General features: G+C 41.4%; 5 protein-coding genes across 10 annotated transcripts; 3 read left to right on the top strand and 2 right to left on the bottom strand.

Moving 5' to 3' along the window:
- Positions 1 to 13,902: 13,902 nt before the first annotated feature.
- LOC106030656 (fatty acid-binding protein, adipocyte) lies at positions 13,903 to 17,307 on the top strand. The gene is made up of 4 exons (XM_013172551.3): positions 13,903 to 14,061; positions 15,320 to 15,492; positions 15,714 to 15,815; positions 17,078 to 17,307. The coding sequence occupies exons 1-4, from the start codon at positions 13,989 to 13,991 to the stop codon at positions 17,126 to 17,128; spliced, it is 399 nt and encodes a 132-aa protein (XP_013028005.1). The 5' UTR covers positions 13,903 to 13,988; the 3' UTR covers positions 17,129 to 17,307.
- Positions 17,308 to 23,434: 6,127 nt separating this feature from the next.
- On the top strand, positions 23,435 to 27,689 carry LOC106030657 (myelin P2 protein). The gene is made up of 4 exons (XM_013172552.3): positions 23,435 to 23,605; positions 25,338 to 25,510; positions 25,770 to 25,871; positions 27,434 to 27,689. Exons 1-4 carry the CDS (start codon positions 23,533 to 23,535, stop codon positions 27,482 to 27,484), a joined length of 399 nt encoding a protein of 132 aa, XP_013028006.1. The 5' UTR covers positions 23,435 to 23,532; the 3' UTR covers positions 27,485 to 27,689.
- A 62,686-nt stretch (positions 27,690 to 90,375) lies between these two features.
- On the bottom strand, positions 90,376 to 95,441 carry LOC106030566 (fatty acid-binding protein 5). The gene is made up of 4 exons (XM_048068394.2): positions 95,285 to 95,441; positions 92,489 to 92,661; positions 91,418 to 91,522; positions 90,376 to 91,276 (listed from the first exon to the last, which is right to left on the bottom strand). Exons 1-4 carry the CDS (start codon positions 95,358 to 95,360, stop codon positions 91,226 to 91,228), a joined length of 405 nt encoding a protein of 134 aa, XP_047924351.1. The 5' UTR covers positions 95,361 to 95,441; the 3' UTR covers positions 90,376 to 91,225.
- A 10,288-nt stretch (positions 95,442 to 105,729) lies between these two features.
- On the bottom strand, positions 105,730 to 108,555 carry MRPL53 (mitochondrial ribosomal protein L53). Its single transcript, XM_013172413.3, has 3 exons — positions 108,400 to 108,555; positions 107,844 to 107,956; positions 105,730 to 106,186 (listed from the first exon to the last, which is right to left on the bottom strand). Exons 1-3 carry the CDS (start codon positions 108,486 to 108,488, stop codon positions 106,059 to 106,061), a joined length of 330 nt encoding a protein of 109 aa, XP_013027867.2. The 5' UTR covers positions 108,489 to 108,555; the 3' UTR covers positions 105,730 to 106,058.
- A 44,483-nt stretch (positions 108,556 to 153,038) lies between these two features.
- On the top strand, positions 153,039 to 266,036 carry PAG1 (phosphoprotein membrane anchor with glycosphingolipid microdomains 1). 6 transcript variants are annotated; one of them, XM_048068286.2, is made up of 10 exons: positions 153,096 to 153,162; positions 156,734 to 156,824; positions 179,001 to 179,060; positions 216,648 to 216,712; positions 240,772 to 240,983; positions 243,098 to 243,149; positions 243,679 to 243,775; positions 245,889 to 246,487; positions 254,492 to 254,551; positions 256,142 to 266,036. In XM_048068286.2, the coding sequence occupies exons 5-10, from the start codon at positions 240,859 to 240,861 to the stop codon at positions 256,490 to 256,492; spliced, it is 1,284 nt and encodes a 427-aa protein (XP_047924243.2). In that variant the 5' UTR covers positions 153,096 to 153,162; positions 156,734 to 156,824; positions 179,001 to 179,060; positions 216,648 to 216,712; positions 240,772 to 240,858; the 3' UTR covers positions 256,493 to 266,036. The 6 variants fall into 6 exon arrangements, with proteins under 6 accessions (XP_047924244.2, XP_047924242.2, XP_047924243.2 ...); XM_048068287.2 differs by lacking the exon at positions 156,734 to 156,824 and having other exon boundaries at positions 153,039 to 153,162; positions 216,653 to 216,712; XM_048068285.2 differs by lacking the exon at positions 156,734 to 156,824 and having other exon boundaries at positions 153,039 to 153,162.
- The last annotated feature ends 22,322 nt before the right edge of the window (positions 266,037 to 288,358 follow it).

Genomic DNA, 288,358 nt, shown 5'->3' with positions numbered 1-288,358 from the left:
AGGTTTCCCTTGAAGTCTTTCCACAGAAGGTTGAAATGTTGGGCTACCAATGCACAGCTTGAAGCCCAGCACTTGCAGCTTGCCTACACCTTCTCCTAGGGATGCTGAGCAGACACAAGTCAAGAGCCACCCATTAATACCTTTGATTATGCTTCTAAACACAGCTAAGTAGCAGCAAATGGCACATACTCTTGCAAACATTTGTTAGTAAAAGTGATACCAAAAATTAAAAATGTCTCTTGGAGACTGAGTTGTCCAAATATTCAAATAAACCTTGTCTGGGAGGAATGTAGAAGGAGGGAAAAAAAAAAAAAAAAAAAAAAAAAAAAGATTCAGTACTTGAGAAGAAGATTTGAATAGCTAGGTCTCAGACAAAGGCTTCCACAGCGCAAGAAGGGCTTGAGTTTGAAGAGTAGGAAGTGAGTATAAGAAATCCCGTAGCATGAAGAGTTACAAATGTATACAGCAATGAATAAACAGAGCAATGATCCTCTTCTGTTTTGCCTTTGCCTTTTCATAAACTTGAATGACTTGAAGATTTAGCTCAGTTTTCAACTGAGTCACTGAAGTGGCTACTTGGACTCTGCTTGCCTTACAATTCATCTTGACTACATTAGCTAGACCTAATTTAAGAGAAAGAGAAGCACTTTACTCTGCAAAAAGCTGTGCTCTTGTTCTTGGCAGTGCTGGCCCTCCTATTCACATCTTAAAGCAGGTCAGAAAAGATCACAGACTGACACATCTCTAGCTCACTGACTGCTCTTTTTTTCCTCTCTCACTTTTTTTTTTTTTCAACAGAGAAAGGTTTTGTTTTATTTTGTTTTGTTTTGTTTTGTTTCTTCTGCCTGCTTGGGGAAGGAGGGCAAAGAAAAAGCTGACCAAAAGTTAAAGCATGTTAATGAGGGCATTGTCCAAATGCTTCTTGAACAATGACAGGCATGGGGCATCAACCACCTCTCCAGGAAGCCTGTTCTGGTGTTTGACCACCCGCATGGTAAACAAATTTTTCTAATGTCTGGTCTGAACCTTCCCTGGCACAGCTTTATGGCATTCCCATGTGTCTTGTCCTCAGTTACCAGAAAGAAGAGACCAGCACCTCCCTCTGCTTCCCCTCCTCAGGAAGTTGCAAAGAGCAAGGAGGTCACCTCTTGGCCTCCTCTTCTCCACAATCCAAGTGTCCTCAGCCTCCCCTCACAGGACATGCCTTCCAGCCCTTTTACGAGCTTTGTTGCCCTCCTCTGGACGCTTTCAAGGACCTTAACATCTTTTTTATACTGCAGAGCCCAGAACTGCATGTGATATTTAAGGTGAGGCCACACCAATGCTATATATAGCAGGAAAATCACCTCTTGTGACCTTTGGCTGGCCATGCTGTGCTTAATACACCCCAAAATGCCATTTGCCCTCTTGGCTTCCAGGGCATACTGCTGGCTCATGTTGAGCCTGCTGCAAACCAGCACCCCCAAACCCCTTTCTGCTGGGCTGCTCTCCAGCCACCCATCTGCCAGTGCGTACCTGTGTCCAGCACTGCTCCATCCCCAGTGCAGAACCAGGCATTGTCCTTTGCTGAACTGTTGAACTTTGTTGTTGCTGATGGCCCAGTGCTTCAATCTGCCTAAATCCCTCCACCAGGCCTCTCATCCCTCCAGGGAGTCAACAGCGTCTTGCACTTCAGTATTGTCAGCAAACTTGCTGAGGACGCACTCCACTTCTGCATCCAGATCACTGATTAAAATATTGAACAGGACTGGCCCTAGAACTGAGCCTTGGGGAACACCGCTGGTGACCTTACACCAGCCAGACATAGCTCCATTTACTGCAACCTTTTGAGCACTACTATTGGGCCAGTTCATCACCAAGCGTATCATGAACCTTTTTACCTAACAGACAATTTGTCCAGAAGGATGCCAAGAGGGACAGTATCAAAGGCCTTACTGAAATCCAGAAAGATTACATCCACCACCTTCCCTTCATCCACCAAGGTTGCCCAAGCACAGACTACCCTTTCGCCTAAAAGGAGACTGAGAATTTGGCTATCCAGCCAACAATCTGAAAACACAGAGATTTAACTCATTGTGACTTTGGATAGTAATAATCCAAATAACACAAGTAATAAGCAGATTTTTTTCTAGAACTGGAATCAATGATTTCTCTCTATGCGCAACATAGCTTTCCCTTTTCGGAGATGTTACTTTAACCAGTACAATCAAACTTGAAGAAAAAGGTCAGGCAGGAGGCAGATCACCTTGCCTCTGAAATCTGGAAGAGAGAAATCTGAGCTTGAAGTACAGTAGTTGCACTTGACAGTCTCTCAGTGGGGAAAGTTGCCACTTCAGCATGAAGACTAAATTATGTAGCTGGTATCAGTTCTTGGTTGCTCTCCTTTCTTGTAAAGCAGACCTTCACCTTCTGGAATTATTCTGTGCTGTGCTTGCAGATCTGAGCTTCATTTATCTCCAAGATATGAAGTCAAATGGTCTTTGTAGAATTAAATGGTTCATTTAGTATGCAAAGTTAATAATGTTGCATTTGCCTTCATACTAGCAATGAGTACAGATAGAAACTAATCAGAATGGTGTTAATTATAAACTTTTAAAATAATACTCTACTAATCTAAAGTACTGATATATAGAGCACACTGATGTTTGTCATGTACACCAGAAGATGAGGCATCTTCCAAAATTCCGTATAAGTAGGCATGAATCTAATGGCCTCTACTTCTGTCTTCTTCATGTTGATTGTCAATGTGGAAATTTCAATCTAGACTCCACACTAGCTCATTTGTATGAAAGATACAGGTCTCCTTTGGATAAGACTTGTCTTTCAGCTTTTATACTCATCTCAGTAACTTTTAGACAGAAGAGACACAACTTCCAAAGAACACTGAAAAGCAGTTTCAAGTGCCAATGAGGATATTGCATTAAGCCTATTCTGCTTTGATCCCAGAACATGCTACATTATTGGCTTACTCAGGTTCTGTACCAGCAGACACTCAGGAAACACATATGTAATCAGCACTACCAGCTGAAAAAGAAGTCCCCAGTATTTGCTGCCTCATGGCACTGAAGATGCTGTGCAACTGGATTAGATGGCATTAGGCACATAGAGTTTTTGTGGCACCATCAGACTTCATCAGAATGTTGAGTTCTTTTATTGCTAATGGGAAAAATGCTTAACGTCATTTCCTGTGAGTACTTATCCATTAGGCAAGACAAGAAGGATCTCAGGTTTAACTTCTATTTCAGAAAATGTCTATTTCTCTAGGGAATGGGAAAATAAAAGTAATCTCTCTGCCTTTCTAAAGACGAAAACAGTTCAGCCTAAGTGGAAACTGCTGTAATCAAGGAACAAAATTACATAATCTAATGGGCTGATAAGTAGGAGTTAATGGTCTCAGGCTGCCTCTATAATATATTGAATAAATTCAACTTTACTCCAGATAGTTTCCTTGGCTGTAAATTCAGCAAATTAATTGCAGCAAATTATATGTTTATAAGTTTTCATAAGCAAAATAACTGGAAGATTAATTACAAGGATGCTTGCAAGACACTTCTAAGACCTTTGCTGATTTTTTTTTTATAAAATTGTAATAGTATATCGCAGGTATAATAAACCAGTTCACAACAACTTCTGATACTACATGGAGCAATTCCTCAACTTTTCTCATGTAAATAACTTTATATTGTATTTCTAAGAAGGTATAGAAAGATACAATGAAATGCATCAGGAAATATCATCATTTAGGTTAGTGAACCTGATTCATCTTCCTTGCAAATCAATGCAGAATTGTATGTGTATGAACTGAGTTACTAAGTACTTTCCCTTAATGACTTATGAACTCCAGAAGCATCTTGGTCTTCTTAACAATCACATGGCCCTTGGGTTAGAGCTCTGTGGTAGTCTAGTGCTTTTGTAGTTTCTTAATTAAAAAGAGGCAGTGAGCATTAAAAAGCTTTTCTGCATTATGTATCATATTAATTGCACATGTTTAATTCATCAATATTTGATCACATTCTATTACCCTTTCAGGAACCGGGTATGGATTTCAAATACTGCTCACTACAGTGCTACTACTTTCCATGAGCTTCTTATTATTGCAGCATCTGCATCTGCCATCATAGGTGCTCACACCACATCATTCACTGCTGCAGTGTGAAGAATTTGCAAAGAAATGCAAGCAACTCACTCAGGGTGGGGTGGTCCATGGAGACATGAAGTGTCTCATTGCTTGACAATGTCACCCCGTAGATAGAGTACCTCACAGACATCTTCCCTGATGTGGTCAAATTTTTATATTTTCCCATTACAATGTTTGAAAAGATCCTAATGACTTCCAAACAACTCTTAAAATCTAAAATCGAATTATTTGCATCAAGGTGATCATCTGAGCCCTTCCCTCTACTCATCCTACAAAAAGAGAACCAAGAGAACAGTAAGTGGGGATTTAAACCAGGACTAATTCCTGCTCCTTCTTTTTGTCTTGGCGTTATCTACCACAATAGTTAATGAAGGTGGGTTCAATGGTCTCCAGTTATGCCTATGTTTTCTCATTTCACAAACCCATCTTCCTTTACAGAAGAATATGAATGGACTGTTATTTTTCCCTTGATGATCATCTTAGGTATCACCCCGAAAGCAAAGTTATTTGGAACTAATTTTAAAGACTTAATGTATTGTATCCCAATTCATCTGCTTTACTTCAGTAAAGTATTCCTTTTTACTGCTTTGTATGTATCAGTCTATGGCAGAGATCTCCATAAATGAGATCAAGGCATAGGCATAAGAATATAAATTTATGCTGTTGTACTATATAATAGTCTGTTAGCTGGAACAGTAGACGTTAGATAAAAAAAAATAAAAAATAAAAAAATCTGGGAGGTAGAAATCTCAGTGCCAAGGTAAATGGCAAACTCTCTTTATTCAATGTGTGAAGGAGTATGGTCCTAAAGAGAAGGGTATCCACTACCTGCTGTGCTAAGAGAAGAAATGCCCATGCCAGCCAAGAGGGAGAGAAGGAGCATCGTTCTGAAGCCCTCTCTGTGGTGGGAAGCTCTGTGAAGCTTTATGAGCCACAAACATGCTCTTGCTTCATGCAGACCTACACTACCAACTCACTAGTAGAAAACAAATAAACAAAAAAGCTGAAAGAAACTTCCCTGTTTCTCACTATCTGAGTATCAGGAGACCTAGCTTCAGTAGCCTTTTCAGCCTGAGGCACTTCGAACTTATGTACCCCACTTCCTACCAGCACACCCAAAGTGTTAGCTGATCTGGGCAAGAGGTGCTGTACTCCTGCCATAGAAGACGGGCTCTGTACAGCCTGGGGTGCAAACTGAATAAATAAATACTAGACTGATTCCAGGGAAAAGAGAGGTATTTTTGTTTTCTTTCCTAGCTTAACCAGTGGTCTGCTAGGCAACCAGGTCCTAGTTTTCCAACAATAAAACAACACTTAAAGCACCAGTCATATCTGTCAAAATTTTTCATATTTGGGCCTCAAAGTTATTAACAAATACTTTGATGCCATATTTTCCGAGTATCTCTATCCCTTGATATTAAAAATCAAATGCATTTCAGGCTCCCTGCTTCAGAATATTTAAGGCCAAACAGTACAAGTTATCATTTCACCTGTTTGAAAAGCCTTACCTGACTTAACATTATTTCTCAGAACAGGGAAAATATATACGGAAAACTGAGAAATCAAAAAAAAAAAAAAAAGTAATACTTCTGCAATAGGCTTGCAAAAGGCTGAGGTAAGGAGAAGTCAGGTTTCAGGTTTATGTCCTTAAGGACAGGAAACTGAAGAGGGCTGGAGGGAGGCATAGGTTTATCTGTGTATACAGCAAATACAACTCAGTCATCTCAGAGAGTGCAGCAACACCTTAGCGTGCATTTAGTTACAAGAAAATGTTTATAGGCTAAACACATCATAGTCTCTAATTGGAAACTGTGAATCATAGAATCAGAGAATGGTTTGGGTTGGAAGGGACCTAAAGATCATCTAATTCCAAACCCCCTGCCATGGGCAGGGACACCTCCCCCTAGACCAGGTTGTCTAGTTGTATGAACAGGTTGTATGAACAACAGTACAACACAAACCCTATGAAGCATTTTCTTCTACCAAGCCTATTTCTGTACAACAAGACTGTGCTAGATGTTTGTGAAACAAACAGAATTGCTGACTTAGACTCTGACCCCAAGGAGTTGTTCTTAACAGTCAGAAGTGACATCTGCCTTTCTCATCTTCTGCTCTTGATGCTGATGATCGTATTCATGCCACGTTTATAAGCAAGGGAAGAACTGGAGGTGTTACAACTGTGTGGGCCTTCTTCACAGGAGTTTTATAAACACCAAGGAGACGACAGTCATGCCTCAATGCTGGCAAGTGGTTTGAAGCAGCAATAAGCCAGGCACTAACTTGTAAATTAGAGAAGGGATTTTCAAATATTTTGATATAATTTCAGAAAGCTAGTATTGGCTTACCAGCATTTCACATTTAAAAAAAAAAAATAGTACAGAAGGTACTATTAGAACAGGGATATGTACAACCAAAGCCATATCAGATCATAAAAGCAATTAAGTTATGTTCAGCTTGGATACTTTGGCAACAAGACTAAAACGCTACAAGAGAATGAGGAGATCGTACCTGCAGGGGCTGAGGAAGAAACCGTCTGTTAAAAAAAGAGCATGCGTTTAGCCTCATGCCATGCTTCCTTCAGTTCTTGTGTGCCACAGTCCTTCCAGGTACACTGTTAGCAGTTCCACCAGGCACCAGCAGATGCAGGTCCCCTGTTAAGGCAGCATGAGCTGCTGTACTGTCATCATGGAGCAAATGCTCCACCAAGCATTGGCAACAACCCTTGCTAAGAGGAATTGCAGAACCTGGTGTAGCTTAACGGAATATCAGAGCTCTCGAAAGAATGAAGGAGGCCAAGGTAGTGAATTCTTGCTATAGGGAAAACCAGGCAACAACACTTCTGCAATCAGCATTGTGTGCTTTGGGTCTTCAGTGAGCAGGTCACAGGGACACTACTCTAACTTCTAAAAGCTCTGAAAGCTGGCACCTACTATCACTAGATAATAGTAACAGGCAACCCCTGCACCGTGCTTCCACGAAGCAATGCCACACCAGCATTACAATACCTGTAACAGAGATACAAATAGACAATGAAGGACAAGGCTTCCCGGTCTGTTTTTTTTTTTTCTTGACAACTTCCTAAGAGTTCAGAAGCAATAGTTTTAGTAGTTCCAACCTGAAGCAGCACTTTGGTCTACAGCGGCTTGAGGAGTTTGGGAAGGTGCTGTGGTAAGTAGGACCCCCTTTTAATTCACAGGGAAGGTAAATCAATGAAACAGCTGCCAGAAGATGGCCATTTCTTCCTGAAGGATCATGTTGTCTCCATTAGAAACACCCAACTTCCCATGTCCCCCAGCTGTGATGAGATCCTCTGTGGGGAAAAGACAGACAGAATTTTAAAATGATTTTTGGTTTGCAGGATCCATTCCAGGGATCAGCTAGGTGTCATTTTGGTCACTAGCAGCTTTAGAGACGCTGTTTATGCCCAAACTAAGGCTCGGCTCCAGTTAAGGAGGCCTAGGAACAAGAAGTACAGGGATGCACCTTGTCTATAACTGCTGAAGATGTGGTGGCACAACTCCAGCCTCCCTGTGCGTGCTGCCCTGCACCTCCATCACCTCTGTGATCTGTGAGGAGCTGGTTCACTAGCTGAGATTAAGCAATTCATTTTATAGACATTCCCCAATACAGTGAGTTTTTCCGTACCAAAAATTAGTACTGTCAAGACCATAACCTACCTTACTGAGTAGGAGATCAAACTAGATGGTTGTGACAGTGAAATTCAGTGGCGATGCTGCAGTAAGAGTTCACCGACCCAGGGCAGGCAGCGGTCAGTGGCTTCTGCAAACCATCTTCTTCTCCTTCCCTCCAGCTCCCAGCACCCGGGGGCAGCAGTCAGCTGCAGAGAGATGCAGGGAGCGGGGAATAGCTACCAGCTTTCACATGCACCCTCCACCCCAACGTGCGTAGAGGGCTGTCTTCAGTAAGGCTTGGTCTCTGAAGTCATGGCATCTGACTCTTTTCCTTTATGTGGAGTGCTAGGTATTTGGATGCGCTCCAAATGCGTCTGTAGTAGCAACAAATTTGTTCTGGCAAATACAACAAGGGATTTCAGAAAGGTTTCGGAGCAAACTGTCAGGCTAAAACATTGCTAGCAAGAAAGCGTGATATGCAGAGTGAAGAGATGCAGAAACAAGGACAGGAAAATATGTACAATGGTTACTCAAACTGCAGGTCCAGCAAAGGTTAAATGTTTTGTAGGTCTTTTCAGTCTTGTTAAAGTATCATTTCTTACACCTCGTTCTTTCTTCAACTTTCTTAGAAGACGCAAGATTCTGGGAGGCTTCTTGCTTTGGAAGAGGTCAGTCATTACTAGAGAAGGATAGACACTGAGGGGAATACTTCAAATTTACAAGACATTAAAAGTTACCAAAATGCATTAATCCTTCATCTGTATTTGAAGAGTTTTCCTCAGCTTGCTCAGAAATACCAAGCAAGGGAAAAAAAAAAAAAAAAAAAGCAGTGGAAGAATTCTAAATGCACCTCTTCCACTTTATCATAACATTGAAAGACATCCACAGTAACTATATTCATTGTGAAGACTAACCAGTCATCAGGGAAAGAGCAATGTTCACTAGGCTTCATGTAAGTAGCAAGTGGAATACACACTACCTACAGCAAGGAAAAGTGCTACCTACAGCAAGTAAAAGTGATTCAGGCTAACGTAAATTTTAAGATTTTAAATCCATACTAGTAAAAATTAGTTTCTTAGCTAGCCAGTAAAGAGTTTGGGTTTGGTACTGTCATCTTCAACCCAAAATGCTTCTTCTCACTTACGTGCTAACAACCAGCTGTTAATAGTTTCTGGTATTTTCTGGTATTTTGTGTATTCAATGTTATTATTGACTTAAAGCACAAAAAGAGGCTCTAGTTATCCAGAAGAACTTCCTGAGAGACTCCCAGACTTTAAAACAGCAGATACACTTTATTCTCTGTACATCTTCTATTGGGACTGTCAGCACATGTGGAAAGAATAATGAAGGACTGAGGTAATTCTCTTCCAGGAAACAACAAGCCCATGTCCTGCTCTCAGCTCTCCATCAGCCTGAGGGGAAAGAATGGGTGCCTGCCTGATTTCCAGCAGGTGGGAGCCAATTAATATGTTGACAACTGATGTCACCTTGGTTTTACCTATCTAACTTGAGCCAGCACCTTTGCAGAGTTGAGATCTGATATGACTAACTGGGAGGCAAGTCCAGGGAAATGAAGTTCACAGACAAAACCGAAGTGGGAGTCAGAGGAAGGCTGATTTTCATCGTAGACTCTCAAGAGGAAATACCTCAATGCCAGATGCAAAATTGCGACTATATAAGAAAAAAGTTAGACAGGTTTAAGCATAAGAAACTTTAGACACATTTAAACTTGCCCTTTAAATAAAGACAGTTGGTAAGAAGTTAGAAACATGAAACATCTATATTGTCTACATTGTACTCAGCAAAACAAGATCTCATGTAAATCTTCAGAAGCCGTGGAGTTAGGTTATCATTAGCCTGACTATTACATTTGCTGAATATAGCATGTTTCAAGTAGAGTTCAGGCATTTTGAGTACCCTTATACAGCAATGCCCGTGTTATGTTCTCAAAGCCTATCACCTACAAGCCTGTAGGAGCTAGCATACCTGCATCTCTTCTCATTGCTATGAAAAGAAAATTGATTTGCAAATACTCTACCTTCTCTACTTTTCTGATATTCCTTTTGTCTCACTCTCTGCAATCCATATTATTGCTTGATGGGATTTATACTGCCAATAGGCTTGCTCCAGAAACGAGGAAACGCATACACGTTAGAGCAATGTATGAGAAGTCAGTATTTTCCTTAGGAACTGCAGGTTGAGAACCTGGTGAAGGCAAGGGTCCATTCCCTCCAACGGTATCTGCTTTCTTTTCTTCTTCTTTAAAACAAGTTCAGAAATGTAAGCCTGCATATTTTAATAGCAAGTTAATGGCCTCAACTACCAGATTTGTTTTGGGCTTGATCTTACTGTGTCTTGGAGTTACAAGATTTCATTTCTGCTTTTGGCATTACCACAAGCTTAGTTCAGTGTTTCAGAAACACCTTTTAGATGTTTCAATTTTCACAGCCCTACCTTCAGATACTGGAAACCTTTTCAAACACGTTGAGTACTTACAGGTTGATCCAGGAAGAAATACAAGAACCCAGCATCATTAAAAGTAAAAATCAAATCACCAGTCTGAGGTCTCCAAATCTCCTAGCCCAACAATGTAACCAGGAAGATATGTGCTAGTAGATACTCAAGGAAATAATAGTGTTAATGTTGCTGCTGGTAGAATATGACTTCTTCAGCAAAGTGACCATTTGCAATAGTGCCCAGATCCTGAGTGAGGTGGGAGGGAACAGACGTGTGCATGGGGAGCATCAGTTTGCTGCTGGGGACTGTTCTGCAGAGCAGAGGAGAAGGAACCAGCTCATGTCTCCTGTGAATAGTCATAACTGTGGTTTGTTACTTCATGTTTCCACATTTGAGAGTAAGCTGTATTTTTACTTTGTTAAACCCATGCATATTTGAAATACAAATAAGGTTTTGTCACAGTCCTCTTTCAAAGTTGCCCAAAGTGACATCTACTGAAGTAAGCATACTCTTTCCCACATGGAAAGTAACTTTGCTCCTCCTGTACTTCTGAAAGAGGCAGAAGGAGGTCACTATAGTGCTCATTTCTGGAAAATAAAAAAGAAAAAAAAGAAAAAAAACCTGATGTGGTTTCTCCAAAATCCCCTCCTATTTTGAAGGTTTCTACACTTTTAAAGATGCCCTTGCTTTTGATGGTATTAGATCCCATCAGTGCTGATGACCACAGAGTTGTTCAGCCAAGCTGCCCAGCTCTCGCTGGCAAGAGACTTCTACAAAAGACACAAATCCCAGGTTTTCCCAAGTTTCCAGGCTCAAAGGCTGCACTGATTTCTTCATGACCATTAAGTACTCCAGTCTTCACCAGCACGGTTGTATTACTTGAGGCCTTTGCCCCAGACAGCAGGCAGGATCTGTGTTAGATGACATCAATACCACAAGCTTTTATCTCTTGTCGCTGAAGTCTCTCTCAAGAGAGAGGAGACCGTGGGTAGGATACTTCCCAAGTGGAGAGTCCACGAGCCTGCTCCAGATAGCTGTGTGCTTTGAAGTGAACAAGCAGGGCAACCCACAAGCCGGTTTTCTTCTGCTTGCATTTTTGAGTCATCATGTTTGCAAGACATCTACAAATAGCTCAGATTCACTTTACATAGGTGAAAGTAATTGACTGCCTAGGGAGGGTGAGCTTGTATGCTCTGAACTGATTTACATGGAGCAGGTGCTTCACCTCTCTCCCAAAAAAAAAACCTTTTCCAGCAGCATAAGCTTTGCAGGCAGCTGTTAACACCAAAGGAATGCCAATCCCCGCTTTCAGGCTATAGTTTTGAATATAAAAGCCCCATTTCCCCTCCAAAGAAATGAATGCTAATTGCAGTAAGCCACACACAGAACAGTTCCCAAAAGGCAAGAAAAGTAAGTGCAGGAACTGAGTTCAGCAAGTTCACATCCTTTCTATAAGAGCCACTGAAGTATTCCTCACCTAAGTCTTTCAAGTACTTGTATTTTTACTAGATTTGAGTTTTCAAGTTTCTACAGACTTCTCACAAATAGTACAGCATTTCTCAATCCAATAACCCTAAGAAAAAATCTAAACAAAACATTAAAAAAAAAAAGAAAAGATAATGACACAAACTTCAGGGTCCTTCAGAATTTCCTCTTACAGAGGACCTGAACATGTGTTACTCCGAGAAAACCAATCACAAAAGTAATCAGGGACCTCCATAATTAGACTATTATTTTATTTGTTTTGGAGTTAACCCAAAGTCAATAAATATGCAAAGACTCAAAAAGAATGGACCAAACCTAAAATTTAACTATTCTTGGGGAAAAAATAGGTTGAAGAAGGAGTTAAAAATATATTTCTCCCACAAAGGGCCTGCAGGCCTCTTGTCTTAAAGGGACAAGAGAGCAACTAATTATACATGTACAAACACATTCAGCCCTTGCAGCAGCTCAGGATGGGGATGAACTGGCTGGGGAGCAGCTCTGCAGAAAATGCCCCGAAGGTCTTGGTGGGCAGAAAGGTCAGAGGATATATCCCAGGCCTGTATGAACAGGAGCACAGCCAGGAGGTCGATGGAGGTGATTATTCCCCTTCCCTCAGCACTCACTAGGCCTTGTCCTGAACACTGCATTCAGTTTAGGAGTGAGTTCAGTGGAGGGCCCCCAGGAGGCTCAGGGGACTGAAGCGCTTGCCCCATGAAGAGAGGTTGTGGGACCACAGCTGGTTCACGCTGGGTGAGAGATGGCTTTGGGGGTGCTTACAACAGCCCCCAACACCTGTGGAGTGTGGCCAAGGAGCTGGAGCCATGCTCTTCACAGTGGTACGTGGTGGGGGGACAAGAGATGATGGGTAGAAGTTGAAAGAAGAGAGGTTCAGACTGGAGGTGAGGAGACCCTTTCCCCTGGGACACAGGGCTGGACAGGGTGCAGGTTCCCGGTGAGGCTGTGCAACTCCATCCTTGGAGGCTTCCAGGTCCCCACAGGACACAGCTCTGAGCAGCCTGGTCTGAGCTCAAAGCTGGCTCTTCCTGAGCAGGAGGCTGCACCAGGGACCTTCGTTCCTGCCTAAATTTTCCTATGGTCTCACAGTCCTATGTAATTAATTTTTATATAAAACTGTTACTTACAAAGTCAGCAAATACCAAAATATGTGGACCAACATATTTGTTGCCTAATCACCAGCAGAGTATTTCCACTGAGGAAATTCACGTAACGAGAAATGCTGGGGCTTAAATGTGTGGGGTTTTACAATTGAAATAGCATGCTACAGCCAGTAGGAAAGCCTAAGAAATTGCTTGAGTGTTTTCTGACAGTTTTTTTTGTGATCCAAGCTACAACAGGGCTTAGAGGATCAGTCAAGCTGGGACCTCATTATGCTGGTCCTGTACACACCTTGTCTCAAACTGATTATTACCTGAACAGTGCAAACAGAAAGCAAATTACATGTCCAGAGACCTTCAGTGGGCTGATACCAGAGCCTAGATTTTTGCTTTAACTAGTCATGATGCTAGTCATTGGGACATAGGTCACCAGAAGGCACACAAGCAAATGGGAGAGAAATCACCTGTTCTGTTGCTGTGCTTTTCATAGACCCCTATAACCCCTCTCCAGCACAGAAAATCAGAATACAGACCTGTCGGTCAATTGGTTCGGGTGGTGCAACCTTAAGGAGATCTCAATCGAGGAAGAAGCTTTATTGCCTTACCCTTCTACAGCCACCAGCACTCCCTCTTTCTGCCCCCACATCAACTTCTTCATGTAGTTCTGTGCCTCTTTGGAGAAAATCTCTGACTGTAGTTGTGCAGAAAGCAAATTAAATAATCTCAACAAGCATTTTAGATCGCCCAGTCTAGGAATTTTCATTTGATATGGAGGACTGAAATGAAAGAAAAGAATATTAGAGAGAACATATTGTCTGTAGGTTGAACCTAACTTTTTCTTCTCATAGACAATATGACTTAAATATTTGTCTTTAAGGTGGAGTGTTCTTGAATGATAAAAATAATTAAATGAAAACATGACAGTGATCTTTGTACCAGTAAGCACATATGAATAATAACACTATGACCTACTGGCAAAGGAGGGGTAGGGGAGGAAGGAAAACACTGGGCACTGGGACTCCCTCTTCATTGGTCATCCTAGAGCATCATGTGGCCAAGGCTCCTTTTTAAAGATAACTCCTCATCTCCTGGAGCTCATACTATCTTCCCGTCTTGCATTTCTGCTTGATCCTGTGGAAGACTCCTGTCCGGCCTGACAAAATGTGTGACCACTTTGTGGGTACCTGGAAACTTCTTTCTAGTGAAAACTTTGAGGACTATATGAAAGAGCTGGGTGAGAATTGTTATTTGGAGTTGTTGTATCTGGGAAAGGGAAGGAATGCTGAATTTGAACTTTATTCTTTACTTTTTTTTTTTTTTTTTCTGGCTATGCTGTTTATCAAGGGGTTTTTAGTCCAACTAGTTTGATTAGACAGTGTTATACTGAAGAACTTTGCTGTTTGGATTAGTGTTGTCACATTCCTGTTATACAGAAAAACCTTAATTGCGAGGAATAGTTTCAGGTAAGCCAAGTCTATGCATGCCTACTTAGTAGTGCTATAAATGGAAGTAAAACACCTTACTGCAGCGTTTTATGTGGATTTGCTTTTATCCTTTGGAGATACAAAGTGGTACAATGCTAGAATGCAGCAAGCTTCTCCATGTCTAAGAGCAACACACCTAAATTTCGTTATATTGCTCTTGGACTAGGACACTGTCTAATTGTTATGGCTATTAGAGTGAGTGGAGCTCCGTGGCTGCCTCTGGTGAATATTAATAAATAAAGTTGCATGCATTCATGCAGATACTTGCAAAAGATCTGAGGAATAACACTCGTCTCTAAAGGTGTAAACTTCATGGTTAGAATTAAAATAGGGTTTAAAAGGTGTCCATATTCTTGTAGGGTAGGAGATGTATGAGGTAACTTGCACTGATTGGATCCATACATGCTAAAAATCTTGGGGTGTTATCTGGAGATTATGAGTAAAATACTCACTGAGACTTCTGCAGCACTCAGACAGCTTTCAGTGAGACTCTAGCACTCTTAATCTTTACCCCAGATTTTAATCAGGACAACCGTTGCCAGCTATTTCTTAATCATTTCCTTTTATTCAGCACAGCCACTGACAAATATATCTGTGATTTAAGTGTTTTTTGTTTGGTTGGTTTTGTGGCTTAGAAACTCATATATTTCTGCTTATTTATTATTAGATATAGTCAGCATACAAATTAGTGCATAAACCATTGTGGTAATATGGAGTAAGCACATATGTGAATATTTAGCATTAAAATCTTGTGTCAGTCTTCAAAACATTGTTTTTGCTACTCTGTCAATGACAGAAGACAATTTCCTTGTGTCATCCCAACTTGGCATGGTCTATAAACATAACAGCTAGTTAGATGTTACAAAAGAACTTCTGCAACACAGGATTAATAAACAATTCAGAAAATAATGGGGAAAGCAACACTGAAGTTGTTTTTTTTTTATTCCCAAATAAGATAAGAACACTAACTAGAGATAAAACTTTCATGGTGTCCTTTCTTACTTGCAGGTGTGGGATTTGCTACCAGGAAAATGGCTGGTGTGGCCAAGCCCAATGTAACTATCAGCATAAATGGTGATGTGATAACCATCAAATCAGAAAGTACCTTCAAAAATACAGAGATCTCTTTCAAGTTGGGTGAAGAGTTTGATGAGACCACAGCAGATGACAGAAAAACAAAGGTGAGTCTAAAAATGGCATTTTCCAAATACATCTCTCAAAGGGGATGTCAGAGCAGGAGGACAGAGTCATGGTTTTGACATACGCTGTTGAAATGATGCCTTCAGAGGTAAGCATACAAAGAATCCTTTTTGCTTTAGTACTGCTTGGACATGGAAACAGTCTTCTCTTCAGTCCATAGCACCCTGATAAAAAGGCCAAACTTACCTTTTTTCTTTAACAGAATGTCATAACTTTAGAAAATGGCTCACTGAAACAGGTGCAGAAGTGGGATGGCAAAGAGACTATCATAAAGAGAAAAGTGGTGGATGGGAACCTGGTCGTGGTGAGTTTGTTTTTGTTGTCTAATCACAGAATTCATTGTGCAGAATTCTTGTCTGGTGGATGTATTACATTGGACTCAAATATGGGGAATGAAAACATCTGAATAGTCTGTACACTGAGTGAGAAGCCTCTCTGAATAAGTCTGGAGCTTGTATTAAGACTGAAATGGTGTTAAATTTATGGTAGGGTTATGCTTGCTTTCCATTCAGAGCAAGAGATGGTTAGGGAAGAGCAGGGCAAATAAACCATCCCCATTAGGGAAACTTTTATATATCTTAGTTTTAAAGTCCTGTACAGAATAGAGGATGCATTAGTGAAGTCTATGTTAGGTGCACTCGCTCTATGCTGACACAAAGTAGTCCTTCTGCTCCTCTTCAGAAAAGAGAGAAAGAGACAGAGAGAAGGGAAGAAAGAAAAGGAAGGAAGGAAGGAAGAAAGAAAGAAAGGAAGAAAGAAAGATAGATCTCCTTTAGTTGGCATTGTCTGGGCAGACAGCATTGTGCTTGGTGCCAGTGAGGCTCAACTGCAGTTTGGGGTTTTCCAGTGCTTCTCTCCAGTTTTAGAAAAGATGCTTTGAAATATCTGGGAGGGGACTAAAAATGTGTTCATAAAAGGCAGCTACAATTCCTACATGTTACATGTACATGAAATTCCTGAAGAGTTCTGCCCTCCCCTAGAGAAAAAGATGTGTCCACAAATTTAATATTTAAATTTCTTTGGATAAAGGCCAGAGGAGAATAAATAGAAATGGTTTTTAATAACAACTTCATTAGGAAAGATTGAAGAAAAGAGTTTGATCTAATAGAAAAATAGATGAGGACAGAGCCTAACATGCAGAGGCTGACACAAGCAGCTGCAAGTCATGCAGGACTCTGTGTGGGTGTTGTGCACGTGTGTGAAGAAGACAAGCCACAGATACAAAAGGTGAGAGGAAAAGAGACTACTGCCCAAGTCCAGAGTCCATTCACCCTCCGTGGAAGTCCCAGGAGCCTTCTTTGGGGGCCATAAAATGAGGAGATTAGAAATCTCCTGGGGGAAGTTAAAACAGATGGTCTTTCAGTCCTGTAATGAAATATTATATGTTTTTCTTTCTGAAGCTCTCAAACTTGAGTTTCACTGTTTTGGCAATTGTTTCTGAAGGACAAGAAATGCAAATTCATTCTTACACTGGCTTCCAGTGGATAAGCATTTTTCTACCTTCTGACTAACAAATATGCAGTGAGACTTAAAAGCTGATTAAATTTCCATAATTTTTTTTTTCAGGAATGCACCATGAATAATGTTACCAGCAAAAGAGTTTATGAAAAGGCATGAAGAAGCCATCTTCAGACAGGACAAACGCTTAAAGCTGAGGAAAAACTTCACTGAAGGAGAAAAACTCCACAAATACATTTTAAAGAGAACTGCACTTTTTACAGATATATCCCAAAACAATTATATGCAGCTAGTTTAATTTGTTATGGCTATTCAATAAAATGTTCTGCTTTCTACAACCTGGGCTTGTGCTGGAGTTTGTCAGAAAGGGTCTTTGGGGGGTGCACCATGGGGACAGAGTTGTGGGGGCAGTATCGTGTTAAATCCTGTGCCACGCTTGGTAACTGTGACCCATCTCACTGCAGAAGGGGGGTCAGAGACGGTCCAGTGGGTGACATTTGTTGTGTAATGGAGATAGATGTAGACCTGGATAGAAACCATCATCTGATGAATGTTGTGTATGGGCTAATGACCGCAAGGAGCCTGATGTGGGCTGATATGCCCACAAGCCAGCAGTGGCTTTGAATGTGAGCAGGGAACCTGGTACCTCACACAGGGCTATGGTTTGGGAGACCATACAAATGCTGAAAATTTTAAACCTGGGGGTGATCTGAAGTGGTTTGATCTTGTTCAGATCCACCTGGTGTGAAATCAAAGCTCTCAACTTTGTTTAAATTGCTAATGTGCCTTCCCCTAATATCTTTCTTGTCCTGGAGTAGACAAAAACCATTAACTAAAAAATCATAACTTAGAAAGTGCTCTCAGGCCTACTAAAATGCCTAAAGGTTTTCTAGTGTTACAACCTACTTTATTTCCTATATTCATTTTCTACTAGATCATTAGGTTAAACCAGTCTTTGTGTTTTACACCTGTTAGAGAAAACTTTCATGGAAACTCGAACCCCTCTAGATACAAGGCCCCTTAGACACCAGATTTTTCAACTCCTTTTATTCTTGAATTATCCTTTTCTTTTGCCACCTATTTCAAAACTTCATGTCCACAGAAACCCTGAATTCTTAACTCAAACAGAAGACAAAAAGTCTAGTGAAAACCTGAACAAGAAGAACCTGAAAGGACAATAAATAACCACAACATGGGGAAAATAGTGTATCTCAAGCTGTATGATTAAGTTAACCTCTTGTCAACCAAATTCCACGTATTCCTGACATTCCTGAGGCTGTCAGAGGCAACAGTGCTGGGACCTTACTGCCAGCAGCACAGACCTCATACACTTGGACTTTCTTCTGTATGACTCAGACTGTTCCCAAGTGTCTGCACTATTAATACAGCTGGAGAAGGGAAAAGAAAAGGATGAGCTTCTGCCCTCCAGATGAACTAAGGAGTCATTTAAAAGAAGTTCTAAAAGATCATCAGTAAATTCTGAAAAAGAAATAAAAAAGCCCCTTGATTTTAATATGGCTTCACTGGTTATGAAATGTCATCAGCTTTAAGAACAGCAGTTGCGTAGGGGAATGAATTATGCTTTAGAGTACCCCACATATATAGTATTCAATCTACCTAGCACAAAATTATTTATGAAAGATGGAAAAAGTACAGTTTAGTAGCAGAAAACCTGCCAGTGGGAGATGATCTCAGGAAGCAGCAATATTGACTTAAATAAGCTACATAAATATTGAAGATTAGCTCATGCTCTCTACAGTTACCTGAAGAAAAGTTGTGGGGAGCTGGGTGTTGGCCTCTTCTCGCAGATAACTAGTGATAGGACCTCAAGTTGTGGCAGAGGAGGTTTAGGTTGGAAATGAGGAGACATTTCTTCTCAGAAAGAGCAGTCAGGCATTGGAATGGGTTGCCCAGGGAGGTGGTGGAGTCAGCATCCCTGGGGGTGTTTAAGGAAAGGTTGGACATGGTGCTTAGGGACATGGTTTAGTGGGTGACATTGGTAGTAGGGGGATGATTGGACCAGATATCTTGTAAGTCTTTTCCAGCCCTAATGATTCTATGAGTCTATGATCTCTCGTTGTCCACAATTACAGAAACATTTTATTTCAGAGGTCATATTGCCAATATTAATATAGCAACCTTTACTTCCCCCAAATCTTCCATTTTAAATAAAGCCTGCAGTTGCAATTGTATCATTTATAGCCTGATTTTCAAAGGAGAATGTAATCTTTTCTGAAATAATCACCATTTATTTTAGTATCCAAATTCAGACTTGGTGAATGAACCAAAGACCAGATTTATTAATTAGAAAAACAACAACATTTAAAACTTCAGGTGCTAGGGTTTTCAGTGAAGTGACGTTATGACAAACTTTTTTTTGGGCTAGCACCATAATGAAGTATTAGTGATGCTTTTTTTAGAATTTGAACACTGCAATTCACTTTCTAAACAAGTCCAAAACTTACTCTCTAAAAAAGACAGCAGCCCAATAATTTCTTGAGTAAACTGAGATATTTTTTTCTCTGTCAAAGATGTGCTCTCTCATATGTGGATGGAAGTGACAATATGCCTTTCAAGGAGTAAAGGCAGATCAGTCAGTGTCTTGCCTCGCCTGCAGAGCAGTGCAGGTCCCCATCTCCTTTCTGAAGTGCTGAACTGTTCTTCAAAAATCAGAAACCATTCCACAGCATTGCTTTCTTAAAAAAGAGGATCTCACCAAATCCCTACAAAACCCATAGGCTACAACTGGCACCCCTGAATGCTAAGAGGAGGAGATTTTTACCCGTTAGTGTATTGGCTGACTACTTCTTTACAGGAGTGGTCTTGGATGACCAGAGGGGAAGGGGACTCACACCTAGAGATTTTCAGCAGCTCAAGAGAAGGATGAAGCAAGGCTCATTCTGTGCTTTGACCTTTCTGTTACTTCTCTGTTTTTCTTTTCATTCTTGGTTTCCACTGGAAGGAACTCAGCGTACTTCTGCACGCAGCTCTGCCGAGCCCAATGTGAACCCAGCTCTGCTACCCGTCCCCTCAGCCTGAGCAGTCTTGGTCCGGTCTCCTGGGGTGGCCCAGCTAAGGAGACAAAAGGCTGCTCACGCCGCCAAATGCAGCTTTTGGGAAGGGCAGACTGCTGGCCTCATGTTTGCAGTTGTTCCCTCGGCTCCCTCGCGTCAGTGTCAAAACATCCCTAGTGTCCTTTAGGCAAGGCAGGCATTTGGCCTCCACTCTCCGCTTTTATTTCTGTTTTGTTGATTACTCCCCATAGAATTGAATTAAGATTTCTTTGGGGTGAAATTTGCCTAGATAATATTTCATTTAGCGAAGTTAACATAAATTTACTTTTTGTAAAGTATTTTTTATGTTTCTTTTAAAATTCTCCTCATGTTCTTATCTCTCTATTTTTGTCATTTTTTACCCTTATTTCTAGTCCTGCTTCACAATCTCCAAGTGTATTGATTTCAAATCCTGTTTTATTCCAACGGCAAAAAAAAAAAGATTCAAAGCTCCCTCTTATCACATGTACACACAATCCTTGCCACTTTTTTTCTTTACACTTGAAAAGATTGCTTTCCACAGATATTATTTCTACTGAAGAACTAATTCCCTGCTCTTCTTCTTTCTAGACTCTATGTCCTTTAAATGAAAGTGATGATTTTTCTTAGTGACAAAGAGATAGATGGTAGCAATGTCAACATTGTTTGAGACTGCTTAAGACTGGGGTTTTTGTCTGTATAAATAATTCTCTGTCACTTTTGTTCTTAAGGCTACTGGTACTGCAGTGTAGCTGTTCTATTCTGACTGATTTGCTCTTCTTGAATTTCTCTGAGCCTGATTTTACAATGTCCCAATCATCTTTTATTTCCCAAAGGCACCAGCCTTGTCTTGCTAAAGTGCCTTTATGTGGAAAAGACAATTAAATGAAAGAACAAAGAATGCCTGAGGAGCAACGGTTGAATATTTTCCTATTATTCCTTGAGAAATAATGGATAGTTTCATTTAGAAGGAGTTTTCTCATTTCCAGAGATTGGATAAAAGACCTAGCTATTCTTTACACTAAATATGATATAATGCATCTCCTCTTTAGAAGAACATTGTTTGGACAACACCTTCACAAATTGACATTTATTTGCATTTTACAGACACAGAATCTGCTTCCTATTGTGGAGGAGAAAATAATCATTCTTTTATTTCTTTTCATTTTTAATCACTCTGATCTTTACACCCTTAGACTGAACTGTAATTAGACCTGAGCAGTAATAGGAAGTTCTGCTCCACTTACCCTTGTTCATCTTATGACTGATAGGATAAAAACATTTTGCATATACAAACAACATTTGTAACTTCAGACCCTGAGTTTTCCACACATCTACAGAATAATCCAGAGACTATATTATTTTCCCTACTCAAGTTGTACCATTTTCCTGTTTGAACATGTTCCCCTTCCTACATATGACAGCTTTCAAGACAAGATCCAAACCTTACCTATCTTGTCCCAGCATCAGCTCCATTTCATTCTTTCACTCCTTCTTTCCTTGCAATAAAGATCTGAGAAGTCCCTATACGTAGTCCTAACTCAGAAGGTTTAATCATGACAAGAAGACAAAATGTATTGAACTGTTAGTGAACTATGGTTCATACAAACAGGAAAGAAGCCATTTAATCCTTTTACATAGCAAGTAATAGTTTTCTCCAGGAAAGTGGTTTAGACAGGGGGACAGAATTACACTTGATGTGGTCTCACACTAAATAGTTTTATATACTTTAAGGTGTCTTGAATTACAACACTTTCAATTCTTGCCTGTCAAATATACACATGGTTTATGGATTTGTCCTTTGTGTCTGGTTTTCACTAACCACAAGACAATGTACATTAAACAAACAAACAAAAAAACAACTTTCAACCTTTCCAACTCAGTATTTCAGAAAAAGCTTCGGGGTTCCTGGTGGAGTTGAATGTGAGCCAGGAGAGTCCTTGCTGCTAAGAGTACTAATGGTATTCTGGGCTGCACTAGGAGGCATATCGCCAGCAAGTCAAGGGAGGTGATCCTTTCTCTCTGGTCAGCATTGGTGGGGCCACACCGGGAGTGCTGGGTCCAGTGCTGGGCTCCTCAGTACTGGAGAGACTCCAGCGAAGGACTACTAAGGTGATGAAGGGTCTGGAGCACCTGTCCTATGACGATAGGGTACAAGAGCTAGGATTGTTCAGTCTGAAGAAGGGAAGGCTCGGGGGGGCTCTTATCATTGGATATAAGTACCTGAAGGGAGGGTGCAATGAAGACAGAGCCAAGTTCTTTTCAGTGGTGCCCAGGGAAAGCACAAGAAGCAACGGGCAAAAACTGAAACATTCCCTCTGAACATCTGGAAGAATTTCTTTACTGGCACATGTTTCCCAGACCTGTGATTCTGTGAAATTTTAGGTAATACATGTAATAACAGAGGTACACAGACACATTCTAAACCATGCAATACCACCACTGGAAGAAGATATTTCTGTGGCAGATTTTTTGTCTCCTCATCTGAAGGCAGACGATGTTTGGCCTGAGCATCCCTCTCTGCTTCACATGGCACAGAAACAGCCATTGCCCTTCATGCCAGCAGGGAAACCTGAAGAAATCTCATGACAGTAAGAGACATTTGAATGCAAGGCCAAGGCTGCACTGGCTTACATTTGCATTTAAGTCTACAAAAACTAACTATGCGGGTGCAGAGAGGCAAAAAGAGAACAGTATATGCCTTCTTCCCAAGCCAATAAGACTGCTCACCTCTCACCAAGTAGCTTTGAACTCAGGATAAGCCCTTTAGAGCTGAGCTCCATGAATGCACCAATCTTCAGAACCTGCCTTTATTTGTGGAAGAAGGGAGACAGTGAAGCTTGGCCGCTTCTTCTCTTTGTGGTGCCTCCTGGGGTATACTTAGGGAAGAACCAACAGTTTGGGATCATTGCTCTGATGCAAAGGCAGAAAAAAGGACAGATGCATCCCATTCTGTCTGCAAAGGATAAAATACACAAATCCATTCTGTGATGAGTCATAAAACAAGAAAAAAAAATGTGTATAGCAGGTTCTCAACAGTTCTTACCCTAAACCCATGTGGTTTTGATTTACCTGTCCTAGAGGTGACAGCAGTAGTAATGGTGATAGCAGCAGAATGGTGTTGGGAGGACAGTCAGAGTTGGATTTCATGGGGATACATTACTCTTGTGCTTGGCATCTCCACGTGGCTCCAGCCCCCCTGCAGTCCCCAAACTGCTCCATGGCTGCAGGGATAGCCTCACATCCCATTCCCCATGTGCACCTCACTGTCCTGATCTATTCAGTGGAGGAAGCCAAGGCAGGCGTCACCCGGAGCCTTGGTACTGACACGGCTGCCTTGGACAAGGTGCACATTGTCTTGCCCTGGCCCTGCCTCTCCTATTGGCCCATCCTGACCATTACAGGGACCGGGCATCTTTAAAAGGAGGCAAATGAGGTCTGAGCCGGGCACACAATCTCTCTGACTCCCACCAAGAGCTTCTGTAGCCGCTGCCTCTCTCTTCAGGACCACTGCCTCACGAAGCCAACAGGATGTGTAACCGATTTGTGGGAACCTGGAAACTCGTCTCCAGTGAAAATTTTGATGACTATATGAAAGAACTAGGTGAGAGATGTTGTGTCCTACTTTTTAAAATTTTTATTTATTTAATAAATGTCATTTGGGAATGTCTCTTCTTGGTCTTATGCTTTGTTCATGCATGCTGTCTTCTTCCTTGCCGCACAGGCACTTTAATTATTTTTCTAGCATACTTTCATGTATTTACTTCAGCATTTACTAAAATGGAAAAAAAGAAAGGCAGGTGCTGAATTACTGTTATAAATTTACCTCTGTCTAACTGAACTGACCTGATCTATTCTGTTTGTCTGTAATGAGAAGGATCTAAGGAGATGCAGCATTGTTTTATGTTTCTCTTCATTCCACTGTTAAGCTCATGACTTGTGATAATTTACAATATATAATGGAGCTGATGTCTCATGACACTTTGGTTTCAGAGGTCTCAATCCTATGAATGAATCTATCTGTTACTGAGGAATGCCAGAAATGTAACAAATTAGGCATTGTGTTTTATTCTAATGCTGGCTTCATTCCTGGATAGCAAGTGCACAGACAGTCAGTTAGAACATTTCTTTTGCTGTATAAATGATCCACTGAGACACTAATTCCCCTTATTTGAAATGTTAAACTGAGTAACAAAAGAACTTCAGTTAATTAATTAACCAGCGTAAAAGTGGGATGCAAGTCCAGCTACAGACATTTTTCTGAAGACCTGAACAGAAATGTTTCAGCATTGAATAATTACTGCAGATAGTATTATAATTTACCGATAACATTATCTCCTTTGGTATGGATGTTTTCATTGGCGCATAGCACAGCATTAACAAATGAACTAACTGTAGCTATCCCCTTTCCGTTTTTATAAAACAGCAATAAATCATTACTTATATGTTTACTTGTCCTTTTCACTGAGGTTTAAATGTTAAGATCCTTAAGGGGTCTTAGTAGCAACCTAGGAATTGCCCAGCGTATTTGATGCTTTCATAAATACAGCACATTGGCAGTTCAGAATCCAGTTTCTTCCATGCAACTGGTTAAGAAAAGTTCAGGTTCTCATATTATTCAATAATTTTTATTTTAAAAGGAATTCATCAAGATTTTATGAGAAATAGTCCCTTTTTCTGATTTCTTCTACCCATTCTATCTCTATAAAAGCACATGCACATTAGTAAGCTCCTATGTTTCTTCTTAGCTAAATGTACACTAGTTTCTGAGATACGCTCATGTACATCTTTATTTCTTGCTGGAGGTGCACACTGTCAGCTGGGGCTGCCTCTGAACACAGCGCTTCCACATATGAAGAATCAGTGTGCCATCAGAAGCAAGCATTATAGTATTCAGGAAGAAAGTGTTCCTCATTTTTCCACTGAAGTTTTATGAAATGATAGTGGGTTTCTAGCTTCCTATAATGTAGAATCATAGAATCATAGAATGGCTTAGGTTGTAAGGGACCTTAAAGATCATCTAACTCCAACCCTCCTGCCATAGGCAGGGATGTCATCCACTAGATCAGATGGGCCAAGGCCTCATTCATCCTGGCTTTGAATACTAGCAGGGATGAGGCATCCACAACATCTCTGGGAAACCTGTGCTAGTGCCTCACTACCCTTACAGTGAAGAATTTCCTCCTAATGCCTAGTCTAAATCTGTCCTCTTTTAGTTTAAGACCATTCCCCCTTGTCCTATCATTATCTTCCTGAGTAAAGAGTCCTTCTCTATCTTTTTTTATAAGACCCCTTTAAGTATTGAAAGTAATGACGGTTATGTTTCTGATTTCTAGGAGTGGGCTTAGCTACCCGGAAACTAGGTGGCTTAGCAAAGCCTGATGTGATCATCAGTATGAAAGGGGACATAGTAAACATCAGAACTGAAAGCACCTTCAAAAATACAGAGATCTCTTTCAAACTGGGCCAGCAGTTTGATGAAACGACAGCAGATGACCGGAAAGTTAAGGTAAGGGGGCTGATGATCTCTGAGTAGTTCTGATATCCTAGAAGAGAACCAGGAGGAGTTTTTCCTATCCTATTAGTGCACTAAGAAATTTCTAAGCTATTCAAGAAAAGCAATGAAAGAAGCAATAGTATGGTGCTGACACCAATGGTAATGTTTATTGATACCAGAGAACATGGATCTTGCTGAACATAAAGTGAATTGCTACCCTAACCTGCAAAGCTTGGACTACAGTTTGAAACTTTTCTCTTGGCCTTTATAGAGTGTTGTAACCTTGGAGAAAGGGTCATTGGTGCAAGTGCAGAAGTGGAACGGCAAAGAAACCACAATAAAGAGAAGACTGGTTGATGGGAAAATGGTGGTGGTAAGTACCAGGCTCTTGCTTCTTGTACGCTGCTGGATGGCAGAAGAATGGAGTCTTCAGTTTACTTCTGTCTAAGCAGACTATCAATTTTGGCTTATGAGATAAATAAGGATGGAGAAAAAGGGAAACAAGCTGGAAGGAAATAAATATTGTCCCATAACAGCAAATTGTCATTAAAGTGATTATACTGGAAGCGCTGCCATGATTTGAGATCATATTTACTGATCTCAAGATTATTCTTAAAACAAATGTGGCTTTCAAAGAGCAGAAACCTGTAAAATGTAAAAAGAATTTTGCAGGCTGGATACTTCTGTCCCTGTACTGTCTCTTTTTCTTCCATCTTCAGAATGGAGCCTGTCCACCTTAGAAAAGTGATTTCACACCTTTTCATACATTTATTTCCACCAGTGCAAGTTAGTTCACACTTCTCTTTGCTTTTTTGTTTTGAGCACACCCAGCTCACTCAGCAGGTGCTGGAGGTTTAATTGCATGAAAGCTGGACCTCTGTGCCTAATCCTGCCGGTGACGTTGATGTGCAGTGGGGCCAGCAGGTCCAAATGACTCCTCTGAAGGGCCCTCAGCATTGAGAGGACCACGTCCTTCACGGAGGCTGGGGAACGGTGACTTTCCTCACTCTCCATTTAACCTACCTTTCTGTAGCAGCCACGTAAAAGCCACAGGGGAGCCAAGCCAGTGTCATAATACATTTCAGGGAATTAAGATTTCAATTCTGAATGAAGACAATTATTTTGTTCATTTAAGTTTTTAAAAAGTGGACCTAAACTAGCTTGGGCAATTTATTCACTAACAGCAGCACTAGGCCTTTACATGCTCGCTTGTTCAGACTGCATTTTATTTTAAGTTTTCTTACATTTGGAAGAGTTATTTGCCTTCACATCTTATTGTGGCTGCATTTCTGCGTCAATTTTTCCAATTACGTAAACATCTTTAAAGTGTTGAGCAGAGGTTGGGTCCCTTTACTACCAGTGCCCTGAGCCCTGCCCCTGGTCTAAGCTAGGAGTGTGGAGGAGGCCTTATTTTCTGCAGGCCGATGATGTCTGTCTCATGTCCTGTCACCTCTGTCGCACTTGCCTGGTGGCTGTGAGTAATAAGGAGCCGCTGAGAGCCACCAGGGTGAGAAGGTCAGGAGAAACATGTTGTGACTCAAGAGTGCAAAGTTTTGTAGGCCAGAAGCCTGACCTCTGAACTACAAAGGCTGCTTCTACTTCCACAAAAAAATGTTTGTAAAATTGAAAGCGTTCATGAGCCATGGTATGATACACTAGGCAGTGCTGACATTTCTGTCAAACCAGTAATAATAAGGAAGGTAAATTTGTTTCTGGAAGCTGAGCCTAATTTTGCAATCTATTTGTCATTATACGATGCTTAATTAATTCTGATGCTGTTAGAACAGAAACCACTCTTATTGCGACATAACTATAACTTTGCTGTTTGCCCTAAAAATAATACAGATTTTAAAAGATGAGATCTGGATTTTCACTGACCTCAGCACACCTGCTGCTTGCGAGGCCCTTATGTTGATCTTCTCTTTTGTGCCTTAGGAGTGCGCCATGAAAGGGGTTGTCTGCACTAGAGTCTACCAAAGAGTGTGAAGAAACTCCCTCCCTGCACCGGACTGGGACTGGCTCTTAAAACTCACCTTAGTTCAGTGACCAAAGCCTCATGCACTGTGCTTCTTTATTTTCTTATTTACTTTTATCGGGAAAATGACTGCATTATAATTTGATATTCCAGAGCCATAGTGTGACTAATCCAAAGTATTGTGGTGACTCAATAAAAGCTTCTCAACACAAGAAATGGAGTGTTTGTCTGCACATGAATGATTTAAGTTTTCTTTCTTGGATGATGCCCATCTTTTCTGTTGTTCCTGTCTGTGTAAATGGTCAGAGCATTCATGCGTAAAATACTAAAATACAACCGATCTGCCTCTGGGAGAGGGCTAACACTGCTTCCTTGGTATGTGTAAAATTTCTCATCTCATGGCTGCAGTACTACTTTCCTGAAAATGATTTTATTGCTGAGTAGTTCCTACAGGGAAAATCATCTTTACCACAGGAATTTTTGACTTGCAAGATGATTTATTGATTCAGCCTAATAGTTTTACTGCACCTTTATTTTATTTTCATCCCAAAATGCTTATACTCTTTTTGGTATCACTTTTTTATATCCTGACATTACTTGGAAGAAAACAGCTATTGCAGGAAAAAAAGTATCGGGACAAAAAAAAAAAATTATCAGGATAATGCTTCTCTGCCAAATAGCTCATGAGCTGTGAAACAACGTGTGGAGCAGGTATGAATGAACTCCAGAAATCTAAATGCTAGAGGGCTTCATTTCGTAAAACACTGAGCAATCCACCCTGCTTCTAGCACAGTTTTTATGCATGGGTTTAATGTTAAGCACACAAAGGAGATTTTAAGGGTAGAATTTGCTGCTAAGCCTGGCTGAGTAGCTAAGCCGTTCATTCTTCCCATTGCAGTTACTCTGTGCTTTTAACTAAGGAAAAACCAGACAATCTACTTAATAAAAAGCCATTGTAGCAGCTTATTATTTTTTGCTTCCATTGGCTGGTATTCAGTAATACCACAGCACCCAACTACATAAGAGGAGTATTTCATCCCTTGTCACTGCCTCCATGCCATCATGCAGGACTCTCCCTGCCTTCTCTTATGGGTCAAAATAACTGTGATAGCCTCATGTGTTTATTTTGGCTTGTTGGGAGCTGCAGTGCTAATATGAACTTTCTCATACTGGTTTTACAGTCACGAACATGAATTCTCAATGCTAAGTGAGATCCTGAATGTCGGAATCTGAGTTGGTGTGGCTAAGCAGAAAATTAAGAGAATGACATAAGTAAATGCAAAATGTAAAGGTCGCCTTTCTTCTCTACACATCCTTGGAAAAACTACAGACTGGATCCAGCTTGGGACATACTTTTATATAGGAGCAGACTAACTGGTGGCAGCTGCCAGAAAGCAAACAGGATGGATCCTAGAAAATATGAGCTATGAGAGAAGGCCGGGGATTTATGGACAAATTTATGCTGGTCTCTAACCTAAATGGGGGGTGAGAGGGGAACAAATTCCCCATCTTTAGTCTTGATATTAAAATTCACATTTGCGAGTGTCAGAATTTCTGTCACTCTATTTCCCTGGTGTCTGTAACAAGGACTGTAAGCAAAGTGCTCCCCTTGTATTATCGTTTGCAAGCAGATTGTAATCACATATTTTAACTCAAGACAATGCGCCAGGCTTCCGTAAAACCAGCCCTACAACATGAACTGCTACTGCACATGAATTTCTTGTTTATTCTCCTAGACTCTTAACAGAGATCTGAAAAATGCATTTCTTACAGCTCAGAATCTGCAGGGTATGTGATGGCCTGATTTTTTTGCACTACATTTTTATGAATCTGCATTTTTTGCACAGTAGCTACCTCATACCCTCCCCTTGCAGTGTAGCACAGTCCCAGGAAGGCTGCTGGAGCTGCCCACCCTGGCCCAGTTCTTCTCCAGCCCTGATATGCAAGCAAAGGCACAGTGACTGCTTCAAACAAGCTTGTTATTTTCTTTGCTTTTCCTGCAGCAACCTGCAAATGCTTCTCTGAGGTTAAACGGAATATTTTCCTATCCAACAAAATATCAGTTTTCAGCTTTTTATATCCTCAAGAAAAGGAAATAAACATTCACTTTGGTACAAAATGTGTTTTTTCCAGCACTGGGGAAAAAAAACGATGGTTCACCTAGTCCTCATTCATTTCTTTACTGTCTTGTCCTTTTCTGTGACACAATCTCTCTCTCTCATCTTCTCTGTATGGATTTTTTAATTGCATTTGATTTTCCAGAGTTTTGGGATTAAAATAATAGTAGCTTTAAAATTCCTAATGAAATGCAGATATGCTATTAGTATCCTAGTATTTGGCACTTTCACGCTATACAAAGGTCACTTCAAAATGTCATGTGAGCTGGGGACTTTCCAAAACAGGAAAACTGCAACAGAACTGATAGTGTTGAAGGCAAAAACAATAAGGCAGGTGGTACAAATCGGCTCAGAAGTGGAGTGCTTTGGGATACTGGAGTCCATAGAGCAGTCCTCAGAGTCTCCAAAAGAAATTAGGGTGAATATGAACGGTGTAGTCTGAAGGTCTATTTTGTGTCTTACATTAAATCAGTTTTTCTTTCCTAAACATTTTACATGGGCCAGATACTCATAGAATTAATGTCTGAACTGCAGTACGATGCCTATATCTTGAACGGTGCTTTCACAATGGCAAATGAGTCCATTGGCCATTTCCCCGCTGCTTAATCTAGAAATAAAAGTAGCCTGATGCTGGCATAAGAACAGCATCATTTAAACCAATCAGCTCTATCTAGTGCAATGACCCCATATAATGAAAATCCTGGCTGATTTCAGAGGGCCACAGACACTCCCTTCTCCTGTCGTTCAGTCCTTCTGTGAGTGCTGTAAGGCACTGCCACACCTCGCTTCCCCTACGTCCCCCCGCATCCCAGTGGGAAACACCTGCATGGGTCATTCATCCTCTCCTTGCTACAGAGACCACTGCAAGCAAATAAAGCTGCATCTGCCCTGTGGGTACTGCAGCCATTGCCTTAGACTGGGCAGAATTCAACTGTTTGTGATAGAAAACATCTCTGGGTGACACAACGCTAAATCTGTGATACTGTAACCCACAGCCTAGTCTTTTCTATGCAGAGAGGAACAGGGAAGAGAGGAAAGGCCACTGACTCTCAAGCAAGGGAGTCTTTGTCCTTGTTGATGTCCCAGGTAGTAACTGTAAATTTTTCTTGACTGTTTTCATTGCGTTCAGATAGGTGGCGGGTCTGGGGACAACTGTATTCTTGCAAAGCAAATTCACAGCCATCCTGGGCCAGCACATGGCCTGTGGTGCTATTTCAGACACACAGAAACCTGGTCACCTATTGGGACAATTTCATTAGGCAGCAAACATGCAGCTGAGCAGTTCTAGAAATGGCAGAGATTTGGGGAGGGGAATTACGCGGAGTTGTTAAAGCCATTGAGCTTCGTAGCAAGTCCTCACTACATATTTTTTTCATAGAGAAAAAAAATATGTTAGGCTGATAAGCACTTTGCTGTATAGAAATTGCTCAGCTCTGTCTTTTAAAATGTTGTTACCTTCCCTAATTTTTGTTTTGCATTAAAGATGTTCTGTTGATGTCTGTGGAAAAAGGAGTGAAAGGTTAGCAGCGCTGAAGGGGTAATCAGTCAGAAACAAATAGGCTGATGCCATGAAAAATCGCCTTCAGAAATCCTGGAATTTAGATGTAATCAAGGTCTTTGTTAGGGAGGTAATTAGAGCATATCCTTGCCATTTTGGTGCGGAACATTGTGATTGGCTATTGGCCATTGTGCTGCAGATAGGAAACACAATAAAATGATGTTATTTGGACTAAAGGGCGCAACAACATTAGGAGTAACTCACTCCCTGAGACACTAAAAAGAGAAAGATATGTAAAGTAGACACTGTTCATATAGTATTTTCAAAAGAGATTATACTTTTCTCACCTTTTGGGAAGGAAATCAATATGTAAATACTATTTCTCAGATGCTATGAGTATTTAAGAACTAAAACTTGGAGGAATGCCATGACTCAGGGATGAGGAAGGGTGTAGTGATTGGATTACAGCTTGATCTATTTTCAGGTACTCAGTAGAGTACTAATTAAAACTAGTTAGATTAAAACTATTTTTCAAATTATTTGATATAATGTTATCATCAATATTGATCATACTATGTGTGAGATGTGTAAGGGAGGGAAAAAGGGTTTTCAATTTACTTCCAAGTGAATACATCTACCTTCTGAGGCACTTCCTTGTGGACAATGCTTCCTCACAGGCATCTCTGTGAGCAACAGGGTCAAAAACACTGCAAATTATTGATCCTGTTCTTCGAGCTTATAAATATGCTCACTGTCAGGGCTAAAGCTACAGGAGATGTCTGTAGTGGAGCTGTGTGACAAGCCAGATAAAGCACAGCCTGTATCATGTCTGACTGAGTTTTAGGTTTCTTTAGGAAATCTGTAGACATAATTAATGGGAAGAAAAAATATTTACTGTATCTAGCTACTGTACACTACTGAACATGCCAACAATAATATCATTTATCTCTCAGCTCTTAGGATGAATTTCCAGAACTAAAAGCTAAAATATACGTGCATGTATTACTTGGAAGCTCTCCCGTGTGGATATGAAAATCTGAGACAGTGACGGTGGAGCACTCATTCACCTTGTGTTCAGAAACTCCTAGCAGAGGGGCACAGCTTTGTACAGCTTTATGCCACCTTCTCATACTTTGTACCATTTAGTGTTCAGAGTTTTGTAGCCTGTAAACTTGTGCGGGGAAAATCGTTTAAAAGGAATGTTAATTCTCTCACAAACCTTCCCTCTCTACTAACAGTGGAACTACGAAGTAATTTGAAACTTCAAGACAAAACACCGAAGGCCCCTAATTACCTGGTTAACGCAGATGTTTTCATTTAAGTTAACAAGAGATCGAGCAATCAGATCATAGAAGGGTAGTGCATAAATGTCTCTGCTTTCCAGATAGAATCTGAGCCTCTGGCCAGGAGCACAGGAATCAACACTAAGGCTTTCCATGTTGCTTCCTCTTTCTGGGGCAATTGCTGTAATCAAGAAGCATCATCACAGTTTATACCAGCACTGTCTCCGGTTGGATAGAAAACATGTTGTGAAATAAAAAAGTAATCATTAGAGGCTAAGATAATGACTTTGTAAGACTTGAGCCAAGGAAGAGGAATAATGTCAAGATTGTATTCCCCCTCCTTTTGAGAATCCCTTTGCAAAGCCTGTTCATTGTGGCTAGCTAACATCCACATGTAAATTTTTGTCAAATTGCATCTGACTTGGAAAAAACAATCCAAAAAAACAAGCCAGTTGCTAACATCAAAGTTCTGAATGAGATGTTTGCACAGATATGGTTACAAGCAGAAACACTGCTCCTGTAACTGCTGCTGAAGAGGAAGCAGAGCTCCAACATATTGCTTCAGTTCTTTAGTAGGATACAGGGGCCAGGAGCTTACAGTGCAACCAGTTTAACATCAGTCCTCAGAAAAATTCCCAAGTAAATCATCAGGCAAACTACTTAGGAGAAGCCAAAAGAGAATAAAAGAATGGAAGCCAATCTGAACAAATCATTTCAAACCAATGCCATTTTTTTTTTCCCCAGAGTGATAGACAAGTCTTGTGGATGGAAGAAGAGCAGCAGTCCTCATCTCTGGTGACTTCAGCAAGACTTTGACAGCAATTCATTAAACACTTTCATAAACATGATAAAAATTTAGGCTAGATTAAGTTGCTGCTACAAAGAAGGGATGCAAAAAAACATGTTTGGACGGTCAGTGCTTCACTGTCAGAGTGGTAAGATGTGTCAAGTGGACTTCTGGCCCAACCTCCTCAGTAACAGCACAGATGATATTTATAGACTACACAGAGAAGAGAGGAAATGCAAGCACACCGGAAAGCAGGGTTCAAATTCAAATGATTTCAACAAACTCAGGAAATAGTTTGAAACAGTCAGGGGGACATTTAAGAGGGAAAAATGCACTAGGCAATAGCAGCAGCAGCACAAACACCAGATGGGGAACAAGCAACAACCAGTGTAAACACTGGGAGTTTGTAGTGGACCATAGACTAAATAAGAGTGACAAAACTGACATTGCTGAAAAAAGGCAAGCCTCACGCTGGGGTGTGCAGTCAGGAAGATGGCCAGTGAGCTGGGGTCATCTGCATGTGGTGCTGGTCCCCAGTAAAACCTCCACACTGCATGATATTGTGTCTAATTCTGCGTAATGCAGTGAAAAAAGGATGTGTTGAAGGGTAGAATTCAGAGAGAAGCAATAAGACCTAACAAACATGCCATAAATTGAAGGGATTCAGAGATGGGAGACTGGTCAAGGGTATAGGAAACTGGTGACGTGATGAAATTCCTCGTATAGGTAAGAACTGTAATATATTTATATCTATACACACATGCACACGCACAGAATTATCAATTAATACATTCAGCTTTAGTCAGAGCCAGTGACCCAGGACCAAGCTGCTGATACCACTGTTCTCAGCCACCAAAAATGTCCAGGAAGCAATGTAGCTGAGACTAACCTCACCTCTGCAGCACCTGCTGTGAGAGTCACAGCCCAGTGGATGTCTCCTCAGCTTCCAAAGTACGTTATAATGGGGCAAAAGCTCAGCACACAGAGAAAAAAGGCAAGTTTAACAAGAACTAAATCAAAAGAGTAGATTATGCAGAGCATGAACAGTACTTGTGGTTTCCTTCTACTGCACGTATTTTCTAAATTATCTGTCGTATGAAATAGGAGATTTAAACTGCTTGGACCAGAAATATATTGGTGCAAGATACGTCTTTGCTCAGGTATGGATGCTAAGCACTTTGAGACAAAAATAATTTAAAATAAAATAAAATTAAAATTAAAATTAAAAATAAAATAAAATAAATAAAATAAAATAAAATAAAATAAAATAAAATAAAATAAAATAAAATAAAATAAAATAAAATAAAATAAAATAAAATAAAATAAAATAAAATAAAATAAAATAAAATAAAATAAATAAAATAAAATAAAATAGAGAAAGAAAAACTGAAATTAGTGTATAAATAAATAAATCTTAGTAATCTGAATACAGCATGCTGTGATGAATGCAGCCAGCCTGTGAATGTGGTAGGATTTTGCATCTGTCACTGTTTCAGAAAAGCTGAAGTGCTTGTAAAGCAGGAGACACTATCTCCTCAGAAAGCTATTCTTGTCACTCTGTCACTGTTATGGTGGGAATGATCAGGCTATTAAGTGTCATCTTCCCAAAGCCTTTATTGTATGAGGGAAGAACTGATGTATTACTCTTTGAATGCTACAAGTTTCAGATTATCACAGGGGGCTGTGAAAATGGTTAAAGGATGCACTTTTTCACTTAATTTTGACTGGACTCAAGCCATATTTCTTCTCCGAAATCAATATAATAGCACTGGGGCTGGGATCCCAAAGCAAGGATTGCCTGTATGATACCTGTGAGCTCTTTAAGGACGGGTGCTTATAGGTTGAAGACATATGTTACACTAAAGATATTCTCAAACTCTGCATCAGCAATAGCTCTGCCATCTGGAACCAGCTTGGGAGCCTGCTGACAGCTCCTGTTGGTCGGCAGAGAGGTGTCAATATGGTTTATGTTTTTGGTGTCAGGCTGTGCTATCAGAACGAACAGCTTCAGACTTCAAAAAATGGTGAAGGTTTTAAGTCCATATGAGTTGTTGTCTGTCTCTTCCCCTAGCTCCTCATTTTCTTTGGCTATTTAACTGCCCAGTTTAGCTTAATTTCTCGCTAATGCACCTGCATCCTGACCAGCAGGAGGGAAACAGGACAAGGCCTGCCTGTGCTGGCGTGAGTGCTGAGTGTGTCAGCCTTTGCTGACCTGTCCAGCTGCCAATGTGTACAGTGTGTGTGTGTCTGTGTGTGCATGCACGTGTGCCTTTTGGGAAGACAAGCTCAGCCTCACCGTGGCATGCAGCTGCAGCAGCCTCACCCTATGGGGTCCTGCGGTCAGCTCACCCACCGTCAGCCGTCTGAGTTACCCTGCCTGTATAGGCCACAGAGAATGATAAGAACTTTTAGGAAAGAGTTTAGCTGACCTGTTTTAAATGTTAAAGATGAATAACAGCTTAGAAGTATCTGCTTTTCATCCCCAACTGATAAGCGATATTTGTTATTGTGTGATGTTTGTTTCAGCTCACTGAGCTGAAGGTTTAGCAGCTCTCACCACTGTCCTGGCTGAGCTTTCTTTGGTGGTATAGCTCCAAGGAGCACCCAGCTCGAGAGCAGTGGCAGGCTGGTGGTGCAATGAAAACCCTCCTACATTTCTCTCTCTGTGCCACAAGACCAACTCTGTTGGCATGACTGAAGATCATCTATTTAAAAGAGCAGTGAAGGTGACCTGCCTCCTCCCACTCAGATGTGAAAGCACGGTCCTGACCCCATACTGGCACGCGTCATAAGCATGGTGGTGCCAGCTGATTTCTCCCTGAATGCTTGCTGCTGCCTTGCTTCCTGCTCTTTCTATGGATTTGACAGCCTGCCCCCTGCTTGGGCTGAACAGCTGGGCAGCACTGATGGCTGCTTTCCAGTTGGTTTCCTACCCTACCTCAACAGTAGCTTCATGCCTCTGGTAACTTGTATGCATTTGTTGTGCTAGGAAAATGTGTGGGAACCCGGGGGGCTAAAAGGTCCTTCTCGGCTAAATGAAACAATGAGCTGCTGTATTGGTGTAACCCAGTCTGGGCTCCCAGGAGACTCTCACGAATCTAACAAACACTCAAAATGCTGGAAGCAAAACTGACTTTGAATTCTTGTTCCTCATTTGCTTCTAAAAATACTGAAGTTTTTATACTCATAAAATAGTAACAACAAATACCAACAAAAAATAGCAGCAGGATTCTCAAGCCTAATTTATTAAATCAGGAAATTACTCAGTACTCTCCCGAGCAGTCTTCGTTTTTTCTTCCTCTTTTCTTGGTAAGACTGCCGAGAGTACTTTCAGCAGATGGGGAAAGGGTGAAGCTCAGAAAGGATGTTAGAGTTCAACAGCAGCGTGTTGCTTATGTCCCAGAGAAAAGGGGGGATATCACCTCGGGGACTGAGCTGAGCATCCACATTATGATAACACATTATATGGTGGAACATTCAGATCCCAAGCCAGGAGATGGGAATGTGACCAGAGTCACTCCCAGGTGTGGTGTGAGGATGTACGGCAGCCAAGAGGAAGGGAACTCTTTTTTCAGAAGCAGAAAATTCTCCAAGCACCATCTGGATTTGAATAGAAGATACTGTTTAAGGAAATAACGTGTAAACGATGGTATTACCCTTTGTATTTTACATGCCTTTCCACACACATCCTTTTTATAACACACAAACACACACACACGGGTTGATGTACTTCTACTGCTTGCAAACCCATTCATAGGCTGTGATTTTTTTTAATCTTGTAAACTTGTGAGAAGTCTCTCAAGCTGTGAGGAAGAGAGAACATGACTAAAAGAAAAACTGAGGGATAGACATCTAAATGCAATCTGCTTTCCTTAGTCAGCCTAAGCAATCCATTAGCTTAAAATGCAATAATTAGTGTGATTGACTCCTGTGCAATTTATGGGGAAGAGGTGAATCTGAAAGCATAACAAGAGTACAGCACTACACACTTTTAGCCTTTCCTTCTGGTGCTTCTGTAGGACTTTGTGTAGTCTTTGGTCTTAAAAAATCTCAGCCTGACAGCTCCAGGGGGAATGTACCTGTACCTCACTCCCTTTCAGTAAGTCCAGTCCTGATGCATATATATGTGTGTGTGTAGGCATGAGACCTGCCATGACAAAGACTGTCAAAATATAGCTATGGAGAGAAAGGCAGTGTACCTAAGAAAATGGTTTTGCCCTAGTTTATGCCAATGTCACTGCAGCAATGGCCCTAGACTCTATTTCCTGCTGTCTGGCAGCTAAATAGTGGCAGAGAAAAACAAAGAAGCAAAACTAGGTTGCTCCTTTTGTATTCACTAGTTTTAGCTGAGAAAGATTTGGAGCAAACAGAAGCAATTTCCACAGGCTGGAGGAATTTCATACTTGCACAGAGGTCAGGTTGCACACTGCTCTTTGCAAAATTGATTCCTTGAATATTATCAGAAGTGCATTTCCATCGGGTTTTGTGTCCACTCCACCACCGGCATTACCAAATCCCTATATCTATCTTGGTGAATATCCAAAGTGTAACAATGAGTGGTAGCCGCTAATCACGGCACTTAGGAAGTGGTGCTCATTTTGAAAAGAGCAGACTGTAGATCTGAAAGACATGTCCTCTCCCTACCATCAGCACAGCAACAAGGCACTCTGGCATTTGCTGTACAGTGATCCACTTGAAAAGATCTGGTTTTGTGCATTCATGACAAGGCAAACTGTTTTACTTTGCTGTTTTCACAAGCAAAGACTCTCCCAGAAAAATCTACTCGAGTTCATACAGGTGGAAGCTAGAACAGGACAATTTGGTCACTGCAAGTGAGTGGTAGCTGTGGCAGATGGGTGATAGGAGCCTTGTTTCAAGATGTAGAAGGAAAAAACTGTCATTTTGTAAAGAACCCGTGGCCAGACTATCTTGTACAGGTTTGTGTGTAGTTTAAACATGCATAAAGCTCACTGATTGTCTTTTTCACCTCAGTCAGCATGACAACCCCTCTCCCGAGACATTTACCTAAGAAATTTGCTTTTAATCGCATTAAAAAGTTGACATTGATCTCAAAGTGGAGAAGGAAAAGGCTTTCCATGAAAAGAAGAGTATTTTCTCTTTTTTCCACTATTAATCCAAGCAGAAGGGCATGCTCTGAAGTCTGGGTCTGTAAGTACAGAGCCAAAACCACCTCAGACAGCACTGGTCTTCAGCATGATCAATGAGTGTACACAGTTACCTGTAAGGAACAATAGCAGGAAATCCAACCCCCAGGCAATGGAAAGCCTATATATGAAATCCAACACATGTATTATTTATTTCAGTATTAAACATGATACTCAAGATGGATGAATGGTGGAACAGTAACTTTGTGTTATGTTTATAACCAGGAAATAAAAGCTATTATTTTAACAACACAATTATTTATTCTATATGGCAATGCAAACACCTATTTATGACCAAAATTAAGCGTTACGGTATAAAAAAAAGGTGAAATACATCACAGTGTTTTTGTTCCATGTATTTCCTTCAGCTGGAAAAAGCAATACTCTCAGGTATCTTAAAAAATACTATCCCACTACTGGGATGGCTTCCTCTGTGTATAAATTTACATTTCTCTTTTGAGTATATATGATAACACTTCAGGGAAAGCCTGAGCCTTGGTAAGGGGCAGAGAGGAGACAGAGAGAGATTTCATTATATCAAAAACAAACAAGCAAACAAAAAAAGAAACAGATGCTGCTAAAGAAAAGGTCTTTAAATTGTAAAATATTTGTTTGTCTTTTGGACATCAGTAATTTTTCCTCTTCTGAAATATACTGCATCTTTTATTTTTTCCTGTATCTCTTTCAGTTTAGATAAAAATACATTGATTTCTTCATTACTTATAGCAATGTACCTTTTAGAAGCACTTTTTCTTTCATTTTAATCCAAACTGTTGCAATGACTCTCAGGAAAGATCTCCCACCTGTGTTACTTACTGGTCTCTTGACTGTGGGGATCCACTGCTGAAGTATCTCTGGATGCTGCAACCTCAGCATGGGAGAAAGAGGAATACATTACACAAAATTATCAATAGATAGAGATTGTCAAAATGTATTTTGGAGATGGTGATGGCTAAAAGTTAATCATTGTATCAAAAGTTAACGATCTATGACTTTTCTGGCAAGCATTTACTATCATTTGTTGAAGAAATGAAAACAAGACACATGACGCATCAGCTGGTGAGATGAAGTTGTCGCTTGCTATTAACTAATAGCAGGCAATTCTAGTGGTAGCCTGATGAACTTCTTCATAGCTCCACCTCACTCAACTAAAGAATTTTTTCCTCCTCTTTGCACTAAAAAAACAAGTGTATAGACAGTCTTCAGTCATACACAGCTTTTTTTTCTAAAAGCTTGATTTCCTAGTTTGTTTTTGATTATTTTGTTTAGGTTATCACCTTATTGTTTTGCTATGTCTACTGGAATTTTTATAAACTATTTTAAAAGACTTCTGAGACAACATGTTGTTGGAGGAAACTGGAATATTGTTCTTTGCCCGGATGTTTTAACACAGCTAGCTCCCTTTTATGTAGTACAGATCTTGAGACAGAACAGGTTAACTGCAGAAATGATGCCACCACAGAGGAAGGGAGATTTCCTAAAGTGTGTCTCTAACACATGTTGTATGTCACTACGCAGGAATCCTGTCCCTAAGAAATGTTTTACTAGGTCTTGTCATTTCAGTGCTTCCCAAAGATTTGTGTGCTTTTATTGCCATCAGCCTCGTGCACATGGAACCCTGGTATTGTCCTAAAATACCCTACTTCAGACTACCATATATCTATTATTTTATATTTGGTTCTCTAGGAAAGCTTTCAGCAAGTTTGCACTCTCCAGTTGAATGTATGCTTGAAGACTAGGTTGGGTGAAATCAGAAAAAACATTTTGGCAGAAAATGAATCACAGATTATACAATCAATGTCCTAGCTGGTAGACAACAGTGTCCCAGAGGATTGGGCAAAGCAGCTGCGTGTGCAAAATGTTTTTCATCCATACATGAGAGAGGAAAATAGTAAATCACTGATCTTACAAAGTCATGTTCTTTTCTTGGTATTTTAATTATGTATTAAATGATCATGTGAATGCTTCTATGCTCAAGATTAAGGTTTATGTTAAAAAGTCACATGCATCTGAAGTCAGGGACCCCTGTTGATCATAATTTTTCTTTTATTTTAAAGCTGTTTTGAGGAAGATGCAGTTGAACATGACTTACACAAACTTTGAAGTCAATAACCTGTGTTACAATAGGTTTTTTTTTGAATTTGTTTTGGTGGCTGATTAGTGAAACATTCCAACACTAATTACATGACTCATTACCATGCAGAAATCCCAGCTTAGTTCTGAGGGAGAATTTTGTAACAATATTTGCTGTCTTACCATATGCTGTCAATTTTGCACCTTGCCAGTTGCAGTTGAGGCATACAGAAACCTGTCACAGGAAACAGCCTGTTGCAGGAGGAAGGGATAGCATTTTATTTTTATATCCTTAAAAGTTTGAAACTACGCGAGTGGTTTAAAATCCATGGTAATATATAGCTTTATTTTCTTCTTCCGTGTTTTTTTTTTTTTTAATCAGTGAATGGATGTCAAGGGCAGGAGGCCACTGAAACTTCATCTAAAAAAGAACTGTGTGGTGGATGAGCATGAAGAAATGTTTAAGTTGGCAAATAATTTGAAGAAAAAAAGCCAAAAGGCTGAATTTTAATGTAATCTTCGTCATACATCTCTAACCTTCAATGACAACCTGGAAGGTTGTTTTCAGCTTAAAAACTGCTTTCTGAGTCATCACTCTCACTGATGGTGTGACACTACTGTTCTGAGTCATCTGCGTGACAGCCTGACTTACTCAGGGTGGATACCGTGCAGCAAAGTGGGACAAATTTCCCCATGTATTTTTCTCCAAGCATGTCATCCTTGGCCTATTATTACGATGTCTATGCCTAATGCCTAATGACCCGTTTAATCCCTACAGCCATCCCTGAAAAGACATAACAGGTAATGTAAAGTCTGGCACTGGAGTAAGTGACACAGGGAGCAGAAAATCACCCTCAGCTCGCTCTGCTTCTGCACAGACCTGCCAATAGCACCTGATGCAAACACGATCTGGGCTGAATCCCAGCTTGCAAACTAGAAGTGTTAAACCTACAGCTTGTTTTCTTTAGCTTGAATCATCTAAGTTTTATTAAGAGAAGAATATCTAAGTTATACGAACTGTGTTCTAAAATGCAAAAAGAATGGTATTGTCTACAGTCAAGCCCTCAGAAGTTAAGAAGTGCTCTTGCAGGAATAGTTCTTCCACTTTCTTCATACAGACTATGGTGACCAGATTACGGTACGACTCTTGGTGACCATATTGTTGGCTTTTTTTCTGGTTGGGTTGCCTGCACCGTTTTTAATCAGTATCTACAAGAGCAATGGCACAGACATTGTCCTCAGTGTGCACCTGGCAGCAGATAGGTCGCTACCTTTAGTGTGAATTTGAAGGGAGGGCACAATACAGACACTGATTTTCACAAATTGCAAGAAGAAAGTAACATGGGACACAGAGACCTTCCAACTGTGATAACATGCTGTGATCTGCTGGTTAAAACTGCAACCACAGGAGGAGAGCTACGTGCACAGACTCAGCCCAGCCACTGCAGGTATTTCTGTGGCTGAAGCTGGAACGGGTGCCCTGTAGCCAGGTCTCTCCAGACTGACCTTGAAAACCCATTTTCTTGGCCTGCCTGTGTCAGGCCATAAGACCATGGTCAGAGAAAACTGCAGTGAGCTTCCCAGAAACAGTGACACAGAAATATGAAGCAGTGGGAGAGGGGCAGTTAGAGCACCTGCTTTCCTGACTTACAGGTAGGAGATACCTTTAATGCTTCATCCCTACCATCTCAGCCATTCATTTTCAGTTCTGTTTAAACCTGAGTTAATATTTTTTTTTGTTTATGGACAGCAATTCATCTCTATCTTGGATACAAGTTTATGGTCTTCCACAAAGACTGTAACCAGAATAAGTAAAAATGGCTCTCCCCGTCTGACACTGACGGCACTGTGCTTGCACAGACTGGTGTTGTCGCTTCTGAGTTGCACAGCAAGAACTACTGCTATCATCAAAGCTGCCATGTCTTTGTTAACTCACATAATTACATTCGTCTGCTGAAGTCCAGGTGATATGTCAGTTTGAAACATGTGCTTCTCATCTCCCATCCTATCCTCCCCTGGAGCACTGTGGAATAATTTCTCCCTCTGGCAAAGAGGGAGCCCCTGGTTTCTACACTGCTCTGTGAGCCACCTGGGAGTGCTCCACATGGAGGTGCCTCACCTTGCACCATTACCTTGTCCTTTACTGGCCCTGTGTTAGTCCTGTTAAGTCCTGTGTTAGGTTGTTGGAGCATCCCTGGGGACCAGCACCATCCACGGTGACTTCCCCAGCCCCACAGTGACAATTGCTACAGAACACCACCACTGGGGAAAGGCAAGAAAGCCTGAAACAAAGACACCAGGGTTTTAACAAACCCACTTTCCTTTTCCAAACTATATTTCGTAGAGGGTGGGGCACAAGCAACATCTCTGGAAAGCGAAGGAAGCCAGTGGGCCCGCTGCCTGCTCTCTCAGGACCGTTCTCCGGTTGGACGTTGAGGCTGGACATCCGCATAGAAACCCTCGGTAAGTGGGGCCGGAGCCGAAAGCCATTTCCTGAGCAGAGTGCCTCGCAGGGCAGGACCCTGCTCCTCCCGCCCGCTCCTTCTGTGGGGACCGGGGCCTGGCCCCATGACCCCGGCACCGTGCCCTGGTGAAGCTGCCGCCAGCATCAAGCACGGGCTTCCTGCCCCCAGCCCCTCCTGGGCCTCTTCTGCTTGCTGCTCTCCATCATAGTGCTGTGTGGTTAACGAGAACCTGGTCAGACAGTGTGAAAATGCAGCAGAACATGACAGAAATTGCCTATAAATAGATGAGAGCAAACAGCCTGTTGGAAACCCATTGAAGTCAGTGGGAAGACTCCTGCTGTCCTCAGTGGGCTTTGGATCAGGCCCAAAGACTGTGTGGCTTTAGATAAGGAGCGGTTTGTGTCAGAATTGTTATACCTAACCTGAGCAGTAGCCAGGATTGATTACACATTTATTTATTTTTTTATTGAATTAGCCCAAATTATCTTTCTAGATAGCTAGGATACAATATCATATCTTACAGTTTTAAGCCCTGAAATAGTGAAACCCGGAACATGCAATTAACATCCTGGACTTTGTGCCCTCATTGCCTTGTTTGCTGGAGTACAGGAAGGGTTTAAAATGCTCTTGCCTCTATGAAAACAAAGGCTTTCACTGATATGATGTTAATTAAAATACATAGCTTATCACTGTCGTATAAACTCATGATAGCTGCCATATTTTCCCATTCAGTGACTGGGTGCTCATATTGGTCTGACTGCCTGAAAGATGACATGACTAAATTGTTTTTGAGGACAAAAATGGATGCAGGGGAAGGAAGGAAGAAGAAAACATTAAATAAGAAAACATTTTAAACAGTGTCTGCCGTTTCATTAACAGTCAGTAAAAATGTTATAAAATTTCCTATTGAGAATGTTTTTAATGCTCTTGCATCAGTTTGGTCTGTTTGTAAGGTTACCTCTATTTTTACTGACTCTGATGATACCAGGAATGGAGCAGAGCATCAGCGACAGGGTACAAACTGGGAAGCTCTATAACTAACAAAGGAGGGAACCAATTTTCTGGGCTACCAATACCCACTGAGCTAGGAATGCAGTCGGTGGTGTAATATTCTTTGGGCAGCTTCCAAACAATGCTGTGTTGTGGGAAGGAAGTTATAATGCAGTTGTGTCTCTGTCTTACACTGGCTGCTAGGTCAAACAAAGCCCAGAGTGATTTGGAATTCACTTGCTGAGCCACTGCCTACTGCAGCTAGTTTGTGAAGCAGGCTATTGTGGGTGAAAAGGGGAAACAAAAAGCATTTGATCTTTGCAGCCCTCATGAGACAGCTTTGAATTTGTTGCTTTTTTTTATTCTTTTTTTTTATTATTATTATTATTTCCAGGCAGCAAAAGAACAGATTAGTATCTGATTATGGATCAACATTTTCACAAATGCTGAACAGCAAATGCTCCCTGGCATCACTTATTAGGGATGCAAAAAGAAATTATTCAAATCATTTAGAAATTGCTTGACAGTGCTTTTGAGATAAAGATGCATTAAAATAAATCTGTGTCTAAGCATTGCTTACCTAGAGATAGGAACATGAGGACTGCTGTACTGGATCATATTGAAAGTGTCTTTAGGATCTGGTCTCCATCAGTCACCATCTGTGGATGCAGAGGAAAGGCAACAAGCGCAAGCAGGGAATGTGCCAAGTGGTCCTTTCCTTCATACATCCTCCCAGCCTCCAGATACCCACAGCTGAAGCACTGCTGCAGCTGGAGCTTGCATTTACATCCATGTCCCTCCCCAAACTCAACTAAGTGCTTTGTGAACAGATTTATACCACTGGCCTCCCCAGTATTCTGGGATTTGTTTCTACCAGGCAACAGATTTTAGTGACCATAAGAAAATCATGTCCTTTTGTTGCTTTTTCAGTCATTGCCTGTCAGCTTCCTGATGGTCATGAATTCCAAAAAAAGTGATGGGACAAAAACAACCATTCTCCATTCATCTTCTTCAGACTCCAAGACCAGGCTGGATGGGGCTTTGACCAACCTTGTATAGTGGGAGGTGTCCCTGCCCACGGCAGGGGGATTGGAACTAGATGGGCTTTAAGGTCCCTTCCAACCAAAATCTTTCTGTGATTCTGATTCTACGATTCTATGATTCTATTATTACAGATGACTTTATAAGTCTGTATCATATCTGATTTTAGTTTTTTGTTTGTTTGTTTAGTTGTTTTGTTTTGTTTTGTGAGCTAAAGATGGACAGTAGCTTGAAAGACCAAACGATTACTCGATTATTATGCCTCATTTTACCCATCTGTAAAACGGGAGTTCTGATGTTAGGCTTATTTTTGACATTTTATCCTCCCCTCCACCCTAATGTCTGGGAAAGCTCACCTAACAGAGCAGCTCTTCCTGATATTTTAGTAAACTTCCTGATATTGCAAAGTTAATGGAGACTACAGGATTCTCAGTTGCACAGAACACAGCAGTGCTGTACAGCAAGTGCTACTCTTGACACTGTTTTCATGCAACAAGCTTGATACCTATGGTTAGGAAGAAATAAAAAACTGTACTGAACAAAAAACTCACCTTTTGTTGTTCACTAAAATAGTGGGAAGAACTGCACGTTGATAGCTCTTTTACTTTTTTCAACTTATATAGGCAAAGCAGAAAGCACAACAGGACAGAAGTGCCCATGGTAGATGTAAACACACCAGCCATGTGCAGAGAAGGAATTTGAACAGCCTCTACTGGGTTTAGTGATCTAATCACTGAGAATGTGGTCCTGTCTTCTTGGATTGCAGACAAAATCCTTGTTACATTCCCAGGACAGTATATGAGTCTTAATGGGAAAACCGTCTCTACAGAAGGGAGGGGGGTAGCTTTTTGAACGTCACGTTTCAAAGTCCCTGTGGACCACAGCAAAACCTTTTGCATTTCTGAAATTCTACTTCCATTCACGCACCTCCTCTAGCATGCTTCTGCACTGCTGAGCCAGGATGGCTAAAAGAATCTTCCTCCCCTCCTCTCCCTCTCCAGAACAAGATGACGTGAAATAAAATCAGGAAATTTTGCATTTGCTTTTTAATGAATAAGGCACAAGCATCTTAGGAAAAGATTTGAAAAGGTATCTTGCTGTCATCTTTCAGTGAACTTCTATCTAATAAAACTTGTTTTGTCACTTTAAACTCACAAAAATGCACTGAACAGCCCTGCCCATTAAATTCAGTGAAATATGAGCTGGCTGTAATTATTAGAAAATGACATGATTACCTTTTCAGGGCTGAAGCACAACCAGCAACAAAGGAAATCCCTGCCCAAAGCAATTGGGAGGTACCTGGCTTGGGCAAGTAGTAGCCTTCTGCCAAGTGAATACGGGGTCATCCAGCCTGCTCTTGTCTTCCTCTGCTATGACAGCAGTGGGCATGTTGAGATCTGAAACCAGCCATTATAGTGTTTCTGCTTTAATTCCCTTGATAAGTCTGTGACCTCCTCTACCTAATTTATTTATTCTCAGATTGATATTTCTGGCATGCCTCTTGAATTGCTTTGTTCAGGTTTTAAATGCAAGTGCCTATGCTCTTGCTTTCAAAAAAATTGCTTGACAGCAAAAAATAATTGTTTTGCAGAAGTGCGGAGGTTTTCCCACCAGACATATTGCTATGCCCTTAGCATCTCCCAAAGAAGCCACTGGAAGAAAACCACCTGTAGTGTAGAGTTCAGAAGACCCTTTGGGAGCATTCAGACCCTCCCAATTACTCTGGAACCACATATGAGAAAAGGTTGTCTACTGGTCTAACAAAACAGGGCAATGTCTTTACTCCTAGCACATAAATCAAACCAGTCTGACATATATTACGGTCATTAAAAACAATATTTTTATTTACTCATCGTAGCAGTTTAATGCTTAATTGCTTAGCTGGCTTTTTAAACAGTCATGACTGTTAGTGGTCTGGATGTAATTTCTTTTGCAATAAACGCTGCTCTAGATATCAGTCCACTAATTGCTCATTTACGTATGCACCCCTATTTCCCCAAACTAGGAGACTGCCTGCAATCTGTTCCTGGCCCATGCTACCCCTGTGAACCATGACGTGAAAAGTGCCTGGGACACCAACCATGACTGCTGGACAACAGAGACTATCCAAGAGGACTTGGTCTGCTGCTGGTTCATTTACAAGCACAGATATTAGCTAATACATAGATGCAGATTGTCAAGAAGGTGGGATTTCAGCCCACACCACTTCTGTAAAAAACATAGGCTCTTTTTTCTCTCTTTTTTTTTTTTTCGTTGTCAGCGAAAACAAAGAGCTGTGTGTTGGGTGTTGCAAGCAGCACCACACTGCTGCACACCTCCGTCCTGCTTGCTTGCAGCCACAGGCACATCCCTGCACTCCCAAAAGTAACACCTGCCAGGAGCAGGCAAAGCCTGCAGGATTATCAGCTGGTCAGCTGGAGTGAAACATTTGCTGAGGTGCACACACCGTGCTCCCTGGCACGCCACGGCGCTGCGAACCTGCTGCTCCTTCAGCAGCTCTGCTTTGAAGTTTCCTCCTGGCCACCGCACTTGGGAATTTAACTCTGAAGGAGATAGGGATTATAATCACCTGGATGTGAATCCCTGATTACTTCGAAGGATTCAATTAAATACGCCGCACAATAAAAATGCATGCATAAGAGGTTATTTGGGTTTGGCACCATGCATGGGACTAGAGGCCAATTACGTCTTTATTGCTAACAACGTCTGATTGTAACGCTGTCTTCATTTCACGATGGCTATTTCGCAAGCTTTCTTTGTATTAGCTAACACAGGGGTGTCTACACCACAAAATGGAGTTTGATGCAGAAACCTTCAAAGCACTGCTGACCAAAAACTGAATTTGTGCAAAGGTTTTCAAAAGGCAGATTCTAATTCAAAGGACACCGATGTGCAGACAGAGCTGTGGTGTTGGTTTTTTTTTTATTGTTGTTGCTGATGTTTTGTGTTTTTTTTTTTTTTTTATGCCCACTGATGTTAACAGGCATCAGTTAACACTGATGTTAACAGTCCAATAATCAAAGAAACTTCTGGGTCAGGATGAAGGCTGTGACACTGTGCCTAAGGAGAGTACTGTGCCCTAGTCTTGCAGTCAGACGAACACACTGATTTCTGAACTTTCACAGGGAATAACATTTGGATCTTAGGTCAGCTGGTGTTGACTGGGTTCTGGGTGAGTATGACGTGAAATAATTCAAAAGGTTTTGTAAATGAGGCAGGAGAACAGATGCTCTCCAAATACTCGCACAGGGTCAGGTAGACATGAAAAAGAGGGGAATATTCTTTCAAGGCAAGTCTTTTCTGCACAGTCACATCAGATAAATTTAATTTTCCTGTATCATGGAAATCAATTTACAGGTTCCATTCACACATAATAAAATATCCTTGAAGGGTTTTCTTTGATCTCATTACAAGTAATCTAACTGTACAGAAAGCAATAAGTATGGCAGTGCATGCTTGACAGTCAAATCCCACCGGGCACAGATTTGCTTCATACCTGGGCTTTTGGCTTCTCACTGCTAATGGGAAGACTGCTAGCATTTGCCAAATGAGACTTGAACTTAAATTCCTATTGAAACTGAGTAAGAATATGGCATACAGTTAGAGCAAGGCGATGTCTTGTGATCCATAAAAAGGTAGCAGACATCTGTGTTCATTTATATATTTCTGAAATATTTAATATCGAAAGAGTGAAGACTGCTTTCAAGCTGGTATTGCAGCAAAAGGATGATAAATTAGGAACTCATCTGAAGTGTGTCACCTGTGATTTTGCGTTACTGCTGTTTTTATTGCTTTTCAGCTGGCATCTGCTAGATGAGATTGTAATACCTGCCATTTGGCTAATACATTTTAAGAAGATCTAAAAAATATAATTTAATTTTTCATTTCAAAATGATTCATCTTTTGATAACAGCATTTGTTTCAAGACACAAAATGTCTGTGATTTCTTGATGCAAGCAAGAAATGGTCAAGCTTTCCAGACAGTGCCAATCAACTTAATTACACTGAATTCATTTAATCAAGCCCCCGGTATTTACTGGAGCTTTCAGATCATCTACAGGAAGTCAGGCTGCATAGATACTGCAACAAAAGTTTAAACGTTTGTTCGAGGGAACCCATTATTTGGAAACAGCAACTTTCTGAGAATGTTTTCCCAGTTTTTGTAGAACTACATAGGTTGAACTTCTTAATTATGCACAAAGTAGACTCTGATTTTTTTTTTTTTAAATATGTGTGGTACAGACTCTTCTGAGCAGCACTACTGCTGCAACACAGAAGCTGAAGGGGGGTGAGGCCATATAATGAGAATGTTTGGAAAATATTTCAAACATTTCTATTAGCGTTTTATTTGTGATTCGTATATTAAATGGGCATAGCCTTACACAAATATTGTGAATGCTCCCCAGAGACCACTTTATTCCTGGATTCTTTTAATCTATTGTATTCTTAATCTTCAAGCAGTGTAAAGATCATGAAGAATGTACTTTACTTTCATGTGCTTATAATTTGCTCCATGTGAATACAAACACTGTAGTTACATGGGTATTTCACAGTGCAAAATATTCTTTGTAGAGCAGTGAATAAGAGCCAGAAGGCTGACAATGAAAAATATAGTTAAGTTAGCTGAACCTACATATTATAAATGGATATGCTATGGAAAATCTTGGCCAGGTTTACATGTACCTTCTAAACAGAGAAGATTGTCATAAATATTTAAATTAGTGGGACTGGGAAAAGCAAAAAGCTTTAACTTTTTCATTTATAGTGACCAGCTCCATTTTGCAATACAACGCCCAGTGCAACAAGAGAAAACTCATGAAAAAAAAAAAAAAGGCCAAAAAGGTCTCTGAAAATTACTTAGAGTTGTGTGCCCAAACTCTTAGCTTTCTTAAACAATGTGTCATGAAAGACTAGTTTTAACTGCACTAAAGCTGCTGTTAGTGGGAGCTAGGCACCTAAATCACCTTGGGTAGCGAGTTGCAGGAGCCTACGATTTGTGCCTTAAGAGTTGACCAGCATCTGCTGTATGGGAAATATTTTCTCACAAACCTCACCCAGGAGATAAATTTATGTGTGCAACAGATACAGAAATGTGTGGGTTTTTGGGGAAAAGCCAGGTCAAAGTCTGCACTGTTCTACGAGTATAAGTTGGATCTTTGCAACTGTCCTTTGGTCCAAAGAGAGTTCATTGCACATTTTGGAAACTGAGCATGAGAATGCCTCTCCTTGTCTATCCTGAAAAAGTATTGAAGTCTTGTCTCAATGGTAAATGATAAATTGTATTTATTTGTCTTAATTTTATTTAGAAGCTTTTTAAAAAAATCATATTTATTGAATTTGCCGACTATTTAGTTGGCTTTGAAATTAACCAGATTCATAGTTTTAAAGATGTTAAGGAATTTCTTTCTAAATCAGAAATCTTAACTTTTACTACATTAATTTTCCAACACACATTTCTGTTTTTAATCTGCTTAGTGGTGTTCCAATTCAGCCCTTCTGCAAATGCAATATGCTACTACAAAGTTATTGAGCTCCTGCTAGCAAGTTCCTTCCTGATCAGTATTGCTGGTGAGTTTACTTTCACTGAGTAAACTTATAACATGATAACTCAAAATAGTTAACCACAAGAAACACAAATTCTGCATTTAGAAGTCCTTTTTAGAGTTTAGCCGTTGATCCAGACTAACATCACTGACCTCTGTTCTTTTGAGTACTGGAAAGACTGCTTCAGAATCTGTAGAAGAGTAAGCAAAGATTTCCTTATATATGGCACATTTTTGCATAGGCTGAATAGCAGCTTATCTCAGGAGTACCTTTAAAAGCACAACAAGGCATCAAGAACACCAGATGCGAGCTGGGGCAGAGACACAACTCTCCAGCAACAGCTAAATGAGCAGGCAGGCTCTTTTAACCTAGCTCTCATTAGTTTTAAATCCATCTTCTAATTGGTGACATCTGCGTCTGCTGCAACATGGCAGCAGCAAAATCAAGCAAAGCAAAAGGAGGCGAATATGAGGAGTATAGGGAAAAGGAAATCAGAGATTGTATCTGTTGATTTTTCTCTAAATATGGCAATTCTTATACAATAGACCATCAAATGTAATTTCCTATGTCTTAGAGGACAAGCCGTACATTTTTTAAAATAGTTCAAAAGGTTTACAGACTTGAGTTCAGGGCGTGGAACTGGGAGGAGGGGGCCAGAGGTGCTGTAGAGGAGAAGAATGGAGTACCGGATAACCCCCTCCCAACCTGCAACAAAAATCCCTCGGTCCAAGAGATTTCTGCCTGTTAGTATGAGATGGGCTGTTAACTTGGCAGGACTGGGCCCATTGCAGATTGATGACGAAGACGTCTTTATATAGCAGAAGTGAAAGAGACCTGCAATTTTGTACAGTGACAGTAGAGAGATGACTTGCCAGCTCCACGTTTGGGAGACAGCATTTGACATCAGAGCTGCGGCACTCTCCTCGTGATATTCGGCATCATGTGCTGCGCGTAGGAGGAGCCAGCAATATCACAATAGTGCTCTGCCCTTTGTTGTTCTTTTTCTTCTCTGCTTGAAACTCCAGATGAGCCTCAGTCTGCCCCTCTGTAACCTTGCCTGTGTCTCACAGAGCAGTGCTTGAAGCTCACCTTCCCACTGGGGGCCACAGCCTTGACCCTTTATCGACCAGGAGTGAATATAGCTGGTGATGGCTCGTTTCTTCTGTTGTCTTGCTTCCAAACACTTTTACTGAGTGAATTCAGAAAGCACCAAGAAACAATCCATTCAGCGCTTGATATTCTGCCAGAGTCTGCCTCTCGGTTGCAAAACCTTTAAGAAACCACTGGGCAGTTTTTGGACTCTGCTAGGTCAAAGAAGAAACACAAAGGATTTCCAAAGTACTAAAACAACCTTTCTCCCAGTACTTGAAAGGTTGTTCTTTTTTCCTCATCTGGTAATACTTGCAGAGTATGTAGTAATAGACTTGAACTGGCTATTCTTGCCTAATGTCACTAGGACATTACAGTACTGAGAAAATCAATGCAATTTAATAGAAAATAGTGTCAGCTAATAAGCAAAGGGCTGTCAGTGACAGGCATACTGATTCCTTCAAAAAAGCAGTCTTGAGTGAGTTCACTGTTACATACATCCCCATGCTCAGCTTTGGAAATGCATTTGTCTCAAACAACTTTTCCGGGTGAACCAAAGATCCATCAAAGAGGAGCAATCTAAAAGGTAGAGGCTTTTTTTATGGAGACATACTCACAGTCCTTGCCAGCACATGAGTGATCGAAACTGACAATTTGAAAGATACACAGCTGTGATATTTTCCTCCCAAATGTCAGGCTCAAACAGGCTTGTCCATCAGCAAAAGGGATGGAGTTAAGACAAACAAACAAAATCACATATATCTTTATAAGTGGAACCAGTGATTTCAGCTGAACTGAAAAAAGGATTCTGAGCCTGAAATGTTGCCCAAGCTTTCTGGCACTATCAGCTAGTTTAATAAAGACTTAATAAATCTTTTCCTGCAAACTCCACTTCCTTACATCCATATAGCATGATAGCTATGGAAACACTCCTCCCATTCAGCAGACCTTTCCTTCTGAAATAACAGAAAGTTTTGGACAAGGAGCAGCAGGGACAGAAAACCTTCCATATTTATTATGGTAGCTAAAAAAATAGCTTGTAAATTTAAGACAAATTACAAGCTGTCTGGAAAGACAGGAAGCTGATAAACAGAAGATGATCAGGTATTCTTTTAAGTTTTAATAAGCTATTTTTCTCTGTTTATAGGAAGGTGGGATTGAGGAAATGACTAAGAAGAAAAACAAACCACAAGTTCTGAGAGTCTTTTAGATATTTGTCTGTATTTCCAGATGCCCTCAGGACAAGAAGTCACCTGTATTTGAACAGGCAATGTCTCTGTCCTCAACAACCCTGTGCTGATTTGCACAAGGTAAAAACTTGGCCTTCTACTACCTGATGTAAAGGGAAAGGAAACAAAGAGTGAGCTTTCCCTACCAGCAGGTTCCTCTGACTTACTGTGACTTCAAAGTTGCAGCAAGCACTTTGAAGGTGGCTGGGAGGGTTTCTCAGGGAGGAGGAAGTTATGAGTAACACCGATGCACAGCTAGATTAGTGTATTTGAATTTAACAGCAATGGTGCCACATACCTGCAGGTAAGGAGAAATGTGAATCAAAGCACGAACACTGGCATGCAGAGAAGGTTCAATTTACTCACAAGGTCTTCCACCACAGACACGTACATCACCTGCAGTTTTTCTGGAGTGGCTTCATAGCACTCACCAGTCTAAATGAAGGAACAAAGCAAAGCAAAGGTTGTGTTGTACATTTTATGCAAGATATAATCTTGAGTCAGAGTGACGGTGGTGTCACCATTTATTCTGGGAATGGCCTACTCTTTTGAGATTCACAGAAATAACTTTCACTCTCAGCTTGCACAGTGATGTTATAGACAACTGGGAAGAGTAATGAGCACATGCTTAAACCTGTCCTGTGAGACTTTCCATGATCTGTCCTTAAAAATCTGTAAGGAGAAGGCGTCCACACCTCTAAGTCACTATCTTGGTGAGAATAATCAGGATCATGCAATTTTATAGCTGGAAGAGAAAATATTTAGCATGAGGAATGATTTGGCAGAAACATTCCAGAACTATAACCTCACACTGAAATGTGAAACAAGAGAAATTTATTGTTGGAGACTAGTCAGTTATATTTGATGGGTGATAGGCCTTGGAGAAGAGTCATGAAAAAGAAGAGAAAGATAATGAAGCAAATTGATCTTAAAAGGGATGCACTCTTAAAAGATAAAAAATATATTTTTTCACAATGCAGTCTTTCAAATTATTTATAAATAAATATTTTTGAGATATTGATTGGAAACAACTGACAGTATCAACAGATGATCACGTCATCAATGCAATACAATTCCATTCTGTGATTCTGTTGGTGATGGGACAAGGGGTAATAGTCTTAAACTAAAAGAGAGTAGGTTTAGATTAGATTTAAGAAGGAAATTCTTTACTCTGAGGGTGGTGAGGCACTGGCACATGTTGCCCAGAGAAGATGTAGGTGCCCAAATCCCTGGAAGTGTTCAAGGCCAGGTTGGATGGGGCTTTGGGCAACCTGCTCTAGTGGGAGGTGTCCCTGCCCATTGCAGGGGGTTGGAACTGGGGGATCTTTAAGGTCCCTTCCAACCCAAGGCATTCTGTCATTCTGAGACAGTTACATTTCACGGACACTGAGCAATTCCTGAAAGAAAGTAAAATGTTATTGTAAGAGAATTTCTGCAGCTCAGGTTCTGGACTGTATTGAATTCCAGTTCACTGAATAAATGATTAGCCATTACAGGACAAATATATACCTGGGTTTTAGAGCAGCAGTCTGGATAGGAACAGAGACCGCAATCAGGCCTAGGGTATGCTGTAGGATCCTTTTTTAAGAAGGAAGCTAAATAAAGGCCCAGAAGACATTGGGCTGAGATACGTAAAAGTCCTATACCAAGACTTAACAAAGGGTGGTCATGAGGCCTGTGCAGAGCCCATCTCCTCTGTGAGAAACTATGAATCACAAGAGCAAGGAAGAAAATTTCAGACCTGGTAAAACTGTCCTAGAGACAGGACAACGTAGAAAACAGCTCAGAGGAACAGAGAGGAGCTTTATGGAGCTCATTTTATCTGCTTAGTTCAGGTCCTCCAGACCCACAGGGAAACCAACAGTCATGTTCTCCAAAAGGGCATGAAAGAAGGAGAAAACTCATGGCTGGAGCATGAGTAGTAAACCAGGACAGGAGGCCAGGAGTGGAAGAACCAGTGAATAGCCGAGGTAAGCTCAATGGACAGTTGCCTGCGGCAGATTTTTATCTTGATAACAGTGGGAGAACTGAGTGTAACATGCATGAAGCACTGACTCACAGGCGTCACCACTGAAAAGTAAGAGCAATGGTCAGCAGGAATATCACAAAAGATACAGCCTGCTATGATATGCCCATCAGGCAGCATGCAGGCAAATTCTTCTAGCTGAGAGCACTTGCAGAAGCATCTGAAAAAATCCCCGGCTGAGGAAAATATCAGGGCCCTCACTTACTATTGAAATCTTCCATGAACCTTTTCTGTGCAAGAAAAAAAATATATATCTGTACATTAAATATAGAAGTCAAAAGACGTCTTCTGATGTATTGGGCAAGATCAACAGAACCTAAAAATCAGCTTGTCTGTCTTTACCTATGAAATTAATAGTTTCATATTTTAATTTATTATGAAGACAAAGAGTGATATATTCTGGCCACCACGGTATATTATATCGCTCTGAACAAAGTTTCATCTCCCTTGTTTGCGTCCAAAACCTGTAATGCTTTCAGCATTATGTTGCTAAAAGCCCCCCAAAATATTTCATTCAATTACACTTTTGCAGGTAAATTGGGATATTTCCTTCTTAGGGATTCACTGATATAAGCCTTTTCACATGCCCTGCAAACACAAAAATTAAATCTCTTTTCCTCAATGAACAGATCAGACAGCAACAAGGCAAACAGCTCCTTAAAAAGATTTAATATGTACTGGCAAGAGAGGAAATCATCAGGAAATTGATAGTTCCTCATGCTCATGAAAGTGTCCAAACAAAAATGCATCAATTATATCCACTATTCTTCCATGAGAGCATTTTTAGAATGTTTATTCTGAGCAGATCAACAGTATTTAGAAAAAAATGCATTGTATTTGTTCATTTTTCTCCCAGGCTTTCACTTAACAATGGGCGACGTGAAGGTTTTCCTGAGTTCAACATTTGCTTTCCAGATTTGCAAGATTCAGATAGCTCGGAGCCATGATGTAATCTTAACTATTTCCCCCTATTCTCCATTAGGCCATTCCGTAGCTGGAGGCGTATTGTGTTGTATTGATAATCCCCTTGAGAAGACATCAGTGAAAGCCCAGGGGGTGTGGTGGTCCGAAATGTGGAGACACAGAGATCCTCAGCATGAGGACACCACCTCACACTCCTGACATGTAGCAAGAGAGCAGTAGGAAGCTTGGCACGTGTCCTGGCCTAGGGGCCATCACTGCATGGGCATGACAGGGAAATGTCTCTTGGTCCCTGAAGACCACTGCAAGTACATGAAGCCTGTTATCTCTATCAAGAAAAACAAAAATGACAAGCTAGGCCCTCCCTTTATCAGACAGATGAAGAGTGCATGAATAAGCTACCTTTCTTTGGGGTATCCAAGAGTGGGCCAAGTCTGAGTTACATCTGCTTCAAGTTTTTGGCTTCTCCAAAAGTTCAGTTTTAAACTACTTTTCATCGGTCAGGCATTTTGGCAGGCCATTTTAGCAGCGTTGCTCAATACTCCATACAGAGATGGCAGACAGTTATATCTCAGTTTGCTTTTATTCTTAGACATACCTCGTGGAATTAATTTGCTTTATTATCTTGATGGAAGTTGATTACACATAATCTAGTCAGTTGTGCTCTCTCTCTAATAAGCAGAGGAAAACAGAAAGTGCTACGGGACAACTGATCTCATTTGCAAATGTAAGGCCAGTGGGATTGTTCTCCTTTTCCTACAGAGGGAGCCTTGGTGACTGTGTTGGACTCACGCTGTGGCAATTTCTGTACCTGTAGCTGGATGAAATACATTCCCACCTTGAATACCATTTTGAACCACCCTCCTGAATCCCATCTGGGGCACGAAGCTGCTTATTAAAGGCTCATTAAAATATCCTGTCTTCTTTGCTGATGAAACAAAACAGAAAAGGTCATCTGATAGTTATTTTAAGTAGGTCAGGGGTCACAAGATAGGAGAAAATACAATCAGCTTATAGCAGCATTCTCATGCCTAGCCTACTATTTCCAAGTGCATTGCAAAAGTCTAGAGTTTTCATAATTGGGTCACAGATGACTAAAATCAGTTACAAAGGTTAATGCCTATGACAGCTCTTACTTGTAGTGAGTCTCAATTCATAGATTATTTTCTGCTTTCGCAGTAACAAAACGTTATTGTAAAGTACACCATATTACTTTGGGTATCTATTTTTAGATTTCTTATCACTTGTGACACTGATGGACTTAGGAGCCCAGACTCTTTTTTTGTTAAGAAAATAGTGTAACTACTTCTAACTCTTCATCCTTCCTCTGCAATAAAACTTTGCCATATTTAAACATCATTTTGTAAAGTAGCCCTGACATATAATTGTCATAATTATTGTTGTGTTTTAGAAGGCACCTCCTCTTGCTGTCAGCCTTTCAGAGACGCATCCATCCACCCTTTGACTCATGCAGTTGGTGAAGAAATTTGTCTTCAGTGCATTTCTTTGAGGATTTGTGAGCCTGGCTAGAGGAGGAGAAACATAACATAGCTTGGACTGTTCTACTGAAGGACCATTAATTTCTATGTTGTGCCCTGTTTGTTGCCTTATGAGTTTTTCCTGGCCAGTATTTAGACATCAAGGCTATAGCTGCTCTGATTACACATTCTCTATAACAGGCAAAATGTACGTAAATTAACTTCTTTGATGGTTCTACCACAAACTGATGCTATTTACTTTCATGATAGCTTGATAAGGAAATTAAAAGTCTCCTAATTGTATCTCTACAGAACTTAATTTTTTGCTTTACAACTGATGACCTAATAGCTCCAAATTACCATGCATGAGTGCCCCTACAGACAGCACATACCTGTAACATATACTCCATGAAGCGATAAGAGTGGTCAGAGAGCTGGTTACCTTCTGCTTTCCCACCAGGGCTGAAGGACACTTCCCCAGCCTGCCTGAGGCTCCTCGGTCACACAGCCAGAACCAGACCTCAGCACTGTGCTGAGAAAGAAAGGAAAAGTAAGCATGGGAACGGGCAAATATGGAGAAAGCTGCAGAAAGACATTGGTAAATGGGAAGGGGCAGTACTATTTCAGAAATTTCTAGCAGTAAAATGCAAATTGCGGTAAGAAGATTCTGTCTTGTGCTCTTTCACAGGCTTTCCCAAGCTCTAGAGTCACTTCTTCCATGCTCTCTCCAAGGACATTTATGTCTCCTTCTATCTCTGCACTCAACGTTCCCATCCATTAGCCGTGAAACTCATCTCTTCTCTCCAGGGGAGACACCATCTGCTCCCCCCACTAACCCCAACACACCCTCCCACCGGAGAAATGAAGACAGAGAGGAAGAAGGCCAGACCATGACCTGGGGTGCACCTTATTGTGAGGTGAAGAGATGAAAGCTGAATAGAAAACAAGGATGAATAGTGCAGAGGCATGCTGAGCAGCGATTTCTGCTCCTGTCACAAGCAAGGACTGGGTCTCTGCTTCCCTGTCCAGGAGCAGTTATCCCTTACCCACCTGACACAGCGTTTTGCTTTGCAGCAGAAGCACAAGAGACGTTTGAAATGCTTCAGCACAACAGAAACAAAATGAGGTTAATAGAAAACATTGCAAAACGCTGTAGTACTTGTAAAGCTGCATAGTTTGGTGGGCTCTGTAGATGTTATCTAAGCCTCTCAAATTTCAAAGACAAGCTTTTGTTTCTAGTAGGACATCACAGCACCCCATAATCTTCGAACTAATCCATATGAGCGGACTTGAAGCTCCAACGGCGTGTCTCTGCCAATTCATTTAAAGGCTCAGCACGTGGTGTGGCAGTTTGCTGTAAAGGTCAAAGAAATTGGTCACCAAAGAGGGACCTCTAAAAGCAAAAGGTAAAAAGGTACAAGTTAAAATTACATCAAACTTATTTTATTTTATTTTATTTTATTTTATTTTATTTTATTTTATTTTATTTTATTTTATTTTATTTATTTTATTTTATTTTATTTATTTTATTTTATTTTATTTTAATTATTTTATTTTATTTTATTCTATTCTATTTTTAAAATGTTTGTTTGTTTTTAATGAAAAAAAAATCCACTATTTTCTTTGGCTCAGAGTTGGACTGCACATTGTGGCACAGTTCTTTTTGCCATAGAGATCTTCACTTGTTCCTTTTTAAGGGTTATCTTCTGTTACTTGAGACTACTTTGTTTTTATATGTTAAAATTATTCACGACTACAGGAGAGGAAAGGGGAGGCAGGCCTGGCCTGGTAATAGGCCAAGGAAACAGGCTGCCACCCTCTGTTCTTGGTGCATGCTGTTCTGTTCACCAGGCTAGAGGTTGTAAGAGCGCTCCTTCCTGCAGGATGTCCAAAAGGATGTTTCCATCTGGATGCGCTATAGCACTCTGAAAGCAAGCTAGGCAACAAATAACTTTATAGTAAATGTTCCCATGTACATTTCCTTTCTTGCGACAAACACATTTTTTTGCCTTTCTTTAGGAAAAAGGAAAAAAAAAAAAAGAAAACATCAAATCTCCTCATTTACAGTTCCTTCAGTAACAATTGTACATCTCATCGTAAGTAAGATTTTTTTAATTCCTAGTGATGTTCTTTCTTGCCAACATGGAGACAGTTTACACTACTCCCTCCCCAAATGTTCCCTCAGGAACTCCTTGTACTTTCCCTTAACTGTTCACTACATTCGCTGGAGGCCAGCTGCAGAACATGGCTCAACTTTGCATCTGGATTTCCAATCAGTCACAAATTCATGGCGGTTTTCCCAGATACAGAGCAATTAAATGAAATCTGTAAAAGCCATTACCAAAACCTATGGAAACATCAGTTCACCCAAACAAAAATCTGTTCTTAGAATTTCTCAGCCTAAGCTTTCAGGATTAAACTGGGATTTTATAAGCTTTTAAGGAGAAATCACTCCCAAACTCACCTGCTGCCTCTTTCCCTCTCTTTTCTAACTCACTGGTATTATGGTCCATTTTATTTTATTGTTCTTTGCTTATGTCTCACTTCCACTTGATCTCTACACATGCTGAACTGACTTTGGGAGAGACTTGTGGTGTCTGGTGACCCAGCAGGGGCAGTTGTGGGCCGGATCCTTCATAGCCCAGTAAAACTCACAAAGGTGCTGCTTTGCACTAGTTGCCTCAGCAGAAATGACAAAGTGCTTTTGGTCTCTTCACGCTTGTTAACAAGGTCAGCACAAAACTGCATAGTTTGATTAACACAACCCTGTAAAGTGGACAAAAATAACAGTTGTATAGAATTGTATCTCTATATTAAGCTGACCTGTTTGTAAAAAGCTTGAAAAAACATTTCATGTTCTTTTTGTGCATTATTCTCCCTGTAGGTACGTGCTTCCCTGATTTGCTTTCAGCATTTACTTAGGATGTACTATACTCCAAACAAGCAAGTGTACCAGAGGGTCTGACACCCCTGTACAGTGCAGAACTAAGAAAACAATTAAACTCTGGAGAAACTATCTGCCTCCATTGTTTTTCAATGTGTTTTGGTTTTGGTTTGGTTTGGTTTCTTTGGCAAAGAATGTAATAATGTGTTCCTTTTCTATTCCCAGGTCATCTCCTGTTAAATAATCTGCGGGAAAAGCCACATTTAAGTGATATTCTTCTTAATGCATTATAGAAAACAAGAAACTTACTCCTCTCTGAAAATATCCCAAATAGAAGAAGGTGGTGTCTGTATGATGCCATGTTCCTGTTCAGTCTATTAAACCATCTCTGGGGAGCTATTGTTATGGTTTCAAATCCTAATTAGTCTCAAAAGCCATGTCAATCAACCAGCTGCAAAACAAAATGGTTCACCAATGTTACTAAGGCTTTCTTCTTTGTCTTTGTAGTCGGAGGCCTGGGATGACAGTGCCTGATTTTGCATCAGTGTCTAGATAAAGGGATGTAGGCACACGGTCACATCTTCTTGAGTACCATCAGTTTTGTCCCAAGAGGCAATAAGTTCTCCCCAGACAGTACTTTTTTTCCCAGGGCTTAGAAATGCAAATTTATTATTATTATTTTTTTAATTTCTAGATTTCTCGAGCCAAAAGGTAGCTAATTTCTGATCTCACTTGCACAACACGAAATACATATCAGCCTTCCAGAATTTTCAACATCATGCCCATAATTCCTGTTGTAACTTCTGTAGTGGTACTAGCCAATAAAAAACTATTAAAAACCTACCTTCCTTTCATAGTACAGCAACCAACTCTTTGAGAATGAGTTTAAGCAAGCGACTTTAATTAACATTCCCTCTACTGCTTCACTACCTATAACAGAGTGACAGTGATGAAAATTTCCTAATATGTTACTGAAGATCAAAGAAAGAACTGCAAAGAACAGCAAGGTATTATTACGGAGTGATATAGATAACATGAAGAAAGACATCCAGATTTCCAGCTATGTAGTATGCCTTGATTTTTTTTTTTATTTTTTTTTCAGCCATGGAGTTGTAAAAAAGGGGGATTTTTTTTTTTATTGAGATTAATTCTGATAAGGGTCACAAAGGCAGCATAAGGAATGGGCTAAATAGTTTGGTACTGTTAATTTAGCATAAACTCAAAAATATTCATCAATTAAACACCAGTACATCATGAAACATCTCTACCTATAGTGTTCCTAAGACCATTAGCTCCAAAATATGGCTTAAATTGGGTATAATACTAATTTACGTAGTAAAGAGGTGTCTAAGCTCAAACCAACAAACTAGGTCTGGCTTGACAAGCTGGTTAATCTGGTCCAGCTCTGCCTGCTTTCTTTCCAAAGGCTCCCACAGCAATAGGAGGGGACTGCACAGAGTTACATTTGCATAAATTCAGGTCCAAAGCACATTGCAATGCCAGGAGGAGGTGAGGTGAATGACCGTACTGTGCTTGTGCAGGCTGCTCTGTGAAGGTTGGGTACTAAGGACTTAGTCTATCCACTTTATTACTGTGGTTTGTATTGCATTTAAGTCTTTAATTAAAAGACAGCTCACACCTTGGAAGTAATAAGACACATTTTCAGCACTTAGTACAGAAATTGTACAAATTGTACCACTCACATATGCAAACCAACGCCAGAAAATTTGCAGGTCTCTCAACATGGAGAGGAGACAAACGATTCCAAGTACATAAAAATGGGGTGAATATAACCGTTATAGCATGTCCTGACCATCCAAGCAGTTAAAATAAAAGACAATTGTATAAGAATTTGTTGTTTAAATGGCATTTGTTTGCCTCAATATATATTTTCCACTGATGTGGGAGAAATATGCAGAAAACGAACAGTTGCAGACTTTGTGGTTTTAAGGAATCATTTGAGGCTGTAGTGTTCAGCGTGATGACATCTCCCTATGTAGGCAGTGCTAGGATATATAGCTAGAGTCAGCTTTTGTGCCCATCCGGTCCCTTCTCAGCTTTTCTATTGGCTCACAAAGCATCTTTCATGCCATTGTTGAACACTGTGTTCTGTAGGTTGCTGACATTGTGCCTGGACTCCTCCGTCTGGCACTGTCATCACCCCATTTCATTATCTCTCATGGTCAGGGGCTTCTGGCAAAACCAGTAAAAGGATTAAAAAAAAAAAGAGTGTTCAATTACTCTTTCATAGTCTGAACAACTGCCCAGTTTTCTGAAGAAATTAGATTTCAAAAAGTGGTTGAATTTTCACACATGTTCAAAAATGAACAGTCACACCAAGAGGGCTTGTCCTTATCCTGTGGGGTTGAATGAGAAAAACCAAAGTGGTCTGAGCAGCTAATATTACGTCTTTTCAGAAGACGTAATAGGGGCAGCACTCAGAATTCTTGACTATGGTGCCTTTTGAAATGCTGAGATCCCCAGATGCACATTCTTCCTTCATAGATTACATTCCCCTCAGAGCAATGAGCATACAGCAGCTGTCCTCTTTCCATCAGCAAATATCGTACCAGACTTGCTGGATGGAGCCTTTCGCTCTCTGACGCAGTGCTGTGAGAGGACAAACCATGCCGATGTGGATGCTCCCATCCAAAGGGCAAGCAGCTGAGGATTACAGCTTTGTTCACAGTTCTGTACAGCTAGTTGGTTTTGATCCCTTGTGGTCTAATAAGTAAAAGTTATGGCTGTTTCTCCCTTCCCTTCCCTACTTATTCTATAATCCACCAAGCAGATGTGGTAAGTAACTCAGAGAAAACTGCTTTATAAAAAATGAAATTTGGGTCACTCAGCAGTTTGCATTGATGAAAATAGCATTTGTGCAGTCTTCAATACTTTAATTTCAAAGGCCTTTAGTCTTTCCAGGACATTAATTTGTCGCATTCAGTGCTATAATGCACATGCCTGAAACAAGGACATAGACATCCATTTTTCCCTCATCTTCCCAAACTCATTTTGCATGATCCCCATAAATGCTAGACAAAACCAGATGCCTATATTCAGGGCAGAGTAGGGAAGGCTCCCCCAAAGGGAGGTAGCTGCATCCTTTGTGGAGATGTGGAAACGACTGCAGAGGGAGTAGGTGTCAGGAGAACTTTCTCAGCCAAAATGCTTCCCGAGGCTCTTGTTGAGGCAGGGAGCCCTGCACCACTTCCAGCGCAGCCGGTACCACGCCACGCTCTGCTGACTCAGGGCTGAGAATCATCTCCAGCAGCTCCTCACCTGGCTGATGCAATCGTGCTGTACTTTCAAACCATTTCAACCACTTGCCTTTTGCCTTGGAGGTGTATGCAACTTAGAGCATGCGCTACGGGAGCCTTGAGTAATTTTATTTCAGGTTGTGAAATGCTGGCTATTGGGCAACGATAAATCCGCTTTAAGCCTCATTATCTCACTGCTTTCAGAACTGAAAACATATCTGCAAGCATATCTGAATCACACTTCCAAAATGAGGCTTTTCCACAGCCTGTTTTAAATAGGGCTAACTTACATCCCTGGATAATTGTCTCCCCAAGTATTTTCTTCTCTGCTGACCTGTTCTCAAGTGTGGTTATAGTCCCATCCCATGGACCTAGCAATCTACATTTATACCAAGCAAATTCTAAAGAGGCTTTGACAGCATTTCCTTTATCATAGTATGGTCATCATAAATATGGCCACAATTAAAGACTGAAGTTTTCAGTTACCGTGTTCTCAAAATACCATGATTCTGGAAAGGAAAGGAAAGGAAAGGAAAGGAAAGGAAAGGAAAGGAAAGGAAAGGAAAGGAAAGGAAAGGAAAGGAAAGGAAAGGAAAGGAAAGGAAAGGAAAGGAAAGGAAAGGAAAGGAAAGGAAAGGAAAGGAAAGGAAAGGAAAGGAAAGGAAAGGAAAGGAAAGGAAAGGAAAGGAAAGGAAAGGAAAGGAAAGGAAAGGAAAGGAAAGGAAAGGAAAGGAAAGGAAAGGAAAGGAAAGGAAAGGAAAGGAAAGGAAAGGAAAGGAAAGGAAAGGAAAGGAAAGGAAAGGAAAGGAAAGGAAATATACAAATGTATCTGTGTGACAAAATGCCTTAGGAAGTGATATTCAATCTTCCTTTGGGGCCCCCCAATCTCTTTTCTTTATCTCTTCTGTTCCTCTCTGCTTGTTTTCTTTTTTCTTATTTCCTTATGCAGAAGATTGAGTCAGAGAATACAGACAGGCCTTGAGTGGTTTTTTTGTTTGTTTGTTTGTTTGTTTGTTTGTTTAAGAACCAATTAAGGCACAGAAAACTGCAATGTTTCAAAATGTGAAAACAAATTTAATATAACACCTTCCTAGGGAAGAGCTGAAGTGCCAGATGTAGTGCAAAGTGAAGCATCAGGCTGCTTTTTAAGGTCCTAATCTGTTCTCTTCCATAATATTTTCTTCACTCTTGGTATCTGCTGGAGTCCTGGGACCTGTACCCAGCTGTTTTGTAGGACAACCCCTTTGGGTCCTTATCTTTTAACTGAGTGCTTCGGTCTGTCCTTGACTCTAGACAACCTGCCCTAATATCACTTCTCCAACAATATCCTTCTTTTAGGTGTCATTTCAGTGTGCCATTTACATTCCATTCCTCTTTAAGTTATGGATTATTCATTGTTCAGAGTGCTTCCTTTCAGCTTCACTGAAGCAGCACTAGGTGCAAGTGTTGGGGTTTGCCCTAGACATTCATTTTGGGGGCACAAAGGTAGAGGACATAGACCGGGTCTGCAGAAATAAAGACAACTCCTTAACCCAATAGACAGTTTAAGCCAAGATATGCATCTCAGTCTTGGTCCTTATCCACAGAGATCATTGAAAAGAATAGGACATCTTTATGAAGGAGGCTGTCAGAATTACAGCCACCACAGTGTCATAGTACAGGGTGCTAAGCAAACACATATTGTGTAGAGTCAGTCCAGAGCATGCTACAGAAAATCACATTATTGTTTCAAACTTACTGCTGTTCCAGTTGCACACAAAATTAGCCTTACTTCCACAATTACAAAAGCTACAATTCCTATAAAAGATATTTTATAGATCTGCAGTTTAGCTAGCTGTTCAGATGCCATATTTTGAGTACATAATAAAATTGTTAAATTTAACCCCACGAGAAAAAGTGGGAAAAAGTGGGACAGGGCATCTGCCACAGTATGATAGGAACATGCTTACAAACGTGAAGGTTAAAATGAAGAGAGGAAACTTCGGTCACACAGAAAGTGCTAGCACTGGTAGGCATCAGTTCCTTATTCCAGCCAGGGATTTAGCCTTTGGCATGTGTTAATGGAGCCTTTGTAAATTCAATTAGTTGGTCTAAAAATACCTTTTTTAAAAGGAATTTTTGGCATCACATTTTGGTACCAGATACCTCTGCAGCAGGGACAGCATCATCAGTGACCTGGTACCCCATGTGTTGACGGGAAGATATTTCCTCTGCCAGCTCACCAGCTCACCATGCACTTGGGCTGCACAACTCTCTGTTTTCAGAGGCTTACAGCAAAGGAAATCAAGACCAATTTTCCCTCGTGTAGTATAAAATATTCCTCTTCAATGGGGATTGTGTGTCTCACTCCATGCTTTTTGATTGGTTGTAGTGCCAGATTTGTTCAAAAACCTGCCAGTGAACCTACCATGGAGAACTTAGTTTCTTCCCATAAAACTCAGTCAACAAACAAGAAATACTTCCAATAATTTCCTCCCTTCCTCCCTTCCTCCCTTCCTCCCTTCCTTTCTTCTTTCTTTCTTTCTTTCTTTCTTTCTTTCTTTCTTTCTTTCTTTCTTTCTTTCTTTCTTTCTTTCTTTCTTTCTTTCTTTCTTTCTTTCTTTCTTTCTTTCTTTCTTTCTTTCTTTCTTTCTTTCTTTCTTTCTTTCTTTCTTTCTTCCTTTCTTTCTTTCTTCCTTTCTTTCTTTCTTTCTTTCTTTCTTTCTTTCTTTCTTTCTTTCTTTCTTTCTTTCTTTCTTTCTTTCTTTCTTTCTCCAGTACAAATTCAAGGCACTTGTGATTAGAAATATGAAATAAAGTTTTTTGAATGTATGAATTGAAAGAAGCATGCAGGGGTCTGCAATAGAAATATGTAAGCCACACAACCAGTATGTTACAATAAAGCTAGACAGATTTGCTTGTGTCCACTCTTGTATAATAAAGCTGCAATCGAGTATGTATTCTTCTTTAAAAGTCATTTCAATGGTAGTTCTGTGGCTGCCTTAGTAACACATATGAATAACTAAGGAAAAAGTGATTATAGAATAAATAAATATACAGTGACTATAGAATAAATATACAGTAGATTTCTTTCTCATCCACAGCAAGCATGCTCCACACCCATGCAGAGTCACATACCCTGTTTTCCTCCTCCCAAAAAATCAACTTTCTTGAGAAAAAAAAAAAAAGTTCTTTATCCACAAGTACATGCATGCTACATGCATGTTTGTTGATCTTCCTACTGGAAGACACCCAGTTCTCCAAGCTGTCAGCTCATCCATCAGCTCTGACATTCTTTCTAAGAACATGTATAATTTCTCCATACATGTGCAAGCTACTCATTGGCAGGGCTGTTTTGGAAGTAAGATATCTCAGATAGTATGCCAATGCCTCAGAGCTATGTCTCCAGCTCATTTGGATATGAAGGAAAGGGCTGAGAAGAAAAATATTTGAATTAAAATTAAATTACTGAAATAAAGGGCAAAAAAAGAGAAAGATTTTCTATTAATGGAGGTAAAAATCTGCCATTTTGTAACTTAAAATCAAAATGTGAGTTGCCTTCAGCAATTCATTTACATCCATTAAAATTAAATTTATCCAATTCATTTGTGCAGAAAAAATAAATCAAAAATATTTAACCTTTGATATAAAAGTAAGACACACAGTTTTGTAGTGGGTGTTTACCCATGCTCTAGGTGTTTAAATGCCTTCGCGTTCAGCAGATATCTAGCTAGCACTGTTGGTGGCTCCCAGAGAGCTGCTGAGCTGACCAGTGAATAGGTATCAACTGTAGGATGAGATGGACCACCAGGTTGTACTGCCTGACTTGACTTGGGGCTCAATTCATCTGCCTAAATATTGGCATCCAGTGCCACCAAAGGTACTTTGCATACCCACCTGGCCTCCCGCACCTTCCAGCAGGCCTCAGGGCTTCAGTAGGTGCCAGGTGGCATCTCCCTGCCCCATGGGGATGACACATTTTTTTTATTTATTTTTTTTTAGGAAGGGGGGTAGGTAAAAGATTAAAAAGAGCAACAAAAACCTGGTGGAATCGGAAAAAAAAAAAAAAAAAAGGAAAAAAGAAATCTTTTATTTTGGCACAAAATGGAAGGGAAACCATTTCTTCCCTCCCATCTTTATCACTATATCCCATTTAGCTAGATTCTGCTAGGGACATTTAAAGCAATAGTCTGACTTTGAAGTACTCATAGAATCATGAACGCTTCTTGCACATAGTGTTAGTCCACAGCATTTCTAACTCACATGAACTTGTTTCAGCTAAATGGCCTATATATACAACCATTTATCTTTTCTCATTCATGCCTTCATTTCCACTGCATACCAGTTCTTAATCCATCCTTTCTGCTTTTTCATCCTTTTTTACTCTCATTTTGAATAAAGGATTTCTGTGTTGGTGAAACTTGTACGTTTATTTGTGTGCTTTTTTCTATAATGTGCTTCATACAATGATAACCTATGTAAGCGTGTAACAGCACAAGGTACTTCTGCATGAATATTTTATTTACCACCAGTTTGTCTAGAGAAATTGAAGAAAAAAGGCACAGAAAGACTCTGCCTTCTGTGTTTGACGAGTACACGTGGCAGGAACCAGGGACAATCTACACCTGGACACTTCAGTATAAAGTCCCAATCCAGCAGTCTTCCCTAAAATTCCCCATAATTTTTAATGCATTTTAAATGCATTTGTATGTTCCATCATTGCTTGCTACAAATTGGTATCTCCTGAGCCTTTCCTTGAAAATACCACAAAGTAAATATTTTTAAGCTACTGCCTATATCACAGCAGGTTATGAAAGATAAGCTGCTGTTTTCATTTGCTAGCTTGATATTCAGTGGAATAGTAAGAGGTGCTTTTAAAACACATAAAAAAAAGTCACCTGGATCAGTTTACAATGAAATCCATTTAAAACTGTAATTTATTTTAATTGGCACCAAACAGCTTTTAGCCTGTGTCGGAGTCCTGAGAAGTGTCTGATCAGTCATCCTGACTTTCATGATCAGAGAGTTAATGTGCGGTTGCAGATAGCTAGCTATAGAGAAACATGCTCCTTATCAAAGCAGAGTTTCTTCTTACGTAAGAGTTAACCAAAAGATTAAATTGAAAGATATGACTAAGTAATCCATGTGCTAAAATGGAAGACAGCAGCAACTTGGAAAGATATTTAGAGAGAGAGAGAGAAACTAGAGAATAAAATAAAAAAAAGACTTCTCATAATTAGTTGTGGAATTGCAAGTGTTTTTTTGTTTTGTTTTGGTTAGGGTTTTTTAGGAAAAAAAAAATAGCTTTGTCAAATGAAAATGATATTGGTTCAAATTGCAGTTGTTTTGGGCTCCGAGAAGAAAGCTCTGCTTCACTGAGAGGGAGAGGCAATGTCAGCCTCCCCAGAGCTCTGGACATGTGAGGAAGGCTGGATGCCCAACAGTCCTGCAGCCAGGGCCTAATTTCTCTGGGGGAAGCAGTGAGCACACAGGCCTTGATTCAGCTCCAGTGCCTGGAGCTGGTGCCTTGGGTGCTGCCAGGCCCCCAGTGCCTGCAAACCCATGGTACCATGTTTCCTCAGGCCTGACAAGGTTGGAGCTCATTCAAAAATAGGCACTGAGACCTGTAATCTTTTTGAAAAAAATGGAAAAAAAAAAACTAACAAGAGCATTTCCTGGGGCTGCCAGGACAGCGCTGGGTATTTCTAACACCCCAGCATGAGGCCTCAATGGCCACCGCTTGAACTTGAGCAGCAGCAGCTCTTGCTGCAGGCCTGGAGGCTGTCCAGCAGCGGACAGGGGGCTCTGGGCTGTCATGCTGCTCCAGCCCTCTGTCAAGAGAAAAACAGAGCCCTGAAAGTGCCCTAGCAGGATTTTTGGATGCTCTGTCTCAATGCAGTCCCTCAGCACTGGCACCGGCCCAGGCCCTGCTGCTTTCCCACGGGCTCCTCTCAGGCTGAGGTCCAGCGGCCACGTCCAGCCCCGCTCATGGCTGCTTCAAGCACAGCTATCTCCGTCTGCAGGACTGGCAGTCCCTCCTCACGCAGCAATATCCCCGTGTGCAAGACTGGCACCAAGAAAAGTCAGTTCCCAGTCAGTTCCGTTGCCAGACAAGCGATGGCTTTGCTGGAAGGGAGGCGATAATGGAAACTCTGTCTCCTGTTCAGCAGCTTCACCACGTCTTCTGTCGCGCATAGACTTTGGCACCAGCATGCCCAGTGTGACCCTGGGGACAAACTGCTTCACAGCAATGTCTCAACACTTGTCCCATGCAGGGTCACATATCCTAAACGTGGCACAGGGGCAAGAAAAAAACCTGCTTGCCTTTTGTTGCCTCAGATGCCAGGCCTTAAACTGCATAACTAGGTACCGACCACTTCAGTTATTCATATTTAAATTGTATTTAATTTGTACAGCAGGAGATCAAGGTTGAAAAATCTGAGTAAAAGAAAAACTTGTATTGCCAGAAAAGAAAGGAGCTAAACTCAAATAGCCTTTTTCAAGGACAAATCTTAGTTTGAATAAGTTCAACAAAAGTGCATCTCCAGAGAGACAAAATGTTCCTTTTTCGATGGTAGTTGCTTTTTTTTTTTTTTCTTTTTTTTTTTTTTTTTGAATAAAGACTGATGTTCTGGTATTACCGTAAATTCTAATTTTAAAAAAGAGAATGAATAATCCTGGGTAGCTTTATTTTGGTCATGATCACAGGTAATACTTTGTAAATTTGCCAGTAGAAAACAAGTGCAAATTTAATGCTATTTATATTGCTTGGAGGCAGAATCACAGTCTCATTGAAGTTTTAGCTGCTTATGCTGCAAAATGCAATATTAATGAAAAAATCTGAGGGATTAATATCTGAGTTTTAAAAGTGTTTTTGTGAAGAAAAGGTAAACCTCATTTCCATTCCTTGAAATTCCTCCTTTTCTAATATTCACAGGCCAACTAAAAATGAATAGTTACTTGGAATCAATAGGTCAAATGAATAATAAACAGAGGAAGGAGTATCAAGCGAAAATTGGGTGAATATTACAAATTTTGCTAATATGATGAGACCAGAAACACCTGGATGAAGCCATTCTGAAAACTCAAAAAAATAACCAAGGCCAGTTACTGTATAACCCAAAGGACAACAAACTGCTTATAGCCTTACAGCCTGGGTATAGTGCTTCAAATGAAACACAAGCCTGTTGTGGGGAAAGGTTATTGATATATGATAGCAACTCTTCTTTCATCCCTAAGTTGGCATTGTTAGTTTTGCTCCCATTTTAAATCAGGAATGAAATCACAAAAATTATCACTGCATTTTGTACCAATTCAGAAAAACAGTGCCAACCTGAAGACTTCAGGTATGGAGGACGAGTTTGAGAAGTTGCCTTTGCAGCTCACAGTCAAACCACAGAGGCTTGGAAAAGAGTACAGGTAGTTTTACCTGCTCTCTGCAGATAAAGGACCCACTGCTGCAAGAGTATCATTTTTCTATGGCACCTTTGAGTGAAATTTCTCTTTGATATAGAAAGCAATGTGTTAGAATATGAATGTGCAGCTTTCGGACTGGAACAAATCTCTCCTGCCCAACTTTCATGGAATTTGTGAAGGAAGATGAAAGTTGTTAGGAACAAGAGAAGTATTCAGAGAAGCAAAAACTGGACTTTGAAGAAACCTACTGAAAGTTTTACACGTGACAAACCTACATTGTAAATGACATTTTTCCTTCACAGAGGAACACACAATTCAGTAATTCAGCCCCCTCCATCATAATGCATTAGAAGCCAGCACTGCTTGTTCCATTCATCCAAAAGTGCACACTCTCAGAAACTGGGAACAGTGAAGTTCCTAGTGGGCTGCCTGGATGATAATAGTAAGCTGTTTCCTTCTGAGCCTACTTCATGGCAATTAATACAGCTTCAGGGGCAGTGATAATCATAAATGTATAGATTTTTCCAATGGAAAGAGGAGTCTTTACCAGTGTTTACCAGAGAGCGGTAGCTGAGATGTGAAGGTTTTCTAGGGACAGTTGTGCCTCTTCTGCAGACCCTGAATACAAAATACTATTGAGTTCTGTTATGCCTAGAGGAGCACTGAGCAGACTGTACTTGATAAGCTCTCATGACATATCTATGATATCCATGATTCCACCATGATTATTCCCAACTACAAAACCTCCACCTCATCCTGGTAAAACAGTGAAAAGCTGTTACTTCTGGGTTTGGTCCCTGCCTGGCCAATGCAATTGCAGAAGATTCTTTTAGTGTCCTACCTGCTGCTGCCCAGGATAACAACAAATCAAATCTAGATGTATGCAAATGGAGTCATGATCTTGGACTTTTCAAGACCTAGCTAGGAACAAAGCTACAGCTGACCTGATGCAGTACTGGGGATAGTCCTGCTTTAAGCAGTAGTTTTGACTAAATGACCTCCAGAAGTGTATCCCAGCCAACACCTGTGTGAAGCTATGAAATGTGTGTAAGTCTTATACATTTAGAGCATACCCAGTGAGCATTTGAATTGCTTTTGTAACTTGAATTTGATTTTGTAACTGAACCAAGAACTCCGTATTTAATGAAGTTGGTGCTATCCCATCAGTTTGTCCAAGACTTGGATGACACATACCATTGCACATCATGCTTCTGTAGCCTGTCTATCAATTCCATGGATTGCAGAGAGCTTTTGATTTCAAAATAGGTAAATGGAACATCAACAAGTCACTATGATCCCTCCCATGCAAAGAGGATGCAATTAGCTTCAGTCACTGGCCTGACCTGAAAACAGAGGGCTGTGTTATCACAGGAGCTGCTGACAGAGTTTAAAGCCTGGAGGAGGATCTTCCAGTATCTTGCAAGCACAAAACTTTCAAAGAAGAGCAAAATAATTACTTAGCGTAGATTGTAGCCTCCTTTACTTCATTGGATGAAAAATCTTTTAAAGTGTGTAAAAATTGTAATAACTGCATTATGTTTTGATTATTTGCACATATTTGTTTGCTCTGGAGTGTTAACAGTGGCAACAGACTGATCAGGACTGAAAAGAAAGAATGGTAAAGTTAGAAAACTTTTCATGTTGAGCAGTTTGGGGGTCCAAAGAGCCTCATCCAGTGAGGGTGCTGCTACAAGGTGTTGCATCAGCAGTACCCGAGAAGTGACAGAGTCTACCAGAAAAGCTGAAGGCAAAAACTGTAAAGATAAAAATTCCTTTGTTTTTAGGATCTGAAGGACAAAAGAGCAGAGTATTTCTACACGTGCCACATTAATATTTTAGGGAGTGTAGGGGCAAAGAATATTATTTAAGCAGGAATGATGAAAGGTGTGGGTTTATTTGCTTAATTTTAATCCAGATTAGTGGGAGGAAGAGATTAGTATAGTTTTTAAAACACGTTAGTGAGTTTCTCCCCTTCTCTTAGCCTCTTTTCTCAACTGCTTCCGTGACCCCATTTATTCAGTGCATTGAGTACTCCAAAAGGCACCTGTGAGGTAGAGAAGTGTTATCTTAGCATCTTTCAGATGAGAAAGAAAAGCACAGAGGTTACAGCCAGATGTTAAAAGACACATAAGCACATGGCTTTGAAGATCTATGCATAAGTAATTGTACTTGCTCAAAGCAATACAGAATGCTAGTGTCAGTGTCTTGTAGTCTTGCTCACTAACCACTCTAATATCCTTCTTCTCTGTTATTTATTGCTCAACAAATGGTTGTAATTAGGTCACCTTCTGTAGTTGAAAGCATTTCCTCATTTGTCTGTTAAGATATTAATAATAATTTAGTCCGGTCACAGTCATGTACTGTAGTCCTCTTTGCTTTATTTGGAGCTATCTGAAATATGTCTGATTTCTAAATGAAAGAGGGAGAATAATAAACCTGTTGTGAAAAATCTAGCATGATGGTTTTCTTTTCTATTATCCAGTAGATAAAGAAAATGAGTTGACAGAAATGTGTTGTTTAATAAGGAAAGTAATTTCCTCTGTACAAGACTTAGTCAGCTGAAAGCATCAGCATCACTGGGTATGGAATGTAATGTTGCTCTTGTGCACTGAGTTGTTCCATTTATAGTCATTTTTTATTTTTATGCAATTTACTTGCAATAGGAAATACGTTAGCAACGCATTGAGAAATCAATATCTGGCATTAACATGGCTCTTTTTCAATGCATGCTTCTGTTCTAAAAGCCAATCAGAAACTTGTGCACAAACTTTACACAGCATCATTCCTCAAGGCAAAAAGTCAAGAGGATTCCAGATTGAAACTCTCTGCAGAATTTAGGGCACAGTCTAAATATTTCTCCTATTGCACAGAATTTAAGTGATCGATCATTTAAATTATCTTTATACCAGTTTACATTACCTATTTCCAGCAGGCTCAGGGATTTGCTTATCTGACGTTTCCCTGACTGGCCTTTGTTACTAAAATATCTTTTAGTTTTCTACCTAAAATACCATTAAATTGTCATTCTAGGACGTAATATAGATTTACTTTTTTCTTCAAATCAAGTGCTTTCAGAAAAAAAAAAAATCTCATTCAACAACTGTCTTTAGAGGAAATGTTAAATTTTAAAGCTAAGAAAATGTAGTCCGTCTATTCAAATCTATCGATTCATCAGTCAGACAATCTGAGTCTCCTTTATCTATGTTTCCTGTCTCCTTATACCTATCGATACTAACTTTTTTTTTTCTGTGCCATCTTCTTTATTTCACTCTCAGTCATATTCTGAAATGGATTTTACTTCTTATATTTTTCCTATGCAAAAGGCACCACAACTTTGTTGTGGGTGACAAGTTCTTAAAAAAGCAGAAATGCATCTGGATATTCAGTTATTGGAGATGCCAGTTGAACCTAAACTTGACCCTTGATGCCTCATTAACATCCGATATAGTCCTCAGTGTTAAACCTTTTCTAGCCCCTGCATTAATGTCCATATCAACATTTCCTTCACAGAATGCCTCTGATGTGTGGATGTGACATCCCACGTGTGATATCCCAGCATGAAAGGCAACATGGAATCACCAATCATTTAGGCTTGAAGAGACTTTGGGAGACAACAGTCCGACCTCCTGCTCAAAGCAGGGGCAGGTCTGTGTTGAGACCGAGTAGCTCACGGCTTCATCAAGTCAAGCCATCAAAATCTCCAGGTTCAGAGAACACGTGGTTCTCTTGGCAATCTCTTACACTGTCTGGCTGTCCTCGGGGAGAAATCATTTTTCTCTATAATCAGTCAGACACTCTTCTGTTTCAGTTTCTGACCATTGCATCTCATTATCCCGCCACGCACATCACTATGAAGCCTGGCTCTCTTTTCTTGGTAATCTCCTCTTGGGTATTGTAAGGCTGCACCTAAAGCTTCTCTTCTCTAGGCTGCACATGGTCTAGGGGGTTGGGAAGTGCACTAACGGGGATACTCAGCTCACTTAAATGTCATCTTCTACAACTTGGGTATCTCCGAGAGGCTCGTTGCCTAGGGCAACCTCATCAGTGGATAGAAAGAGCAGCATATTCTTGGGGAAAATTCTCCATAAAATACATGTGCAAGGGAAGTAGGATGAACTGGCCTCTGTAAATATCAAAGATTTCCTACTGACAAGAAAAAGAGTCTAACTGCTCAGCTTAAAGCAGAGGACAGGCTTTCAGATGGCAAACTTCAGGTGCAATGAATCTTGCTGGAGGGGACATGGACTGTGTCCTATGGTCTTTGACTGCTATGCTTATGTGGCATTGGACAAGAAACAACACCTCTTCACCCTTCTTTTCCTCTCTTTTAGAAGGAGAGAGCAATGACTGATAGGAGCATTTTGCTAAGTGTTTTGATTTCATGTATGAAAAGTGCCAGATGGATGGAAAGGGCGCTGGTCCAGCGTAAAGCCATAGGAGAAGGAATTACTGGCCAGAAAACATAATCCTTTTAAGTGGCACACCCCAGTGGTAACAAAATGCAACATTCTTTTTTTTTTCCTTTTTTTTTTTTCTTTTTTCTTTTTTTCTTTTTATCCCCACCCCCTGTTATTGTTTCTGGTCGGTAAATAGAGGAAATATCTCTAAAAAGTCAAGGCTCCATAAAGGGAGATGAAGAGATTTCTGTTGAGCCTGCCTGGGAAATGTCTGTTCTGCACAGACAGCGTACAAAATTTTTTCCTTGTTACAAAGACACTCCAAAAACATGTATAAAAGCATAAGAAAGCTGGCACCTCCTTAATCTTATCTCTGTAATTGCACCTATTATGGTTCAGGACACACCTTCATCTAAATACAAGTGAAGTCTGAAATCTTTCTGAATCAATCTGATTATTTTTTTTTAATTTAAATATTGTTGTAAGAAAATGATTCAACTGTAATTACCTCTGGCCATAATTGATTGTGCTTGTTTACATGGGAGGTTATTAACAAAACATTATCTGGAATTGGACTCTACCTTTAAGTGCAGTTTAGATTATTGCAACAATATACAAAATATAATGTCATAAATGTGCAGCAGGTGGCTACTTAATAATAGTTAGGAACATTCAGCATTCATTCTAAATAGTGCATTTGGGACCAAATTAGCTGTCTCGCATGAGTGATTCATTTGACTGATAGTGCACTGCACAGTGTGACTAATAAGAATTATGCAGTTTTATTAAGCAATAACTCACAGCTCTGCGGTGATGTTAATCCTTATTTTTGAAACACTGTTTTACAGAAGGAGTGAATGGTCTTTGCTTCTTCCAGTGTTATGTATTCTATTCTAGGAGCAGTGCAGTACCTTTCAGTGCCTAAATTCACCATCTGGAATAGCCTAAAGCCATTATGCTCTCATATTGCCAGCTAAAAATGACAATATAATTGGCAGTTCCAGATTTATAACACTGACTGTCTGTTTGAATGCCATGCAGTAATACCATATTTGATCAAGTCCCTAACTGCATGTAATATTTTAGATTTCAGTGTACAAAACAGTGCTAATTTTCAGGAAAATGATAAAATAAAAAGATGGAAACCCTATTTGTGAGTACACTAAGAAAAGACCAGTGTGCCCTGGTAGCCAGAAGGGCCAATCGTACCCTGGGGTGCATCAAGCCCAGCGTTGCCAGCCTGTCGAGGGAAGGGATTCAAGAAGGGTCTGGGCAATGCTCTCACAGGCATGGTTTGGTGTTTGGGTGGTCCTGTGCGGAGCCAGATGGACTCAGTGATCCTTGTGGGTCCCTCCCAGCCCAGGATATTCTATGACTCCATGATTCCTTCAGCAAATGTGTGTCCCACACATCTTTCTTTGTGTTCTCAAATTGATTAAAATGATAAAAGAAATGAAGCCATTTATCTGGGAGACCCTGGGATACAGAGTCATTGGCACACAGTTCACAAAGATTTTTTAAAATAGATGAGAAGGGGCCTACAGGGATGGGGGAGAGGTTTTACAGGGTTAAGGAAAAGAAAACTAATCTATTTCCTAACATTTGAAAAAATGAAATGTCATCTTCAGGAAAGATCAGTGTCTCAGGCTCCCAAAGACTCAACTAGTGGTGTATCGTGAGTCCCGCTGGGAAGCTGAGAATATATCTTCCCAGCTAGTGTAAAACTCATACTGCTAGGCAGGAATGATTGATCAGTTTATAAACAGACAGATGGGAACAAGGGTGGGAAGAACAGGAAGATATGTCTCATTAGTGCCATGAATTACTCAGTTAAGGTTTGAAAATCATCTAAATTTAACCTGAGGATTGTTCTGTTCCTTAACCATGAGTTTTTCAGTGTGGAGCTCTTTCTGTACTCTACTTTCGCACACCCTGTTTCACCAGCCTATTTCCTCCTGTTAGATATACTTTGTTGAGCTTTCATGTCACAAACAAGTCATTAGTTTTCTATGCTTTGCTGAATTAAGGCACTTCAATGACAGACATATTTCCCTTGTATACTAAATGGTTTGCCACAAAGCACTATGGATCTTTTCTATAAGAACCAGCTTGATATATGTTTGGCTTTTTTATTACATCCAGGAGCACCCACATTTACAGCAAGTCTATGACCCAGTTCTTGGCCCCCTCTATAAGAATAATGTCAAGATCTCTGGAATAATATTATTTTACAGTTTAGATGTGAGTACTTGTGACACCTAGTGGTTCTGGCAGAAAAATGCAAATATTTTAGAGGAAGAGGAAGTAGGGGGTGGGTCGGGGAAAGGAAGGAGGGATTCAGTATTACCTGCTGGAAGATAGTTACTACAATAGCCAGAAAAATAGGTGCTGCTGAGCAAATTCTTTCCCTGGGGATGTGGCATGTCCGTGTGAGGCATTTACCCTTTGTACCCCATAACATAAGTGATGTAGAAGTTCAGCTGTATTAAAAACTTCTGAGGTGAGGTGGGACTGGGTGGTTATAGGTGTTGGGGTAAGGTGCTCAGGCCTGTTTGTGACAAAGGAGGTGAGCACAGGAGCTGTGGGTGATGGCATCAACCTGGCATGACAAGAACAACTTAAAGGCATACCTGGTTTGGGTCAATTCTGTTGATTGAGGCAATCCTGTATCTTGGGGAAAAAAAAAAAAAAAAAAAAAAAAGATTGGTTTATTATTGGCTCTTAACATAGTCATCCGTCATCCTTGAAATGTGTCATTTCAACAATATCGTGCCACCCAAGACTTCCCCTATATTCAACAGAAAAATGTGGATGTTTCCCAAACCATAGAACCAACTGAACTGCTCTGTGAAGAAGCCTGTTTTAATAGCCTGGCAAGATCCCTTGCATTGTGTGAGCTTAGTAGAAAGAGCAGATCAAGACAAGACACCTGCCTCATACTTATCAAGACAATTGGGAGTCATGGTAAGATGCAATGATAGCATAAGCTGTGCTGGCTGACTGCCTGGGAGCCCGCACCTTTAAAGTCACAACCTGCTTGCTGCTACAAAGCATGGCTCTTGCCTTTCAGCCTTTCAGTACTTAGAGGGGGCTTACTAATAAATAAATAAATAAATAAATAAAATAAAGCAACTTTTTACTTGGGCAGATAATGATAGGACAAAGAATAATGGTTTTAAAGTAAAAGAGGGTAGGTTTACATTAGATGTTAGGAGGAAATTCTTCACTCAGAGGGTGGTGAGGCACTGGCACATTTTAGCCAGAGAAGCTGTGGTTGCCCCATCCCTGGAGGTGTTCAAGACCAGGTTGGACGGGGCTTGGAGCAACCTGGTGTAGTGGGAGGTGTCCCTACCCATGGCAGGGTGTTGGAACTAGACGAACTTTAAGTTCCCTTCCAACCCAAATCTTTCTGTGACTCTGCGATTCATCAGTCACCCAGGCTAGTGACTCAAGCATGCAAAATGTCAAGCCCCTCCTGTGTTGGAGGCTCTTGGGAGAAAACTGCTTTTGATGTTGGAGATAACCACATGCAATGGCTTTTAGCAATCTCTAAAAGAAATTGAAACAATGGAATCCAACATAGTACAAAACTCTCTCAGAGACAGGTAAATTAATTACAGTACCTATTTCTATGCATTTGTCCCTTAACACAAAATGCCATCAGAAGATATTTAAAAAGGGATATCATAAAACAAAACCCATTTATTTCATAACTAAACAAGTTCACACAGCTAGGTAACAGACCTATTAAATACAGATATATATATGCATGGCTTGTACATACTTAGTGTGACTCATGAATTAGAGTACGTGGTGTGATTCACACAGCTTCTGTGAGATTTGTTGGGTGATGGGTATGACGTGTACGTCCTACTGTATCATGGCTTCTGGTGTTACACTGCACCACTGTGAGTCTATGGAAGACAACAAAATGTGTTTGCAGTGGGCTTGGCAGCTGGCAGTTTAATCCACAAAATCTGCTAGCTGGCATTTCCAGGTCACGTCTGCCCTTCTCCACTGCTTGTGCAGGAGCACAGCAACTCAGCTGGGTGCTTCACGTTAGTTTAGGTGAGATGGATCAGCCCCCATGGTGTGCCACAGATGATATAACTCCTGTCTATAGCTAGGCTGGGCTATAGCTAGGTTTCTACAATGAAAGGATAAAGTCTGAGGTACATTAACTGCAAGATATAAGTCTCTAGAGGAAGAATGAGAGGAAGACACCCTATGTCACTCCCAAAGCTACTCTCAGACTTTCCAAATGGTCATTTTACTTGGACTGCTTATCTCTAGTTGCTTGTCTGAGGGACCATTGTTAGGTGTCCATTTGTAGAAGGTTGTAAGAGAAATATTTTGTGAGACTGCTGCTAGTACAATGGCAGGAAGAAAACTGATCTCCCTTGGTAACCAAGGTGTAAGCAGTATGCCATCAGAGATAGGAGTAAATACTTGTCATATGGAAAAGTAATATATCTGGTGGTGGGAGTAAAACTATTCAGGATTTGCTGAAGAACAAGTTCTGTTTCTTGATCCCGACCCTAAACAGTGTAAGTGCAGTTAAAAATGGAAACTGGATTGATTCATTCCACGCAGTACCATATTCTCATTTTCCCATGTGAACACTCAGGCTTCCAGGGAAGCCAAGAAATTATGACCTGTTGGGTCAGCAGACAAGCACAGTCACTTTGTAGGGCACAGCACCACCAGTGACCGGGGCGGCCTCATCACGCTGTTGTGCTACAACCCAAGTCCAACTAGACCCTGCCTCGTATAAACATAGAGTACACAGAACCTGGAGAAACAATCAGGTTGATGGTAAGACTTTAACAGTCCCTGCTTCTTGTTAACAATGCAGGTGGCAGATGGCCAGATGGAGATGTCTTGTGTGCATGGACAGAGCCTGTAGGAAAGGTGGAAGCAAAGCCATGGAAGGAGAAACTCTTCAAGAGATGGAGTTGCCACCAAAGTAACTGTCCACTTGTCAGGAATGGCAAGAAGACAACCTTAATCCAGATGTTGGCACCCATATCAGTTTATAAGATAGATGCCAGGGACAAACTTTGCAACAAAGTAAGGAACCTATCATTTTTCTTCAATATATGAAAAACATCATGAAGGAAGGACGTGGAATCTCCATTAGACAAAATGTTGTTAAACTAGCTCAATTGCTGTTTTTCAGGGACAAGACAGGCTGGGACAACACAGGATCATTGATACAGCTTTGGGATAGAAGAAGGGAATAAAGGATCCATGAAAGACCCTCACTGTTCCTCTTTGTGTCATTTTTCTATGATAAACTTCTTTGAGATATAAATGGATTAATAATGAAGAACAGTGCTTACTGTCACACCATTGTCTTTCCCTTGCAATCTGAAATATGCATTGGAGGGAGGGGAAGGGAAGGGGAGGGAAGGGGAAGGGAAGGGAAGGGAAGGGAAGGGAAGGGAAGGGAAGGAAGGGAAGGGAAGGGAAGGGAAGGGAAGGGAAGGGAAGGGAAGGGAAGGGAAGGGAAGGGAAGGGAAGGGAAGGGAAGGGAAGGGAAGGGAAGGGAAGGGAAGGGAAGGGAAGGGAAGGGAAGGGAAGGGAAGGGAAGGGAAGGGAAGGGAAGGGAAGGGAAGGGAAGGGAAGGGAAGGGAAGGGAAGGGAAGGGAAGGGAAGGGAAGGGAAGGGAAGGGAAGGGAAGGGAAGGGAAGGGAAGGGAAGGGAAGGGAAGGGAAGGGAAGGGAAGGGGGAAATGAAAGGAAGGAAAGGAAGGAAGGAAGGAAAGGAAGGAAGGAAGGAAGGAAGGAAGGAAGGAAGGAAGGAAGGAAGGAAGGAAGGAAGGAAGGAAGGAAGGAAGGAAGGAAGGAAAAAGAAAAAGAAAAAAAAAGAAAAAGAAAAAGAAAGAAAAAGAAAAAGAAAAAGAAAAAGAAAAAGAAAAAGAAAAAGAAAAAGAAAAAGAAAAAGAAAAAGAAAAAGAAAAAGAAAAAGAAAAAGAAAAAGAAAAAGAAAAAGAAAAAGAAAAAGAAAAAAAGAAAAAGAAAAAGAAAAAGAAAAAGAAAAAGAAAAAGAAAAAGAAAAAGAAAAAGAAAAAGAAAAAGAAAGAAAGAATGGGAAAGGGAGCTCGTTATTACAAAGCATACAAAAAAAAAATTAAAAAGTAGGAAAATGGTTTGTTCAGGATCATCCCAGAAAAGTTAAATTACTTATTTGGCTTGAGTATAATCAAACTTCATTTTCTCTGTTATACCTGAGCTAAGCACTGAGTCCATTCAGCTTTGAACTGGCATTTGAATATCTAGAATAAATTTAACATGCAGAACTAGGACAGGAAACATCCACAAAATTCTATATAAATTCCCCTTTTACTTAAGTGGGAATAATATTTACTAAAGGACTAATATAAAAGGAAAGTTGAATGTGTTCTACTGAATTCATCTTGTCACACAAAGGAAATATATAGAAGACCTTTAAAACCTACTAGGAAGAACATGAGCAAAAACAGTAAAATGTTCAAACTTTCTTTTTGAAGAGTCTTTTCCCTAAGTGAAATGCTAACCTCACCAGTGGATACAAAGGGGACAGAGAAGCATGCACAAACTGCTTAGCAGTTCTTGACAATTACTCCGAAGTAAAAGCTTTAAACATTGCATGTTGTTTTGGTGTTTGTTGTTGTTCTTTGTTTGTTTGTTTGTTTTTTATACTTCCAGGGAGCCTTAAGTATTTTTGAGTCTGTGTCTGAATGAGTAATGTTTGGTTGGACAAATCAGACACTGGTCATTACACAAGTTATTTTTATCAGGTCCACAAGAACTCTCAATGAACACAATTTTATTTGGTAGAAAGGCAAGTTTATGAAAATAGAGGTTATGCTTCTCTGTCCTACAATAATTGTGCCTCTGAAATGTGCCTATTAAATCATAGAATCATAAATGCAAATTACCTGAGGAAAACCTGCATGGCTTCTTCTTGGCTTGGGCATTAAGAGCAATTGTGTTAATAAAACCACATTCTTATTTATGTGACCTATTATTCTCAAACGATATCTGAAATCACATCAAATTACATCCAAGCACAACTTTTGAAAGCAACAGGTGAAGTCATGAGAGTTATCTCATAAAAAAACTCATAATTTTGCTGGTAATGTGAGAGGTGTTAAAAAGAATCTGGCTATTCCAGAGTATTCTACAGCATCACATTTTTTTTTTCTCTCTGATGTTACAACTTAGTATGCAGAGAAAGTTGATCTGCTCAGTAAGCATTTGGTATTTTATTTTGTGATATTAATTTAAATCTTAAAAGGGCAACACCACATTGTATAGGGTAGTCTAAAATAAATTCCAGCCTTCCATTCAGCTGTATGAGGTAACTGTAGACATGATCGACAATATTGTACAACATATTTTATTGGTGTTTTCCTCAGAAGATGTCACAAAAAACATTAAACTAAAAAAAAGAAAAAAGAGAGAGAGAGAGAGACATATCCTAAATACTTTTTCCTTGTTTATATGTCATCATAACATTACTGAAGTTATCAGTGAAATGTTATTGTAAGATGCAACTTAATATCCTTCCTACTGATATCTGTTGATACTATTCAAGGCCAATAAACAATGTAAGGGAAATGTTTTCTCTGTGATGTTGTAATTAAATAAGAAGAACACCAAGTGAATACAATATATTTTGGTCTCTACTGCATTTCCACACAGTGCTCTTATTTTTTTTTTCCAAGAATAATACAGTGACAGCATAATAAAACCATACTAGCAATGATGATTTCTCATTTCTCAGCCCCATCAACCTATCAGAATAAATGATTAAATACATGAATCTATCCAAATTTATTTGCTGCGCAAATTGTGTTCCCAATGAATTCTATTGTCATCATCCAAATTACAAAAATCAAGGAGGATGTTTTTAAAGAGTAAATAACGTCTTAAAATTAATCATTCATTCTTGATCTCTTGTATGAGCTTTCAGTTACTAAAGCGTAATCCAATCTTCTTGAATCAATGCAAGGCTTTCTGTTAATATAGAAGGTTGTCACTTCATAAGATAGCATCAGTGCTTCTATAATAAACATGCTTAGCTCTTGATCTTTGCAGGAATCCAGCTCAGAAATCCAGCTAAGTATGCTTCAGCCTCAAAGCAGCAATTAGATCTTCAGTAAAATGTGTAGAATAAGTTAAGGGAAAGTGTTAATATTCTCCTCAGATGTAAAGCAGAGTGTAACAAGAGCAGAGAAATCTCTCCAAATGAGGCAAAAATTTAGATTTAAGAAGATAGTTGATCACGGAAGTAGAACAAAAACACAGGTGACGAAGCCAGTCCAGTGTCCAGCCAGTCCCAAATCAGTCTGTGTTTACATGAATGGAAGCTATGGCTGACAATCTGCGTTTGTAGAGCTTTATTCAAGATTTTTTAAATTTTCCAAAGGGCTTTGCACATGTTCTTTTCCAAGGATAGGTAATTGTTCAGGTTTGTGCTTTCTTTAACAGAGAAAAACCTCTGAGGAAACCTTTCTTCTGAGACTTTTTTGTTTTGCATATAATGTATTAAAGAATCTTTAAACTCATTTTTTCCTTTCTCTCCTCTCCTCCACAGACCCAGTGAGGACAAAAGAGTTTAAGAACCTCCTATGGACTAAGTCTTAAACACTGATCGCAGAAGAAGGATATCACTGCGTAACTTCCCAAAGCAGTGTGTATATGAAAGATGAAAATAATGTACTGGGGAAAGATCTAAATTATGAGGAAAAATCTCAGAATCATGTAAATTAAGACAAAACCCAACTGAATTTGTGCTACACATTTTCAAGTTCTAGTATATGATCAAACTTTTTCCAGGTCTGTAAAGCTCTAGCTGGCAGGTTAATAAAGGAACCAAGTCTTTTTATAGAATCATAAAATCACAGAACGGTTTGGGTTGGAAGGGACTTTAAGATCATCTAGTTCCAATCCCCCTGCCATGGGCAGGGACACCTCTTAGCAGACCAGGTTGCTCAAAGCCCCATCCAGCCTGGCCCTGGACACTTCCAGGGATGGGGCATCCACAGCTTCTCCGGGCAACCTGTGCCCGTGCCTCGCCACCCTCAAAGCAAAGAACTTCTTCCTTATATCTAATCTAAACCTACCCTAGTTTAGTTTAAAACCATTTCCCCTTGTCCTATCACTACACCCCCTGACACAGAGTCCCTCCCCAGCTTGCCTGCAGGCCCCCTTTAGGTACTGGAAGGCCGCTGTAAGGTCTCCCCAGAGCCTTCTCTTCTCCAGGCTGCACAACTCCAACTCCCTCAGCCTGTCTTCACAGGAGAGCTGCTCCAGCCCTCTGAACATCCTTGTGGCCTTCCTCTGAACTTGTTCTAACAGGTCCATGTCCTTCCTGTGCTGGGGGCCCCACAGCTGAATGCAGCACTCCAGATGGGGTCTCACAAGAGCAGAGCAGAGGGGCAGAATCCCCTCCCTCACCCTGCTGGCCACGCTGCTTTTGATGCAGCCCAGGATGCGGTTGGCTTTCTGGGCTGCAAGCACACATTGCTGGCTCATGTCAAGCTTCTCATCAGCCAACACCCCCAGGTCCTTCTCTTCAGGGCTGTTGCTCCCAATCCATTTCTCATCCAGCCTGTATTTGTGCTTGGGATTGCCCCAGCCCAGATGCAGAACCTTGCACTTGGCCTTGTTGAACCTCATGAGGTTTGCACAGGCCCACCTCTGGAGCCTGTCCAGGTCCCTCTGAATGGCATCCCTTCCCTCCAGCATGCTGACTGCACCGCACATCTTGGTGTCATCTACAAACTTACTGATGGTACACTCAACTTCACTGTCCATGTCACCAACAAAGATGTTAAACAGCACCATTCTCAATATTCTCCCCTGAGGGACATCTCTCACCACTCATCTCCACCTGGACATTGACCACAACACTTTGAGTGCAACCATCCAGCCTGCGTGGTCCAGCCATCAAATCCATGTCTCTCCAATTTTCAGATTGTTTACGTCATTTGATTATCATAAATCACAATCAGAAAATATCACTGTCACTATTAAAACAAAAACTAACAAAACAAAACAAAAATAACACTTCAGTAGAAAAGCAATTTTGGGGAAATTACATTTTTACCTCATTTCCTAGCAAGACTAAGTATTGGAGGAAATTCTTCTTAAAATCATTTCAGAACAAGCATAAGGCAAAGTACACGTGGTCTATGTGCTGTGGCAGCACGTCATTACCTTTCCATACAGAGGTCTGCATATTTCTCCCAGGAATCAGCTGAGAACAGCAGAACAGTTAAGCCTTTCAGTCATCTAGATCTGGGGCTGATATTGCTCAGCCATACACTGCTTTAAAATCAGATTTTCAGAAAGTCTGCCTTGAATATCATTGCACGTAGTCAGAGGGAAAGGTTCTACACTTAGTTTTCTTCATTCCCTCAGTGCTGGAAAAAAAAATAAAAGAAAGAAAGAGTAAAACAAAGCTCCCCTGCACACACACACACGGAAAAAAAAAGAGAGAGAGAGAGAGAGAGAGAGAGAGAGAGAGGGAGAGAGGCAGAGAGAGACTGGGCAAGATGCAGCTACGTTTATTATTATCTTTCTTAATCCTTGTTCCAATAATCTTGCCAACTGGATGTTCAGAATCTAAATCCAAAAGACCTGTTAATCTTAAATTTAATAGGAAAAAGGAAGAATCTTCATGAAGAAAGCAAACATCCAGAGGGATAATGTGTAGGCTCAGATAAGCATGAACCGTGTTGTGGAAATACATGACAAAGGGAAAGAGGGCTAAAGCATCTGTGATTTCTGTTTATAATCACTTGGCTTCTACTCTTCTGTCAGTTTCAGAAAAGCAACCACCAGTTAAGCTGGTTAAACAGAGGGACCATATTCCATGAATAATGCAAAAAGAAAATGATTATTCAGATAGTGCTGCCACTAAAGATACACAGCTTGCATTTTTATTCTGAATCTCACCAAGAGAAAAAATAAATGTGAAAGAATAGAAACATCCCATTTTCTGAGTGTTATTTATATGCAATTAAGTCGGTACAAAGCAACGTGATTTAGGAGAACGAGTAGAGGTGATTTAGGAGAATGAGTAGAGGTGAGACAATGAACGTACTGAGAGCAAATCCCAGTATTAATTACCGCTTTACACATTTTGGAGAGGGAGAGCATTAATGATATTTTAACTTAATTTCAATCTGCAATACAATAGAAATAGATCCTACTCTTTTATTTCACTAGGTTATTCATAAAATTAAATTGCAAAGCCATAACAAGGCGTGGCCATCATTTCTAGAATGAGGGGCCAACACGATGTGCCTTCAACTTAACTTTCCATGTATCTAAAGAGCCCGTATACTCCATGTGTTTCTAGCAACCCCCTGTCGTGGACTCTGCTCTTAGTTCAAGGTTGCTGTTGAAGTCAAGAGTTATAGGCCGACCTCTTCTTTATGATTTCAGATCTGCTGCTCACCGTACATAACCTTACTGCATATCCCCAGAAGACATCAAACCACAGGGTGAGAATGCCCCTGGGGTGTGCTGCAGCAAGCTCTCTCCCCACACCACCATGCACCATGAGCCCAGCCTGTAAACTGTGCCCAAAGCCATGATTTTCTCTTTGGCACTTTGCATAATATTGTGAGCTGCACCCTTAGTGACACAAGCTGATGTCTTTTCTGAAGGTATACTCATTGATTCCAAGGACGAGTTTTGGAAGGAAACAGGTGCTATGCATCTGGGACACAGTCCTAGATACGTAGTACGCGTGATCCTCAGACTGGACTATTTCTCTTCTGGTGTTGAATTTGAGAGTGTACATCTGTGATTAATGGCAAACATATTATTTTTAAGTCTCAATATTTGGGATTCAGTAGATTTATCTTTTTTTTTTTTTTTGCAGTAGATACTGCAGGACAGTATCTACAACTGATTGCACTTTTAACATTTATTGCTGAAACTTTATGTTTCTTCTGAAATTACAGTGGGCTTCACCTACAAATATGTCCAGAATATAATCAAGACCATCTGGTAGAGGGAATTGATTTTGGAAACATTTTTGTTGGAAAGGAAGCTAAATTTGCTCCTGGGAGTGTGGTCTCTAATAGTGTTTCCTTTTCCTCTGAAATAATAGTATAAAGTAAAGCCATTCTGGGAAGTGTCAACAAAATCTTAATTTGATGTATAAGGGCTGAAAAGCCAAAGCTAGAAAAGGAGAATCATGTGACAAAATTTGTTTATACAGATGCTGGAATGTCTCCAAAATCTATGAAAATAGTGCTAAATTCTCCCAGGGCTGAACAATGGGACTGAAATAAGGCATCAAAGAACAATTAATATATGATAACTTGCTCCCACCCACTATCACAGTGTGGGATTTTTTCTTCCCTGCAAGCACGAGTAATCAACACAGTGGAAAGGTTTTCCAATCCATTCATTTTGTTAGCACGTACTCAGACAGGGAAGGAGTCAACAACAAAGGTTTGATTAGAGTCGGCCTGCATTCCTGCTCTTATTTTTCTAAAACAATTTCAGGTAGAATACAAGCCCTTTATAAAGCAGTTCCTTTGTTTAAAAAAAAAAAAAAAAAAAGTTTAATGCATGATTGCATGATTTTTCTTGTGTAAAATCTGCAGGTATGCCCTGGAGAGCTGGAAACTGACCGTCTTACAGCTAGTGCCATCATGGAGTGACTCCCCAGCCTGAGCTGAAATGGAGCACTTGCTTTCAGCATCTGACTTCAATAAGAGTTACTCTGAATGGACCGCTTTATGAACAACAAAATACAATGGACATAATATTATACAGAAACAGATAAGATGGTTTGTTGTTTATACTCAACAGAATTGACTAGATTTTAGGGTATAACCCGAAAAAATAGAGTACCTATTCAATGATTCATTTTCTTTTTGAATGTTTGAGTTCCGTAGTTAATATCACCCAAGTAGTCATTGGCAGAGCAAAACTATCTTCCTACACTTGACTTCCACACTTGAAGAAATAATCATTGCCCTTTTTTTGGACAGCTGACAGCTAACAGTGGGACCATAACCTCAGAAAACTTAGAGATTTCCCATCACTGTTTTTTTTAAAAAAAAACTTTGATCTGGAGTGCATGTGTGTGGTAGGGAGGGGAAAGGAAGAGGAAAGGCCAGTATTAATTGTAAAGAGTGCAGGCAGAATAGGATAACAAATTTGAAATAAATCATATAACCAAACCATAACAGGAAAATCTTTGATAGTCTGAGCATTGTATAGAGCCAGTACGCTCTTTCCAAAACATGGGGCCATTTCATTAGAGTTCCTGGAAAGCTCAGACATGAGATTTCCCTTATGAGGTAGAATATCAGATCTAAATTGCTAAAAAAATTAATTTTACCCACTTTCACCACCATCACCCCAAAAAACAACCAACCAACCAACCAAACAAACAAATGAACAAAAACATTCTATGAAAACAGCACAACTACCCTAATTTGAGAAGAAAATGAGGCATAAAGATATAGATTGGACACTGCTCATTACTTTAAACGAACATGTGTTGGAGTTGATATGGACGCTTCCTTCTCTTTGAGCAAGTTTTACTTGCAGCTTCAGTTTGCTGAAGCGATTTCTTTTGTAGCTACAAAATAATTTCAAAAACATGCACTAAAATATCTAGCCAAAACTTGTGTCCTTTTCTTTTAATTCTGTGGGATTATAAAGCAGTGCTGGCTGGATAATGCATAATTTCTTCTCTTTCATTTGTTCTTGGAAGTCTTATTTTTGGCCGTCGTATATGATATAGTGACCTACAGAGAGTTATGCAAATCTCAGGACAATTGGTTATTTTACACTGATGAGCACATTGTGTTTACAAATTACATAAAGAGTGAAACTATTGGCTTGTGTAATAACAAATAGAAAAAAACTTGGAAATAAATTACATTTTCAAGAATTGAACAGCATAAATCTTGACTGGCAGTACTATAAAATGATTGTTGTTTTATCTACGTGATCTCGTTTAACACAAATGGGTTGTATATATGGTAGTTCCGGGCCACAGTATGCTTACGTTGAAGTCAACAGCAACATAGGCTGAAGCTAACTTCAAAATAAAGCAAACAAATATGTCAGCCTAAGTAGTTGTGGAGAATTAGTTCTAAAGAATCCTGGTTTCCTGTTGATATGTATTACAGCTGGTCAGCTTTCATATCTAAAATAACATCTTCTGTTTGCCAAGAGTGCTTATAATGTTTTTCTTCCATTCAATGTCAAAGTGTGACTTCCATTGTGCAGTCTTTCCATCATCAAGGCACTTTAATGGTCTGTCTCCTTCATCAGGCCTCCTATTTTCATGACATTTGGAGAAGATTAATTATCTTTGGGACCTCTAGCCTCTACTTCACGTGGCTGAAATCAGAGGGCAGGGAAATACACATACACTTACACAGACTTTACTAGCCTTGTTTCCATAGGAAATAACTCTAAAAAGATACTCTTCTGCCTTTTGTTTTACAAGAAATGATCTCACCGTAATCAAAACGGATGTCCTATAAAAGACATTGGAAGTTTTTTTTTCCATTCTAATGAAAGATAAACAGTTAACACTACTCAGTATCAGAAGTGTAAGCAGTATCAGAAGTGTAAGCAAGTAGCAGTAAGCGATAGACCAGTGACCCCAAGGAAGGCGTGATGCCCTCAGTTAAAGCAGCAATGCTCTTCTTCTTCTGCGAGGGAGGCAGAATTTTCATGTCATGCCATGGTAGCTGCACCCATTCTCCCACTCTTATTTAGTGTATTTTTACAGATCATGAAAAACAAAAAATGCAAGAAGTGTGCTCCATCTCTAACTTCTTTCAGACAAGGTAGGTAGAAGGGATGATTCACAGATACTCAGCAAATTATGAAAACGGTCAATAGTTTAAAGTTATGGGAAAAGCAATCTTCCCTGATGTGCAGGATGAACATACAAGACAGATTTTTCTGCTGTTACAGAGAGCTCAGTAATACAATGTATACAGTAAGCAGCTAAAATACTAGTCGAGTTGAAGTAGCAATAGATTCTGCAATGACAGATGCTGCAAACTAGAAGTGTACAATTGCATGATCCCCCAGACTTCTGAATCCAGTCATTAGAAATCTTCTCATCACCTGCTGATAAACAGTTTCACTATTAGGGCATGTTTGTCTGGTGTGACAGAACATCACTTTTTAACTTAGCCCTATCTGACAGCTCCTTGGAAAACTACTTCCATCACAGGCACTATTTCCCAACCAGTGTAAAAGTAATACTCAAGACACTGATATTTCTGAGTATTTATTGTGGCACTTTAAAGCATATAAACTCCATTTCTAGATGTTTCAAGCCAGTTAAAAATAATAATAATAAAATGAGGCTTTAAGTTTTAGGCAGTATTTCAGTAGATTTTGTTTAAGAGTTTGTAGAATGATACTAGACAGGAAATGGGAATTTTGCTGGGAAAACAAAGTGTTCTCAAAATAAGGCTTCCTTGAAGCAAAGCACTTACGTGTTTACTTAAGTTTATCATGTCTATTGGCTCACCAGTATGTATATTTCTTCAGATAAGAAATGTATGGGTTTGAAACGTGAAAAAAGAAACCAACCCCTGAAAATACATTCCTCTATTTAAACACCAGCAAGGCTTATCTCTTGTGTATACCCACCAAATTCTATTTACTTTGTAACATGCAAGATAGAAACAACTGTAGAGCCTGAATTCAAAATGCTTTTTTCTATTTTAGATTTTAATACCATAGCAATTAAAGATGAAAAGGCTGGTTAAAATTCAGTTTGCTATTATCTGTTTGTCATCAAACTTTGCATTATCTTGAACTGAAGACAGTTTGTAGCAAAGCCTAAAACCAAACTGAGTTTTTATAAAACCTCACTTAAATTCTACTATAGTAACAACATTTCCACTTCATATATTTGAAAATTTTCTTTAATAGCCTCATAAGTTCAGAATAGTTACATAATAGTTACATCACGGCTTTTAAAAAGGATTGCACTCAGCTACTCAGTCCATTGAAATACTAGAAAACGGGGAAAAGGAAATTATGGAGTGTAAAGGAGCTCTGTCCACTGAACTGAGTTGTTTGTAGCAAGTTCCTACTGAATATGAAGACGTCCTCACGCCTTCTGGTAGACTCTAATACACTTGACACCATTCATGTCACATTCCTAGAAGATAAAGAAATTAATTGATTAATTTGCCTTGGTACAGAATGCAAGGAAAAAGGCTGCAGCTAAAAATCTTTTAGAGTTACTTCTCAGTCTACCAGCCAACAGCACTCAAGGATGAGAAAGCGGGACTGAACTCACCACCACCAACTGTCCATCCACAAGTTTCCGTGTTATTATGGTCTTCTTGCCATCCCACTCCTGTTCCTGGATCAATGACCCATCATCTTTTAGGTTGATAAGCGTCTGAAATAAAGAACCCAAGATTTAATATTTTACCCATGGCATTTGATGAAGGCTGATGTTTTCTAACACTTTATTCCAAAGGAAAAATTCCCACCCCAGCTCACTCAATAGTAATTTTGTCACTGTCTTCTACAAAGCTGGGCTATTATCTTTTTTTTTATTGATCCTCTTCTTACATTAGCTCACTGTTCATTCACTGCTCTGACACATTCCTGCATGCGAGAGACCTTAGACAGCATGCACATTTTCAATTAACAAGAGCAGACGATGTTCTCTGTTCATCGCTTTGTCCGTGGGCTTTGAGCTTTTGTGTAACATTTATCTGATCTTGCAAAAACAGATGCATTGCCAGCACGGCGTTGAAGGTGGGGGAAAATGGTACATAGACAGCACTCACACAAGAAGGTAAGAGACATACTTGAGGGCTTCTTTGTTTTTAACCTCCTTTTGGATGATTATTCTCCCCACTCAGTGCAGAGAGAACCCTTTTTGCCTTCCAAAACGGTGATTAGGAACTGTGATTCACATTTATGCCTGGTGTGTAACCCCTGCACACTGAACCAGGCTGTTGTTATGCAAATAGCAGAGACTGAGCGGTCAGGTTAACTGTAGGGCTGAATTGCCTCTGATTAAACATCAATGGGATTTTTTTCCATAGGCTTCAAATAAAGTGCCATTTGGCTTTAACATGGATTTAAATGTCTATTGGTTTTACTAACACAGTGCTTGCCCAACAAATTGAAAACAACAAAATACAGAAGACATGACTAGCTTCAGCATTTTCCCTCTTTGGAAATTGCTTAATCCAGAAAAACATTAATTGATTTCAATGAGACTTACGGTGACAGCTATTCATCAAATAAAGCATTGTTAGTATGGATGTGAAAGCTGACTTTTAAACAGTATCTTCATCTGTGAAACAGCCAAAGAACTGTGTTTATTCAATAGAAAATCTAGTATACTGACCTGAGTTTTTCTGCCATCTAATGTACTTTCCTCAAACTTCTCACCAAGCTTGAAGCTGAACTGTGAAGTTTTGAAGGTGCTTTCTGTTTTTACGGTGATTGTATCTCCATCCTTAATAATGTAAACATCTGGTTTGGCCATGCTTCCCATTTTTCTCATGGCCATACCCACACCTGCAAGGCAAGAGGTACCAAGTGTCACAAAGTCAGTTAAACCCTAAGGCTTCGGACCACGCAAAAGTTCAAACACCTAATTCCCATTTAATTAGTCACTTAAGTACACTTGAGAATCAAAGCTCAAGAGTCACAAAGAAAAAGGATGTTTTAAATTACCCATTAATGGAGAAGGAAAAAAAAAAGTATATGCATGGTTATTCCTCTGCTTCCTCAAAGAGATAAGGTTAAATCTATTTTGCCTTATCGAAGACTGCCTGATGTCCCAGAACTCAGCATTAATTTTTTACAAACAGAAATACGCAATAAACAGGAAAACAAAGACAAAAGTATAAAGTAACATAAAAGTGTTTCCTTTCAGTTCTGAATGTTTTAAAAATTCTGCAGAATTAATTGACTGGCGAATCCACCCGCGTATTTATTTCAACTTACTCAAGATACACTCTTCAATCACGCTGTACACAATTGCAAGCATGCAATTTTTAATAAAATTTCATCCTCTACATCCTGTCTCCAAAACATAGGCTTCTGAATTAGAATACTCCCATCATGTGAAATCCTGCTTGCAGGCAAATTACACGAGGGGAAAAAAAGGACCTTGAGAGAAATGACCTTTGCAAATGACTGAAAATTCAGCACATTCAGGGTATCATTTGTAGACAGTCTTCCTCAAAACCCTTCAGCAAAAAAAAAAAAGATTCATCCTCCCTCAGCCTGTGTGCCCTGTTCAAGTGCTTTGCTTGAGTCTTTTTGATCTGAAGGGTGAAGACATCAATAAGAGGGTGTTCAGGCAACAAACTAGACTCCATTAAACTGGAAAGTGCAGATCTGAACCAAGAATTGATAAGCAACCAAACAGAGCAGAAAGTGCTACCAAGTCAGTGAGCATCTGTGCTCTGCAATTGGCGTGGTTAGGAATGCTGTCAGATACAGCGCAGCACTCCGCTGGAGTGTGCAGCATACTTGGGTGAGGTCTGAGTCCACAAAGCAAAGATTACAGTTTCCTTGGGAGGTGAAAATCAGAAAGAAATTCCCAGACACTGCTTCTCCAGAATCAGCTCAGATTCAAGGAATGAATAATGATGTAAGCGTCAGCCTGCAGAGCAAAAACCAGTCCTCCTCAGTCCGGGTTTTGTGCATGGAACTGGAAGTTACTGGTGTGGTGTCCCCCACCCATCCCTTTGCTGTTGTCCAGTCCAGAGCAATCAGTGAGTTATTTGACCAGCTACACCTTGAAATCCGACTAAACAGAGATGAGCCAAGTAATTTTCTCCGTATGGCAAGCAGTGAAATTCACACTCCTTTATCCTTGAACATTCTTTTACACAGAGTGAGCAGAATCTGCAGAATCCCATTTATAGTGTGTCTCAATAGGATCAAAGGCAGTTTCCTAAGTAGTCAGCAAGGGTGAGTTCCAATAAAGGACTGGTTCCTAAAGTGTGACTTGGAGTAAGCTTACTTGCCTAAATTGCAACTGTAAAACAGAAAAGTGACTGGTTTAAGATTGCCATCTGAACACAAACAAACTCACTTGCTGCCTACACATGGGAGGTGCTCTGTAGTTGCAGCACTTAATTTCTACTTTGAAGTTGCAGTTTGAGCACATGCCTGGCCCTGGCCGTCAGACGCGAGCACCGCAGCATCCTGATGAACTGAGCGGAGCTTAACATTCTTGAATTTCCTCCACCAAAGTCTCCCAAAGGGCTTAATCCAGAGGGTTACCTCGGATCATGCCTATCACACATTGACAGGTCTCTCACAAAGTGCACTTACAGCCCCTGCTTTCTGCAGGGCATAAATGCAACGATGCCTTTTGCATTTTACACGAAGAGTGCGCGACCTAAATTCCCTCCCATCCTCCCTCCAAAGACGTTCCAAGGCAAAATCTCCCACCTCCTGAGAAAGCATCCTAGCTTTCAGCAGGGAACAGACTGCAGAAAAGAACAGCTTCTGGGCTACACGGACACCGCAGTGTTTCTACCACCTGTTGGCCATGATGCTCACAGGGGAGCAGGAATTCAGTGCTCACAGAGGAGGCTCCGGGTTTCAGCCCTGCTCTTGATTTAGAAACGCGGTGTTGCAAAACGTACAGCAACCTGGAGCTGGGGATGGCAAGCCAGGGACATCCCCGTGAGACACAGAAGGATACAAGCAGCCGGTGGCAATGCTCAGGGTACCCGCGGGCAGCCGATCCGCTGGGGGTCTCTCGGAGACACCCCCGGTGACTCCCTGGGGACGCAGCACGGCTGCGGGTGGCAGGTGGGTGCGGCGAGGGGCAGGGGGAGCGCAGGCTGGCGGGGATGTGCAGCTGCCCCCGAGCCATTACGGTGCAAAAAATAAATAAATAAATAAATAAATAAAAATAAAATGGAATGGGATAAAATGGGATGGAGCAAAATGGAATGGAGTAAAATAAAATGGAATGGAGTAAAATAAAACGGAATGGAGTAAAATAAAACGGAATGGAGTAAAATAAAACGGAATGGAGTAAAATGGCATAAAACAAAATAAAATAAATAAAAATAAAATGAATAAAATGAAGATAGCGCCGCCGCCTCCCCACCCCCGTCCGCGGACCTTGGACAGAGCCCTGCCGGCGTGCGGCGAGCCCCCGCGCCCTTACCCAGCTCCTTCATGTACTCCTCGAAGCCCTCGCTGGAGACGAGGCACCATTTGCCTAAAAACGCATCGATGGCCATGGCGGCGGCGGCTCCGGCGGGGCTGGCGGCGGGGCTGCGGCGGCGCGGCGGGCGGCGGACGGGCGGCAGCGGCCCCGCGGGCGGCTTTATGGCCGGGCCGCGGCCGTGTGGGGCCGGGCGCAGCCAATGGGGCGCCCGCCGCGCCCCAGCCCCTTCCCCGCCGAGCCCCCGCCCGGCGAGACCCGCCCGCGGCGGCCGTGACAAGAGCGGGCACGCCGCGGTGCTGCCCGGCCTCCTCTTCCTCCTCCTCCTCCTCTCCTTCCTCCTCCTCCTCCTCCTCTTCTTCTTCTTCTTCCCCCGCCTGTGGAAAGGGCCCGGCGGGGGAGTGCGCTCTGGTACGAAGCTGGTCGCCGGGATTTGGGCCCCAAGGAGGTTTTTGCAGTCTGGGGTGATGAATCCTAAACTGCGCTGCTTGTTAGGGATCACAGAATCACATCATAGTAACAATGGTATTTTTGTGATAAATCAGGCAGAAACGAGCATGGGGCGTCATGTGGTGCGGAGAGAGGGCAATTAAGAGTCAGCATCCCCAAACTGCATGGGATTCCTTTGCAGGTCTTCCCACTATCCCCCCAAATCCCGTTGGTACATCCCATGTCACTAAATCCAGCAATCTGCAGCGTGCTGCAGACCCAGAAGACCTGTTATAGACATGCAGTGACAGCAAGCACCATCGACCAATACAGGAAACTTATGCAGGTACACATTAAAAAACAAAGCCTTCATGAAACCTCATGCTTTAGCACAGGGAAAATGCAGATTTAGTACCCCGATCTGAGTGCGTCATGATCCACAGTACCCTAATCCCCACTTCTTAAAGAAAAGCACTGCAGTTACCATTGCTGCTAACCAACACCATCGCAAAATTTCCATATTTACTGGGCCCTGTGAAGTTTGGGCCAATCATCTCTCAAATTCCACCAGGTGCACAGAGAGACTTATTGTCATATTTTGGAAGAAAGCTTCTATTTCTGAGTTGCAACAGAAACCCTGATTCCAATGTACCCCAAAGATTTGTTCCCATCATCGGGATTATGCCGATCAGCGTCTCTTTTGGCCTTGCATCAATCTGGGTGAAACCCAGAGCCAGCATCTCCCAGCCAGAAAAATAAAAATCTGAAGATATGCCCAGTGCCTGGAGCTTTTTTTGGTATAGTAGCAGTGGCTATGTGCTTCTTTGCCAGTATTTTCGTGAAGGAATTTGAAACCAGGGTGTCAAAACCGGAGGAGACAGCAAGGTCTCTGTGCCCGTTCTAGAACACCACAAGATGGAGGGGTGCCCTGAATCTGGATGTTTTGGTGCTTCTGTTTACGTCTTGCAGTGATGCAGTGTCATAGAGCAAAACTGCATCAGTTCAAAGGTTTAATACTTTCTAGAAAAGGTCAGATTTATCATACACTAAATAATCAGCTCATTTTTCAGCTGTGATTTTTTTTTAAGTACTTCTATGTAACCTTCCCTACTGAACTGCCTTTAATTACCTTCCACTTCTCTGACTGTATGTTTTCTTTTAATATGCAAACAAAGCTATAGCGTCTGGTCATAAGGCAACAAGCCACATTGCTTTTTTTTGTCATTAAACAGGAATATTGAAACACAAGACTTTCAGCTTCCTTCCACTTTTATCTTCTTCCTTTTTTTTTTCTTTAATTAGGCTGAAGTTTACTGCCCAATTCACGTTAGCGGAACCAAAATGCTGCCTGTCCTGCAGTTCCCTTCTGGTTGTTTACAGAAAGGCTAAATTAAAAGCAATTAGATCAGGGATCAAACAGAATCATCTTTCAGGAATTAGGAAGTCTTCAGTCTTGTAAAATGGGGACGATTTCTAGAAATAGAAGTCTTGGCTTTCATCCACCTATGCTAGCAAAGAATTTGTGATCCACCTTCCTGCAGCACTGCCTGCAGATGGCTTATGATATACAAACATTATACAGGTAATGCTGATAGTGCGACAGAAGATGTAAAATCCACTATTTCCATCTAGTGGTGAGACGGTATTCCTGGATCTGAAGGATGGGGAGATCCACCTATGTACCTGTACAGAATGCTCTGTGTTTTGAACCCTCCCACAAGTCCTTTGTTTTGATTTACTCTCCTTACGAACTGTTCAAGTCTAGGCATGTTCATAAAAGATAGAACATGAAAGAAGAGTCTTGTATCTCTTTTCTGAAAAGTAGACTGTTAGGATATGGTGAAAATCTCTCAATTTTTACAGAAATCTAGCATTTTGCAAATTAATCCAGTTATATAGATTACTGGCTGTGATTCTGTCAATGCCACATCTCAAAAGTTCTTTGAAACAGGAGAATGCCGAAATTCATTGTATGTCTTGTATCAAACAAATTAACTATAAGGACCAAAGATGTGTCCTTTTGGGTAAGGTACAAATGGACTGGACTACCAAAAATACTTGATTTGCTACTACAGCAATATTGTACATATATTGGCCAAACGTTTGAAAGGTGATGGAATGCAGTTACTTCCTTTGAGAGCCAAAATGAAATGGTCAGATATTCAGGGATGCTTGGGCCATGGGGATCTCTTTGTGTAAATCCCAGTTCCTGCCTAATTTGATGCTAACATCATTGTCTGGTATGTTTTGTGTTTAGCCTCCTCTCCTCCCTACACATATCCCAAGAGAAGCAGCAAATACATATGTTCAAACCTGAAAGTGTTCAATTCCCGTGCCACATATTACTGTTTCAGTGCAGACAGCTTAAGTTCTGTGAGGGAAGTTGTCCTCTTCTCCACGTTAGACTATACGTGGTCCAAGAGAAGAAGAACTGAAGCAACACTGAGAAGTGTAAAATTTTCCATGGAAGTTAGTTGCACGGACAGCACGTAGCCAGTCGGCAGCAACCACCGGTCTGGCAGTTTGGGCCTGCCAGAGAGGATGTTTTTCCAAGGCAGCCAAGCCCTTGCATCTTGTAGGAGGGGAGGATATTGCAGTCCTTTATTACCAATTGCAAAGAAAAGGACCAAAGGAAAAGAGTGCAGAGAGACCTTTGTCCTACTCCTCTGGGCTACTGCACGTCGCGCAGTGACGCTTCAGCTGACACGAGAGCTGGGAAGCCGTGACCAGCAGTGTTTGAGGTTTCTCTTCACGTAGCCATAGCTTTGCCCATTCCATGTAAGCCAAGCCATATTTTGTCTTTCAGAGTCGTAATACCTGCTCCTTGGGCAGGGCAGAGCACCACCTCGCTTGTCTGCAACGTATCACTGATTAGGTTGTATGGGAGATGCAACTTTTTCCCTACACCTTTACTCATTAAAATGCCCATATGTTTAACTTGGAAGGAACCCAATCTGATAGCACAGTGCTTTGCCCGACTGTGTAAAAGGGAGGATCTTGCCTTCCTTCCAGTGTGCAGACATATCACACACATATATAGTACCTTTCCTAAGCAGTATGCTTCTTCTAGACAAGACTACCTCTTAAGAAAGTCTTAAGAGTTTGCCAGGAAAATTGGACAGCACAGCCCAAATTCTACTCTTCATCCTACATCTAGCTGTAAAATAAATTCAAACAGTCCATGAATAATAGTTACTCACCCCCCAAGGCATGGATGGGAAAAATTGCATAGGTGGCACAGCTTTGTTTCTGTTTCCTGGTTGTACAAGTGTGGTTTTCCCTTCCCCGCCATGTCATCATGGGTAGACATGATGAAACACGTGCTGCAGTTGCATGGCTGGCGTAGGTAAGCTTTCCTCCATGTGAGGAGCTCTGAACTTGGGCAATTCCAGACCAGGGATTATGAAGCAACACACGAACCTGCATGTTTTCATCTGTATGTCAATATATTTAAGTTCTTCTGGAGTGTAGACATTGCATCACCCTGAGCTAACCGGGCTGGGCACGGCCTGTGTTTTATCAATGGGCTTTGCGCAACGCGTCTCGGCTTTCACGTCAAAACAAAGCCAGTTTACTCTCCAGCTCCTCTTCCTCCAAGGAGCCCTCCCTCTGGACGTGGAGGCTGCCACATAGGCGCTCGGTGGCTGGCTGTCAGGGACGGGCTGGTTCACGCGTGGCCGGCTGCAGTGCCAGCCAACGGGTGCCCCGGGCGCTGCTGATGCCTCGGAGAATTAACGTAATGCAATTAGCACACTGTCAGCCTCAGCGCGTGGCCCCTGCGCCGTCATCAGCGTGTTCAAAGCAAATTTAAAGGGAAATGCTTACATCGAGGGGAAAGTTTCCTGCTCTGATGTTGTGACAGCTCATCGGCAGTGCCTTGGCTGAATGACAGGGAGAGCATCAGAGACCAAAGTGACCATGGAGAGCAACTCCAGGCTTCATTTTCCTCATTTCAGACAAAAATGGGCTGATCTCAGTTCCAGCTCACCTCACGGTGACTTCAGATATACGAGCTTGAGTCTGACTTTGGAAGGTTTGAAAAATCCTCTTTATTTAGCAGCAATATCTACTCTGAAGAGCAAACATCCACACATTAGTATAAACACATTTTTATTTCACTTCTGAAATTCATAGTCAGAATAGTCATTGCAATGTTAAAAACAATCGGGATGATTACAAATTGTCCAAGGCTGTCCATTATCCATAGCTTATTAGCAGGGGACACCTGCTCACAGATGAGACTTTCAGAAAGGTAACAATCTGCAGGGCTTTTTAGAAAACTCAGATGTACAAAACATTAGCCCCAAACTCTATTTGGTTATAAAACCAAATAAAAATAACCTACTTTGTCCTTTCTGTGTTCTCAAACAATAAGGACATAGAGTTATGGTAAGGACAAAAAATGGCAAAATTATTTGCAATAAATAACGATGAAAGAAATATTTCTACAAACAATGAGTATTAAGCATATGAAAGCATATGAAATTTAGAATCACAAATTGCAGGCCTGCCCACTGGATTTTAGAAAGGACGTATAAAGTTTTAGTATTCATTTTCAGTTACATATTCTAAGGAAAGTTTCATTACCAAGGATATTAATTGATCATTCTAAAGGTAACCTCAGGAAAAAGTTTTAAAGTTTTAATAATTGCACTGCTTTTCATTCTCAGGGTTTCACCAAGGAGAGCATCACAGGCCCAGCCACTTGCCCTTCACAGAGGCAGGGTCTTCGCCTCTCAAGAGGACCGAGCTTTTCCTCTGCCAGGCTCTGCCCAGCTCCACAACTCGCCACCCTGCACAGAGGCACATCAGTCACACGAGGGGCTGTGGAAGAGCTGTGCCATCCCTGACGTGTTTTACCTTGGCCATTACTGCCAGAATGGGAGTATGGCTCCACCGAGATGAGGAGAGTGCTGGGTGTAATGTTGCCACAGCCTCAGAAGGTGCCCCAACCCCCCTTCCTCACCTCTTAGGGGTGATGTAGGTGACAACTCCTTTCTCAGGAGCTTTGGAGTGAGGGGGACCATGACTGCTGCTCTCTGCGTTGAGCAAAACCCTCATCATAAATTGTTAGGATTATGCGTAGCCTGTTTAATGGATTGGGTCTCTCAAAGGACGTTGTCCTGGGGCATCAAGGGCTTAAGTGTGAAATAGATCCCCAGATCACCGCGCAGGAAAGCTAACTTTTGCCAAAAAGCAGTCTACTCATGGTTGCACACCATGGGCAGGGATGGACTCTTGGGGGTGTCATTCCAGCTTCCAGTTCTGACCCACCTTGCAGGAAAGCCCTTTCTCTTTCACAGACTGCCGAAGGAACCTAGAAAAAAAAATTGGAAGCTACAGATAGTTTATACTGCTGTCCCGTCCCGCTCCCATTGCCAACATGCCAAGTTTGCCAAGTGTGTTAAGTACGTGACTTGTATTCAAAAGATCTTCTTCTAAGAAAATTCTTGCCTCTGGCATCCCAGGCAACCGTGCAGGATAGGCAGGTATTTTCCAGTTTGCTCTTCTAGACCTGAAAAGCCTCACTGTATTTGGGTTTAAGTCCTTGATTCCTTCTTGCAATATGAGCTTACATTTCTAAAACCTAGGCCACAGAAAATCTGTGAGGAGGAATAATACCTTAATTTATTAATTAAGGTAACCTTAATAAGAAATACCTTAGTTCCCTGATTTTTTTTTTCTTCTATGTTTCTGCCATAAAATACTGTTTCTGGTACCCTTCCCTATATGTGCATATACTAGGGAGCAGTCTAACTTGGTGCTGAGCTATATGAAGGAAAGGCAGAAATAGCCATACAATTCATTAATTTTCCATTTCTAGTAAATACTGTGGGATTTGTCTGAGAAGCAGATTTTGAAGAGAAGTTCTCTAAAGTCCCACCTAGAAAAAGAAACTTTAAAAACTCAATGAAAATAACGTTTCTTTTATTCATGCAAGTGATTTGAACCACTCAGACTTACTAGTAATGAAAAGACAGTTTGAGGAAGAACTGTGTTTCACATGACAAATTTGCTGGTTTTTCTTGCAGGCCATGCTATTTTTAAAGTCGGGTTGGTCTTTCATCCCCTGCTGAAAAAGGGTGTAGGAGTCAAAAGAAACAGAGAAGTATTAACTGGGTAAAGAAGGAACAAGAAGGAACGTGCTGCTTTGTCTCCTGCCTGTCCTCTGAACTTCCTGCAAAGATCATCAGACTGAGGTACGAAAACTTGTCCACGAAGGACTCAGCCTTTCCCAGGCTTTGTTCCTATTGACCAAGCATTTTCACAAGCAGGTCTGCCACTCTGTTCTTCTAGCTATTTTGTCTTAAAAGAAATGCTCATTTCATATGTAAGCACACCCACCTTCCCTCACGAAGCACAACACAGCCCCCCATTTGATATGCCATTAACCTGTCTGCAGCACTGCCAGTACGCAGGGAAGTGTTTCAGCCAAGCAGAGCCTCTAAGTTCACGTTAACCCTGCTTTCAAATACCACTCTGAAACTTAAAACAAGACATGATCAAGACAGATCAACATGGGAACTCATTCACCTTCATACCTCTTAATATCTATCCCTGAGCACAGCCTTAATTTTGTAAAACCTTGAGAAGGCCAGCTCAAGGTAAAGATTATTTGCTCTTAGGTAAAAGACAATCAGAGAGCAAAGTGGCTCCGCAAAGTGCTGCTGTGTCCCAACATTCCTCAGTGTACAGAGCCAACAAGGTTGAGGGAGAAGAAGAGAACAAGCAAGAGTCTACCAGAAGCAAAGCTTCGCAATTGTTCAAAGCTACTGCAAGCTCCTGGCGGACAGCAAAAAGGGCTCAGAAGATTGACTCAGGCCTCCCAGAGGGAAAAGACAAGAGCGGATGAGATCAAATAGTTGCAGGAAGGAAAAAGGCTCTTAAGCCAGGAGAAGAAAGGAGGGGATGAAAGCACAGTTGAGAGAGGCACTGTCAGTAGGCAAGCTGTTGGCCTGGAGGTGACTCCTAACCACCCCGTGGAGAAGCCGGGCCTGGCATCCAGGGTTGTGCATTCAGCTGATGAGGTGGGCAGCAAGCCAGCAATTCCTCAATTACAAGGGATGTACCCTCCCTGTGCACGTGTATACGCATGTGGAAGATATGTTTTGGGAGCAAAATTAAAAAAAAAAATCTATTTTTTCTTTCTCTCTTTTTTTTTTTTTTTCAATTTTCACTTCATTATACCATATTCATTCGTTGCTCATTCAAGATTTAGAGTACAGGTGAAAAACTAGGACAAACCATAATTAATGCATTCTTTCACATCCAATAGGGCAGATGATTTTCAGAGATGAGTACATGATGCCTAAAAACATTTTAAAGTCATCACGTGCTATCAGACATCCTACTTACCCAACATGGTGTGCTGTTTGTATTTAGTTAATCAGTGTTTTAAGGACCTGTTCCAGCTCCTTTTATATTTAGGCAGGTGGCTACATTTTGGCGAGGTATTATCATCAACATTTGTGGGTCAGACAATAATAACATGCAAAGTCAATGCTCATCCAGCCCTGCCTTGTTCTGCATGACTGACCTTAATACCCTCTATATCCACACCCCTAGCCTGTGGATGTCGATAAAATGTCTGAGCAGCCGGTCACTCTGCTTTGTTTCATTGTCACACAGGAGCAGAAACTGATACTGCATGAAGAGCTCACAGCAAAATTATCTGAATGCTTAAAGAATAAATTCATTAAAGATTATCTTCAATATACTTTAAAAATGAATTTGCACTCTTATCTGCAGAGTACAAGGAGAATAATTTTCTACATAGCAACATAATAATCAGAGTACCCTCTTGCCCCTATTGCTTGTATAATTTCACTATCTTGTAGTCTTGAGAATGCACGTTCTTAGCTTTGTTTTTCTATCCTGTACATTTTCCTTTATGTTACATATTTGAATCCTAGAAAATTACTTTTTTTCATGCACAAAACATACTGTACTTTTACCATTGCAAATTGTAGCTAATAGCACACACAGCAAAGGCAGCATCAGCCTACACTTTGCCCACCGAGTTGTCAGTCATTTCTCAATAACTGTGTTATCGGCCTTTTGCCTGATCTAAGCAACAAAGCTGGGCACCTCTGGGTTAAAATACCTGAAAAGATTTTGTCTATAGAGAGTTGGATGCCTCTCCATTAGGCTAAAGAAAAAAAAAATCTTCCTTCAACAGGGGAGATTTATTTTGGCTGTAAAAAGCTGAACTGGGACCTTCATTTTTCTCTCTCTCCCTGTCACATATATAAACCTCTATCTTGGACCAATATAAACACTCTAGAACCTTAATATTACTTAACCCCTGTTTTATTCTCTAAGGGCATATATATGGCTAATTGTTTATGATGCATACAAGTGCTTCACATTTGCAGACAACCTTTGCATAATTTACTTAATCGTTGGACAAACTGTTAAAAAATTAAAAGATCACAAAAATCACCTTTCGAGCATACAAATACATGATTAACTGGGGATTAAAATAATTCTTCAGTGTTTTTCCACTTCTCACTTTCTCTCTAAGACTAATTCAGGTAACATCTTGCCACAAAATATTTCTCTAAACTGAAAAAAAAAAAAAAAGGAACTCAAACTGTCCTTTGAACAACTTCTTTTCCTATTTTGTTCACTTTCTAAAATACTCTTTTAGCTTCACAGGACTTGCAGTCCTTTCAAGGAATTTCAGATGTTTTCATAACTCCTTCACCAGAATGGAGCTCAGTAGTAGGTTCAGGAGCTCAGCATTCTGAAACCACCTCAAAGAGTTGGTGGCCTAACTAAAAATAAATAAATAAATAAATGAATAATAATAATAATAATAAAGGATAACAGACTGCAGAGAAGGTATTCATCCCAGACAAAGTAGTTCACACGTGTTGTTCCTGTGTCTGAATTTCACTGACCTATCTGCCCCAATCATTTTATCTCACCCTCTTCTATTTCTTGCAAACATGCAGAAGAGGCCACCACAAAACATCACAGGTGTGTGTTTAGCACAGCTCTGAGCCTTCATCTGCAAGGTGATAGAGATCACCTTGACTTCAACAACCTGGTGAAGAAGTTGTGAAGACAGACCTTAAAACTGCTGCTAGATAAAACAACGTTGCTTTCAGAAAGGACACTGTCCATTTACAAATCTTGGCAAAAATAAGTTCAGATTAGTTTTAGATAAAAGATTCATGCCCTAAGTCTGCCGTCAAATTAATGTCATACTAAATGTACGACTAAATGTACATACTAAAATTTTATATAAAGTCGAGCATCTGATTAACAACAGGTAGAACTAATGCCTCAATAGGACTGCACCTGCAGTTCTTGAAACTGGAGCTTTGATCACATTTTCCTTAAGAACTGAACTAGAACAACACTGATGCACATGAAATGCATGTGCTGTTGACACCTTCACCTGCACAGCCTGAGGACAGATCAGCCCTTCCAAACCCACAGAGCTCTGCAACACAGATGAGACACCTAAGCACTTACGTTAATAAATAATAGGGTTGGACACTGGGCTATAAACACCAAATAAAGCTCTCCCTTTGATCTTTATAAAATATTTAATGAAATCTCCCACAACTGAGTTACAAAAATCTTACAAAACTGAACTTCAAAGATAGACCTTTTCTCCAATTATCAAAAACACTAACTTATGCTTCCCTTTGAGCTAGACTTTGCTACTTTTATGCAGGATGAGTAGCTCTACAGTGTGTTCACAGTCCCATTACCTTGTTACTTTAATTGCTGAGCTAAATTTACATATAGCAAATCTCACACTTTCTTGAAAAACAGAAGAAGAAAATGGCAGGGACTTAGCAACAGAGGTAATATAAACTGGGTATCAGAAAATCTACTCTGTATTTGCAGCTTGCAGTTCCTCAGCTATGCCAATGATGAATACTTTTGAAGTCTTCTTCAAATATTTATATTTAATAATTTTCACAAATGATAACTGCTGTAATATTTTGTGTTCCGACACATAGAAAAATTGTTGGAAATAACATCTAGAGAGACCTGTCTTCAGTTTAGTATTTATTAACTAATGTGCAGTATTCGTAGTTATATGCAAATATATGTGATATTAGTCCAACATGCAGATGACAGAGGCAGGTGCTTAGAAAGATGCATTCACGCATCTTGAGTCACTCTGATCCACTGATGAATTGTCGATGCATTATGCCTTCATTTCATGGAAGGCAGGAGAACATTTAAATAGTTCATTCTGCTCTACGTTAACTTGGTCAGTGTTTCAGCCATCTCTCTTAGAATTTGTTGCATCGGAGAAATCCTTCTGTACAGTTTCCTGTTTTAACACATGTAAATGCAAACACAGCTGTCGTTCTGTTCTTCAGGGATTCTTCTTCTTGCTTTTCTGTTCTGCCTTAAGCTCTTTTGTATTACATCTGGACCCCAGTGCTGTTAACATTTCTACTGTCGTTAGGTTGGCTCCTTTCATTATCAATCGGTCTCCATCAGCTGTAAAGGAAAGAAGGAAAGAAATTTCAAGAACTCAAAGTCTAAGCCACAATTACTTCAGTGTGCAGTTGTGTTTTGTATACATAAATCCAAATACCCTGTTCATCTTGTCTGATTAGAAGGTAGTCCACTTACCAAGAAATCTTATTACACAACAAACAAATATATTAAACTGCACTGAATGAGCATGTAATCTTTATTTCTGTACTGCATTATTCAAAAATAAACATTTTCTCTAGATGTATCTATGGTAAGAACATATATTTCATAAGAGTGCCTCACATTATACCCTCAAAATTATCTAGCAGGAGGTAGTGTTAGGCATAATTTCCACACATGGCTCAGCAGTTTAGCAGCATGTTGTATATGGTCCATTTCACTTACTTCTTTAGCCCAAACAGTGAACTGTTTTACACAATCTGCTAGTTGTAACAACAAAAAGTAGAGAGCACTAGGATTTCTAAAATTCTGAGAACAAACAAAAGAACATACCACTTTAAAACAGGGAGGGAGCATTAGAAACTAAGGGCAGTACCTAAGTTAATTTTTAATTTTACAAGATTTGCAAATATAAAAGATGTATCCAAACCTATATAATGCAATACCATGCAGGGCATCCAAGTTCCAGTAACAGTTGCCAACTGCAAGGGCTGAAAACTTCACTTGGAAAAAATCGGCTCTTAGAAAGTGAAGAGTTCAGAGCTCTTGGCATTACTGAAATAAATTGTTTTTGTTTTACACTAGAAAACATTAAGCTTTACCGCTTAAGTCTTAATACATCACAGTTAGAGTCGTGGATGTGAAAGGCAGAGGCATGGGGGAGGGAGAAACAACCATTGTCAACACTAAAATAATTTGGCTTTCCTCAGCAAAGTTAAGTACATTCAGCACTTTTGGCATTTCTTGTGATTCACTAAATATATAAAAGCTTAAAGAAAAGTGGGTAACAGGAAAAAATAATAATGAAAACTTTAATGGGCTACATGCCATATTGGGCCATTACAGCACAGTAGGAGAGAAGATGCAGCCAGAGAAAAGGACAAAAGCAGATTACAGCCATCTGTTCATAGCCTTGAATCTGGGCTGCTTCCAGAACTGAGGAAATTTCCACCATCATCCCTTCCTCCTCACTGTACTCTCAAAGCAAACTGAGAAATTCATTGTACTCCAGTTGACCTCATTTTGCAAGGCCACCTGCACACGTATGGTCCTATACGAGCAGTTCCTTCAAGCTACATAACAAGTTACTCAATTGTATAAGCAGCTGAAAGTATTAAACTTCTCTGTTCTCAAGACCAAGATACCTCCACCACAGATAACAAAAATTTACAAAGTGAACAGATTCTTACATCAAAACAACGCTACACTTCCTTCCCGGGAACTCTGTTTGATTGTGTGGTCCCACAAGTACGTTACTGCAAAAGCAGACTCAACCCCACCAGATCTAACTAGTGCAAAGACAAACATACATGTTTCTATATATATCAAACTGTCAGTGACTACCTCTTCCTTTTTTTCTCCTGCTGCACAACGTTTAGGTGTGGACCAGAACCAAAAAAAGTAACCACAGCAAAAAGTATTGTAAAGGAGACGAAAACGCTGTAAAAACACAAACTTGGAAGGTTTTTTTTGTAAAGATTAAAAAAGAATTTCTTACCAAACATAACATCTACAAGTGGTTCAGACCCGTCGTGTCTCACATCTGCAGTCACTTCGCAGTTCCTGTTAGTGGCTTGTACTTTTTTACGGCTTATACATTCAAGAAATTTTCTGAAAATGTATTTAAAGATATATTGAGTACACGGTCGGTAGAAATTACAGTAAACATATGGAAGATATTTCAAAAGCTGATTTGAACAGCTTGACATGGCGGGGTGACAAAAGTATAAACATAATGGAATTTGTATTTGATAGTTTCAGACGTACTTTTTATGAGGTAATCACTTGTAAAAATCCAGATGGATGTTCCGTATATACTAACACGTAGAAGGAACTTTGCAAAACTTCAGTGCATTTCTCCCAGCTGGGTTAATAATAAGTTATTTAAATTAACTTGGGGTTAATTGAAATAACCCCAAGGTCACCGTGCCCCCCCCCGCCCCCCAGCTCCTCAGCGCAGGCCCAGGCCGCCCCGCCGGGCGCAGGCCCGAGGCCCAGGGCACACCAACGCTGCCGGGGGGCCGGGGCCGCTGCAGCCCCCCGGAACCCCTCACCTGGTGCTCTCCACGTTGGACTCGAAGGGGCAGAAGCGGACCACGATGCTCTTCACCGGCCGCAGCACTACGTTGATCCTGCCCGCCATCTTCTCGCTGCCCCTCTACTACAACTCCCAGCAGCCCCCTCGCAGAGGCGAGCAGTGGGCGGGCGGGCCGTCTGCCCCAGAGCCGCCTGGGAAATGTAGTCCGCGGGGCGGCTCTGAGGCGGCTTCCTACTCGGGTGTCCCTACAAGCCTAATTTAATGATCTGGGGCGCTCCAAGCTGTGCTTGTGTATAGTTAAAGGAGAGAGGCCAACCGACTCTTCCTTCGACTGTGTAGTGCCCTAAATGCCTGTTTAGGCATGGATTTAAGTACCCAAACCTAAACAGCATAAACACCTCCTCGGGTGTGAAGGTCTGCTCGAGCAGAAACCATTGCAGTCACTATTGCCTCAAGGCTTTGTACTGACCTGCTCCTAAATAGTGTTTGATTTTAGATGTGCCAACAGCACCTGTCTGCCCTAACGCTTAGGCATAACACCTTGATTATGTTTTGCACTTGTTCTGATGATGTTCCATGTTAGGAACTTCTTAATTGGAGTAGTTCTCTTAATATATTATAGGCGTAACTGTGATCCTCCAATGATACTAAAAAGAGGGGAAAAAAGTATATGGAAAGAGGTAATATTTTTGTTAGTCCAGTAGATAAAGTTAGAGAAAAAAGGCAAGCTTTTAACGTAAAATTGACATAAAGGATCTGCTCAGGGCGCCAGTACCACTAAAATTGCATACCATAAGCAGAGGTTATGGAATAAAACTTATGGGGAAGCTATCGTATTTTATCCATAAACTTAAGAATTAAGGTTGCTTGGGAAGTCTGTATTTATTTATTTATTTTAATTTTACTTCTATCCCTATTAAGTGACAGATTTTAATGTCATTCACAAGTACTGTAGTTTATTCAATATGATTGAGTAAATGAGGATATCAATGAGGATAAATATAACGTGTAGGCAATATGACCAAGGATAAATTAGAGGAAATATTTTGGAATATATCAACCAGAAGGGATGCTTGTTGTATTGGAAGTGAATACATTTTTTTCTGATAGGTTAGATACTCAATCTTTAAACAAAGGTTTTAAATATTCGTGTGGTTGGTGTAAGCTGTATATTTTCCACTAGATGGCAGAAACCTCCTTGATAAATTGTTGCAATGGTCTCATTACTTTGTTCTGCTCAATGCTATTGAGATCTTATTAAGGATTAGGGATAGGGTGGAATAAACCTAGTAGTAATGGCATTTGAACACGTTGTGAATTTTTATTTTAATATTCAATACAGACCTATGTTTCCAATCTACAGGAAATGCATTGAATATCTAGCATCCTTTGTAAAGGGTAACCTATTCTTAGAAGCTTATCTTTGTTTATTGGAAGTCCCCTGTGCTCTTTTTAAATTACACAGTTATTAAGAAAAATCATTCTCTTCACTGAGACTTAGCCAATAGAAATTAAATAGTAAAACTAAACTCAGAGGAGTCAATATAGTTTTAATGTTTTTATTCTCTGTCTTTCTCATTTTTAATCGTAGTCTTTCCATTATGGGAAAACAATACATTTCTTTGAAATGTGTTTTGAAAGAATCCTCTATAACCAATATATGTCTGATGTTAATAGAAACTTTTCCTGAGTAAGATATAAAGGAACAGATCCAGGACCAGGTAAATGGAATACTTTATACTTAGGAGTTAAAAGTAACTTACAAAATGTCAATATATCTTTATCATGACACAAAGAGCTTAATCTATTCTATTTAAAATCTGTAGCAAAATTTCCATCAGCTTCTGTGAGAGCACTGAAGGAATAGCATCAGTAAAGGACTGAGAAGAAATAATGATCACTGATTTTTCTAAGGGATCTACTCTACGTGCTGTTGGTACTATGACACTTAATGACTTCAAAATAGCACGGCAAAAATATTTTATATTTCCTCCTATTGTATTTTTATAGTAATTTAATGTAGAATGTTTAACATATGCTGCACAGTTAAATGAAGAAAAAAATGTTTTTTCCTTACCAGAAATTTATTGTCAGCAGTGAAAAATACATCTTTCTTATTAAGCTATCTTTTTAGGATAACTGAAAACCACTTCTGCCTTTTTAAACTTTTTTTTTTTTTTTGAAGACTGAGAGATTTGCAGTAACATGAAAAAACAGGTATATGTGAGCAGAAAGGTTCTATGCTATTTTCAAAGAATGTAATGTGTCTGTGAATGGAAACCAAGGGACTGTGTATCCTTCCTTACATGTTGACAAGCAAGTTTTTCTCTACACACACTCTAGATGCAATAATTTTAGCTTATGATAATTCTGGTGGAAGTGTGCTAACTTTTATAGTAAATAAATTAGACAGATAGCCAGCAAGGTGACACAGCTATTAAAAAGAACAGCATTTCTTCATCTGCCTTTAAGCCCAGGCGGTAGTTAGCCCCAGTATGTTCAACTACTCTCAATTTATACAAGAGTAATTCCAACTGACCTCTGAAGCATAACATTTAAATGCCTTTTCAGAAAAACTGATGATTTGTCCATGAGGAACCTTGAATCAGTCCCTCCAACTCAAGCAAGTAATCTGGGAACAGTCAAACATCTGCATTTGAGACTCTTCTCCAGGGATATCCTTTGGAAACTGAATGATTCATGATTCTTATACCTGGTGATAATGATACACATTCCCAAAGCATAGTAACATGAAGAGGCACAACAGATACAATATTATAATAGAAATAATTTTAACATTCCTTTCACTAGGCTGATCTTTTTTATTATAAACGTTGCCTCATCCCAAGTCTACAGATTTTCATGTCGTTAGTTTCACTGAAGTGTAGTCATGAGCCTGTAGATGATTTATATCTGGGCACCATACATAGCAAGGGAAAAATGCAGCCACCTTTTACACTTTAATTATGAAGAAGGGCAGAAAAAGACCATCATATTAATTATAGTCAGTCAATTTTCATCTTTTCTCATTAATCCTCACGGTTCTCCTAGATCCAGGGAGGATTCTTTTCTTTACTTATCATATTCCTGTTCTGTAATGTTTTATGACTATAGAAAGGCCCACATTTCAGAGGTCTTGGAGTCTGATGTCTCCATAGTTTGGACATGTCTGGTTTTAGTATCTTGGCTAAGGCTTTTGATTGCTCTGAATGAACTGAAATTCATTTCTTCCCTTTAAATGTGATGATCTTTCAGTTTCTTCTTCCAAAACACTGCATGACAGAGGGCTCTCGAGGCTTCTTTTCAGGTATGGTATTGTACCTCCATGCACTTACTTGGTTCTGCAGTTCATTATCTGTGCTTGTCCTCAGCTGATTCCTTACTCTGCATGTTCATCCTTTTTTTCTTTTGTCTGAGTCTCGTCACAAATATTGATAGGTGCAGCATTTAGCAATCAAAATTTCGTGTCCACACATCCAGCTGTAACACTGTGTAGTCTAGGAATAAAATGTAATGCTTCCTTCGGGGAGGTAGCCACTGCTAAGAAGAAGAGAGGCAACACAAGTCCAACAGCGTGCCTGTTTTGCGCTGAGGTGATGCTCCCAGGTGGCCACCCAGAAGAGGCTCTTGAAGGAAGACAATGCACTGTGCCTGACAGAAAGAAAGAGTTTTTTCCAGAAAAAGAAAAACATTCCGACGGGAGTGAAGTCATGAGGCATATCCGTGTAAGAGCTATGGACAGAGAAGGTCAAGATCACAGAGGGCTTGTAGGAAGTCGTTATAAGATACTAGTGCCATGCTGAAGGACATGCTGGGATGAATCCTCTACTGTACTGGAACAGCACTGCTTATTGTACTGAGTCATAAAAATATAAACCAGTCTGTGTTTTTGTCTTGCTTTGTTTCTTCCTTTGAACTGGATATTCTTACACCATATGTCAGTTACTGATTTTTTTTAAATATTTCCCCAAAGAAGAGTTCATAAAGATCCTTTATGCCCCTTAAAATTGTCAAAGTTAAACATAGTTTTATGTTAATAGTACTACTGAATTTGTGTACCATTAATAAACCAACTAACAGTTGAATGCTGTTAATGTGGTTTTCAGAAATAAAATTAAACTCAACCAACAAAAGTGCTGCCTAAAACGAGCTTGGTTTACAGTTCATTCTGAAATAGTAACTGCATATCGGTTAAGAGAAGCTTTTACGGGAGTGAATAAACAGATTCCCTGGTTGCTCTTTACTCCTCTGCAAACATGTACTTCTGTTGCCTGAGGTTGCCAGTTGCCAGCAGAAATGTTTGCTAAAATAATATGCAGTATTTAACTGGCTAAGAACACACTGTGCCAGTCCCTGGCTTTTGTAACTTGATGATTTCTTCATGATAATAGCTACATCTTCACGTGAGGTAGAACAAAAGCTTCACTTCATCTGTTTTTCTTCTCTGCGTAATAAATACCACATTGAATACATGCAGCTATCATTTGGATTTTTATGCGGATTTAAAATATGCATTTGCTTCCAGCGAGTAAAGCTCATTATCATAATAGCACAAGGCACAAAGATGAGCTGAAATGAGTGGCAACGACCCAAGGTTAGCACCTTAAGGTCTGGAATCCCTGCATGAAGCTCCAGGTAGATTAAATATGTACATTTGGACTGTAAAGGTCCTTCCACACAGTGACCCGCAGGTACCTTCCTGTTTGACAGTCCTAACTTTAACAGAAACTTTGTCATAATTTAAGAGGGAATACATTTCCAGAACCACCCTAACAGCATGATTTGGAGAAAGCAGTTGCATTGAATTTCGATCTATGTTTTCAAAGGCTTCCTGAAGGTTTGTCTGTGCTTGGGATAACTTGTTACAAATTTTGAGGAGCTCAGCAGCATATTGACATTTGCACTACTCTATTAAGGGTATGCTTCAGTGTTGTGAATATTGTAAGCAAAGCAGTTTGTTTTCACTGTCTTCTGCTAAGAATAGCCATGCTTGTAGATTGATGTCCTAGGGTATTTGTATTGTCAGCAAACTATACCAATATTGCTCAAATGAACATGGTAACTAGCCAAGGTAGTCTCTCTATGCACTTTAATACTTTCTGTGGCAGGAACTTTCACCTGATATTCTATAAGCTTATTTATGCATCAGTTCTTACCTCTCTTTTGATAGACTGCAGGAAGGTATCTAGACATTACCCACAAGTAAACCATAGATTACAGTATAGAATACCACCCTAACACAGAAGTTGAAACGTTAAGTGCCTCGTTAGCAGACATAAAGGAACACGGTATCAAAATAGAGGATTTTTATCTAACCATTTTCTGTAACTAGTTTCATTTCATTATCTATTAATTAGCATAAGGAATCTCAGGAGAGTCACTCTAGAGAATTCTTTTCACCTATACGACTAGAAGACCATATTTCTTTGAACTTGAAAACATATCAACATCATAGTGATACGGTACTAAATTTAGTACTGTAACTCCAATATAAAGCTACTTTGCATTTTTGAGAGGCCATGTTAAAAATATTCTGTATTGTAAATCTAAATACGCCAGTTTTCTTAATGAACATCCTTCACATGGAACTCTCGTTTTGTTTGCAGTTTTATGCTCACTTATGAAGAAAATAAAACAAACCCCCTAGCAACTGGGTCATGAATATGTTGGTCTGGCATTGTATTAGAATAACAGACATGTATGTGTGGTTACAAACCTGCATAGCACAGGAAGAATATGATTCAGTTGGCTTCACGCAAGAATTTCAGATGCAGCGCAGTCAATGATATGCACAGACACTGCAGCAATTAGTAGAATACAGATCTGAGCCATTTCAAAGTATTTGTCAGGTATCTCCTTATGTGATTATAATAATAGTGTAATAATTACATTATTCTGTACTAATTGAAGTAAGCATGTCAGAAGATAGAAGAGAACAAATAGGATAATGCAGGAGTTGTTATAGATACAGAAACTACATTATATAAACAATAGGCAGCAGTTGACAATTTAGATAGGTATTCCCAGGGAAATTATACTAAAGAAATGAAATTAGGAATATGGAATGCCATATAAATAGCAAAACCAGTGAATTTTATTTAAGCATATTTTGCTAGTTAAAAAAAGGGATGTAGGAATTATAATTTCTTAAAGTGGTGGTTTTCAACCTGTGGACCTTTAGTGATCTATGAACTATTTGTTGTGGGCTTGTGAAAAATTATTTTAAAAGGAAAATTCTAATAGTTGGTAGGCTTGCATTCAGGATCAAGGACTCTCCATCTCCACTTGAAAATTGTGAGGATCCACAGGTCGAAAAAAGATTAATCACCATTGTGTAAGTTGTCACCGTTCAACTCTGATGGTATGAGATAGCAGAGCGTTGGTTACTAGGCTACTTCCAAATGATCATTTTTTTTCAGACAGGGATTTTTAATGTTTTAAAAATATCCAAGATTCTTCTCTGTATCACCCAAAACAGAAGAAATCATTGTAACTTCACTCAGTCTGGATTTCTGACAGCGCACGCACAATTCATCCCCCTTTAGCTGCATTATCTAAGTTAAACCTCTCAGGGCCCTTAGGATAACCAATTCCGTTGTTACCTTCATTCACCTTCTTGTGTGAAGTACATGCATATTAAAGAGGGAATGTGTGAGCCATTCAAGCAAATATTCAAAGGATGACCACTTCAAAATAAAGGCAGAGAAGGAGGCACAAGCTGTCCTCGCATATGTTTACAAAATCCCTCGCACCATGATTATTGGGTTTGTTGGCAATACCAGAATTATGGAGTTCATTCACAGTCCACTTCCATGCTACAAGCACAAGGCAGGTTTGTCTATGCAGATGCAAGCTAATAAGTTAATAACTGTCCAGAGTAATAAGAATGGTGCTCCTGCCTTGCCTGATCGAAGGTGAGCACGCCACTGGAGAACAGCAGTAGTGCACGGCAAAGAGGAAACTGCCTGTGGGGTCTCACAAAATACATTTATGGCATCAGACATCTTCTGTGATGAGCCAGAGGTCTCCACCACCCTGCCCTGTGCTGCCTTTCATTTGGCATTCAGGTAAATATAATTAAGCAGAGGTGATCAACTCAGAGGAATAATTGCATCTCCCAGCCCCATACAAATATATATAATCTATTTCAGTTATTGATTTGGGCTATTTGGTAGTGACATATTTAAGTTTTAAATTCTCTGTGCTGCTCATTGTCTAAATAAGCTTTTTCTGCCTCTCCCTCTCCTGGGGCTTTTGGGACGTAGTCAATACCTATAAACTCTACAGCTGTGACAGGAAGTTTCATCTCATTAAAGTGCTTCGTGAGTGGAGATTTCTTTATTCCCTCTTGTGATTTGTGTTCACAGTTTCTGACCTTTAATATCGGTGTTGTCTCACCGATACATTGGGTGCCCCTGGGGAGTGCATTCACGAATGTCACCTGACATACTGGGGGATTTATACTTTATGTTATGTACTTTCCTTATCTGATATCAATGTATTCTCAGCTGTTTATACTCTCACTGCAATAGCTCAAGTAAAACCTTTCTTCTAGAAGATCAACTTCTGGGGAAATTCTTTTATTGCTTTTAGATATTGCTTCTCTACCATATTTTTTCACCATAGTTACGTCAATAATGCAATTTTTTCCTCTTTAATGATGCAGTTCCTCAGTAAAGACCATTTATCTCCAGGAATGTCATAGTTTTTTTTTAGTAATTTTTAGTCATTTTTTTCCACTTATCGTACCTGTGGTTCTGACTGTGTCGTGTTGCCTAGGTTTCACAAAACTGGGTTATGACTCATCCTCTTTCTCCCTCTTAGAGCACCTCCAAAGGGCTTAAAGGGGTCATAAAATAAAAAAATACAAGTGAAGGAGCAGCTACTCAGCTTCCTAACACTACAATACTTCCAAGAGCCCACATACTTCAAAGTGATGGGGGTTTGTGGGCATGCGACTATTAGATGAGAGCCGGCTGCCGGGGCATCCCAGTGCTCCTTTGTGAGTCAGCAGCGCTGGTGTCAGCAGTCTCTCCAGCACCTCCTGCCACTAGGTGCTCATCCAAGCCACGGGCCCCATGCTAGCACGGCCTCGCTCTGCTCTCGGTTGCAGACCCAGCACAACAAAGCACACTTGAACACCTTGGGAGCTGCGTGTGGCTGAGGAGCCCCAAGGCTGCCACCCACCATCTAACAGCAGCCAGCAGTTTCCAGAGTTGCTGTAAGTTCTCTCAGCTATTAGTTACAAATATTTGTCATTCCCTACATCTAAGGAAATGAGGCGGCTGCCTTCTCATCCTAGAAATGTGGGGAGGGCAAGCTAAAGGAGGAAACCATGCTGAAAGGAGTTTCACAAAGATGGATTGGTCCAGAAAGAAGCTGTACTCCAATAAATGCTACCCTAAACCGTTTTCCATTCTCTGTGTTGCTAAAATTTCATTTTACAGAAAGAAATAGCTGAGCAGGGTTCTGATTCCTTATCAGAAGCTTGCTGAAGCCACCAACAACTTAAAACTGCTAATTTTTGAGTGACATTGCACGCTCTTGCAGGCCATAAAATAGCTCTTTCTATCAACTTGAGATTTAAATCTATGCGTAACTGGCTCCACATTGCCTGAGAATGATCAAATTGTAGGAGCAAAAATGAGGAAGCTCTCTGAAGAGAAGTGCCATGGGAATGGCAAAGTAGTTTATGTTTCCATTAGGAAAAGTAGTCAAATGTGAAGCAGTTTTAGCTTGCCTTTGTATGCGCAATTTTCCTTAGGATTCACCCAGCACAATCATACGCACAAAAATACATCACATTTAGATGAAATACCACAGTGATATCAATCCCATTATTCACTATCGATACATTAAAGAGATTGCTCTGCCCCTTTGGGAGCCTGATGTGATCCATGCAGCACTGCTCAGCCACTCCTTGAAACCTCAGCTGGAAAAGCTGATGCTTATTTTGCCTTGTTTTACCTTCACAGAGCGTAAGTGTTCCAAAGAAACACCAGAGGTACTGAGCTGAAATATTTTTTATTTTTTTTTCCAGATGACAGTCAGTAAAGAAATGTCTCAATTAAATAGGAACACTTTAAAGCCTTTAAGTATTGTATCAATTACAGCATCAAAGTGAAGAAGCAAGTTGCTTGGAAACTGCTGATTAATGGTAAAGTGTAATACTGGCACACACACAAAAAAAAAAAAAAAACAAGGGAGAAACTGCCAACTTCATTACTGAGTTGTGATCTAGAAACTGTTGAAGTCAGGAAACCAAAAATGATAGATTGCGAACCAAAAAAGCCCCCTAAAATAATCACCCAATGCCTTGTTACATGATTTTCAGCAGTTTCATAATGAAAGATAACTTAGAAATACATCAGGCTGATGGCTCCTTGAAAATGCATCAGGTTGCCATGGGCACCTACCTGTACATTTCGCCAGGCTTCGTGCAGAAGGAGATGATGTTTCCCACTGCTATTTCACTGCAGCAGGGATCAAGGCTTAGGCTGATGTAAACTGATTGAGGAGTTCTGTGACAAAATGCAGTCCTTCCTGAGGTCATCCAGGGCAGTGACTCCCTAGGTGAGCATCCTTGTGTCCATGGGGTTTCATAGGGTGAGAATTTTGTTCAGCAAGCGTACTTGGGTCCATTCACCTTCTGCTTCTGCTCTTCTACTTTCTTGTGCTCTTGTGCTTCTGCTCTTTCTTATGCTTTTGTGTGCAAACATGGGAGGAAAGATTCACCCAGAACCTTCACTGCATATTGCATGTGCTGAGGCATGTTAATCTGTCACTGTATGCTCATGTAAGGGACTGCACTGCTCAACTGCAATGCCTTTGCTCATTTAGCATCAATGATTAGTTGACATTACATTTATCCAGGTGACATTGGTTCCAAACTCTTGTTGAAATTTCTGAATACAACTAAATAAACACTCTTTAATGCCAGAATAGCCTTCTAACTAGTACCAAGTTAGTACAAATTCTTTTAAAAAATGCTATGTGCCAAATAAATGATGACTGTGTCTAATTGTGCCAACATTATGTGGAGCTTGCTTATATTTTGCAGCTAGACAAGTCAGATCAGATTTTCTTTAATGGGTTTTCCCAAAAAGCATTTTCTCAAACTGCAGCTGAACAACAAGAGCTTGTACGTGTGTTTTTGTTTTTTTTTTTTTTTTTCTTGGATGTTTCACAATGGCATTTTTTTGCCCCCTAAATGTGAGATTCCAGCTGAAGTAGCAGAGCATGTAATGTTGGCAATAGAAGCAGGTAATGTGAAATTCATACCTCACACCTGCTTTTCTTTGCCACTTAAGCTGTGCCAAAATGCTACTCTCTTGTTGGAAGCTAAGCAAATATCAGATGCCTTTCATTTCCCTGACATGTGTGCCACATGCCACAATGTACTCCAAGTCTTATTTGCATTTGAAGAAGAAAGAATCAGTCTTTTGTGTGCTTTTCTTAGCTGTTACAAAGCTATTTCTTCCCTGGCAGGTAAAGATTGCCTAATTGGTCCTGTCCATCCAAGTGTCTGTTGGTTTTTGTGGTTTTTTTTGTTGTTGTTGTTTTGTTTTTTGTTTGTTTGTTGTTTTTTTTTCTTCCTTTTTTCTGCATTATCATCCTGTTTGTAAGACTTGTGCTATCCTGATATATTTTTTTATTGTCCTAAACATGCTGGCTTGAAATTTTTTTGGTAGAAGATGAAGAACTATCACAGGATAACACCTGTTGGCCACAGCAACTTCCCCCACTCTACCCTTCATTTTTAAGGAAGGTTTGTCTCTCCTTCTACTTAATTCATGCAGGGATTCAAAAGGATCCAAGAGAAAAAATAGAAGTGGCAGCGTGTTCCACTCCTGGACAGGATTCAGCTGTCTGTACATGGGTGCTTAGTATTTTTTAGACACTGTGTGCATCCTGCCTGGCCTCCAACCATCTATCTTACAGAAAGGTGCAGATCTTCCCATAAGAATCTTCCCATGTTGTGTCTGCCAGCCCATGTAGATGACTTGGATATCCCAAAGTACCTCCAAAGGATGTCTTAGGAAGTGTACTTACAGCACTAGATTCTGTAAGAATAGCAAATATTGTAATTTGATTCTTTGGAGGTGAGAATAAATTTGGACTGATCTCACAGAAATTGCAACTCCCATCAGTAAGGTTTTTACAACATAAGATTCTGGTATGAGGAAGCCAAACAGGATTCAGTCTCATTACAATTCTGTCTGCCAAGATCCACAAAGAGGAAATGAAAGGATATTTCTATGTTTGTGTGTGTGTGTTTTTCCACCTTTCTTTGGAGCGTGTGGTTGGTTATAAGTAGAGATCAGCATACTCAATGATAAAAAATAAAGGGGAGGAGAATATATATGAGTGTTATTATTGTTATGACAAGTCAGAAAAGAACTGATAGTTTGCTTGTTCTCTTAGATAGGAGATTAAAAGGTCAGTGATAAATAATTTCAAGTCAAGAATGCAGCTAGCTTTGGAGGATTTTCTGGGAATACAATTTTCTTCCTTCTGCCCCAACCTGCCAAGCATAAAGAAAGTAAACAAAAGGCAGAAGCCTGCAAGTGAGATGTTAATGACAAGAGTTATTGACAAGTTGACCTAACTGTATTAGCTTCCTTCACCTGAACCTAGCTGCGAGATGAGGTCAGGATGGCTGAACACCATGTCAGCTGTGCCAGCAAGTGACCTCAGCTTCCCACATAGCTTGCCTGCCATGCTTTCCCCATCGGATATAGGCTTCTTTTTGCCTGCCTGGCTGAGTTTCACATGCAGTTATGAGAAAGGAAGAAGTTTCCAGATCCTAAGCACAACCAGCAACAACCTACCTTTAACCTGTCTTTTTTTTGCCCATGAGCCAGCACAGTTGAGCAGTCTGGCCATTGCTGTGCCCAAACAACTCCCTCAGGTAACAAATCGGGGCAGCTCTGAAGGATTGGAGTTCCCCTGAAAGAGGTTACAAACTCCCAGGTAAAGGCTTCCCTTTAGAAAAAGTGCATTGCCCAGAGTTACTACAGGGCTGTACTGTACCAGGTATGGTTTTGATTGGCTGAGTAAAAGCTATAAACATTTAAAATCATGATTTTTTTTTTTTCAGAGGAGAACATCAACTTCATGAAGTTTCTTTATTATATGGCATTGGTATATATATATATATATATAAACCATGGTTGTTAGGAAAGAGGAAATCATGATATGGATCCAAAATCTCTTAAGCAGGGAAAGCAATGGGAGGCAACTAGGCCGTCATAAGAAGCACATTTCAGATGAATTCCTTCAGTCTTTCAGGTCTAGGAACAAAACAGTTCTGAAGTTGCTTATTGCAGTGGTAGTAGTGATCAGATTTGAGGAGCACAGAGAGAAGTATCCCATCATTGGCCTTTGGACTCTCCCCAGCAAGATTTTGGTGTTGTTGGTTGTCCAAAAAAAAGCCATCGTTTTGGGTCAAAGGTGCAGAAATGTTCTCATGTGTCTGGGAAGTACAGCCCTGCCCTGGGATGGCAGCTTTTAATTGGAGTGGAAAAATTCCACTCCTAAAATATGTGGCCACATTTGCAACTTCACTGTTTACAGCCTTCTTCATTCAGCTATTATCTAGCGGGTTTTTGTTGTTATAACAAAGGGCTTTTGTGCTCTTTGGATTGAGTTGAACAATCAGATAATTCGATGAAGCACTCAAGGCAGAAAAATTATGGCTTTCCCACTGTACAGTGCACTGCAGGAATAATAATAATTTTTGCTTGGGAATTTTTAAGTTTTCCTTTAATATGCTCAAATGAATGTTCCTTAGATAATTACAGGGATTACTCCCACAGTATTTAAATTTGGATCACTCCAATGACTACTTCAGCTGTTTGGAAGCAGTGCACAGCAGCCTCACAGAGAAAGAAAAATAACATCAGCTTTGCTTTCCTTCCCCAAAACACAAAGAAAGGTATTTTCCCCTTGCAACTATTGTTATTTACCATTTCTCGTACACTAGAAAGCTTCTAGGTAAGCTTCAACATAAAGGTAAAGGTTAAACATTGAAACAAATCTGGAGGACCTCAGATTATATGAAATAGAAAGCCATGCTGCAAGGGGCACACAGAACAGGAATAGTTTTTATTGGTTCCTTGTCAGTGTTTTAAATTAGAGTGACATTGGTTGTATAAGTACTGCCTGGGGGGGGTGGGGGATTGAAAAGAGAAGTTCCTCTAGACAGAGGTAAAATACATGATTTTAATCTTTCCAGCTCACGTAATAAAAATGTTAACACTGATCAATATTTAGGTGGAAGACATCTACAGAAACCCAAGTGACTTTGGCTGAATGCAGTTGGCTGTTTTCTGCTCACAGAGTGTACAAAATTCCTTAAATTTATGTGACAAAGATTTTAGTGCTGAACAGTTGAAATGTAAGTGGTAAGATTTTGTTGTAATTGATCAGATTTGTCCTAAGGCATTCTCTGGCCAGATGACTACATATGACTGCAAAATTTCACTTACATACATGCTTGTCCCAACAGCTTTGAAACACTCTCTCTGAACCTCACTGCCAGCCTGATAGATGTTGTCGGGGCTTTGTTGAAAGTCTCACAGGAAGAAAACATAAAAGTAGTCTTAAAAGTATAAATGCATTAAAAAAAAAAACAGGATTAGAAAAAATCATAAAGAATAGTTTTATCATACGCTGTTAAGTACAGCAGCTCTGCCGCAGCTCAGCTCCCTGAGTCTCCAACTCCAAGAAAGCAGGAGTTCAGGAGAGGGGTCCCTCAGTATTTGTTGTTGCCTTATATTTCCTTATATTTTCTTCTGCACACAGCCAAGGACAGCATGCAAGGACATAAACAACGGGGAATAAAAAGAACTCAAAAATGTGATTTGGAGGGCCGCAGTCTCTGTGCCATGCTCTGACCACATGCACAGTATCTTGTGGTGCGGGAACTTCTCGGCACAGCTGCATGGGCACGGCTGAAGTAGGGCTCTGCTGGGACCACAGGGGCTGCAATGGGCAGAGCCCACTTGTGATCTGGACAATAGGACACCACTAATTGGCAGATGTTAGCATTAGAGGAACAGTAATAAAATAAAGATGATTATGTTATTCCTCTGTGCAGCCCCAGCCCTTCTACTGTACAATTATCTGAAGAAGATGCCCACAACTGAATAAATCACTGTGTCAGGGTACTTCAGGACCTCGAGGCTGTATTCTTTTGGCTACACTGCTGTAAATCTAGCTTAATCCTGTGCGTGTGAAAGGAGTTCCTCCTGATTTACAGTAGTATGGATTACTGTAAAACCCACACCTATCTTTTTCCAGTTACCTAATGCATTTTGGGCTATTATTTGAGATTTTGAGCAAGTGGTTTACTGCTGAAGAAAACCTATCCACTTGTGAGATGTAACAATGTTGTTCTCAGGATGAATGGTGAAAATCAGGTCCCAGGGTGACACTTGAAGGTTTTGGTTTTAGAGAGAGATCTTTGCCAGGTGCTTTACTGCCATTGGCACAAGCACCAAGCAATACAGAGAATTTGTCTTAGTCACAGGCAGGTTGGATCAGTGAATTTTTTGTATCCAAGTATGTTCTGCACTGAGGCACAATACTTCTCCTGTGTGTAGACTCAATAATTTAGCAATAGTTACAGTCTCCATGTTCAAGTCATTCCCATAGTAAGGTTAAGAACAGTTTGTACCTTCCATCCAGCTTCCTATCTATCTCCATGTAACTTGTGCAGATTTAAACCACGATCTTCCTGTCAAATGTGCTTCCAGCTGGACACTGGGCACAGGGAATGTTTAGACTGGATATCTTCACAGAAAGGGTGGGTTTTTTTCATTGGAATAGGCTGCCCAGAGAAGTAGTGGAGTCGCAATCCCTGGAGGCATTTAAGGGATGTGTGGATGTGGCACTTAGGGACTTGGTTATGTGGTGGGCTTGGTAGTGTTGGGTGATGGTTGGACTTGATCTTAAAGATCTTTTCCAACCTAAATGATTCTGCAATTCTATGTATTCAAAATGAAAATATGGGGGATTACAGACAGCCAGACCCCTGATGAAGACAACAGGAGCACCAGAACCCTGTTTCTAAATGAAGACAAGTTGAAAATGTTGCCAAATGAGGGCTGCGTTTTGGCTGTTGTATGTCAGCACAAGAACTACCCTAAAAGTTCAAGATCTAACCACAGTCCAGACACCCCCTGAGTTCCAGCTTTTCGCCTGCAGAACCCTCCCATTCCTTATCTGCTTTAAGCAACAGAGATTTAGTGTGCAGTAATTTATATCTGAATAAAGAGGGAAAGCTGCAGTCAACCTCTCTTACTGGCATTACTTAAACTGTGCGGAAACTGGCATGTGTTAGAGCTTTGACATGTGCTGGAGGTACAATCAGGAAAAAAAATATCTTTGAATGAAATTTGGAATTTGAGTATTGGATGTCAACCAGAATTGGAAAATACAGCTTGCTGAAATTACAGGCCTGCTAATTAGGCTGCTGGTTACTCCAGAGCAGCCTAAAGAATGATCTGACAGCATAGTATGAACAAAATAAAACTATTGCTAGAACAACGGAACAGTGATAAAAGATTTATTGATACACCTAATCAAAACACATTTTTGTATGATTTTGACACAAACTGAGTATTTATAATATACATTTGGAGTGAGACAAGTGATTTGCATAGTCATCTGTTGTGCAGAGTGTAATGTGGCATGGATCCACCCATTAATAAAAAGACTACCAGAGAGATACAGGCACTCTTCTGCCTTTTCCTAGATTGCCTTTACAGCGTCTGAATGGCCACCCCTGTAGGAATTAAAAACATTCAGTACCACAAGTATTTCCAACACCAGCTGTAAGAAGAGCCTCTGTTACTTTAAGGCCTGCATTTCACATACACAAAGGTTAGATCCCATTCAAGTCCCTGGGACTTCTGTAATGCAGGAGCCAGCCTAGTGACAAGCCAGCTGCCTTAACGCACGTCCTCCACCAACTGCCCGAGTAATTTATGCCACGGTACAACAAAGGCCCACTCGCAAGAAAAAATCATTGGGATGGTACAATGGGCCCTTCATAAGGCCTCCTTCCGCACTTTTTCGAAGTCGGTTATAACCCAGCTGTTACCATCTGCTGGAAAGACCTCTTGGCAGGGGACCCGTTGCAAAAGGCTGCCAAGCACCAGCCCCTTGACGAAGTGGACCATCCGACTTCTTGCAGGCTGAATCCCCTCCAGAGACACAAGGATTCGTAGACCTGGGGACGGCTGTAGTTATACTTGCTGTCCACGTATCTCCAGGTAGCTGTTTCAAGGTAGAGGAAGACTTTTATGGATTGAATCCATGAAAGTGAAATAGTAATTTTTCACGGGTAATTAGGAAAACTGATTTGAATTTTAAGCACAGATACTGTCATTATTGTAAAAGCAACACCTTTTGGGGGCATTTAATTTCCTCTAAGCCATCTTTAATAATCATTATATTTTTATTAAATTTCTAGCCCTAGGACTAACTATTAGCATTGATTTAAAGAATAAATTACTGATGAAAAGTTTTTCCATAACAATTTCATCCCAGTCTCACTTAGATACTGAAGACTGTCAAGCTACCACCATGAAAAATAGTTAATCTCAGTCTAAAATTAAGCAGTTGAATTTATCTGCATAAGGATAAATTGGCATCTTTAATCCCACAGAGAAAATTCCATACTCCCAATACCAGATCCTGTCATTTAAGATTGTGTTGGTGTTGAAGTCTGGAGATCCTCTTAACAAGTGATTTATTTTTAATGCTTTCACTGAAATTACAAAATGATCACATTTCAATGGATTTAAGTTTTTTTTTTTTCCTTTCCAGCAATGCTCAAGCACTGCACAAAGATTTGAAGCTATTGATGCATCACCTCTGGAATAGCCTTCAAAAGAAAAAATACTCAGCCAGCGTTACAGGAATTTGCCTTGGAAACATTCATATAGCCTGACATGCAATGTGAAACAAGAGGAAAGGATGGCTGTAATAGGAAACCAGTGACATAGTCCAGAATGAAATGTCCGTTGTATATTAAAATACATATTAATAGTTCACACCTCCATAAATTACATTGCTTTGGACTTGTCTGTAGCAAAGAAAATAAAGTAATTTAAGACACCAAGTTCTGAACCTTTTAAAAGCAGTATGCCTGTTGTAACCTCTGTAACAAAAGTCTTGATTTAAATTGCTCGTCATTTATACACATGTAGGAGCTCTTTGAATGACAAGTGTACACACTGCTTTAATACCTGCATCTGTTCCAACTCATTAAACCCAGCTGTTCTTTACTTTTCCTCTTCCCCTTATGGTTCAATGGCAGTAAAACCATTCCTCCCAGTCCATAAGCTAAAATCAGAGAAGGCGTTTGAAGAACGCCTCGAGGAAGAGCATGATTTTCCATGCTTAAGCGTAAACTGATCCACAAAATACATTCACTGCACAGAAATAAAACCAGTTTTGCTGTGGAATGGTAAGTCACACAGAGCCATGTCGATGTCCTCACAGCATTGTAATGATACATACTGGTCAAAACGGAAATGTAGAAGTTCTCCTAGGCAAATTGGGAAGTGCTGGTATGAAGCTTGTTCAGCTGTACACAAGAAACATACCTGTCCTCATGACTGAAATGCCAGTATGGCCTGTGCTCATACACCAGCTCACAGCCATCACAGACTATACCACCATACTACCACAGACAACTCCCTCCCTATAAACGATTCTTAAGCTCTCACACCTACCAGCACAATCCTGTTTTAGCTAGGGAGAGGAGAACCAGACCCACACGGTACACATATTTGCAGTTAAGTTCCCGCTTATTTTAACAAAAGCTCATAAAACCTGGGCGTGTTACTATGGCCCTACAAGGCTGACCTTGCTCTCTTGGGCATGGAAGCACAAAACATGCTGCACAGGGCGTCATCAGCTTGATCGTGTATCCTACCATAAATTCATATCAGTATTCCTAAAACTAACGTTCAGTGTTGTGGAGCACTCCTGATGTCCCATTGAGAAAGAGGCCCCGTGATTTCGTGATACTTGTATGGAAGCCTAAGTGCGGACCTTGTTCCCTTCTGCCCATGGCAGAAACAGCCTGCTGGGCAATGGGAATTGTGCACGTACATGATGTAAAGAGCTCTGCAGATGTCTTCCACTCCACACAATATAAACCTTCCCCAAAGCACCACACCTTACTGCAAGGATGTGGTAGGGCAAGAAGGGCTGCAAAACAGAGGGTTGCTATATAGGAAAATAGACCTAAAATCCTGGTTAAAGTGTTGTGATTTAAACATCTCTGTTAATGCTGGATTATCGATAGTGATAACACAAGCCTCTGTTTACTTTTGCCCACACTGCACTGCAGCAAGTGTTCATAAACATAAACTTTGTTCCAGATCAGTGTTTTGGACACTGGCTGCAAGCTAAGGCACCAATGATTTTCTTCTTTCTCTCTTCTGTTTTCTTAATACAAATTTGACAAACATGAGCTCCACGGCTGTATTTGATGGCTATTAGCTTACCGGATGGATTTTTAGAACCCTATAAAACTGGCAGCAGCCTTGGAGAAAATTCTGAAAGCAGAGGAAGCAGGATCAGACCCCCGCCCTGGGGCAGATCCTGGAAGCAGGCACACAAACAAGCATCTGCAGGAACATTTGGGAAAACCTTAAGAACAAAACCAGAGAGGGAGCATCATCAGCACTGGAGTCACAGCTTCATCCAAGCTGATGCTGCCCGGAGAAATATTCCATGCAATCTCATGACAGCTGATTGACACTATTTTGATTGATACTACTTGCTGTAGGATTGCTTTTGTCTCAGTCAAGGGAAGAAGCTAGGTGTTTCTCCGTCATCACTAACATGGGATCCTAGTGGAAGGAAAGCAAAAATCAAAGCCTGCAGCTAGGAACTTTTTCTACTAGCCTTTAACTGAATACTGCTTTGTAAGTATTCAAGCTGAGCTTAGGACACTTTAACACTGGTACTAGCATCCAGGCAGTGTCTGAAGGTCTCTGCTACGAACTCAGTTGGTTGTGTTGACTTGAAAAGCCACTGGAGCGTTACCTGGTCTCTCCCTGAGCAGGGCATGAAACGGGAAGACAGATCTGTGATGAACAGGCTTCTGTATTACAGCTCAGCATCCTGACTTTTGCCTACATTTTTTTCAGTCTTGGTTGTTGAAGCCTGGTGATTTTGAACTCAAAGGAGTCACTGCAGTTCTTACTCCCTCCTGTAACTTGCAGTCCTTCTTCAGCCATTGACTTGTTGCTCCATCACCAAGTGACAAAAGGCTTCTTAGAACAGAAACAGTTTTGTCTGAGAGCTGAGAAAATAGTGCCTGCTCCAATTTAGCAGCTGCAGTAAATTAACATAGATAGACTATGGTATAAAGACCATAACTGGTAAAAAAGGTCATGTTTGAATTTTGCCCTGGCTGTCTGCCAAGCTAAAAACTATTTCCTTGATTTTTATAACAATAACTGAAATCTCAAGCCATTGCTATTGTTTCTGCAAGCTAATAACCTAGGAGGCAAACGCTTCTCGTAGATGCACATTGAAAGAAGAAACAAAGGCTTAGTGAACTGTCAGAGGTATCTAACTGTGACCTTGCTATGGGAAAGAACATGAAAAGGTATTTTCTTTCATTACTTTCCTTGGACAGAGAAAATATTGTATTTCACTCATTGTGTGTCAGGACTTGCACTTTTTTTCTGGACTTCAGCAGCCACTGAAAGCTTTGGAGAAAGGAACTTCACCCAGCAGGGGAAAGGAGGAAGAAAAAGAAACTGCAAGGATGTGCAGTGTGCAGGCTGAGTGTGAGCTTGGCCACCTCCATGAGCAAGGAGCTAGAGGAGACAGGGACAGGTTGGTGATGGCCAGAGAAGGTAAGGAGATACTAGAGTGCCACAAGCAAAGCTGGACAGTGAGGGTGCAGGGGCAGGGGGGATGGGGCAGCTGATCTCTCCATAGCCCCAGCTCTAGCACCATTTCTGCACTGCTGGAGTCAGGAAACACTGTGGTGGACAGGTCAGTCAGGACATCAGTGCTGGCACAGGTTTGGGTCCATTCCTCCTCTGCCTGGGGAGAAAGGCAGAAATACCAGTACCATGTAACCCTGTCACTGGGGAAGTGATACAGTGTGGGGATGGGGTCCTCTCCGCATACAGCATGGCACGCATTTTGCTGCCATTCACAATCCTTATTTACTCACTGCTTTGTTCTTACCAAAGCTATTTTTGTTATTTTTTAAACATCCATTACCTGCTGCAATAAAGACCTTAGTTCCACAGCTCACTGGTGGATAAACACTGAAGGAAACACAAAGAACAGAAAGGCTCATCCAAACTTTTAATGGATTTCAAAATGACATGAGGCAGTTGCCAGTTGGCATCGACACGACAAAGCAACGGCGCTGCATTTCCTCACCCTGTTTCCCCGCGCACCGCCGCTTGCCACACAAAGCTCCGGGCGCACAAAGCCCTTTCCATGCCTGCCTCTTTTGGACCGCTCCCAATGATGACAGATGAGGTTTTTAGCTGCCTGTGCCAGACCTGCGAACTGATGCTGTCCTGAGCCCACGCCGGCAAAAGCTCTTTGCATTATCTGTGTAATTGTTGTGCCATTTACCTCCTGCCCCATGACTTTGAAGAACACCAGGCTGCCTGGCACCTCAGCTGGGTTGCAGACAGTGCCATTTTGCTTTCAGTTTGCCTAAAACTGGTCCTGCTTCCATTATGCAGCGGTTCAGTGCACAACTGAGCCATCTCCTGCCAGGTGCTCGCATAGCAGGAGATGGCCTCATCAGCCAGGCTGGTAGAGGGCACACTGAACTCTCCTGAAATAACAGCACATACTCATATTTCAGAAAGGAGAAAAGATGCTTTGATATTCAAATTGATTTGGGCCACACAGCACTATGAACATTGCCAAGGTATCCCACAGCAGTATGCACAAACGCTCTGTCTACAATAATAAATTAGATGTGCCTAGGAGCACTCCCAGGTGCTGAGGCCAACTGGCATTGAATAGCTTGCATCTATGCTAATAAATTGTCTCATCCTCTAAAACACGGCTGCTGCATGCAAACCACCTACAGGTCTCTAACCATGCCCAGGAATTACTCAGGAAGCTTGCTAGCTGTGGTGGGTCAGGCGCAGGCTCACGGATTGGTCTAATAGTTTTACTAGAATAGATACTTGTAGGCATGCTGGGCACGCACGATTCTGCTAGCATGAGAGCAGCTGAATTTGCCCTCCTCATCAAATAAACCATCTTCAGTATTTCAGTATTTTTCTTTCACACTGATGTGTCCACAGAGTCTCTACAGTGCAACCACTGTGTATGTGGGAAAGGAACATTTATGGATGCCACCAGTGACACTTTGGAACTGTGCTCTCCTCAAGCTGGGTATCACTTCAGAGCTGACAAGAAAATCATCTGTTTTGCAGTCACAATACATTGTTAATCATGGCACAAGCTCCCACCACCACTATATGGGGCATCCAGAGATGGATGCCCCCTCCCTGAAGGCGTTCAAGGCCAAGTTGGATGGGGCTTTGGACAAGCTGATCTAGAGGGAGGTGTCCCTGCCCGTGGCAGGGGGGTTGGAAGTAAGTGATCTTTAAGGTCCAGCCCAAACCACTCTGTGATTCTATACCAATGATTTGCTGGTTGGCATCAGAATGATTTGACACTGGCTTGTAACAGTCACCACCTGCTGGATCCCAGTTGTAATCTGCCTGTGCTGGTGCTGCCTTCTTTGCACAGCTCCACGAAGATACTGCTCTGTGTGCACAAGCTCTTCTGTCAGTACTTGTTATCTTGGGTCTGCAGAGCAAGGGAGTAGCAATGACTGCAAAACATGAAATCAGAGAGATGTTAATAGCGGAAATTCTCCAGTCTTACAACCCGTCTTCCTGAACATTTCCATCCATGATTTTAGCACAATAAGTAGCAGCAATGTTGATGAAATTTGCTAATGCCATGAAGCTGAACAGTATCATAAAATGAGAGGAGGCTTGGATATCCTATTCGAATTACCAGATGAACTTCAGCACCGCAGCAGTGGAGATGGAATGAATTTCAATAAAACCAAAAACTATATATTTGAGGAAAACAAAAGTCAAACACATGAAAACAAGGACCTTGTTGTTGACGGAGAGAGAGGCATGTCTTTGCCAACTAACCAAAGAATGACTATGAACCACCTTTGGAGGCAATCATATGAAAAGCAAATGAGATTCTAGGAAGTATTTGCAGTGATGAGACCTTATGAAGAGCCCTGCCTACTGGGCTGGTCGTTCATCATAAGAGTGAGCGCAACAGGTAGCAGAGGGTGGGGAAGGGGCAGTCTGTGTTATGAGAGAGGGCTGGCAGCCCTTCACTTGCTCAAACAAGTGGGGAGGAGTAAATGGGGGATACACTTTTTACTTATAATTGTACCATGGCAGTGGTGTAGGAACACTTCAGAGAAAGGACAGTGTTGGCACAATCCAAGGTTTTGCATGCTACATATAAATACGTTTAGGCTAGGAAAGTGCCCCCTTTTTCTACAGTTGTGCTCTCTGGAACAGCTGTTCAAGGACAGCATAAATGAAGAGATTTTCAGGCAGTGCTCATTAAGTTCAGAAAAAGAATTGTAAGAAGTGATTGCTTGTGAGGGCAGGGACCAGGGCCTGGCAATCTATATATCCAGTGCAGCCCTTTTGCCCTGCAGGGAAGAAACAGCTGTCTGGGCTTATGTACGTCCCAGTCCCCGAGAGCTGGGAGCATGGAGTGTCCAGAGAGGCTGCTGCCTGCATCAGCTGTCTCCACACTCCCTCTGGATGGTCTCCACGTCATGGCCTGCCCCAGCTGCTGCTATCCTCTAGGGATCTTCTTCCAGCTTTCATATCCCTCATTTGCATCTGTATTTGTGTAATTGAGGAGAAATTTTTTAATTTGCTGCCCTTGATTACTGAAGTCAGGTCTGCTAGTGGTAGAAGGGGACAGGAGTGAGGAGACTGCAAATGGGAAAAAACATCTGTCTCAGTGGTCATCTCTCCCCATCGGAAAAGACTGAATATGTCCAGAGGCATAAGTGAAAAACATCATATAACCAGTGAAGCCCTGAGGCTTGTCAGTATGAAGTGAAGTATCATTAATTGATACAAATTGTTTGTTAAGGAGTGGCTCATTTGTCGTGGTTTGCACAGTGCCTTGAATGAAAAAAAAAATCTCAAAGACAGAATAAAACCATTTGCTCTAGTTGTGGAGGAGTCTCTGGAACAAACTGCACATATGCTTTCTAGCTCTGCTTGATGTCTGCCAGAGCAAGACTTTTATCATTCATTTTCTGGTACTAGTACGGATCTTAAATGAGCAACCATCGCAGTTGGCAGCTGATGCCAGTTCTGGCTGGGAAGGATGCGAGGAGCTCTAGCGATAGTATCAGTGTTGTGTTTATTGAAACTGTCTGAAATGGGTGGCAACACCAGCCTTTGTGGAGCATGGAGGCCTGCGCGGCCCTGCTGAGAAAGGGGGGGAGGACACTGCTGGGGAGCTGGGCCCGTGGTGACAGAGGGGATGGCAGGCAGTGCCACACCGATGAGACACTGGCCCTGCGCCCAGCAAGGACAGCAGGGCATAGCTGGTGACAGCAACAGGCTCAGTCCATGTTTGGGCCCCAGCAGGTGCAGCCCCAAATGAACATCCAGAGTTCAGCTGTCCCACGTGCGGTGCTTTGCCTCTTTTTTCTGAGGGACAAGTCCTGGGCTTAGAACCGGGGAAGTACTTTCTAAGTAAGGAGGAACACAGGACAGAGGCTAGCCTGGCATTTCACTCCCTGCAGTCTGGCTGAAAGCATGAAAGGTTTTGAGGCAGCCAGCTTTGGTCACGGGTGCCTGCTCACAGGGGAGACACCACCAGCCAAGCACCTCTTCCTGCTCCTCAGCGCGAGGCGAGCCCGATGCTGAGGACAGCAAAGTTTTTCATGCACTTCTGCTTCAGCTTCCTCCTTTGACAATCAGATGTGCACCCTGTAGGACTTCAACAACCAGCAATCTTTTATCATTTCTGTGACACACCTGCCATTTTTTTGTACGTGAGTCCTTTGAGTCTGTAACCCAGCTACTTGGCTAGCTAGGCCTAGCATGCTAAGGCCTGTCTCCAGTGTTGGGTTGTCCTTTCTCTCACTTCTTTCTGACAGAAGCAGGCAATTTTACTTTGAAGACCTCTCCAAACACGCAAAAATCTTGAACTTGTGTAAAACTGGAGGTTTAGAAGTTTCTATTGATTGCATTCAGCCATGTAATTTCACTGGATAGAGGTTACTGCTAATCTAAGTTTTGTTATCAATTTAGGGAAGAGCCAGAGCAGGTATTACATGAGAGTCTGTACTATTATTACCAGGCTGAACCAGCAATAAAGTTGCAAGCATTTTTCTATAGCCTGAAACTTGCTGCTGCCCCTCTTTACTCTCCCCTTGCTCACTGACACATCTGTGCTGTGTGTACCCACTGAAAGAAAGTCAGGAACAAGAAAAAATTGCGCTTTTTTTGGTGAGGTAGGTGTTTTGCAGAGTAACTGGGACGGTGCAATAAATGAGATTTTCATCATAGATCTGATCTGGACACATACAATACAGTAAAGTGTTTCTCAGATTTGTACTTTGTTGGTTGTAGGAAATCAGTGATAGCATGTCAGGGCTTGATATACACACTTGATCTTCATGTATGGATGAGGTCAAGCTATCATTACTGGTCAGGAGCAATTACTGCTGCAAAGATAAAAGTCATTTCCACCTTCAGAAGCTTTATGTTGTTGTAAATTAAGATATTGGTTTGAATTTAAATTGAATATATCAATAAGAAACGAGCTGATATAAATTGATCCTTATAAGCCAAATACAAATTATTACTGCAGTCATTAATGTAACCAGGAGGAGGAAAATATTACAGCTATGAAACTGTATGTTGTAATTACTGCTGTTATCTCAGTGCTTTATATTCAAAGTTCTCTGTTCTGGACACTATTAATGAATATTGATTGGAGAACAGAAAAAGAACTTCTCAATATTAAAAGCGGTTTAGCTGTATTTAAACCAAGACAGTTTTTTTTTTTTTTTTTCTGCCTTGGCTGTATCTTTAGACCCCTATCTAACAGCAGCTGTGATTTATTTTTAGCTTTTTTTCTTTGCATATTTAAAAGAGTGTTTCCGTATGGTGTGAAGCATAAGCTAGTGTAGCAATTAACTGGCAAAGAGACTGAGCTTTACTATTCTGAATAACTCAGAAATCAATTTCTGCTATGAATCAAAGACATCTACACAAAGTGAATAGTACGCCTCTGATAAAGACACGTTTTGTGGATTTGTCCAATCTAGGGACTCAGTGGTGCATACAAGCTGAATTCAAAAGAAGACATCTAGCAATGGGTTTAAATGCCCATAATACCACAATACTAGCTGAAGTGTTGTAGAGTTGTCTTTTTAATTCATATTATATCAATTGAATATTGCAGAAATCAGCAATATCCTTTCAGAAGCACTACACTGTACATGTTTGTAATGAAGCAAGATCCAAAGGCTACATTTGCATCTAAATACAATGATCCATGCAGAAAATATCTGGCTTTTATATATAAATTACAATGCTGCTCTGAATTGTTCTCTTTAAAGAAAAGGAAACTCCATCTTCCAAAAGACAGTGAACAACTGGTTTCATATTGTTTGGATAAGGTACAGTGATCTTACCAAGGCATGTCGAACATAAGGAGTTACAAAACTGTGACTATATAAATGGTTTTTTGCTCTACCACGTTCAACTAGTCAAACAGCCTTCAGTAAATAAATGATGTGAGTACAGAGCAAACTCTTTTTGTGCTGCATTTTAATTAAGAATTAATTAACAAGAACTCATAAAGAAATAATTAACTTCCAGATCTTTGCTTTTCTGTTTCGTTATTCCAAACAAATCTGTGGGGGTTTTGACCTAAAAAACACAAGAAGTCTTCACAACTAGAAAGCACCCTGATCTTATATTTGTGCACATTAAAATTTTAACAATATAAATCAGCCTGGGGTTGTTTTTTTCATACTTACAAAAACCCATAGAATTCTCTGTCTTGTCCAGTTCTTTTTCAGAGACAAGGCAGTTGGGTTTTTGACCTCTATGCTCTCATCAGCAGGGATGGTGAGGAAGGGCTTAGGTTCCCTGTTCTGTTTTGCTCATTTATGCTGGTTTACAAGGCAGGCACTTTAAACTTGTTGAATATCTTAAGGGCAGACTAAGACCACGCTAGGCCTCCTTCAGGCCTTTCCAAAAGGGGCACTCCTTTGCACAGCCAATTAAAAACCAGCAGTGAAACCTGCAGAGATCTGGCCAGACGCACAAATCTGCCGTCTCAGCGCATGGCACTCTGTCTTCCCCATCTCCCTCGCCCTCAGTTATCACTTCAGCTTGGCCCCTCTCCAGGCTGAATCAGGTGTAGCTGGTGGGTACGAGCTCTACCCAGCCAGAGCCCCTCTGCTGCTTCCCAGCTCATAAAGGGACAGAAAACCCATCTGCCTGCAGCACTTACATTGAGGAACTTATTTGGGAGACAGCTCAGAAAATACTGCTTTTTAAGCAATTGCCTAGCACCACAGCAAATCTCTGGCACATGGGATAGACCCTAACTTCTCTTCATGATGCACAGCCACTCCTTCCTCTCCTGTTCCTTCTGAATACGCCTGCATTGCAGTCACTGTTCAGAGAAGCACTGCCAGACTGGGTTAAGCTCACTCAACTCCTGCTAACTGCTGCTGTAGCAGCAAAAAGCCCTATTACAAATGCTGCTTCAGCAGATTTGTGCATTGCTCTGCTTTTTTTTTTTTTTTTTCTTTTTTAATTATCTGGAGTACAGTTAGACAAAACTTTTAAAAGTGAAGGTCCGTGGTCTGGCTGTCTGAAGAGTTGTGCACCCAGGAATTCTAGGAACAAGTCATGTATTTAGATGCATGAATTCAGGCATCTACTTTTTAATAAACAGTTGCCCATTATAACTTTGTGAACTTCTGCTATTGAAAAGATAATTATATTGGGTAATTACATTCCCATGACAAAGATTGTATTTCTGTATATCTGTGCTCATTTTGTCTTGAAATTCAACAATGGTCACCAATCTTCCTCTTTCTTCTCATAATACTCAACAGTTTCCAGTATCCACCTTCAGGGATAAAATGTGTGAATTTGTGCACAACTCTCTCCAAGGACTTTTTCCCTGTTATTATGGCTGTGTTTATCCCAGGCTCTCTAGGGACCTGTTCCCTCTTTTCCTCCCTGCAATGCTTCTGTAACAATGACAGGAATGGGAGAAACCTGAATGAGGGTACTGGGATTTGCTGCCCCAAAGCCAGGACAGGTTTTGGTCGAAGTTAGACAACCCAGGACCAAAGCCTCTGTGCTCTGGCTGCAGTACAAGTACAGACTTCCCTTATCACACTGGGAGGACTGCTACACAGTCATCCGAATTCTGTGGAGGATCAGGTTCCTGCATACAGCTTTACACCTCTGGCAGATTTATGGCATGCTGAAATACCTCCACCGACACCACACGATACTGCAGCTGTGTCACCGGACGTGCAACAAAACTCCCATCCACAGCACATCGTTGTCCTGACTTGTGTCCATTAATCTTCATAACGTGGGTGTCTGGTAGCAACCCTTGTTGCATGGCACAACTCACCACTTCTGGTCCTTGGTTCAGATGGCCAGATCAGAGTGGGCTGGGGCTCTCTGGAGAGCAAAAGGAACAGAATTCCTCTGCTCCTCCACCAACCGGAGCCTCCTACACCACATGGGTGGCACTGGTACTAACGCTGCTGTTGCTATGTACCAATGTGTTTGCTAAGGAAATGAAATCTCTGTACTGCTGAAAATGCTTTCATTGTTCATTCATACATGATTAATTGTTTGCATGGTCATCAAATTGCCCTCTGGAGGGTATGATGGGAAAATAAGTCCCAATGATAAAGTACACTGTTAAAATTGTCCTCATGTAGTTTTAATTACTTTGGGTGTTAAGCATAAACTCTACTCCAGTAGACAATTATTCCATATATATTTTATAGTGGGTCTAGATGTACACATAAAATTAATTGATTCAAAATGGAATACACTGTTTTGACAGCCAGCTTTGTTAAGGAGTGTGCTCCTATCATTAAAGAAGGGAATGTAGCTGAAGTAATTTATGAATGACAGCTGGAACATAGAATTGAATGGCAATGTGCTGAGCATGCTAGATACTGAAAATCAAAAAAAAAAAAAAAAAAAAAATTTGATCATCCCTTTGCGTATAGGTGGTGGCACTTTCAGGAGCTGTTCTTTCATCCTTGAAGGCTCAGACTGAATATGTGAGAAATTAATTACTATGTCAGTACACAATTTCATCTGTGGGACAGCCATACCTTTGCTAATATAATTAGAAAAGCATATCTTTCAGTATTTCTATCTATGGTGTAGTCTGTGAAGGTGAAAATGGCAGTGAACTACCCCTGAAAAGAAAATAAAAAGAAAAAAGAAAAGCTTCATAACTCAGAGATGCCAAAATACGTGCTCTTGTCAGAGTATACAGGTCCAAAAGCTTACCAAACACTAGAGCATGGCTTCTTCTTGGTGAGGTGCATGTCGGACCCAGGACACTTCTATCTTTGCTGGGTTTTCCATCTTTCAGCCTGGAGAGGAAAAATTGAATGTAGCATCTTCCAGACATCACTCAGGACCTAAGAGTAACCAAGCTGAGTCCGATCAAAGGTCTGTCTATCTAACCCAGTTTCTTCTCTCTAGCTGAGACCAGTAGCAAATGGCAAAGGAAGGGCATGAGAAAAGGACAAGCACGTAGTGCTATTTCTCTGATAGTCTCTCCCAGCTTCCAGTGAGTTGTGGCTCAGGGACTTCCTTAGCTGGAGGTGGTATTTAATAGCCTATTAAATGCACTCTATGGTAGGTACTTAATATGTAGCATGTATTTAATAGCACTCAATAGATTATTCTTCCATTAGTTTATCTGAGTTGCTTTTTTAATCCATGGAAATTTTTAGCATCCAACGTACCCTGTGGCAAGGCATTTCATAGCTTAAACTGGACCCTGTGTGAAAAATATTTTATCCGATTAGCCTTAAATTTGCTGCCTGTTAGTTGCATTTTTTTGCCTCTTACTTCTTATATTCAGAGAGACAGAGAACAATCATTCTCTATTCACTTTCTCTGTGTAACTCATGAATCTGTAGATTCCACTGTTTCCCCTCAGATGTTTCTTTCTTTCTTTTCTTTATCTTCCTTTTCTCCCTCTGTACACCTATTTCAGTTCTACCTTCTACTTATTGGGATAGGGAGATCAAAACTGCATACAGCATTCAAACTGTGAATTAATATTCCGTGTACTAATAATTTCCAACTTGTTCGTTATTCATTTCCCTGTGCAATATCTAACATTAAACTTGTTTTTTATCAGTACTATGTGTTGAGCTGATATTTTCAGAGAATTATTTATTTTAAAATCTCATTCCTTTGTGGTTCTACTCAGTCAGAAGCCATCATTGCATATATAAAGTCAGAGCTGTTTTTTCCCGTGTTCATCACTTTGCATTTACCTACATTGAATTTCATCTTCTGTTTTGTTACCTGGCTCACTCAGTTTCATGAATCTGTCTGTATCTATTCAGACTTGGCCTTTTCTTTTCCTACATGAATAACTTAGGTTAATCTCACAGTGCTACCTTGCCCTCAGTTCAGTTATGAATATGTTGAACAGAACAAGCTCTCGTGGGTTCTTTTCAGGGCTCTGTCTCCCTGGGGTGACCTTCCCTTCTGTGAATAAAGACCTTTTGTTCATACCCTTCATTTGTTAACTTTCAAACAGGAATTTATCCAGATGAGAACCAACCTTTTAGATACCATAATAGATTTGTTTTTAGGAGCTTTTGGTGAAAGAGTCATTTAAATAGCTTATTAAAGTCTATGTAGAATATGTCAATAGTATGAGCTGTTCACATTTGTTGACTCATCACACTCTGGTACATCTTGGAGACCTTCCCAAAAGCAATGTTTACTGTTAACATTTTAGATTTTTGATGCGTCCACTGATTCTGTTCTTTAGAAGAGGTTCGATGAATTCACTTTTTTGACCTCTAGTGCAATCTCCCCCAGAGGCCAAGCAGTGCCATCAGCTTGAATTCCCTATAAACAACGAGCAGCGGCAGCTGAGGGCTTTGAGCACACCTCATGGGGTGACAGTATCTTACAGACCCAGGCCCAGGCTGGGATCACAGCGTTCTTCTGCTTCCATCGCTGTGAGAAGGTTTTGGTACTGCAGTTTAGTTACTTTTGGCTCACTGGATTATATCCCAATTCTAGAAAAAACAGGAACTGCTTTTTGGCTGCTCTCCTTTTATAAGCAAGAGGGAGCCTGGTTCCTGGGAAGGCCCATCCTGTGAGAAAGAACTGTGGATTGTGGTATTACACTTGCTAGATTTACCTCTCCATTTTCATTCATAGATCAACTACTGTACCTTCTTCATCTCCATAACTTTATTTTTTTTTAGACCCAAACTAAACTTTTTAGACTAAAACTTTTTTCAGTCTTTTAGAAACAACCCTCCCCACAGTTCTACTAGCAAGATCTGCATTTCAGAAATGGCGGTGTCTACACGTCTACATTAGCATTTCAGTTCAGATCACAACTCTGCTTTTGAAGTGAGTCTCCTGATCATACTTTACCAGCCATGGTTTCATTTTCATCGTGGAGTGGTCTTGGAGGGCATGAGATGAAGTCCTTTTGGATGTAACAAAAACAGGAGAAACCTGATATACTTCAAACAGAAACAGGCATTCAAACCGTAGGACCAGATTAGAACTGGTCCAGAAACACTCACTGAAAGATGCAAACTTCTGATGCCATTACGTAACTGTATTGCAAACCTTGTAAAACTACAGCTTCCTCAGAGGGTACGGGTGCTGGATCTTCATCACCAACTGCTTTGCTATACAAATCCCTTCACTGTTGGATGTGACTGGCTAATATAAACAGCCTATAGCACATGGACAGGTCAGCAGCAAATGACAAGAATCTGCTGTGCTCAAATGACTGAGAGGAGAAAGGAAAATGGATTAGAAAGAGCCCTTATCTTCTGAGTGCTGAGAAAAACCACAAGCACCGTGTTCTGAAGTGCAAGATTATCAGCTGTCACCCTCCTGCCACCAACCTTGATGAAAGTGCCTGTGCAGACACTACTTCTGTTGCCTCACTGGATAAGTTTGTTTGTGGTTACACCCACCTGTGTTTCTGCTGTGCGAATCATACCAAAAGCACCAAGAGGAAGGAAGACAGAGGTGACGCTGCTCCTTCTAGACTGAGGATTCGAGTAACAGAGATCAGAAAACAATGCTGCAATTAAACTCAACTGAACATTTCTCAAAAGGAGGCATCCAACAAGACCTAGCCCATAAGTCTCAGAACCAAACATATTTAGCTGACAATCAGTTACATTTGCATGAAGAAATTATTGTTATATTCCTCCTCAGCAATCCATTTTTGGTATTACCACTTTAAATTCTTTTGTACCTAAATTCATAAGAGCAAGTCAGAATATTAAGCCTTTCTTGTACAGCTAGGATATTGATTTGCATATAAACATAGCTATTTAGTTCCCTTGCTATTTATTCTCAATTTTAAATGTTTGCAAAATTGCAGCCTGTTTAACCGCATTTTGAAGGAGCTGCAGCTGTGTAATTCAAATACGCAACGTGTTAGAAAAGGGCACCTCTAAAATAGATCAGTAAATTAAAAAAAATATTGGTACATCATCTTCCAAGCTTTTCCCATTCTTCTTAGAAACCCCATGTGCCAAATCCTCAGGTGGGAGGAAAACCACCTCAATTTACACCGGCTGGGAAGCAAAATTGTGGGTGCCTATCCTGAGCTACTGTCAGCCGAACACTTATTTCACATGCAAGCGCCTGCTTTCTTTCTGACTGTGACAGTCAGTGTGGCAATACAGCTTCCTCATACTGAATACAAGTTTGCAGCAGTTGCTCAGAATATATTCAATGTAGACAAGGTTTAACCAAAGTGAATTACCAGTGATAGCGCGCAATGGCTTGCATTTGCACACAGAGATCTGATGAAACCATTAAAAAATGGGAAGTTTGGGTGTCACGTCTGTACTGGTGAGCAGACAACTGTGAAAAGAAAAAAAGCCCATGCTTTTAAAAACACACAGACAAGGTAAAGATCAGCTAGATCAGCTTCCTGGCAACAAAGGCAAACTGTAGTTTTTTGAGGTCACTGACTGGGATGTTTGCTAACCGGGAAGAAATGTGGAGAAAATCTGGTATGTGAGATACACTTTCTTAATGAGTTGCAGTTATATGCAGATATGTATTGATTCCTGCCCAATACCTCAAATAGAGATGAATGAAACAACAACAGCAATAATATTTACACACATCTAGCTGCATATGTATCTGGGAGCAGACTCCTCTATTCTAACCTAAAGCCAGTAATGCCGTGTGACTGGTTGCTGCTTCTCCCAGGCTCTGCATCTGACAGCTGATGGTGTGACTGTACATGCAAAATCCCCCCTGTAACACACAAAACCCCTTTGTCTGATGCCATTCATTCCGGTAACCATTCCTGGTCAGCCAGACAGGTGTCAATCAAAGTAATGCCTCTCAACACAAAGCCAATCTGTCTGTGGTTGCAGGGTTTGAGCCAATTTAATTTAATTTATTAGAGTTGAAAGGAACCTTTGCCTCTGTGACAATGGGTGAGACAGTTTGTAATGATTCTCATTTAATTGATGAATGTAGACTTGGCACTTGACAATTAACCAGACGTGTTAAGACACTGGGGGTGAAATCCCAAAAGGATTTCACAAGCATCTTCATGATGCTGAGGTTTACTTTCCTACAGCAAGTTCGTCTGTAGCCTTTCTCAGCTGGGCAAAGCTGGAGCTGCTCAGCTGTGTCTCACAGACGCAGACATCCACCGTTCAGAGAAATCATCTTTCTGCGCAGGAGGAGGACCCAAGTCTTGTCTCTGCTCTCAGTGTGAAACCCTTTGTGCTCAAAATACACAGCCTCGTGGCCAGTCTATTCCTGTGCAGTCCTGTGCTATGTGGACCTTTTTTCCCTGATACACCTGTGCACAAGTGAGGGACATTTAAAAATGCATTAACCACAAAAAGCTTACAATGAATTAATCATTCTACACAAGACTGTTCTGAAGGAGAAATTTTGCTTTCTGGAAGCACTTTTTTTTCCTACCTATTTTCCTAGCACTGAAAATTAACTTTTTTCTATGTTTTGTCCTTTATGGTTGTCTGATTTACCAGCCCACTTTGATTAACTTTTCTGTATTAATTAACACATTTTCAACCCTTCTAATCACATATTGCTCAAGGGTGGTTATTGTAGAGTCACAGATTTTAAATCCAGGGTGCATCATTGCAGGCGTCTGCATAACTCCCTTCAATTTTACCCTTTACCCTGGGAATTTCCACTGAACGCCTATCTGTTGACTGAATGAAAGCATTTTTAGAGGAATTACAATACTGGTTCAAAGATTTAATGCAAGAGAGAAGCTAACCACATCCTCTCATAAGCTGTTGCACTGGTTGAGGTCTAGATTTTATTTTTAGCTTGAACGTACCCAGCCCCAGCTTCTACCCACAATCTTTAGGACTTTGTTTTCTGAACCATGTCATTTACAGACTGTGACAGACCGCTTCAGAATCTCCTCATTTACAGGCTAATTAGATTTTTCTGCAGATGTTTTTATCTTTCTCACCAAAAGGAAAACCCTGGAGAACAGCTTTTGTCCTCATGCTTGTGCCTCTACTTCATAGCAGAGTCTCCTGATTTGCACTGAAGCTGCTCCTCACCAGCACAGTCCCCTCCTCATCAGGACAAAATGTCTCGAGGGCCATCAGACCATCGCTGCCCTCTCCCCTGGCTGTTCTGATGATTGCCCAACCAGCACCAGTACCAGCATTGGTTGCTGATTCCATTTTCCATAGCCTTTCTGAAGTGCAGCCTCCAGATCTGGATGCTATTCAAGTAATGGGTCTGACACTGCAATATTTCTTCTTGGTGATTTCCTGCTTCTCCAAGCCTCCCATCAGTCCTCTGACCCAACATGTCCCACAGGGAGCTCATGGTCACCCATCACCTAGGAGGCCACCTAAATCCTTTGCACAATCCCTGATCTCCCCATCAGTCCCCATCTTAGGCAAGCCACAGTCACTCAGATGTTTCTATTTTTATTTTTCTTTACTGAAAGATAAAATTTGTCTTTTTTTTTTTTTTATCATGTTAATCCAAGGGTTTATACTCCAATAGGAATTGTTCTGAGAGCTCCTCCATGCAATATGTGTAAGTTTATTTAGCGTGTTTATGCCTGCTCTGTCCCCTGTCCACTCTGTACAGAAGTGTTTTAATATTGTTTTTAAAAGTGATGTTCAAATTTGTTCTGACGTACTTCAGATTTGCTTTACCTCCTTTCCTCCCTTTCGCTACACATCCTTCTGTCTGCAGCCTACGTTTTCTGCCTGCCAGCTAAAAGGAGATTTCAGAATTTTAAAAATAGCTATTTAAAAGCAACAAACCAAGGCTGAAATGAAATACAGCAGGGAAGAGCTGTTCTGGGGAAACTCAGTAAGTTAGAATACGCCAGGGCTTTCCTGCAGGGTTTTAATGGCGACTGCATGTAGCTGCAGAGACCTAAACCTACACATTAGCTGAACCATCACTGCGAGAGGTCTGTCTTTCATGTGAATGTAGCTAATTGCAGATTTACATTGTGAAGAGTAATTCCAGAATTAAATGAATTCAAACTAGTTTTAATATGTATCCTTCTGTTTCCATGAACTCTTACTCTCCCTTCCTGAGAGTTTACAGGCTAAGTCCGGATTTAGATGTCTCTGAACAAACAAACTCAACTAATTTTTCTCCATGGTATTTAATGAAAAAGAAAATGCCACGAGGCCTTTCCCTTTGGAAATAATCAGCTGCGAAAAGATTAGTGAAGATAGATTTATGTTCAGACTGTCCCCTGCAGTGAGGTTAGGGGGTTAGGGGGTACATTCATCATATACATCAGGATTAACTCAGTTTCTGTTGTAGTACTGCAGTTCCTTTAAAATGTATAGCCACTGACCTACTTTTCAGGTGGCTTGGTGAAAGTCACTCCAAATCCTTCTGGCATTTCAGCGCCATAAAATTGTGATGTTTTGCTGGAATAGAGCATCTTTCTGAAACAGCAAATAATACAAAGGTAAGTCACACAGCTGAATTTGGAATCTTACCGTTGGGAAAACAATTCTCGTTTCTGTAACAGGAGCACACAAACAGCGAGCCCCTACTAAAATGCCCTTCAGGAATTTGTCTCCAAGGGCAGGCTCTGTCCCCGGAGATCTCATCATCTTTGATGCCTTTGTTCTTCTGCTCTTCTCTTTTTTGTAAGAAAGTTACCAGTAGATTTTCTTCTAGCTTTTATTTCACCCTTATTTTTAATTCAAACAAAATAGTAGCGTTACTAAAAACAGGCTTATGTTTATGTAGAATTGTGCCAGCTGCACACTACCCAGCATTGTCTATCTCAGTAATTCTTGATGCTGGGATAACACCAGCCTTCTCCACAGTCCTCACACACCACTAGCGCTGTCTCTGCATAAAATCTCTAGGAATATTGACCAGCCTGGGAGTGAGGTGGTGAGAGCCCAGGACTGGTGTGTCCTGCTCCTTCTGCTGCTGTTTGCACTCGTATATCTGGAGTGGGACACATGGTAAATTAAAGCTGCCCAGTGTGGTATGGACACACAACACTGGCATCCTGAAAAAAAAGATGAAAGGATGGCCACGTGATAACAGCAGACAGAAAAGCTTGAGCTTACAGGGAGCAAATCCTTAATCACTATCTTAAACACAAGTAAGACTTCTCATAAATTAAAACCTACGAGGTTATTATCTTAGGTTCTTTAAAGATTTGCTTCTGATTTCACAGTATCAGCCCCAGTGTAAAGTGGAACAACAATTTTGGTAGTGACATTACAAACTCCTGAAGTATGTTATTTTATAGCAGGAGCTCTGGCTGATGCTCTATCTGCTGTATCACTAGCACTACAATGGTAAAACGATCTGCTGCACTGCTTTAGCCATTTCGAGGATCTGGCGGGGTTATTAGAGAGCATGTTTCTGCTTTCCAGCCCCGGCTGTACAAGACTGCCCTAGAAAAGAGGGCATGTACATCACTCCCAGGCATCTCGAAATCCACATTGATTTGTCTTGCCCAGTAATTACACTGGTATTTCTGTGGTGGGGTTATACTGTATAGCCAGAGGGGAAGGCAAGAAAAAGGAACTGGTGAAAGAAAAAAGGACAAAGTCAGCAAATTAACTGTTCTGCTGAAGGATATGTGGTATATTGCATATTGTTTCTTCAGAACTTATTTTCTTCAGAACAATATTGCATATAGTCTCTTTCAGAACTGGTCACCAGGTCAAGGAACTGATAGCAATATTTAAAGTAGTCTGTGTTTTTATAAGATATGCTGGAGGATAACTAATATAAACATTATGATAGTTCAAAAAGTGATGTGCACAGCACAGTGCAGGCTGACGGAGTGTGTCCACCAGAGGAGTGGTGCTAGGCAGATGAGACAAATGAACAACCACAGCAGATGCTATCCAGTTCACCTGGTTTTATGAGCAGCGAGAATTTTCCCTCTGCTACCCTGCCATGTACATTGGAGGCAGGGAGACCAGCTCTCACTGGTGCTGAAAAACCCACCTGACATAATGCAGAAGTGCCAAAGGGGACAACGCAAGAGGAGGCATCAAGGTTGCAAAAGCAGGAGCCAACTAGGCAGCCTGAAGTTTATAACAACTGGAAGAAAAGCATCTGAAAATGTCAAAAAAGAGTTTGTATCCCAGGAAACAGAAGGTTTGTGTCCAGCGGGACAACTGACCCCTGTAACAGGTCCCTCGGAAGCGAGCTAGCGCTTGCAATGAAGACATTAATTTGGCTTGTTTTCTTTTATACTTGTCTTGTTAAAAAAAAAAAAAAAAAGGAACAGACACTTCTGTGAGTGAATGTTGCAGAGTGATATAGGGTAGTGGCTGCCAGGAGTTTAAAGAGCCTTCAGAAAATTGAGGATTAAATGTCTTTCCTAACATTAACACTGTACTAAATCAAAAGCTTTATTCCCTCTGAATTTGAAATAGGTGTAGCTATATAACTAAGCAGATATCCTTTGAGACAGAAAGGCCTTTTTATCAAAAAGGAAATATTTCCTGAGTTTGCCTGAGGCATGTTTCTTTCCATAAGATTTGAAAAGGTGGGAAAAGAAAGTGGAAAAATCTTTCATCTAACTTATTTTAAAACACACATATTACATTTTTGCATTTCAGATAATGTCTTGCTTTAATTTTATTCTGTCTGTAATTTTTCTCTGTGTAATGGATTTTGTTTGCCCCTCATTTTAAACACATCCCTGTCTTGGGGCACCTGAAGTACACATTTAGCTCAAAATTAATTTCTGCAGTTTTAATTAATTATGATGGCTGTATTAAAACTGAACTTCAAGGTTATTTGTAAAATCCTTTTTTCTTACTTGTAAGATACCAACAGAGAGGGGAGATATACATAGCCGTATAAATCATTCTCAAGGTTGAAAATAGATTTATTAATTTGCTTTCAGGTCTTCCAGGCTTCTCTTCTGATTGCGTGACAACCCAAATACCATGGTAGAAGCCTGAAACAAAAACTATTACAGAAGTAAAAGTTAGAAGTCCGTGTGGGGGCTGGACCTCCAGGTACACCAGGATGGGGTCACTTACCCACCCGTGGGCTGCTCCTTTGAAGATGCTGGGGCCCTGTGGTCATTTGTGCCACCTGTAACCCTCGTGATAGCACTTCTCACTGCACAGAAAGCCACAAGCCCGTCCTTCAGCTGCTGCATTTAGCATGCCCTTTTACTCTGATCCTTTAATTTGACCTCCAGCTTGCTGGTGAAGGAGGTTAGAAAGGTCAACTGCTTTAGGCTGTAATCCTTCAAACCTCTTCTTCAATGCAGCCAGCTGTGAAAAGAATCCGCAACGTGGAGCATTTGTTATTCAAACTGAGCATTCAGCCCGGATCCTTCCACCCCTGGACCTGAGCCCTGCCAGGCTGGAGACCCTCACCCAGACCACAAATCCACCCAAGGCTGGGGAGGCAGGACCCGTATTTCTGCTGGGGGTGGGAACGGGCAGCAGTGTCTCATCCGCTATATGCTGATCCTAGCGCAGGATAATTTGCACCTTGAGAAATGTAATTCACCTCCTGCATCACCACAGCTGCTTCCCTGGACCATGACTTTAGCACTTTCCAGGCAGAGCTTTCCTGCTCTCTGCATTTTTCTGGTGTTTTGTGAGTAATAATTAATCACTCTTAGCCTAAGGCAAAGAAATTTTTCTAGCCTTCACAAGATTCAACTTTCTACCTAAATGTGTGACAGAATGGCAATAGTACTATTTTTCCTTTCAATAGTCTTTCTCTCTCTCTCTCTCTTTTTTTTGGCAAAAAAAAAGCTACTTTTGAGCATTAATGGCCACAATGTGTTCAGGTTCATTACACTTGGCAGGTGGGCTATTAATTGAAATGTGCACTAGTGAATTCAGAAAATCTTTTTTTACTCAATTCCTCAGGCAGGTTTTGATTTGTTTCCAAATGCTCTCTCTTCGTTCTGGCTAGACATTTGTAATGGGCTCTGCTATGGTAATGGCTTGGATTTCTTGATGTTTCTTTTTTCAGTGTGTTTTTAATGGTTACTTCAGCTTCTTTACACATGATGCAGTGCAACTTTGTTCATATTGCTCCTTGATTCTCAAAAGCCAGCAATATGTCTTGAACTTTGCTGCAGCAAACTGCAATTGTGTAGTTATCACATTTTCAGTACAGAGACAGGGAGCTCAGATAGACTAAGCAATTTGTAGATTCAAGCACGGTGCTTGTAACTGCCATTAGAAGTCCGCCTGCCTTCCTAGTAATTAGATTCAGGTGGGGTTTGGTCAAGCTCACTTGCTCTACTGCTTCTTCTAGAAAATGAACACTATGAGTGTTCTTGAGTGGTAGTTTAAAAAATATTCATGGAGCATTATATCACAGCAGTCTTCAAGATTTTATTTAAGGTAGGTATTAAAAAAAAAAAAAAGGAAAGTAGTTTGTGTAGTTTGTATATATAGATTGCCATTTTTAATATTAACAATGAATTTTCTGACTGAATAATTTATATATAGATTTCTAATACTTATGGGAAAAAAAATGATATTGATGAAATTTTCTAAACCAAAATATTTTCTCAGTCAGTTACAGCCATTAGTTTTAATTTGTTAGTTTTGTTCTCTTTCCCAACCATCATCTACAATCGATGTTGGAGATGTATCATTAATGTAACTTTTCCAGTCCTCTATCATCATACTGAATGTCTGATACACAGAAGTCAGGTTAAGGGAGCAAACATTTTCCTTTGTCCCAGACAGGCTATCCCCAATGCTAAAAATAAATAAAGCCATAAAACCAACAATATTTTCCAGTAATGAATCAGGATAAGAAGAGTAACGAATTGCTCCTGAGTAGCAATACCGAAGCACTGTCAGCTGAAATGCTGTCACGGACACCTGCTCACTCCCTCTGAAAATAAACTGCTGGATTGTGTCACCAGAATTGATGAGCCCAAAACTCTAATGTCTCATGACAATAGGATTCCTGGGTGGAAACCTGTTTGTGGAAAACTGCTGGGCATATGTGCAGTGGACCTCGCTCTGATCTCTTGTAGTTGTGCTGCTGAAGAGTAATTACAGTGGAGTCAGGGCAGCGAGGCACTCAAAGCTCAGGAAAGTGGGTCCATATTCACAGCCAGGCTTTCGGAGCTCACCTGCAGTGGGCAGGCTGATCGTTTGCTAAGTCTGATCTCGGGTCCAGGTGCTATGGGGCAGAGACAGCAGCTACTTTGTTCTTCTCCTTGTGTAACCACTGAAGAGAAGCAAACTGCATGTGGAAGTGGGCTTCCCCATTGCTGGCGTCATGAGGAATTACTTTGTCAGTTTAATGAATTCCTCTCCTTTGGAGAAAACCTTGGCCCAGTGCTTTTGTAAGAAAATTGCTCGCTTGCCCACAAGGACCCAGCATTAACCAGGATGAAGAACTAACAATGATCGCCTCAGATAAATCGGCCACGCCAGGGGCCGTTTCTTTGACAGAGCTATTTTACACGCCTCAACCATAATGTGATTTGTCATTGATTTCAGAGATGCAGTAGTCACTCAGGCTCTCACAGGGTTTTTTGGACTGTAAGAAACTTCTATTAGACTGTTTAATGTCCTCTTGCCAGTGGCAGTTTCTTACTGATGTGCTCCTTGAATGGAAGCAATGCTTTCCTACCAACCCCCATACCTCTTTAGAGTCCTCTTCCTATCCACAGTGTCTCGGTTTCCAGAGGTGCTTGTATCCTCAGGTCCTTTTGCCCCTTAAAGAACTAGAACTGCTCAGGCCTTTTGAAAACCAGCAATGTACAGACAGAGGGGTAGTTGTTATCTTTGGGGGCAGGTCAGGGCAATCACATAATACGCTCTGTTAAGTAATGACAAAGTCCGCGTTAGATGGAGTGGGTGGATGAGAGGCTGGAAGTGAGGCAGGATGGGGATGAAGAAAAAAACACACATCAGCCCATTCAACATGGTTGTCAATGTGGAAGGAGAGTGTGGAGGATGAGCCTCTCCCCAGTCTCAAAGCATATAGTTCATGCTATATCACACAAAGTGGCTTGGGTGAGGGATACTAGAAGGGCTCATTTTAACAGCACTTCTCTTCATTAGTCACCCAGAGGAAATTTACATTTGTGTAGTTTGGTGTTGCATCCTTGTTATAATGGGTTTGCTTATACTATATACAAATGGTAATTAGGGGATATCTCAATGCGTCTTCAAAAGATATTTCACTTTCCCCAAACCACAGAGCCCTGCAGGCTGAGAACTCAGTTTTCCCCAATTACTTATTAAAACTCTTTTAATGAGTATTTCTACATGAATAAGAGATGTGGAATTAAGACTATGCTATATATTACATAAAATAGAAATTAATTTAGGGACTGCAGCCAACTGCAGAGCTGCCTGCTCTGGCAGAGTTTGCACATTTTTGGGTTAACATGTAAATTGCCCTCTAATGCTGCACTTATGAGCACCTAAGCACATCTGAAGGCTTGCTCTTGCCATAGTGGGAAAGTTTTGTTCCTTCTCCTTTTCCTTCTCCTCTAAGCCAGACCTCCTCCCAGCCACAGAGACCCGACCTCCTTGGTTGCAGTGGCTCTGGAGCTTGTTTGACTTGCCTGTGAGCTGATTCAATGCACAGACCCAGCAGAAAACTGTGCACCTGTTTCTTCCTGGGTCACGTTTCCACTTGGTTAGTGAATGGCATTAAGTGAAGGAATTCAGACATCAGAGCCGAAAAAAGAGAAATGATGGGATTGTATGGCTGGGAACAGGGCCTCCTTGTCCTGGCAGAGGTGCACTGCTGGCTTAGTGTGCTCCATCCCATGAAACTGAAACCGAACTGATCCGGCTGGAAATAACTTCTCCATCCATCTCACTTACAAAGAGTTGCACTGGCGCAACATGGGTCAGTGGAGAGCTGAGCAAGGGACTGAACGGGCTGCTCCAGCCCAGGAAGGTGGTGAAGGCAGCGCACGTCCAGCTGCACCTTGCTGCTGCTCTCTGTCAAAATGTTACAAGCCAAGAGCTGTGACCTCCATCAGCTCCCACACCTTTGCTTATTGTGTTAACCTGCAGCCCTTCACAGCTGACTACTACCAACTGCAGCCTTTTGGGCTAACGGTTAAATCGGGTACTCGATTTTTCTGGTATTTTTAATGTGCAAAAAATCAACAGAAGTGATCGAGAAGAGTGGGTCACTGATATGCACGTACATTATTCACATATTATTCAGATATAATTGTGAAGTAGTGTAACATAGGTTGCAATGCAAGCTTTCAGCTGCCCTTCCTCTCCTGCTCCCTTATGCTATTTTTCACATTCCTTTGTTGCATTTTGGCTTAAGCTAAACTGTAAGGCCCTTGTGGTGGGGACCACGTCATTTACGTATCAGCACAAGGCCTCACATAATGGAGCTCTAACAGTGATCGGGGCCTTTGGGAACGCCTGTCACAGAAATGACAAGAGGGAATAGTTTCACTCTTGCGGAGTGTAGAATTAATCGTGTCTAAGAGTGCTTGATTTTTGCCAGCCTTTTTGAAGGACTTCATCTTTTCCTCTTGCCTGTGCAGTCCCTTTTCCCCCATCTCTGCCAGCCATCCATTGCCTTCACACACATGGGGACACTCATTCTGTTTTGACTCCACAGCTGGTCTTTCCCATTTGTCAAGAGACCACAGGTTACCTCCTTTCCTTCATTCTCTGCATCTCTCCTTTCCTTGCTGATCTTTTCCTGTGTGCCGAATAGGGTTGCAAATAAAGGTTAGTTAATGAGCAAACTCCACTTTCCTCGATTATTGTTTGAAAGAGAAGCATATAGTAACTGTTTTATTCCTAAATACAGGGAAAGATAAATTAAACCAAATTTGGATTTGAAGGACAAAGGGGAGAGAGGAGGTGGGCGAGAAGAAAGGCAGAGGCAAAGGAGAGCTGCCCTTAGACTTGATGATCTTTGTAGGTCCCTTCCAACTGAGCTATTCTATTCTATTCTATTCTATTCTATTCTATTCTATTCTATTCTATTCTGTTTTCCTTAGGAACCATCGTCTGCTTTGTTTGCATTTGAACAGGAGCATAGGTTAAGACGAGAATAAAAATTATTATGGTAATACCCCTTTTTATACTGTACGTAGCGACTCTTGTCCAACAGCTAGTATATGGTTTTGATTTAGCTTATGTTTAGCTTATAAAGGTTAGCTTATATTTTAGAAGGAACTAATTAAATTTAAACAAAAGAAGTATCTGGAGGACTGGCAATATCCACATCAGGTTAAGAGAGTTGTAATGTTTCTACTGGTTTCAGTGTACCGGCATGTTTTGTGTATCCCTTGTGAATGCTTGAGGGAAATTGCTTTCTGCTGATGACATCAAACTGGGCCAAAAGATGTAGCTGAAGGGGGGCAGCTGCTAGAACATTGGTTCCCAGTCTTTCTGGACCTATACACTAGTCTCCAACATTTCCTACAAATCACAATGCGATTTCACACTTTAAACTGAAAACACTGTGAAGGCACTAAGTGTCAATGATGACCTACCAGGACTTTATGGGACACCCGTGATCCTTGTGTAGAGTTGGGGAACCACTGGTGCAGAATGAGGGAGGACAGAGGTAGAAAAATGGATTTGATGAAGTGGCTGACTCCAGATGTGCAAATTTTCATTGACTAGGATGACAAGAAACCAACACAATTGGCTAGGAAAGAGTTAAAGTCATTCTGATAGCTGGGTTCATTGCAGAGTCACCGCGTGGGAAGTGGATGCAGATGCGAGGGGTGTCACAAAGCGTGCTTGTTACCAACAGATTTGATGGGAACTCTGTGCGAAAAGGACAGGCAACGGAAATCAGGCAACAACGTCAAAGAAAACCATCATTAGGTCAGCTACAACGTGTTGGGTAGTACAGTGGCATGTGAGGAACAGAGAAGAAAAACAACACCAGATTGATAAAATGACAATAACCAGCTGGATATTACATGAGCTGACAGACTATGTGATAGAATAGTATGCATTTTGTGGTGGGGGCCACATGGATAAACTGGGCTGTGCTCTTCAAGCATGGATGATGTTGTCTTGTGAGGACAGGAGCTGTTGGACAAACAGCATAAAGAAGGCTCAGGAAAAAAAAAAAAAGGAAAAAAAGAAAAAAAAAAAGAAAAAGCAATTTAGATGCTGATGGCCATGCTGTATTTATATTGTTGGGTTTTTTTGTTGTTGTTTTTTCAAAAAGAGCAAACCAAACCCACCAAACAGAAACCACCTTCCTTCACAGGTAAGTCCTTGTTTGGCAAGCATCAAATGCAGATGCAGGCTCAGACCTTGAGCCAGCCGCATGTCACATATGTATTACTGCAGAATGGAATAGGGGATTTGAACTTGTTCTCGGGAAGTAAGAAACTCGCTGGGTGTTAGGTCAGTCCCGCATGTGGGTGGAAACGTATAGTAATTGTGCAATTTCCCTAAAAATTCCCCCGAGATCTAAGTTAAAGCATTCTGCCTTTGCAGCCTTTCCTGCCGTTGCTCTCAGAGCGCCCTGCACTCGGTCCTTGCACTTCTCTGCACGGTGAAAAACGCGGCGATCCCTTCCACTTCAATACCTGCTTCCAACACTAACCCCCCCCCCAGGACATACCCGGAGGTCCTTTTTGTCCTAACACCTGTCCTTACCAGCCACGCTCGCGGAGCGGAAAAGCAAAATAATCGTCATCATAATAAAAAATATAATAATAATAATAATAAATAAGAACACAATTCCTCCTCTCCCTCCCTTCCAGGCTACCCACCGCGGGGACATGCGCACTCTCCGCGGGCCGCGCTCCGGCCCCCCCCCGACCCTCCCGGCGGGCGGAGGAGGAGGAGGAGGAGGAGGAGGAGGAGGAGGAGGAGGAGGAGGAGGGAGGGGAGAGCACCACGCCGCAACTTGCTGCTGCTCCTCCTCCGTCGCCGCTGCCCGGCCCCTGCGGGCAGCGCTCCGCGGGCTGCAGGCGGCATCCGCGGGGCCGGCGCCTCCCGGTGAGTCGGGGCTGCGGGGGGCTGCGGGGGGCTGCGGGGAGGTGCGGGGGGCTCGGGGAGGCTGCCCCCCTCCCCTGTCCGGGCTCGGCGGCCATTTGGGGGCGAGTTCCCGCAGGATGCGGCCCCGCGGCTGCGGGCACGGCGTTGTGCGGGTGCCCGGCCGCCGGGATGCGCGGCGCTTGCGGGCTTCGCTCGGCTGGGTTTTGGGTCGGGTGACAGAGCCCTCCGGCTCCGCTCCTCCGCTTGGGAACTCTGGAAACACAGGAGGAGGCGCCCGGGGTAAAGCTGGGGCCGCTTTTGGAGGTGCTAGGGGCAAAAGGAGCTCGCTGCCGAAAGTTGGGCTGCCCCGGTGCGCCATGCGCTAATGGCCCCAATTAGCTGAACAGAGCGCCGCAGTGATTCCGAGGTGCCCGAACTATAACGCTCCGAGTGATGGAGCTCCTTAACCTTTCTTTCTAATCTGCCCCGCCGAGATTTGGGTTTAAGCAGAGTCATATATCATCTGTGGTGCTGAATGCTTGAGTTGATTGCGTTTGTAAAAGGAGCGGGCTTTGAAATAATACCAAGCCATTAGGCAACAAACGCAGGGAAAGAGTGACAGTGAGAGAGAGCAGAGAGAAAATTCTGGCAGAAGAGATTTTTCCCCTTCCTGCCAGACAGGCTCGATTAACTTTTATCCAGAGTTCTCATTTTATTAAATGAAACTTCAAAAAATAAGCGTGCTGTGTGAAACCAGAAGCAAGTCTTACTTCGTCCTGTTGAAAGTCTGTGTTGCAGGTAAATTATGATTGGAGTCACGTCTATTAAGAGAATTTGCAAAAACAAGCTCTGCTTAAGATACCTAGTATGTAAATGGAAGTACTTTGTTATTGTGTTTGTTTCCTTTAGATGATACAGAAGCAGAAACTGCAGGGTTTCAGATTTTACATCTTTAAAAATGTTACCCTGATAAACATTCCTGTGTGTGAGGGGTACAGCTTCGTTATAGCAAAAGTGCCTCCCCTTACTGGAAAAGTGATTTATTCAGCTGTGAGCTTATTTAACAAGGGCTAAATTCTGCAGCCTGTAGCGCATCTCATGTGAGGGGTCAGAGGTTTTTGCTCTTGTCCAAAAAAAAAAAAAAAAAAAAAGCAAGTACAATATGCATGGCATCTTGCAGGCCTGAAGTACAAGAGCAGTTCTATCTTTAACCGGTATTTCAACACAGAATTTTATTAACATAAAATCAATATTCAGGTCAGCAATGAGGATCTGCAACTTTTGAATGAGAAGCTGATCTGAAGGCAGCACGTTGCTTATATGAGTGGAGGTTGTGGGATGTGACACTCAATGAGCTCATCTATCTCTTATTAAGTTCCTTTTATGAAATGTCACTTAATGAGGAACAAAGGAGGTAATCTATTGCATTTTAAGGCACAGCACTCCTCAAAAACCTCATTGCCAGGCACTTGAATCTGCCTTTAGATCATGTATTGTATGCAAATGACTACTACTACTAGATAACTTACTCTCTAAACCTATCCTACTATTAAAGTTATATTGATCAGAAAACAGCAACTGGACTTCAAGTCCTAAATAAGAAATGGTTGATAATCTAGAAGTTATTTATATTTTAAGAAGCACTATGCTGAGGAATTCACAAGAAATGCATTGAGTTTTCCTTTCTGGCTGTGCAGTGGCATTTAGTTAACGAACATTTTCCTGGGGCAGTGCTGACTTCATTGACAGACAAAGGAGTTAAATCCATTTATCAGCTCATTAATGCTGATGGTGAAGTGCTGGAGAGTTCAGTGGCCACAACAGGACACACATAGTCCTTCTCCTTCCAGTGGGGATAGAGGTGGAAAACGCAGGGGTTTTTCACAGTAGTTCCAGCGCTGTATCATTTGTAACTGCAAAATACAATGCAAGAATAAGAGTAATGGACCAAGTAGACTGGAAGACATTGTTTAACGTTTAATTGAAACAATAAATCATTCAAAACAGCATGATGCTGCAGCAATGCCGCTGCTTCCGGGTGTTTTGAACCCAGCAGGTGTTGTGACCCGGGTGGGAGCAGTTTGCTGTGGTGCCGGTAGCTCGGCCCCAGGACCCCTCTGCCCAGCTGCGGCTCTGCTGGGATAACCCCCTTGCAAATTGGGGTGTTTGCAATCTAAGGATACAGGAGCTGTCTTAGTGCTATCCATTGCAGCCTGTATATTGTATATAACAATGCCACAAACGTCTGTTCTGGTGAGGAAGGAGGTTCGGGACGGCTTCTTCCTCAGGCAAAACGCACGTTTCTAAGCATTCGTATCATCAGATATGGCTTACGCTGACTAAAACATGGAAAGGGCAAGCAGCACACACTCATTTCTGTAGTACTGCTGGTAGTAAACTCTAGACTTTGAATCCACTGCATGTTCGTGAGGACTTGTGGAGGCCCTGTAGAAACCTGCTGCATGCGGCAGGAAGCTTAAGCCTGAAGGCTTAAGTCTGAAGGTTCAGGTGCAAATTTACTGAAGGGATTTGAGACCCACTTAGTTGCTGTTCCCCCATCTCCATCCTGGTATCTCTCATGCTCTGAATTGGTGTGCTCCGGGGCTTCCCTGCAGGTCTCTCAGGGCACGTGCCACGTACTGCTTGCCTGGTCCCTGGGTGAGGAAGCCCTGTGTGCCGGGCAGGCAGCGCTGTGTTGTGCAAACTGCTCATGGAGCAGGGTCAGCAGGAACCCCCAGCTGTTCAGCAACTTACTCGAGGGCAGAAGCAGAAAGCCCCTCTGTAGTTTCACCCTGCTTGTCTTCAGTGGGAAAGCATTTTATTTTACAACACTGTCTCCACAGTTACTTGGGCAAACTGTGGCACCGGAGCCAGCAGCATCAGTCAAATCTGACAAGCAACATACCCCTCTATGGGAAGGAGCCCGATTCAGCGCCGCAGTTTGGGGATGCTGGGTGCATGGGAGAAGGTGGTGGGGGAGTTTCTGCAAAAGGGCACTAAGCAGCCAGGTTGTCAGGTGAAAATGAATGACAGGAGGCGTTTCCTCACTTCGTGTGTGTGGTATAACCAAGGTTTAATTAAAACAGTGATGGTAGATTATTAGGGCAGATAAATACTGCCTTGTTACAGCCCTCTTGGGTCGTATGTAAGCAGTATTCGTTTTAGAAAGGATGAATGAACAGTCAGTGTGGAGGATAAAGATCAGCATTGTTAATTGCTCTGGAAGTCTTCCGTGGGAAAGTATCAACTCATGAGGAAAGATACTGTCCATAAATGCCATTTAAATATTTACATAACTCAAGGATAAAATTTCAATATTAAAGGCATGTGAGTACAAAGTCATGTTTCGGGTCCTGTTGGAGATAACCAGGACTTGTACAGCTGGGCTTGGTCAGTGGGTAGTGTATTGGTTGTGCTGTGTTTCCGAATGCTTTGCTGGCAGTAACCAAGAGCTCTTCTTCAGTGCAACCTGTGAAAAACCTTTAATTGTCCTTGTTTAAATACAGATTTAAAATTTAGATACTTGGGAGACTACATTTGCTTATAGTCTTGTGCTTCAGATGTGGTTAACTTCTAACTTTCGGTGTTGCAGGGAAAGACGCATGCAAGTCACCATTATCTGAGCTAGGTGCATGGTGATTGATCATCCACTTACAGTTTGTGGCTGTTGATAAGTCTGCAGGGTAAGAAGGAATTGTTCAGATGGGAAAGTTTTTTTGTTGTTGTTGTTTTTTTCCTCTAAGTAATTGGAAATGGTAGGAATTGTTCCTGTGCTGATCATTGATTTTGTAGTTCTTGCAAAAGGTGTTTTTTGTTGTTGGTGGTGGTGTTTGTTTTTGTTTTTGTTTTTTGTTTTTTTTTTTTTGTCATTTTCCAGTTCTCAGAATGCGGTATGCTTTAAAAAATCTGTCTGCTTTCATGTTAACATGATGAGGGTGAGCCTTTGAAAACATATCTTAGCTGATGTCGATAAACAAACTAGCTTGGCCAGGGTAAATCTTTTCATCTAACTTAAAGAGCCACACTGTAATGAGGTAAATATAGATGTACTTAATGTGCTCCTTTCATCCAAATACATAACAAACCCCTTAAAGTACTGCAAACAAATCTAAAATGGATTTCTAAGTGGCTTTCTTTGTGATACTGGAGCAGTTTGTCTAGCCAGGGTAAGACAGGAGTATAATTTATTCCTGGAGTCGTGGAGGTGCTGAGGGGAGTGCTGGCCTAAATGGGAGGGGGCAGAGAGCATGTGGGAGACCCAGCTCTTCTCCTGCAGTTCTATGAAAAAGGCAGAAAATGCTTATTCTAAAATGTGTTTTTTTTTGATGAGCCTGTCCCCAGACTCATCCCTTTGGAAGGCAGTTTGCAGATGACCCTTCGCTAGCTGGAGGAACCAGCAGAGTTCCTACATGTCTCCCCCTCAGCAGCCGCCCAGCTGCACCACAGGGCAATGTCCCCTCAGGGAACAACTGTCGTCCATCCCCTCAACATGCTGTCTGCGCGGCCTCCTGCGAGGCAGCTGCAGGTGGCAAGTGGTGGCTTGGAGTTACGCTAACGTGCTGGGGAGGCTCGTTCTGCAGGGCATGTCCTGGCTGTGCCTGAAGCCTCGCTTCATGAAGTAGCTGAATCACAGTATCATATGGGTTGGAAGGGACCTTTAAGATCTTTTGATTCCAACCCCCTGCCATGGGCAGGGACACCTCTCACTAGACCAGTTTGCTCAAAGCCCCATCCAGCCTGGCCCTGGACACTTCCAGGGATGGGGCATCCACAGCTTCTCCGGGCAACCTGTGCCAGTGCCTCACCACCCTCTGAGTGAAGAATTTCTTCCTTATATCTAAATCTGTATCTCCCCTCTTTTAGTTTAAAGCCACTCCCCCTTGTCCTATCACTGCACCCCCTGACAAAGAGTCCCTCCCCAGCTTTCCTGTAGGCCCCCTTTAGGCACTGGAAGGCCGCTGTAAGGTCTCCCCAGAGCCTTCTCTTCTCCAGGCTGGACAACCCCAACTCCATCAGCCTGTCTTCATAGAAGAGGTGCTCCAGCCCTCTGATCATCCTCATGGCCCTGCTCTGGACTTGCTGTAATAGGTCCATGTCCTTCTTGTGCTGGGGGCCCCGGAGCTGAGCACAGCACTCTAGGTGGGGTGTCATGAGAGTGGAGCAGAGGGGCAGAATCCCCTCCCTCACCCTGCTAGCCATGCTGCTTTTAATGCAGCCCATGATGCGGTTGGCTTTCTGGGCTGCAAGTGCACATTGCCAGCTCATGCTGAGTTTCTTGTCAACCAACACCCCCAGGTCCTTCTCCTCTGAGCTGCTCTCAATAGCTCACTAAAGGTGGCCTCAGGGCCACCTTGACACCCATGGTGACACCCACTGAGGTATGACAGTGGCAGTGTTGGTGACATTGGCAGTACCATGTTGGTTGGAAATTGCGGGAAAGGGGTTTTGAAAGAACAGTTCAAGAACAATCTGAAGGTGTGACAGAGGGTTTGATTTTCATTTCTAGACTTCCAGGATGACTGTTTTCAATCACATCATTTTAAAATAGATTATCAGCTTACTCTGGAAAGCATGCTAGGCAAATATAAACATTTGGTTTCATTGTCCTTGCTTCGTGAGGAAGACCACCATGTAATGTTTGTATATTCCATATCACAAAATGAATCTTTGGAGCTTCTGTATAAAAAGTGCAATTTAAAATATGTAAAGGAAAATGCTTTGTTTTGAAAAGGATAAACCCTGTTTGGGAGAAAAAGACCATAGCTTGGTGTTTTCTTTCTGAACAGGAAAAATTCAGCTCCATTTCATTCAACTCTGGAATAAAATTCCATTCAAAGCTGGGTGATGTTTATAAGATTTTGAAAATTAGACTGTTTAGACAACTATGTTAGCATAATTATAGAAATTGTTCTGGATGACCTTTTTCTTTGCTGAGATGTTGATGAGTAGGAGGTAATATAAAGAATGATTTCTCTGAGTTGGAGGAATGTTGTGAAATAGCTTTAAATCTAGCAGATTCTTGTACTTTAAAAACATATCAGTGATTTACTGATGTCCAGATTCAGCTCACCATTTGACACCACGAATAGTCAGACATCCAATTTAGCCCGTGTCTGGTTGCGTTGTGTCATGTGTACAGAAGTGAAACGTATTAAAAACTGTTCAGCTTTGGATGTGTTCATCTGGGGATTTACTCATAAATAATTGATAACCCTCTGAAACAAAATCTCTTCATTACTCCTTGGATTGCTCACCTCGTCCCTCCTGCGCTCATTGTTCTTGTAGACGCAGGGGAAGAAAGAGGCACTGCTTTAATGAAGGTGTATGTCAGCCTCCAGTGCTCCTTTCAAAAGGTCACCCACCTAAACAGGGGAAATGAAAAGCATGACAACAGATAAACATTTTATTGTCCTGTGGAGAAATGTGGCATTTCAGTGTTTTAGAAGAACCACTTAGCTGTTGTATTTAAGACTTCTTTTCATCCTATCATAGGAGCAGTGCTTATGATGAATTACCAAATCAATGAAATGTTTGCATCTAGTGCCCTGCAGGATAGGACATCAAATTAAGGGCTATTTGATGTGCAGTACCAATTATAACTGTGATATTTGGGCTTGATCTTTCAAGATTTTACTGCTGTTAAGTATCCTTGCTCAGACTGTTGACTGCAGTGGAGCAAGTCTTTGCTTTGTGAGCAGTGGTTTCTCAGTGGAGTAAGGGTTTGCATGATTGAACTCTTGTTTACCAGACGTTGAAGCATAATGATGAATTTCCTTTCTTGTGAAAAATGAAAGCCTTTCTGCTACCCACAGATCTAATAAAGTGTATTTGATTTGATCTAACAAAATCTTGTTTTAATGGAAAAAGTGTCTTAATGTAAGATAAGTTCATCTTTCTGATGACTTGATTGCTTTAGAGTTATTAGCCAAGGTCTGTAGCAGTCTTTAATGGTGCTAATATTTGCTTGCAGTTTAATAGCCCTAACTAGTGCTAATGTACAGGAAATGTTCAAATCACATAATTAAGAGAACCCTAACAAATCTTACAGCTATTTTAATGTGAGGTTTCAGATATTAGTCTTGTTTAATTGAAAGGTGAACACTGTAAAGGCTTTGTCAGTCTGCTGTTTCAGTATGACAGCACGTTCCATGGAGTAAACACAACTCCCAGAGTGCTGATTCCAGCTTTCAGCTTCAGGCAGGAGTCATAGCTCAAACACTTCCATTTTCGCCTGGCAGAAATGTGCATCTGTGGTGTTATCTGAATTTGTGTCTTCCAAAAACAATACTAGTTTCAATCAAATAAAACAAGAAAAAAAATCTGAAATAGTCACGTTCTGCCTGATACTGGAGAAAAGGAGGCCTTCACTCCTTCTTCTATAAACCAAAAGATTAAGCTTGCTTATAAAGGATTAACAGGGCTCTCTTCTGTTAATTCGTAGTGGTGTAGTCAACGTGCCTGATTCTACATCAGTGGAAAATCCATTATCAGTCAATGGGAATTTTACAGCTGAAGCCAAAGGGATTAGAGGCTCATCATTTGGAAGTGACTGAAGGAGAGAAAGACCTGGATATGCTTGTTGTCACATGGCTGTGAGCCACCACCAGGGTAAGGCCGCCAAAATTGGCAAAGCAAGTCCTAGGTTGCTTCAGACAGGCTATTTCAAGACACGTATGAAAGGACACGGGGCAGGGCTGTGCAGAAACCTTACCTGGGATGATGCTGAGCATCCTTGTTACTCACCTCCAGTAACTCACAAAGCAGAAAGGGTACGCAGAGAAAGGTGATCTGAAGTCCTGTGGATTGTACCATGGTGGGGAGAATTAATGTGAATTAAGGACCCTGGTTTGAGGAGGTCAGACATCCAGGATTTGGGAAGAGACATGGAGAGTGGCACAGATTTGGGAATGAGGGCTGTGTAGGAGCACTGGTGCCTGCACCGTGCTGCTGCTCCCTGTCACCCAGGGATATTGTTTTAAGAGACCGGAGAATAAGGGAGAGGCGGGAGGAACTTGCTCAGTTTTGAGGGTGGCATCCTAGCAAATTACACAGCCTGTAAAAGTTTCTTCTTAATAAATAATTGCTGCTTTTCCTTCTAGTAGAGTGTGTGGACCAGTGTTCAGACTATTAGAGCATGCCTACCATAAGAAAACCCGTAGTTCCACACTGCTTTAATCAGGAATATTCATCAAGCACATTCCTAAACATAATTTTTCTTTCCTTTGAAATGCTGTCATTGAGCTTAGTTTAAAAGTAGCTCTGATCCAGAGCCTAGTTCTGGACAAAAGTCCCCATGACTTCTGCTGCAGCATTTGGCAGGTACATTTCCAAGGATGGTAATTAATACATCACACACACACACACACAAAAAAAACTGTTCAGAGTAAAAATTACGTTTCTTACAGTGATTTGGTAAATGTAGATGTATTGTTTTTATCTGTTATAATAGGCAAGATTGTGTCATTTATTTTGGCAATTACAGAGATTAATTTAATTTCATTTTCCTTTATTCTTGTTAAATGCAAAATAATTGAGCCCACATCATGGAAGGCTGGGGCATTGCTGTTTGTAGCTTCATCATTTATTAATCTAATGCATTAGATGAGAGGCTTTATAGATCTGCTTGCCTAAGGAAAAAGAAGAGGAAAATAGATAAAGGCCAAACTGGGTCTGTGTATTCTGCCTCACACTTTGAGGTACTGTCAAACTGTTGCCTCATTTTTATCATCTTTCTGTAAGAAAGAACACTTCCCCAGAACAGCGACCTAGTGCTTAAACAGTCTGAATATGCCCAGATGTGGGCAGGCCCTCCCCGCCATGCTGCTCACGTAGGGATGTAACTTTGTAATGGGACAGGCAAAATAAACTACAAACAAGCATGCCACAGAAAGGTATGGTTAGTACTATCTTGGCCATCTTAATTGGCTGTCCTAGTTACAGGAGGAGGCCTGTGTAGTATTGGCCTAATGTAGGTTGTGTTGCCGTAATCAGCTCAGAAGTGACAGAAGTGCTCTTCTTTCTTACCTTGATGTAGCTAGAGGGGGGTTGAAAATTGGATATTTCTCTCTGCCTCTGCAGCTCCAAGTAGCCCTGACACTGCCAGCCACGGATTAGTAAAATAAATCCCTCATGTTGATAGTTAAGTGGAAAGTAAAAAGAACATTTTCTGCTTTTTTTTTTTACTTTCCTTTTTTTAATGTGTCATTTGTTGGCTGGTACAGTGACCTCCATTTCATGACTCTTGTGATGTGACTTGTCACAGAGCTTTTCTGCGGGGATTAATTCATCACACAAGGGAGTACTGGCATGTGACATTATGCATATGGACCTTAGGTAAATGGTTGCCTATAGTACTCCTATAATGAGTCTGTACTTAAAGTGTTATCTATTCATGCAGTTTGACTTTTTGATGTGATTTTCATTCCTTCTTGTTTTATCTCTTCTTTTAGCTATGTCCTTGGTAGTCAAATGCGATGCGTTTATATAAGCACCTCTTAGTGTTGCCAGTGTAGACGATTTGGAAGAAAATATTCTGTCAATTAATGACATGAAATTTGCCAATGTATTGGAAAGCATTTTTGTGCTAATTATGTAGAGGTATGGTACAGCAGTTCAGTTTTCCAGGGTGTCTTGGTTGGCAATCTGTCAAATCTTTTAAATTGTGGCTCCAGTCAATTTTATTGGCTGAAGTGAAAGCAAGAATTAATTTTTCTTTCCATTCCTAAGATATCACTTCATACTCTTGATTTACATTTCAGCATCAGCTGTGTATTTTAATGTGTGAGGGAACCCTGCAGCCCTTCCTCACTTGTGACTCCTCTAATTTTATTTAACAAGTCCATCTCGTTTCTGAGCAGCACACACTCCAGAAGCTGATTAGCGTTAACAGTCAAATAAGTTGTGTGGAAAAAAGTGATGTCTGTATCTGGTTACGTGAGTAAATTATGGTGCAGGCTGTAACCAGTATGAACTGATGGATGTTGGTTTCCAGGTGACTCTGTTAGCGTTTTCCTTACAAACAGAAGTGCTGGAGAAAGCAAACTAGCCTAGAAGCAGAGGATTGATTCCCCACCCCCCCCCCCCCCCCCCAAAAAAAAAGAGATAGTTATAAGGAAATTAGCTAAATTATTTACTCAGCAAAGCAGGCAGCCAATAATTCAGCATTTATGTGTTTACCATATCTTCAGCGTTCAGGCACAGTGTGTGCATGTAACGTGGTGCAGTTTGTTCTTGGCACGTTAACATCAGCAGGTTCAGTCAGCAGCCTCCAGAGACAGCTGGGGTGGGCTGACAGGAGAGGCCCAGGCTGTGAAACGTGTGATGGGACCCCCAAACTCTTGTCTGGGCAACCAACAAAGGAGGGAGGCCTCACCTGCCTGGCCACCTGGTTTCCAGCAGTGTCAGAGATGCTGGCAGGGTAGGGCAGGTCCTGGGGAGGTGACTTGGGGTTTCATTGTCATACACGGAGCACAGGGCCGGGAAGTGCTGGAGCCGTCCAGCAGTGCAAGATGTGGCTCGATGCAGGAGTGAGGTGGCCCGAGGAGCTGGGTAGAGTCACCCTGGGGAACCACAGCCCTGCAGACGTGGATCTCATGCTTGGCTGTCCGGGAACCTGGAAACACTTGGTTGATTTTTGTCACTTTGATTCCACCAGCTGTGGGAATTACTGACATTGGACAGTGGTAAAATTACCAGGAGCTGTCAGTTTTAATCAGCAACCAAGAATATTTTATTCGGGATATACAGGTACTAACATTTTCTGAAAACTTGTTTTCATTTGGTTTTCTGAACAGGGCAGAAATTATATTTGCAGTGCTGTGATTCCATAGGAACAAGAACTTCCAAGGCTTTGCAGCTGCTGTGTTCCATGCAGAAAGATGCATCCTCTGCTCCGCGGAGCAGTAGTCTTTTCTATATTAATTTTGAGCTTGTATATTTAATTACACTGATGATTAAGAAACAGTAACAGCTTAAACAGGAAAGACTTCCTTTCACTGAAGTCTAGACTAATAGAAATAAATTTAAAAACAACAACAACAAAAACTAATTTGTGTTTAAGCTATCTGTCAATAGATAATAATCAGTTTTCTGAGGTGTAACTCTGAAATGTTAGTTTTCATCATTTAATAAAAATCATACACCCTGCAGTTCATCAGTAACTGACACTTAGAAAGACTGAATTCAGAAAAAAATAAGTGTGAAGATAGTTGTGGGTAAATGACCAGAACTGAGAGATTAATGCCTTTTAAACACCTAGCCACCTGGTTTTGTTAGTACTCCAGCACTTGTGGTGTGTGTCTGTATCAGGATCATTTTATGCAGGTAGGAGCGAGCTCTTGCAAAAAATTCATTTAAGTCAACTGTTCTTTAAAGAGTGAGGTTTCTGTGGCGGGGAGAAGTGCAGTACTGCTTCCTCTCCCTGCAGCTGGTGGTTCAGTCGAAAAGCAGAAGGGTGATGAAGGCACACGCTGCAAACTTGCTTTTTCCTTACCCTTCTACATCATCCTCTCTAATGGACTTTTGTCCCTCAGCTCTGGCAGTGCTGGGGGTTTGATACAGCAAGGGGTTAACTTCCAAAAGCGTAGCCTGGCAATTTGGTGTGTACCAAACTCAATTAGGGGATGCTGATGCTGCAGGCAGTTCTTGGAGGTGGACGTAGCTAACATGGGATTTAGGACTAGAGGTAGTTTATATTCTGACAGAGGTGCCTGGCTTCTGGTGAGCCGCTTGTGCCTGTGGCTGGCCTGGCTGGTCAGTGCTGTGTCCAGGGGATGTCAGCTTCAGCTGCGTTACAGACAGTAGCCACGAGCTGTCCCACATCCAAAATTTAAACATGGGAATGACTGGGAACAAGGGGAAGTGCCAAGTCCTGTACCTGGGGAGGAAAAACTGCAGGCACCCAGATGTGTTGGCGGCCACACAGCTGGGAAGCAGCTCTGCAGAAAAGGACCTGGTGGTCCTGGTGGGCAGCATGTTGAGTGCAAGTCAGCAGTGTGCACTTGTGGCAAAGAATTGGTATTGTGGCTGCATTAGGCAAAGCATTGCCAGCAGGTTGAGCGAGGAGATCCTTCCCCTCTCTGTGCTCAGCTGTGGTGAGGCCACACCTGGAGTGCGGGGTCCAGCTCCCCAGTACAGGAAACACATGGGCATACTGGAGAGAGCCCAGCGAAGGGCCACGAAGATGATAAAGGGATGGAGCACCTCATATGAGGAGAAGCAGAGAGAGCTGGGACTGTTCAGCCTGGAGAAGGGGAGGCCCAGGGAAATCTCATCGATCTCTATAAATACCTGAAGGGAGGGTGCGTAGAGGTCAGAGCCAAGCTCTTTTCAGTGGATCCCAGTGACAGGACTAGAGGCAATGAGCACAAACTGGAACACAGGAGGTTCCCTCTGAACATCAGGAGGCAGTTCTGTACTGTATGGGTGACTGAGCACAGGCTGCCCAGGGTGGGTTGTGAAGGATTTTTGTACATCTCCCTGCAGATCATCAGAAGCTGCATGGGCATGGTCCAGGGCAACCCACTCACTCCAGGTGTCCCTGCTTGAACAGAGGGCTGGGAGCAGATGGTCTCCAGAGGTTCCTTCCAACCTCAGGCATCCCATGATTGTGTGGCCGTACCAACTCCTCTCATAAGCAGCTGTGCTGGATGAGTGGTAGGACCACCTCTGGGCCATCTTCTGTGCAGACAGACTTTTTTTAGAGCGCCTGTTCTTAAATAACAGTTCCCTAGTTTGTTGTTTAAAAACTTTGAAATGATTCTCCACTCTCACCCAGAAAAGGATACTAATATATTGTTTCTACCTCTTGTCTGCTTCTCAGTTCATTCCTATTTTTTCTCCCTTGGTTTTCAAAACAGAAAATCTCATGCGTGTGCATTGGGTTGGTTGTTCAGCAGGGAAGCAGGTTGTCATTTTCTTCTGTTCCTGCAGGATGTATACAAAAGAGCAGGTTTTTCATCCCTGTTGTGACCATGTATGTGAAAAATAGGCAGAAACCTCATTCTTAGCGGTGACTTGAGTCTGTAAATGTTTATTGTGCAAGTCCCTTGTATGGCTTTTTCTAAGTATTGCTTTTTCTTAAAAGCCCATTTTTTACTAGCTGTGTTTGTGCATCATTTGTAGCCAGCATTGTGTCACATTTGTCTCCATGGAATAACAAACTAGGTGGTGAGCTTGGCTGTCGTGCTGATAGCCCGTAAGCAGTATCATAGCCAAGATGCAAGGCGGGAGACTTTTATCAACACAGACCTACAAACAGTGTTTTTGTTGTGAAACACAAAGGTGTGCCACTGAGTTTGTTTCTTCCTTCTGACAGAGCTAACAGCAGCTTGCAAACAGAACACACAAAATGTGCAGCTTTTTATGCAAGTGGAAGAAACAGAGACGTTATCAGTGACCTTAGTTTTCTCATTTTGTTTTGCAAGCTAATTTTGTATTAATTGCAGGCACAGCTTTCGTCTTTGTCAATAGGGCAATGGCAGTGGAGTTACCCTTTGACTATTGATGTCCAATTTGTTTTCATCCCCTTACTCTCTATTTGAAGAATAAAGACTGAAACATTTTTCATATTAATTTGTTTCTTATTTGGGATTTTCAAAGTTGGCAAAGAGACTGTTCATAGATATATTGGTGCTGCCTTCTCAGTGTAAATAGTATTGCTCAAGTGTGATCCTTGGTGACTGGGAGACTTTCCAGGTCAGGGATGAAGTTGTTTGAGGTGGAAGAGGAGCAGTCTTAACATAAGTTGTTTGATTTTCCTGAAGGAGAAGGAGAGCTGCCATTTTAGAAAAGGATGAAATCTAAGCCTTTACTAAGTCCCCCCCCAAGTTACAGGCATGCACGAGAGCCATTTAAATTCTGTATGTACCTGCAATATCAGAAACTTCCAAAGAGAAATGACTGCATATGTGATACTGTGGCTAAGACCTTTGTGAGATGTATAATGGGTGAATTTTTTTATTTTTTTTTCAAGATTTGAACTGAGAAGTGGATGCAAACTTTGGTAGGAACAAGTTTAACCAAAGGAGGAACAGATATTTCTTCCTGCAGAAAACAGATTTCATTTTTTGGTTTTGGTACCTGTAGCCTGTGGTGTGGGAAGAAAAAACACTTGGCAGGATTGGAATTCATACGGCATTTGAAGTCATTTTCACATGTTTAGAATGGTTAAAAAACAAATCACGTTGTTAAAAGAAAAGGCTGCAAAAGTTCTCAGACCAAATGTACTTGAACAATAGCTGTTGAGGAGATGTCCTTGGTAACTGAAGAATATGTGGATTTTAAAAACATGGTAAATTGTATGTTGATACCCTATTATGGTTTCAAAGGGATTATGCATACAAACTCCTCTGTGCAGAGAAGTGGTTGCATGTATAAAATGACACTTGGTGCTACATTTGCTCTTTATTATATGAGGTATATTTATTTTTAGTTTCATTCATGTAGAAATGGTATGTTCCTAACACTGAGAAGTATTCTGATATTTTCCTCTTTCTATTGCAGCAAATTGATAAGAAGTATACTCTGAATTGATAAGAGCTAATATCTGAAGCTAATAAGAAATTTTATCAGATTTTTTTTTCTGTTATATGGTTGATTTGCCTCATTCCTGCATGTGTGGTATGAGCAGTGAACTCAAATTATGCTCATGTATCCTTTAGGAAAATTTCCCATTCGCTACACAATGAAAATGCACACCAAGTCTTCAAAGAGTTTCAGAAATGGTCCAAGTTACAGTCTGTGCATATCTATCTTTTAACTTTTAGGGCTTTTTAGGCACTGAGGTACCTTTCCCATACACAAATAACAGGAGACCAGTTAAAAATAGGATTAAAGTCCGGAGGGAGAAAATTCATTTCCTCAGACCCTCAGAGTCAGCATGGGAGGCTGCTTGAACACGTTGTAAAAGTCACATAAGGCATCTGCATCTGAATACAAGCAAGCAGAAACAGTGGTCTGCTGAAAGCACAAATGTTAGGAGTTGTTCAGACTACAAAGCTATTCTTGAGCATATTGGTATCTGCCCCTAACGAATCCAACAGAAAGCAGCCAGGCTGTGTTGAGTCAAATACAAGCTGAACACCGAGATCTAAAAAGCACTTTGAAGAGCAGAGAGTCTGCAACATAAAAGTAAATGATAAACTGCATAGATATCAGAAGGTGGGTAGCTGTAAGAGCACTGGTGGGCATGCAGGATCACTGTGCTGCTGAGAGGACATGAGAAGAATGAAAAGATGGTTTAATTGTTCATCACAGGGGAATTTGGGCAGGTGCTATGCTGAGTGACAAGGATGAGAAGGTGTCATCTTGCTGACATATAGAAACAGAAGTGCTGGAAGAAACTGGCAAGCTGGGCGTGGAGATGTTTCCCTGTGTTGCACAGAGCATAGCCCGTGCTCTGAAGAGGCAGCATTGCTGACAGAAAGCATGCCACGTGCCAGGATGCTGCAGCTGGGATTTGTGAATCTGCGCTGCCCTTCTTGGATTTCACATTACAAAAAAATAAATAAATTTTAAAAAATGGCAAAAAGGAAGAAGTGATTTTGAAGAGCAGTGATGGTCCTGGGAGGCTGAGAGCTCCCTGGGGAGCAGTTTCTCTCCTTGGCACACTCCAGCTGGCTGTCTTTGCCTTCTCCTTTTCTCTCACACAGGTGGGCACAGCCCTCCTGCTGTGGTCAGCTCGTGCAGCCTGTAACTAACATCACTGTGCAAGTCCATCCTTTCCAAAAGCTAGCTCTTGGTAAATGCTCATCTTTAGCTTCTCCCCTGATTTGTGAAACTGGAGAAAAATAATGGAAAAAATGCGTGGTTAGCCTTTTGGATATTTCATGAGATGGCTGTATTATTTATAAATAATGTATGACTTTGAAGCTACACACTTTCTCCCCAGGTTATGTGTCTTATATAACTGAATGGTATGATTTACCTTAAATTGCCCATCCGACATGCATCGTGAATCTCTGCACACCACTGTTTCTCTTATCCACAAGTGAAGGCCATGCAGGATAGGAGATTTGCATAAAATGATTTCTTCATGTAAATGTGATCAGGCTGAGGCTCCAGCATCTTGTTATAACATATGTACCAATCCTCTTGAATTGGGTCAGCGTCTACCTCGGTAATTGAATCTATTTGTTTGTTGCTGTAGTTTCAAGAATTAGCACTGAGCAGGATGCATGCACTTAGGTGCTTTTGCTGTAGTCTTTGTATCCTTGTCTTATCCTAAGGCTTCACTTAAATAAAGCACTGGGCGAGGGTCGGGAAGGGGTCCCCACTGAGGCTGCCTCCGGCTCCTGCCCAAATGGCTTCAGGGATGCTCCTCACCTTATCTTCAGTGGCCCTGACCAGGCAGCTGGCTCCCGTGCAATTAAAATGGTGTGTAAGCCGGGGAGATAAGGGTCCCTGTCGTCCAGGCAGCGACATGGTGCCCTTCAGTAGAAGGAGTGCACTGTAAGCTGCGTTTAGTCCCTAGGAGAAAAGGCACCATTCAACGATGTAGTGAGCCTGAGCCGAATTCTTTTTCAGACTGCCTTGGAGGCCATAGATTTTAGGTGTAACGCTCTTCAAAAATGAAACTGGTGGTAGAAGTCCTGAGCAGGAGCTGTGATGAGGAAAGCTGCGGTACATGTAACTAGGCAGCGGACGAATCTTGTTCTGACAGCAAGCTTGGGGACTGCCTTGATCAACAGCTCAGAAGTGCTCTTCACCTGGGATTGACTCCGTTGTTTTTTCCTGGTTTCGGTTAGAAGCTTCTCTCTAACCTTGGGCACAAACTCATTGAGTCTTTGCTGTGGGAAACCGCAGGACTTGGGTTCTCCGCTGCTCAGGTAACGGGGGAAAAGGCTGACCAGAAGAGAGCCGAGGGTTTTCAGGGGAACCCAGTGGGACAACCCCCTGGTAGTTTGGCGCGGGTTCGGTTCAACTCCAGCTTTACTTGATCTGTCCCAGCAAGTCAAGGTGCTCCTGCGGCCTGCTGTCGGCCAGGGAACGTCGGGGCTGGGCCTGGCACTAGGGCGGATCCTGGTCCGTGTGTCACTCTCCCCATAATAATGCAGGTGGCTCTCTGCGAAGCTGCTGCACTCACTGGGCTGGAGATGGCCCTGTGTTTGTGTTGTGCTGCCCCGGTGTAACCAAACTCTGAGTCTGGGTAATCCAGAAACTGAATAATATGACCCTGATCCCACTGGTTTTACCTCTGCATTTGTACAGCTTTGAGTGTTGGTTTTATGCTTTTTTTGTTTTGTTTTATTTTTTAACCCCTAAGTACTGTTTTTGTCTGAACCTCTTCATTCATGGTCTCTCTATCCTTGTTCAGTTTGCTTTCTTTCTGTTCTTCCAGCTCCTTGGATAGCCATCTTACCCCAGCTTCTGTGATCTTCCCCTAACCTCGTTGTCTGTGCTTTACCTGAAGCATGAATAAATGAGATAATGAGACACAGGCCAGTCATCCCAATTACATTGTATATGTATGCATATGTATGTCCTAACGTCTCCCTTGTCTCTCATCTTTCTATCCTTTTATACAGCAATCTCTGGAGGACGGGATTATCTTTTGGTGTGTTTCTAGCATGTTGACACTGCTGCGGTGTGAATAGCATTGACTGATGGTATACGTTTTTGAAAAACTGGAGCTGTATTGTAGTGTTCATTTGGGCTAGTAATGGCCAGCAAATTACCGTGAAACCTAGCTTGTCATCACTGTCAATAAAGTATTTTCCTGCATTCAGGTTGTCATTGTACAGCTTTTATTTTTGAAGTCAGAAGGGTAGATAAAATGTAGTGGGTACAGCCCATCATAATTATTTGATGCATTTTATATTAATGTTAATGCGTTCTGAGTAATGGTTTATGGGAAAGATGTGCTAATTTAGGTAATGGCGGTAGTATTTTGATCAGGTGTGTAGTAAATGCAGAAATTTGAGGGTATATTTTGAAGGCTTCTCCATCTTTCTGTAATTACCAGATAGATAATATGAACTTGCCAGATCCAGCATGCTAATGATTGCCTTCCAGCTTTTAGAGAGACAGAAATTATACACTAGCTGTGTCTGAACGAGATTTTTCTTTGGTAGTGTAATAAAACATACAATACTTTGCTCGCTTGCCGTTTCGTAAACATCCATGAATATGTCCCTGGTCTTTCAATACAGAAAATAATGAAGATGAAGCTAAATCTACTTTAAGAGTACTCAAATGGCTATTGATGGCTTGGGAATGCTGGGTTATCAATAGTGGATGAACTGCTTTGCTGTTGTCTGACACTTTGTAGGGGTGTCTCGTGAATCATTTTCAGATAAAAGGTGAATGTTCTTGCTGTCCAATTTTGCTCCTCTTAAATTGCTACATTTTTCAGCTTCATCTGCAGATTTCCTGGAGCAAGCTCTCTGTGGCTGTGGTGCAGGGTACTTTCTTAGTGAGATGCCTTTTCGAGCTGTGCTGCTTGATTAAAGGCATGTCTGCTGAGATCGTAGCATGCGATGATCATCTGCTGTGCTTGTATTCCACAGACAACTTATGCCATTAAGAGTAAGGTAAAGAGAAGGGTGGTTGGATAATATCCTTAAATATACCATGTACCCTTGGTGCCTCGCAGTTGGGTCTTGAATAATGGGCAAGGGAGCACGTTGGCTATTGTGCTACTAGCCATTTCATTAGTTACATCTTGCTGTATCTTATTTTTAGAGGAACAATTGGCAGCCCCAAAACTCCCCCCTGTTGGAGGGAGTTCTTTCCAGTATATATTTTCTTCTGAAATACATTGGGTATGGGAGATTTACTCAGAGGGACACAGAGAGCTTTAGTCTTTCATCCTTATTTCCATCACATTGGGACTGTGTAGGCAAATGAGCAGTTGAGGGTAGCGAGTCAGCCGTTAGATGAAGGAAAAAAAGAAGTGGTAGAAGCTGCAGCAACAATATTCCTGAGTCTGCAGGAAATCATCTAATCCCTAGTTGATATAAAACACTCTTAAATTCACCAAAGCTTTTGAAATGGGCTTCTCTGTTTCAGAAGTAAGTGATGCAGCCCCAAGGCAATGAGTGGCATGAGTTTGCTGTGGTGCTGCTGCAGGAAGGCCTTTGGAGATGAGACCATAACACCACTTGGTTGTTCGACTCCAGAGACGTGAACCAGATCACACACTGTTGGAGAACACTCTGCAGGATGCAGGGCGAGTCCTTTGTGAGCTTATTCTGTTTGATTTATTCTGAAAACAGAAAAAATGAGATGCTGCTATTAAAAGTATCTGTTTCAGGCTGGTCTGTGCTCTGAGTAAGCAGTGAGACTCAACGTTCTCCTGTGCTTTTTCCAAGGTGCATAGAGTAAACTCTTGCCAGGCACTTATTTGTATGATGAGTTTCAGTGTCTGTAACAGTTGGATTTCTCTAGCCAGGGTGAGGACTGAAAGATGGTGCCTGAAGCTTTGATTTGGCCACAGAAACCTCATTAATGGGTAATGAAGGGAGGAGGTGGAACACAAGGAAATCAGCTTTTATGTTTCTGGCAGACTGGAAGGCTGCTGCTTATTCTCTGGCCTTTCCTATCTTTCCCCCCACCCTCCAGGATCTCCCCTTGAATTTGCTCTAGCCAATTACATGAAATTAAGCTTTATTATATGAAATTAGACTTTATTGAAACTACTGCATCAGACAGTGGTGAGATCTCTTCCCCCTTCCCCCCCCTCATTTTTTCCAGTAGCTGAAGAGGCTGCTGTTGACATCTAAGTGTATTGCTGAGTTGCTTTAAAAACTACTTCAGTGCTGGGTCATGGGAAAGGTTTTCAGAGCAGTATTTTACACTGATGCATCTATAACTCTAGCAGCAGCCATCAGCAGCACCACTGCTTTCGCTTCTTCAGTAAATAAATAAACCTCACAGTGATTTTTCCTGGGCTCTGTGCGCCAGTTCCATGAATTAAAATGCACAAAAAGAATACAGCGTGAGGGCGGGTGGTTGTGTACTTACCAGTTACCATGGCAATAATTAAGGGCACACTTACACCAGTGGACCCAGGAGCACTCAGAGCTGGGGATGCCATATCTGTGACCCATCAGGATGAGACTGGGAAATGTGTCCCCGCCCTTTTCTTTTCCCTCTCGCCCCAATGCAGTGTGGTTTGTGTAGGGACAGCACCTAGAGACAAGGCCTGCCTGGTTTTCCCTGGGCAGGAAGGATGCTCTATGGCAGAACCTCAAGCCTCTAGCATGTCTAAAAAAGACAGTTTGAACAAAATCCACAGCTAATGTCAATTAGTATAGCGTCATTAACAGGAACAAAGCATTAGCATTTCATAGTTGTGAAGAACTGTACTACGATATCATATCATTCGTATCACATATTATTCTACTGTTTTCTGCTATTGGTGCCAGCAATGCTGAGAGATGAGGTAAAGCAGAAGAAATGCTCTAGACCAGCTGTCCCCAAAATGTCCTATGGCTGCATACCTGCACTCCTTCATGGACTTGGCTGTGAAGGTGAATATGCTTTAGTGGTACAGGCTCTTCTTGATATTTCTGACAAAAGATGATCTTTTTTGACCTCATTTTGACTAGACACGTGTTTCTTTCCACTCCTGTGTTGCTCTTCTTTTCCTCAGCCTTATTCTTGCCTCATCTCACTCTTACAACTCTCCCGAGTGTACTTCCCTCTGCAGCCACTCTTCCTATTTTATCAATCTGTATGTTTTCTTTTTTTCCCCAAATGGACTTACATTACTTTCCTGGCTTTCTCTTGACTCTTTGTTGCCACCAGCCTCTCAGGTCTCAGTTGCTGCCTCCTTTGCCCTGTGTCCTCCTGCCTCTGCTAAGGCACTGCCAGATTCCCCTTGTACCAGTTGGATGAATCTCAGTTCACCCTGTTCTCATCCAAATGGTTCCCAATCTCCCTTTTCACACATTTTTTTTTCTCCTTAGCTTTTGCCTGGACTGACTGACTCTCTCACCCTCCTTCCTCCATACTTTCTTGCCCTCTTTTGCCCTGCTTTTCTCCCTGCCCCTGCAGCCAAATTTCCTTGCTCATCCATTATCTTCCCCTCACATCTCTTAGTCCTGATTTTCCCCTCTTTTCCTTACTTTTCTGTTTCTTTACTGTTCCTGTTTTCACAGTATTACGCCTCTCCCATTTCAGAGTGCAATAAAAAGCATCTCTCTGACAAAAAGCTTTTTCTTGGTTCATGTCAAGTCCCTACTTCAAAGAGCAGAGATACTGGAGCTTCTCAAAGGAAAAGGATGCCAAGACCTTTTAACTTGGGCAAGGAAAGACATTTTTCTTTGGCTTTATTTTCACAAACACAAGCATTGTTTTAATGAAAATTTAGCATGAGGCTGCATTTTTTAAACAGTTGAAAATGGCTCTGAAAGAGAGAAGTGCCAGACAGCTTTAGTAAGCAGTGCTGCTGCCAGCCTCACCTCTGTTACTTATCATCAGGAAATGCTGTTACCGTCTTCCAAGTCCTTTTTCTCAACATGTTGGCAAATACGTAGGCTTGGAAGATTTAATATGATGCTGCAAATTTTGCAAGGCTCCCAGCAGAGTCAGTTATCCAAGGAGAAAGAGCTGGGTGAGCAGTGAACTGCTGCCTGCCTTGGCGTCTCAGAAGAGTCAGTTTGGAAATGAGAGCCCCACTTTGGAGTTGAGCGTTATTTGGGAAACCCTTGATGTTAGGACTGCACATGTATATCTATATATGTATAATCCTTCCGTCAGAATTAGTTCTATATACATACATATATATATTTCTATATATGTAAATCAAAGGCACCTCACAAATTACAGGAGCCTGTATCACCATGGCCATCCTATTTTATAGAAGGGTCAGATTGGGACACTGACATCCAGAAGACAGCTGTCAATACTGCACAAAATTTGCAACTGCTGAAATAGATTTCTGGATGTTTAATGAGGCAATTAAGAGAACAGTTCCACCAGCCTTATATTGTCCAGGGTCTGTCTGTCACATTGTACTTTCGCCTAGATACTAAAAGGAAGGCGTGATCCTTGGTGAGTTAATAAAAATAATTATTTTATGCTGGGGAAAAAAATTCAAGAAAAAATGAGCTGCATAAGATTTGTCTGTGACATTTGAAGTCCAACTCTGAGTTTGTCTGAGCAACTTATCTTTGAGTATTTGCAGGAGAGGGAGCAAGAAAATATGAATGAAAGCATCTCAGTTGTGTCTGAGCTTTCGGATAGATGAATAGAATTTCTGGTGACTCCATCTGGCTGGAAGGTCTATCTGTGTGATCTCTTCTCTGGCAGATGGAATATAACACTAGGAGGAGTCCTTTGATTATCAAAGCATGGGAATGACTCCAGTGCAGTATCACCCTGAGACACCCCTTTCTTTCAGAGTGACAGGTGATGTTTCTGGGATGTTAGAGAAAGCTGATTTCCCCCTGCTGCACTGAACATGTGTATGCCAGATTTTCTTTTGGCAGTATTAAACCTGTCCACCTTGCCTGTCTGTTGCTGGCGAGGAAAGAAATGAAAATACAGAGCATGCATATAGAGAACATACTGAGTACAAAGGGACTGAAGGAAGAGAATATGTTTATCATCTTCATTAATATATAGCAGTATATGTTTCTTTTACAAAAGTGTTTGGGTTCTTGAAGTTTCTATGAAATACTTTTTAAAACACGTAAAAGATGATTAGGCTGACATTTCCTTAACATAGAGGTTCTTTCTCAAATAGCGTAGCATTTTTCCCCCCACTATTGTTAGCTTTCTCTTTTCAGTCATGTCTGCAGCATCCCATTGAGCACTTTCTCACGTCTGTCAAGATTTCTCCTTGCAACACGCAGTGTTGCAAGTGAACCTACCAGCAGTCTCGCATCCAAACCTTTCTTTAATTTCAGGGAATAACATTCAGCTTAGTCTTGTGAGCATGAGCAAGTAACTAAGGGAGCCAACATCAGCCTTCACTTAATTGCAGGCCATTTAAATGTCAGAAAGGAGCTGTGGGTGTCAGTGACTGTTTGGCAGGGGAATGTGAAAAGACTATGCAGCCATGGGGGCCGTGGTTCAGCAGGGGTTTCCTCTGATGTTTGGGGAAATGTGTGCTGGGGAAGACAGCCTCAACCCTCTTCTGCCCACATTGTCCTCAGTCACTACTCCCCTTGCTCTGGAGGAGGCTGGGAGAAAGTTGTTTCCTACAGCCAGACTGTGCCTTTTTCAGCTTACCCATGATCATCATTGTAGTCTGGGGTAGAGAATTAGTGGTCTGAGCCATACGTCAATCCAAATTAATAAAGATGTGTATAGGTCATCTTTGGGGACAGGGATGCTTATGGAGTACTCCTCGCTGTCCACCCACGTGGCTCTTGATGGATGACCTTCCCCCTTTCACCACCTACCTCCTATAGCCTTATCTGTGACATTAGTTTACATTTCTAAAGGCAGTCTGAGCTTCCTTCCTCAGAAACCTAGGGTGGCTTATGTGTTAGGAACAGTCAGGTTTTGGGGGGATTTTCTTAAGTGAGAGGAAGAATTACTCTCTGTGAAGCTTCCCTGCACAATTCATGGGTACATTCTGATATCCACCCACTTTGTTACACCTCTTGCGCCATCGTGCTTTTCAGTGTGAGATCCTTAATCGTAGCTCATGGAATTATCTCCAGGAAATGCCACTACAGTCGTCTTGACGTTGGTCTTTCTTTCACTGTCTCTCACTACTGACCAGCACCAAGCAATACAGACCTGATTCTGTAAACATCTGAGGTTACAAAGAAGTAGGGACATCAGCTGGTTATTCTACAAACTTTAATTAAAATAAAAATGTTTACTACTTTTTAACTTTTTTGTTTGCTTGCTCTGTGTCACTATTTATAAAGCCTTTCCTTTTAAATTCATTAAACTTAGTTTTCTATTAGTACTCCTGATGTGCCTGTATGTAGTTGGCATTGGTGATTAATATATTTAGTGGAGTTTCTGTCTTGAATGCGTTTGCTTTGGCACTCATCCTGATTTTTTCTCTTTGCTATTCATGTTGGCCCCCTGAGACGCTTTCTGATTTTTTTTTGGCATAACATTCATTTTGATTTCATAGCTGATAGCATTATTATTTTATCAAATAATATGATAAATTGTTACGGCTATCCTGCAGTAACAGCCAAAGCAATGATGCTTTCTAATGGCGCACTTTACCTCTGCTGTATTATCGTCGCCCATTTCATTATTGGCACGTTGATTACAGCTGTGTTTCTCAGGGGCTATGAAATATTCAGCAGCGTGGAGTAGCCTGTGGAGCATCGCAGTCCTTGCAGCCAGACACCTACCCTCAGAGGCAAAGAAGGACCAAAAACTTTGCACATTTAAAACCGATGTGGAAATTCCTGCTTGCTTTAGCTTTCCCTACAGCACTGGCTAGAGATGCATGCTAATTAAAAATTGCCACTTTGCTTATCTTGTGATTGGATGGGGCAAGAATTAGAATACATACACAGTTAATGCATTTCTGCCACATTTACCTGGCAAAGAAGGAAAGAAATGTTGGTAACATTGATGCCTGTGTCATTGCGAGGCAGTTGGCGTTTTGGGTGGAGTTGGAGAAAAAATCTGTGTTAAGGGCAAAAATTAATGCTGCAGGTCATTTTCTCACACTTTGTCTCTCTGCAGGACTAGGCACCAATGATTGACTGAAATGTGCAATATTTTACCAAGTAGGAAGCAGATAAGATTTTTATAAACAGGATACTTCATCATTAAAGCAAAGAAACAATTGCTTTGACCTTGACACTGAGTGAGTAAGGCCAGCATTGTGATAATTGAGAATGTAACCAAGCAACAGTTCTGTAGTAGCTTGCACTGCATTATTTTTAGTAGACTACGCCAGTAATGGGGAGGCCTGAACTAGCAAAACAGCTGGTTAATGCTTGCAAAAAAAAGAAATTATTTCTTTGTGCAAAGGGTTTGAGTTGTAATATGTGCTTACACTAATTGTAATTTGGGCTTATGTCAAAAGAAAGTAATTGAATCAGCATATCCTTCTGTGGTCTGGGCAGGCAGATAGCCTGACAGGATCCCTGATTTCTTAAGCTGCTTTAGAAACATAAGTCTCTTCTGAAAATTAGTGGTGTAGAAGAAATGGCATATTCCTTCAGACCTAGCCTGTTTTAAATCTATTTCCACTTACTTTGGCAGTAATTAGAATTCCTAATCCTACTGGTTAGCACTGTATAGCTTTATTTATTTGAGAAGTTGGACCATTGCTTTAACTAATCTAGTTTGGAAAGTTGTTCAAATGAGTTATAGCAGCCAACTGCTGAAGATGTGCTCCAACTTTGGTTTAAACTAGTCTTTCAGTACTACAGCGAACCAGTTCCCTACAAAGTTAAAAGTGTAAGACCCCTTACATTTGGAATAAGCATCCAGGGAAAAGAAGGTATTTTCTTCCATATCAATTTACAAACCAAGCTAGGTTGTGGTGTGTGTTGGTTTTTTTTGTTTGTTTGTTTTTTCCAGAAGCTTCTCTAAGGGTACTGTCACTGCGTGGGTATAAACTACCCTAATTTTATGTATATGAGCCTTTCATTCTGATCTGGTCCATGAAATCCGTACTACTGGAAACAATATATAGATGAGAGAATAAAAAATTCAAAATTCTCAACCTAAATTCTTCATAAGATCTTTGAAAGTCAGAAGATATTAAACAAACAAAAATAATGAGTTTAAAAGCTATATTAGTTATACTGGGGCATTTTAAGTACAGGAAGGAAAACTCTTTCTAAAAGTATTTTTCTCTGAATATGATTTTAAATTTGAAGAAACGGGAGGTAATGTATATTCTCTGTTATTTTCTCATAGTGTGGCATAATTGAGCTCATGTTCAGAGCTGTGAAATTTTCTTTCCTTTTTTTGCCTAGGAGGAAACGTTTGTCAATACCGTATATCGCCAGAACATCAAGCCCTACACAGACTCCAAGGTAATTATTTATGCGTCTGCTTTTTGTTTCCTGTGGTGGTCAGCTTGGCTTTAGTTCAACTTTATGAAGACACCTGCAATTTATGAGCATGCGGGTGCTAAGCAATCACACTGGGTAGCAGTGATACTACAAATAGCTTTTACGGAAGCTGTTGCTTACAGCTTCATGACCCATAATTTGCTGGGTAAGATGTAAGCGTGTGTATGTAAAATAAAGATATGATACATTCTGAAAATGCAGTTCTTTCCATGTCTTCAGAAGCAGTACTTCCAGCCCCAGCTGAAAAAGGTGAAATCAGCTGGATATGTTTATTTTCATGCTTATTTAGAAAACCTTTCCTTACCTCATTACCTGCCTCTGGTGCTGGGAGGTTTGCTTGGTAGGTCTGTTTTGATTAAGGAAACCAACAGGTGCCTATCAGAAATTGTCATCTTTGCTCACTTTGCCAAGTTCTTAAAAGCTGCTGCTGCTGTGTTTGCTGTAGATGCCACAGATCTATACATTGCATTTGGTTGTTTCAAAGGCTGTTCTGAAAGCATAGCTAATGAGGTCTCCATGTGTATGGACAGAAAATAAATAACAGAATAGACAGCTGGGAGTTTGTATTTCACAGTCAAGTTACAAAGCAGGATGTCAGAAGGTACAGAGATTACAGTAGTTAAGAAGTTAGCCTGGGCATGCGATCTGCCATTGTATCTGGTACCACTGCATGGAGACCAGCGAGATCAAGTCTTCAGTATATAGGGTGCTGCTTTTATTCATTTCTGAAGCTCTGATGAGATTTGAACAAAATCAATTTTATACTTCATTGCCATTTAAATAATTAAGATCTCCCAACATCTAGCAGGTGTTGATTTTTCAAAAACTGCATTTTTTGAAAAAGTATCCCAAACTTTGTTGTGTGGTTGTTTCTAGTAAGTGATAATGTGGCACTGGACCAAAAGATGAATCTAGTGGCGGTAGGGCTAAACCTCTGCTTCTGGTTATTCAAAATGGCAAGGTAACAAATAGATCTTGAGAGAATGAGCTGTTTTCCAAATCTTTGGCAGTCATTTGCACTTTCATTATTATTTTTTTTTTTTTTTTGGAACTAAACTGAATTCAGGAAAAGAGGAAATCTTTTATTTTGGTAGGAGAAGGACAGACAGCTGCTTAGTGACCTGCAGGCTTATCACTAGACTAGGAGCTACCTTCTTTACATAGAATTAGATTTTCTTGGTGATGGTGGGTTGTTGTTGTTGTTTTTTAAGCTAGTGAAGTGTTGAAGTGTGTTTTCGAATCCTAGTGTTAGCTATTTTGACTTTATCAGCCAGTCAGCTGAGTGATCACCCGTATTTGTAGTTTGAGAGATTTTTCTCAAGCAGTTGTATTAGGGCAGACCAGTGATGAATGGGGTGTTCAGTTCTTTCTGAATATAAGGTGTTAACCTGTACAGTTCATTTTGTAGTATGCAATGCACTCACTTTGTGGTTCAGTTGAGAAATACTGTGGACACTGCAAGTCCCTTTCTTAGCACAAAGATAGCCTTGAAACTTTCCAGGGAATTAATGCTATTTTAGGGCATACCAAGCTGGTATTCCTCACTTTCAGCATGTTGATAAGACCACAAGTGAAAAACTTTCAAGGTAACCACAACATGCTGACTGACCTTGTGCATGTTCCTAGCTTCTCCTAAAGGAAAGTTCATTAACTGAGACAAGCTTAATGGTTTAACTGATTTTGTGAAGCAAAAGCTGAGAGCACACCTGTGGTAGCATACTGGGTTACATAAATATAATTGGTGTATAATTGATGGAAATATTGCTTCTTGGTAGTAATTGCCTTTAAAATGAACATAGAAATCAACAAACCTGGCCAGACACCTTAAAGGTAAAATCCATATAAAATCAATTTAATACTACGCATGCTTCTAATACCTCTGGAAGCCAGAGCATTGTGATAGCTGTCTTTAATCTGTCAGAGATGAAGTGTTTTAGTTCCAAACTCCTGTTCTCTGTGATCTTGAAATGAAACACCTCTGCAAGGTGAGGGGGTCTTTCTCTTTCCTGTCGAATCACTCATCATTTTGGAAATTCTGTTTGCAATAAGGCTGTGTAGATGACTCTGCTGCATTTCTAAAGGACCTGGATATGTTGAGCTCTTGCACAGGAAATCAGAAATTGTGAACAGGTTATCATGCTGTGTAATACTCCATCAGCATTAAACAGCCAGACTACATCATCTGAGTACAGCTGTAGGTCCAGCGGTTTTTCCTGCTGGGTCAAAAAAGTTGAGAATCTTGGAGCTGGAAAAAAAAAAAAAAAAAAAAAAAAGATTTATTTGGGGTTTTAAGTGGGGTTTCAGGGTCTTTTAAAAATCTGGATTTACTTCTCTGCTCCCATTTGTAGTACAACCCAGAAGCAGCTGTTTTGCCTTAAGTGAGGCTGAGTGGTAAAGACAGGATCTTTTCAGCCAGCTTTATTGCTGGAGAAATAGCATCAAACTGCACCCTGGCAATGTGGGATTTTTGGCTGTGTTAAAAAACAACCAACCAGCCCTGGGTCAACTGGCGAGTGTAGTTTAGAGAGTGGCTGAAGGAAGTGTGTTCAGATTGAGGTCAGGAAGGCATGTGTGGCTAGCAATAAGGGAGGTGTGTAGATTGAAGACTTCTTTCAACCCGTTACACTGCTGAGGGTTTCTCAGTGTGAAACCACACCCCAGGATGCTGCAATGCCTGCACAGAAGGGTCTGGTTATTTCGCTGAGGGGTTCCTCCCCTTGGGTGGGTATGGCTCTACAACACTGAGGTAGAGAGGTTACAGCCAGTGTCACTTCCAGGAAGCATAACTGATCATTTAAAATAGCATTAAAGTATTTTTTGACAATATGAGTCATACAATGTTTTTATGTCTACATATATAATCAAATATCACAGCTTCAAACTTGCAGCTCATTCTGTATTTGATAGTCTAATTATGCCATCTTCTGAACATGACTTCCAAAACAGAAGGGAAAAGAAGGTGGGCATCTGGCAGTAGTTTTCACATACTGCATATTGTACACAAGAGGACTGCTGCAAAACTGGGCCTCGTCTTTAATTCAGGTTTTCCTTGATGTTACCAAAATCTCCTGCCTCCAAACTAGGAGATCCCTTGCAGGATCTTGAAATAGTCTTCTGGGTACTCACTGGGCTGCCCTTTGAACTAGCTCACAATACTGCTTAATTTGCTGACCTAGAAAACAAGTTTTCTTATTATTTCTGGAAAAATGCTCAGAACATTACTTGAAAATCTGTGTTCTTATTTGTAAGAAGATGCATTTAATTCTTTTTCCCAGGCATAGTTAAAGGTAAATAATTGTACTAATCATAGGTTTTATACTTTAAGAGGAAATGTATTTTTTTTTCATCAGAAATTGCCTAAACGAATTTCACAGTTCAGGTGACAGCTTCCTCCTCAGCTGTGTCCTGCAGCTTAAAACCCTTCCTTGTTTTGGTGTCCTTTTCCCATACCACGTGTTGGTGTGATTTCATGCTATGTGACACACGTGTTGGTGGCATGGGGTGTACGTCACTGCCTGCTTCTGCTCTGCTGAAGTGTGCTTGCTTTGCATAACCCCGTTATTCTTCACTGCGATCAGCGGCGACCCAAGTGAAAAAATCTGCTCTACAGCCCTCACGAGTCTGGGATAGTTTTGGTGCAACCATCACCAAAATCACACTGCTTTCTGCCAGCAGGGAAGGGGCTTCCCCATGCATAAGGAAGTACGAGTCAAGAGTGCCTTGGTCGAGTGTCCTAAGCCACGTGGTCCTGTCAGCCAGGGGCTGGTGGAAATCCAGAATCACAGAATCATGGAAAAGACCTTCAAGATCATCAAGTCCAACCGTCAACTTGACCTACCAAGTCCCATCACTAAATCATGTCCCTCAGCACCATGCCTGCACGTACAGAATCACAGGATCATGTGTGGGGGGCAGGAGGCGAAGGCCTGCTTTGAGGCGCGTGGTGGCAGCGCACAGGTTTCACTGTGGTATGCCACATTCCTGTGTCTCTGCATTGGGTTTTCAGGTCCAGCCTTGGTGTGATGGGTGCCAGAGGTGTGTTTCTGAAGGACAGGGTGCTGGCTGGTTGCAGGTCAGAGAGGGCTTGCTAACATGGCATTGTTCATCAGGACGGGGGGATCCCAGCTCTGCCCACCGTTAGAGAGGCAGGACACACAGGCCCCTCAGAGCCCCTTCAGTGCACAGCATGGGCTGGTTTGGTGCTCAGAATTTGGAGCCTTCCTGTGTTTGAAATAATTTGGGAATAACTGCTCAGCTCTCAGTTCTCTTCCCGCTTACTTCCCTGATAACGTTTAAACACAAACAGTCCACCAGCACTACCAGTGGTTTGGGGTTTACACGTATTGAACATCAATAAAAATACACTCGAGCTTCAGCCTGAGCTTTCTCCTTTTTCCTTGATTTTTCTTTTATATTTTTTTTCTGGAAAGCCACCTCTCCATGTCTTTAGCATTTCACTTTCTTTGATTTGGTAAAAGAAGTGTTTTGTATGTGTGCTGACGCTGGTGGGCTCCGCTATGTTGTCCTTCAGTGTGAGCCTCAGAACACCTCAGCTGTAGCTTCTGCATATCTGTAGGTTTCTTTCCCCAAGACATCAGGTTTTCCCTCTGCTTTCTTTAGATTGCCCTTCCAGATGGCCAGCTCTCCTGCAGCCCTAACCACCCCCAGGCCAGGGCGCTCAGCTGCAGCTTCTCAACCTGAAAAGGTCATAAATACATGAAGTTTGTGCTTTTCATTATGTGAATGTGGCAGGAGGAGCTGCCTTGTCAGCATGCTCCCAGGGGGAGGATCTGCACTGAAAGGTCTGCACAGCGGCGGAAGGAAAAAGACCTTTGAGGGCAATGTCCCTGGGCTAGACACTGTTGGCTTGGAGTCAGTGGTCTCAGAGATTGTTCATGCGTCTGATAACAGCTCGCTGTCTTGCATTTGCCTCTTCCTTTTCTTCCTCCGGTGCTGTTTGTGTTGCTGAGTTGCTGAACCTCAAAGCTGCTCAGAAAAAGCACCAGAGGTTTGTACCCTTTTTACAAAACACCCCAGCCATTTCCTCACAGGCTTCATGCTTGAGGCTGGCGTTGGTAAGAAACAGAGCAGGAAGGAGACGTTTTGGGGAGATGAGGAGCTGTGAGACTGCAGCTCTTCTCAGCTGTAATATAAATGAATTAAAGACCTCCCTTGTGACAGTAGGCAACGTTGTCTTATTTTGACCCGTACTGAAAAGGTGGAGTAGTTCAGGTGTTCCTGCGATGGGTTTGCATCACTGTGACTGTGGTGGTGGATATGCTGGAGCTGCAACCAGTGCTGGGTGTGGAAATAGGCTTACACTGCAGGAATGACTAAGGCGATTAGGGAGCTGCATGAATGATTAATTTACCCTGCTTTTGTTTCACTTTTGATCCCAGGCCCTCCATAAAAATAGAAAGCATTTCTGGAAGACGATATTTTTAAAATATAAATTAAGGCAGTTGTAGTAGCAGACGGCTTTATTACACAGATGCATACCAAAACTGCTCCAAGAGGAACAAAGTTAAAAATCAGTTGCTGCCATACTTCTGTAACATGAATATTAGAAATTTGTGGATAAGTAGTTGCCAAATACTTTGCAATATGAATATCTATTTGCATTTTAAGAGGGCAATATTATTATCCTTCAAATAGGATACACAGCGAAATAGTGGCAGTGCTTTCTTAATAACCCTCTTTTAAGCTCAGTTTAGAGAGCATTTGTTTTGTTATTAAAATTACTCCACATATTTGAGACAGACTTCAGCTGTACAACGGCCTAACACATGCTAGACACATATTGATTTTTTGTCTTAGACCAACGCTTCCCTTGGGCATCGTATTATTTATTCATAAAGCAGAAATGATGTCTGACAGGCAGTTAGAGGGGTGTATATCTCTAGTCCAGAAACAATGTGAAAAGCTTTGCAAGGACCCCAAGAAATCAATGTGCTGATGCTAAAGAGCAGCCTTTTAATTCTGAGCACACATTCTTGCAATCGTTCAGTGCAGAAAAGGAAATTTAAATAACAAATAGTTACTATTAAAACTGCAGGCCTAAATTTTCATTCATCTTTATTCCAATTATCCGAGCCAAGGTGGAAGTAGGCAGAGAAGGCAGATATCCAAGCCCAGACACCTTTAAGTCATAAAGCAGGATTGCCACTCTCCTAATTTGCTAGTTTGTATGTAGATTTCTGTTAGAAATACAATATTTTTATCAATAAATATTTAAAACCCCAGCATTGTTCAGAGAGTCAGAAATTCCCAAAATCTGCGTGATTCAGAACCACTTATTCTAATTGAGTATTAGACTGATGTCTGTACAGCAGATTAAAATAATAAATAGATGGTATTTTTAGAATGGGAGTTGAAATATTTTTATAAGCTGATTGTTGTGATAGACCTGTTTGAAAAAAAATAAGGCAAAAGGAAATTTCTGCTGATTTTGTTCATTCAGAATTAGATTGCAGCATAGTGTCAAGCAGTATTTGCTGGTGGAAGATGCATTTTATTTCCAAAAATGTTTTGCCCACTGAAAAAGAAAAGATCAAACTCATGCGAATTCTTAAGAAAATTCTTACCTGACTGTATATGTCTCTCTGCAAGGTAAATGCTTGTGTAATTTTAATTACTGAGGTCATATATTTGAAATGAGATAGAGATCTGAATATCTTGTCAAATCAGGTCATTACAGAATTTGTTTGTTTTTATTTAGAACACAGGTAATGAAAAAATTGCACGTCATCATGTAATTAAATATTTCATCTTAATGTGTAAGCTCAAGGGAGCTGAACTAAATTTGTTCTGGCATTTCTTGACTCTAGTATTTGGCATTGAACCTGAAGGTACTTTGATATATAGGTTTGGGAGTTCTGAAATTTGTTTTGCATATTTTGAGAGGGGAGGGGAAATATAAAAAACAGAAACAATAACAACAGGAAACCTTTCCTCTCTATAGACTTGAAAGTTACTGTCTTTCCCTTGGTTAATACAAGGGTGGCATTATTTAAAGTGAAACAAGGGCACATATTAACCTTCTGAAGCTAAGAAATTAATGTGTGTTCCTTAAATTGGTTTGCAGACCACCTTATAGTTTTCCCCTGGGGAGGCTTTGACCTCTTCAATCACAAAACATCACAATAAATGAAATTTTAAATCACTCAACTGGGACAGCGTAATCTCTGTCCAGCTAGAATATGTAGGACTGCCTGAAGCATGCACGCTTTCTTTTTTTATTTTTATTTTTTCCAGGAAGTGGTATGGCCTTAAAAAGAATGAAAATATATGATAGTTTAGTGGTATCTTCTAGGAAATCAAATATCTGAACTTTCACATGCAGTGTTTTGGCGTATGAAGAGATGCTACAGTGTTTTCATATGACTGTATTTTGTGGATTTGGAAATCTTATTTCATTTGACTTGATCTGAAGAAATTGTAATAGAAATGACCTTCTTCTGGGCTCTTGTTGCAATGGGCACATTTTTTATGGTTGCTATCTGATAAAAACATGAAGTCACAAAAATAATTTGTTTCTGAAAAAGGCATACATTTTGATTTGCTCTTGTCAATACTTTTGAACGCTGCCATTAGTTTGCAAGAGTTACCATGTATTTACAAGCAGGTTTCAAAAACCAAATTTACTGCACAGCATTAAGAATATCTGAATGTTAGGCTGCAACTTTAAATGTCAGTTTTCCAAACCGTTAAACTAGAGCTGTAATAATAATTCTTTTAATCTGCTTAGATAGATGATAGCTGGTCAGTTAATAAAGTTTGTTCATCCAAAGCTCAACCACATCTCTCTGCCTCTCTGAACTCTATTTTCTTAATTTAGTTCTGTCATTACAGCTGTCAGGAGCATAACTTTTTGCTTTTGAGAGCAGACGAATACACAGCCCCAGAACTACAACATGAATACATACATTTTCTGCCTCACCAGCCTGGAGTGCTCTTCAGGACACTCAGATGGAGGATGTCTGCAGTGAAGCTGGTCACCCGAGGTCTCCCTGTAGTCGGCAGAGAGAAGTAGCTACTTTTAGGACATGGTCCATTTAACCTAGCTGGGAAGCTTGTATGATAAGCTTCATCCTATAGGAGACTTCCAAGGCGCCGTAGTCTGAGGGAAGCTTGGGTACCCAGTTGCAGGGAGGAATTCAACGCCGGCCGGGCTGAAACATGCACATTTAGTTATTTATGAGCTGCCAGGTCCTCATGGGAGTGCAGCATCTCCATACAAGTCAGTGGAGATGTAAAGCAATGCCTCTCTCAATGCCTGAGCTATTTGCTGCTGGCTGCTCTGCTGGATTGCCCACCTCAGAAGACTGACCAGGCTGGACTGGGTGCAGTTTTCTTGTTCTCAGCATGCTGGTCCTCAGTGCGCTCTTCCAGTGTACAGGACAACAGCATGGTGGCAAGCTAGTTTGTTACCTACCAGCTTTCCTTGTGGAAGAGTACTAAGCAAAATAACTAGAGGTGATCCGTATTTTGTTGGTAAGGTTTATCTAATTACAGTACAGTGAAAAGGCTTTGCTCATTTTTGTGAAGTGTTCCTGAAATTGCTTTCTTCTGATGTTTTGTTGGAACTTTAAATGTCAAGTAATTGATCTGGAAACTGCCATTAAAAACTTTGTAGATGGAAAGAAGATGTCTTCTGCATTTTTCTACTTTTACGTTTTTTTCTCTGAACAATAATTTACCAAATATCAACATGTTTTTGTTGAAATACCTTGCCTCAAACAAAACAACAGATGTTTTGGGAGGTCATCAGACACTAGTCTGATTTCACAGGTTAATTAGATAAAAGGCAACATTACTGTTGAGATTGTTATCTCCTGAAAGTCAAACTTGTTTTAAACCCAGATTTGTTACTGAGCTCAGACTGCCCCCAGATTTCACTGGTTTCTTAACTTTGCAAAATGGCTGAGCTAAGGCGAAAACGGAAAAAATATTATTTGAAATATTTTCCAACAGAATTAAATAGCAGGTAGAACATATGTAAATAAATAAATGTCTAAAAGACCAAAACAGTCGTGGAGCACAGAAGTTTCTGGCTCTTGCAAACAGGTATTTTAGGAGTCATTAGAAGATAGTAACTCATGAAAACAAACAACTTAGCTAATGGTATTCTGGGTTTTGAAAAACAATTGTGAACTATAAGTCATGTTTCTTTCATGTTTCATAGGGATGCCCATGATCATGAAACAATGCCACTTCTCTGTCCACTACCAAGCATGGTCCCCATAAAGCCTGTTTAGCTCTTACTTTACTCAAATGTGATGTAGTTTTCATTTTCTTGTGAGTATTTCAGTAAAATTCATCACTCTCTCTTACAATAATAATAGGAAGAAGCATCCTGATTTCATATCCAGAGCCCTTCTGGCACATCTATCCATAAGTCCCTCCAGTTCACTTGTGATACCAGCTTCATCACTGACTTACCATGTGTTCAAACCAGCATCTGCGTGCTTTATTCTTTTCTGTTACTAAGTTAAGGATGAGCTCTGAGCAGACATCAACACACTTAACCTAATTTTCTCCTTTTAAATCCCTTCTTAATATCTCCTCTGCCATAATCCCTAGGAAAAAAAAATAGGTTAGTGATGAGTTACAGCCACTGCCTCTTGTGTTCACTGATGCTGCATCTTTGTTTCCTCCTGCTTCCTTGTGAACCATCTATATCCATTTATTATCCTTTGTTTTATGTTTGAATGTGACCCACAGAGACAAGAACCATCTTTTTGTTCTCTCTCAGTACAGCCTACAGTGTGCCTGTATCCTGTCCTGTGACTCCTAGATAGTACTGTAACGTATCCAAGAGAAAATAACTGTGATGGCTCAGTGCTTTGCTACTTCCAGAGGCTTTTTCACAGCACTGTGTGAGGAAAAGGACTGCTATTATCATATAGCAAACATGAAAAATGAAGACGTGCCTTTAATAAGAAATGTTCCAAAAATATTTCTATTAATTTTGAATGTCTGAGCTGAAATACAGACTATCTTTTTTTTTAAGGGCTAGCGGCATTTTTCTTTATTCCGTATCAGCTCTCCCAAGGCAGATCTCCCAGCACTTCCATTTGCAGGTGCATGCTCAAGACTGCTGCAGGTCAGGGGCTTGGGAAATGGGAGGGTTGAGTGTAGATGGGATGTTTGCCTGGTGTTTTTGCAAGCATCCAGAGGAGCTCTGTGACAGAAGGAGGCACTGAACCTGTGTCATGAGTTCAGTCATAACCCTTCCCTTCTTCAATCTCAGGTCTCCTGCCACGTTCGTTTTATGCCTTCCAGATTATGGAACTAAGGCAACATGAGCTAGTGGGGTGAGGTGGGCAGGCTGGGGACTGAAGACTGCAGGTCTCTGCAGGTGCATGGTGGATGGTGGGCTGTGTAGGGACCCTCCTTTGCTTCCTTTCTTCCATTTGTGAGCAGGGCTGAGACACAGGAGGTGGATGGGTGGTGGCACTTGGGAACACCAGAAATGGGAGGTTTCAGATAACAATAATAATAATACAAAAATATGAATGATTTTTTTAATATAAAATACCTCACTACTGTTGCTACTCAGTAGTTTTATTAAAATGTAAGTTAAACGTCAGTATCTTTTATCATTTCAATAACTGTTATATTAATGGTAATAACACATTTAGTCAACAAATGTTTATTGAGGGACAATAGGTTTCCTGTAGCTCGCATATCTTATAAAAACTCTCTAGTGTGCTGTTAAATGCATTTGCTTCCTTTTATTGAAATGTAGGGCCTACACACAATACATCCCAGTAAAGGTTGGGGGGGGGGGGATACAGTTTTAGTTACCATTTAGGGTAGGAATACTGTAATTGGCGTTAAACCTATTTTTTAATGTCTCTGCTGGCAAATCGGGGTGTTGTACTCTTATTACAAAAAATTTTATGGTGTTCCCTTTCTGAAATCACACTGTCTCTAAAGGTATGGCTTTTCTGGTGGACTTGAACTTCATTATTTTAAATGTCACTGTCTGTGACACTTTTGAGACAAGTAGCGTATAGCAAGGAGAAATGCTAAACTTCCTTTTCAGTGGTGTTTTGTCTTCATGATGTCTTTAGACAAGCTGATGCTTTCTCTCTGCAAAGCAGGTGCTGTTCTAAGTCAGGGTACATCTTTGACATGGAAAATGTCTCCATTTTTTGCAGCAGAAATAGAGAATGTAACCTTGGCAGGTTAAGTTATTGGAAGAGGGTGAACTGGGGTTGCTGGCTTATGCTACCAGGAAAGTTAGTGAACAGGAAAAGTGCATAAACATTACTTAACATGTCTGCTATTTGTCACGTTGCATGTCTGTATGTGCAGGATCTTCATCTCTGTGTGTGTAATGCATTTCTAATTGGCACTTGAAGAAACACAGATAGGGCTACAGTACAGCACTTTTTACTGGCGTGAAAGAGGTAATTGGGGGAAAAGTCAAAATGTACAAAGCTCTAAAAATACATGAAGTAATATATTTCTCGCTTATTGAGGAAGTCATAAAGTGGCTGTGGAAACACAAATCATTTAACACCATAAAATCTGAAGTCATAGTTCAGGCTCTTCAAAACTGAATTCAAATGTATTTGAGAGGGAGATCTCTAAGATGTAGCAAAGTTAATTTCTTCTTGTCTTCTTCTCAGAGAGTCTGAACTGCCATGTGTGTCGACATTTGTAGATCCTTGTGTATAGTTGAAGAGGAGTTCAGTGCTGGTGGGACTCCACTGTTGGGGACTTGCCTGTCTGCAGACACTGTCAGCAAAGTTGCCCATTACGATGACATTTTCCATGGTGTGGTTGCTGAGTGACTCTCAGCTGGGCTCAGACCGTCAGTTCGGTTTAAGCAACCATGTGGTTGTACCAGCTGTCTCCGTTGTGACTTGACCATCCCATTATGCTCAGTTCTGTGATTAAAACTTCCTATATTCTCTTCCAGTTATTTTGTACACTGTATAACTTAACTGCTACTTGGGAGTTTAGATTGACTAATGTTAATCAGTTTAATATCCATGTATTACTTCTTCAGTTTTTCTAAGGAAAGTATTTAGCACTGCTTACCCGACATGACCAGGAAATGGTGTGGGCTTGGGCTTTCAGCCTTATCTCTGCATGTTCTTACATTGTGTGTTACGAGACTGTCTCTTGTGTATTAAAAGACTATAGCTATCTGAAGCTATCAGAACTTTTTATTGTATGTCCATTGAACAAAGCAAACTGCAAACCTAGCATTTAATATAAACTTTCTTCAGAGCTGCTGATGGACTCTTTTTTTAGAGATAGTGAAACTGTAGTCTGCAACTTGCTTTGAGGTAGCTGGAAAAGATGATGGAGAAAAATCAGTCCTATCAATATGCCATCACTGTGTTTCCTATTTAGAGGCTCTTTAAGCATGCCTTTGAAAGTGATTGCCTTAAAGCTTTTGATATTCTTGCACTGCAAGAAACTGAGCAACATTTTCAGTACTTATTCACAGCATATATTCTTGGCACATATTCCCGCAGTCCACACCAGGCAGAAATCCCCCTTGAATTAAATGGGCTTTTTGCCTGACATAGTCTCTTGTTCTAACTAAATTAGCAGTAGTAGGCTTGAACTATAAATTATTTTTTTTTGCTCTGGGCAAATTCCCTAATAATTACCCTCCACTAATAAATACTTCACCATGTGAGTGAAATACAAGATCTTTTGCTTTTAATTCTTAAAACTCAACAACCATCTTTATTACAGGACTGGTTCTGTTGGAAGAAAAGTTTGGTTTGTTTTTACGGTAAGAGAAATCACTATGAAAAACAAACCTGGGGGTATAATTAGGACATTTCCTTATGACACTACTACCTTGCGATATGTGAAATTTGAAGTTCTTCCCCACTGAGCACCTTCTGCATTAGAGGTTGAGTTGGCCAGTTCTAGGAGGGTTGGATTGCTTTTTTAAATGCTTTCATTTTCCAAGTATGCATTAATATTGACAAGAGGCTGATTCATGCTAGACTACATTTTTAATACGGATATAATTCCACCAGGAATCAGGGTAGTGAAACGTGCTGCATGGCAGCTGGCACAACATTTTTAATCAAATAATAGATTCCAGCTGGTGGGGAGTCAACTGAGTTCTGAAGCAGACGTGACTTAATGCAGACCTTCCTTATTTCTTCAATAAAATGCATTACCTTTGCATATTAACCAAACGTAAATGGAGAAGGGGAGGTGAAGGAAAGCAAATTCATAGATTCAATAGAAATAAAATAAATCATTATAACCTCATAAGGCAAGTTATGCAAGGGAGAATATGGGGTCTTGCATTCTGTGCGCTAAATTAACTTGAACTCTTCACACATATCCACACATCAGAAAATGATTTCTGGTTTGCAGGTGTGCTTGTGATTATTACCAGGTTCGTTCTCTGTACTCCGTCCTTGAACTTTGCATTGGTGCACTTTAACTACATACTGCTGTCGTTGTCAACAGGAGTCATCTTCACGTTAGTTGTTGGTCTCCATGCTGTACTGAGCTGGCTAAGTCACGGCACTGTGGTTTGAACAGTTAACCTCAGCAGCAATGTGTGGGTCTGTGTGGGAGTGACAGAACTGAATATTGTTTCAGACAGTCCTTCTTCAGTAATGTCATCCTCTCTATGCACACTAAAAGTATAAAGGTCTTGATGAAATTCAGATAATGAGGATCTTATTGATATGTAGAGCTGAAACAATGTAATTCTGCTTCAAAGCCAAATGTAACGACACTGAAAAGGTTGCCACATATTGAAAAATGTCAAATATCAAAAAATATTGAAACAGGTGTCATATGTTTTTTTCTTTTCTTGTTAGTTTCTTGTTAGTTTAGCTAAGCATGAAGTCAGGACAAGCAACTTGCTCATCACTTGATGCTTGCAGAGGCCTTAGTGCCTTCTGTTGAAAGAAATGGCAAACAACAGAAAAAGAACAAGCATTGTCTAAAGCTTTCTCTTCTCATAGTTTTGTCCTTGTCTGGAGGCAGTACACTGACCAGTTGTCTTTCTGTTATGTCACTGTTGGGCATTCCTTGGGGAACGAAGATGAAGTTGAGTATTGCCCCACCAGCATCAGCAGGGTTTCATCAGGAGCTGGTATTCCAACGTCCTGCCCTCAGCTGAGAAGTGTGGACACTTCATAATTCTCATCCCATTAGCTGGAGCTGCAGAGACTTGGTATTTCACACAGTCTGGTCTGAAAGTAGAGTATGAAAAACATGAGAGACTGTTTATGAACTGAGTGATCCCCATTCCCTCTCAGTTCTGCTGAGGTCTCTTGTTTGAATGAGGAGCTGTTGCATGACAGCAGGATCAAATCTGCTAGAAGTAGTCAGACATCTTTATGATAAGCTTAAAGTGTGCTATAAGCTTTTATGTTTATTTATTTATTTTTATTTATTTGTATTATACTAATAAATATATTAGTATATTTATTTTTTAAAGTGTTTTTATTTTTCTGTTCACAACTTCATCCTCAGTAAAGTTCTGTGGAAGAATACTAAGGAGCATTTTTATGTAGATGGTTACAATTAGCTTAAATCTGTTAGTCCTGGCTAGCAAGAGAACATCGATTTCAGTGTTTGTGCGCTGCCTTCTGACAAGATGTAGAAGTGATGTGTGAAAAACAAAGCTAAATTGGTCTCGTAATTTCAGGAAGTGTCCTGAAAATAAAAACAGATATTCATATAGCTTCAATTTATTGCCTTTATTACCTCTGTGATGCTTCTGTGGTCTCTGTTGGTTTCCGACAATATTACAGTATGTATTAGAGATCTTTTGTATTCAGCTTGGTTTTGCCATGTCAGTTGCCTTGTTCCTCATATAGCTTATTGATGCCTTAAGTAAGTTTAATGGTTCTGAATGTAGAAAATGCACAGAAAAAGTAAGAACAAATCTGAGATATGGGCAGACAGTAATAGGGGTTTGAAGTAGATACCTAGGTAAGCATTTACGTAGATATTTTGAAAACTTCATATTAGGTTTTCTGTTGTGTATGCCCTGGAAGCCTGGTTGTTTTTGTCTATGACTGGTCAAAAAATAAAAAAGTTTTTTGTTGTTGTTTTTTTTTTCCAGAATGCTAGATTTGAAAATTGCTTTTTTTTTTTTCATACAAAAGTGAAACTGGGCCTTTTGAAAACATTCATAAAACAATAGAGAGAAAAATTCTTCTAGAGCAGACAAATGTATTTTGTTCAGGCATTTTCCTGTAGCACCAAGAACCCAATATCCAGTTTCATCTGGCATGTCCTGGATAAATGGTGTTTAATATGGGCAATGAGCAGCTTTTGGTCAGGAACAGGTCTCTCACTTTCTCCTGCTTTCTCTATTCATCTGGAAATCTTAAGCTACCTCTGGAAAATATTTCTAACACCAACTTTCTCAGAAAGTGATGTACTTGAAATTGTACTTGAAGACTTTGAAATTTTCACTACTTTCAAACCAAATTTGATAAATTTAAACCCAACTTTTGTAACTTAAAATAACCTTGGTGATCACAGGACGTGTTCTCATTTTCAGAGGGACCCTATGAGTTAGCAGGCTGCCTTTTTTTCTGAGGTGTATGTTGATGTCCATTGAGGTTGTGATGTGAGTTAGATTATGATGACCAAGTTAAAGATACGTCTACAGCCTTATTGACTGGAATGGCAATACAGAGGTTTTCACTTGGATGAACTGAATTTCATGTACCATGTGCAAAGGTTTGACCAACAATCTGTTGGTTTTAATGAGGTTGTGTCATATTCACAGGATTCATTGCAATGAAAACTGTTAAGTGAAGGGTAACAGATTATATATTGGTCATGTGGTTTAAGACAGCAGCTAAGAAATTCAGAACTAATTAGTCTATTTATGAAATAATCTAATAAATTTTTAATGATTTGTTAATTTATTATAAACATACTTGTGCTTGTAGATGCTAATTACATGAGCAGAGCCCTTCACTTTGCATGGGCAGAGTTATATTTGTGTTGAAGTGTTTGCTGTATTCATGCCAAAAAACAACCAAAAAACCTCATTAAGATCTGATCCTTCAAACGTGCATGTGCTTAACTTGACTGCTCAAATAATGCTGCTTTGGCAGTGTTGATTTCTATACTTTGATCATGAAATACCTCATCTAAGGGGGGGAAAAATGAATACAGCAGTAGTGTTGATCTGTATAAACAGCCATTAATGAGTACATGTTGCACCCGTCCCTGGAGGCGGAAAACCACGTTTCCTCTGAGTTGATGAATGATGTTCACCGAAGATAGTTATTGTCTGATACCTATTTTGCTGCTGCCTTCTTTGCCCAAATTTAGACTTCAGAGTGACTATTTCTGTGTTTCTCAAGGTAAAAGGCAGTGTGCTACTCTCCAATGTTCAGGCTTTTCCTCCTATTTGCCATATGTTAGCTGCAGCACCTTCAGCACAGTTCCCTGGGCTAGTCGAGGAATGGTATAAATATGTTCATAGAAGTAAACAAGAACATTAGTCAGCTGTCTTCACAAATAACAGAAGATAATTTGTGTGCCCAGTGGAAGAGGAATGTTTACTATCTAGCAAGAAGGCAGCAGTGCTTTTCATCCTGGCTTTACTAACTAGAAAGAATTACTGCAGCTGGAAGCAAACTGGAGCCCCAGAACCTCTTATGTTCTATACCAACAAGCCCTCATCTGAGGTTTTAGAGATACATAAGAAGAGCCCTGGAATGTAGCAGGGGACAGGCTAAGACAGCACTGAGAAAGAAGAGTAAAAAAAAATAAAAAAAAATAGCAAAGCAAAATTCATGAAGGGTGCAAAAGGAGATCTCCAGAACAAGGTGACAAGGGCGAATTTCTGTGACTGGTACTCCTGAAGGATGGCTAGCCAACACTCCCACCTGGCAGCGCTTCACATGTCTGTCATCTTGGCCAAGATCTCATTTATAATTATAATGAAGTATTTGAATTTCTTTTGTACTTCTCCTGTGTGAAGTTCTTCCTGCATTGGTTTTCATGTTTATTTTCTTAAGGAAAAAATGTGCAGACTGCCCGAATATTCTAAGAAAAGGCAGCAGTTTATTTAAGCTTGCTCTCAATATGCAGAAAGTTGCCTCCAAAAGAAAATGCTAATGTTTGGCTTGAGGCTTTTCTGGGAACACAAATAAACTGTTGTTTATTTTTTTCTCTTTGGAGATTTGGTAGGTGTTTTTAGTTCCGCTCCATTCTTTTAAGATGTTTTTGATACTTATCTATCATTTCACATACCTTTGATATTTATCTTTGCAGCAGAGTAATTTACATGAAGATACGCAGGTTTTGTGAATGTTTTCTTTACCAGTAGACAGAATAGGAAGCTAAGTCATCTGTTTTCCATTCCATATCTGTTTTGCAGTGCATGTTGAAAGAGACACATGTTGCTGCATGTGTGATGAGGCTAATTCTGTCTTTGCCTTAATGGAGTTGTTCAGTGAGCTTGCATTCTGATGAATTAAATGAAAAATTGTGAATTTGGGTTTACAGTGGCTCTTAAGAGATTGCTTTGTTAAAGTTGACTGCTTGCTCAAAAGTCTGTGAAAACCCTCCAACTCCAGGTTCATCCCAGCCTGCTGTTGCTGCTGAGTTTTTTTTTCTGGGCGTCCTGATGACACTCCCAGTACCTTTGCATCAGAGACTTGTGAAAATGGGGTAGCTGTAAAAGTGGTTTTCTCCTTTCTTGAGTGGGTAGGTTCAGCCTTGATGTCACAGATGTTGCAGATTGTACAAGTCAGGGATATTGCTGAGGTGGGCTGTGGCCAACCACATTGTCATTTTGACTATCCACATCTGAGCTTCAATGAATGGCATTTAAGGATTTCTTTTTAATGGGCATGTTAAACATGGGACAAATTTAATTTTAATGTTGTCATTTAAAGTCATTTCTGATACAAATGATTTGATGGCAAATGGGACCTTAGGTCTACCATAATTTGGGAGTCATCCAAATTTCCATTCCTCTAAACACAACTGATCCAACTGATTGTTCAGCTGTGCACAGTGCTGCTCAGTGCATTAATGGAGATGAGTCATTCTGGCAACGATGATGAGTGCAATAGATAAAAAACATATACATTAATGACAAAATGTGTTTCCTTTAAAAAAAAAATGTGAAACCCCAGCGTGGTTGGTTGGCTGTTACTTTCATCCTTTGCGAGCGGGATCTGCTTTAAACAAACACTTATCTCAAAGATCCCCATGGGTATTTTTAGTGTAGAGTATGGTGTCACTAGTCAATATCTGAAAATAGCACAAAAAATGTATTTAAAATAATAATGAAAAATGAGCAAAAAAAATCTAAGTTGGCCTAAAAGAAAAGAAACTAAGCTTAGAATAAAGCCCCTATAAAGAGGCATATCATACTTTATACAGCAATTGCACTGTATAAGATATTCTGGTAAAATTTACAATTTCACAACAGCTCACAGTGCAGTGGTATGTTCATGAAGACAGTGGTCTCAGATTTACTACATTAAGGACAGCAAAATTCTTGTGGAAACTGAGTATGTTGTGCATGTATAGTGGAAGTGTCTATTGTGAGATTACTTTGCATTTAGATTCATGATGACCTGTCTTTTCTTTTTACTTTGCTTTTCCCCTGACTTGTAGTCCCTGAAGATTACAGGAGTAGAATGCCTAAAAGTGTTCTTTAATGCTTGGCAGCAAGACTCTGACAGTGTTGCACACATTTTAAGCATGGTAACAATTGAAGAATAATGCTGTATGCAATAGAGAGGGTTTACAGAAGAGGTAAATGGAGATTTTTGTGGTTTATGATGGAGAGTCTTTGGTATAATTGTTTCAAAAATTAGATTACAGTGTATATTATTTGAAACACTTTTTCAGTTGTATTATAAATCTAATGGCAAGGTTTTGTTAAAATGAGCTCTTGTGGTCTGCAAGCAAGAAAATCAATCAGCATGTGCCTTATAATTTTTCTTTATCCTTGGTAGAGATGCAATTAAATTCAGTCAGAAAGGTCACAGTGTGTGGTATACATTAACCTCATACTAACTGTGTATGATACTGCTACTGAGAATGAGTTAATAAAGATACCAGTTGGAGCTGTATATTTGTTCTCTCTTTTCTTCATCCATATCTGTGTATACACACGCTTCTAATTACATCTTTGTGCATGATATAAGTAGATACCTAGACTATTTGCAGTGCTGCTAATTAGGTCGTGGGCTAGTGTAAAGTGGAAGATACAGCTGAGTGCCACAGTTGGTGGCTGAAAACACTTAAACTCATTTGTTGAAGTTAATGTTTATGCAAGGATATGTCAATGAGACAAGACTTTGCTTAATTTCCAAACTGATGTTTAAAACAGCAGCTGCAAAAAAGTGTGTTTAATTCCAAAATGTAGTAGTTTCTGAATAACATTTGCATTATACATGTTTGCTCCAAATGAGAGAAATTAAATTTGTTATTGAGAACTGTACAATTACTTTGGGGGTGAAGAGAATCTTGACCTTTTTAACATTTGTGATTAAGTTATGGGGAGGTATCTGATTTTAGGTTTCATGTGGAAGGCCTTTTAAAGAGGAACCATGTTTGCTATTTTAGCTTAAAAAAAAAAAAAAAAAAAAGCCAGAGCAGTATGACATTAAGAACAGTAATGCAGTTTCAGGGACAAGATAGAGAAACATAATATCCAGCAGTTCTTTTCCAGAGACTAGCAATATTTCAGAAGTCATCAAATTCTACCTTTAAAAACATTTCTGCTCCTGCCTGAAAAGATATTTATTGATATATGAGATTGCAGAATTTCTAAGAAATATATTGAACAATGTGCAATGAGAATGAGAAATATAAAATTTATGTTTCAAATTATGAGATAGAGCTAGGGGAAGTTGATTTGGTAAATAACAGCCTGTTAAGCCAGCCTCTAGAGTATGTAATATTTTAGGGCAAATTTTGAAGAAAATAATAAAGTCATGGAAGCAAGTGGGTAATGAGATAAAAAATCATTAACAAATATATTGTGCCAAGGGTAACTGTTTCATCTTCTTCGGTTCTGTTGCTGAGGAAGGGCGATAGATGTAATCCATCTCAACTTTGATAAAGAACTTGAATATGGTACTGATTGGGAGAATTACCAGTATGGTAAGAGAAGAAGATTTACAGAAGAAAATTTAAGTAGGTAGAAAATTGAATAAAAAGGAATAAATAACGAATAAATAGTCTTGAAAGGGGAGTGTTGGGCCAAGGGGAGGCTATTAATTAAGTTCCTCAAAGGAGATGAAACACTTCGAATATCTTCCTGTCATTGGCACAAATAAAAAGCAGTGCGCTTATGGATTAGCAGATGACTCAAAGGTAAGAGTCACTGACATTTCAGAACAGAATCATAACATCATACGAGGATTAGATTTTCTTCCAAGTTGGAGTAATAGACTTGGGATGAAATGTAATTGTGCAAAGTGAAAGGTCATGCTTTTGGGGAGTAAGCATCTGAATTTAGTCTTGGAGCTAGAAGCTCATCAATTGAAAACCATGAAGAAGTAAACACAGCTATATTAGCTCACCTAGGACTAGGATCCTAGATCTAAGACTTATTCTAGGTCTGGGATCCTGTCTAGAATCAAGCTACCTGTATGCTGCTCCTTATAATAAGATGAATGTATGACAAAAGGATAGTGGGTGAGGTATTTCTAGCAGGGAACGGAAAGTATTAACAACATATTTTAAAGTGTTGACAAAGCACAGTAGGAATAGCATGTACTATGCACATTAAAGACAGATGACACGTTCAAACTGGAAGACGTTCGCAGTAGGGCTCTCAGGACAGCCTGGGGAACAATGGATTGCATGTTGAACCAGAAGGCACAGTAAAAGCTTGGTTTGTTCAACTAATAAAACAAGGGCAGAGATGCTGCTCTCTCTAGGAGGTTCAATGTCCAGGAGGAGAGTAAACACCAAGGAGGGAAAAGAACTATTTAGGTTAAATGACATAAGAGTAAGCAAACGATCCAGGGGTGAAGCCGGGCCAGGAAATAGAAGACAGTCCCTGATAATCTGCAAGGCTTGTGAACAGCCTTTTCCTGGTGTAGCAGAGGTAAAAATAAAAATCACCTCTAAGATGGTGATTCTTCAATTTATAGAAGGGATATGGGAGTCTTCACGCAATTCTGTGTGCTAGTATGTTTATTTAAGGTGTTTCTCTTGAGAAATAGGATGTGCACGTGCCTCTGTGTGTGTGAATGTTTTAATTAAATTGCTAGCTGCTTCCACGTGTTCGGAGCATTCCCCAGTGGTGTAACGTGTCTGCACGCTATGGGCGGCATAGGAGAAGATGTGTTCTTGGGCATGTAGCTGCAACAAAGCAGAAAATGGGAACAATGGTTTGGACAACTCGTGATGGGACAGTTGTCAGATGCATCTGTTTTTTCAAGGTGCTTTGGTTTTGTGGGAATGTGCTGAGTTTCTTCTTCCTCTTTGATAATGAGTGATCACTGTGCAGGAGCACAGCCTAAATATTGACCTGCCTGCAGAAAAATAGAAAATCACCCTTCCTGGAGCAGATAGGTTTACTTCTTGGAAGACCACCCATGCTGTGAGGAAAATTTCAGCAGTTTCACAGAATCACCATATGGTTGAGGCTGGAAGGGACCTCTGGAGGTCATCTGGTCCAATCCCCTACTCAAACAGGACCATCTCCAGCAGGTTGCCCAGGACCATGTCCAGGCAGCTTTTGAGAGTCTTCAAGAAGAAAGATTCCACCAGCTGTGGAAGCTGGATTGAAATCACACAGATGGGTGTTAGACAGGATGGTTCCTGGCAGTTACAATCAGATTTGGAGTTGGAGTGAGGTTTAGGTAGCTAAGAAGATGCAGGAGATGAGAGAGAGCCAAGCCCTGTTTTTGTTGTGCGGTTGAGTGCCACGTCCCATGTTGACATGGTGCCTTCCAAAAGACAGGCAGAAGCTCTTAATTCAGCTCTTCAGTCAAGTTACCTTTGGCACCAGTCGCAGTGCAGGTGAGTACTGCACTGCCAACAGAGGCCTAGTAGGACACCTGCATATTTAGCTGTGTACTCAGTGCTCTGCGTGAAACATGGCTTTTGTGCTGTTTTGATAGTGATTCTGGGGGAGGATATCAGACAAGTGACACAAGGAGCTTGAGTGTGAAAGGAGGACATGGCGTGTTGCTTGCTCAGCCCCAGGGTTGCCCTGCAGCCCTACCAGCAGATGGGGGTCATGTTTGCAGAGTGGAGATCAGGCCCTTCAGATGCCTTTTCTTTTCCATTCTCATCACTTCTCATCTTGCATTACAATGCGTAGTCCTTTGAGCATCGTGCTGCTCTGTGGATTTCAGAAGAAAGCATGTGTCATAATCTCTGTTCTCCCTAACCTTGAAAAAAATATATAATTAAGATTTCACAGAAAATCCAGCAATTTGTTTTGTCCATTCATATGTTAAAGCTCATGTTTCTTTAACTGGCAAAAAAGAGAAGAATAGAGATGACAATTTATTCCACTTAAAGCATGCAAAGCTTTCTTTTTGGTTCAGCCATAACAATGGTTATCATTACTTGAGTTGTATCCTGTGTAATAAGCAGCAAAAGCATCTGCTTTTTTTTTTTTTCTCTTGAGATTATTCTCACCCAATTTCCATGCTTACATTTTTTATGCTTGATGTGACTATTTGTTCCAAATATATTAAACACATTAATTAAGATTTCATGGCTGAAGCAGGTGTAATATGCATTTTTAAGAAAGTATTGGACAGACTTCAGGTTTTTTTTCTGAGAATTTTACTTGCTGATTTACTCTGCTTTGAGAGCGAGTTTGCCTTTTGTGTCAGACATACAGTGTGGCAAGCCAACAAACTTGAGAATCAAGAATGACTCAATGCCACAAACAAGATTGCACAGTTTTTCCCTCTTTCCTTCGTCTAGTTCTGTTTAATACCAGCGGAAATGGCACATCTTCCACCTCTGCGTGAGTACAGATTCTGCATTTCTACAGTACACATGGAAAAGTTTGATCAGGGGTTTCCCCAAACGGGCAGAGGAAGCTGTGGCACTGCCAACCAAGCCCACCACTTCCCCAGGATAAATCTGCTTTACAGATCAGTTGAGCAAAAGTTAGTGTCATAGACAGGTATCTGACATTTTATTTTTCATGGCATAAGGACCTATGTATGTGCTCGATAACTATGCACTTCACTGTATAATTTTCTGATTACTGATGCCTTAAAATTGTAGAGCAATTGTATTAATTTTTGTATGGCATTATGGTGAGGGTTCAAGAGCGCTACTTAACCAGTATTGAACTTCAAGTTGAACACTGAGGTTCATGGGTTTATTCACTTAATGTCTCTTGTATTTAGCAGAAGTGATAATCACAAGGGTAAGATAAAATGAGTATCCTACTTAGGGAATAAAGTAACTGCATATTCTTAAGAAGAGCAGAAAGAAAAGCAAACTAGTGTGAGATGAAAGTGATGAAAGAGATGAAAGTGATGAGAGATGAAAGTGATGATGGTCCTCCTAAACCCACTACTCAAGATGAAGAAAACTTGCCCCAAAATTCACATATTGTTGCAGTTATATTATGGAAACTATTCTTTTTGTTTCGGGGAATAAAGAAATACATGCTCTTTCAGTCAGAGTACCTATTTTATTATTTTCACGTTATTACTATCACAATTACATATTACATCACAATTCTGCCAAATATCCAGATATTATATGCCTGATATTATCCGTGGGGCGGGGCAAGGATCTAAGAAGATTACATTACAGAAAATTGATCGCTGATCTTCATTTAAAAGGGAAATCTGTTTCTAATCGCCTTGTTTGAGATAAGAATTCATAATGACCATCTGCATGAAAATTTTACCCATAATAGTCTATTTTAAAAAAATCTGGCTCAATTTCTCAGCTTTTCTTTTTTCTTCTCTGAATGAAGTTTCCTAGTCTGGCATCTAAGGGAAGAGCATCTGCTGCAAAGATGTGTTTGGAGGTTGTAAGTTATGACTCTTTACCTTTTTAAACAAGTTTTTCCATCATGCTCTCTATTACAGTTACAGAGAAATCTCCAGCTGTTGTGAACAAGCTCTGTAGTAAAGACATCATCTGGTTTGGACTGACTTCATTAAAGATTAGATTAAAATCACACTTCACTCCTTACTATGAATGTCTGAGCTCATTTTTTTCCCCCTAAAAATAATAATTTGACATGGTGATTTTCTTTCATTAGTCACAATTGTTGGAGATTCCTTGTATTAAAAATGGTCATGTCTCATATTTCAGCCTATTAAAAAGAAATTTCTTTACAACAGTCAGACAGAGAGCTAATAATATTTAGGAAGTCCAGTCTGAACTAAATTTTTTCATCATCTTTGACAACCTATTTAAAGATCCTATGTTTGTAAATTCAAGCCCAGATCAGTTTGTCTCACCGAATGTATTTATTGAGATTTAAAAAATCTTCATACTTAAGCTGCATTCTATCCCACGGGAACTTTTTTTCCAGTGGACATTCAAATAATTATCCTTTATTTACATAAATACTTATATAAATATTTAACATTCACATTGCATTAAATAACGTACTTATGTTAACATAATATAGTGACACTAATCTAAATTAAAATATAAAATGTTAATTGCATGTACTTGAATATTCTCACTGCAACCACGTATTAGGTTAAGGATGCTACTGGGTATCAGAGAGCAGTGTTCCCGAAGCTCCTTGACCTGCTTCACTGCAAGAAAGCAGTTAAAATCTGAATGAGGATGTGAAAATATCTTTCACAGCTGTGACAGCACAGCATATGTTACTACTTTGTGTGAATATGAGCAGAGACAATTTAAACTCTGCATTTGGCCGATTAGTCTTATGGTGTCTTTTCTTTGACAATAAAGATGCCGTTGGCGAAACCTATCCAGAAAGGACAGAGTGGGTATTTCTGCAGAGACTGCCTGGTATATTGGGATGCTTCTGGCATACAGATATTTGTAGCAGATGTTTCCAATTAACTGTAATAATGCTGGGAAAAAGAAAAAAGAAAAAAGAAAAAAAAACTTTCTCCAGGATCTCCTAGATGAATACTGATATAGCACAGTTCTGCTCACACTGAAACGTCTTAATGTACACATGCTCAGGATAGGGGGTGAAAAAGTGAAAAGCAAAGAATTTGTCACAAAAGTTGAGGTTCTTGAGTGGAGGAAAATTGAGGAGCAAACTTTTCTTGGTTTCACTGTATTTCCTGGCTTGTCTCCTCCGGTCAGCCCTGACTGCCTGCCAAGCCTGGCTCCCCAAGCACCACTGGGGACAGTGGCAGTGCCACCACGTGTCCACAGAGCCCCAGGGCTGCAGCAGCCCCAGAGAGACTGCTTTTCTTCCAGCAGACCAGTGTGGATGGTTGTGTGAAACCACCAAGTGCATTTGGTGCAAAAGTTAAAGGGTGTTTTCCCTTTGGTGCTGGTGCTTCAGAAGGACGCTCAGGCTGTCGATGCTCTTTTCAGAAGTTAGAGCCATGAATGAGATTATTTGAACTAACCACGCCACTGTTTTAACATTTCCGACAGAGGTTCCTTGAGTGAATGCCAAACTTTCAGCCTGTGAAGCTCCTGAGCACTTACCAGACAGAAGCTGTGTCTCTCTGGAGAAGGGAAACTGGTGCCGGGTTATCTTGAGCTTTCTGAAGTTTTGTTCCAGTGGAGAGATGCTAAATCTTCTTTCAGTGCACTTTTTCCTAAACTGTCTGGATGTTTGCTGGACAGAAAGCTCCAGCTTTGTGAGGATGGTATTTGTGGGGTTGCAATGGGAACCTGTTGTGCAAGGTCCCGCCTGCTGCTTATTTCAGCTTCCAGAAACTCTGTTTGCAGGTCCATGTACCGGTCCTGTAGAGAATGCCCAGCTGACTGTGTATAAAGTTAAGCCACCACACTTTCCAGTACTTCACCTCACATTATCTACTTTCAGTAGAGAATTATGAGTTTGGGAGACAAAATGTTTAACGCTACCAAATAGTTTATTACAAGACTTTTTTTAAGGCGATGGTTCTCTAAGCAAACTTTCTCGCTAGTTTTTGGCATTCGGGAGTGTGTCTCCTTTACTGCAGAGTCGGGAAAACAGAGAAGACAAGGTCTCTGCAGTGCAAGTCACCTTTTATGTTTCCTGTGTGCCATTCTCTTTGGTTTCATTTTTGTGTGTTCATCCCAGACACAAATAGTGAGAACTTAAAGTTGTGTGGTGGGGTAGGGAGTCTGTTTTTGTCATCTTGTTAATGCAAGAGTTGAGGTCAGCAAGATGGTGCTGAGTCAAAAGAGTCGTGTGTGAAGCTCTCAAAAGGTTAGGGCCAAAATAAGAAGACAAAACAAGGGAGCTTGACTGAATGGAAATGATAAATCTAAAAACAGAAATGTAAAAGATAAACGGTTCCTATGAAGGTATGTCTGTATTCAGAAAAACTATGCTGAGAACAGGATATAATTTTGGGTTTTAGCTGCACACATGCACATGGATAACGCTTTCGGTAGGGAAGGGATGGAGCTGCCGGCGTGGGGAGGAACAGAGGTGGTGGGTCACTGCTAACAGCAGACCTTACCTACTCGGCTCTGTCTGTCTGCCTGTTAAGAGTGGTTTTGTGCTTTCAGTTAAAGGGTTATTTGTTTGGAAATGTAGCTTTAGCTGCAAATTGTATTATGCCCTCCCCTGTGTTAAGGATTATTATTAAGAAAAAAAAAAAAAGCACACAAAAAAAACACAAATAGCACGATAAGTATTCTTCTCTTTAAAAAAAAAAAAAAAAAAGGAGCTATTGGCAATTATATCACTGAGAAACAACATAAAGGCCAAAGCATTTGACACCTCCTATGCTTGCTGGCATTAAATTCCTGCAAAGAATGGCCTCCTGTTTAAATGAGCAAATATCTAAATGACTGCCTAACATATTCACTTTTTTTTTTTTTTTTGCTTGCAGCTTTTATTGGTCATGAGCTCATGAAACACAAGTAAAATGAGTTTGTTTTATCAGGATTTAGAATAAATGGAAAGACTGAACTTAAAAAAAAAGGAAGAAATAAAAAGAAAAGAAAAAAATAGAAGCTTCATAAAAAGAGGCAGAGAGATTTCTGAGTTTGCACAAGACCTGTAATTATTGAAAGTGTCTTCCAACACACATGTATCTCTTTGCTAATAGGATCTCTTGGAGAAGATCTATGTCTGTATTTCACATTCTTCATGTCTGTGTTTTAGTTTTGAGGGGCCTCCGCTTGTAAGATAACCCACCCTTAGCTGAACTTAACTTCTTGCTGTCCTATAAAATTAGGAAAGTTTTTTTTTTTTAAAAAAAAGGGAGAGACAGTTTTCTGAACTTTATTAACCATTTTTCACGGAACAAAACTGCTGTGTGAATAGGATTATAGGCTGTGGTGCTTCACACTTAAGGGAGCACGAATTGGTGGGCCAAGGGAAGCCTTCCAACATGGTGTTCCTCGTAGACTTGTGTGAGCAAAGATTCAGGCTGTGACTCACCGTGACTTCAGGTCCCTAGTAGAGAGAGTCTGTTAACAGCCACCTTAAACATCTGATTTTAAAAATGATGGAAAAGGAGAATTAATATTTTATCTTTCCCTTCCTCAGACAGTAAAAGTAAAGCCAGGGAGGGTACAACTGAATACTTTAATAACTTTTTTCCTCAGCCCCACCAATTGCAAATGAAATATTCCTCCTGCTTGCCTCATGTCGGGCAGCCTCCATCTCCATCATCACAGGGCTTCCGCCGATTTCTCGGGGGCAGCAGGTAGAGGCCCTGGGCCAAAGCGCACAGCTGGCTGCAGCTGCTCTGGCGCCTTCCTTGGGGATGGAGGAGCGTGTGTGAAAAAGGAGAAAAAAAATGTAAGGAAATTTGTTAACAACTGTGAGGAGGGCAACAAGCTCAGGAAGATGAATTTGAGTAGCACGAAAGCTATATATACAAAGCCACTTTCGGTGTTGCAGTAGCTAACAGCTCCGAAACTGGGCCACCTCTGTCCCTGAGTCCATCTCTGGAAGAAGACACTGCTTGCTCCACACATGCGGAGCGGGAGCTCTGCCTATGGGTGTGTGTGCACGTGGGGGCTTCTTTGCTTCTTCATCTCCCCTCAGGCTTAACGGAAAGCGTTTGTCTCGCATCCCTATCTGTCCCATCTGCTTTGGTGTGGGAGAAAAGGCATACTGAAGCCCATGTGATTCCCATGAGTTTAATGCAAATACTGAACAAGAATTTCAGGATTTGGTTAAGTGTGTTGTTTTTTTTTTGCAGGTAGGCTAACGTGATCCTCTGTAATGTGCCATTACATATTCTGGCAAAGATTGCTCATTTAAGCGACTCCCATCTCTGATCTCTGTTTCAGGATTTTATGCTTGTGTCTCTCCCAGCCCAATTAGTCTCCCAGTCCATAGGCAATATTGTTAACTCTCTTGTCCAGTGTATTTTGAACAGTTCAGAGTCTGGAGGAGATGAACAGGCTCCTGCTAACCCCTTGGCTGTGTTAGCAACTTATGTAAAACTGACAGAAGTTGCATTCAGAGATGAAAAAAAAATCTGGCAATCCACCTGGCCTTGCAGGACTCCTTAAACATTTGGTTCTGTTCCCACTGAAGGAGTGATTTAAGGGGAGATTTTCTGAAAAGGGAGCTGTACAAACGCCTTGGGTTGTCCTCCTTGTCCAAGCGCTGCTCGGAGCAGTGACGCTGCCCTCTGTGTGTCCGTCAGTCTGCTCTGCCTGCCAGCTCCCACGCGCAGGAGCTGACGGCAGTAGGCAGGGGCACACAAACAGCAGGAGGATGCCAAAGCCATCCGCTGGGACCAAGGCGATGTCTCCTGGAAGCAGGTGGAAAAGGGGTGGAATATTCTGCTTTGGTAGCTTTCTGAAGCGTGGATGAAAAAAACTTCTGACCTGAAACTTCACTAAATAGTTTATGTATATTTATAGCTTCTCCACTCAATTTACCAAAAAGTGAGCTCTCGGAGCGCTGTCCTGTTGGTCAGAGGCACCTCTGGCTGACTGGTCCTCTCTCTGACAAGTGCTAATTTCAGAGGCTCCGTGGAGTTTAAAGAACAGGGTACAGTTTTTCAGCAGCCCGGCGTAAGCCTGCCTTTATCAGACACTTGTCAGATTTGCTTTTTTAAGTTTCCTTTTTAGTTGCTATTAATCTCTAAATTATCTCAACCCAGCATCTTGAACCAAGTTTGGGTGAAGCTTCCATGTATGCACCAATCCATCTGTGGTGAGCACGTCCAAGGGAGAACAAAGTGCTTAAGGACAATACAACAATAAATAGCCAGACAGGTCTGTTTTCTTACAGGTACTGTGCAGTCCAAAAAATAAATAAATAAATAAAGTATAACATCCCAAGACAACAATAAAGAGACAGAAGCTGGAAACCCCAGTTCTTACTCATCTGTTGTTCATCTGCTTCGGGAGCTATGTGAATCATGAATCTGAGGTGCTTTGTTAGGCTGTTGTTTTGTTTTTGTTTTGTTTTTCTTCCTTTCATGCCCATAACATAGGTCAAACCCTGGGCAGTATTCCTACATTTCAGGCCAGCGCCACGTGGAGCAGGTGTGCAGGCAGCAGCTCCCTCTGCCTGGTCCTGTGGGTGCTTTGGAGAAAATTACAGAGAGCTTCTTTGCATAAAGACGTGCTTGGCGTAATTAGTCAGCCTTTTATGTGTCTTTGGTGTGGATTAAGGTTGTTCATCTTGTTTTTCCTGCTTCGTAAACTGATTTTCACTTCTGAAGGATAATCAAAGAGACTAAGCACTAGTAGCTGGTGGTCTGCATCCTATCTTGTTTTTTTCTGAAATGAGTCTTCCTATATTAAACACTATCTCAATCCACTCTGATTAAATCAAAGTTTCTAAGGATGGTTTCTTTTTCTTTCCCCCCTCTTTCTTTCCTTTTCTTTAGTAGATCCATTCTTTAACGAGTAAACACATTTTAGAGATTTTTAGCACAGATTCAGTTCTTAAATGAGCTTCCAAAAGTTTCTGCAGAGCAGTAGGTCTGGTGAAGGACTTGTATAGTTTGTGCAAATACTTGAAATAGTTACTTGTTACAGAGATTTTAATTTTTACATTTTAACAAATAGTTTTCATATAACATAATCTGCTGACTGCAAACAGTTTTATCAGCTATGCTTTTGCTGAGTGTGATGCCACCATTCCTGGAAGCAACGCTGACGTAGTTCAGACAGGTTGGACAGGATCAGAAATACAAGTCAGCTCTGGGAGGTGGGACGCAGCACAGTCCAGGCTGGTGGCGAGGCAATGGCACAGGTATCCTTTTTCTCAGCTGCTCTATCACAGCTTGTCAATAAACGACAGGAGGATGTCATTCTTTATCTCCCTATAACATTTATAATCCCAAATCCTTGACTGATATATAGATTTATATTTTCTGGTGGCTATTTTGCCAATTACCTTGGTATCACTTCCATTTCCCAAACCTCTGTCAGCTAATGTCCCGTAGCCTGGCCAATTATTTTGAGCACACTTTAATTAGATTTGACATTTAAAAATAAATATATGATTCCCTTGTGCACTTGTAGTTTAGCAATTTGATTTAGATAATCAAATCTTGTCCATATATCCAAATAATTTTGGAGAGTTTCTCCTGGTTAGTTATGACAATACCAGATAATGCATTTGCACTATTTTTAACCAAATATAAAAACATTTGAATGTCATGAGTCTGAAGGAGCTTTGACCTGAAATTTAATTAAGGACTGGAAAATAGGGAAAGTGGGAGGATGCAGCAGAGAATTAACAAAGGAAAAAGAAAATTCCTGGTCATTGCTGCTGTTAAATGCAATGGTCTAGAGAGGTCTTGTTGCAGAATTGTTGGGCCTAATAGAGAGTATACATTTGAAGACTATGAGGAGTGGAAAATGAAATTCCAGTGATGTGATTTTTTTTCCGTTCATTTTTAATAAAAATGAGCAAGCTGCAAGGAAGAATGGAAGGCAAGCTGAAGCTGAAGGAAGCCCATTTGTAGCTACCCCTGTCCTAATGAACAGCATTAGGAAACCATTTAGAAGTATTTAGCCTTGACCGGTTTCAGACTGAATAACTCAACGTTGTCTGGACTAAGCAATCCTAACTCTATCAAGTAGTTGGCTGAAAAGACAGCTGGAAATTCCAGTTACCACAAATGGAAGCCAAAGAGACAAGATCAAAAGCTTGATAAAGACAGCCTTACTAGAACCAGGTGAGGTGAAAGTTTCAGTTCCATTATCAGTGCTAACCTGAGAGATTACAACAGAGAAGAAAGAAATTTGAAAAGCAAAAAGAAAAGAAAAAAAAAGTGTTCTTTAAAAAAAAAATAAAGCTTCCCCGAATGTACAGTAATTTGTAATTGCTATAATCCAATTTCCATTAAAAAGATTTAAGAAAATTATTTGCATTCTTGTAGTACAAAATACTGAACTTAGATTGTATTGGTACACTTTAATCTTCATAGGACCTTGACTTGACTTCTGGAAGAAGGGGCTTGAGACATATGACAGGTATCCCAAGTTAAAATCCAAACAACCATAAATCTTTTACACGATTTGTGTAGGTGATGTCTTCACCTGAGGTAGTCAGGAGCCTTCAGTGGAGCCTTTGACTGTAGACCCAAATGATCTGTGTCAAAGTAAGGTAATTCGGTGAGATAGGTAGCTCAATGTGAAATGCAGTCGTCTTCAGCAGAGAGAGCACACAGTCCAGAGCGTGCCTGCCTTCAGCACATGCCAGAGACACACAAGTACCTCTCAGGACCAACAAGCCAGAGCAAAAGGTGATGCACTCCCAGATGCTTGATTGCAGTGTAATTCTGTGTTTAATCCCTGGATTTCCAGCTCACGGAGAGAACCGCATGCAGTGCAGCACTGGGCTTAGGCGGTGGAAGGACGTGATGAGATGCATCTACCAGTGCCATGCCATGCTCCAGATACAGCTGTCAGTGAGAGTAACTCTCTTAAAAAGTTAATGCAGGAAGGAGCAGCAGTCAAAAGTTTGACTGGAAAATCTGTCGTTTACGAAAATCTAGAATATGCGGTGTTACCAAAATGGATTTCAACAGCTAACTTTAATTAACTATGATCTCTGTCTAGACTTAAGGCTTCATTAGCACCTGATGCAGGCTGAACACATCGTTCTTTGACTAGTTGAAGATTTAAAGTAGCACCAATTAGAGAAGTAATTTACAATTGTAAATTGTACAATTTCCATCTCTATGGATAGATGTGTTCATAATTTGCTTAAAGATGTTTGCTTTGTATTTGTAAAGATTGAATTTGATAGGGTATTAGAATATCAGTGACTGAGTCTTGGCATACTTTCTTGGAGAAGTAAATTACCACTCTTATGTTTCCTGAAAACTGAATATTGTATCCCGCTGTCTCTTAGTTGCAAAAGCCTGTGATCAAACCAGATTTTTGGAGTAACAGTGTCCAGAGAAATATAGTCATTCCACACCTCCAAGACACATACTGCACCTAATCTTCATGCAAAAGCATGCACATTTTTACAGAAAAGATATTCTCTGAAGCTTTCTTTCTGTAGTTCTTTAATCCATTCCTCCACTGAATGACAGAACTCTTTTGTCACCTAAACTGCTCTGAGCAATACCTTTGTGTTATGCTCTTTGAGAGCTAAGGACGTGTGAGATAGAGGTGAGGAGGATTCTGATCTCAGATGGATGGTATATATCCAAGGATACTGGAAATTAAGAGAATTACTGTGGATTTACACCAATGAAAATTAAATTGCCTGTACTTGAAAATAACAGGGAGAATAGTCTGAAAGTGCTCATTCTTCATGAGATTCTAAAAAATAATCACCTTATCTTTGCATGCCATAGATGTGTAAAAAGAAGACAATAAAGCTTTTAAACAATCAAAACCAAATGGATCAGAAAGACCCAGAAAAAGAAGGATCTACAAGGAAAAAAATCAATAAGCTCTCATAGGCAGAGATTTATCATTTACATATACGTAGCTTATGTTTCCTTCCAAATGTAAATACTGTGCATTTCTGTTTTCATACCTCGATTTATCCACACTAAATACATGAGCCCTTAAGCAAAGTCTAGAGCTGCAGACAGCTGAATTGGTAGAGGTGACATGAGATGGCACAGGCAGTCTGTAGCACTCTTCTGCTCCATACTCGAGGCTTTCCAAGAGCAGTAACTGTCATCATGTTCTCGGCTGCCTCCAAGCCAAAGCATACCGTGTAGTAGACACTTGGCATTAGGCAGCCTGGTGACACTATGTGGTGGTTCCCAAATGTCGCACAGTGAAGGAAGAAAATGCCATGGGGAGAGCAATGCTGAGGAGCACAGATTCATGTGGACTAGAAAGTTGGGAGAAACAGAAAACGGAGGGGGAATAAAGCTGGCCTACAGGACGTTCTTGATTACACCTGACCTGTTTTAGTTGGGGTAATTCTACTTGCTGCTAGCAACAAGCATTTCCTAATGTATTTTAGCATTAGACATTACATCCTCTAATATTTATTGAATTGCATTTGTCAGCTGGCCTCCATGCAGTTCTCTGTTTTAGGGTGTCCTTTTGACCCTAAACTGCCTCAGCACTTTGTTTTAAAGGATAGAAGTATATGGATTTTTGAGATTACTTAAAGAGTTCTACAGGGCAGAAAGAGATCATGTTTGAGATCCATCAGCTGGGATACTGACCTGGAAGCTAAATGCATGTGCTACTCTGAAATACGTTTTAGATATTTATGATGTTCAGTCAAAGAACATCTCATTTTGTTTATTGCCACAGAGTCATCTGATTCTGCTGGAACAAAGCAACCTTGATCTTGCTTTAGTCCATTTGGCAAGATGCTAACAAATATCTTGATCTTATTAGTACATCAAAGGAAAATAAACTTTTTTAAAGAAGTTATTAAAGAGCAAAATTCAAAGAGGGGGTTGCTCATTTACAACTTTCTGTTCTTAGTTTAATTTTGAGTACGAGATGCACAGTATCCACCGCCACTCAGTTTTCCTGAAAAAGGATGTTGGAGTTTTGGCCACAGCAAAATGCTTTCAAACAATCAAGTTGTTTTTAGAAAATAGTTACAAATTTCCATCTAGAAATGTCTCATGTTGGAAACTCACACGCAGTGATTGGAAGTGGTGTATCTGTGATGGTTACTGAAGGCAGCCCTGGCCAGTTCCCCAAAATTTAACTGCAAGAAGGAGCCCTTGGAGCTGGTGCGCCAGTGATGTGTGCTGGTGGCTCTCAGGCTGACCTGGTAGGACTGCTACGAGGGCGAGAGGGGGCCCCTGTGGGACTGCCAGCGAGTCACAATTAATACTAATTGCGTGGGAAATCATTGTAATGCTGTGATGGTTCATCAGGGACCTGGAATGAGTTCAGAGTTGCGCTGGACCCAAGGACTGCGTGTCTCTTGCTGTTTGTCACTAGAAGAAAACCGTTCATTGCTTACTGCGGTGTTCAGTTGCAGTATTTTAAGGTCTGAATTATAATTACTGTGAAGAAATGTGGAACGGCTACCATGTATCGTGTAGCTTGGCTTGGGAACATTTGAGTTAAACTGTGAAATTCCAGTTGGTCTCAGCAGGGATCGCCGCTCACTTCTCTGCAGGCAAGGCGAGATAACTTCTCATTTTCTGATAGAAAAGAAAACAAACTTGGAGTTACGTGGAATGTATGCAGTGCACACATGAGAGTCTGCCTTTTAAGAGGGAAAAATATATATATAAGCATGTAATTGTGAAAGGTTTGCCTCTTAGAAATGCTGCCACCTTCCTCTCTGCATACTGACAGCTGCAAACATCTGCCGGGAAGGCGACCTGTTGCCTCGTCACACAATTTTTCGGTGAGGAAAGTGCAGTGCCTTCTTGAGCAGGAAAATGGCATTGTCACGTGGAGGGGGTGACCGGCCAGCCTGGCCAGGAGCTGTGGGGAGTGCGTGGCTCCAGAGCCCCGTGGCAGCGCAGCATCGCCGCTGCGTCCCGCGGCCACGAGCGGAGGTTTGGGCAGGTGGGTGGCCTTTGTAGCGCTGGCCCTGCTGTGTCACCAGCCTGCCACTTCGTCGCAGCCAAGGCTTCGAGTCGAGAGTTGCACTTGGGGTGACTCCTCCCCTGCTTCGGATGCTTGCTCACGCAGCCACCCACGGCCCCGAGACAAAAAACGTGTGAGGCGAAGCGGGGAGCCGCTGCCACGGCCTTCACCTCCCCTCCGGCCACCAGCTCCTCGTCACGCAGCGAGGCTTCGGCTGATCAAAATTACACTGCCCCTTTCCCCGTCTCCTCTCATCGGAATAAGCGAGAAGAAGGAAAGGAAAAGTGCGTGGCTGTGCATTAGGGTGTCTTTGCGATAGCGCCCGCTGCCAGGGCGGACAGAGGCGGCTTTGTGCGCGGGCTGCCGCGGGCTGGCAGCCGCCAAGGTGGAGGTCCGGCCGCGCATGCAGAACCGCAAAGGGAAGGAGGTCAGGGCTGGAGCTCCTGGAGCTGCATTTCCCGGGCTGCTGACAGCTCCTCCTGGTGTCCTCCGCACGGCAGAAACGGGGGCCTGGACGCGGAGGTAACGCTTTTATCCCTGTGGTGGCACGGCGGTGATTGCCGCTGTCTGGTTATTAATTAAAGCGCATGTGACACAGCGCAGGAGAAGTTTGGAGTCGGCGGTGCTCTGTAGGAGAGCAGCTCCGTGGCTGTCGTGCTGCAGCTGGGGGTGTTTGGAGTTGGTCTGATCCCTGTGTGAGGGTTTGGCTTGCATTACAATCAGCGAGAAAAATCTGTGTTCCCGTCAGAGAGAGAAAAGACCGTTTTGTCTCGTGCTTTCTTTCTTACTTTCTAAGCCAGAAGCTACTATACATATGCAACGTTAAACGGGTTTTGCTAACAGAAATACATTAACATACAGCCATTAGGCAAGGTAAATACTTCTTCCTATTAGCAGTTCCTCACCCCTGCAGGTACTCGGGGTGCATAAACTGTTCCGTGCAGTGGGAAAAAAATTAACATTTGTTCCACACACCTCAGCAGAAAGAAAAATGCATTTATTATTTTCAGCCGCTTTGGAATAACTAAGAGTAGGCAGACTGTGCCAAACAGATTTTGTGCTGGTGTCCAGTTATTTCTCCTGTGTCCTTACTACTTCAATAATATTTTTAGTGCCTTTTTTGTTGCTGTTGTTGTTATTTTTCTATTTTTAAAATGAAGATATATTTTGTCTGAGCAACTCTCAAGGTCTTTCTTGCTGTCCTTATTGCTGTTTGTTCCTTACAGTTGTTAACTATATTCCTGAGAGTTTGCACTGCTGTTTGGGGATGATAATAAGCGTGGTGGTAGAGGTGAGCACCCAGTAGCTGCTGCTCATGCTATGTGCCCCGGCTGATGTGCCTGCAGGCACAAACACGAGCACTGCAGGTCGCTGATACAGCTCCAGGTTTGCAGTGATCACTGTTACAAGCAGTGTTTGAAAGATACTGGGATTTTGGGGGGAGATTTTTATAAGGGGGGATCAGAGAGGAGGAGAGTGTCATTTGCACACTGCAGGGCTCTGCTCTTTTTTTCCAGCATGTCTGTGCCGGCTCTTTTGATCGCCTGGGATTTGGAAGGGCGTAGCTGGTGCCTCCTGTTCGCCTGGTGGCATGTACCAGCCCCAGGGGACACACACGGCTCTTGTGCTGCTCCTTGGCCTTAATCTTCAGGGAGCAACTGTTTCAAGCAACGAACGCGTTGCCTTGAATGAGAAACTCTGGAAAACATCCCACTAGTGACAGCAGCAGCTGGTGCCAATCACCCTGGGCATCCGTCTGCCAAAAACAGTGGCACTGGCTGGGTGGCTGGCCAAATTATCCAGCTGTGCAACCGCTGGATAACTGAGCGGGCCAGCAGGTGAGGAAGTCTGGAGGAAACCACATTTGTCTGTTGTTACCCCCAGGAGAGGGAGGAGTGGAGCCTGAGATTAGATGCTGAATGATCTTGGACTTCCTGGGGACCAGCAAGGGTGGGGATCCCAAACTGGAGCTCATCTGCAGAAGCCAAGAAATGGAACCAGAATGGTTAAATTGGCTGCAATTCACACCCATTATTCAGCAGATGCTTTGCTGTAGGCACTCATGTCAGGAAATAAAAATGTACGTGGATAAATACAGTTTTCAGTTAAATCAGAATTGGTCAGTTATTACCGTGAATACACTGGGTTAGGATGGTGTAGAGCCTGTTGCTTTACTTTACAGTTTATTTCACTGCTATGTTTTGATTGGCAAACAGTTACATGGTCTCATTCTCTATTAGTTGGAAAAAGTGAAACAAATTTGTCTCCCACACATCAAACTATCCAGCTTAAAGTTCATGTGCTGAATGCTGCATGCCTCATTTATACGGCGGCATTTATAACCCATTTCCTCTGGAGTACATGACACTAAGGCAGGGTCAATTTAAAATAGATAGCTTTTCCTTACATAGTCGACTTTCATCTATTGTATATGTTTCTGTAAACAAAAAGATGCAGCAGTTTGTGATGGACATCAGCACAGGCACGGCCTTTGCGGTAACTTCTTAACCAGAGCATCATCTTTTTTTTCAGCACAGAAGCTTTTGCTCCCTGCCTGGGACATCCCGTATGCAGACCCGCGTGGGCATTGCTGTAAGGTAAGGAACACACCCACCGAGGGTCGGGAATTATAATCTTTCTTTCTAATTTTGCATTGCTGCCGAGTTTCCATGTGAGGAATTAATTCACTCTGCATCTGTTTTGCTTTCAGAAGGATTTGCATGTGTTTGATAGTGACAAGCATGTGATCAAAATTAACTGTTTATTGTGTATATGATAATGTGCCTTAAATGATACCGAAGTTTACTGTCGTGCATACCTTTTTTTTATTTTTTGTCCTGCGAGCCTCAAGCAGCCCCTTTGGGGAGAAGGCCACGTAGGCCTTTGGTGCACCTCTTTGTGCAGCAGGTCTCTATGCATCAGTTGCAGTATTTTATTCATTTATATTAAAAGAAGAGAGTCTGGTGTGTTTCCTGACTCCTAGGAATGCCACCACTTTGTCCTTCCCCTGCCAGCTGTAGTGTTGTTTTCCTGCTCAACTCCATATTTACTTCCTTTCCAGATTCTCTCCTCAGTTCCATAGGGTCATATAGCATTGATTGTCTTCTTCTTTTGGGGAGAATTTGGCTTCCTTTAGTGCTACCAAACAAGAGGGTGGTGGGTCTTCACTGTCTCACTCGGCAGCAGCCCCTGTCCTCTCTGTGTGCCTCCTACAAGCGATCCTATGGTCGGAGCCCTGTCCTTATCTCCTCTCCCAGCACCGACACGCGTCACGCTTCAACCCACCTTGTGCACCGAGCGAGCAAGTGAGTGATCAATGAACGGAGAGTCTGTTTGAGATGCAATGACTGGAAAATGTGTAGCTCTTCTAAATGTGCGTCCTGTAAGACAGGCTTTCATGCAGTGCTAGACGGACAACACGGCTAGCATGGGTACTGCAAAGGCCAGGCATGTTAGCATAGTATAGCTGTGCTGCTTAATCTGCTTGTTTAGAGACACCCAGAATATTTATCTTAATCATCTGTTTCCGCTGCAGAGTAGGTACAGGAGGAAATACCACAGAGAGCCCTGTCACTGGGAAAGCGCATCATTTGAATGTGCAATGTAAATATTTTAACTAACTGAATGTAAACACTGTTTTGCCTTCAGTATGGGAAAAGGCTGTCACAGTCAAAAAAGAGCTGACATAAAAGTGACCCTGTATAGAGGAGATACAAAATTGCATTCGCACATTATGGTAATCAAAATAGAGTGCTTAATGAATTGCATAGTGTGAAATGAATTACAAACACAAATGTGCCTGACACAAGATGATCGGAAGTTGCTGCTGCATTAGCTTGAGAAGGAAGGACTTTTGTGATTGATGGGGATCTGAGGTCATGGGAGGGCTGATGTGTGCTACAGGGAGGCTGAGGACTCTGGAGGAGAGCTTAAACCATAAGTATGCTCTGCATGTCTCCATGCCTCTGGCTATGACTTATTTTCACCATGCCAATGGAGTTAATGCAGAAGTTTCCAAGGATTAGAAGCAACAAAGATAGATAGACAAGTAAGAAGCACCTCATTTCATTCACCCATTTGTTGTGGAGTTTTTTTGGTTGGTGGATTCAAAGGAAAGCAGAGTTGTTAGGAAGCTCAGAGAGGTTGCTCATTAGCTCTACCTACACTGGTTTCTTAAGTGCTTGAGGACAGGGCTTTAAGGATGGCACTTGTGTCCGAGTCACAAAAGTAGATGTGAGCAATTGTGAGATGACAACATTGCAAGTGATATTGAAAATCATGCCATTGAGAAATTTAGGGACATGCTGGAAAATGAACTATAAACACTTGGTGCTATTGCTTGAATGTGGAGACCTGGAATATATAAAGAAACAGTCTTGTGGCTTTTTATTTTTATCATGGACAAGATGGTCAATTGCTATGTGATAAGAAACCAGACATGGTTTAACCTCCAGTGCTGAGTTAGGTCCTGAAAAATAGTGGTATAGCAGAGATCACAGAATCCTCCAGATACTACTCAACCTTATCATGTAGTAAATGCGAAGAAGTAGAGACCCTACTGGTCATCACCCATTCCTCAAATTCCTAAGGAGGAGAAATGTCTGGAGGTGATTTCTTTGGCTGTGCCTTCTAGCCTGTGGATTGTTAATATCAAAAGAGGGTGAAATGGGACAGAGGATTTGACTAGACTCCGTTGCTTATGAGAAGTTAGTTAGATATTATTTCTGTAGGCACAGATCTATGTAAACATCCAAGCAAGTAAGCTTTTGTTGGCTTTTTTTCATAGCTGAGAGATTTATTTTTTTAAGATTTTGTTTCTTATATTACAAAAAAAGGTTAATATGTATACATCTATCTTGGATGTACTGCTACTTTGCTCAAACAGCTGGAAACAAACATTTGCACATAGATCTCAGCTAAAAATGTCATTCCCTAGTTTAAAAACCTATATTGCGTTTTGTCATTCTCCTTGTTAGGGAAGGAACTATCGAAACACAATGAAAAGACAAAAGGGAAAAGTAGTCCCCCATGATAAATGCTTACAGTGGGAGCACAGATAAATCATGACCAGTGTAGCCTAAGTGGCATCGTCTGCCATTGCTGCTGTAGCCAAAGGAGCAGATCTATTAAGAGTAAAAATTATCCAGAGAGAGCAGAAGAAGCCAAATAGTCTAAGTCATCAGTAAAGAGAGGAATTATTTTGAGTATAGAGTATTTTTTTTTTGTGAAGGTGCAAATTGTTTTGTGTAGATGAGACTAACTTAGACATTATTCTTAAATAAAACTTCTGTTGCCTGCAAATCAATCATTTTATGCAATAACATCATGTAACTATTCTCTCAGATGTAGATAAACCAAATCTTCTTTACCACTCAGACAGATATATCAATTTTCATGGGAAAGCATTGATGCATTCAGAAAAAGGAACTTCTATTTTCCCTTTAGGAATGGGAAACTCACAAGCTTTTCTTGTTTTTCTTGTCTTTTCTTTTTTTAATTAAAAAAAAAAGAAAAAAAACTGCTTGCTTTAGCATGGGGGAAAAGGTAATAACAGATTAGTTTGTAGTACTGGATTCATAGCATTGCTCTTCTGAAAGAAAATAGTGCTATTTGAAAAAGGACTTTAGATGGTTGATGAGAGGGAGAGAATTTAAGAGGAGGGAGGAGAAATGCAGCTGAAGAATCTTTGGAATGACACTGTAAACTTCAGGGAGGAAAGGAATTAGATAAAAGAATCTGTGAGAGTGGAAATAATAACGTGAAGGGGAACAGATTGTGCTGGTGAGATCTTTTGGCCTAGGTTTTAAAAAAAATTCAGAATATGATCTGCAATCTACATCTTTGTTTGGGAAGGGGAATGGGCATTTTTCCATTTATGGTAAAATGGAGTAATAATGTCAGCTGTTAAAACATTTTAAAATCAGCTTCAAACCGATTATTTATTGCAGTGTTAAAGGATAGACTGTTGTGGTCAGAAGAAAGAGAGGAGCTGGAATCAGTCCCAAAAAGTGCATGAAAGGATAATTTATATTTCTCTTCCAAGCCAGAAACTCTGTGAGTGAGGAGCAGTGGGACTGCTAGTCCTGTCCAGCTCACTCTCACTCAGTTACGAGACTGTGTTTTTAGGAAGCCTTTTTGGATATAGAAGTAAGTGAACAAATCTCAAGGATCAAATCTCTAGGTGGAACTTGGTAGCCTCCATGAAATCCAGGGATAAATAAGATGTTTATTTTGAGTCTGAAAGTGCCATCTGAGGCTACATTTCTGAGGCACGTGAGGACCATGGCATCCCAAGCATCTCTGGCATACACCTGAGAACTGGCTTTTGTAAGGTGGCATTTCTAGGGAGGGTGGCTGGGCCGCACGGGAGCCGCCACACCGCAGAAGCCACACTGTGGTGCGGAGTAGTCTCTGATCTTTGCCTACCTAGTCATTTCTAATGGAAAGACTGGATGGAGCACAGTCTTCAAATTTAAATCTGCGTATGACCTGGTCCGGGTGAACAGCAATAACTTTCAGCATTAGGTAAGTCTGTCTGTGAGATGAACTTATATTTAAGCTGCCGTAGACTGTCACTAGCTGTAGACAAGCCACTGTCATCAGACTAAATTAGTTTCTTAGCTCTGCTCTTGTGGCGCAGCCAATTCCTTTTCAGTGTATGTCAATTAAGCAGAGTATGCTCTAATAATATTTTACATTTACACAGCACCTCTCATCCGAGAGTACTTTATAAATCATGTATATTCAACACCACTGACCTTTCACAGTCCCTTGAGTGCAGGAGAGCAACCATTTTACAAAAGCAATACAAACCATAGGATTTTTTTTTTCCTCTGGAATACTGGGGTGAACCCATTTATTATAGAATAAATTATGTTTTCTAAGATACAGCTCCAGTTTTTAAAGATCCTTATTGAAAACTTCATCAAGATAAGGTGCATGATCCTATATTTTGTGTACAGCATGGACAAAGAGCTAATCCATCTTCCCAACACTGGACCTTCAGCATCAATTCAGTCTTGCCTCTAAATGAACATAAAAGTGTCAACACCTCTATGCCTTGACTGTCATTTTACCTGTAAATTGTCACCTCTTCTGGCAAGAATACATCTGATAAAAATCTTATAGTCTGCATTCCTTCTCAGCTGTTGAGGATCCTCCCAACTCAGTGTAAGAGGTACAGCAAAGTAGATACAATAGAAAACCCATTAAATCTCCATTGAGGGGTTCAAATGTAACTCATCTTCCAGGATATCAAGGTCAAGAAAGTGAGCATGGCTATGTGTTGGGCCAGCATATGCAGAGGAGAGATGAGCAAGGCCAAAGGCACAAGAAGGAGGAGGTAAATGGTGATGCATTCATCATCAGTTCCTGGCATTCAGTGTCCCTTCCCATAAACATTCAGAGGGTGATCCAAAGCCTGCTGAGGTCCGTTTGTGTCTATACTTGCTGCATTGGAGCTGCAGGGGCTGGCAGTGACCTTTAGGGGAGTGTGTGAGGTCCTCAATCTGCTGGAGCATCCTCCCTGCCATGTGCTGAAGCTCAGCTGATCTGCAGGACTCCTTAGGTGAGGGAAAATTCCCTCTATTTACTTCAGGAAAAAACTCCAGGGGAGCTGTTTTCCTTAATTTTAAAGAAGTAAAATGGTAGATACGCAGTCTGTTATGTTACGGTATTCACCAAACCAGCAGTTCTGGAGGTTAATTTGGGCCTTATTTAATCTGTTGTTCTAAGCAGGAGAACAGCAACATTTCTGTTTTAGTTGTCCAATTCAACAAATGGATTGTAAAACTGCATTTAACTGTGAATGCCATGGATGGTAACTCAGTTAATAGCAGATTAAAAGAATCTTTAGTTTTTCGGTGTATTGTTTTGCCATTTATCTCTCTTCATAGCTTGTCTGGGTTTAATGTAGTTTATTCCATTTAGGAACATTACTGATACAAACCCCATTAAAGTAGGCATTATAGTCCTTGTTTTGATTAGCACTCAAGGCCACTAGATAATGATGCTTAAAAAAATCTCATCTTTCTCTCGTGGTCATTAGCACTGTGATCACCCCAACCTTCCTATGGCAGTGTCTTTTCTTTTTCCCCCTCTTTAAATCCCAGAATCAACTGTGAATGCCTTTAATGTGGTCTGTGACATTTGAACTGGAACATTTATCTCAGAAATAACAGTTTGTGTTCTTTTATTACTAATGCTTGCAAGAAATCAGATCTTCATATGTGAGACATGGTTAAACACCAAATTAGTAGCCAGTATTTTACAAAGCTGTGTTATTGGGGCTATATATTTCATGGTGAGGCTTTCCAGACTTTCAGGTATGTACGTGTTCTTCTCAAACAACACTCTGACTACAGAAAAAAGTTTGCACCTCTCCTACCAAGCTAGCGAGCAGGACCATTTCAGTCCCAGACTGGTATAGGCAATTAAAATAATTTCCTCACATCACATTTTAAACAGTGACATGTAATTCTAGGACAAAGCCTCTCAGCACCTCTTTCCAACATTCATCTGTGCTCAGAGGATGAGCAGCTGCTGTTACATGCTAATGCCTTTCGAGGGTGAATGCCCATTTTAGGACATTATTAACGCTGTGCAAATGGGTGAATTTTCCAACCTATTGCACAGAGTTGATGTCACGTGCTGTTCCCTTTACAAGTTTTAGTGTTAAGCAAAAAGAAAGGCATGATGAGAAAAATGATGAGTTTGAAGTGTCCTGTTAGGCCTGCTGGTTTGAAGGATGGGGAATCCATTATTACATGCTGTGGGCATGGGGAGCCTTACAGGTGTGTGAAGTTGCTGGTCTCTAGGGGCAGAAGGCTACCTAGGGTAATTTATCAGCTCATTTTACCAGTATTGCTGCATTTTACATGCTGTAGGTGAACACTAGTGTACATGAAAAGAGGCACTTACCTAGTCTTCATGCTTTATTCTTAAAGACCAAAGTATCTGTGTCTTTTCACTACTCTCCAGCTGCAGGTGCGAGAGCTCGACAGTCTCCTGAGGTCCTTTGAGCTACTTGTCAAAGCCTCAGAGCAGGCTGAACACTTGTTTTCATGAGCGTATTTCTATACAGAGATAAAAACTGATTTATTTTTTTTTCTCTCTCAAAGTCCTGAAGAGCATAAAGATGCGTGCACAAAAAAAGCACGTCATATGGAACGCCATCGGAGATAAGCCTTGGCTTATCACTCTACCATATTACTACTGATGGCACGTTTCTGGCTGTAGCCAGGCTCCTGGCCCCACAGTGGCCCAAGCCACTGAGCAGCCATGGAACAGCCTGGCTTGGGGAATGTGTCTGTGCCAAAGCCACCAGCCCTCAGGAGTTAGCCCGGGCCCACGGCAGGTCATCTCACACACCTTTCAGGTGGCATAAGCTGAGGGGCGGCGTGAGAGCAGGGGCAAGTGGCCTGGAGTGCCTTCTTTCATTGACATGATCCACCAGTTATTCGGGCTTAAAAAGAAAGGGAGCCAAACTTTGTAGAAAATGTTTGTAATTTTCATTGCACTGCTTCTACGTTCTTCCTGTCAGTATAAACCTTCTGAGTACAGAGGCCCCTTTTGCCCTTTTATCATATTGAGTCACTTAATCTGTACTCCTTTGGTTTGGGGGTTTCTTGAAGAAATTTGCTCACTGGGGCATCCAGTTCTGCTCTATTTCTACTGCTTGTTTTGTCTAGCCTTGCTCAGAGTAGATAGCTAAGGCCACAGTTAAAAAGCATTAACTTGTTGGTATTTTACCAGCAGTTACACATGAACCAGGCTGAAGAATGAGCTTCAGAGTGGAATAACACTGGATTTAGTACTCAACCAGTCAACAGCTTAATTTGCTTTTCCCTGTTACTATTTTTACCTAGATTGTTGCCACACTTAAATTCAAAGACATTTCCCAGTATCTATACAACAGAAGATAACCAGATCTCTGGAACATATTATCATAATAAAATCCATTTAAAAATATTTTCATCCTCACTTATGAATTCCTGATATAAGGAGAATAAATTCCTGCAGTTTGATTTCTTCTTATTTATTTAATTTATATGCTATTTTAACTGTGAATGAGGCTTTACGAAATCACAGGGTCACAATCTTTGTCCTAAAGAGATTGTAGCTGAAATGAGACACAACATATAACCAATGGCTTCAATAGACAAAGCAGGATTACACCAAACAAAAATGAGTCGTATTGTGTACGTTGTATACATTGTAAGCTTGTGATAATGCTATTGTTTGGAAAATACCTGTTTGTCACCCCTGAACATGGCAATTATTAACAAAACTCTGGAGTAAAGCCATCATTAGCGCTTGATCTTTTAAACCAGAAAACCTGAGACACTAGTGAGTAATTATTCCTTTCTTAAGAGGCAATTAATTTGAAGAGCTGGATTTGATGGAAGCAGTCTTCAGTCTGCTGAGAGTCTCACACACACTCTCGATGGTGTGGCCTCCAAGGATCTTCAGTCTGTTTTTAGACCCTTCTTCTAGGCTAATGACATTAACTTTGACTTCAGTGTTTTATTACATAATGAAGGGTAAGACCTCTTGGAGGCTCCAACAGGACTTCCACACTTCCTTCACTCTTCATTGAGGGTACATGGTGGTTAGAGTCACAGGATAGCTTAGGTTGGAAGGGACCGTTTAGTTCCAGCACCCCTGCCATGGGCCAGGACACCTCCCACTAGACCAGGTTGTCCCAGCCTGGCCTCAAGGCCACACTTCGGGGATGGGGCATCTACAGCCCCTCTGGGCAACCTATCTCACTACCCTCACAGTAAAGAATTTTGTCCTTATATCTAATCTAAACCTACTTCCTCTTATTTTAAAGCAATTACTCCTTGTTCTGTCACTACGCTCACTGACAAAGAGCTCTCCAGCTTTCCTGTAGGCCCCTTTCCCTTCTCTAGGCTAAACAAACACAGGTCTCAGCATTTCTTAATAGGAGAGGTGCTCCAGCCCTCTGATCATCTTTGTGGCCTTCCTCTGGATCCGTTCTAATAGGTCCTGGTCTTTTTTTATGTTGCAGACCACAGCACTGAATGCAGCACTCCAGGTGGGGGTCTCACGAGGGAAGCAGAGGGGGAGAATCCCCTCCCTCGCCCTGCTGGCCACGCTGCTTTTGATGCAGCCCAGGATGCGGTTGGCTTTCCGGGCTGCAAGCACACATTGACAGCTCACGTCGAGCCTTTCGTCCACTGGTAGTCCCAGGTACTTCTCTGCAGTACTGCTCTTAATCCTCTCACCGCCCAGCCTATACGTGTACTAGGGACTGCTCCGACCCATTTGCAGGACTTTGCATGTGGTCTTATTGAACCTTGCTGAGGAAGAGTTCACTGATTTTTAAGTAAAGGAGTGTCTTAGTACACACATGTAGAGGTCTATTTCTAAAATTTAGTTAAAAGTATCCTACTCATACTTTGTTTCTGGGAGTAGGCCATAATTGTGCACTATATTGTTTGAGTATTCCTCAAGTAGAACAGGTGACCATCATCAGGTAAATAATGTATGTAGTTAGATCAAGTCCTCAGGTTTTATTTTGACATTTGAATAACAAGGTGTTTTTTGAATGGGACTTCTGGATGATGAACTGAGGTTTGCCCACTATTTTCAGAGCTCTGCTAAAATAGAGCTGATCTCATCCAATCTTCAGAGCAGAGGAGCAGGTGACACATCAGAGGTCAGAGCAACGTGGGCTGGCAAAGGGTATGGGGTTGGAAACCTCCCCACCTGCTCAGTCCCCTCTGCAGGAGAGGCCAGTAAATTGCTCAGATGCGGAAGAGGGTTGGTGTACTTACTCACCTACCCCACAGGCTTCTTGTGTGGCTAATTAGTCAATATTTACACATTTTGTGAAAATGCTTTAGAAATGCCAATTATGAATTATAATTCTCTTGCAAAGTTGATTGGGAGTCCACATTTGCATGTTGAGTCAGGCCATGGGAGTAAACCTTTCAAATAATGTCTCATTTAAATGCCTTACCTATTCCTTATCTCCTGCATGCTTTTTTTTTTTTTCAAAAGGATGATGAGAAGCATTAGTTTACCCTCAGGAAAGATCAGGTCTGACTGTTTTTAATAATGAGTTATGTACTTAGTCACAGTAGGTAAATTTACAAACCAAGCAGGACACACTCAGAGATCGATTCTGTCTGTTCAGCAGATGGCTTTACACCATAGGCATCAGGACGAGCCTGCTGAGACTTTAAAACAAATACTTCTAAGTAACATTGCCCATAAGCCTGTTAATACAGTGGCAATTCCTATTTTAAACTCTGCCGAGCTCCTACTTTATTTATATCCTATCTATTTACTGAGGTATAATAGATTTACTCTGGGAAGAGACTAAATCTCAGCAGACTTACACTGAAGGCTGACATTTAAGTTTCAACTTGCTTTCACAAGATAGTAACTAATGCTTAGCACTAACCACAGGGTATCTGGATATTTTTTTCATAGTAGCACACCGGTAATGAAGACAAAGGCAGAACAGCCTACAAAATAACTCCATGACTTGACTTAAAATTTTGAAATTCCTGAGACCTCAGTTGCAGCAGGAATACTTTTGTATTATTTTCTAAGGTGTCTGCTTTTTCTTGTAACATTGTTTTTTTTTTTTTCTGGTCTCTCTAATTGAATAATAAAAAGGTTTATTATTTATTTTATTTTGATGTAAATTGGTTGAGCGAATAATAGCCTCTATTGCAGTTTTAATATTTTAGCATGTGGATACTTATGTTAATGGTGCTTTAAATAAAAAGAAACCTGCAGTTGCACTTACTTCCAGAGATGGCACCACTTCCTGTTTTCAGCTTTTATATGAGAACACAATTGGGCCAGAAGTTCCCTGCATACCTATCTCTTTACAGTAACATAAAATTTTAGTGAGGAAAAATTGCAGGGAAATGAATACTTCATTTTAAAAGGTTCACAAAGGGAAAAGAATGTGTTTTGGTTCTTGCTTTGTATTGTTTTGTTTTGTTTCTGAATTCTTTTGACAGTTGTTAGTCCTGTGCTTACACACGTATTCTGTAGCTGCATGGGGATGTTTAACATAATGTTGGTATGGGCACACGCATCGATGCTCCGCAGATGGGTCTTAAATATTCAGATGATGGCCAGATTCATGTGGTTTTATTTGCTTCTTCTCTTCTCTGAGTCCTAAACATCATCAGATAATTAAACATTATAGGGTCTGTGGTACTGAACATTTTGGAAAATCTGGTTATTCCCTTTTGGTTTTGCCAGCTGGAAGGACTGTGATGCTCTGGCATTGTTCTGCTTGCAGAAAATAGTTCTTTTGATACTGGATTGAAATGTTTCATCCCTACATAAATCCTTATTGCTTTCTAACAAGGATTTAGTGCTAATACTATTCAGCACTTCTGTAAGAAATGATTATAGAGGAAAATGTATCTGTTTAACACTTATGTATACTGGTATGATATTCAACTGCAAATTAAGACTCCCACATTTTGGGAAGTGCCTGCAGGCACCTTCTAGCCTCACTGTAGCAGAGACCAAGCCCTCCCTCAGCTGCCCACCCAGAAGCATTTGGGATGCCCTGGGATGTTTTTCCATGTCTCTAATCACTATTTGGGAAGCACGAGCATTCCCTGTAGGTCCTGTGCCATCTCTGCCAGCCGCATCCAGGTGCTGTGGGTGTCACGGGGAGTTCTCAGTAGCACCTGAAGCCTCTGCGTGTGCCACGAGCCAGTGCTGTCAGCAGAGGCTGCAGAGCGATGGAGGTCACCGCAAGGCAGGTATCGAGAGGCAGGCTTCATCTGCCTAGAGGCAGGGCACAGAAAGCTGCTTTAAATGCTGTAGGCTATGTCGCCTGGCTTCCAGCTGCCATGCCAGAAGGGCAACCATCTCCTGCCGTTCCTGCATCAAGTTGTCCATCTCCACTAAAGTGTCTGCCAAGGCAAGCCAGAAAGCTGCATCAGGGGAAAACCAGTGTCCCTGAGGCTAGGCAGCACCAGCATACTGGAATAAATTGGGCATCCTGAAGCGGCTCAAATGGCTATCTTTCTGAGACAGCAGTACGTATTCCATGGTAACTGGCTTATTTTCTCCACCCATTCGGGCAGACCTTTGAATTTTTCATCATCATTTAGTCTTTTCCTTGCTTTCACTTCACCTGTGTTTGCCAGCAGTGCTGTCTTTGCCTGTTAGCATTTGTGTACCAGCTGCTGTGCTTTTTCTTTTTCTGGCAGTTTCCATGCAGATTTTGCTTGCTGTTTTCCCAAAACATTTTTGGTGCACATCAGCATTTTATCTGTTTGAATGCACTAGGGAATGATAGGAGCCATGATCTATTTGGGTCAGCACATGCTTGTGTGTAATGATTCCAGAATGAGGGATTTTTCTAAGAATAAATTCCCCCTCACCAGTCTGGGTTCTCATTCTTGTCCACATAAAATCCATTAGCTCCCTTCTGCTATTTTTAGGCTTGTGAAACTGGGATAAAGTGAGTGGAGTCTTTCTGTTGTTTTTGCTTTCTTTCAGCCAAACTTAGGCTTGTGTTTCTCTTGTTGGTTGAATAACTCATTGAAATAGAAAGGCAAGTAGTGTAGCGACTGCTCCAAACTAAGGTCTATGGTCATGTGTTACTTGTCAGCTGAAAATCCAAAAAGGGCTCTCTAAAAGGATGTTACGGTTGTTTTTCTGAAAGTAGCACACCAACTAGATACTGCATCGAAGAAAATAGAGAGCTGCACGACCTCTGCTTTTCAGGCAGTTAGCCAGATGTTCGTCGTAGTCAAGAAAATCTTTCAACAAAAGCAAAAATTAATTTACTGTTGCTGCCATCAAGTTAACCTGTAAGTGTTTCAGCTTTCAATAACTAGCGGTCACCCTCTTGATCAGTGAATGCTTTCTTTTCAAGACTGTCCCATTAAACTGTTTTCCATTTGCAGAATCTGATTACTTTACAATAAAATTTTCTCCCTAAGCAATGGAAAAGGATGGAAAGACGTTTGTTCACCATTAGTGTTAGATTATCCATTAAAATTAGCCATATTCAGGGGGGCATTACAGAAGGCCTGAGCATGGCACAGAACAAGGATAAAGCAGATGAAACACTGCTTGGTGAAGTCGTTTCCTGGTTGTGTGGGAGCAGAGGCAGCGGCTGCCTTTGTGGCATGTGTGCAGGTGGATGCAGGTAGAGCTGCATGTGTGTGTTCGTGCCGTGGTCACACCTGCACAGCTGAAAGGCTCTAAATAAGAGGTGGATACTGCTGGCCAGCCACACACACCTTTCAAGCTGCTTTTCCCCTCGTATATCACCGGAGTAAGACTATTCTTCTTCTTGCCGGCTCTGTTTTGACTTTCTCTCCTCTCCCTGGAGAACAGTTATCCTGTATCCGATCTCGGTTTTCATCAAATTCCCGTATTGTTCTTTGCCCTCAAAGCCTTAACAAGACCAATTTCTTTGGGGGAAAAAAGTAATGATTGGGTCAACACAAAACCGAAAAATGGAAGAAGAAAAGGCAGGCGGTTATTGATTGTGGGAAGTGATGTGATGCTCCGCATGTCTCGCCTACCAGCAATTGCTTGTCTGTCATAATGCTTTGGCAGTTCTTCGCTCAAAGTAGTGGTAAAACTTTGTGCAGTGGGATTGATGTACTTATCTTTATCTCTGCAGTGCTACACATATCGTAGGTCTTCCTGCTAAAGTTGTGCTAATGATAGTAACAGGGGAAAGCACAGAGGCAGGGTAAGTCTCACAGCATCAGTGATTCTTAAATTGCAGAAAAATTGATGCCAACAGGCAGCAGAAAGAGCAGACTAGAGGAAAGGGGGAAAAAAAAAGGATTATTTTTTTAGTCAGTTGATTGTGAATGAGCAAATTGAAGTTTACAAGGTACAGGCCCAATTCGGTCTTCTGATTCTTTCTTAAGAAGCAAGAGGTGTATTTTTGTTAGGGATTATGAGTTATTCTTGTTGAGGAAATGCTCTGTTTATTCCAAGTTCATAGTGCAAAGTGGTGGTTAATAGATAACATTCAGACTAGAGATTTTCCTTGAAATGACATGAGAAGTTTTCTTTCATGAAGTCCATTTCCCGTCACAGATATTTTCCTGCACAGATCTCCATCAAATATCCAGCCATCAGGAGAAAGAGATGAAAAATGTAAACTGTCTTTGCTGGATACATAAGTGCAGTATTCATGCCTAGCTTTATGGGGTGATTCTTTTCCATAGTGTATGAACCAAACATCTCAATTAAACCTCAAAGGAGAAGACCTGTTTTTCATTAGCTCTGAAGACGTTCAGAATTGCATTAGTTGCAGCTCATTAGATCTTATAATCGTATTTGCTGTGGAGGGAGTGAGGGGTTTGGGTGTGCGTGGAGGGAACCCTGCTCATGGATCATTCCCATAGGATTGCAGATTAGCTTTTATTGCCTCAGTCCATTGGGATCAAGTCCAAAGTTTTATATTTTACTCTTCACAGCAGGAAAGCTGGAGAAAAAAATGCCAGCAAGCGAGTGTTGGGGAAGGAATTAGTTTGATTGGTTTTATCTCATTACCCCACGCTGCTCTGACTGGCAAATGGGATGCTGTGTGTGCCTTGGTGTGGAGGGGATGCCACAGGATGTGCTGGAATATCACAGGCAAGTCATTGTTTGCATTTGCCCCAGTTCTTTCCCCACCCATTACCTATTTCCAGTAGGAGCAACAGAATGATATCACTGTGCCCATCTTGGAGAGAAATTGCAATGAAATGGTACAACAGCAGGAGACCTGTGTTTCCAACCTGAGGGAGGAAAGAAAGATGATGTAAATATGGCACTGGCTGGGGACACCAGGTATCTGGGATCAGTTCTCATCTCTGCCAAAGGTCTCTTCAACAGCCATCTAATCCTTCTCTGTCTTGGGCTTTTTTTCAGGAGAAAGAAGTTATTTACACAAAGATTCTCTAGTGTGCTGCATTGGCCTTATCTAGATAAAACATAAGCTCTTCAGGATCTGTAGCAATGCAGAAGGTCTTGCATATGTGCGCTGAATAATTAAGAGAAAAGCTGGCATTTCTAATGAAATGCAAATGCTAAGTTGAAAAATCACTTTACTGAATGGAGTGAAGAACAAGAAATTCGAACCTGAAGTAGATCTTCAACTTTACGAAATGCACGACAATGTGAACACTTTTTTTTCTTTAAATTTGTCTATCACTAAGCTAAATGACTGACTGCTACTTCCAATATTGCAGAATATTACACAGCTCAATTCTCACTAATTCCTTTTTCTTTGAGATTATTTAATCTTAAACATAACAAGCCCTTCTTACGGAATTTGTGCTTTACCTCCGTGGACTTCCCCTTGGCTTCCCTGGAACACTCCTTTCTTTCCAAGTTTTAAACTATATGCTAGTGTTGGCACTCAGTAATGTGGGCTTTTTAGTTTAAAAAATATTTTGTTTAGGTTTTTCAAAACTGGAATGATTTTGGTGTGCTTCATTTTGGGGGGATCTCACTCAAGACGCATTAAAAGGCCCTCATACCCAGACATTTTGATACGAGGCATTTTTAAAGTTTCTCGGCTTAGGTATAATTAATCTCATTATATGTACTAAATTTTTACCAATGTAAAAGTTAAGTATCTAGTCACTGAAAGACATCTAATGTTCTCCTGTGATAAGTACAGAGGTGAGACCTCTCAGCTCGGATCCTTTAGATAGTGTCTGAGTGAGCAGAAGCCTGGTTTTAGAGATTCAAACACACAAGTTGAAATCCACCCTTATGAAGTAGTCTTTCTTTAAAAAGCATCCCACTTCTGTAGCAGCATTTCATCACAGACAATCAGAGCATTGTGTTTTGCTACTGCATACTTTGCGAGCTTCCATATCTTTAAAAGTTCAGGGTCTTTTGGAAGTTGGAGGTAGCCTCTGGAAAAGTACTGTCTCCCCATTGTGTTTCCTGGGCCTGACTGAGACATCAGTTTGAAAAATGGATAAGACTGCCATGGAGTTTAGAGGTCTTTTAGGTCAGATCGCAGAGGCAGTCTCTGTGTGTGCCTACTTTGTGAGTTAATTCCATTTCCATTATTATTACCTGAGTTTGCAAAAGGGCTGCTTGAACCACTTCACACAGAATGTTGTTGCACTGCAAAGGCTAAAAGGGCACTTGGCATGGTAGAATTATAACCAGCAAAGTGCAATTATAAACAGGCTGTGTTTAATAAGAAATAATATCTAGTTCCCGGAAAAGCAAAGCTATCAGGAATAATAGTGTCAGAGCTGGAAAAAACTCCACAAAGACAGCTTTCATTTCTATATGCTCTAAAGTATGCAGTAATCGTGGTCTAATTACCTCACTGCAGCCAGAAAGCAATATGGGATAGTGTGGGGGTGTGGGAAAGAGAATAATATGCTACAATTAAGCTGTAGTCTTTGGCATGGTCACTCATCAGATAAAGCTTTTCTGCTGGAGCATTCAAGGCAGTCATTACTTGGCTGCTAAAGCCTGGAGAAAATATGCAGTGGAGTTCCTGCGAGCTGTTTCACAGAGGCTTCATTATCAGTTTCTTCCCCAGCAGCTGCCAGGGCTCTGTGCTTGAAAGCTCTGTCCTCAGCGCTGGTTTGTCCCAGCTTGTGCTGGGGGTTTGCAGGGCCGGTAACGGGTAGTTCTCTTATCAGTGACACAGGGGTAATGTTGTCACCCACCCTGAAATGAATTTGTGAGCTCTAGGCTGTTAGTTTGAAATAACGTTTGTGTAGGACCTGATTTATAGCATCAGATACCTTCAGCAGAGATTTGTGAGCGTATGGCTTATACACAGAAAGACCCTGTGGACGTGGCAAATAACAGTGCTAGCTACGTGACAAGTTAGGTGTGTAATTATGCACATTTATTAACCCCTGGTTGCAGGCTCTGCTTTGCAGGCACATCGTCACGTTCACATGCAATTATGCTCACCCTCCTTTGAAAATCCAGTTTTACAGTCTGCTAGAAAACCTTGTTCTTGTTTTCTGAATAATAAAATCTCTTCTTTTCTAAACTTCTTCACCATTTTTATAGGAACTATTCTGCTGACTTGAAGCAAGCTCTTGAATTCATGTGCTTAATTGTTCATATAACTGCCTTGATTTTTCCCGCTTTCTAGAACGTCTTTCTGAGGAGGAGGAAATGCCTACGATGCAGGCTTGTGTGCAATTAGGACCACTGGGAGCATAGGGAGGGTTGGGAAACGGGAGCTTCAGAGGGGAGGCAGGCTGTGAAGAAGCGAGCAGAAGAAGGAAGGCCAGGCAGAGGGAAGCGAGGAAGCACGGCATGATATTGCTCAAGCTGGAATACACCTGAGGCAGAGGTACAAGTTTCTGATGGAGAATTGGAAGTGGCAGAAGGGAGATTTTATGATGGTCTGTGCCTGGAGGTCGTGGAATTGAGAGCAATATGTAAGGAAAGAAAAGATATTTGGTGATGGCTCTGAGTTTGTGAATTGCTATAATTCTAATAGGAATAGAGAGCAAAATGTAGAAGTCAGTTCAACTTTGAATATGTTGACCTTGAGGTGACAAGGTCTGACATGGCATGGGTGAATTGAGTGCAGGTGGCAGTGTAGGTCAGCATTTACTGAGACACAGGCCTTTTAAAATGATTTCTGTGATGCCACAGATAGATGGTTTCAGAGAGGCTTGGTTTCTCTTCAGGGGATGTTAATGCTTAAAGGGGGTTAAAAGTGACTGGTAGTTTGGGACTGCTCGGTTTTTCTGGGGTCTGTTTTTGCATTATAGAGTACACAGAGATCTTTGATAAGCTAGCAGTGATTTCTGTAAAAGTAGATACAGTGGGGGATTGAATCAGGACCTCATCATTCTGCTGTTTCACAGAGCAGAAACGTGAGCTATTTTGAAGGCTTACGGCATGCACAGCCTCAGAAAGACTTGTCTGACAGCCTACAGCAGCGCTGTAGTCCATGTCAGTAATTCTTTCCAGCATCAGGCTTTCAGGACCAGCCCTTAATTATGTGCACATCTGGTCTGCTGTAGCAGTTCCCGACTGCTTGCAATAGGACGTGTCTTTTTGTCTTCAACTGTTCCAGTTACAAGGGTGCTGCCAAGCCAAGTAGCTCAAAATGCAACTGCACTAGGACAGCGTTAATCTGTCATAGGGAAGGATTTGTTCTGATTTAGTGTTCAGCAACTCCAAAAGCGAAATGCGTTAGACACTGGAAAACGTGATCTTGGTCTTAACGTTTGCATAGTTCAGTACTGGCTCTACATATAATCAACTAGAAGCTGAAACACCATAAGACAGGTGCAGAAAAACCAGCACAGATTGGTCATACAACTTTTCTACAGCGCATTTGCAGAAGCCTCACAGTCTTGATTCTGGTAGCACGGTGGTGTAAGGAGAGTTTCTGCAGGCAGGACCTCAGTGTAGACAGCAGTCCTGTCGCCTGTTGTCTCTGGAAGCATTTAATAGTGTGCAATTACTCTTAAGTACCTAGCACCAATTTAAAACAAGGATAATGTTTGTGTATTCAGGCTGTTCTATAGTGTCATCTATTTTAATGTAGAAATGCCTGTGAGTTATCTGAACTTTCTCTTTTTGATAACATTTCCACATCTTTGTACTTACTTTATTAGGTACCCATGCATGCTCATTGCTATTTTAGCATTGTTTTTGTCGCTTGTAACTGAGGTGATTGCCTGAGGCAGCAAACAGAAGTAGATACTGAGGAGACAGACAGGAGCTAGAAGCTAATGAGAAGAGCTGGGCTAGGTAGAAAGGTGGGCACATCCTGTGGTGGAGGAGTGCTGAGAGATGGATTTCTATCACAGGGGCATGAGGTCAAAAGGGCCCACTATATTCAGATTCTTGGTCTGAGATAGGAAGGATCAGTTTTTAACAAGTTAGAGCAGCCAGAGGTGTACTTTTGCCTGCAGTCAAATGGCTCTTTCCCAAACTGATACCAAACACAGCTCAGGAGTTAGCTCAGGGACCACTCCTGGTGGGCAGGTTGGTGGACGACCACCATTTTATGGGGAAGAAGTAAATTTAACCTTATGGACACAGACTGTGCCATGCCAATTGGCTCCAATACCTGACAATTATCCCATGCATGTTTAATTTAATACTGTGGATGTGATCTTGAGCACAACTCTCACTGCCTTCTGCAGACAGACTCCAAGCCAGAATCTGCAGCAGGAGATACCAGTGAAAAGTTTGGCCTAATTATTTTGCCCGTACAGGGACAGATGCAGCCCTGATGGCATCCCATAAAGGGAGCTACATCCATGATGTTACTCGCACCTGCAAGGCCCTCTTCCCCACTCTCCCCAGTCCCTCCCAGGTCTGCACTAGTAGAGTGGAGGGGATCTTCCAACCCAGATGACATGACTAACCTGTTTTACAGTTTGGCAGTGCTATCACAGTAACCGGAGGTACTGGATATGGGAGGAGCAGGCAGGAGAAGAGAGTACGAGGAGGCCTTGCAGCCTGAGAGGGAAGCTCAGCACAGAGGGCAGACCCACGAAGCTCCTGGTCTGACAGCTCTGGTCTGAAAGAGAGCTGTGAGCCCTGAGCCATCCCGGCGTCTCTCCTGTCCTCTCACGTTTGGGTTCTCACATCCAAAGTCATTCAGTTGTCAGAACAATTTCTTCCCTTGCCTAGGCTCTATCTATAATTCATTAAGGAAACCAGAAATGCGGAGCCATCGGCTTTTCCCACCCATTTCCCCATGGAAAGTGATGGAAACATGGGCCTAACGTGGTTTGTAACAGGACGTGAATGAAATGGTTGTAAAGCCCAGAAGCACTGATAGGACACTGAGGGGATGGTTGGTGGGAGAAGTGCCCATAGAGAGCCTCAGCCCTGGCAGCGGGCACGGGGACATGCCGCCATCTCCTGTCGTGCCTCCCAGGCCACCAGGTCTGCATGCACAGGGTCTGGCCATCCCCAGGCTTTAAAGGAGTTCAGGTCTCGATCCAGGCTTTTGCAGCAGCTCCCTCATGAGCTGAAGTTCTCACTCTACGCACTCCCAAAAACTGCAGCCTTCCCACGCTCTTTTGTATATCTCACGCTCAAATTGCTTGCACGTTGTACCCTTCTGTCCTCACTCTGAAATGCCCGAGCTGTGCTTTATCCCTACAGAACTTGTAAGGAAAAATAACACATTATTCACAGTAAAAGTGTAGGTCATGTAGTGAAATATCTGTCTTTCTGAAACCACAAACATAATTGTGCATTTAAGTGCAATTTTGAAGAAATGGCTATGAGTGTTATTTGTCATATAGATTCCACTAATGGTAAATATTGATGTCTAAAAAGCAAGAGAAAGTTCCAACAAGGAGGAGAAATTCTATTCAATATAATGTAAGAATTAGTTTTCTGAACTGATAATGATTTTGAAATCTGAGCACAAGCCATCATTGGCACTTTGCCCTAGATGAAATAACTTTTCTTATCCAGGCATCCCAAGTCTGTCTTTATTATTCCTTTTTATAGAATTTAGTGTCAACAGTAACTTGAGATTTCTGAAGAAAGATACCCTTGCTTTTTTTCTGGAAAGAGTGCAGCTAAAGAAATCTTCATCTTCAGAGATCTTCACATTCTGAAAAAAAAAATGTTCAGCTGACCATTATTCTGTCCCAGTGGTGTCTCCTCGCAAGGTTAAGCTATTCAAGTCTGGCAGTCTTTAAAGGGTGGTAGCAGGATATTTTTTCGAGCCAGGCGGATGACAGACTCTGTGAAAGCTGCATCCTTAGCAGCAGGGTTTTGTTCACCCCTGAAGCACCATCACAGGAGCCGTAGCCGTGAGGACAGCAGGCACAAATACCTTTCCCCTAACAGAAAGCTTCACCAGAGGGCAGCACGATATAACTTTTTATTGTAAAAGCAGTAGTTAACCATTTCAGGTGTCTAAGAGATTTTTGACATTAGCTGCTTGTTGTCCCGTAGTCATGATTGCAAGTAAGTTTCTGTCTAAAACTAGCTTCTGAAGCAGCTCCCAAACCCATTATATTAACCATACCTTTTAGTTCCCAGGCATTCCCCAAGTGGAAGCAGATGAGTCCGTTGTATTTTCAATGTCCTCTCTGTCAGGTCTCTGTCCCAGGCTGGTCATGGTAGCTGGTGGGTGCTTGCCCAGCTTCCAGAAGAGCCCCTGTGTCAAATGCACCTGCCTGAATGAAAATGACCTGTTTTATCCTCATAGTTTGGGAGGCGTTGAACAGTAGGAATGAGTCCTCTGATGGCACCACCTGAGAAGGGTGCTCTCTCCAACACAGGGTGAATACAGGCATGCTTTGTTTACATTATATTTATATTTACTTGTTGCTGTTCTGTACTTAAAGCAGAACTGTTGAGCAGCTTCCAGGTCCTTTTGCACAGATGCCAAACTCCTCCAGGAACTAGAAGTGCCGCAGCACTTGACCATTTCTGACCTTTTTCTCTCAATTTACAGTCAAAGCTTTGGTGTCTGCATTCTTGGCCTTTCACTGCAGAACAAGCACAGATTCTGTCCTTGGTCATTTGCTTTCCTCCATTTGGCTTCTGCCAGGTGGGGTTTCTCATTTCTGGCTTCAGTCTTGCGCTTCTTGGCACTCACACATCTCTCTCCCTTGGCTCTCTCTGTGATCTCACTCCTTTTTTAAGCTCAGCTTAAAAAGCTTCTGCTCATCACACAACTTCCTAACTGGCTGAAGTTTTCAAGGGATGCAACTTTTCTGTGTGTCTTTACACCATTCATCCTTAGCTTTCCTTAGCTCAATATTGTATGTATTTAAAGACCAGCAGCCTTATATGTAGAGTAACTTTTCCTGCTGTGTTAGCTTTTGGCATATCACTTAGTCTTTTGAGAGGAGAACAGTATTGCTCTTCAGAGTAAATATCATTCAAGACAACTTTATGTCTGCTCCAAAAAAACAAATAACCATGTGTTTGTTTTCAGAAACGTGCTTTGAAATCCCTATTCTTATTAACCTTTTTTGCCTAATATTTGAAAAAAAAAAAAAAGGATTTTTTTTTCTCATTTGTGTTCTCTATATTTATATACTTATTTATTGAGAAAACTAAAAAAAAAAAAACCAATAAAACTGCTGGAAAAAAACTCTTATTCAGTTTTTATTTTCTTCCCTTTCTATTTTTGTCCTTCTTCCCAAGGAAGAAAGAGTATTAGTGTGTTTAAAAGGCAAAAGGATGAAAAAAAATGAAAGTAAAAAACTGTTTTATAATAATTTTAAAATATTTTAACAAGTCTGAAAAAGTATTTGAAAATTCATTTCAAAAAAAAAAAAGTTGAAAAGCAAGTATTCTCTTTTCAAAACCCCTACCAAGGGTTTGGAGCCAGTTAAGGGATCTGGTGCGGTATGCTTTGTGGTACTTTCTAAGTAAGGACAGCCCATCATCTCTGCAGGAATCCATTCCAGTGCACCTAACCTGAGAGGTCTTTTGGGGCATTACACCAAGATTCTCCCAACGAAATCTGATTCCTGATTCTCTTAATGTCTCTCCATTCTGCAGTCAGTGATGTGGCTATGACTCGGTGTGGCCATAACCCGAGTTTTGCTTTAGAAGAGGGATGAGGTAGGACTGTACCAGATTCACATCTGCAATATGTATCACCTTTTAGAGCAGTCTTCCATTGTTTTTAAATGTTTACTTTTCCAAACTCTTAACAAAATAACCACAGAAGCAGATGGCTCAGCATGTCGGCGAAATCCACCCTGGGTGCTGGTCCAAGGCAGTTGCCCTCACCGAGTTCTGTGCTGTGGCAGCTGTTGGGCACTTACTGATGCTCAAAACTACCACTAAAACACATCCTGCACTTGGACAACGCATGTGACACCTGCTGCTCCCTCCCCGTCCTTTGTGTTTATGGGTTTTGAAAAGTTACAAATTATCTGACTTTCCAGTTAGTTGGCCAAACTAGAAATACTCAGCTACACTTTGAAGCCTGTCTTTCTAGGACCAGCAACTTCTTTATTGTTTCATAAACTTCATCTTTTGGTCTTTTTCACATTATTCTTTATATTCTCTGTTCCCCACAACAAATGTAAACCAGGGTAAATTGGACATGGCTAGAATGACTCAGAAAAAGTAATAAATTCTGTGTTTGTTTCTCACCTCTTCAAGCTATTGCAATGTCATTAATAACTTAAAATTTGTTTTCACCATGGATTAATTGGTAAGAATTGGCTCCTTTTAGAAGGTGTCCGGAAGTGTGATCCTGCATGGTAGAAATTAATGAACCCATTTGACACAGGAACAGAAACATTACTTTCTACGTAGTAAAATAACTCGGTTATTGTTTATTCTGCTGACTCAACAGATTTCCTTTGATGTGACTGGCATTTTTCTAGAAATTAAACTTTTTTCTCATAATATTTTAGTAACAAAATGGCAACATAGTGGTTTTTGATACAGATATGATTTTGGTACCGAATTGAACTTGTTATTAAAAAGTGTGATTCTGCCATTGTAAAAAAATACAGATATACATTTGTACATACGTATTTCATATGCATAAACTTGCATAAACCAAATATATGCATACAACTAAAATATATTTTCTATTAATATTTGACAATGTTTGTTTTATGTCACCATCAGAAATGTAACTGAGAATTTTCAAGTAATTCATGTCAGTTTTAGACGTTATTCAATCTTAAGTTTGGGATGCTTTTTTTATTCCCATAAGATAACTACTCCTTTCTTGACCATCAGGTATTCTACCTGAGAGTTTATCAATCCCAAAGTAAAGCTGAAAGTCTGCAAATTGACCTTGTATTACTTATTTCTAAATTATGGAGAAATAGATATCTTCAGCTGTGCAGAATGAAAAATTCCTTTTTTCTTTTTTTTTTTTTAATTTTGCCATATGTCGACAGTATGTTATATTAACAATATGTACAAACGTTTAGAACATATTGAATAACAAAATTTATGGATCGTAAATGCTGTTAACCCAGGAAGTGTCTGCAGGGGCTGCGGTGTTGTAGCAAAAGTTGTGTTTATTCAAGTTCTAAAAAAACACTGTGTCTATTTTTCTCATTAGTTGTTATCTTAGGCTTCTATTTAGTTGGAGAAAAGGAAAAAAAAAAAAAGAACAAGTTCAATATTACTACTCACATTACTACTCTTCAGACCAACTATTAAGAAAAAAAAAGTATTTCACATAGAAATAGATTAAAAGATTAGATCTGATCCACTGTGAGAAAGATTTTTGCAGTATTCCTTTTAAAATCTTATCTAACTTACTTATCATTGTGCTTGAAATACCAAATCCCACGCAGGCAGGAGACAAGGGAAGGACGTAAAGTCCTGCTGCAATTCTGCCTTGTTAACTTTGCAGAAGTTGTTTTTCAAAGCTCGCTTTTCAATGAAATTAACAAATATCATTGTAAAATAGACTACTCTGGTCCCTGAAATGGATTTATAAACTTTCTCATGAGTACGGAGATGTTGTGCTACATTTTATTCATGTTGAGATTGTAGATACATAACAGCTTGTGTTAATACTTGACAAAGTTTGTTCTATGTCACCATCAGAAACGTATCTGAAAATATCTTTGGCTGGCTGTCTTGCAGTCAAAACTGTTTTTTTGTAAGATCTGGTTTTGAAAACCTCTCCTGTCAGATTTGGAGTTGTCAGATTCATTATCTTCAAAATCTGTGCTAACTTCCAAAGATGTTCTTCTTTCTGCAGAAACAGAAGCTGCGTTCAGCACAGATGCCAGCCTTCTCCAAGGAGTAACCTCTCCATCCCCAAGTGACACCAGCTCCTGCTAGTATCATGGGACCAGACGGTGGCTTCTTCAGCAGTGGACGGGTCCACATCATCCTGTGGGGAAGCCTGGCAGCTGTGACAACACTCCTGTTCCTCACCTTCCTCATCTTCCTCTGCTCCAGCTGCAACAGGTATGGCTTGGGAGCTTAGGAAGCAATAACACTTCTCAAGTCAAGTACTGCGTGGATTAGCTTCCCGAGTAACTAGTTAGCAAGAAATACTGAGGACTTATGTACAGAAATAAATTACCACATTGTAGTAAATTAATGCAAAGAAGTCATTCTGTGTTTTCAGAGGGATAAGTTAATTCACACTACCCTGCCTTCTGCATCCACAGGCGTGTCTGTGGGTTGGCTTACGATAGCTTTTTACCCTCAGGGTAATTTATTTGGGATCTCAGGCCTGACAGCACATCTGTTTTCAGAGCAAACCTGAATTTAAACAGTTCATACTGTTTCTTCTGCTGTAGAGGAATAATCTCAGAATTTATTTTTGGTGTGAAGGAATAATGCTGTAGTGCTTGCTGAGTGCTTTCTTGGACATTGATGGCAATGCCATGCGGCGTGGCAGTGCCAGCTCTGCTCTAGCACCATCCATCCTGTGCCTCACTGCTGGATCCCTTTGGCATAGCTTGGCTCTGTACATTCTTCTGGGTAGTAGATCACACACACATAGACACACACACAAAAACTAGCTAAAAACATTTTTAAAGATAATAATCTGTTCTGAATAGTTTCTTTACACCAGCGCTAGTATTAAATGATGCTTTATAACTAGCTGGAGGAGTGGGAAATGTCTCATAGTGAAAATTTTCACTCTCTGAAAAACTGCACACGTGGCAAAGCTTCTTTGCAAACCGTGAAGGAGAGCTGCTCTGAGCAGGGAAAAGGGAGAGGAAGGGCTGCACAACTTGGCGTCATCTGGGAGGGAGAGCCAGACCAGCAGAGGTCTTCTGCGAAGATCCAGCCGTCCCCAGGGGTTTGCAGGACAGGAGCAGCATGTTAGTGCTGGTCCCTGCTGAGGAAAAGGCATCGGCTGTGTTCCTACACCTCTGGTTTAGCGTGCGGTGCAGTGAGCTGGAGCAGGTAAAGCAGCAGCTGCTGTTAGCCCCTCAGTCTTTCTGCGGGTTGCCCTCCTCCCGGGGATGCCTTCCTCCTTGCAGCACACACGTGCAGTTCTGACTGCCTAACTCGGCATTTGGGCTGTTGGTCTCGCCAGGCTTTCTGAGAGAACAGGCATTTCTGCAGAAAGATCTGGAAGTAAAAGTTTCTGTAACATGTTATCAATCGAGAAAAAGAGGTGGGCTAACAGGACAGAAAAGTATAGGTGAAAAGGAAAGGAAGGTGATTTCTATGTATTTCAGCTTTGCTTTGGCTGTTCCTGGAGACCAGGGAATTGATCCAGACCAAAATGATTAAGAATCAGACAGTGCTATTAATAAATGGCTTGTACTTACACCTTATCCTTATCTTCTCCACAAGAGATTTCACAAGTACGGGCACTTCTACTGACTTTGTTCATTCAAATTGCAAGGCCCCTTCAAAACGTTGAAGCTCAGCCTTGCTGAGAGGGAGCTGGGAAGCCTGCACTCACCCCACAGTGGTAGACCTGATCTGTCAGGCCTTCACAGAGAGAAGGGAGCTAAAAACCAAGGGACCTGCAAGGGGCCGAGTCACAAACACTGCTGACTCTGAGTTCAGCCTCTCCAAAGGGTGGGATCATACAGGTGTCTGTCCTGCCTCGAAGACACCTGCCTGGAGAGTGAGGACACCTGCCAGAATAAGAGCTGTATTTCCAAAATGGTAGAAATGGGAAATCCAGTCCATACTGTGAGTCCTGTGAAGTACCATTGAAGCAGCATTCATCTTGAAAAGCCTCAGCTGCTATGTAATTTGTAGGCCTTCTTGAACTGCTCATGGTTATTGTTAATTATAACTAGTATCCTAAGTGGAAATAAGATGAATTTTGTGAGTGTCTTCTGCTTCTTCATGTGATCTTACATTAAACAAGAAAAAAGGTTGCCTGTGTTTGCTGTACCTCTTCAGATATGTTCAGCACCACCCTACCTTGCTGGTGACCTTACACAGAAACCTTACCTGTCCCCGTAATAATTTTCAGTTATGGGATTTGTAATATTGTGGTGAATCACAGTTCTGCTCCCCGCAGGTGTGTAAAAGCTATTAATGATTGGCATTTGTGGAATAGTGTAATCTGTAGTAACATTTTATGTTGCCTCTTCATTAAGGGAAAAGAAGTCCAAACATCAGAATGGAGATCATGAAAATCTGATGAACGTGGTAAGTGTTTATTTCTGGCAGCTTGTGTCTTCTCGGGGTTGGTTTGCATCAGGCCCCTTGCAAAATACTGCAGGTTGGAAAACAGATCAGGAGCTTAGAGATTGTTAAACACAGGAAATTTTAAAAGTTTCAGAATAGGAAGAGGAGGACAACTTCTGATGATCTCAATAATTTGCACTTTTTGTTGTCACTCCATATCTCCTGCTTTTTCTTTCATTTGGGTTGCAGCACAAGTGCAGTTTACCCATTTTTCAGCTGCTGTCTTCTCACTGGTTAAAGCTGTGGTAATTTCTATTACCATAAAGTCTGGAAGGGAGGTCACCCTGGACATACTTGCATTTGTTTGTTTTAACGTCTGTAAACACATAAATAACTGTTTGAGTATAATCAGCATGATTTTACCCTCCTGCCAGTGATACATGCGAGTCAGAGTCTCTCCTGAGATGAGAATGAAATTCATTGTGCATCTGTTCATGCAAACGTGTGTTCTGACCACGTGTTGATTAAATCCCACTGCTTTGTGTTGCAGCCTTCCGAGAAGGAGGTGTTCAGCCACTCCATCACGAGCTCGGCCACGGAGCCGCCCCCCAGCAGCGAGCAGAACGGGGCGCTCAGCAATGGCGAGGGTGAGCAACGCTTCCTTTTTTTCTCAGTCTTTGCTCTGCTGAGCACTCAAAGTGATTCACATACATTGAAAGTCAAGTATCACTGGAAAATATTTTGCTCAGCTGCACCTAAAAATAAAACGTGCTCTGGGTTCAGCGCTGCTGGGAGCCGACTGCTCGCTGTGGCACTGGGGACTGCGTCCCCTCCTTCCAGCTCCCCTCCAACCTCACTGTGAAGCTGGTGGTCAAGCTATTAAATCTTTACCCCTCAGGGACAAGTAACCAAAGGAATTTCTAAACTTTCCTTTTGCAGTTTGTCGCAGCTCCTGTACACTGACTTGTTGCGTTTGGGTACGCTTACATCTCCGAGTGACTCAGTGCGCAGGGAAAAGCCCCCTGGAAGGGGGAAGCATTGCTGCTTGCCACCAGTCACCACACATTCAGCTGTCAGAAGCTGCTACTGAAAGGCATGCTGTCAACTACCAGACAGTTTTCAGACTGTCAGATACTACTCGGCTTACAATTTGCATAGCAACCCTTTCACATAAGAGGAAACAATTTGCTTTAATTTCTTATTTCACGCTTTAAATATCCTTTTTGTTAATAGTTATTTTGCTGCTTCTGCAAGCCTTTCAAGCAGGGGCAGGGCTATGGGAGCAGCACCAAACATATTATTTTTTCTTTTGACCAACCTGCCAGAGTTTTGTTGGTGGCTGCCTGTCTACGCCAAGCCCTTTGCAGAGCACAGAAGTCCCTGAGGGCCAAGGCCAGAAAGGGAAAACATGTTCCAGCTTTCTCAGGCTGGTCCTGATGTTCCTCAGGAAGTCTGCAGGCATCCTGGGGAGTGAACAGAACACCCTGAATGTGACTTTTTCCTCCCCAGGTGTATGCAAGAGGCAAGCAAATGGAGAAAGTTGTTTTCCCTTTCTTCTCCTCACGTTCCCATTCAGACAATGATTACCATCCCATGCCTGAAATTCCAACCTGTGTTTTTCTGTCAGGTTACAGCTCCTAGGGGAGCTGTTGTGTGAGTCTGCATGTCCAGTGCCCAGGGTAAAGAAATACACGTGACAACCACCAAATCAGTGGCACGGATTGCTTCAGCAGCACTTGGTGTCATGATGTCAAACACACTAAAGGAAATGGAAGAATAGGTAGATTATTCCAAGAGAATACCATAGGAACTGTACTGTAAAGCTGTCCAGAAGTGATTTTTCAAAAAAATGGTGTCTCATAAAGTAACATATCATTTACTAACTGAAACATGCTTGTATGTACCCACATATACATCCCTGAATGCAGGTAAATGTCACACGTGTGCATTGTAAGATGAAAGGTCCCCTAAATTTCAGTCCCTGATACCCTCTTTGTGACAGTGACACGTGGTCCACTTCTGCAACTTAAAATAACATGTTCTGCCTAACACTACTTTCTGAAGTCTAATCTTCTCTTTTGTGCATATGGCTGGCTTGTTAGTAGGTTGTCAACCTACATTATGTGGTGTGAGACTAGGAGAAGCACGGCACAGCCTTCCAGTAAGGACCTCCTGGTGCAGCGTGCCGTGAGGCTGACTTAACAAGGTTGGGCAAGGTGTGATTCAGAGGAGAGTTTGTCCAGCATGTTGAACAAGGTGAGGGCTGGGCAGGGAAAAAGCAGGACAGCCTTCTTTTTTGATTACAAAGGATAAGGAAGTGGAAAGAGGAAAACCTCACAAGATATTTCACATGTAATTGGTTTGAGGCTTCCCAGCAGCATTCCCCATCTGAAACTACTGAACAGTCTGTAAGCATTCAACGTAACAGAGTACAAGCCAGCTGAACCTAAGTGCCTGCCTGCACCTACCCACCCAACCTGTTCTTATTGTGAATACTGTTGCTCTGTAAAGTGATTTGGGGGTGCACAAAGCATTTAAGATGTTGTCAGAATGACATTTTAACAGTGGAATGCAGAAAGCTCTGTAACAGAAAGCTTTTTCTAAACTGAAAACATGATAACTACTGGACATTTCCAGGAATTACTGTCATTTATTCTTTTTAATAAGACACAAAAACAGAGTAACGTAGAGAATACCGAATTGTATTCAGCTTTCTTAGTCATGTGGTTGTTTTAAATACTTCTTTATAATTTTCTCTAGTGCTCTCAGAGGACAGTACAACTGCCTGTATCCAGCCTTATGAAGAAGTACAAACATCTGTCTCTGATCTGCTAGATCCACAAGACAGTCTTGGAAAATCCATAAAATGTCACCAGAGCCGGGAACTACCCAGTATTCCCCCTAACAATACCATGGAAACCATCATCTCAGCTAGGAATGCAGAAAATGATCAAGGTCTTGGAATGGAAGGGCCTTACGAAGTCTTAAAAGACAGCTCCTCTCAAGAGAACATAGTTGAAGACTGCTTGTATGAAACTGTGAAGGAAATCAAAGACGTTGGAGCAGCAGCCAACATGGAAAGAAGCTGCAACAGAAAGTCAGCAGCTTCACTGATGGTATCTGAAGGTCAGGATCAGAATCCTGAGTGCAGAATTGAATCGGCAGAATACGCATCTGTAGACCGAAATAAAAAAAGTCGCCAAAGCGCTAATTCAGAAAGCCCTCTTGACAACACACCAGATGTAGAAGATGAGCTTCCCCCTCCAGTACCCATGAAACTTCTTGATGAAAATGAGAACGTGCAAGAAAAAGAAGTGGAAGAAGGAGAAGGAACAGAAGGAGCAAGTGAACCAGAGAAGGTAAATACTACTTGTCCTTGTCAAACAGACAGATAATCACTGCAGAACACACAGGGCAGAGGAATATTTTTTGAATAACAAAAAAAAAAAATGGCAAGAAACAGAAAAAAAAATAAACACTCAAATTGTTGCAAGACTGTAAAACACAGAAATAGGAAAATGCATGGTACAGCATTACTCTTTAATAAAAGCATGTATTCGTATTGTTGGAACCTATGTGTAGGATCCTTGCAGCATGCTGTTCTTAAAGCTTTTCTCAAACATTATCCGGAAATTACATAGGAAGCCTCTGCTTCTTTATTTAATGATATTATACTCATAGGAGCAATTACAATAGGTATCCACTGCTTTTGTTAACAACCACATATTGTTCAAAATCTCGCCCTTGTTTTTTTTCTAGTAAAACCTGAATTAGTGGAACAAAGAGTGAGACATTTTTGGTAGATGCCTTAGCTTTAGACGTGCCTCTTCTGTTGGGCCACTTCAGCTTAACTGCTCAAAGCCTTATCTGGTCTCCCTCTGTAGGAGATAATAGGGACAGAAAAACAGGGAGAGGGATCGCAATTGTAGACTTTTAAAACATAAGATCTGCTTTTGGTCTTGTAGCTGATATTCAGCAATTCCCACATAAAAAGGATCACAAAATAATAAGTACTAAACTAAATATCTCCATTAAGCCAGCCATAAGAGCTGCAAAGACTTTATCAACCTGTAGATTTTATACTTGTTGAATTCTGTTTGTCACACATGAACAGAGTAATGAACTTCTACCTGGTGAAATCACAGCCAAAAGTTATGTTTTCTCAACAGCTTATTCTTTCTCCCAGCCTAAGGACAAATTAGTGGTGAAATCCTTGAAAAACAGAGTGATAACATTTTCAACAAGCTGTTTTACTAGTCTTAGTTTTTCACCAGAATTAATTGCAAGAATACTTTTGAATCATTGCACAGAGTTGTCACAAATTGTTGAGTTCACATTTTTCAGAACTAGTTGAAATAATTTGTAATTGTGAAGGAAAGGACTGTGATTTTAACAGGTTAATATAACTTTGGAGTCTGAGTTGTGAAATAATATTATGTATTGACAAAAATTTCCAAAAATCTTCAGGTGTGTTGCAACATTTTAATGTAAATATTTACCTGAAAAATCATAGGAAAGCTGAGGTATTGTTACTTGCTTCTGTTTGTTCTCTTGTTTGAAGTACTTCAGTAATCCAGGCAGAGGGTAGAAAAATACCTTGTTAAATAACTGATTAACCATGTGTTGTGGTTTAACCCGGCTGGCAGCTAAACACCACACAGCCGTTCGCTCACCCTCCCCCCTCCCTCTCTGGGATGGGGGGAGAGAAACGGGAAAGTGAAGCCTGTGAGTTGAGATAAAGACGGTTTATTAAGACAGGAAAATAATAATAACAATAATAATAATAATAGTGATAATGGTAATAGTATTAACAATAATAATGTGTAAGAAAACAAGTGATGCACAATGCAATTGCTCACCACCCGCTGACCGATGCCCAGCCTATTCCCGAGCAGCCGGCCCCCCCACCCCGGCCAGCCACCCCTATATATTGTTTAGCATGACGTCAGATGGTATGGAATACCCCTTTGGCCAGTTTGGGTCAGCTGTCCTGGGTCTGTCCCCTCCCAGCTCCTGCTGCACCCCCAGCCTGCTCGCTGGCAGGACAGAGCGAGAAGCCGAAAAGTCCTTGGCCTGGTGTAAACACTGCTCTGCAACAATTAAAACATCAGCATGTTATCAGCGCTCTTCTCATCCTAATCCAAAACATAGCACCCTACCAGCTACTATGAGCTACTTAACTCTGTCCTAACTGGAACCAGGACAGATATCCACCCCTTATTCCATACCATTTATGTCATGCTCAGGTTACACTCTGTCCAATACATTCTAATTAATCACCATTTTCATCTATGATATATAGCAATCATGGTAGTGATGACATACATTATTATATAATAATTAACATACTACAATTCAACTCATGGGCTATTCTCACCCAGTATCAAATCCCCTTGAGGTACACACCGGACCTCCCCATTCTTTTGCATTACCCACCAAGTGCATCCAGGTCCCTGAGCAAAAGCAATTCCACGAATAGGTTTGCCTTTTCCTGAGGCAGGAGTAGCCCAGACTGTTTTACCCAGCATGTTTCTTACGTGCACTACAGGAACTTTATCCCCTTCTACAGTGCGTAACAGGTTTGATTGGGCAGGTCCAGCTCGGTTGGCAGATCCCCTGGTATTGACTAACCAGGTGGCCTTTGCCAAATGTGTATCCCAATTTTTGAATGTCCCAGCACCCATTGCTTTCAGTGTAGTCTTCAACAGTCCATTGTATCGTTCAACTTTTCCAGAGGCTGGTGCATGATAGGGGATGTGATACACCCACTCAATACCATGTTCTTTGGCCCAAGTGTCTATAAGGTTGTTTCGGAAATGAGTCCCGTTGTCTGACTCAATTCTCTCTGGGGTGCCATGTCGCCATAAGACTTGCTTTTCAAGGCCCAGGATAGTGTTCCGGGCGGTGGCATGGGGCACAGGATATGTTTCCAGCCATCCGGTGGTTGCTTCCACCATTGTAAGTACGTGGCGCTTGCCGTTGCGGGTTTGAGGGAGTGTGATGTAATCAATCTGCCAGGCCTCTCCATATTTATATTTCAGCCATCGTCCTCCATACCAAAGAGGTTTTGACCGTTTGGCTTGCTTGATTGCAGCACATGTTTCACAGTCATGAATAACCTGTGCTATAGTGTCCATGGTCAGGTCCACCCCTCGATCACGAGCCCATCTGTAGGTTGCATCTCTACCTTGATGGCCTGAGGTGTCATGGGCCCATCGGGCTATAAATAATTCACCTTTATGTTGCCAGTCCAGGTCCACCTGAGCCACTTCAATCTTAGCAGCCTGATCCACCTGCTGGTTGTTTTGGTGTTCTTCAGTAGCCCGATTCTTGGGCACATGAGCATCTACATGGCGTACCTTTACAACCAGGTTCTCTACCCGGGCAGCAATATCTTGCCACAATGCCGCAGCCCAGATGGGCTTGCCCCTGCGCTGCCAGTTGTTCTGCTTCCATTGCTGTAACCACCCCCACAGGGCATTTGCTACCATCCATGAATCAGTATAGAGATAGAGAACTGGCCACTTTTCTCGTTCAGCAATATCTAAAGCCAGCTGAATGGCTTTTACTTCTGCAAACTGACTCGATTCACCTTCTCCCTCAGCAGCTTCTGCAACTCGTCGTGTAGGACTCCATACAGCAGCTTTCCATCTCCGATGCTTTCCCACAATACGACAGGACCCGTCAGTGAACAAGGCATATTTCTTCTCATTTTCCGGTAGCTTGTTGTACAGGGGGGCTTCTTCAGCACGAACCACCTCCTCCTCTGGTGATATCCCAAAGTATTTGCCTTCTGGCCAGTCCATAATCACCTCCAAGATTCCTGGGCGACTGGGGTTTCCTATTCGAGCCCGCTGAGTAATCAGTGCAACCCACTTGCTCCATGTAGCATCAGTTGCATGATGCGTAGAGGGGACCCTTCCTTTGAACATCCAGCCTAGTACCGGCAGTCGGGGTGCCAGGAGGAGCTGCGCTTCAGTACCGACCACTTCCGAAGCAGATCGAACTCCTTCATATGCTGCCAATATCTCCTTTTCAGTTGGAGTATAGCGGGCTTCAGATCCTCTGTATCCCCGACTCCAAAACCCCAGGGGTCGACCTCGAGTTTCCCCAGGTTCTTTCTGCCAGAGGCTCCAGGTGGGACCATTCTCTCCGGCTGCGGTGTAGAGCACATTCTTTACATCTGGTCCTGTTCGGACTGGCCCTAATCCAAAACATAGCACCCTACCAGCTACTATGAGCTACTTAACTCTGTCCTAACTGGAACCAGGACACCATGTAATTTATAAAGCTCTAGAGAATCAATATGAACAAAGGGAAGGCTACTCAAAATCTAAAAATTGTTTATCCAGGCTCCTCAGTGCACATTCTTAAAAATAATGAGCTTGTTAGGTAGAAAATTAAGATATGTCTGTCGATAATAATCCATCAACCCTTCCCTCCCCCCAAATTCAGGCCACGTGTAATTTCTAATTAATCTTTTAGAGAAACAGCTTTCAGTACTAATGACATTTTCCCTACCAGGTGTGAAAAGACTTCCAGAAAATCATTGTATTTCCCCATCACTGATACAAAGGAAATGCGTTTGCTGCTCAATAGCTCCCCAGCACACCGTGTATACAATGTCAGTGACTGCAAGGACTGGGAATTGATTAAAATGGTTCAGGTTTTGAAGGATTAATCAAGAAATGACACATGCAGTCCCCTAAGTGCCAGGAAAAAAAAAAAGGTGTTTGTCTAATTAAAATTTATTCAGAGCTAAAGTCGTCCTGAGTTAAGCCTCGGCAGCATCAGCTCGTTCCAAAGTCCTCTGCTAGGTACATGCATTATGCATCGAGGCGTGTGCCTGTCCTGTCCTTGAGAGCTACAGCTGCAGCAGAGTTGGAAATGGTAATTGATTGAATATATAAATGTCATTATTGTCAGCATTGTACGTGGAGGTGGTTGTGGGATTGTTTTTCTGTTGTGGTGATGATAATTCTTCCCTCTATTCTGCTTCTTCACACAGTGCACAGCAATGCCTGTTTTTTCAGACGTGGCAACCAAGAACAAGATGTTTATGGAAATGTATTTTATATTTGTAACTCTTTTAGTTAAACAGACTCCATAGGCGTCTCTTCTTGCTTCCTGTCATGTTTGGGAAGGAGCAAGGTTGGCCAAACCAGAGCCTGCTCCAGAATTTAACAGCATGAAGAGCAGTTCTGGTGCCACTGGTTGTGCCCGGCACTGTTTCATTACCAGCAGAGGTGTGCCCCCGGGTAATGCCTGCTGGATGCAGAAGAAGCACGTTGCCTGGTCAGCATTCCCCACTGCAGCACTGCCAGGCAGTTGGTGCAGGGATAATGGATCGCTTCAGGGGCCAGACATGTCACGAACAGGTGCAAATTTGTTATCCAAGTTGGTTATTGACCATGACCCAGAAAATGCCTTTGGAAGGTTTTGGTGAAGAAAGGTGAATTTAATAGCACAAGGCCTCTTACAGGCCTTTGTGAGCTGGAAAAACTTGGGTGTAGTTCTTCTAATAAAACTGGAGAGGCAAAATACTTTTTCTTTAGTTCTTTTTTAAGCAGAAAAGGCGGTACAGATCCTCTTTTTCACCCAGGCCTTTCCAGAGTGAGCAAACCCGGGAACACTGGTAGAAATGCTCTCTGTGTGTACATTTGGCTGCTGCCCATCTGGTTTCAGACTTGCACAGCCTGAGGACGGGCAAAGCACCTCTTGCAAATGCACCAGAGGAGAATGGTGTTCTTGTTCTGGTGCCTGAGTCAGGAGCGACAGCCAAGCCAACGAGCAAAAACTCCAGTGCTGTTGAGGAACAAAAGGAAAGTGGAAAGAAAATAAGGACATGTTCTGTTTGTGTTGAGGCTTCAAATGTAATTAATAAAATTGCTAAGTACAAGATGTTTAGGAGCAAGTATTTTCTTCTGTATCCTTCAAAATCAATGTGTCACAGGTTCCACATTTAGAAGAATGCTCCGTACCAGGGAAACAAGAACAGGTCTGTTAGCACTCGGGGGTGTTTCTCAATACTGGATTGGGAAACGATAGAAGGGATCCTGACACATGGTGCTCACAAACATACCGATTAGAGAAAATTACATCACTGCAGATTTTTTCTAGCACATATTTGTTTTAATGGCCAAAGTTGACACTAGTAACTTACTCCTCAAGACAAAATGTATCCTGCAAACAAGAACAAATAAACTGAGCACCTGTAGTATAGCAGATTCAATAAAGGGCTATGCCAAAATGCATTTGAACTTCTTTTTTTTAATTGGTGAGTAAGCAAACCACAGGTTAAAGAGTACATTCTCCAGCCAGTGAGACAGAAGTAAGAGAGATGTTAGGCCAGAAGGAAGCCCCACCAGGAGCAGACTTCAGAGTGCTTTGGGTCAGAGTCTTCCTCAGAGCCGCATGGGGAGCCTGAATTTTGGAATTTTCCAGAATTAAACCACCAAGAAAAGTGAAAGTAGGAAGGAATCTGTTGTAACGAGTCTCTTGTGTATCTCATATGTTTCTGGAAGCAATATTTAATTGGCTCTGCTAAAAATAGCTCTACTTCTCCATCTTGGTCTGTACTGGAGGAGGTCTGAAATATTTTAAATGGAAAATTTGCAGAAAACTCCAAAATGTGGAGCAGGAGTTCAGTAAAGTCTGCTTGCCCTGGTGGGGAGGACTTGCACATCTGCTGTGAGGTAGCCAGGGTTCTGATTGCCATAAAAGTCACAGAATCACAGAATGGTTTGGGTTGGGAGGGAACTTAAAGACCACCTATTTCCAAACCCACTGCCATGGGCAGGAACACTTACCACTAGACCGGGTTGCCCAAAGCCCCATCCAGCCTGGCCTTGAGCACTTCCAGGGATGGGGCATCCACAGCTTCTGGGCAGCCTGTGCCAGGGCCTCACCACCCTCTGAGTGAAGGATTTCTTCCTGATATCTCTAGTTTAAAGCCATTCCCCCTTGTCCTATCACTACACCCCCTGACACAGAGTCCCTCCCCAGCTTTCCTGCAGGCCCCCTCTAGGCACTGGTAGGCCGCTGTAAGGTCTGCCCAGAGTCTTCTCATCTCCAGGCTGAACAACCCCAACTCCCTCAGCCTGTCTTCATAGGAGAGGTGCTCCACCCTCTGAACATCCTCATGGCCCTCAACTGGACTCATTCTAACAGCCCCACATCCTTCTTGTGCTGGGAGCCCCAGAGCTGAACGCAGGGCTCCAAGTGAGGCCTCACAAGAGCAGAGCAGAGGAGGACAATCACCTCCCTCGCCCTCCTGGCCATGCTGCTTTTGTTGCAGCCCAGGATGCAGTTGGCTTTCTGGGCTGCAAGCACACATTGACAGCTCATATTGAGCTTCTCATCCACCAACACCCCCAGGTCCTTCTCCTCAGGGCTGCTCTCAATCCATTCTCCACCCAGCCTGTATTTGTGCTTGGGATTGTCCCAGCCCAGATGCAGGACCTTGCACTTGGCCTTGTTGAACCTCATGAGGTTCGCACAGGCCCACCTCTGGAGCCTGCCCAGGTCCCTCTGAATGGCATCCCTTCCCTCCAGCATGTCAGTCATGCCACACAGCTTGGTGTCACTGGCAAACTTGCTGATCCTAAGACATTCTTTGTAATGGTAAAATGGTTTTCCCCAAAGTTTCATGATCCATACGCTTTGTCTTATGCTTTGCATGCTTGAAGTTAGACTTGACATGAAACCAAGCCCTCCATCCTTTAGTAACTTTGGCACATGAACCGGATCCAGACAAATGCTTTGACAATTTAGGTTCCCCTCTCAGGGTGCATTGAAGTGGGTCATTTCCATATGCGTGGCTTTGAAGGTTGTGAGTGCACCTCTGAGTAGTTGCTACGTTTCATGGAGGATGAAATGGAGGAGAATGTAGCTGCCCTGCAGAGCTTCCAGAGCCCACTGAAGGAAGGACAGTAATCGTAAGGAAGGCTCCAGTTCAGTGCAGTTCTTTTGTAATCTAGGATTGTATCTGAAGATCAAGCAGAAAGCCGGCTAGTGTTTCACAGCACCTCAGTTTTAATTGTTCAAAAGCCTCTGCAGACACTTTTTTTACTTCATTGGAAGGTTAAAGGCAGGGATAGAGTGCAGCAGAGTTTGTTTTAACCATTACATTATTTTTGCCCCTTTTAGGTCAGCACAAGAGCAGATACATTAAAAAGCTCTACTAACCTCAGGGCTGTTATCTCCAGAGATGTACGCTGGATATTAGCTCCATAAAGTGGAACTAGTGAGCAAATGACCATAAAATACAATGTATTGATTGTAATGTGAGGGTTTTATTGTAGGTTCCACGCTGTTGACTGGTAATGAGCCTTTTTTTTTCTTTCTTTCTTCCTTTTTTACAGAGGCATAGTTCGATGTCTTACAAGTCTCGGGAGGAAGATCCATCTCTTACAGAAGACGAGGTAGGTTTCTTGCATGAAATTCAATAACTAGCTAGAGACCTTTTTTCAGGCAGAAATTAGCATAAGCTCCGCATGATTAAGCAGGATCTAAGAAAGGTGAAAATTGTCTGAAGGGAAAATGAAAGCTGAAGTTTTTCTGTACAGAGTTTGCACTGTCATATTTGTGAAATAGACGTATTTATAAATTTCTGAATAGAAGTATTCTAGCATATGGCTTTGTCAGGCCAATAGGCTTAAAAAAAGGTGTCTAAAAATAATGAGAGACCTCTAAAAATAATGAGAGACCACAATTTGTTGATCATTAGGGCAGCTCCTTGGTTTGGTTGCCAAGTTCTACTTAAGAGGTTTGAAATGTGCCCTACCTTTCCCATTCAAAGTGTATGGGGCTCTGAAGCACAATGAAAGCACTGGAACATAAACTGTCCTTTTAAATGTTTGTTAGTCAAAGAAATGGAGGAGATTGAAACAGAGATAGAAAAGTGAAACAGAAATAAGATTGCTTGTGACCATATCCAGTGCTTCTGTACAATTTGATACAAATCCATGGTGGTCTTGCATGCTTGGGAAAGACTTTAAACGTAGCAGAGGAGCTGTATGGCAGTTACGATGGTAGGTACCAGAGAAGCAAAGCAAAGAATTTCAGCCTTGTGGCCCACGAGAGGGAAGTTATGCACATCGACTGACAGAGGGAGTCAGGATGCACTGGGCACCAGCCAGGAGAGCAGGGACACATGGACGTGGGCTTCTCCTTCACCTCTTCATGAAGGGCCACCTTTGTGCAGCGGTTTGGGCATACCACCTCCTCTGAGTGCTTTTCTAGAATACTGCTTATATGACTTGTGTCATTTGAAATTTACTTTTGGGGAGGTTTTTCTACCATTGTTGAGGGTTCACTGTTCTACCCCACCCCACGTGGAGCCAGAAGGAGAGAAATTCCTGCTCCTTCTTGTGTTTGCAGCAACCAATCTCTGGTCTTCAGTTCTGATAGGCAGTGACTGAGGTGCAGCTCAGGTACAGGCTAGCCAAAGGAACAGACCTTGCATATCAAGGCCAGCACTGACTATTTGCTGTTTTCTGATTTTCCTCCTGTTTTTTAATGTTCTCTTCACGTCTTGGTCCCTCCTTGGTTGCACCTATAGAACCAACAAATAACTGCTGTCCTATTGCAGTGTCTGTAAAAGCTGGTGGGTAGCTGCTACGATTAAAATGAAAGAACAAAGGTCAGGCAGCATCCTTTTGCATTCCAGCAGCTAAACCTGATCATCCCTTTGATACCTGTCTCATTCAGCCCAAGTTGGCTCCAGTACCCTAGCAAAGCTTGCAAGAGCTCCTGCTCACAAAGCCAGTCCTGGATCTGATTTGCCTGCAGGGATTTATATTCAAGTAACTTTTACTTTTCTAAATGTCATCATTCTTTTTTGAAGGAAATAATAAATTTATAAATGCATGCAAGAAAAGCAATTTTGTAAGAAAGGATATGTATTTATTGGAAGGTCCTGTCTTTCAGTATACTGGTGGTGGGAGGGGGACAAACTGGCACCCAAGCTTTATGCCATGCTTAAACACTCAGCGGGTGTCTCCTTTTCCTAGATCTCAGCCATGTATTCTTCAGTGAGCAAGCCAGGACAGGCCATCAAGGCACTGGATTCTCCTTACACCTGTATTCAAGAAATCGCATCTCAGAGGTCCCCGTCTGTTTGCAGTGGCCTCTATGCAAGCGTGAAGGACTTTGAAAACACCCTCAGTACTACCACTGTGCCTCAGTCAGCAGACAGACCCAACGGGGAGCTGGAGCCTGACTATGAAGCTATCCAGGCAGTGAGCCAAGAAGAAGACAGGACCTTGTCTGTGCCTAGCACAAACCACACTGCTCTTTCGGGAGAGAATGACTATGAGAGCATAGGGGATTTGCAGCACCACAGGGATGTCACCAGACTTTAACTACTCTGGCAGCCAGATTTCAGCCTTTATCTTATCTGCTGGTGTTTTCAAAGGAACATGCGAGACAAGAAGAGGGAATCGCTTCTTATTTTGAGGAACAAAGCTAAGTACAGAATACAAGTTGTGAAGAAGCCATGCATGCTTCAGCCTGGGTGTGATATCCATGGGGTTGTTCTGGGTGGTGGATGGAGGCTCACAGGAAAACTTATTTTTTATTCTTACCTTTTTATTGTTAGTTCCAAGATGACCAGAATTTGGGAAGGAGTGCTGTGTTTGTCATCCTGATAGGATCCCATACCAAAAAGACTGCCTTTACACAAAGCTAGCTTTTCATTTTAGAATATTATTTTATGTCATTTTCTTCAACGTATTTTTCAAGAATCGTTCTTCATTCGAGTTCAGGCATCCACTTCGTGGAGCAACTCACAGACCGTCACGCCTCTCCTCAGAGTGACTTTGCAGGGCTGGGGAAGGTGTGCTAACCTCTGTGTCTTTGGGAGCGTGCTGTAAGTCAGCCTGCTGGGACCGTGAGTCCTTGCAGCCAGGTAGGGTTGAGATGGAGGCAGGATATCGGTGTGTCCTTTCCACTGTCATTACAACTAAAGTGCAAATAACAGTTACTTCACTTCACAAGGGACCTACCCCAAATGTACTTGAATTAATTCTGTAGGCTTTTTTCTTTCTTTCTTTCTTTCTCTTTTTTTTTTTTAATGTTGGGGCTGTAGAATGTGACTTGCAGTATTTTGAGATGTGTACTGGTATTTGTAGGGTTTTTCATTTAATTATTTGTGAAAAACTGCTTTTAAATGACAAGTGACACTCTTAGTGGTCTCACTGTGTTCCTCCTGTGTGCACACATGTACCTACACATACACACACTAGACAACTGTCATGTTGCAAGAAGTTGTATAAATGAATGTGTTGGCATAATGTTTAGTCTAACCATAATAGTGTTGAGTCATCTTTTAAAGAATTTTGCCCTTTTTAAAGACTTAAAATATTTTAATATGTTTATCTATTGTATTATATAGGAAAACTTCTGTATTGTGTTGAGTGGATGATATTTTTCATTTTTACAACATATTTTTAATCTTTGAAGTTTTTGTAGATTACCTTACTGCTTTATGTAAACAGAGGAATCCCATTCTTTCCTTGGGTTTTATTTGTTTTTCCTTTACACCTTTTTCCTATTTTAGATGTATGTAAATGAACAATTCCTATATTTTTTTTTAATCTTCTTAAACAGGGATGTGGACCATGCCTTGCTGTTTTTAAGCTTAAAATAATGGAGTCTGTGTAAAAGAAAAAGGCAAAAAAGAGGCAGAAGAGAGAGTGGATTTCTTCTGGGATTGCCACTGGTCATCCTTGTTCCTCTGCCAAAAGAAGCAGGAGAGTCATAGCTGAGGGAGACCGCAAACTTCCTGGGGCTCCGACAAGCAGTTTGAAAGCCACTGTCTTTCCAAAGATACCATGTTATTCTGTTACTGGTGAAAACAAAGTACAGTACGTAGATGAAATAAGCAGGTACTGGACTGATACTCTTGTTTTCTTCAAGAATAGTGCAATGATGAATACTACAATAATACAAGAACAGTCCAACAGTAGAGAACAGGCATTTCATTATATGCCTTTGTACGCACTTATGTGTACATCTGTGCATGTGTCCCTATGCGTACACGCATACATGTGATTTGTAAACAAGGATAAACTACGGTCCAAACTTGGTAGCATTCAGATAACATTCACATACATAATACTGGCATGTGCTTGAAGAGTCGTTAATGCAAAAACAGTACGTAAACTGAGATTGGCTCATTGCGTAGCAGCCCAGAATGGGTTTAGCTTCAGCTCAGTTGGTGCTGAGGTTTGGTATATCAGATTGAGTCCTTCTCAGATCACTGGCCAGCACACAACGGTACTTGGTACTGTATAGGGCAAACACAGTCCTGGGTACACACATTTGTTAGAAATACCTACAACTGAAAGAAGTGTACTGGTTTATGGGTGTAGCCTGTAAGGAGCATGGCTCTGAGGAGCAGTGCTCGCCTGCAAACTGCCCACAGAGTGACCGAAGCTTTGTGGAGCCTGACCTCGCGCGGCCGTGGAGCACACTTGAGCTGGGGCTCTCTTCCTGCGAGGAAAAGCAGCTCAGACAGACCAGTCTGCAGCTATCTTGACCGTGCTGCCATGCTTTCACGGCTGCAGCAAAGACTTTTCTTCCACTTCACTGCAGTGCTTTTTATAGCTGACTTTGGTCTTCCACCCCTTGCAGCGTTCCCTCGAATGTGAATTCATGAAGTTCACCTTTGACTGTTCTCTCCTTCTACTTCATGCTGTTTAAGGCCAAAGATAAAATGCCTCACGTATCACAAGATCTTCTGTGCTGAGTCTGGAGAATTTCTGGAGGTTTAACTGTGTGCTTGCTGCCTGCTCCGTGCTCAGGTGTACTCGTTTATGTATGTCGTCCTCAGTCTGACTCCTGCAGCTCAGTGGGAGACATACACAACTCCTGAGGTTCCCAAACACATCTCAGGATGCAGTTATCCCTTAAGGGCTGTCTTACTCGTTACATGGATGACTGCTTATGGAGAAACAGTAGCAACATGAGGTTTGTCAGGTTCACCAGATGCAATTTCAAGATCAGTTTAAAAATCAAAAAATAATAGCAGTTCATGATAGCAAAGAAAAACATTGAACTCCAGATTGCAAAATTTTAAGCTGCAAAAGAAGAAAATCAAGCATCACTCTAAAAGACGCCAAGATCAGGGAGCCAAAGGAAGAAGAAGGGCTGCCTGGTTGCACTTTGCTGTCTTTCGGAGCAGAACCAGGAGTGCTGGACTGGAGGAAGGGATGTCAGACTCAGCTCCTTTCTTTCTTTCTGATCCCTGTTGGGACCCCAGACTTCCCTTTTTCACAGTGAAATCCCTCTCCCCGTCTTTTTATTGTTGCTGTCTCAGTCTGCCTCACACGGCCTGGCACCGGGCGCTGGTGTGCAGCCTGCAGTGCCACGGTGCTGGCACGTTCCTTCCCGTTTCTGCCGCTCTCGGGCTGCTCACAACCTCTGCAGAGCAGCTGCTGTAGCAAAGACAATTCTTGAGTGGTGGACAGGTTCTGAAATCAGTGTTTTATTTCCTTCTTATGTGAATTGATCTCGGACGTTACAAACAGGAGCTTAACCTTTTCCTTCTACCCCTCTGTCAGTCACGAGGTGGAGATGTGTGCTTTATCTGCATCTCCTCAAGCTCTCCACCTCCACCTCTTGACAGATGACACAGTAATGCAGCCAGTATTTATTACAGAGTGTTTAGTGCAAGCTGCCATCCCCACTCTGTCCCTTGCCACATTCAGGGGCTTTGACCATGACAGTCTTCTCTGAAGTCATCGCAGCAGGGATCTGCTTCCAGCCCACCAGACCCTCAGCCTGGTGGGGAAGGCGTTCCGATTCCGGATTGCTGCTGGCGATGTTAGCACCTGCCCTCACCCTCTGAGACCTCCTGACGCTAGGCTCGTGGGAGCCAAAAAAAAGGAATTGCCCTCCTGAACAAGGACACGTGAAGGGGGCAGTGTGATAACTCCCCTACAATCTCCACTATGTAGTCTAATGCTATAGAAGAATATTTTAGAATTCAGTCCAAGGTTCTTAAATGAGTAATTAACATCACTTGACAAAAAAAAAAGTAAGCTTCTGTTTTAGTTCCCTCTTTCCAGAAGTAAGATCTGTTCTTTTACGACTGTTGCCAATGCTTCCTTTTCACTAATACACTGGAAATATTTTCCCAGTAGCAATCTCCAAATACATTATTTTTGCTATAGAGAAAGGGGAGTCTCTTCTACTTGTCTCATCACTGCTATTTGTTTCTTTTTCACCACACCCGTAAATAAAATGTCAACATCCAGAATGAATTATTTGTTACCTGATGATCTTTTCTGGGGCAACTTCACAGACTTATTTCTTTACCTCCATTTGTTAGCACAACTGTATAAGAAGATCGCACTTCAAATTGCCATAGTAAAGCCAAGGACAGCTGCAACATCTCTGTAACTACACTATTGAAAAGGTCTTTTCTGATTCCCTTCTGGGAACTGGTAGAAATAGGAAATGCAGTTTGGACATCTCTTCCCTGAATCCATCTCCCATGGGATTTCTAGCCACATCTTGAAGCCAGTAGTGTCCCTTTCTACCATGACGAGCTCAGAATTTCTTGCTCAGTCACAGAGCAAAATAAATTTTAAGGATGTCTGTACACAGGCATGTACCTAGTTACCACAGTTAGGTCAGCTATAGTGCCTTTTTTACTAAGTAGTTAGTACTTCCATACTCTTTTTTCCATACTGTTTGTTTGACACAAAACTAGAAAGAGTGTTCCCCCCATTTATCTGTGGGGGAAACAGCTTTGGAAACAGTTGGTAGCAGCTTTATAAAGACACATCAAACATACTGGACCTCAATTAGCCTCAGTTTAGCAATAGTCTCTCACAAAGTTCCTCTAGAAAGCCCAGTACTGTAGCTACGATAACTAAGCTTTGCAATAAGCATGATCAATCTTCTTTTGAAGAACCTGCGTTTTTCAACAGTGAGCATTCAGGGAGGTGGTGGTCTGTGTCCATGTCAGCTGTGAACAATTGGTAGCTTCAGCCTTTGTATTAGTACCAATTACAGGCTTGCTTACACGTAGCAGGCTGCACGGGGTGGGGGATGAGGGGAATGGCAAAAGAGGAGTGGGTGCTGGGATTCAGATGCATCAGTCACCCAAAGCTGGGCTGTCCCACAATAGCGACTGGCTGAGGGTCAGCTGCCTTGTTCTCCAAGCCCTCGCGTATTGTGCCTCCGAGGAATCCATCTTGTGGGGATTCTTCTGGGCTGTGTACTTCTCCATGGCTCCCTGAACAGCTCCTCTCGGTTGTCTTGATCAAAATTCTGTGTACACGGTGCTCTCTGTTCAACCTTTCAATGGTGCTTTTATAAGATGCTGGATAAATGGTTTCAATGTGCTTTCTGAAAGCTGACATGTAAAGTTGTGACATAAAGTGTTCTCTCTAGCATTTTCTGCTTCACAGAACTGAGCGTTAACTGTGATGCTCTGACTGCAAAAGTCTGACAGGGCTTCCCTGTTTCTTCTTCACCCTACAAAGAGCCAGAACGGAGCCATCACGTGTAACAAGCCTGGGCTGGGCGACAGCGTTCAGAAGCAGCCATTCAGGCCAAGTGCATTGGCTTGAGAGCAGCTAGACACTTGGCTCCTCAAGGACGTTCTTCTGTCTCCAATTGTGTATATGCATTTGTTCGCAAGATGACTGTAAGAAATCTATTTCTGCAACAAACGTTTTAATTTGGGCCAAATTCCAAAGAGGATATTTGGTTAATTAGCAGTTATTTCAGATGAGTGTTATTTATTTAGGTTGGAACATGCCTGAATAAGGCTTGTATGTGCCTCACAAGCAACTTGGTGTGTGTAGTCTGTTGAGAACTGGGCGAATGCAAAAGATGCTCAACCTGATGGCAGCTCCTGGGGTGGCATGCTGAAGACTCTCAAGGGCAAATCTCTTCCTTGGAGCAGGAAGCATAATTGCTGTTAATATGATTTCATACCCTGGTGCTGAAGTTCATTTGTATCTGTCTTTTGGGATGATCATGGCTGAAGACATTGCCTGAGCAGATCTCAGCCTTAAAAGAAGAAAAAAAAAAAAAAAGAGTATTTTTATATCCCTTGCTAGCTAGCCAGATATCAATGTGTTGAGGATTATGCTGAGAACAAGTACTATGGTTGAAGCATCACAGAGATAAAAGCACTAGGTTCCTTTTCTCCAAGGAAGGAGAACCCTGTGTGGTTGGGTCAATATGAAAGATCCCATACTCAGCATTCATATATCCTCAACAAAAGGTGTTAAACAAATTAGTTGCCCAGGTAATAATTTTTCAGTAGTGCATTAGGGCATCACATACAGCAGACACTGTTCTTTTCGTATGGACAACAGAAAGCTGAAAGCTTATTGTGACATAAGGTTCCCGTTGATTAAATTTACTTTACGTGTAAGCCATAGGTCAGCAAGAGAGGGTCTACACAATGTAGATATATTTAACCTAACTCTAAATGATGGGGTGTTGTAGGCAGAATCACTAGAACATCTCCATGCTCTACACTTGGTTGGACCTGCTCATACGGCTAACTCAGGCACCACAATTTGCATAGCAAATGCATGGAGTATCTTTGTATTATGTATCCATTGACCTGCCCAATCTATAGGCAACACAAAGCTTAGTTCTGATTTTTTGAGCTGTGGGGTTTGTTTTCTGGACATCTTCTGTCTCAAACTGGACAGAAGGACAGTCACTACAACCACAACAGCAAAGTGCCTAAAAGTAAAGATGTCTCCATAAAGGTAAAGATGCTCACTGTTACTGCACAGCAACTTGTCTACTGTATGTGGTACTCTCTTGCCATACACATTTCTAAATTTGTCTTTCATTTGTTGTGTTCATTTATTGTTATAATAACAGTCTGGCAAGTTTTCTGTCTCTGCAAATTCAATTGTATAATTTTAACTAGAACGTTTGTTACTGAAAATATAAAATAAGATCTTTGTTCAGTTTAGAAGGCAGCTGTGTTGTTTCTCGTAATTTAAGATAACGCAACAACCTGCTTAGATTTACAAAGTATGTAAAACATGACTTTAAAATGCTTTGGTTTAGCTTTCAAGATGCCTCCCTTTCACTACAAGACAATGTTACCAACTTTGTGATTTTAATCTTGTATTGCTTTAAAGCCTTATGAATCTTATTACTTATGGGAAAAAAAAAAAAAGAAAAAAAAAGGCACCACTGGTGTTTTGACTTCCTAATGTCTATGAAGAGATGTTCATGTTTTAACTTTCAGCATAGGTTGGATTTGGACTATCCTCTTATTTATGTAACTGCTCCTCCCTGTCACGCTCAGCCATCACCGTCTTGGTTCTCTTTTTTGTCCTTGATGAAATACCCTTGATGAAATACAGCACCTGGCCACTGTCCAGCGGGCACAGAAACTGCATCACTTAAGAGTTCTGAACAGGGTTTAGAAGCCTGGACTTGTGCTCTGAAGTCACACATTTTGGGGAAATCAGATCCTGTCTTGCAGACTTCTGTGGAGATCTTCACTTTCTCTCAAGGCAAAAAGTTCCATAGCTTGGAAACACTCAGCTGACATGGAAAGATGCACAGTAAGAGATGAACTGTTTGGGGTTTTGTTGTTGTTGTTGTTGTTTTTTACATTAGTAAAAAATGCTTAAGAGCACAAGAACCCCCTTTTTCACATTGAAGAGGATACTAAACTTGGTCTTTATCTCTGAGGCTGCTTGAGAATGGTCACGTAACCAGTCTCCTCCGAACGTCCTACCTGTGCGGCTATTTCAGACTTGAAATGAGCATCTGGATCACTCATGGCTCCACGTGGACCACCTTCGTTCAGGGCCTGTCTCAGCTCTGTGGCGACGACAGCTTAGGAATGGCCCTTGGCTTCCCAGTCCCAACCCCTTGAGCTTTGAGTGTGTGAGCTGCTCCTCCTCAGTCTGCCTGGTGTTGCTAGACTGAGGTGAGCCAAGAGTCAGCTGCCAGCCCAGAGAGGAGCACGTACTGTCAGGGCAGGCCAGGTACAGCCTACTGCAGCAACTAGGAAAAGAGAGGTCAGAGGAAAAGTAGCTAAGTTTCATTTGTGCTTCACCCATCTCACAGACTACCTAGTCATAAAGGTGTTTATTGTAGAGGAGATTGCAGTCAAGGGACAAGGAGCAGAGAATTGCACAAGAGATGGGTGGAACTGTTTACTCTTCTCAGTATTCCCTTAGCCCAGAGAGGAAGGGTCAAGCCCTCTTTGCCCCACTGTCATGTAGGTTTCCTGATCTTTTATCAAGCCTCTGTAGCACTGTAAATGAAAGGAGAATAAATTATAAATACATGCTTTTGCTCTATGATAAACCCCAAATGGGCAAAGGTGGGTGCGCTAATGTAAGTACCATCATTCACGTGCAGATTTGGACTTCCACAGATGTTTTTTAGCAAAAAAAAAAAAAAAAATCAAAATCAAAACTGGGTTATTTTATTTAAAAGTAATAATTTGCATGAGATAAGAGTGCAGGATTAGACCCTAAAAGTTTAGGACATGTTTGGTTTGGTGCTAACGTATTTTTGTTTGTATTTTCAGTGAAGTGAATTTTCTTTCTTTTATGCTAGTGGATTGATATGACTTCCACAGGAAAAACAAACAATACAGAGTCTGGTATATGGATAATTATCTCCAATAGCTGTTATTAAACTCCTGCCTCAGTAGGATTCACTTTAAATTGGGTGCTGTAGGAGCTTCAGCACAAAATTGCTGTATGCATGGAACATTGCCTACTTAGAACATAGTGGATAAGTATTTGTAATTACAGACACTTTCATTTATGTTAACCGTTGTTTTATAATGGAAAAAATGTTTATCAGTAAAAACAGTTTTCTAGCAATGTTCTCCTAAGTAACGTTTTAGCAACAAATTCTGTTTTTTGGACAACTATTTGATTTTCTGGTCACTGAAGAACTTCAAAACATCCTCTAACCAGCATGATCTTCTGAAAAGAGAGGATTAGAACTGTCTCTGGCTGTCTCGGAGTGGATACAGTTAAAAGAACTGTGCAGTTAAGATCTGTAGGTAGCGAGAGCAGTTCAGAGAAATGACTGTAATATATAAACCTGGAGTCAGTGCATGCAGACTTCCAAGCTGGCACTGCTGAGGCTTATTTGCTACACGATTGGTTATTTGGCTTGCTACCTTTTTGAAATCAATATGGTTTTATTAACAGCACTGTAGACACCAAAATACTGTAGTTTTGCAGAATGTATGCTCCATAAATTGTAGCTTGGCTGTAATTGCAGGGCTTATACTACAGTTAGTGCAGCTCAGATCCAAGACTAAGTTGCATTTTTTAAATTGATAAATGCCATGAAATTCCTTTCAACATTTTGTAGTAATATACACAAGTTGATGTAATTTAGTCATACCATTATTCTAAGAATCTTCATCTGATGTTTCTAGCCAATTCAGCTTTTGGCTGCTGAAAGCACAGTAGGTAATTATGGTTATTTACTGTAAATGTAGACAAGTTTTATGTAAATATGTCAGGGCAAAAGAAAAAAAAAAAGGAAAAGAAAATGTTACTTAAATGTATGAGGCAGTTATCTAAAAGTAAGAACATAAGTCAATAATATAAAATACAGTTTTTATTTATGTACAGTAGTATCCTAATATTTACTTGTTTATATGGGGAAAAAAATACTAAGATTCTGTACTGTATTCTCTGAAAGCTTTTGAAATAGGCTTTGCCATTTTCTCCAGTTAATATATTTGCAAATAACTTTTGAATTTAATGGAAATCCTTGTAAATGATGTCAAATGAGAAATGGTACATTGCAATGAAATTAGTTTAATTTAAAAATCCTGCAAAAATTCAGTGGATTGAAAACGCTATATAAATTCAGTAGCCAGACAGAAAGAATAAAACACAATAAAGAAGCTTTGTCCTTTTTTTTCAATTTGTGCCTCCTTTCTGTTTGTTTGTTTTTCTTAACAAATGTTTTATTTAGTCCTTGTAGACACTTGCTTTTGTATGTCCTAAAATCTGCATTATTTGACAGAATTTTATTTGTTCCAGGCATTTTGTGCTGATTTCATTATCTGAAATGAACTTTTAAGTCTTCTTTATGTTATATAGCACCTTATTCCCCCCAAAGCCACAATCCTGTCAACATTCAAGATGCACTGCACAAATTTTAAATTGACTGCAGACTAAAGCTGGAACTCCTATGAATATAGCGGCACTATGCTCTTTAATGCAGGTAAAAATATTGGTCTTGAGCCTTTAAAAGTTGTGCAGCTTTCAGCATTTTTAAAGAAAAAGCTGAAATTACTAGCTTTATGGGTTATTTTCAGAAATTGTCATAGAATTTGTTTCCTTTTGCTTTGCTAAAGGTGCTCTCCAGGTAACGTTCCCCAGCCATTTGCAGCACTGCTCTGTCAGTGGCAAGACTCCTTTGTGAACACACTGAAATATTTCAGAGGCAGCTGAACTAGGACCACAGCTGAATACATAACACAAGCCTGTATTCTGCACCTAAATAACACAAGGAAATGTCATCTTTGAAGCATTTCACTGGAGCAAGGCTTCTTTGTACGCTAGAGCATGAGGATGAAGTGGTGCATAGCCTGCTGGGACTCACATTCTCCATGAGTTGCACCTTTCCCCCTCATTATCTTTAATTACAGATGAGGGAAAAGCAGCTTTACCCATTTAATACCAAGCTATTACTGATGAACAGGTTCCTGGAAAATTCACAGTGCAGCAACGGATTAGTTACACTTAGGAGCCTGCAAAATTGCACTCACGCAGACAAATAGTATCTCTTTAATCTGTGTAAAGGTATTTTAGTATTGAAAGATATAAGCTTATATGTCAAATAGAAGACTTGTAAAAATAAGGAAAACATGCAAAATTATTCAGTAACTGGTAGTTTAATAGATTGCCTTTTAGTCAACATTTGTTCACGAACCAGAAAAGCTGCAAAATACATAACTTGATACAATTTATTAATGAACTAACTTCCTGAACATTACCCAATACAGGCTATTCTAAGAAACGCATACATTATTCTCATCAAGAGAACTGTATCACAGATACACACACACACACACACACATATATATATACATATTAATTCCAAACAGTTGCTCTTAGCGATAAAATAGTTATATTACAATGGCTAGCTTCAGCTTTGAAGACTACTGTGTAGAACTACAAATGTGGCTGGTTGAAATATTGAATGATTTGCCCAGATTCTGGCTAACCATGTAGCTGCATGCAGGCACTTGGGGAAAAAAAAGTAGGAGCATCTTTGTTCTCCTCTCGTCTTTGATAGTGCTTGAAAGCCAAGCTTTAACCAAACAGGAGCTTGGTATGCAGTCAGGAGTATGCTGCAGTGACACCTGGTGTTTAAAATAGAATTATTCCCTGTGAACTGTGACTGTCAATTTGCTTTTAATTGGGTACGTATTCACTCAAACACTCACAGTTCACCCTGTGTTCCTGGAGCATAACACTGTATTGAACTAGAAAGCACTGGAGCTAAAGAGTGGCTTGACATCATTTTGTATAAAACACATCTGACAGATTCGTTTCAAAAGCCAAAAATTGCAGGGACATGATCTTTCATGAATGGCTGTTCTTCCTAGCACTCTAGCTGACAAGGTACTTTATCACTACTTCTTCTTGGCTGGTTATTACACAAATGAGATTGACCCTTAACATAACTCACACAACTGGAATCTCTGTGCAGTTTTTGTGGAAGGACTGATAAGCAAGAACAGAGAGCCGCTAGCTTAGACAGAAATTGGGAACCCCGCATCTGTCGTGATGCTAGGAAGAATATTAGTCATGGCAAACACTTCTGAAATAGTCCCTGCTAAAGAGCTCATTGACCAAAGTAGTCAGGAGCTGTGCATTTACAGATGTGACTGGCATGGAATGTAAATCACATCACCAGTTAAAGTAATTCAGAACTATTAGGATAAAATAAGATAATTAATACCATTATAACAACCATTATTATTAAGGATTACAGTTTGCCACAAGACGAGGAAAAATTAAGGAAAATCTGGCAGCAATCTGTATATTTAGACAGCTTGACTATTTCTATTATGTGAAGGTTTGTGTGACTTGCTTTGAGCCACACATACATGCTTCACATTTATGTAGTTAATCTTTGAAATCTGGCAAGGACACAACCCTAAGGCTAACATTGTATTTTTCATTTGTCACACAAATTCTGTAAGGGTTTGGCTGAGCTACAAAAGCCATATACTAAAAGTCACTGTTTTCCTTCTTTATTTTTTTGGGGAGATGATGGGAGCCTGCAAAAAAATATCTGAACCTAAAGTTTCTAGCTTGTACCTCAAAGCGAGCAGCAGAGAACCAACTTTTCTCTGGTACATACTCAAAGGCCAGCCCTTCAACTAGCAGCTGGAGGTCTTTTTCCTCTCTCACCTGCAGCCTTTTTTAGCAGCAAACTGCAAAATAAAAAGAGCCTGTCTCCAGCTCCTTGGACTTCTGAAGGCCAGTCTTACTGTTAAAGACTGAGCAAAGAAGGCATTCGGCATGTCAGCCTTTGCCATGTCCTGTGTCACCAGGGCCCCTGCCACCTTCAGCAGCAGGCCCACATTTTCCCTAATTAAATTTGGAGAAGCCATTCCTGTTGCCCTTGACTCCTTCACCAGATGCAATTTCAATCAGCTTTGGCTTTCCTAACTTTGTCTCTTCATGTACAGACAGTGTCTCAGTATTCCTCCCAGGTTACCTGGCCATGCTTCTGCCTTCTGTAGCCTTTTTTTTTCGTGTTTGTCTGAGATTTGCCACGAGCTCCTTGTCCATCCATGTAGGCCTCCTGGCATTTTTGCCTGACTTCTTGCTGCTTGGCATGCATCAGTCTTGAACTTGGAGGAGGTGATCCTTGAATATCAACCAGCTTCCGTGGACCCTCTTCCCTCCAGGGCCTTATCCCATGGGACTCTTTCAAGCAGATCCCATTCAGCCACTTTGTTCACCAAATCAGGGGATTCTTGTGGAAAAGTAATATTGTGACCTTATTTTCAGTGGCTTTGTCTTTAATTGCATAATCAGTTTTTTGGTGTTTTTTTCTTTTTTCTTTTTTCCCCATAAAAAGTGACTCAGTGAGTTATGAGCATAAAAATAGCCCAAAAGCTGTATGAAGCATGTGAAGGTAGTTGTAAATCTGAGGTTTCTCTCCCTCCAGATTTTGCAACCTAGATCACACTTAAAGGTTTGGTACCTGACTGAAAGAAGGCAATTGCCACATGCCTGTGACATGTCTGTACGGGTCAGTGTAAGGAGTAGTAAATGGAAAGGGAAGAAGACAAGGATCCTGTCCTTGGTAATTTGCAACTAAAACACTCATCGGGCAGATGAGCAGGAAGAGGATAGTGGGAGTAAAGTCAATTTTCTGTTATTCATTGTAATAGGATGCTTATGATATTCTAGACAGAAATATTATTTTGTCAACAGTTTCCAAATCCCAGTTAGGACCTCCTGGCTGTTCTCCAATGGATCTGGTGTCTGGGGTTCCCCCTAGCTCCAGCACAGGCTGTTTTTGCAGCCCATGCTAGCGGAGCTTTCTGTTGGCCCTGGCACGGGGTGCAATGCTCCCCGAGCTGCTCCAGCCCTGCACGGCCAGCACCGAGCCCCAGCTAATGAGCCTCCTCGGAGCCAAGCAGGCCTGTGCAGCAGGAGTTAGTGTGTGTCTGCACCAGCACTGCGGTTTGGCCACAAACTAGGTAGTTACTGCACATAAAGGAGATAATTAGGTGGTTTTGTTTTATTTGTGTGTGTCTGGGTGCGTGTGTCAATCAACGGGGCGGGGAGAAGCCAGAGAACTGCAGGCTTCATATCACGCAACTTCCCCTTTCAAAGCTTTACTTGCACACTGTTCCACTTTGAATAGTGCAAGCAATGGCCTACAGTGAGAGCTGTCAGAAAATGTAAGTTTGTGTGAAAACGGGGCAAAAGCTCCCCAGTTTGTGGTCAGTTCAGTGTGGTTCATGGAAGAGGACAGTTTGGAAGCACACTGGAAATGTGTGAGCTGGAGGCAACAACGCCATGAGGTGCTACGGCAATGCAAACACCATTCATGAGGGGAGGTGGCCTGGGGGTTATCCTGCGCCTCGCAGCCACAGATATGGCAAACTTAAAACATACGTGATTATCCTGGTGCCTGAGGGAGCTGTACAGACACGTTCTTAACAAATTAAGTAATTTTAGATTAAACTAAAAAAAAAAAGTGAAAACACAAATTCTGTTTTTTTGGTTTTTTTGTTTGTTTTTTTGTTTGTTTTTTTGAACCTGAGCCCAGCAAATTTTCATTTGCTTTCAAGAATAAACGCTTTAACATGCATGGAGGATACTAGTGAGGATCTTAGAGCCCTAGATGCATAACAGAGAATAATAATTAAGAGTCCGAGTCCTCCATACCAGTAACAGCACCACTAAAGATGCCTTCAGAGGAGTTTCAAACAGGCAATGAACTGAGAACAACCACTTGAGGCAGTCAGTAGGGAATGCTGAGATTAAGGGTTTGTCAGCCGTGTTCAGGGACCAAACCATAACAGACAGATACTTCCTGGTGCTCATCTTCCAGACACAAACCACTCCAGTTTGTTCTGACAGCTTGCGTCTTGAAACCTGTGTGTTGGGTGAGATAATGCCAACTACCATTTGTAATGTGAAAAACTTAGCCTGAAGAAATGCTTGGCACATACTCTCTTCTGGAGAAGGCAAGGATGAACTCATCCAGAGAGCAAGCAACCATGAATACACCCATACGGTGAGCACACGTCCTCTCCATTAATGTTGCTGCGCACCCTTGCCCTCTTGGCAAAACCACATAAACCTAATGCTTTACAGCATGTGTCATCTCCATTGCAAGATATTGAGAAACGTAAAGTGCTGTGTAACACATTACGTTGCATTCAGAACTGTTTAGTGGTGTGTTTGAACCCCTTTGAGATAAAGATCTGGATCAAGAACTGGACAGATCTGGATGCCAGGACATCCCCCACTGATTTAAGTGCAGTCCAGATTTCTCACTAGTGTTTCAGAAGTAACAACAGAAACTGCACATTGAGGGACTGGTCTCCAGCGATGGGTACGCAATTTTCATACTGCAGGAAGATGAAAGTTGTAGCACTGAAAGCCAGGTAAGTCAAATAATGCCATCTGAAGTGCAGTTAATTCATGATGAAATTAACTCACCCGTTCCTCTGTAAAGTACCTTTTCAACAAAGGAAAAAGAATGAGAAGGCTATCATACCACATGGGGCTTCTTGCTACTTCTGTACGGACTGTTCACAGAGAGCGTACTTTGAGGCAGGTAAATGAGCAAGTGGAATTTTCTTCAGCCAGAATTTCCCTACATCTGCTTGATTTTATTTATTTATTAATGCACATACACTGAGTGGGGCTGCTAACTTAGCAGTTCCTGTTCTTGGCTTGAGAGTTCCAGTTTGGTAGATTTGGGACACATCAGACTTGGCGCTACAGCCAAAGAAAGATTCACATGTCAAAAATCACCCAAATTTTGGAAGTGCATTCCAGACCTACTGCTGTTTAGCAGCTGCTTGGTTAGCTCTAAAAAATACATAAATTCACTAGATATTCCCCTATACGGCCTGCAAGTCCACTAAAAGCACTTGCTTTACACGCCAACTGGACCATCCCCAGCTGTAATCTAATGCAGGTAATTAGGTGCCTCATTTAATTAGGTAGGTGCCATTGGAACCCAGAAACTAGACGGATCCTATTCTGAGGGCACCAATCCAGTAGCCATGCTCTGAGTTCACTGAATGCAATTCAATGTCAGGTAGTTCAGCATCAAGACAAACAGCCACAGTGGGCACATTCAGGGAAGGAGGGACATTTTCTGGTTAAATCCTGTGTTAAATCACAGGTCATGTGTTTTGTTCTCGGTCAAAGAGTCCTCCAGAAGAAGTCTCTCTTTGTGTTCCAGCATTCCTAGACAGCTGAAAGCCCGTAGCAAGGTCATCTCTGAATCCATCACTGGTCTCTGAAGGGTCCAGGACACAGGATGCTTTTTCTCAACGTACCCCTGAAGGTGGTATTCTCCTTGTCAGGTAGGTTTTGGGGTCTTCATGTAGCCTTCCTCATGCACTGGGTTGGTAGCTTAATGTTTAACTCATGAATTGTATTCCAAATTGAGACAAAAATAAAAAGCTTGCTGTTATGCTGTTAGTAACACCTCCAAATCATTTTTATACCTGATGAACAATTCCTGTAAAAAAAAAAAAAAAAAAAAAAAGGATAAAATAAGGGGAATTCCCGGAGTCCATCAGTTTGGACAGCTTTAGTGTACTTTGTGTTTATATTGCACACATCTGTACAACTTTGTGTTTAGAAATAAGACGCTAGTGAACAACCAGCATCTGGTCCTGTCCGTTTTATTGTAAGCAATAATCGTGCAGCAATCGATGTACTCCTCACTCCAACAAGCATAAAAGAAAGCATGAGTCCCAGGGACAATTTTGGACCAGCACAGCCATCCAGAAAGACTGCCAAGGCTCTTATCCCAAATGGGAAGAAGGTGGGTACCGCAGGATACAAGAAACTGTTGTTTGTGCCTGATGGGATGGAAGAGCTGGGAGGAGAGGGAAGTGGAAGGGAGACAGAGCATGGGCAGGATTCATTCTCATTTCTAGGATTCCAAAGCTGAATCTATGATTAAAATTTCAGTCTTGCTGGGTTCTGGCAGATATGCCGGGCAGCGAGCACCCTTCACACACGTCTCAGAGTTTTAAGTTCAGAACACTGACTTCAGTACTCAATAGCCCTGGCAAGTGTTAAGAGGAAAGCTTTGGCATGCGTTAAGGATCTCAAAAAGAGGTGGAAGGGGACTGCTGCCAAAAGCTCTCAGTTTCGAGCTCGGTTTCTCTCAGAAACTTTGTTTCTATTGCTGCTCATTAAAGCTGCTATTCTCATACCTGGCAAAACAGGGAGACAAAGGAAAGGGAGAGGATGAGGCTCTTGGTCTTGAACAAATGCTCACTTCTTGCATTCACACCACTAGTTTTTGGAGGTAAATTCATAAGTGAAGTAAGTATGCTTCCCTACTTGAATTTAGTTTGGGCAGTAACAAAGGCTTTTTTGGAGATGGTCTTAATGTAGAAACTGAAAACAATGCTCAGTGTTTCTTGAAAACAAACAATGTTCTTATTGTTTGTTAAGACTTTTTTTTTTTTTTTTTGTCCTCTGTGGTGCTATTTTGAGTTCTAGCATGTCTATTGTACACAGGCTGGAGCGCTCACTCTAGTTGTTTACAACAATTTTCCTTGCATTGCCAGGCTTTTCTTCCATGAAGCATGATTTTGTAGCCAAAGTTTAAAAAAAAAAGGAAAGAAAGAAACAAGCCACAGCATAAACAAACTGAACATGTGTGAAAAGTGTTGGCTCAACATCCCTCAGAAGTTGTCTCTAGCTCTAACACCATCATGAGAGCATGAAACGTGACAAGTTTCAGGTTGGATTCAAAGGCTTCAGTACCTACTTAGATTCAGTGTTAAAGGATTGTCTTGTTTATGTCAATCTGTAATTGAAAAGATTTCTCTGATTTCAGGGTTGTTGGGTGGGCTCTGGTTGTTACCCATATTTCACTCCAGCTCTGTGGAGCTCACTGTGGTCACAGCTGCTCTGCCACTGCTGATTTCAGGGCTGGAAGAGACTTTTTTGATTGCAGTAGCTGAAAATGTTGCTTTCTGGGGCAGCCATGCCCTGCTGGCCACATCTGGGAGCTAACAGTGGAGAGAAGTGCTTTGTTCCATCCTACTTTCATGTTCCCTACAAACGGCCTACCAAGCTCACTTGACGCACGCCTGGGAGAGCCCTATGGTCATAAGAGAATGGCTTGCTGACTTTATGTTATTGAACTTTCCTAGGAGATTATGAAGCAATACTTTGTCTTATGGGGACAGGGATTGACTGGAGAAACAAGCAAAGAGTGAAGTGATGGGGAGTGCTCTTGTTGCCAGTTCCCTCATCCTCTGAGATGGCTCAGTAAGTGGGCACAGCACAGCATCGCAGCCTTTCCCAACCGTGCAATCCACCACACACACATCAGGCACTTCCACCAGCCCAGTCCTACACAGTGCCCTTTCATCAGATACCATTTCTGCAAGGAAAACAGGTTTTGAGAACCATTGGCTGAAGGCCAAAAGGGAAAAAAATGTAACTGTGGCACTTCTACAAGGTTTCCCAGTCCCACAGAACAGTGGGGACAACGCAGGAACAGAAGAAAATAATTTGCCTGGGCTAACGGCATACACATCAGTAAACCAGTTGCTGTTGGTGATAGGAGAGCTCCCAAATATCCCACAGGTGGGTGCCAGGAGCTGAACAGAGCACTTCACGTAGATCTTGAGCTGCTGTTTTGTAGCTGCTCCTCGACTGCAGCTCTAGAGAGCAGTTCTGCAGGTGGCACTTGGATTCTGCATCGTTAGCTCTGATGTGTTGACAGAGTTTGGGCTTCAAAAGCACAGTGAAGTTGGGGCTCAATAACTCAGTGAGCTGCACTGAAGAACTTTGTCTCCTTGCTTCAAAAGAGGAGTATGAGACCAAGCAGAGTTTTTGAAGTGGATACACAACTTGCTGGATGATCTTGCTCTCTGCCCACCACCAGCGCTGTAGTACTTGCCAGCATGCCATCATCCCTTGACTAGGACCATCTCTTGAGAGCCATTTTTCTCTACATCAAATAGGTCCTGAAAGGTGCTGGAACGTGCTGTCTTTTTCCACTAGCTCTTTGTTTCACCCAGCGCACAGAATGGACAATACTCACTTAATGAGCAGCTAGTCACTATTTTATTTTTTTTCCTTGCTGCTTAGCATGTGGCCTCATCCTTTGTTTACTACATGCTTCCCAAATCCTGCTACGAAAAACCAGTGATTAAGTCTCTTGTTGGATGCTTCTGTCTTGCCCATCATTAGAGCATTTGATTGTTTCATGAAAGTTAATGACATTTATTTCCCTAACTCTCTGGCACATTACATATTACTTGGTGTGTGTACGGTACAACAAAGCTGAATACAGTAATACTATTTTTAGGTAAAAAAAAAAAAAAAAGTAAAAACAAGCTTGCAAGGCAAAATTGTCCATAAGAGGGCTGCATGTGAGCAGCTGAATATCTTTAGGTTACAAGAATGTAGTCTAGAAGTCATCTTTCAACCAGTCTCCATGAAAAGGGCTGGATGTGTTATCCTGACCAATGACGACTATTAGTTTTTTAGTGTGTATCTCAACAGAAAATTTCGTATTAGGTCTGTGTGTATACATATTACATAATGGAGCTTTAAGACAAAAATATTGCATGAAAACAAGATTTTTTTAGAAAGTCCCTAGAGCTTGGAGCACTGAAGCACACTGTTATAACATAAATTGTCATTCAGCTCACGACCAAAACCACAGGGCAGTCCGGAGCTCGTGACTCTCCTGTGTGCCCCTTTTCACAGCCACTGAGTTTTCACATGCTCCTCTCTGAGACCTTGGGCACAGCCATTGAAATCCTCGCTGATGGCTACTTCACAGACACATTTATTGCCATGACCACACTGGTGTAAAAGTAAACCATAAATCACAGTTCTTAGAAATAGGTGTCTCATCCCCTCCACGTGCTAACATGTGCACCATCTTCTCAGCTCAAGAGAAAAGTAAGATTCAGACAGGCCACCTCAAACAGACAGGAACACTATCACGTATTTAAGCATTATGAAACCTTTTAACAGACGTTATTAAAACAGAATGACAAAGGAATATTTTAATGAGGCTTATAAGCTTCTCGCTAGGATGGATGCCTTTGTCGCTAAGGTAAAAGCTGCCCCAGCTCAGACCCACACACAGGCTTCTTCAAGTTGCTGAATGCACAGAAGTAGTAGCTGCTGGAATGACCTTTCCCATGAATCTGAAACGTTCAGGCTGACCCTGAAAATGGTGAAGTAACTCAAAAATGCTGTTTTGGTAGACTGTGTGATCACAGAAAGAAAGATCCACTTCTATTTACCATTTGTTTAAGAGATGGATAATAACACCATCCAGATCAGTCTTCTGATGAGTTGGTGGAAAACTGTGTCCAGAACCTCTCTGAGAATTAGCAGTTGTCGTGCATCTTAGATATTGACTTCAGTAAAAAGGTCAGCTGCACTTTGACACCTAACATTAGAAAGAATTAGGGCTCCTGCCATTGGGGTTTCCCAAATAGAATACGCACATATGTTATGTGGAACACAGGCAAGATATACTCAAAACTTCATGGTTTCCGGGTGTTGTCAGGGGTATTGCGTGTACCGCATTGCTGATCTGCCATGTGCTGTATGTAGCTGGCTTTGATCAAAAGATGTTTTGTTGAGTTGAAATCGTCTCAGACTCTTTGGTGAATGTTTGCTCATATTAGTCCAGTTTACTAACCAGGATCCTACCTGTCTCCCCAAATACATGCTGTAATTTACTTTCCATATTCACTTTTCCACTTCTGTGCAAAGATAAAGGGAACGTTTTGCTTCTAGAGACGAGGAAGCTTTCCAGAAAGGAACTGTGGTGAATTGCTCGAGGAAGCCATTGGCTTGCCAATTGGCTTGCCAACCTGAGGATTTCAAAGGGGAAAGAGAATAGATACCTCCTCCTCCTCCGTCTTTACTACTAAGTCTAAAAAAGGGAAATTTCTAATCACAGTGAGACACTGATTCTGAAAGTCTGTCACTGAGTCACTTTCCAGTTTTTCAGTAGTAAGAGCTACCTAACTAGCAGTGATATAGTAAAAGAATTTTATTCCTCCAGGTACTTACACTTGGTGTGGTTGAAGAACGCAGTAAAACTGAAACTAATTTGCAATGAATGCTGGTGCACTAGACCATGAGGTTGTATGTCAGTAGAAAGCTGCATGTGACATGCAGATTATAGGCTATTTTTTATTGTCAAACTCGATCCTTAATTCAAATGAATACATTGTCAGAACCCTAATTATTTCTGTTAGAAAGGCTGCAGCTTGCTAAGAAAGGGGCATAAAAATCTTTCTCTGTAAACTCCTGATCATTGCATTACAATTCCAAGCCATTTATGAAATACTCCATCATTTAATTTACAGCCTGTTTCCCTCCATGTGGGCTCTGATTACAGAATCATCAATCATTATACAATATTAGTCCTGTGATGAACCATGCACTATTTTTTTTTTAAGTCTGCCCCAAAATAATGCCATTCATTTCTTCCTCATTATCTCCTGTTCCTCCTAATTGCTGACAGGCAAACTGGAAAATCTTTTATTCAATCTTCTTGCTCTTTTTATCAACACTGAGAATTTTGGGCAGATTCAGTTATAATCCTTCTGCCTTCATCTAATGCTACCAAGTTTCATGGGCTGGTTTTAAAGTTCAGTGTTATTAGGAAAATGTTCTGTGCATGCACTGGAAGCCTCTTGCCTGATTGTAACTCTGTATGGAATTCAAGTTTGATCGATGGAAAAATTGCAACAGGCACAGCCTCTTTTGGTGCACATCTGCACACACAATTTATAGCTTAATTATGTTTCGAGGGAACAAATGCACCAAAATAATAGTATCTCCCGCCATTGCTGCTGTTTTTAGGTCAGGTCAGCATACCAGAATATCATCAAGGCAGCTGGAACAAAGTCAGAACTCAAGGATTATAGGTGTGTATTTATTTATTTTTTTTACCTCAGCTGGTAATGCTGACAACTCAAAGATGTTTTAGGTACAATGTGACTCATGCTGGAAGCTACATAAATCTGTAAGGTGATGTGATCCCAGTGCAGCACAGCCCAGAACAAATATGTGGAAACACTGGGTCCGGTAGGAAGAGCTGGAGATGGCTACCTGAGTAACAAAGCCCAGGGTTATGCTGCAGGGAAACTGGGGAGTAAAGCACATGTGAATTTAAATCCAGAAACAAAGGCCAGTTTCCCAACACTTTATAATGAAATGTTTATAAATCCCTGACTGAGCAAGACTGAGTACATCCCTGGTCAAGTACTGATGCCGGGGAGACCTCACATTGCTGGGTAGCAATTCAGACACTGTCTTTAATGAAACCTGGCCCTAGATTTCACCACCCAAGGCTATGATATCTTTCCTGCCCAAAATCATGAGCACCAGGTGGAAGTGATCAGTGGCTCGCAGCTCAGGCTGATCTGGCTCTCAGAGTGGAGAGAAGTGACAGCAATTCTCCCAGGCAGGCTGCAGCCAATAAACACATTTTTTGTGGCTTATTGCTGTGAGAGCAGCACGGTGCCGGCATACCTTTTTTGCAGAGTTTTTATACCACCGCCTTTGGTTTTGTGCTGATGATGTCAGTGTGGGTGTTATGTACAGGACCAGGCATCCTTACTGATTTGCTACGTAAAGCAGTGGGAAATTGTACCTGAGACAGCATAGGCCTTTGGAATGCAGGTAAAGATATCGAGTAGGACAGATCATCAAAGATTTGCCTCGAAAAAGCAAAACTCTGAAATAGTATGAATAAGCGATATCCTTTGCTCTGAATGAACTGGGAGTAAAACAGCCAGATCCTGAACTGGGAACAACTTCCCTGTAGAGAAAACCACCACGAAGGTGGTTTTTTTTTTCTTTTCCCATTTTCTGTGAACTGAGAGCTCTGAACTCTTTTGCTTTTATTTTTCTGAGAAAGTTAGTCTAGTAAATTTCTTTAGTTTAATACAGAATTCACCGTGCTCATCCATTTTCTGAAACCAAACCAGGCTTTGGAGATTAATTGCTGTTCTCCTGCAGCATTTAAAAGAGAAGTCAACAGTTCAACCTGGCAGCAACCCAAGGCTTCAGAGGTCTGCTTGTTTCCAGGGATCTAACTTAGTATTTTTGAAGGGTTTAAAATTTTCTCTAATACTTTGAGATAAAATAATGCACCTTCTCTTATGATTTTTTTTTGTGAAAGGGGAGGAGGCTGATGACCTTTCTCTGGGGAAAATTTAAAGGTTTTCATGCCAGGATCCTGTTTTATTACACAGGGTTGTGTTCAATGAGTTGACAGAATTAATGTCATAAAACTCAATATAAGATATTGTTTAAAATATCACATGGTATTTCTTACTAACATTAATGAAAATAAACCTCAAATTGCAAATATTTCCTCTTCAAAAAAGCTCAACTCCTGGTTCTACTTCTGTATTACTGCCTAGTTCTGCTCACTGAAATAAATAAGCAACATAAGGTCCTGTTTCCATGAGGGAATCCTCTAAATGAACACATCCTCATGATGTAGGAGAGGATAATAACGGTGATGCCCTGCTCCAGCTGGAAGAAGGGAGATACACAAATGGAAGACGTTTTCCTAACTAGACCACCATATCATACCATCACTACCCATTAGAAAACCTTACATGTATGACTGCTTTGCGATGAGTATTTTAAGACAGGGATGAATTTGCTGGTCATTGGTCTATTTTTACATGTAAGCTATCCAGAACCATTGAGTTCTTACTACACAGGAGCACTTTACCTATTAAGTATCTTCATTTCAGAAAAAAAATAAAATCTTAAAACTGGGAACAAAAGGGCTTTAACACACAAATGTTTTGGTTGTCAGAGTCCCTGGAGAAGACTAGGGACTAGAAGTATAAAAGAAAGCCTCTGTAAGTAGCAACATACACTGTGGCTCATGCCCATGACTTTAATTAAAAAATTAGAAGTTAAGATGGTGGATGTACCCTAAAGTACTCCGCATGTACTTGTGATTACATCATCATAAATAAATTCCCATCTACTTCCAGTATCTCTCTGAGTAACTCAGAAAATGTTCTTCCACATATCAGGGACAGGAAGAAGATTATGTTGCAGTGGAACTGAGAGAAAACTTTACAAAAAACAATACTGAAAATATGATTTGAAGAGAAATGATCCAAGTTGAGAGAGCATACTTGTCGCAAATACTTCAGACTGAAGAGCTCAATGAAGTCTGTATGTTGGCTACCAAAAGCTGAAGAGGTTAATGGAGAAATTGATATAAAAAAATAAAGGAGGTAGCTGATCTGTTAGCTCCTAAGGTTTTACCGTAACCCATTCTCTAATTTTTGTAGTGAAACGGGAGACAGAGCTACAGCAGGACATGTAACTGGGATCTCCCTACTTTAAAACTACTTGCCTTTTTCTGTTCAGTCAAAGAACAATCTCTGTAAGTCTCTCCTAGGGAGAGAAAGTTTTATTTGTTTCTACCCAGAAGAGGTAGGGAATACACAGACATTTGCAATGTATTCACCTAAAAGAAAATCAAAGAGGTGAAAGAAGGCTGCATTCAAGGATTAAAAACATGAACAAATGTGTTTATGTATTTCAAAGAAGCAACATACGAAGAAAGAGTTTTGAATTAAAACCCTTTTGAATGGGACAGAGAATCAAACAGCAATGGAAATCAGAACAACCAAGGTATTATCCATTCAAAGGCAAGAACATGCATGAAAACGACTACTAAATCCATTGTCACAAACGTCTTCGAGATCAGTGAAGCGGAGATATTTAGTGAGTTGGCATTGCTCAAAACCTACTAATCTCCATGAGCAGACTGAGATTCAAAGCAGACCAGAGAGCAACCCTTTGTTAATCATAATAAAGAATTTGCTGTATTCAAATGAAGTTACAGCAAAGTGGATGCGTGCCAGTGCAGCACCAGTGTTCCAAGAGAAAGGCAAGCTAGGAAATTATAGACCCTTCATCTCAATGTCTGCAATTTGCAAAATAAAGAATACAACAGAGGAGTAAGTTTGCAAAATGCATGTGCAAACGGAGTATCATTCTCTGTAATCTAGTTGCAGATAACTAGTAGGGATAGATGGTGTTGGTTAACTAATCTTTTTGAAATAACTGTGCTACACTTTAGTTATTAAACTTAAAATACTCAAATAATGGTTCGTGTGACAGGCTGCTCACCTAATGCTTTGTGGTAGAAGAGGTTAATTCTTCTTTAAAAATAGAGCCAGTTGTTCTGCAAGATGAACTTCCTGCTCCTGTAAGAAAGAGGTAATCTAGGTCCCACGTCTTTTAAGTCTGGGTTTGCAGCCAACTGAACTTCTGAAGGCAGAAGGGGCAACGTGACCACAGACATAGAGACACAGAAAGAAAGTGATCCAAGTTGTTATCAGAAGCTGCATCAGACATCTTCAGGACACTTACATGTGTCATGGGTAATTATCACAAGCCGCTTTTAGAGGTGTGTAATGTTCATTTGATCACCTACTTCTCCTTTATCCCAGTAAACTCCCTGTGAAAAAGAGTTGTGTTCGAAGGAAAGTTATATGAAGAAATAAATATCAGAAACAAAATTATCGGTTTCATCATCTCTGCTTTCATTCCATGCCCTGGGGCTGCTCCTTCATTCCTACTACTTGACCCCGCCAGCCCCTCACTCCTCTTTCGCTGTCCTTCCTCTGTGCCTACAGCTGTCCTCTGCTATTTTGTGTTGCTCCTTCTCTATGTTGCTTTATTGAGCCGCTTCGCTCTGCCTTTGTTTTCTGCTTTGAGACTGTTTATCTAAGTAACACGTTCCAAATGACTAACTCAGCCAAGGCAGTAGATGCTTCAATAAATTGTAGCTCAAGTAAAACTCATTATCTTGCCATCTACACCAGCCTTGCATTGTGTTAGCACGTTCTGACCAAGCAGCTTTAACACCAAGAGGAGGGAAGCCTCCAGGGTTACTCGGGTGGCTTCTCCCTGGGCTCTCCTCTTCCTTCCGCCCCGACCTCCCACCCCGCTGCTCTGTTCCTCCCACAACAAAGCCTGGAGTAGCAGCTCATTCATATTCTAAAAAAAATATATAAAAAAATGTTTATACACAAATAAGTTTGTTCTGTACACAACCGAAAAAGAACCCTTTGTATCTAATAACACTTTCTGTACCCGCAAGGTTTCCTTCTTGCTCACACAAATCGCTGATTAAGATATAACACACCGCTACCAAAGGGAGCCAGCAAAAGAGAATCACTCTGGTGGCTCTAAACAAAATTCAGCCAATTGTAAACAACAACAAAAAATAATTAAAAGATAATAATTCCAGCCAGAACATTACTCTTGAAAAAGCAATCACAAGAAAATACTTAAAATACTTCAAAATTATTATTATTATTTTTTTTTCATTTTAACAGATCTTCCCTCTCAAAACGAAAGCAAAGCCCCAGCCACCAGGCAGAGCAATAAATGAGATTTAGGACGTGAAATGTAAAAATGTTCGCTGTTTCCTGGGGAGGGCTGCTGCAGTTTAGGAACTGAGCTCGCCGCAGCTGCAAGTCACAGCCTTGACTGCACTGCGAGCTCAGGAAGTGTATTCTGCCCCAAACCCACAGCCTGTTTAATGTTACACGCTTACATTGGTATTACGTCTGTAAAATATGTAACTGAGGGAGTACAAACTGTCCCGATCTAACTCAGCTCATAAACTGCGGTTTCCAGTTGGTCAAATTTTAGCTTGAAAACGATGAGATGCGACTGAGCAAAGTTTTGGTCTTTGCATGCATTTGCCGATTGCCGACTGTTTACTTATTTCAAGTTTCCAAATCTTATTTATTTTCACCACAGACGAAGGTTACAAACGCTCTACTTGGATTTTTTTTTTAAAAGGGAGCTGAAAGTCTTACGCAATACTAATTTGCTAACGGGGGCTTTGAGACGTTTATTTACGAGTTATAAAACCGCTTATTTCAAGCGGGGGGCTTATTGACGGGGGCTCCCCTCAGCGCCAGGGGCGCCGGCCGGCCGCCATTTTCCCCCCCTCCGCCCCTCACGCGTTGCCGCGCAACGGCCGCCAACGGGCCGCGCGCGCGGCGGGCGGGAATGGCGGAGCTGGCTGAGGGGGCCGCGCATGGCGGCGGCGGGCGGGAGGAGGAAGCCGAGGGAAAAGCCGAGCGGGATGGCGGCCGGGAGCACGGGGACGGGACCGACGGAGCCGGTCGGGCCCTCGCGCAGCCGGGGGCATTGGAGCGAGGGGCCGGTGGGCGCGGAGAGCCTGTGGAGACCGGTGGCGCCGCTGCCCGCCTCAGCTCGTCTCCGGGTGTGTGACGGAGAAAGGCGGGGAGAGGTCTGGTGCCGAGCGAGACGGCGTTGTGCCTGTCCAGCTCCGGGGTGTTTGGTGGCTTTATTTATTTATTTTATTTTCCTGGAGGAGAGCAGGGAGGGAGAGGCAGGAAGAGGTCAGGCGGATTTCCCTAGGGGAATGGGGCGGCTTGTTTCCAAAAGGGGGCGGGGGAGGAGGAAAGAAGCGACTCAGAGGTGGCTTTTCCAGGGTTAGTTTCGGTTTGGTTTTAGTTAGGGGAAAACGGGCCGTCCAAGCTGTCAGGTTTTCGGAAGACTCCCCAGGAGCACCTCCAGAGAAACCTCCATCAGGGAACTTCCCTGAAAAACACAGCAAACACGGGTCTTGATGAGCCCTGTGTACCCACTACGAATTGGGAACACGTACACCGTGGAGCATGGCTCCAACCCTCAAACTGGTGTCCTGGCTTTCAGTTAATAAATTCAGAAAATCTTCGTGGTTTGGGTGATCCCCAAGTTATCTGGCTAGCTGGTGTTTCCCTTAACTTCTAATTACTATAGAATTTACTTAAAGAGCCTTTGGGGTTAATGTCAGCGTGGTAATGCAAGCCAGAAATCTGGAGTGCTGTTTTCCAAGCAGAGAGCATTCATTTCCAAGATTGAGAATTTACGCAAATAAAATTATGCTATCATAAGATAGGTAGCAGTATGATCAAAATAAAATTGTATCTGTTGCTTAATTTATTGGATGAAATGTTTTTATTGCTGACATTGACTGACAGCTATATAATTCTTTTCCTTGATTCCACAACATTTACGGTGGAGTTTCCATGTAAAAAGTGAGTCTGTAAGTACCGTTTTATGTGGTCCTGTTATGTTTTCCCGAGTGCTTGATCTAATTTGTTCATTTTGAAAGGAACAGCTAGTTATTTTCTTTGTAATTGCTACCTCTGCAAATTCAGTCTTGACTCTTAAGAGTCAAGCTGAGTTCTTTGACACTTCACTGAGAAAGGGGAAGTTGGCATGCCAGTCTTGCAATTTTTTAACATATGTTTAATTTAACTTACATGGGAAGTTCCACCTAAATTAAGGCAATGAATACACTGAAAATAATGTTTCACTTATTGTCTTTCCTTTTCTATGTGCTTCCGTTTATTCTGGTAGCATTTTAGGGATCATTATTCACACCCATTGCTATTATGCACAAACCACTTTAACCCCCCCAACAGGTTTTTGTGTAAAATATATATTCACATTTCTTTCCAGTGTGTGCTCAAACATTTGCCTGCCAGAGGCCTATGTTTCCTGTGTTCCTGCTCTCATTGCAGACTGAATTTTTTGCTGTTGTTGTCCTGTGCTGTGTTCATTCCCTTTCTTCCTCTTGTTCTTTATTTTTTTTCTTCCTTGGTCCCTCTGGACTAATTAAGTAGGAAAATATTAGTCTTTTTTTTTTTTTTTTTTCAAATTCATGGCTTTGCTACTCAGACTACTTGATTTGAAAAAGGGCGATCTGTAGCTACGTAGCCATTGTATTCGTACTAGCAAGAAACAGATGAGCTGACCTGTTTTTCTGGGCAACAAGGCCTTTAAGAGACATAGTTGTGTCAGTTTTGTGAAATTCCTGATTGAAATAGTTAATAACAAAAACGTTGGTGAGGGGGTTTAAAAAGGACGTGCCATTCTAGTTGATGTTCATTCTCTCGCAGTCCGAGGATGGAACGTCCAGAATTCCCTTCCATACCCGTGAGATTATTCAGAGCTAGTAAATGTTTCAGAGCAGTAACTGGGAAGAGTAATGCTTAATTGCTGATGAATTTGGCTGCTTCATTCCAATGCATGGCTGGCGCTGGAACCTCCTTCAAGCAATAGCATAGCCCTGTTTGCAGGGCGGGATTTCGCTGCACAACAGCCAGACGCAGCGGTGACCTTGTGCTCCCCGCTCAATTGATGATTGGGGCAGAGGCAAGGCACAGAAGCGATGATTTCGCTTATTGAGAAGGGGGTCGGGAGGTTGCCACCTCTCCTTTTGAGCAGCATCTGGTAGACAATTTTCTGCCTAATATTGTCAATCATTGCCTTGTTCTCGAAGGTGCCTGACTGTCCTCCCAGCTGGAGTGAGAACTTCAATGCTCACTATAAAGCAAAACAAATGCAAAGTTTACAAAGGGGGTGTGGAGAAGGCAGGTCCCCACATAAAGAAGTTGGCAGGGGCTCAAATGCCAGGCGTTATGGGGGAAGAGGGACACACATGATTAGTGCACGTGCTGGTCTGAATACTAAGGCTCAAACAAATAGATTTGTTGCGCACTAACAAATGAAAAGTGACTGACTACTTCAGCAGGTCGTGTTTTGAAAAATGTTGTGGTTAAGTGCGTGGAAAATTGGGGGTTTCTTTGCTTGCTACTGGTGGGTGCTAGGCTTTTTTAAAGGCATGGAACTGAAGCATAGCATCGGTCTGGGAGGAGGTAGGAGCAGAGGGGACCTTGCCTCTAGTGATAAAAAAGCTGGCATTCGGGGACAAAAATATTCCAAGACTAAAGGAACCTCTGCCTTTCAAAGCAAACCAGGCTCTCTCCCCAGCTTCGTGTCAGGCAAGGTTTGCCTGCAGTCATGGTCAGGATAGAAAGCGGCAATAGCTGAATGAGACACAATGTCAGGCAGTTCAGTGAAGAATTAAACCATGAGAATACTTAGCTGAAAGATGGGCTGCACAAGGTGTCTGGGAAAAGTAGGTATCATAAGAGAACTCCGCCAGACATTCGTGAGTACGGACTGGTTAAGTCAGTGCCAGGGAAAGCGAGAATTTTCCTGCGCCTAGCGCACGGAACTGCCTGGCGGATTTACCGAAAGAAGTTAGACAATGATTATTGGAGACGAACTGCAAAGCTGTCGCTGTCATTGACCTTCACTGATTGTTCTGGAAGAACTGCTGGAGGGAGGAGATAAATACACGTACACTTGCCGGTGGAATTATTTTTCATATCTTTCTGTAGGGGGGTACTTACTGCTTTTTTTTGGAAATACGAACCGACTGCTCAGGTGAGGGGCAAGGAAGCAGTTGGAACATTTCTGCTGTGTTGGAAAGCCGTGTACACAAAGGGGACGGGAGTGCGCACATTAACTTTTAATGAGCGTGGAAATCGTTGACACAGAAGCGGTTATTATTACAGCCAGAGCCTGTACGTTTGTGAGAGGCGTATTACGCTGCAGTGCCATCATTAGATGTCTCTGTTTGGCTAAGTGTTACCACACTGCCCCGTACATCACGAGGATTTTACTAGATGTCGGGACGTGGCTGTGGGCCAGAATTGTTCAGCAGTTCACCCCGAGAGCGCTAACACTGAGTCTGAGGGAAAAAAATTTGACGGGTGATAGCGGATTATGGTTTATGTTTGACTCTCTAACTATTTGTGAATGTAGCAGATTAAAGACACTGAAGAGTCCTATAGCTAGGACTCCCTGACCGTCCTTAGAAAACTTTCTCCATAATTTAACTCCCGTGGGAAGCACTGAAAGGGCAGTATAGGTTCGGCTTCAGTCCCGTTCATACTGCATGTCAGACGGGCTGGAAGGAATCGAGCAAGCAGTCATTTCTATCCTTTGTTTGTATCAAATATTGTGAGAGAAGTTATTCTTACTACAGCTCCAATCTGGCTCGCCTGGGAAGTGCTAGAAATCTTTAACCAATCTGTTGCAGAGTTGTCAACACTGGCTTCTCGTTGCATTTGATAACCCAGCAGGAGTAAAAAGCATCAGCAGCAGCTCAGATTACTAATCAAAAGTACGTGTCCTCTGCGCCCCGTCTTGGGATTGCCCTGCCCACCTGCCCGCCGAACTCCGGACTGCCCTTCCTTCTCCCTCCTGAGCCCGAAGGTGTTCTGCCCCCTCTCCCTCCAGCAGGACTGGGTTACCCTCTTCCTCCCTCGCCCTGCCTAACTTTGCCGGGGCTCACCCGCGGTCCTGCTCTGCCTGCCGAGCTGAGGGGCCGCGACCTGCGGGAGTCCTGCGGCGAAGGGGCGGCGTGCTGCAGGATGGAGCAACTCTGCAGAGGGAGGAACGCCCCTCCAGCAGGCGAGCAGGCAGGCCTGGGGGGTCTCGCGTGTCCCCAAGACCTTTCTGAGCCTCTTTTCTCCCCCCTACCACCACGCTGCCAAACCAGAGAGCCTGGCGGGGAACTTCAGCAATGATAGTCACTGAACTGACAGCTGGAAATCCGGTTGTTGGTTAACGATCCCTGCTTCTGTGTTCATCCACCCAAACGGAGCGAGGGGCGTCAAGTCAGCTGCCCCTCAGCGGGTCCGCAGCTAACCCGACCAAAGATCTGAGTGCAAGGTTCAGGTGAAGGCTGAGCTGTGGGGTTTCACCGAAGTTAGCAGGCGCGCTTGTGCGAGCCCAGCTGTACTTTATCATCACTACTTTCTACATGAGATCCTATGGTCTCCGTGCTGTTATTTCGGGGTGTTCATGCTAGCATATATAATCCAATTTTGTGAAAGCACATTTGATTTATCATTGCTAATTGTTATTCCATTTTTGCTGCAATTAAAAGATAGAGGCTTTTGAAAACCTCAGTGAAGTCTCTCAGGATTCACCCTGGTATGCGACAGGTAGGAATGTGACATTCAGTAACAGGGTTTTAATTTAGATAACTGTGAATGCAGGCCACTACACAAGATCACAACTAGATTTAGGTGGTATTCAGGTGATTTGAAGGTATTTGAAATAATTTGAAACCAACGATTCTGTTTGTAGGTATCTGTGCCTTTGAGGTATGAGTATGAAGGAACTGGGAATGCCATTTAAATTCAGGGTGGAATTCGTGTTTAAGACAAACCTGAAGCATAACTTTTTGTCACACAGTCAACATAGAACTAAAACTACAGAGAGTTCATCCTTTTTTTCCCCCACAAATCTATCCTTTATGCAACATCACCTTCATAAAACCATGTCTGATCCACCAAGCAGGCACCACGAAGCTAAGCAGGGGCAGGACAAGGCTGGAGGTGGCTGCGCCGACAGCTGTTGCCACACGTGTGAAGCTTCAGGAGGACGGATCCTCACCAGTGCTGGCAGCAGAGGCTTTGTGAGGTGGTCTGGGCATTGTGAGGTTTGTCAGGTGGGCTGGGCTGATGTGGCATAGCTGATAAAAGCCGTGGTGAAACATCTGGAAATGTCACTTCATGGCGTGCGAAGAAATACTGTTGAAAAACCAGATACGGTACAGTTTGCCAGTGACTGCGT

The sequence above is a fragment of the Anser cygnoides genome, chromosome 2, assembly GCF_040182565.1.
Source record: "Anser cygnoides isolate HZ-2024a breed goose chromosome 2, Taihu_goose_T2T_genome, whole genome shotgun sequence".
In the NCBI taxonomy this organism is placed as follows: Eukaryota; Metazoa; Chordata; class Aves; order Anseriformes; family Anatidae; genus Anser; species Anser cygnoides.
The sequence above is the reverse complement of the archived record's forward strand: the minus strand, read 5'-3'. Positions and strand labels throughout refer to the sequence as shown.

Coding starts and splice junctions, on each gene's coding strand:
- MRPL53 (XM_013172413.3), bottom strand. CDS start 108,488: ATGGCGGGCAGGATCAACGTAGTGCTGCGGCCGGTGAAGAGCATCGTG. Junction 107,957..108,399: donor TCCAACGTGGAGAGCACCAG/GTGAGGGGTTCC, acceptor ATACATTTTCAG/AAAATTTCTTGAATGTATAA. Junction 106,187..107,843: donor ACTTGTAGATGTTATGTTTG/GTAAGAAATTCT, acceptor TTTCCTTTACAG/CTGATGGAGACCGATTGATA.
- LOC106030656 (XM_013172551.3), top strand. CDS start 13,989: ATGTGTGACCACTTTGTGGGTACCTGGAAACTTCTTTCTAGTGAAAAC. Junction 15,493..15,713: donor CAGATGACAGAAAAACAAAG/GTGAGTCTAAAA, acceptor TTTCTTTAACAG/AATGTCATAACTTTAGAAAA. Junction 15,816..17,077: donor TGGATGGGAACCTGGTCGTG/GTGAGTTTGTTT, acceptor TTTTTTTTTCAG/GAATGCACCATGAATAATGT.
- LOC106030566 (XM_048068394.2), bottom strand. CDS start 95,360: ATGGCCATCGATGCGTTTTTAGGCAAATGGTGCCTCGTCTCCAGCGAG. Junction 92,662..95,284: donor GGAGTACATGAAGGAGCTGG/GTAAGGGCGCGG, acceptor CTTGCCTTGCAG/GTGTGGGTATGGCCATGAGA. Junction 91,523..92,488: donor TAGATGGCAGAAAAACTCAG/GTCAGTATACTA, acceptor TCTTTATTTCAG/ACGCTTATCAACCTAAAAGA.
- LOC106030657 (XM_013172552.3), top strand. CDS start 23,533: ATGTGTAACCGATTTGTGGGAACCTGGAAACTCGTCTCCAGTGAAAAT. Junction 23,606..25,337: donor TGACTATATGAAAGAACTAG/GTGAGAGATGTT, acceptor TCTGATTTCTAG/GAGTGGGCTTAGCTACCCGG. Junction 25,511..25,769: donor CAGATGACCGGAAAGTTAAG/GTAAGGGGGCTG, acceptor TGGCCTTTATAG/AGTGTTGTAACCTTGGAGAA.
- PAG1 (XM_048068287.2), top strand. CDS start 240,859: ATGGGACCAGACGGTGGCTTCTTCAGCAGTGGACGGGTCCACATCATC. Junction 240,984..243,097: donor CTCTGCTCCAGCTGCAACAG/GTATGGCTTGGG, acceptor CTCTTCATTAAG/GGAAAAGAAGTCCAAACATC. Junction 254,552..256,141: donor CATCTCTTACAGAAGACGAG/GTAGGTTTCTTG, acceptor TCCTTTTCCTAG/ATCTCAGCCATGTATTCTTC.